Source organism: Urocitellus parryii, chromosome 10 (genome assembly GCF_045843805.1).
Source record: "Urocitellus parryii isolate mUroPar1 chromosome 10, mUroPar1.hap1, whole genome shotgun sequence".
Taxonomy (NCBI): domain Eukaryota; kingdom Metazoa; phylum Chordata; class Mammalia; order Rodentia; family Sciuridae; genus Urocitellus; species Urocitellus parryii.
In genome coordinates this window covers 28,088,825-28,377,182 of record NC_135540.1, presented here as the reverse complement: position 1 = coordinate 28,377,182, position 288,358 = coordinate 28,088,825, and the positions used below count along the sequence as shown (strand labels likewise).

Genomic DNA, 288,358 nt, shown 5'->3' with positions numbered 1-288,358 from the left:
CATATCCTTGCAAATCACAAATCAGAATGAAATGGGTTAAACTATTTTATCTTGCTGTTGGTTTAAGGTTACTGGGAGAAACCAAGGCAGATCTTTGGAATCCAGTATGGATCTTTTGAAGCCTTCTGCAGGATGTAAGGAAAATAGTTTTTATCCAAACTCAAAGAAAAAGAAGCATGGAGCATGCCTATAATTCCAGCTGCTCAGGAGGCCAAGACAGGAGGATTGTGAGTTCAAAGCCAGCCTCAGCAACTGCAAGACGCTAAGCAACTCAGTGAGACTCTGTCTCTAAGAAAATACAAAATAGGACTGGGGATATGGCTCAGTGGTCAAATGCCCCTGAGTTCAATCCCTGGTATAAAAAAAGAAGAGAAAAGAAAAAAAGAAAGAAAAAGAAAAGAAAGAAAAGAGAATTCATGAAATTATCATGGTGATTATCCAATAACATAGAAAGAAATTATTTTCTCTTCTACTCTGAAACATTATTCATATTGTTTATTGTTTTATGTCTCTGTTTCAAGACCGAGTTTATATACATTTAGATATTTTATCTTGGGAACAGCTTTCAAGTTTGATGAGACATGCTTTCTAGATTTAATAATGAGATTTTCAGATTTTCCTTCTATTCAATTATTCATTTAGAAATGTCTTTTTATTTCAAAAATTACTCATCATAAATTAAAAAATAAGTTATCTCTAAAGAAAACATTATAAAATCTGATGAAATGTAACTTCCTTTTGTATCTCTCTTTAACTATTGGATCTTTACTCTGTCAATGTAATAATCCAAGAATTAAGCATACAACTTCTTAAAATTAACTAGATTTGAGTCTCTAAGATCTTATTAGTCCAAATAGTGACTCTGGAAGGTTCTAGAACTTCAGTCCAAATTGGCAATGATAACTCCCTCTGACATGCATTCTTAATGTTCCAGCTGCTCCTAATTCCTCTCAGTTTCATAAATCAACACCCTATTTCCCTTCAGGCTGCTAAATCTATAGATAAATATTAAAATTCCCCTTTAAAATCTTTACTTGGAATTCTGGATGTGTTTCATCTATGAGTATTTGATCGAAGCAGTCTAAATTCTGGTTCTGGATAGTTTGGGCAGGTAAATTTGTCTTGGCCTCGAGATTGGCATTTTCCTGTGGTACTTCTGACTTCAAGCAAATACTTGGCATAGGTAAAGAATTCCTTAGTATCTCCCAGCCTCTGTCTGTCTCCAATGTCTACTTTCTAGCATCCTTTTTTTAATATATATACCTGCTTTCCAAGACCATGTCCATTCACACAAAGCAAAGCTTTACCACAAAATTTGATGGCATTTAAAAACAAAGCTACAAAATAGTTTAGCTATACAGTTAAAGGCTTCTACAACCATGTGAGTTATACATACCAGCTTAATATCTTAAACCCTTGAATTATGATGCTGTCTTAATTCTAAATGCAACAAAGTGGGCTCTGCTTCTTTTTAAAAAAAATCTTTAATTTTTTAAAATCAAAGTGTCAGGAGGCACTCATTTACATTATAGTTTATGGACTTGTTACATTTTAGCAGCAAGAACAAAGTCATTTCAATAGATGGCAATTTAACAATAATTGCTCTTTTCAAAATGGAAGGGAAATTAGCCAGCCTGGTGGATCAGCCTATTTAGGCAATATGTCTCCATATGTCAGCCCGCTGCTCTTGGCACCACCTGCTTGAGTCCTCATCAGGGACACAGCCCGATGAGATCACTACAGCAAGCTATAGATCTTGGGCAAGTTAACGGGTTCACTTTTGCTTGGTAATGAGGAGAGTGTCTCTGGAAAAATAGGAAATTGGAATCTGTCACCTCTCAGCAAACTGATGAGTGATTGCTATTGTTTTGCATCTCTGTAGGGTTAGCACAGTTTATTAGCTATTCCTCAGCCTTGAGAGCTTAGTGTCACTCCTATTTTACAGGCAAGATTCTGTGAAGTGTGTTGTACAGCATAATAGTCCAAAACAAAAGTGATAGCAGTTTTCCTGCAAGTCTTAGGACCCTAGCTTCATCTGCCTTGAGCGGTTTTAGCATTGGGGAGAGGAAGGTGATGTTCAAGGTGACATTGTCAAGGAGCGGAAATCAAAATGCTGGAAGTGACTGAACATGCTTTCTCCCTGAGGAGTCCTTCTAGTTCTCCAAATCCTGAAATCAAAACTCACCAACACCAATGCTAATGTGGCAAAAAGAGTATGGAAACGCTTTCAATGTTTATGATTTTGTTTCGGAGGACAAGTTTGTGGTCTATAATAATTGTGGAGACAGAAGGAATCGGAATTATCTTAGAAGAACCATTTTTTTAAAATTAAATGAACCTGCTGGAGGGAGGTTCCAAGTTGTTAGTCATTGCTTCATTCTATTAAAAAAGACTTTGGAGGAAATAATGTTTCTCTTGAGGAAAAACTATAAAATCAAAGAGTTGGAAAAGACCTTAAAGATATTCAGTTACAAGCTATCATTTTATTTGAAGTTACCAGGTAATAATGAAGAAACGGTTAGTACTAAAATAGGAAGCAAATACTTTTAGTGAAAAATGATACAACTGAAGTTTTAAAATTCTAGATCACGGTCACTTTATGGGTCTTGTTCATCATTTTAAAAATACCCATGAGGGGCTGGGGTTGTGGCTCCATGGTAGAGCACTTGCCTGGCATGTGTGAGGCACTGAGTTGGATTCTCAGCACCACATATAAATAAATAAAATAAAAGTCTATTGACAACTTAAAAAAATGTTTAAAACAAACACACAAACAATGAAAGGGCCACAGGTGTCACTCAGAGGTTGAGTGCTTACCTAGCATGTGCAAAACCCTGGGTTGGATTCTCAGCACAAACTAAAAGAAAAAGAGAGAGAGAAAAATTAACAAAATTAGGAAAATTCAGAATATATCAACATTGCAAGGATAAGTAGGTTATCATTGAACAGGTTTGTGTGTGTGTGTGTGTGTGTGTGTGTGTGTTGTATGTGTATAATATCTATTTCTTGCAGCAGCTCAGAAAAGCTTGGAAACCACTGCATTTCCATTTGACTATGAGTAGATGAAACAGATTCTTTGTGTGTACATTAGCAGATTCCCTACCTCTTGGGCCAGTGACCTCCATTGAACAGATTTCATGGCCCATTATATAACACTTAGGTTTGTTTCCCCAGTCAGGATTTATTTCTCTCCACAATATAACCAGAACACCATTTTCCGGCTGTTGGGCCAAACACTTTGCTTTAAAAGTAACCTTTGTGTCCTTAACTCTCTTTTCCAAAGACTTCATTCTCTCCCTGGGATCAGTCTGTGGCTCTCTCTCAATTATGCTCAAATTTACATCTGAACAATTTTAATAATCATGATCAGACTTTATTTACACAGTCTTTCTTTTGCCTTTTAAGCTGAAGTGTCTATTTTGTTGCAGACATTTTTCTAGAAAGACTTTTACAAAACAATAAAACTTCGGAGAATGCATTTAAATCAAAGAAGAATTTCATCTTGACATTGTAAGAAACACATTCTCTGAAGTGAATCTGCCCAATTTCCCAGCTGGAACTGATCCCTTGGGATGCTGTCGGCTGGAAACAAAATCAATGCTTGGATAATTCTGCCTCTGTTCCGTGAGATCCTGTGTTTAGGAGAGAATGGTACCAGTGTGGGCAAAATATGCAGTCTGAAGAATGCAAGTAGAGGAATAACTGGCTAGGCACTATCGGCTGTGCATGGGTTTCCTATGGCTGGTGTAGCAAATTATCACACACTTAGTGACTTCAAACAACACAATTTAATATTTCCTGTTCTATAGGTAAGTCCAACGTGACTCTCACTGGGCTAAAATCTAGGTATTGGCAGGGCTGTGTTCCTTTGGAAGCTCTGGAGGAGAATTCATTTCCTTGCTTTTGCCAGCTCTTGAAAGCTTCCTGGATTCTTTGGATCATGACTCCTTCACTCTGACTTCTGCTTCCAATGTCCCATCTCCTCTACTCTGACTCTCCTGCCCTCCTCTTGACCTTCCAAGGACCTGTGTGATTACACCAGGGCCATTCGGACAATCTCCCCATCTCAAGTTCCTTAACTTCATTACATCTGCAACTTCCCTTTTGGATAAAGTGATGTATTCACAGGTTCCAAGGATGAGGATGTGGACTAGGAATGTCTGCATGGGATGTGTCTGGAAGTAAAGGAGAGCAAAAGTGAATAATCCATCAGATCGGATTCCCTTGCTTAGTGAATATGGTTTTTGTGCTGGTGGTTTTTTCTTTTTTTTTTTTTTTTTTTTTGGTATCAGGGATTGAACCCAGGGTCACTTAACCACGTGATCCACAACCCCAGTCCTTTTTATTTTATTTTTTTGACACAGGGTCTCACTAAGTTACTTAAGGTCTTGCAAAGTTACAAAGGCTGGCTTTGAACTTGGGTTCCTCCTGCCTCAGTCTCCAGGCTGCTGGGATTACAGCCATGCACCACTGCACCTGGCCTGCTGGTGATATTCTTGCAGAAGAAGGGCTGAGTTACCAGAATCATTCACTCTAGGCATCTGCCAAGCTGGAAAAAAGGCATCTGTGGCCACTCTGCAGCCATGTACTGCTCTGCCTTGTTCCTCTTGAGCTGCACAATGAGTGATTGCATCTCTGATTGCTGGTGGTTACTCTCTAGCATTTAACATTCATCTGTGCCCCCTGAAGGTCTTTATCATGTGAGTATTTTAAGAATCTCTTCTAAACTCCATTTTAAAAAATAGCTGTTATTTTAAGCTTCCCTCTTATGCCTGGATTAGAGAGGAGGGCTTAAAGGAAGGAAGAACAGTGAATAAAGCCCACAGGTGAAGCAAGGCGAACTGGGGATAAGAATGCATTAGAAGAAAGGCTAGAAATCTTCAAAGAAGATCTTGATGATAAAGCACATAGCAAAAATGTAGAAGCAGCATTTATAAATAAAGGGTCAGGGATAAAAGACCATGAAGGCAAAGGAAAAAAATACATACATTTGCAGATACAGGAAACTGTTTGAAGACAAGCTCCTGCAGATGCAGTCAAGTTACTTGCTGTGGATATCCTGGAGCCGGAGCTCAGTGTGATGGTTAAAACACAGTGCACTGTGTTCAGAATGGAGATCAGTGACCGTGGGATTCAGGCCTTGCTTTCCTGAATGACTGGGGTAGATTAATTGAATGTGTCTTACCAGGCCAAAAGCTTCTGAAATTTCATTCCTCTCCCCCACACCCTCTCTCTCTGAGATACAAATAGTTATGGGAAATAAAGCATTGGCAGTCAACAGAGGAAAGTGGAGGAGCACCTCTCCAAGGATGGCAGTGTAGACTCCTAGGATAAAGTCCACGGATGTAAAGTCTCCCTGGAACCCAAGCCCTCAGGATTCCAGGGCTCTCTGAGTCAGTTTGTGGTTTCTCAAAGCATAGGCTCTCTCCTCAGGTTTATCTTGACTGTCATTTAAAAACATCTTCAAAGATATTATGTGTGGATTCACACCTTATGCCCCAAAGTGGGTAAATCTTAAATCCAATGATTCATTAATTCATGACAATATCTGTTTAATTTTCAGGTTAGTGTCAGGGCCAATAGTGGTATCTTAAAATCAGGGATCACTAAAAAAATTATTTGGAAAATGTCATGAAAATATTCTATTAGATACAGAATAAATTGGTACCAAAAGAAGATGAAACTTCTTAAAATGCAAATTGTGACAATAGAGAACATCAAGTGGATTCAGAAAAACTTGGAATATTCCTATAGGGATTATGCTACTGCGCTGTTCATTTTACTAAAGGAAAACAAGACTGACTTCGTTTTGCAGTTTTCTTTCCATATACATGCTATTGGACCTAGGAAATCAGGGTAGAGACACTCAGATCTCATGTGATCCAGGCAAATTTAAAGAGCAGCATTGCCAGATCCACGTATGTTCCATAAGAAAAATAGCCAAGATATTGACATAACCAAAAATCTATGACAGAAGTTTTCCTACCAAATGTCTGTGTACTGAAGGGGTTTCTCATAGATAGTATCTGTACCCAGTACGTCTCCATCTGTGTGTGTTAATCATGAACTGTGCTTGAATCCAGAAGGATCTATTTATTTCCAGAATAACTGTGCCTTGATCAAATAGGATTCATGTGTGCGTGTTGTACTGAGCAGACACACTGGGCCGGATGTGGCTCTTTTCCCTGACTGCCTTGATTCAATGGGATCCAGGCATTTTCCAACTGAACAGCTGTGGCTTGGGAAGAATCCAGGTGTTTTTCTCACTGAATATTTGTGGGATTGGCAGGGTCCTGGGTATTTCCTTTGCTTTCTCTTGCCTGGAATTATTATAACATATATTATGTATATATATTTCAATGAACTTTGCTCTGTCCCAGGAAACAGATAAGCTTCCTTGACTTCGCATAGAGAATAATAATACCTAAAAGATTACAAGCAGGATTAAATGCAATTTACTTTGTAATTTTTCTTTGTTTATCGTTTTTGCTAACTTCATCCTTTATGCTGCCCTGTACACAAATATTCTAAAAATCCCCTTGTATGAAAGCAAAGTAGAAGGTATTACCTTTTCAGAATGAAGGTGTCACACCTGTTCTGACATCCACTTGTTAAGAACCTGTTGGACTTGGCTTTGATTTCTGATTGAAGAACTCAGCCTCCAGAGGTTTGGCATAGACCCTGTCAGAAAATGACGTGTGGTTTTGGTTTCCACATCTCATACAATATATAGGAAAATTGGAAAGAGTTCAGAGAACAGAAACAAAATGATTAAAGGGTTGGGGAAATAAGGAGCTGGGATTATTTCATCTAAAGAAAAGTGTTCAGGGAAAGCATGATGGGGCACGTGCCAAAGGCAGAGTTAGGAAGCCAAATCTTAGTGGTTATATGGTTGAGCAGGTTTGATCGGCCCTTGTAGACTATCCTGGGTCTGGTGGAGGGAGTGGGGAGAAGTTGGCCTGCCTGAAGGATTGTTGGGTAGGAGAAGGGAGTCTGGAGAAATTCAGGCAGGTATTACTGCAGCTAGGAATTCTATCTCACACCTACTTATGCTCCAATCTTCAAAAACAGAGTCAACTTCTGTAGAGAAGTTAGTCAAGGTACGATGGGGTTACGACCTGATAAACCCATCATAAATTGAAAAAATCATAGGTCAAAATGCAAACACCATAGTTGAGCCTAGACTAGCTCAAACATACTCAGAACACTTACATTCCCCTACAGTTGGGCAGATGCATTTAACATGGAGTTGACTTTATGATGAAGTATTTATTGATTATACATCATATAATTTATTGAATGTCTGTATCCAAAAATCACTGGCAACACAAAACACTGTAGATATAGGTTGTTTGCTCTCATGATCATATCCTGATGGCACATCACTAGTCCAGGAAAAGATCAAACAACTTAATGAGGCCCTAAGCGATTTAGTGAGACCCTGTCTCTAAATAAAATATGAAAAGGGTTAGGGATATGACTGAGTGGTTAAGTGCCTCTGGGTTCAATCCCTGGTACAAAAAAAAAAAAAGAAAAAAAAAAGAAAAAAGAAAAAAAGAAAGAAAGGGGGAAAGAGAGAGAAAGAAAAGGAGAAGATTGACCATTTTCCTTCCCTCTTTCCAGAGGAGAAAAACTGTGTGTCTATATCTGTATCTAATGCTGTGTAAAATTTAATTACATTCTGTTGAGTGGGAAAATTTAGAATGAGTATGTGGAATTGGTTCTCAACAGAAAGAAAAACAAGAAAATCTTCTCTTTTGGATGACTGAGAGTCAAAGGTAGGGAGGTGATTTTGATTGGTGAACTTGATTGCCTCTGAAGATGTCTGTGATGGAACTGTGGATGTGGCTCAATGGTAGAGTGTTTGTATGACATCTAAGATTCTGATTTTAAGAAATTAAGAACATAAAATATATGTGGATATTAAGTGAAGGTATAATATTAAATACTAAATCCTCTCCACTTCTTAATAAACTCTGTGTTAGAAGTCACCAGAGAAATACAAATTATTCTATCATATATACTATTTTATACTTACGTAATTTACTCATACAATTTTGGAGATTCATGAAATAAAATCTATAGGAGAGTGTTATAATTGGGATCTGAAAGTGTTATAATTGGGATCCTCAAAGGCCTATGTATTGAATACTTGATCCCCAGGGTGGCACTATTGGGAGATGGAAAAACCTTTGAGATGGGGCTTTATGGGAGATCTTCAAGGACATTGTGGACAAGTATTTGAAGGAGATCCTGTGACTCTGTTTATTTCTTCTTCCTCCCTTTTGCTTCCCAGCCATAAGGTCAACCATTTTCTTCTGTCATGTGCTCCCTGAATGGTGTGCTGTCTTGCTCAAAGCAATGGGGTCAAGTAGTCATAAACTGAAACCTCTAAAACTGTGAGCCAAAGATACCTTTCTCAGGCATTTTGTTATAGTGACAGAAAGTTCACAAGCAGTTAGGCACACTGGATACTCAGGCAGAATTTCTATGTTATAGTCTAGAAGCAGAATATTTTCTTTTGCAAGAAATCTCCATTTTTGCTTTTAAGACCTTCAGCTGATTAATGATGCCTACCCACATTATGGAGGACAATCTCCTTGACATTAAGTATACTGGTTGCAGATGTTAATCTCATCTAAAAATATATCTTCACAGTAGTATCTAGACTGGTATTTGCCTGAACTACTGGGTACCATTGCCTAGACAACATGACACATAAAATGTAACCGTCACAAACTCTCAACACTCTTTGGGTCAAATTTTTCCAGAAAGATGACACATGAGCCTCAATGTTAAGAGGGGTCCCCACTGTACAGCACCCTTCCTAATCCTCAGAGAGCCTCTCCCTGAGGAGAAGATGGGAATAAATTCTTTGTATTTCACAGGATTCTCCTCACTTGATTTTGAATATAATTTCTAAATAGTTGATTTCTTTTTTGGGCGGGAGGTTGGGGGTTACTGAAGATTGATCTCAGGGGCACTAGACCACTGAGCCACATGCCCAGCCCTATTTTGTATTTTATTTAGAGACAGGGTCTCACTGAGTTGCTTAGCACCTTGTTTTTGATGAGGCTGGCTTTGAATTCAAGATCCTCCTGCCTCAGCCTCCAGCCCCTGTGATTACAGGTGTGTGCCCCTGTTCCTGGCTAAATAGTTGATTTATTTTTGTTGCACTCCATTTCCTGTAGCTCTTCTTCTGTGCTTCCCCACTAATCCCACAAATGTCCTATCTGTCCGAGCTACTCTTCCTGCAATTCTCCCAAGTTTTTCCCCAACTTATTATACCACTTTAGAATTCTGAAGACAACCAGCTTAAAGAAAATCACAGAGATGATGAATGACCAGTGGAGAGGGCAAAAAAAAAAAATGACCAGTGAAAACCATGGACACTGAAGCAAAACTTTCTAGGTTAAAGTTCCATTCTGTCACTTACTACCTATGTGACTTTGATCATATTATTTCCCATGTCTCTGAACCTCAGCTTCCTTATCTGCAAGATGGGGGATAATAGTTACAGGGGAGATGAGGTGCTTTGAATACTGCTTTGAGCGCTTAGTAACTATGGCAGTTGACTCTTACAAATCTGAGCACTATCTACATTCTAAGAGAAAATTATTTTGAAGAGGGACTTCCTGTATCACTAAAATCATATAACACCAAGGGAAAAATCTGCCCTGAGTCTTTATGTCCATGAGTTTCTGTTCATGATTCTGTTCATGATTCCAGCTTCATATGCTCTTCAGGCTAAAAAGTGAGAATTTGATATTACTGAGAATCCCAAAATAATTTACCCCTAAAACATTTTCACCACACCAACAAAATAATGCAGGAGCAGTAATATTTACTGGATGTTTTCTATTGCCGATGCACATGCACAGTTTCATTTAGGGCTCACAACATACTTGTAAATTAGATAAATCATCCAAATTTAAAGAAGGAAATAGAAGCTTGATAAGATTTAAGTTACTGGTTCCAAATTATAGCACATAATGAGGGTTGCCATTATGTGGTTGTGCTTCTTTCAAAAGGGTCAGACCTTGACCTATTTCTTGTAGGCTGTTGGTGCCTATATTATCAAAATTTATTTTTCACACATTTGAGAAATGCATTTATTTGTTTTGCTATACAACATAAAGTTATCAATTCTAGGATATTACTCAGGACATTCAATGAAGGGTATTGTAAAGTGAGCAGGAAACCTTAAATGGCACACTAGTATTACAAAGCTAAAGAACCAATGGAAAAACAGATGTTTGAAAACCTGACTTTCCATTTGTTTCTAAACTAAACCACTATTTACAAAGAATGTGTCAGGGAAAGACAGAGAAAAAAATATCTTGATTTTCTTTTATGTTTAAACAATATTGGATAACAGTACAGTTTGTACAATAAGTTGAAGAAGCTCAAAGATAAGTTCAAGAAGCCACATAGGATGATTAAAATGAAAAGGTCACAAAGATAGAATTCAGTTAATTCTTAGTTATGGCTTCAAGTTGCTACTTTAACAGACACATTCATCCACATATCATTGGTTCAACCAACTGTCATCTAATACATATTTAATGAACAGAGATCTATTATGTGCTAAAGTATTGTTCCAGGTGCTGGGATAAAGCAGTGTTTCAAGTACATAGAGAGGGTAAGATTGTAATACTCTAATAAATAGATGAATAAAACAAGGTGATTTTAGGAACTGATAGACTCTGAATAAAATAGGATGTGAGGCTATATAGTTTATGGAAGAGGGCCTCCTTGAAGCAGGGTGATCAGAACAGAACCCTCTAAACATTTGGCATCTGAGTTGAGACCTGAGTGGAAAAAAAAATCCAGATCTTTGCAAAGGAGAAAAAAATAACTAGGGAAAGAAAGCTTTAACAATTCAAAGACATCAAGATCACACAGAAGGCAGTATTGCTACTCTAGAGAGGTGGTGTGGAAGGAGTACAGTAAGGTGAGTACAGTCTCATAACTTAGGAAGGAATTATAAGCCAAATTATAAACCAAATATAATGGAATTATATTGCAGGTTCTTAACTGGAGGTAAAATGACTTGAGGTGCCTTCAATTTAGATGCTTGGTGGAGAACTACTTTAAAGGGGCCAGAGTGGAGGTAGGAAGGATTCCTCACTCACAGTGAGATGGCAGAGGATGAGGAGAAAGAAGACCCCAAAGATTCATACCAAAATTAATAGGTACGGAGATTTCATTGGTAAAAGGAAGCTGAACTTATTTTAATAATGTCTTCACTTACATGCAACATAACTGCTAGAATGTAAATTGTTTTACTATTTTTGTCAGAGGTAAAGAAGATGGCATGGCTGTGGATTAACAATGTATATATGCCACTGAATATAAAACGGCAATTTACTGGTGCTATAACGAACCACTATGCAAAGCTTTTGGTCCTCCCTAAAGGACAGAACAGTATCTAGGTAAATAATTCTTCCCTCCGGCCGAGATGCAAAATTGCAGAAACCATTCGCTAAATATGGTCGGCCATTCTTAAGAGGGCAGAGACTTCTTCCTCGGAGCATACTTTATTAGAGGCCATTCATCAATTTCAATTATTATGGATAACTGAAAGGCAGCCTGAGACGATGGAGATTGACTGGCATTTACTTCTCTCAGCCAGGAGCTGGTTTTGAAAGTGGTTTCAGTAAGTGGCCTTCCCTGCAAACTTCCTTGCTTAGGGGTAGTGGAGGAGGTGGGGAGGCCTCAGCCACCGGTCTTTCTGCCCATTAATCAGCGTCATAAGACATCCTGCGTGTATTATGATGGCGCTGAATACATAAACAAGATTCACAAACCGAATCCATTGTCATTCCTGGTGGCAGAGGGGAGTGACAAGACGCTCACAAGTCGCTGAATAGTAGCGCGGCATAATACAGCGTGGTTCAACACCATGTGTGTCACATATTTATCGGGTTTTCTCAAAGGTTTTTCAAGTTCCTCCTTCACCCCCTTTGCAGTCATCCTGGATCCAGCTGTGCATCGGCCTTTGACTCCATCTGTCCTTCTGCTGGGGATGAGTCTTTCCTGCCAAACGGAGAATACAAATTTGGCGCCCTAAAGTGATTATAATCCCCACCTTTGCTCATCCGGAGCCAGGCATCAGGCCTGATGGAGGGACAGTCAAGACGACAGAAGGGAAAGGCGAGGAGAAGATGCACGCTTCACCTCTCCACACCCACAGCACTTGGCACGCGAAACCTCGGCAGACACCCCGCCTGCGTGTCCCCCACCCGCCGGTCCCACTGTGCAAATCTCCTGGTTCTTTCTCATGTCATCCTCCTCGGTCCTGCTGCAGAGCCTCGGCTCGCAGGTTGGAGTTCGCCCTCTAGAGCGCCGCGTCACGCGCTAGGAGAGGAGTGAGGCGGCAGAAGCCGGATCCAAGGGGGAGCTGCGTGGTCCTTCGCGTCCTGAGACGCTGCGAGGAGCGACCGCCCCCGGAGCAGCCAACAGGGCCGCAGCCGGCCCGCCCCTCCCTCCTTCCCTCCCTCCCCGCGCCCTCACTCCCGGCCTCCCCGCCCTTACTCCACCCCCTTCCCAGCCCGATCCCCATCCTCTCGGTGCGTGCGCGCTTTAAATAAATTCCTCCTTTTTGGCAAAGGAAATAATGCACCTGACTTTACCAGGGGGAAACAACCAGCCGAGCAGAACAAGGAACAGATGTAAAATGAATAAAAGGAGAGAGAAAAAGAGATGAGACTCGTTTAAAGAAATCCAGGGGCTGAAGAGGTGGCTGCAGCGGCAGAACCAGCTACAGCTTTCCCATCTGTGTGTGCTGCGGGCAGAGGACGTTTGCACCAGTTGCTGATGTAACCCCGGGAACTCCTGGGTCTGTTGGTTTGTTTGCGAAAGTGTTTTCTTCTTTAGCTCAGACACTGAAAGAAGCTCCTGGATTTTTGCGCGATCCCGCCACAAGCTGGCAGTTATCCGGTGCCTTCCCTAGGAGGTCGCGGAGAATGAGCCCTTCTGGGAGAAAGATGGGAGAAGGGCGTCAGCAGCGGGGAGTTCCCGTGTGGGAGCGCCTACAGCTCGGCGGGAGGAGAGGGTCACCCCGAGGGATGCCGGGCGGTGGCAGCCGCGCCAGGGCGCAGCGCTCCCTGTTGGGCCTCTTGGTGCACGCGTGGTTGTGGGCTTCCTCGGGCTCATCTGCCCAGGTATTTAACCTCAGCCTTTCCGTGGACGAGGGGCTTCCGCCGGACACACTGGTCGGTGACATTCGGGCCGGGCTGCCAGCCGCGCAGCAGCAGGAGGGGGGCGGTTTCTTTCTGTCGGAGGACTCTGATGACTCTCCGCTGCTGGACGACTTCCACGTGCACCCGGACACGGGCATTATCCGCACAGCCCGGTGCCTGGACCGCGAGCAGCGGGACCACTACAGCTTTGTGGCTGCCACTCTGCTGGGCGCTGTGGTGCAGGTGGAGATCCGAGTGAATGACGTGAATGACCACTCGCCCCGTTTTCCCCGGGACTCGTTGCAACTCAATGTATCCGAGCTCAGCCCACCAGGTACTGCCATCCGCCTGCCAGGTGCCCAGGACCCAGACGCCGGGTTGTTCAGCACACAGGGTTACACCTTGGTGCAATCGTCCGACTTGCCTAAGAACCCCGCAGGACCATTCTTCCAGTTACGCTATGGGACTCCCGGGCCACCACCGTCGCTTCCCCTGGAACCTCTAGACTTGGTGCTGCTGCGGCGCTTGGACCGCGAGGAGCTGGAGGCACACGAGCTGTTGATTGAAGCATGGGACGGTGGCATCCCACGGCGCACGGGTCGCCTGCGCGTGGAACTGCGCGTAGTGGATGAGAACGACAACCCGCCAGTTTTTGAGCAGGGCGAGTACCGCGCTGTAGTACGGGAGGACGCCCAGCCGGGCGCTGAGGTGTGTCGTGTGCGCGCCACAGACCGAGACCTGGGACCTAATGGCCAAGTGCACTACAGCGTCCGCGCGCGGCAAGTGCCCGGGACCGGTGGAGGTAGAGAACCAGTAGGCGATGCGGCCTACTTCACTGTGGAGGAGCTGAGCGGCGTGGTGAGGGTGCGGAGACCTCTAGACCGCGAGACGCAGGCCTGGCACCAGCTGGTGGTCGAGGCTCGAGACGGAGGCGCGGAGCCTGAGATCGCCACGGTGCGCGTGTCCATCGCGGTACTGGACGTGAATGACAACCCACCCACTATTCACCTGTTGTTCCTTACTGAGGAAGGCGCGGCCCGTGTCTCTGAGGGTGCTGGACCTGGCGATTACGTGGCTCGCGTCTCCGTGTCCGATGCAGATGGTGACCCTGAAAAGGAAGAGGATGCCACCAGGGAGCTTGGAGTGGGCTTTGGGGGAGGGAGCATCTCTCTGTCCTTAGAGGGTGGGGAGGGAGCCTTCGCGCTGCAGTCAGGTGGACCTCCAGGAGTATTTTTCCTTTGCGTTGAGGGTCCCCTGGACAGGGAAAGCCGTGATCTGTATGAGTTGCGACTAGTGGCCACTGATGCGGGGTCTCCTCCGTTGAGCACGGTGGAGACTCTGCTGCTCTGGGTCGCTGACCTCAACGACCAGCCGCCTCGCTTCACTCAGGAGCATTACCAGGCCTCTGTGTCCGAGGCTGCGGCCCCGGGCACTGCAGTAGTATGGGTCAGCGCCTCCGATGAGGATGAGGCTGGCACTAATCACTCCCTGCTGCGCTATGCGCTGGTCCAACTCTTGGCTCCCTGCAACCCAGAGGCCCTGCAGCCCAGCGTAGAATGCGAGCCTTCATTCACCATAAATCCAGAAAGCGGTGTGATCAGCACTATACGAACTCTAGACCGAGAGACCCAGGATACTGTAGAGCTGAGAGTGGTGGCCCAGGACCTTGGAGAGCCCCCACTCTCTGCTACCTGTCTGGTGACCATCACCGTGGATGACGTGAATGACAACGAGCCCATCTTCCGGAGGCAGGTGTATAATGTCACCCTTGCAGAGCATGCCCCAGTTGGACACTGCTTTCTGCAGGTGAGTGCATCAACTTCAGGGTCCTGAGGGGGGGTTGGATGGAGAGGGTGAGAGTCTGCTTAGAGAACCGTGATATGATTATATCCTGGCTCCGAAAACAGGGACCATAGGCTGTAGATCCCTCTCTACAGTGAGATGAATGTATGCCTTTTGATCACTGACTCTTTCTACCAGGGTCATGGCTGTATGATCTCTAAGGTCCTGACGGACATTTGAATCTTGATGGAAACCCAGTTTTCTTCATGTTTGTGTGCACCCACATCACTTTGGGAGAAACCACCCAATTCTAAGCCGTTTAGTATGCAATAGGCAGTGTTTCACATTTTTTGGAGCACCCTTTTATGGCATATCAAGGCTACTATAAATGAGTTTTTCAAATGATAAAGTGTATTATGTCTTTCAACACTGAAACTGTTTCGAGTAACCTTCTCCACAGACTCCTTCCACATTTTCCTACCTTCTTTAGAAGCTTACAAAGTTTGTTGAAGACTCCAAGTTACCTTTTTAGTGTCCTTTGTGGGTTGAGAGTGCTTCAGGATGTTGAGACATCAATCATTCTTTATAAAAATGGGGCTGTATACATTGCTTCTTGATTTGGGTGTGTTGTCCTTTGGAGTTCATATGATCTGAACTTCATTGTTAGAATGGACTCCTTTGCCCCATTCTAGGCACCCCTCCCTGTTGCTTCCCATTTCCTATTTGTATTCCATTACCTAGTGTGAGGTAACCGAATATTTAAGCTTGACTTATTTACTCCAAGACAACTTGAGTAAATAAATAGAGTCTGGTGAAGTTTTAGTTACCTCTCAGCCTGGATTGTTTTCAGACCTGGACTGCAACTTCTACTTTTTGGTTCTCAGGCAGGGTGAGGGTTGAGCTTTATAAATTATGTTTCAAATAATAATGTTTTGATAAGTGAGGTGCTAACATATTGTAATAATCAGTTTCATAACTGCATCTATCTTTTTAATCCTCTGGGTATGTGGTTAAAAAAATCACCATCCCTTTTTCTAGTGTGATTGGACAGAGTTGCTAGGTTATTAAAAGGTGACTTGAAGACTAATTAATGCTTGCTGCTGAAGCAGATAAATCCACAAATATCAGTGACTAATACAATTAAAATGCGTTTATCTCTCAAGAAGAATCCAATGTGATGTAGATTGGCTGCTTATCCTTCATTTAAGATGGAGCTATATCTGGGAATGACTTATATTATTTCCACCAATATGGAATTAACCAGAGCTCAGCCATGTGGTCTCAGGTCCTGCAAAGGAGGCCAAGACATGGAGAAGAGCCTAAGGATGCCCAGTGTCCAAGGACAGTTCTTGGATTTCTAGAAATGAAATCATAACAGGTGAAGGATTGAAATGATGTGATTTCCAAGATTTTTTTTTCCATCTGAAAGCCTCTAGAGATCTGCGTCTGAAAATGGTATAACTTGGCTCCTTTGAAATAAAAGTAAGCTGGATGAATGAACTGTGATCTTCACGAGAACCTGTCTTTAGTGTCATTTCTAAAATTGTAAGGTCTGAGATGTCAGTTTATCCTATTATAGTAACTCGGTATGTGGTGGAATCCTTACGGTGAGATGAACTTGGCTTTAGAGGAGGGCTACATCTTCAACAATTTCACAAAACCTTGCCAGGTTGCCAAGCATTGCTGCTACAGACAGCATTAAGTTGTGCTATTAGAAATTCTGGAAATTCCAGGAATCTAACCCTTCAAGAAATGCATAAATCCTCTTATTCACTGGGCTCTGGGGTCCCCTCCCCAGCAGCTGTGTGAACTTTCTGTGTTCCATACCCCACCCTCCACCCCCCAGCGGACTCTGCCCCTGACTTCCAGGTGAGCTACACAACAGTGTTTTTATCTATCTCCTTATTCTCTCCATCTTTCTTTATACAAACTTAGCAAAAACTGACCTCCTCATTTGTCCCTCATGCTCTCTCCTTTCTTCCAAAGCTCTATTTAATGATATTATATAAATATTTCATAGCTGTGCATTTTCCCCTTGTTCTCTACCAATTTCCCCCCTTTAGACCTCATGCCTACTTGAGTCTCTTTTGTCAAAATCAAAGAAAAAACAAAATGAGAAACAACAGGGGAAAGAAAAATTATCTCCTAGATGCCCTATAAGTCATCTAATTAAACAAACAAACAAATAAACAAATAAAAATAACCCTTTAACCTTTGAGGTGTCTTGGTGGTTATTCTGCATCTACAATCCTTGGGGTTTTTTTCACTTTTACTGCTGCTCCTGTTGCCAACACAGTGCAGACCACCCCTCCCCTCAACAAGTACAGGTTGAATTCTTTTATATTCTCATGTCTAGATTGGAACTTTCCCAAGATTTTAAATATAAAGGAACACAGGAATTAAATGAAAGATGACCAGGCAATCTATATCACATGAGATTCTTCTTGAGAGAGAAATACATTTTGATAGTATTAGTCTCTGGTATTTATGGATTCATCTGCTTCAGCATTAATTAACCTTCAAGCATTAATTAACCTTCAAAGCCACCTTTTGAACTCAGTGTCCAATCATGCTGGAGAAAGGGACGGAGGTTATTTTTACCCACCTACGCAAAGGACTAAAAAAAATAGACGCGGTCACGAAAACTACTTTTACAGTATGGTATCACTTTACTTATCTAAAGGTTATTATTTGAAACATGATTTATCCAGAGTAAAAGAACCATTAGCAGTCTGGAATAGGTAATCTCTAGTCCCAAAGAGTTTTTATAACTTTTGCTATGATTTGGATAAGTTTCCTCAAAAGAATTGGTCCTCAGCTTTGCAGTATTGGGAGGTGGTGAAACTTTTAAGAGGTGGGACCTAGTGGGAGGTCTTTAGGTCCTTGGTGCTGTGACCTCAAAAGGGATGGTGGGATTCAGGTCTCTCCCTGACCTCACTTGCCTGACCTCACATCAGGTTTCCCTCTGCTATGCACTGTGACCATGATGCGCTGCCATTGACCCAAAGCAACAGAACCAATTGGTCAAGAATGTAAACTGATCTCAAATAAAACTATTGGTTTAGTTTATGCTGCTAGTATCTGTTGCTGGCAATGCAAGATAGTATGTGTTGCTCAGGTATTTGGTACAGAAAAGGAAAGCTGACAAACACAATTTTGACAGGCACCAGCGTGGATCTCTTAATTCCTTTCTCCTTACCTGCTCCCATGTGGAAAGCTTCTTCACAACTCACCTCTCAGGGGCTCCTTTCAATCTCTTGATGCTTTTATGGTCTAGACGGAGAGCGTTTCTACTCTGCAGACAATCAGGGGTTTCCTCAATTATAATGTCTTGTCGGAAAGATTCCTCTTTCTTCAGATTACTGCTAAAATGGCTAACTTCAAGCTCTAGGCAAGACTTCCACCCTCCAATGTGTGAGCTAATGTTTTCCATTTTATTTGCATGTACATTTGGTTTATTATAAAGTTTATTTCCTCAATATATTTTATAACTGATTCTTTGGAATTTTATGGTCCTGCCTGCATTGCTTGTCCTGTAGTTTTGGTCCCCTTCACCTTAACACTAACATACTTTCATTGTTTAGATTACATATATATTTATAGAATTTGTACCAACTTTGAATTTTATATAATTGTATGCCCTGTATGTTTATATTATTTTGCTTCCTTTAAGAGGATCCAACCTATCCTTGCACTGGAAATGTAAAATTTCCACAGCAGTCATCTGCTCTCATTTCCAGAATTTGTCTAGATCACCTAATGATTTTCATCTTTGCTAGGTATCTGGATTAACACCTTAGTTCCCAGTATGTGCTGTAGATGCCTGTAAGGACTTCTTTTAGTCTCTCTGGATGGATTTGGATGCCATTTTTTCCATCATTTAAACAATTGAGTGTTTTATCATCAGATAGAACTTGATTCAATTTTTTTCTCATTTTAGAATTGGTACATCATAGTTGTGCATAATAGTGAGATTTGTTGTTACATATTTGTGTATGCCCACTCAAGTGTTATTTGCTATCATTCTTTTCTCTGCCCCCCACCCCCAAAGCACCCAGTTATTGTCCAAAACCAATCCATTAGCTTGGCTTGCTTTTCCAGGTTGGGGAACATAATCAGATAGTATTAGGATATGTAATAACAGGATGGGATAACCTAGAATCTGTGGGATGTATTGCTGGCTACCATCAATATGTAACTTGACAGTTGCTTTGTCTAGCTCTTCATTCTTTAATTAAAGATGAATGACTTTACATGAAAGAGTGTTCACAGCTTTGAAGGTTACATTCAGGCACTATGCAGCGATGACAAATATGGCCTACGAGGTCAAGGTGCCTGAGTTTGAATCTCAGTTCCACTATTTACTAGTCATGTCATCTTTAACATTGTTTCCATTTCCTCCTCTACAAAATATGGATAGAAGTAGTGTTGGCTTCATACAGTTATTCTGTGGATAATGAATTAATACATGTATGTTCTGAACAGTGCTTGGCTCATAGTAAGTGCTCAACACATGTTCTATATATTATTAAATTGTAGTAAGCCAGAATTCTGGAAATGATGAAACTATTGCTAAAACTTTTTTTTAAAAAAAGAAAGGTATTTTGTCTGATAAAACAAAAAGAAGTACTAATAAAAATGGCATTTCAAATAAACATTGACTTGCATTGAAAGATGGAAAAATGAACAGAGACAAGTTTAAATTGGATTTTAGGTTTTTAGTTAAATATATATATTTCTGGAAATGCAAGATAGTATCTGTTGCTGCTGGCTCTAGAAGTTTGTAACATGTCCTCATAAACGATGTTACATATCTTAAGGAAGGTTCAGAGGATCTCTTGGTAGTGATTATTTGGCAAAACAACTACAACTATAAGAACTCTCCACAGATCTTAGGGGACTAGATAATGTGATCTAAGTTGGCATGGCATGGTGGCCTTGGCATGGTGGGTCATTTTTTTTTTTTAAAGAGAGAGTGAGAGAGGGGAGAGAGAGAGAGAGAAAGAGAGAGAGAGAGAAATTTTAATATTTATTTTTTAGTTCTCCGCGGACACAACATCTTTGTTGGTATGTGGTGCTGAGGATCGAACCCGGGCCTCACGCATGCCAGGCAAGCGCGCCACCGCTGAGCCACATCTCCAGCCCCATGGTGGGTCATTTATCCCCAGGGTTCACTTAGGCCACTACACACCTGTTTTAAACTTAGTGCCAGCACCTGTGCCTCCTTCAGATATGCAGGGCATGATTCTGTTCTGTAGGGTGTCTTAATGTCTTTTATTCAGTTTATTGGTTATTACTCTTTGGAATCTTTAGTTGAGATGGCATTTAATTAGTGAGCACTTTATATGGAGTTCAGTTGTTTTTCTGGTTATAGTGCCTCCTCCATAAAATGTCACAATTCAGTTTAGCAACGTGTTGGAAAGATTATATATAATCTATATCTTATGGTAGAAAGTAGTAGGTATGTTTAGACTTAAGGGGCTCTGGAGGTGGGAAAGTTTTCTTTATCCAATAGATCAGGGGATCTTCTGTATAATACATGTTTTTGTTTACAACATGTAATGAATGCATTCTACTGTCATTGCAGATGTGTGTGTGTGTGTATGTGCGTGTGTGTGTGTATAAAAATGTGTACTGCATTTTTAGGCATAATCAGCTTTACAAGAGACTCATTTGGGATGGGCTTTGGGAATCTGTGATCAGTAAGATTTTCTTTCTCTGAAGATTGAAATCTGACAATAAATTAATTTGATTAAAAACTAAACACCAGACTTCTAATAATAGGCCCCTCACCTTGTAAATTATAAATTAAATAGTGGTAAATAGTGGAAATACTTTCATAGCCCCTTGAGGAAATTATGCTAGAACATTTTTATAAATGCCAGGTTATTTAATTCTTACTGAATTGAAACCTTCATGTAAAAGGAATATGTATGTACTTGGTGGTAAAAGTGGATCTGATGAACACCACATCACAGATATGAATTAAGTCAAAATCTATTCAGTCCATGGGGATCTATGGATTGGAATAATCCTGGTATGTCTTGTTCTTGTAGTGAAGTCATGGGAGGGGATAGCCAGGAAGGACTGTGTTGGCTTATTATTAGGGAAGTATCTGGGAGATAGGGAAGGGTTATTTTTTTTTAAGCGGGTAGTACCAGGGATTGAACCACATCCCCTGTTTTATTTTATTTTTTTAAATTTTGAGACAGTGTCACACTAAGTTACTCAGGGCTTCACTAACTTGCTGTGGCTATCTTTGAACTTATGATCCTTTTTTTTTTTTTTTTTTGAGAGAGAGAGAGAGAGAGAGAGAGAATTTTAATATTTATTTTTAGTTTTTGGCGGACACAACATCTTTGTATATGGTGCTGAGGATTGAACCCGGGCCGCACGCATGCCAGGTGAGTGCACTACCACTTGAGCCATATCCCCAGCCCAAATTATGATCCTTCTGCGTCAACCTCCCAAGGCACTGGGATTATAGGAGTGCTCCACCATGCTTGGCATATGGAAGCTTTCTGAGCATAGATTGACATATGTATAATAAAGTTTTAGGAAAATTTGTGTTGAATTAAAGAGTTAAAAAGAAGAAAGCAGGAAAACCAGGTAGAGGGTCCTGAGACTTGTCATAGAACATGTTCAGCTGTGAACTAGGGGAATGTTGGAGAAGCGTAATGAAGGCTGGCCTGAGAGGCTCTATAAAGGGAGAATTAGCACAGCTTCAATGAGGTGTGAGGGGAGAAATGTTGGAGAAAGTCAAAGAGGATGTATATTTTGAGTCGGGGTGAGTGGGAGGAACAGGAAAAGTGGAAGGTGAGAGTTTTGGAGAAGGATGCTCCCTCAGCTGAGTTTTGAATCGTTTGGATATGAATCAGTGGCCAGTAGCCCAGGAAAAGGTATCTCAAAGGTTGCTTAGAGATTCAGAACTACTTTCAGGAGGGAGACCAAGGTGGGAGACACAGACTTAGAAGTTGTGCCGCGCTGTGGAGGTGATCACTGAAGCCATGAATGTGAACGTGGGGCCCTCCTTCCTGTTTTCTATAGGCCTAGACAGTCTCTTTCACAGGGACTGAAGACATCAATGGTCTTTTAGGCTCTTTTGTCTCCATGATAGCTCTTTGCATGCAGTCAATCTACTCTTCCCTTCCCTCACAATGACCCAGTTTTGATATCTTTTATTTTTGATCCTGCTTCCAAAACCTTATCTCCCAGGAACAGAGATTCTTGGATAACCTGGAATCTTCTAAAGCTGTTTTACCTCTGAAATCTCAACTCATATCTCAACTCTCTGATCACCGTCTCCTAGTCTTTCCAATATCTCAGCCTCTGATTTTATTTCCTTTATGAATTTTGATTACCTTCAATGTCCCTTACTTTTCTGTCCTTGCATCTAAGTCCCTTTCTTGCTTCAGTTCCTCCTCGGTCTATCCCAGACTTCTCCATGCACCAAATTAACCCTCCATCTTCCATTCCTGAATATAGATCACTGTTAACCTAGATCAGTCTAGCTGTATGCTGGATGTGCTCTGTATTTCTGTGCTCACCTGGGACTGTGCAGGATTGCTGGAGTAATTATGAGTGATTCCACTCAGTTTGGTTCCTATTAGCATGTGGCATCAACCAAGCCCTCGTCTCTACTGGGTAATTTCATGGTATTCACCTTAACCATTTCTCCCACGACTTCATTCTCTTTCAGTGTCATATCTTGCTACCTTTATTCTTTAAAGGTAATCATGCCTCTCATGTTACAGAGCCCCGAAGGTGAAAACAAGCTTGTGTCTTTACTTGCAATTGTCAGAACTTTGTCTCTGTACCATCCAGTCCCTAAGGACTAGGTGATTCTTCTTTGTCCAAATCAAACCCATCCATCCATCCTCCACATTTCACCTCCCCCATCTTCCCTGACATTGCTTCCTAATGATTTCTTGAACCTCCATCTTTGACCTCTGTTTCTAGACTTGTTCCTGCTCTTTAGCATGTAATATGCTGCTCCCATTATTTGATGTATTTTCTGATCAAGTCTATGGGCATCTTATTTCTGTTTGCTCAATTTCCTTCTTCAATGGCCTGTAATGACTGACATCAACTGCCTGCTGGCCTATTTTCATTCAGGCTGGGTTGTATGGGAAGACCCTTCCTACTTAAGATTTCTGAAAACCTGTGCTTCTTGTACAGTGTGTGTCGTCTTTCCAATGGACTTAGTACCTTGCTTCATCTCTTGAGCAGAAAGAGTCTTCTTCCACATCGACTGGTGTCAAGAAGTGAAGAAAATGCTGCTGCTAAAGTATAAGAAATGACTCGTGAGAGTTATTATTGCCCATTTCTTAATGTTACATCTCATAATTGATGGGAACCATCCACTTTGATCTTTTATAGAAGAAGAAATGTTTGAATCAATTAGGATAAGATGTCCACTGCATAGACAAAATGACTTAGTAATTATGGATTATGATTTAAATAATCTTGCTGCTTTTACTTTTTTACTGGATGGCTTTTTGAACTGACTACACATGCCTTTCTAGGCAGTAGGATGCCGTGTCTTTCTTAACAGTTCTGTTTTAGATTTCCTTTTAAAAGCCCAGACTGTTAACTTCATTTTAGGTTTTACCACTTTCCCATAAACATGTAGCTCTCAGATAGCTCACTGATGAAGTGTGTGAAAGCTCTTTGGTAGAGAGGATGGAAGAGGTTTGGTAGGAAATAATAATAATTATTTCCAGGTGTTCTTGCTTTGGACAGAAGAGCCATCTATTGAGTAAAAACTCACACTTTTGAGTCAGACAAACATGGATTTAAATTTCAGCTGTCACTTAGTAACTGGACTTTAAATAAGTTTCCAAATTTTGTAAACCTAATTTTTCTCATCCAGAAAATAGGAATGACAATAGCTACCTTCTAGGTTTGTTGTAGGGATTCAGTGAGATGATGCACATTCAATATATACAGCTTTGACTGACAAATGGTAAATGCCCAAGAAAATGTATCATTATTTGTATCTTCACTTGAGCTTGATTCAAAGCGAGGAGCTAAGAGAGAGTGAAAGAAAGAAATATCAATTAAGAAAACGAATGCCTAGTCATGTTAAATGGCTAGAGATATGATCTTGAACCTGAGTTGACCCTTTAGGAAGATGCATTGTCTTAATTCATATCCAGAGATTTAGTTCCAAATTTAGCTAGGGTCTTACCAGTTACATAGAAAACATATGAGCCTTGACCATGCCTTGGCTCCCATGGTTAAAGTAAGGACTAGCACCGTAGCTCGTTCCCTGGCATCTGCCACTGATCATCTCTGGGACACTTGGGTGTCCATGCATCTGTTACCCTGGGTGCTTCTCTGGTCTTCTAAGGTAAAGGATATTTCCCAAGATGGAGGCAATGTCAGACTTAGTCTTTTAGCTCTTTGACTTCTGAGATGAAAGTGAGCCAAGTAAAAGAGAAAAATATTGACTTCCTGGGATTGTGACCAATTTATGTCATCATTGTTTATTGGTTATTCTGAGAGCTGCTCCTTCCCATTTGGAGTACAAGTGGGATGAAGAAGAGACAGAGATACTTTGAGTTTCCTTTTAATAAAGAAGAATAGGACCATTAGTAGTGCCCTCTAACAGACATTTATTGAGCATGGAGCTAATAAAGTCATTGAATAACTTCTTTTATTGGAGGCAATTTACTAGCAGAAAAAAGGACATCAATTAAAACTTATTTGAATACCTCTTAAAGAAAGCTGAACAACACAAGCCATTCATTAAAAACCCTTTCACATATTAATATGGGAAAGTTTAAAAATATTAATATAAAACTTTTCAGTTGTATTTTTTTTACGTGTTGTGTATATGCTTGCTACTTTGACATGCCTCATGCAATCAAGTAAATTATGCATTTGTACTTTCTTTATAGAAATTAAAACCCATGTTTTCTATTTTAAATGATTGTAATGATTTTAATTGTTCAATATTTGCTTTGATGATATCAATGGTTTATTTCATACAAAATCCTGAGACAGGCAAATACCATTGATTCTTTTGGGGATTGTGTTGTGGCCAGAAGCAAGAAAAACTGGTAGTATAACTGTTTTCATGAGGACAGCAAAGAAGAAAGAACAAAATAGAACTTGAGGCAATTTATGACCAGTTTGATTACTGGTGATACTCCATCCAATAATTCAGTTACTGTAAGGAACTATCCTCTACCTTTAAAAGATCTTTTCTGCTCAAATTACTCTGGAAGGTCTTTGTTCTTTATTGAAAATAACCATGTATGGTTATCCATTGCTGTGGTTATGTTTTGGAGAGATTAAATATTATTTTTAGCCTCACTAACTGGATTTAGATACTATTTAATTTTGAACAGTTGTCTAGTTAGAAGCTTCTCATGTTGTATATTCTGCAGAATTCTGCATTTGGAAACCCAGAGGAAGTTAGTGTTTATATAGAGATTGACTTGTCTAGCTCCTAAGAATATCTATTATACAAGAACCAAGTGGTGAGGAAAAGAGTAATCTAAGCTTACGCACTGTTTACTCTCCTTTGAAGTATAGATTATTTTAAGTATGAACTGTTAAAAATAATACAAAGGCTGTCCTGTTACATTATGCATAAACAAGAACACAACCTTTCAGTGTTGGCAGACCTATTTCCTGGACTCATCTTGCAAGAATTTTTAGGGCACTTTTCTTGTGTAGAATTTCATTGTCATACTTGTGTCTAGTTTACTTCCATTGCCTCTATCATAAGAAGAGAGGTGACAGGAGGGGCAACTTATAAATTGGAGTTTGACAAGTCTTTTGCTTATTTGGTCACATTAAATATAAGATTCTATGATTATTGTAGTATGCTTTTAATATTACAAAGCAAATTCAGTAGATGGACCTTGAGTTTTGAATCTTAGCACGTTTTATAGGAAAGAATTTTGTTTTGGAACATGGTAATATTCACAAAGAGGAGTGCAACTTTAACCTAAAGTCATAATATCTTAAGGCTACTTCATGATTTCTTCTCTAAATGCACTTTGACATATGAAATGTAGTTACTGCTTTTGTTTATAATTTGTGAAGATAACTTTTCTTTTTTCTTTAAATGAGAAAGTTAAACCTATTCCACATACAAATAAGGATCTTTTGAAAGCCTGATTTTTCATTATATTTCAATTTTTTCTGCCTTATTCTTCATTTTCTGTTTATGAGATTCCAAATACATGTATGTCAGATCTCTTGTTCTGATGTTTGAGACTTTTTAAAAATAATTTTCCTTTCTTTTCAGGATGGTTAGTATTTATTTCACTATCATTTTCCTTATCACCATTCTGCTGTTAATCCACCTGACAAACTTTTTATTTCAGTGGCTTTTATTTTTTTTCATTTACAGAATTTCCAGTTTGGTCTATTTTGTAGCTTCTGTTTTTCTGCTGATATTCCTTATCTTTTCACTCATTACAAGAGTCTCTTCCTTTCCCTTACATAGATATAATAGCTTCTTTAAAGGTTTATCTGTCAATTCCAAAATTTGAGTCATCTTGGACTGACCTCCTTTTTTTTTTACTTGTGATTATATCACATTTCCTATTAATTCGTACATTAAATAAATTTACACTTTTTTTAGAGAGAGAGAGAATTTTTAATATTTATTTTTCAGTTATCAGTGGACACAACATCTTTATTTTATTTTTATGTGGTGCTGAGGATCGAACCCAGCGCCCTGCGCATGCCAGGCGAGCGCACTACCGCTTGAGCCACATCACCAACCCTGCACTGTATTCTTGATACGTCATGCATGTTATATTGTGGAGACTCTAGATTCTGTTAGTCTTTTGAATAGTTTTGATATTTTTGTTTTAGTAGGCAATTAACTTGGGTCATAACTGCAAACTCTGACTCTCAGGCACCTGTGCAAATCCTATTTCAGATCTATTTTTTCTTAACTTGATGGATGTTTGCAATCTACTCCATGCACATGAAGCTAGGGGTTAGTTAAAAATTGGGGCACATCATTTACAGAATTTGGGCCTTTGCCATTCCTTTCTGGGATTTCCCTCTTACCTACTCTGTTTAAAGATTCTTCGGAAAGACTCTGTGTTTCTATTGAAGCTTTAGCTACACTGCATGGTGCTGTGATTAATGCCCATTAACAGAGAAAGAAAGAGAGAAAGAGGAAGAAAAGGAAGAAGAGAGAGAGAAAGGAAGGAAGGGAGGGAGGGAGAGAGAGAGGGAAGATGGGAGGAAGAAAGTAAAGAAAGTTCAAAATATGGGAAACTCACTCCATCTCAGTCCATTTTGCCAATTTTTGACCCTTTGTGAAAATCTGACTGCTTTGATTCAGTCCTTATAGACTTGAGATTTTTTTTCCTGTTATTCATAGTTTACAGTTGTTCCATGCAGGAGGTTAGGTTTGGTAGGCATGTGCTTGGCCAAACCAGAAGCAGAACTCCTGATTTTTTCTTAAATTTCATTTTTTTAATTCAATAAGATTCAGAAGATTAAGACTTAATAGTAAGAGCTCTTTGAAAAATTAGGCTTGCAGAATTTTACTCTATTTACAATATATTAGGTTGTTATTCAATTGCAGCTATTTTGTAAAGCAGCAAAGAATTACTGATTCAGTGTTTCTTGGATTAACTAGAGCTAATAATAGTAAACGTCAACAGTTTAAAATCATATATTTCAGCTTTACCCAGGGAAAACAGGTAATTTTATGTATTTGTAATTTTCAAATTTTGGCTGAAAACTGATAGTTCTTCATGACAAAGTAGAAATAGAAATCAGTGCCGTGAATTTGCAGGTGATATTTCCCATCATGTTTGGTTTAGTCAAGTCATGTAGGGAAAATCATTCACTTTGACCCATCTGGGAAAAAATGGTCCTCTGAAAGCTCTGTCCAAATGCAAAGAATCACCTAAGATTGTCACAAATCATGAAGACTAAAAATTTAAAATTTCAACACCCAAACCCAAACCCAAAACCTTTTATCTGAGTAGAACTTCATTTTGCATTCCTACTCCTCCCTTTTTCTTTTTTTAGAGAGTGAAAGCTCTGGGGCCCCCATATCTCAATTGTCTTTTACTAAGTACATTGTTCTCCTATCACGTATCAGGTAGAAGCTGACATTTCCTTTAATAATTCCTTCCCTTCAAAGTCATCTGTAACACAGTTCTGATTATATTACTCCTGCTTAAACTTTGCATGGCTTCGTATTGCTCCTAAGATCAAGTTCAAAATCCTTTCCAAACCCATTCTGTGTACCTCTCTGCCCTTGTTCTGAGGACCTCTCTTGCACCCTTCCCTATATCATGAGGGTGCCATGCTCTTCCTCACCTCAGGCCTTTGCTCTGTGTCCTGGAATGACACCACACTCCCAACATTCATATGTTGAAGCGCTTACAACCCAAAGTAATGGGATTTGGACGTGGGGCTTTTGGGAGGTAGGTTGTTAGGCTTAGACAAGGTCATGAGGGTTGGGCCTATGTAATGGGATTAGTGTTTTTATATGTAAGAAGAGGAAGAGAGCAGAGTTCAACTTTCTCTACCACATGAGGATACAGCAAGTAGGTCCTCACCAGAATTCAAACACACTGGCCCCTTGATGTCAGGCTCTGGCCTCCAGGACACTGAGAAATAAATGTCTGTATTGAAGTTTCTGTGGTATTTTTTATGGCGGTCAAGCTGACTAATATACTCTGCTTCTTCGTGTAAAAGGTGCTATCCTTGTCCTCTCTGCCATGGTTCCTCTCCCCCAGCTAACTCTTACTGGTTCCTTAAAAACATCATCCCCTTAGAAAAGCTTTCCTTGACTCTCTGAGCACCCCCACTTGACCACTGCTAGTTAAGTCTCCCCTACATTATACACATTATGCAATAAATCTCTTTTGTATCTAGTACTTCTCGCCCAGGTAATAGTTGTGCATCTGCTCCCTGGCTCTTGAGAAGCTTCAGGAGATGGTGACCGAGGCCTTATCTATCTTGCTTACAGCTAAGTACTTGCAAAATTGCCTACCACACAATAATAATAAAGTGTGTTCATGAAAAAAAGAAATGATCTGCATGGTAACCTCATAAGTGAGTATTGACTGCCTCAGTGACTGGGCAGATCCTACAAGGTGACAGTGCCTTCTGTCTAAAATCTTTCACGGTCTTCTAACTTTCGGAAAGGCAGTGCTGTCATTGAAATTTCTACCATAAACATTATAAAACAGTGAGACAGTTAATATCCTTTTAAAAAAAATGTTGTAATTTAGTACCAGATAGACCTTTTCATTTCATATGAAAAACATGATCTTTGTCAGCACCTCTTTTTAACTGCCAGAATATGAAGCTATGAATGTTGCATATTAGCAGAAATATTACTAGAGTGTTCTTATTTCTCAAATGTCTGAAGTTAACAATCTGGTGTATGGCCCTTTAACCTGCTAAAAGGCATGTATATCTCTCACCCTTGTCCCTCTCAAATGGGGTAGCTGGTTGGAGAAGATAGCAATATTTTAACTTTGTAGTTGATTCTGTCTATTCATAAACTTGAAAAATAAACAAACCAATTCAAAACTTAAAAAAAAGAATAATGATAGTGGATGTGTTTCTGCTTGTTTCTGGAAGAATGCCAATTTCATGAAGCACTTTGCCAAATCCTTTTAAGTAGAATATGAATTGACTTATTAATAGTTATGTGCTCAGTGGGATACTGCAAGTGGAGAGTACAGATAGACTTGAATCTATTTGGCTCTGCAGTTTTTAAGAAATTTAAATTAATTTTTCAACTGATATGTAAAAAAGAAAAATTTCACATATTAATGAAGGACCATGTGATATTTCTATACATGCATACATTGTATTTTTTTTGGTGGTTTTTCTAATTAGTCATACAATGTATGTTTAAATCAGGTTAAATCTATCTCTGAACATTTATCATTTCTTCACCGTGAAAACATTGAAAAATTCTTTCTTTAAGCTTTCTGAAATGTGCAGAACATTATCATTATCTGTAATCACTCTACTTTATCTATTTTCACCCTGCTGTGTAGCCGTACACCAGAGCGTCTTGCTTTTATATAACTCTGACTTGGTACCCATTCATCCCTCCCCTCTACTCTCAAATTCTATGAGATCAACTTTTTACGATTCCACATACAAGTGAGATCAGGCAGTAGTTATCTTTCTGTTCCTGGCTTTCTTGATAAAATATAGCGATTGCCTGTTCAATCCAAGTTGTCATGAGTGACAAGATTCCATTCTTTTTGTGGCTGAATCCTATTCCATTGTGTGTATGTACCCCATTTTCTTTGTCCATTTGTCAGTTGTCATATACTTAGGTTGTTTTTCATTTCTTGTCTATTGCTGCAATGAATATACTGTCTTTTCAACATACTGGTTTTATTTCCTTTGGGTACATACCCAGCAGTGAGATTGCTGGATCATATTGTAGTTTTGTTTTTAACTCTTTGAGGTCCCACCATATTGTTTTCCATAATGGTTATCCTAATTTGCATTCCCATCAACAGTGTGCACGAAATTTCCTTTTCTTCACATCCTGGCCAGCACTCGTGAGAATACTCACTCTTATTGAAGTGATACAATAGCCACTTGCTCATTGTGGTTTTTGATTGGCATTTTCCTGAAGATTAGCTTCAGTTTTGCCTTTTGTCAGTGGTGTGCACGGGACCTCAATTTACTCATCTAGAAAATGGGATAATAATTCATTCTTTGAAGGGTTATTTTGAGAATCAAAGATCATATGTTGAAGGCACTAGCACATGTAAGCACTTAAAAAGTTGCAGCTATTTCTTACACATGGAGACATGGAAACTCAACCAGACATTGTTTGGAGACTGGGTTTTACTGAACTGGATGGTTTCCGCATGAAGCAATGTGGGAAACTTTTAATACTCAGAGGCACTAGACAGAATATGAGCCCCCTTCTGCTGGATTAATTTTCCTTATTTACATTAATTTACTCTTCTTGTCCTAACAAATAACTGGATTGGACTTGGTCATGAATGATACATCCTAATCCTCAAGAAAACTAATTTAAGATATGGCTGCATTAAATGCAAAGTGTGTGGCTAATTTATTCCTTTAAGGTTTTAGCACTTTAAGCTTATCGACTAAATGAATCTACTCTTAACTTTATATTGCTCTCCAAGGATTAATTTATAGCCTTGATGGGAAGAACTCTAGAGAGTTCTTTTGATACTTTCATTGACAGATAAATTTTAAGATCTACAGCTACTCTGAACTATCAAGCCTTCCATTTAAATTGCATTTTTTCTCCTTGCTGATTTGATTGGGCTTGATGTGCTAAATTTTGAGTGAATATAAGAGGTTACAGAAGGAGTTAAGTACACTTGTTTTTTTGATGTTTATTAGCAATACAGAAACCATTTATATAATTCCCATGCTGAAAAAATAGCTAATGTGGCAATTACAATATGGTAACCGTAGTTTTAAACTCTAATAGTATATTAATTTTATTATAATTGGAGTATCAAAAATAAAATGATAACATAACTTTTAGCTTCACTGTTCTACTGATTTATAACTTAGAGAAAGCTGAAAAAAAGTACAGTATTAACAGAAAAATGTATTCCTTAATGAGTATTTTTTCCTAGAGAAGAAAACATGCTTGCGATAATAATTTGTAATAAACATTTATTGAATGCTACCGTCTGCCACTCACTGTTCTAAGACATCAGGATGAATAGTTTCGATCTCACAACATCGTGTTGAAGGTAATACTATTGTCCCCATTTTGTGGATGAGAGGGTAAGTCCCCGTCTACACTTCCCCAGTGGCTTGGCTTAGAAACTTGCTGAGGTGAAGACTTGTATGGAGGAGGTTTCTTGGCCAGTGCTCCTGGCCTCAACACCCAGAAGGGGTGAGAAAAGCAGGCTTGGGCAGAGGGGAAGGTGAAACACCATATAGGCCCAGCTAATGACCTCAGCCTGTTCTCTAGGGAACTCTGGCTTGGATGTATCCTTTGGGGCTGTACTGGGTTGAGTGTCATGGGTTTGCCCAAGAGGAAGGGGCATAGTCTGCTCCCTTTGGCTGGGGAAATTCCTAGGTAGACACTCAGAAGCCAAGTGGAGGAATGAGTGTCTGGGGTTTGAAGAAAACTCCAGGTGATACCACTCTACCATCCACTGTGGCCCACCTCTGACTATGACCAGATTTGGAAATAGGGACTTGGTGGATCTAATTCAGGCTCTAGAGACAAGGTCATAGTGCATTTAGGGTGAGCCTTAATCCCAATGACCGACATAACAAGAGAAAGGAAAGACAGGTTTGAGATAGAGAACAGGACTGTATGAAGATGGAGGCAGAGACTGGAGTGGTCCTCCCGCCCTCCCAAGCCAAGAAATGCCAGGAATCCCCAGGGGCTGTGAGAGAGAGGTAAGGAAGGACTGCTGCCCAGAGCCTTCAGGGGGAACATGGCCCTGCTGATACTTGATTTCAGATTTCTTGTCTCAAGAACTGTGAGGGAATAAATTCCTGTTATTTTAGGCCAACTAGTCTGGGCTACTTGACTATGGCTGCCCAGGGAAACCCACACAACACGCACTGTGCTACTTGGACCCACCTGCTTCCTCTAAGCTTATCACATCTGGTAATTTCTTTCCTATGATTCTGGTTGATTTATTTTCCTGGGGAAACTTAAAAGAAGGTGGTCAGTGGGGGGAGGGGGGGACCCTAGCCCTGCTGCTGCAAATGGTTCTGGGACTGCAACCGATACTCTACCTCTCCCCTCTCCCACCCATCTGGAGTGGCCTCATGCTTGGCTAGCACCTCTCCCAGTCAGAGTGGTGGGACTCAGTTTTCATCATAAGAGCTCTGAATGCCTACTCACTCTAGCCCTCTCTGGCTGTATTTCTTGCATTTGTCTATTAATTGGCAAGAGAGTCCCCCCAAATGTCTCAGTGTATCTCCTGGGTGTCAGAGAAGTTCTCCCCTGTCTGCTTTGGAAGATATCACCTCCTCATAATGGCCAGAGTCAACTGTCTTAACAGCATGGAGCGTCTTTCTTTTCTCCTGGCCACTGGAAGACTGCAGTGACCTGACAGCAGTGTCAGCTCAGTTGCTGTGTCCAATGGGGAAGCATTCCCCACCCTGGGAACCTAACAGATGCGCTCAGCCCAGAGCTGTGGTGGTGGCCGGTGGTTTTTAGAGCTTAGTGGCCAGTGGAGCCAGGTACACAGAAGGCACGCCTGGAAGTAACTCGTGGACTTAAGAGTTTGGGGAGCAGTAACTGAGGGGACAGGGGGAGCCCACAAGAGCCACTTTCCTCATTTTATCGGCTCATGGAGAGGCTCTATCTTATCCTGGATCACAGGAGAAACACCATATAGACCCAGAAGTGCCTTCAGACCTCTAGGAAGCTCTGGGATGGAAGTGCCCTTCAGGTCTGTGTAGGGTGAGTGTCAAGTGGCTGTTGAGCTGGGACCTCCACACTCCCTTCCCGCTCAGGTGCCAGGCCACATCCCTTTATTTCATGTGGATTCATTTTACTCAATTATCAAAATGAATTAGCTGGTATTTAAAAATCCACATTTCTGTTAAATGATTTTCAAATTTCATTTCTAACTGAAATGTGATCATTATAATGAAGCAGACTTTACTAGTTGTGAGGATTTCATTGTGTAGAGTGTATGTGTGTGTGTGAGAGAGAGAGCGAGCAAGGTTGGATTATCTCTGAAACCAACATACAGTAGTGTACCACATAACAATATTTCAGTCGATACAGACCACAAATACAATGTTGGTCCCATAAGATTATAATGGGGCTAAAAATTTCCTGTTGCTTAGTTTGGTGAGTAGCTATTGTAACATCATGGTGCAACATGTTATTCCTTGTTTGTGGTGATGCGGTGTTAACAAGCCTACGGCACTGCCAGACATATAAAACTATAGCACGTACAATTAGGTCGAATGCACAACATTTGATAATGACAATCAGTGACTACATTACTAGTTTATTTAAGATTTTTTTTAATCTTCATTTCATAGTATTCTACAGCAATAGCATATACAGTACATACACACACAAACATATATATGGAGAATGTAGTAAATACATACATACATATCTCTCTCTCTCTCTCTCTCTCTCTCTCTATATATATATATATATATATATATATATATATATATATAGTACATATGTGAATGCAATATGACTTATGCATTTTGTGCTTACTGTGACTCTTCATTGCATCAAGAGACCACATTGGTAGGTTGGCTGATACCATTTTTGTGTAAGTACACACTATGAAGTGTCCACAATGATAAAAACTCTGGACAACACATTTCTCAGAAGCTGTCCCATTGTGAAGGATGCAGCACTGTATTTAATATCAGTTTTGCTATCCAAGGTAGTTCTTACAAAGTTTCCATGATTCTCTCAATATTAGATGCTCATTAAAAATAAATATTATGAAATGAATTTAACTTTAGGCCTTTTAGTGAAGGAGCCAAAGTCTTTCTCTTACAGTCGGTCTTAATAAAAAATTTCCTGTAAATGCTGTGCATGCCAAAACTGTAGGGGGAAAAGTGGAAACATTCTAATGTGCTGAAAGTAGGTTTTTTAAAAAATGGTTTAAATGGTCTTACAACATTAGAATGTGTGGATGCTCAACAGTTACACCAATTTAATTTTAATGTTACCTGTGTGGCTAAGATTACAGTGATGGATAGGCTGACAGTTGTCTTGGTTGTCTTTAAGAATATTGAGAGTTCATTTCAAGGATTTTAAAAAAATATTATCATTATTATGAGATTTAGAAAAAAGCCATTGGAACCACAATTGCTTTCATACTGTCCTGTAATCACTAATGTGAGACTTGGAAGGGATCTTGGTACAGAGAATTACAATCATTGTCAAGGGGATAAAGTATAGAAGAGAAAAGAGCCTTTTTAAACTGTGGATTATTTACATATGTGTGACACTGTTGACAACCGGCCAAAGAGCTGCTCTGTGGTTTCATGTCCTGAAGCTTTGCTGTCTTGTTAATTAATAACTCCTTGCAATTCAAACCACCTTCTTTGCCCAAAGCTGTGCTTTAAATAGCAAGTTGTTTTTGCTAGAGACTAACAGGACATAAGGCATATAATATTTGTAGTAGAATCCTTAATGACATGACTGTTAAAATAAGAATGTGATTACATTTTTCAGTCTGAAAGCCCTGGCAGCGTTCAAATCATCTACCTACACTTGCACCGCCATCAGAATCTGAGCTCTGAGCATTTCTAGTCTGTTTCTGCTTGCATTTTTTTTCTCCTACACCTTTTCTGAAGATTTGGCATAGATTTGCATTAATAAGATTACTCTAATAAAAAAAAGAATTACTCTTCCAGGGAAAAGTTCAGTCTCAGACTCTAAAGCATTCCCTGAAGTTTAGAGAATGGAAAAGACAACAAATGCTGAGACACTGAGACAGTTAGGAGCATGTGACCATAATGCAGCTTCAGTTCTGGGATGGCACAGGGGTCTGTTTCCTGAGATGTCTGTCCTCAGAGGATCATGCATATGGTCACAGGAGGGTCAATGGATATTAAATTTGACCCTGGATTTATTAACTGAGAAGTTGAAATTATCTGTGACTGAGGACAGCCACTGTTACTAAGATAAAGCATTTCTGACTCAATTAGAAGCATAATTCTTTTTTCAACTGACCTTGGAAATAAAGGGAAGCATAGTTTGATCTACGGTGGGAAGCCTTTCACACCAGTTACTCTCATGCTGTGATATGAAAAGAGCATTATCAGAAACACGTTTTTTTTTCCACGAAAACCCCATAATTTATTTCAGACCTGTACTAGAATAAATACCGCACATGAGCTTTAACAGATGCAAATACTAGGGAGTAACCCTTGTGTGAGTAATTGTGTCGATTGTGGAATCATTCGGATACAAGACTGGGTTGTCAGAGACACTCTAGACTTGAAACATTTTTAATGTGTACTTTTTAAGTAAGTCAGTGTGTCCCTAAGCCACATGGCAATGGTTATAAACTCTAGCCAGCACATAAGTAAGTAAATAAACGATGGGCCAATAAATAGAAACCATTTGTGCTTCTTTTTAAGAACCACTGTGAAGTGGCTGGAAGAAAGTAAGTTATTTGGGGGGGGTTGGGGTGGGTGCTGGGGATCAGACCTAGGGCCTTGTTCCACTGAACTCCACCCCCAGGCCCTAGAAAGTAAGTTTTGATGTTAGGTTGCACCTGGAACACAGCTGCAGAAATCCGGTGGTCCAATAGATCCTGATTCACGCTGCTTCTCTTCATTTCTAAGTATAGCTGCCCAAATCCAATGTCTTCATGAAGCTCCATCTGTAGTAAAGTGACCATTAGTTAACTTTGACCAAGTATTACAATGGAAAAGTGTGGTGATAATATGTCTTTTAGAATACTTATTCCCACTGTATTAACTTTGGGATGGTTGAGGGAGATGCTCTGAAAACCAAAATTTATAACACATCTAACCTAAATACCTAAAGACTTTCAGGATTTTTCCAGTAGATATTTTCTGGTGAAATCTATTTGTAATTGACTATATATACAATAGTATAAAACTCTGCCCTAAGTAAACACTGGTCAAAAATTTTGTATGAGCCACTGGTATCTAAAATCTTATCTGAAGTCATATCAGAATTAGCTGACAAATCTTTCTTATCACTAGCCAGAGTGTTTTGACTATGTTGATTATTAAAAGACTCCTTTCTTTCTCTTTTGTCCTCTATCCTTCTCTTCCTCCTTCTTTCATTCTCATCACAATCATATTCATTTTCTTTCATTCATTCAGTTAATATTTACTGGCCACCATTTATGTCTGTGGCCTTGTAGACACAGGTAATACAAGATGTGGTACAGAACAATTTTTTTTTGGGGGGGGAGGGTACTGGCAATTGAACTCAGGGGCATTTGACCACTGAGCCACATCCCTAGCCCTACTTTGTATTTCATTGAGAGACAGGGTCTCACTGAGTTGCTTAGCCCCTGGCTTTTGCTGAGGCTGGCTTTGAAACTGAGTCGTCATCCTCCTTTCCCAGCCTCTTGAGCCTGGGGGATTACAGGTGTGTGTCACCGTGTGTGGTGGTACTGAAAAATTTTTATGGGTTGTTTAATGTGGAAAAAGACAGAAAATAAAAATGATAAAATAGCAGATGCTAATAAATACTACAGCATGATGGGCCCCAGAGTGGCAGGCGAGTGGTGGGGCTCCTTTATGGAGATGCAGGGGTACTTCTCTAAGAGGGTGACTGATATTACAGTAAGAACTGAATGAGAAAGAGGCCACCATGTGAATACTACCTGGGGGAGTAGCACTAAAGGTGAAAAGATCAGTAATCACAAAGCCCTGAGACAGTTATGAGCTTGTGGTTAGGGGAACCAAAGAAGCTATTAGAGCTCCATGATCAAGGGGAAGAGAGGAGGACAGAGCAGTGGGGGCCAGGTCACATATAGTGGCCAGACCAAGGTAAGTGGTTTGAATTTTTTCTCATTGACTTAGAGGACATTGGAGAGTTCTAAGCAGGGCAACGATTTGAACCCTCATGAGTATGTATTTGAAAGCTGTTTCTGAGTTTCTCATTCACTATGTCATAGAATATCCAATTTGTGGGGGTACAGTAGAGAAATTCCCTTTGGTTTCCATAGAGGAAAAGAAGTTTAAAACATTCTAAAATCTTATTTCTGAATTTTCCTAACAACTCAATACTCTGATGGATTGATACCTAGAAAGTTCAGAGCTGATTTGTAACTTTCCCCTAGTAATTATGTAACTATTGTATACCACTGCACATATATATGTTAATATATGTATTTGTAAGACTTTATTGAAATGGGAAATGCATTTATAATGTCCAAAAATAAAAAAAACTACATAGAAATTTATATATTGGGAATATTTGTCCTGATGCCTTTCTCTACCCAGTTTACCAGTTACTCCTGTCCTCTGCCAACAATCTTTTATATTAATTCATTGTGCCCCTTTCCATTTATGTTAGTTCTTATGTGCCTTGCTAGCCTTTCTTTATATAGATAAAACAAATATATATATATATATATATATATATATATATATATATGCATATATATGTACTTTTTCTAACCTTATTGGGGTTTAATTGATAAATAAATTGTACATATTTAAGGTATATGACTTGATGTTTTTATAGATCCTCTGTGTTGTCCACCAGTAAGCTAGTTAACATATCCATTTTCACAGAGATACCTCTTTTTCCTTTCCTTCTGAGACATTTCATATTCAATGGATTGGAAAGAATTAATATTATTAAAATGTCCATTTTTCCCCAAACATCTATAGATTCACTAAAATTCCTATCAAAATCCCAATGTAATTTTTTTATAGAAATAGAAAAAAATCCTGAAATTCATTTGGAACCAGTACAGACTCTGAATAGCCAAAGTAATTTTGAGCAAGAAGTACAAAGCTGGAGGTATCATGCACCCTGATTTAAAAACATATTACAAAACTACAGTAATTAAACTGGTTCTGTCATGAATACAAACACATAAAATGATGGAAGAGTAGAGTTCAGAAATAAATCAGTGCATAAAGAGTCAACATGCTTTTGGGAAAATATAAGTGGTGTTGATAAAATTCGATAAATATACATTGTTATTTTCCTTTACCAAGTGTGCTCTGTGTGTGTGTATGTATGTGTGTGTGTGTGTGTGTGTGTGTGTGTATGTGTGTATTCTTTTACATCTTACTTTCTTTACCTAAAGTGAAACATGGTCCATATTTAATCAATCTTAGGAGATCATTCCAACATACGGGCAGCTTTCTCCCTCTATTTTACAGTAGGAAGGTTCTCCACTGAGTAGAAGTGCCATATGCTGTTTAACCAGACCTCATTGATGTGCTCTTGGGTTATAGTGTATCTCCTGCTATCAGAAAGAGTGTGCAATCAATAACGGTATTCACATATCACTTTATATTTGTGAGATGTCACTGTAATATAAATTCTCTGAAGTGGAACTGCTTGATCAAAGTATTCATAATACATAATTTTGGTACATATTCGTATTTGCTAAGTATTGCCAATTTTCCTATGTAGAGGTCATGCTATTTTGTACCTTCAGTAGCAGTATATGGTAATGTAGATTATTCTTACTGTGGGCTTTCCTGTTTATTTCTCATTTATCTATGTTTTTTTTTAGTCCTTTCCCTAGTTTATTTATTTATATTCTTCTATATTGTGCATACTTTTGTAAGCCACCTGAAGATCACTTCAATTATTGACTGAAGGAGGCAATGAATAAACAGAAAGATAAATTTTACATGCTTAAATTATTTCACTTAACACCCTATCTTAGGATTATTCTTTGACATTTCTACTCCTTCCTCTAGACTCTTGAGTAGTTTCTTAATAACATGGTCCAGACTTAATTAATCGTAGGAGATTGATGCATGGAACATAGTAGAAAGTAAATATTCAATATTTTAATGAATAAATATAGTAGTGTTCCTACTAAGCTTAGTGGATCTAAATAATAAAGGCAAATTTGTATGTAGAGGCAGAATTAGTAAATAATTTTAATGAATGAGTTAATAAATATAGGATTTTTCTTTAAGAGAAACCATTTTATCAATAGCAATAAAGAAACATTATGGAATGGACTAAACTTGTCTAATTTAACTAGATGCCATTAGGACATAAATTAAACTGATATTCCATTAGTGCATGACTTTAGAGGAAATGAAATCCTATACCGTATGGCAGATGAGAATTTTAATGAAAACATTCATAAGGAAAAGTGTCCTGTGAATAAACTAGAAGGTTAACACAGAGAATTGGCCCAGCCAAAGAATTATTTGGAGGGAGAAAATTCTGCATTAGGGAGCTTTAGATGACACAAGTACTTCAAGAAATTCTTAGAAAAGTTTTAAAATGAAATGATTAAAGTTTCTTCTGTAACAATGTATGATTACACCTCATGCATTTAATAATACTGCTACACATACATTTTAGTCTTGATTGTTTTATGATTTGTATCTAGATGAACTGAAGGAACATCCTAATACATTTAAAATGTGATACTACTGCTCACAAAACATGTATGTGCAATAAAATTCTCTAGTCATTGCATAAGAACGTCCTACTGGAGTCTTGCCTCCATTTAATAATTCCTTGTACATGAAACAACTGATCAGGGAACATCACAAATATTACATAGGTTAGCAAGCAGATGAGGCTTTGATATTAGGGTAATGGTGTCAGGCCTTAAAACAAACTACCTTGTCAGACTAATTTAAATGTGTACCTGCCAAATAGTACACATTGCAATGACTACATGTGCATGTATCTTCAAAATTTTTTCATGCTTATTTGATAACCTTGGCATGAACATATGACAGAATGATTTCATCAGACTTCAGGGATTATGATATCATCATCAAACATTTATGAAGCACATAAGGACATAACTTCCTTTAAACCAGTCTGGTTTATAAAGATATACATCTTTCGCAAAAAGATGACTTGCTTTGTATGTGATTTCTTCATAATTACCTTTTAGTATCATTTTCATCATGTATTTGAATAATAATTAAGCCTACAAATATCTATTTTTATTCCACTTTTTTTCAGAAATATAAATGTATTAAGTATTATGCTTGGAAATTATTATATCCCCTTTGCCTATGATAAAATTACAAAACTATTTAAACTTTTGATAGTTTTTTAAATTCCTTAAAATAATTTACTAATACTTCTCTTGAGTTGCTCCATTATTTTTGCAATTGTAAGAGACTCTATGTTTAAATGCCTTCTAGTGGCTATATTGATTAAAGACATTCAAAATCTAGTTTTGCCAGGCACAGGCACAGTGGTGCATGCCCGTAGTCCAAGTAGTTTGGGAGACTGAGGCAGGAGGATCACAAGTTCAAAGCCAGCTTCAGCAACTTAGCAAGGCCCTAAGCAACTCAGCGAGACTGTGTCTCTAAATAAAATACAAAAAAAGAGATTGGGAATGTGGGTTAGTGGTTAAACCCCCTTGGTTTTAATCCCTAGCACCAAAAACAATCAACAACAACAGCAAAACAACAATAACAAAAAAACCAACTCTAAAAACTCTAGTATTGATAAAATTTTGTTAAAAAGAAATAAGACATGGTAGAATTTCATGAAATTTCCTTACTTGCACAAGACTCTAAATATATAACAATAGCATGATTTTTATCCAGAGTATCCGACAACTCAATAGCTATCACACATATGGTGTATCCAGCTTATAAATAACTTTTTATTCTATACTGATATACCCCATAAGCGTAAGAATGGATTTTATATTCATGTACAAATTTTAGTTTTCCCTCTTTTAACAAACTCATTCCAGATCAGAGAGAATGATTTTTAGTTATAGATGGACAGAATACCTTTATTTTATTTATATGTGGTGCTAGGGATCAAACCCAGTGCCTCACACATGCTAGGCAAGCACTCTGACTCTGAGCTACAGCCCCAGCCCATGACTCTCTTGCTGTGGATTTTCCTAATTTTTAAAAATCTGTAGTCTTGTATTACCTTCCTAATGTAACAAATACTGAGAAAACTTTTCTTTCTGTGTTAGAGGCTGACATAGTTTTTGCACATAACATTTAACACCTGTGACTATGGAAAATCGACTTAAGCACTCTTGGAATTGTGTTGATGAAGTATTACTTATATGCCAGTAAAGAAAACTGTAATAAAAAAGGAATTATAGTAAAATCTGTTGAAATCTTAAATTTCCTTGGATCTGTTGCTTAAACCCTAGCTCAAGCATTGATTCTCTTTCTTGAGTAATAAACATTTTGAGCATAAACAGTCTGGTTTCTTACATTGGAAAAGAATAGTTCCATTTTTAGAGCTGTCATTCTGATTTAGCTCACATGATTCATTTTGATGAAATGCACTTAGCATTAGACTATGTTAGTTTCCCATAGGTCCTGCATGTCTTGCTGGGTATGCCAGGAATGCAAGATTGTGGCCTCTCTTTACCTGGATCATTTATCAGAGTTGTGTTTTCAGCAAGCAACCTTGGGAGATAAAGTAATGTCTCCATTCAGGACAAAGAGCAGGCTTGCTTACTACTTGCTGTAAAGGGTGAGTTCTTTAAGCTCAATCTTTCTACTGTATATGTAGACATCAATTGACTCTCCACCACAACCTTAAGAATTGGGTTTGGGGAATCAATAGGAATATGCTGATATTATGGCTACTGCTTTTGCTGTGAATCATGAAGTCTTTTATCTCTGATCCAGGATTCTGGTTATCACTGAGCCACTAGGTTGGATAATTGTAAGGATCGCCTTGTTGCTTCTCTCAGTTTAGCAATCATGGTTTTGCACTGCCTGCTCTTTGATGGCTCCTTGAGGTTGTTTCCTTTAATTTTTTTCCAGTTTTTCAGTTATTAATAACAAAATTATAGGCTCAGTCCCAGATATGCCATTATGCTTAGAAATAGAAATCTGGACTTGATTTAATAATTTTTTTGGTTGTTTAGAGTTATCTGTTAAAATTCATTATCTTCTTTTTTTTCCCCTCAATGAACACAAAAAAATATATACCTTTCAAGGTCTCTGACAATTCAATTCCAATATCTGGAACTTTCTGGATCTGTAGTATCCTGTTGTGTCCACTTCATTTTTTCTCTTTTATCTTTGTTTTCCTGCTTACCATCTTTTAAAATAGTTACTAGTACATCTTAATTGTCCAAATTAATGGGATTCACTGTGATTTTTTCCACACATGCATACATTCTGTGTTCATCATGTTCCTGATTGCCTTTGATTATGTGTGGATATTGCATTTGCAGAACTGTTTTTAAAAATATTTTGAGGTGTAGGATGATGAGGCAGCTAGGCTCTAAGACAGTCATCTCCTTAAGTCCTCACCAGTTTGTGAGTTGGACTTGGTAATTTGCCACTAGTAGAAAATGGCTGGAATGCAATCTCACTGATGAGATTAAGTTATAAACGATTTGGGTTTGAATTGGGCTCCTTCTCCTACACTTGGAAGCCTCTGGGAGAAGCCTCAATGTGAGCAGCACTGTGGAGAGGCCCATATGGTGAGTGTGCATTTTGTGTTACATGGTCCCATTTAGTACTGTTAGAAGTATGTCTTTGCCACCTGCACCTCAGATAGAGCATTAATCTGCATGATATATACAGAACTCAAAAAACTTAACATCAAAAAACCAAATCAATAAATGGGCAAAGGAACTGAACAGACACTTCACAGAAGAAGAAATACAACCATTCAACAAATAATATGAAAAAATTTTCAGCATGTCTAGCAGTTAGAGAAATTCAAATTAAAACTACACTTGAGACTTTATCTCACTGCAGTCAGCATGGCAATTATCAAGAATACAAACAACAATAAATATTGGCGAGGATGTGGGGAAAAAGGTACATGCAAATTGGTGCAGCCAATATGGAAGGCAGTATGGCGATTTCTCAGAAAACTTGGAATGGAACCACCATTTAACTCAGTTATACCACTCCTTGGTTTATACTCAAAAGACTTCAAATCAACATACTACAGTGATACAGCCAGATCAATGATTATAGCAGCTCAATTCACAATAGCTAAACTAGGGATCCAGCCTAGGTGCCCTTCAACAGATTCATGGATATAGAAAATGTGGTATATACACAGTGGAATATTATTCAGCCATACAGAGAAATGAAATGATGGCATTTGCTGGTAAATGGATGGCATAGGAGACTTTTTGATAAATAAAATAAGCCAATCCTGAAAAACCAAAGGCCAGCTGTTCTCTCTGATATGCAGGTACTAACTCACAATGGGAGTGGGTAGGGAAGACTAGGAGTCCTTTGAATTAGACAAAGGGGAACGAAGGGAAGGGAGGGGAAATTAGAATAGGAAACATAGTAGAATGAATCAGTTCCTTTCCTATGTGCATATATGATGACCAATGTAATTCTGCATCATGTACAACCAGAAGAATGAGAAATTATACTTCATATATGTATAGCATGTCAAAATATATTCTACTGCCATGTGTTACTAATAAGAACAAATAAAATTAAAAAAAAAAGGAAAAAAGTATGCCAGACTTGGTATGAATTTCTATCAGGGAAGTAACGTGTTTTTTCCATGCAATTTTTTTTCATGCAATTTATGTCCCTCAAAAAGTGCTATGAGGGGTTGGGGTTGTGGCTCAGTGGTACAGCACTCACCTAGCATGTGTGAGGCCCTGGGTTCGATCCTCAGCACCACATAAAAAACAAACAAACAAAATAAAGGTATACTTTAACTATAACTAAAAAATAAAATATTAAAAAAAGTGCTATGAGAGGGAATCTAATTTTCCCAACATAAGAGAAGGAAAAAGCCCAACATAAGGGTAAAGGTTGGAAGGATAGAGCAGAAGCTGTGGAAGGGGATTGAGGATTTGGTATCTGATTCTTTTTGATCATATATCTTTGAATTATTTGAAGTTTTTGTCATATTTCCAATGAGATACAAAGGACTACAAATGATCAAACTTCATGTTTGTACATTGCTTTCCAGCATACAAAAGCTTTTATGTATATTATCTTTTGTTCCTCATTGCAAACCTGTAAGGTAGGCAAGAAAGACATTGTCATTATTCATGTTTTTACACAGAAAACTGAGTGTCTGGAAAATGCTGTTAATATCAACCCCAAGTACATGAATGGAGAGAGGGACAGAAGAGGACAAAATGATGGATTAAATTTCTCATTCAAGGATACAACTCATTTTTTTGAGGGGGGGGTACCAGGAATTGAACCCAGCCCTTTTAAAAAAATTGTTTTATTTTGAGACAGGATCTTGCTAAGTTGTTCAGAGCTTCACTAAGTTGCTGAGGCTAGCTTTGAACTCGAAATCCTCCTGCCTCAGCCTCCCAAGCTGCAGGGATTATAGGCATGCATCACCATGTTCAGCAAGGTCTTACAATTCTTAAGTGATAGAATTTAAACTCCTTCCAGAATTTCTGACTATAAATTTCTAACTTTAAACATAGAATATATGCCGAACTACAACGCAATTCTCCATTTGTTGTAAAACATGACACATTATTTCCTTTTATCATTCTGCTTTAGGATATCTCTTTCTCACGGTTTTTACTAGATAATAGGTTTATGCATTTATTTGTGTTTAGCTATGGACAGTATAAATATTAAATTTCTTAGGTTACTTTTTTTCCTTCCATCCAACAAATGTCTGATGCTTTTTCATTATATGTATTGGAGTCGCTAAATCTTCCTAAGTCACATATCAGATTCAAACAGTTGTCTGTTTGTATATAGAAAATCCAGAGTCAGAAATTCTGGGAGGAATTTAAATTCTATCACCTAATAGTTGTAAGACCTTGAATGACAAATTCAACCAACCATTTTGTTCCCATTTATGTGCTTAGGGTGGATATTAACAGCCTTTTTCCAGATAGTCTGAGAACACGAATAATGACAGCATCCTTCTTGCCTACCTTATAGGTTTGCAATGAGAAGCAAAAGATAACATACATGAAAACCTCTGTATGCTGTAAAGCAATGTGCAAACACAAAGTTTGATTATTTGTTGTCCTTTGCTTCATTGTAAAGTGTTAGGAGGAGACCATTGAGATGAGATGTCCAAGTTTCCATACAGTGAAGTAGGAAAAGATGTTGAAGGAATCTGATAATACTTATGAAGCCAAAAATCTAGGGAAAATAGTTAGATATATCATTTGTAACTCAAGAAGAAAGAAACTAGCAGCAGAAGATGCTCTGTGTTAAGAGTATCTGGATAATAAAATACTCTGGTTTCACTTAAGAGAAGTGCAGAGGGGCATATTATTTTGTTGGGGGTGGGGTGCAGTGAGACGAGGGTGAGCCTGCCAGGTGGCTGCTGTCCCTTTCCTTCCTCTGAATTTAAAAAGCATGACCTACCTCTTGTGCTTTTGATTAGTTTAACATCAAGCGCAGAGCGTTGAATATCAGCTCCTGACCTCGGGGAGAGCTTTCTGGGAAGCTGTGGAAAGTGAGTAAGGATGGGAAAGTCTTCCTCTGGCAAACGTTCCCTCCTCACCTATCCTTTGGACAATCCACACAATCCATGTGCAGGTTGTTACTTGTGTTTCTCTAAATGATAAAACAGTTACTTATGGATCCATATGATGCAACCAGATGGTAATGATCTTAAGAGCATAAAGGGGGAAAAGGCAAGTCTTTAGTTCTTTTTATTATATGTGGATTTAAACCATGAATAATTTAGGGTATTAGATTCTAGTTTGTAAAATATTTTATATTTTTATTAAATTAATTCTGTGTGTGTGTGTGTGTGTGTATGGTCCTAGGGATCGAACCCAGGCTCTGTGCATGCTAGGCAAGTGCTCTACCACTTAGCTACACCCCCAGCCCTTAACCCCTGTATACCTTCTGTTCTGAGTGATGGTGTGTCATTATGCCAGATCCCAATCTTTTCCATTTTAAATATGTCCTCTCTCACTTTCTCTTGAAAATAGACCTGGTAAGATAGAGAAATTATAGCTCTTAAAACATAGATAAATATAAATTTCTGCTGGGGATAGAGCTCACTTGGTAGAATGCTTGCATGCACAAGGCCCTGGGTTCAATCCCCAACACCACAAAATTAAATGAATAAATAAACAAACAAACAAATAAATGAATTTCTCATTGATATGTACTAAATACTGATGTATCCTGAGATAGGAAGTCAAATATTTGTTATGATGGTTTTTGAACTGTATGTTTCACTAAAACTGTATCCATCCACTTTAAAGTGGCAGCTACATATTGAACACGTCATGCTGACCCTGAGGGAGAATGGAAAATGATATTTCATCGTGGCAAAGGAATAAGTACATTTTTAATGAAAAACTCTAGATTATTAGGTGATGGGCCTAAAATTCTGTTTGAATTTTAATGATGTTCTTGCATTGTGTGGTTCTGGGACAGGGATTGGAAAAGCTCCTGCATGACCCCTATTTGGGGCTGACTATGGCTGGTGAAAATAGTTTTCAGAGGACCTGATATTTTCAGAAGCTAGTACTGCATTTATGATTCCTCTGCTCACTGAATTACTTCTCCATTCCCCCTGTTATCTAATTTTAGCTCTTCTTGGTCTGCAAGTCCATTTAGGTAACAGTGGTAATTCAATTATACCTTTTAGTTGAAAGCAGAGGCTGGGAATAGGGGTTGTACACGTTGTGTGGCTCATAGTTCATTATTATTCCTAGGCTCATAGTTTATTATTGTTATTGCTGTTATTTTAAACAAATGCTGTATAGGCCACCAGCCTTTTCTCGTTTTCCTTTCCAGTTACTGACATGACGTTGTAGCTGGCAATACAATGATAGCTAACATTTATTGCAATCTTTCTACATGTCAGGAAACACCATTCATTTTATGTGAAATGTTTGATGTACTCTTCATAACAACCTCATGAGGGTTGTTGTGGGTCATGTGATTAGGCCATTACGTAAACATGGAAACTGAGGCTACTTGAAGTGAAATAATGTGTCCAAGGTTGAGCAGATGGTTAATGGTGAAGTCAGGATGCCTGTGTTGGGGCTCTGAAGGCAGTCTCCAACTCCCTCAGCCCTTGGGAAGAAGTTCCACCTTACACACATGAAAAGTTCTTAACAGAAGCATTAATTAAATCATTCAACATGAAGCGTATCATAGAAGGAGGAATTTGAGTTCATCAAAATAATATGTATTGTTTATAGAGCAATATATCTTCCTGTTTTGGTTTGTTCTGTCTCTGCTGCAAGCATCTCTAATTAAACCACCAGAGATGTTTGCAAATTAAATCAGTATGACTGATGCTAGCTTAAGGCAGGGAAACTGAAGCTCAGATTTAGAGATGAGGTTTTATCTATATGTAACAGTAGAAATGTACCAGTGGTCCATGTAGGACATTGGTATTGTCCGACTCTTGATTGCAATATAGGTTGCTTTGCAAATTAGTCTCGGTCAACCACCAGTTCAACAGGTATGATTGGCGGCCTGGAAGATTTAAAAGTGGGAAGAATCTACTTAAGTATAAACTTAATATAGGCTTAACATGTAGGTCCTACACATTCTACTTTTATGTATGGGTTGATTTTGCAAGTTGGAAATGACAGGGATGTGAGCATGAGCGTATGCAAGTGTGCTCACGTATGCAGGATGGGGAGGGGAGGGATGCTAAGACCTTCAGGTTAGTCTTTACTAGATTTCCCCACTGGAAATATGGAAAGGGGCTGGAACTCTTGGGGTTTACCCTTGTTTGGCTCTCAGTCTCCTGCCACATCTCATTATGCAAATGTAACCTGAAGCCAATTAGCCAGGGTGCTCTAAGGAGGAGACTGGAGGTCATCTCTGTGAAGCACAGAGCAGAGCAGGGAGGAGGGTGAGACTCATCTGAGATCAGACATCAGTAATGGCACAGTGTTTCTGGGGACAGTGGTTGGCTGGTCCTTTTTGCCTTTGTTCTCCTTTTCCTGAGAGGAGATACCAAATTTCTAGTCTTGAGAACTTTTGTGGTTCTTGAAAGTCTCATTTTTTTCTCTTTCTTTTTTTATGAAACATGAAATTCCCCTTGGGACATTCTGTGTCCAAAACGTTTGTTTGAAGGCGAGAGTTTTGTCACTTGGTCATCTGCTTCAGCTCTAATCTTCCCTTTCAGGGTTTTTAGACAAGGGTTTCCCAAATGGATTTTACCCTCCACCCCCAGGGGATGGTACCTATGTTTTAAATCTACTGTCAACTAAAACTCATCTCCTCATTTTGTGAGAAGCAGAGGCTTCAGGGGAATAACGATGTCTGACAAATTTGATTGTGAAATTTCCCCATTATCTTCTCCTTTTAAACAATGAATTGATAATTTGCTGCTTAACAGTCTATAATTACTTGCATTTATGGGGTACAAAGTGATGTTATGATTTATGAATACAATGTTGAATAATTAAATCAAGCTAATTAACATGACCATCACCTCAAATACTTAACTTTTTTTTTTGTTCTGTGGTGAGAACATTTAATTATGAAATATTGTATCATTGCTAGGAGCAACTAGTTTCTTATCTGGCTTATTTCCACCTGTGAAATAGGAATTCTTGATAATTTTTCAAAATTCTGGTTCCCGTTACATAATAGAAGAAATATTTTATTATTACAAATATCTCATAAGATATTTTAGGGTAATTTGGAAACAGCTTATCATTATTGTAGTATTTTCTGCTATTGAATCTCCATTTGACAATCTTTTTTTTTTTTTTTTTGGTGAGGCGTAGAGTCAGTAGTGACATATGGTAATAATATATTTATTGTTTTGTAGGAATTGGGTTTTATTTGGATGTATCTGTGGAGTGTTTGTGTGTACATCTGAGAAACTGCATCCTTAGAAGATACTGTTTTAACTGTCAATATAACTGGTCCAGTGAACTTTAGAATGCGTGAACGTTATAATTTGTCAACTTTTAAAATCAAAATTAAGTTTGTTTTATTTTCTTTAGATTCTAGCACATATCTGCACGTAGTCATATAATACATTTAGGTCCCTGGATTATAATGTGGAGGATCATTTAACAACTACTTAAATACAGATTTCCAAAGTTAACATGATGTGTGCAAAAAGATGGTATTTCATATCACATTTGAACTCATCAACTTTGGGAACTTCATCAGCTCTGACCTGAGCAGGCAGTCATCACATTTTGAACTTAAAAATGAAAAAGGCAAAGTTTATAGTGGTAAACACTGTGAAGTGTTTATATTATAAATAACAATTTTTGTTGGTGATGGAAGCTTGGAGAGCACATGACAGCTGTTTTTCTAACTTGTCCTTAGCGGGCACAAAACTTCTGCATACGAAGTTTATGAACCAAGTAACTTGATTCTATAATGAAAACTCCATTTCTCTGGAAATATGGGACTGATTTTTCTATTTAAGCAGCAAATTTTATTTAGAATTTCAGCAAATTACTGTTTCTTTTTGGGCAAAAGAAACATTCTAAATGGAAATATTTAATTTAAAAATAATTGATGTTATTCTAATTCTCTACAATTAGCCATCCTTTTATGAGGTGTCCTTTTACTTCTTTTAACTAATTTCAGTTAGCAAGAGGATGGATGGAATGTAGTTTCCATAAAATAATTTATCTTCATGAGCATTTATTTCCGTATGTGAAGATTGATGTGAGGGGTGACATGGAAACACCCTCTCCCCCAAAAGTTAAACATAAAGGCACAAGGCATACTGATTTAATTATTATAATGGAATTATGCTGGCGCTGTTACAATATTTTTGCAACTACTATCAATAAAATGATTTTCCACATTAGTTGTTCTCAAAGTGTGGTCCTTGCAATAGTAACATTAGCAGCATCTTGAGAACTTGCTAGAATGCAAATTTTGGGGTTCCACTCCAGGTCTTGTACTGAAGCAGAAACTTTCAGAAGAAATGGGAGAAGAGAAGCAATCTGTGTTTTAACATGACATTTTGGTGGTTCTGTGGGCCCTAGAATAATTAGTGTAATTTGGTATCGCCTGCCAATTCAGATTGCTCTGTTATAAGCCAGATATAATAGATGGCATAGATAAGATACTCTATAAAACAAAATCATTGGGCTAGGGAAGTTGGTCCATGGTAGACCCCTTCTCTAACATCTATAAGCCCTGAGTTTAATCCCCAGCACTTCCCCACCAAAATAATTAATACTGTTGTTTGTGTATGGAGAAAGATCAGCATGACTTGTTGGGATAAGCCATTGGAAGGCCTGAAGGTAGGGATATGTATGCCATTCTTAAATGTTGTCACTAAGGCCATAGTGGTGGCTTGCAGAAGGGGAAATACTTCTCGATTTAATTATAATGGTGCTGCTTTCATTTGTGGGATAGTAAGTTAATAGGATAAAAGAAAGTCATAGACAGGAACACAATTTGCACATTGTAAAGCACCACAGAAATGCAACTTGTGCATTTGTTCAGTTAACAAACATTTAAATATTCTTGGTGCTGGGACATCAACAATGAAAAAAACACAAGTCCATGCCCTCCTGGAACTCATAGTCTGGTGGGTTGCAGTTATATTTAAGTATGCCCAACTTGCAGTTAGGCGACAAATGAGTACTTCCCAGTAAACTGAGGTTAATTAGTGGGAAAAAATACAGTTCAAAATAGCCCCATGTGGCAATGAGTTTACCTACTCATCGCTCTGATATAGGGCAATTTCAAACACATTTAACCAGAAAGTAAGAAAACAAGCTTCTGCTAACTGAAATTAAATTTGAGTCCATTTATTTACCCTCAGGCCCTCTACATCTAGCTCTGACTCAGTTCATTTACAGAATGTCTTACTTGACTCATAATTTTAAGTTGTCTACTTTTTCTAAATCCATTTAGTACTGCTCTTTTCTTTCATGTTTATAATGCCCTTACTTCCCCTCCTTTGCTTAATAAAATTGTGCATATTCTACAAAACTTCCAGAAACTGTTCCCAGGCTTATTGAATGCCTTGGTTTCTGTTTTCTGTGGTCTGGCTGCAGCTGGTCGTGTCTATAGTGAAGCCTGGAATTCCTTAGTTCTGTCATTGAATTCATCCCTGTCTGTGATCCCTTGTTGGCTTTTAGACCTTGGATCCCTCGAGGGCAAGGACCTTATAACAGCAAAGAGCATCTTCAGCACCTCCTGGCTGTTAATGATACATACGTAGCAAGTGCTGAAGAAATGCTTGTTCAAGAATGAATTTAAAGTGGTAACCTGGCTTTCAATCCCGCAATCCTTTAGAGATAGCCAATTAAAAGAATTTGCAAGTCCACATGGTGATGTGCACCTGCAGTTCCAGCTACAGCTAGGAGACTGAACCCGGAGGATGGCTTTGAGCATAGGCATTTGAGGCCAATCTGGGCAACACAGCAAGACGCCATTTCAGAGGAGTTTCCTGTGGAGACATATGATAGTAGGGTGTACATGTTCCTTACAACTTTACAATAAAAAACAAAACAAGAAGACAAAAATTAGTCACTGAAGATAAATTATAATACAAACAATTAAGGTCCATATATAAAGGAAGGATTAAAATGTATTCAAATTTTTTAAAGATTTATGGAAGCAGTTGCCTAAAGATGCAAAGTGTTAATTCTCTAGGATACCTGGCTCTTTGTAGCTTCCTGATAATCAGAGCTTTAGGGTAGCATATCTTGAATATGAAAACTCAAGTTAAAGAACCCATTTCACCCTTTTAAAATTTAGAGCATAATTTCGTTTTGCTTTGATGCTGGGGACTGAACCCAGGTCTCCTGTATTCTAAGCACATGTTCCACCTCTGAGCTGCATGCACTTCCAGCCTAGGACATTGTTTTTTTTTTGACTCATTCTAGATTCCAAATGTGATGTTGATTAATGACGTTGACCCTATAGGTTTATCTAATATTGTCATTTTTATTACTTTCAGTTTAATAGCGTTTTCATCAAGGAGAAAATATTATACCATATAACACAACTAGAGAAGATGTAGTTTCATGTTCTGCCTTATGTTTCAACCAGAATGTACCTTTCATGAGGTTTTAGAAGGACATTTATGAGTATTTGTCCTCATGTATGTTATCTTTAACTTTTTAATTTCTGTAACATTTTAAATGCTATAAAACTGTGTAAAACCTATAACATTTTTAGTAAGGCTCTGTAAGCCTTTTTTTTTAAGAGAGAGAGAGAGAGAGAGAGAGAGAGAGAATTTTTTTTTTAATATTTATTTTTTAGTTTTTGGCGGACACAACATCTTTGTTGGTATGTGGTGCTGAGGATCGAACCCGGGCCGCACGCATGCCAGGCGAGCGCGCTACAGCTAGAGCCACATCCCCAGCCCCCAAACCTATAACATTTTAAATGCTATAACAACTGTGTTATTGCAGGTATCACTTACATCTTTTGTATTTAAGAAACATTTTCTTGAGCAGTCACTAAAGCCTATCTGGAATATTCTGTTAATTGACATAAAACTATGTGTGACATAGTGTGAAAAAGCTGCGTGATAGAGTTCTTTTTTGAGATCTAGCCTAGTCTACCCCGTGGTTAATATCTCATTACAATCACTGAAATTCCACCATCAGCCATTTCTTTTTCTGCAAAATGGATACAAACAAATGGACAGCACACGGTTGTTTTGATAATGCAATGAAATAATGTGTGTGAAAAGCATTTAATAAACAAAGTTTACTCACAGAGATGATGGGAACCTAACCTATATTGCAAAATATATGTTAGAAGACAGGATCCGAGCAAATGCCAAAAGTATCTCATTTTTCCATTCCCGTCTCTTCCTTCCTATGATATTTCCCCTGACAAATTCCTGAAGTCAGATGATTCTTTGTTTATATAAAATGGCCCAGATCCAGTTGTTCTCATGAACTCTCTTGGAACTTTCTCAAGGAGGATTGTTACTGAGCTTAAAGGGTTGGTAAATTAATTATAAATTCTAAGGAGGAAATCAGATGTTATGAAAACAGCCCCAACAACACAAAGTGGACTTAGACCTGCTAAGTTCAACAGTGGCTGGAATTTTTAAGACTTGTGATTGTGTTTACTACACTGGGCTTCCAACATATTTACAGAAACTGAATGTTTATCTGTACATTGTTACTATTTTAAAATGTTGGTCTTTGCACAATTCTTGAACAGCTGCCTCACATTAACATCTTTGAAGACAAAGCCTACAGTTCACACATTTTTGACAAGGAGTAGTAGAAAGATTGGTTCAGCATAAAAACTGAATCCAGCTGTGTTTCACTTATCAAATCAATAAGGGTCTGTCTTTAATGCCTTCAAATCCAGGTTCTGTCACAGGGTGAGCTGGGCAGGATAATTTTTATTGTAGCACAGAATATTTTCTTCCTGAAAAGCAATTGTGTTATAGCAGGTATCACTTATTAACATCTTTAAGGATGCCAGTTATTCCCACATTTATCAAAAGGGAAAATATGCAGATAAGAATGAAGCACCTTTATTTGGAGTTGGGTTGGGGGGAGAAGCTTAATCATGAAAGTGTTGTTTGAGGAAGGGAGGCCCGAAGGGGGAACATTGTTGTGAACGGGTTGGGGTACAGCCTGGGCTACATTGCCAAAGTCATGGTGAGATGCAGAGACATCTGGGAAGAACTTGGAGAGACTGAAAATGAAGAAGGTGTCAATAGGCAGCTTTGCCTGCTCTGCACTTTTGCTTGGTTGGAGTGTTCAGAAACAAATGTTCATTGATATTAACACAGTGCAAATTACAGTTGTATTAAGCACCCGGTTCATATGTAGAATATTATCTGATTTGTGGTTAAAAGGGAGAATTTTGGTTTATTTCTCTGTTTAAAATAATTGGCTATGAAAAGGCCCAAGCATGTTAGGCTGAGTACATCAATAGTCTAGAAAGTTGAGTGTGTGCATGTGTGTGAGTGCATGCTGTTTGAATCATGGGGACTTATAAAATTATCAGACTGTGTAACCAGTTATAGTTTCTATTTGATATTTTATTTTAATCAACTCACTACATTAATAATTGACTGGTTTTCATGTATGAAAGCTTAGAGCTATAGTAGTATTTGTTACGTGAATGCTTTTAAAAATAAGTAATTGCATAGCATATATGAAATGTAATCATGAATCTAGCAACAATAGTATTATTTCCTTCTTATGCAACCATATGAAAATCAATACAAAACGTTATTGTTGATCCTTACATCAGTTTGGGTGCTCCGAGGCACAGGTTCCCTAGTAGGGTTAGATGTGCAGATTTGTTGGGAGTCAGCCTGTGAAAGACTTAGGCAAGGCAACAATGGTAAGTGGGAGGGACTTAGGCCGTGGTGCAGACAGTCATTCCTGAGTAGGAAGAGAGAAGGAAGGAGGGTGGGTAGGAAGAAGCTCCAGCTGAATCTTGCTCTGATGAAGTTTAGCTAGACCAAGGATTTGCTAAAGCCAGGACTGCCCCATTGATGAGATGAACACTGGGAAGGAATGGCCTGGCTTTTGTCCCCACCAGTGCTCAGCCATCGGTTAGAAGCAGCTGGGGAAGTGGGTGCTGAGGCAGATCCTGAAGGTGCAGTAGCTGGAGGCTGACTGTCATTGTCACCATAGGCTCTATCCTGAAGGGGCATCCCAGCAGCCCACCCTGCTTACTGAAATAATGCAGTATTAGGAATTATTTTTACTAAACACCACTTTACAATTCACATTCTAAATATTCACTAATGCAAATTTCTTTGCTACTGGCAGATGGGGATTGTTACAAACACACTAGTGTCATGGAAGGTCACGGAGCAACCAGCTTGAAATTCTATTTCCCCAGTAAACCTAGAGGCTCATCTTGTTTTTATTTGAAGATTTATAGCCATTATTACATTTCACTCTTTATTTTCTTTTATACCTAGAATCTAGAAAGCAGCTCTAGCTTTTAAAAACAATATTAATGACTTTCTCAAATTCTAAATACAGGATATACTCATTTTAGACAAACATGAAATACAGAAAGCTCTAAAAAGGAAAATAAGTGTCACTGTAAGCCCTCAACCTGAAATAAATGCACAGTTTGCTTTTTGTGATGTCTCTTTTATGATTTTTAAAAAATGTATACACATGACAGGGGTTGTTAACAGCATCTGCAAAGGGACACAATGTGAGTGAAAGGGTGTGGCTTTGAGGTCATATGGGGCAATCTTTCCTGAATCACCGTAGGTCACCTCAAACTTGCATTTGTGCTGATGGTCTCAAGGGAGCAACACAGTGCCCAGAGTGACATGGTGGTAGTTGGGGGATGCTCAGCAGGTTGAGAGGTTGCTCAGATGACCCCTGGAGTGCTTTGCTCTAACAGGAGTATTTGGAAACACCTGGGTAGCTCAGACGTTCTAAAGGGGTTAGTAGGTCAGAGCCATGGAAATTGGACTCCATGTGTCCTTGGAGCCTGAGAGATCTACACAGGAAGAAATTCATTCTGAATGTTGGTGAGGGGGAGAGTGGGAAGAGAAAGAGACAGGAATTGATATTGTGTCATTAATGGATGTCACAAACAATTTTTCATTCTGCCTATTTTTCAGTTAATGTTATATTGCATGGCTGCTTGCTCAAATTATTTAATTTCCCTTGAAAATGTGATTTTAAAATGGATGTGGTCTTTTTGTTAGTATGTGTGCTATCATGTGCTGAATTCTTTTATTTATGCATACTTGCTTGGGTTTTTATGTTTTTCACTTTTAAGGCATGATGAACATATTTGTGTTTGTATCTTTTATCATATTTTTAATGATTTTTTAAAGATAAATCCCTCCAATGTGATGACTGGGTGAAAGGATATCTTCATTTTAAGATTTTTGGTCTTGCATCTATATGCTTTGAAGACATTTAATGAAATTTACTCTTTCATTAGCAGTAATGAGATAGTCTGTCTCCCTAAGTCTACTTCATGATTGCATTTATTTGAAAAATCTTTTCCAATTTCACATATAAAAATATTAGGTTATTTAAACTTTCAACTAGATAGGTTGAATATTTTTTCTTTTATGATTCTCTGTAAGCTGTCTTCTCTCTGTGTGTGTTTTTTAAATAAGGTATTGACATTGTTCATATTGATATAACATGTGTGAACCTTTTTTTTGTGGGGTGGGGGTACCAGGGATTGAACTCAGGGGCGCTTGACCACTGAGTCTCATCCCCAGCCCTATTTCGTATTTTATTTAGAGTCATTGTCTCACTGAGTAGCTTAGTGCCTCACATTTACTGAGGCTGGCTTTGAATTAGGGATCCTCCTGCCTCAGCTTCCCAAGTTGCTGGGATTATAGGTGTGTGGAACTGTGCCTGGCTGTGAATCTTTTATATTTGTTCTTCCTCTTCAATTTTCCTTTACATTTTCATTAAAAACATTTTTTTTTCAATGAATAGAGGTCTTAAACTTTTACCTAGCAAGGTCTTTTTTTTTTTTTTTCCTTTTTCTCTTTATGACTTTTTGGATCTTCCACTTAGGTGGGGGGAGAAAAAAAAAAAACCTCATCTAAGTACTTGGAATAAAATCAAGCTGAAGTCTTGAGTTAAATGTGTCAGAATTAATTACATCTGAAATAAGGAATTAAATGTAAAAGGAGCCATAAAAATTCTTTTTGCTATAAACAGATTTTTTGGTCCTCCTCCCTGTCTGGTTTGTTGCTGTTAAATTAATCCTTAGGTCTCAGAGCAGGAGGACAATTTTACATGTTTAAGATCTTCTTTCACTAGGTTGGAGGCTTAGCCATACAGCCTGAAGATGTTCAGCTCCTCCTGCAGGTTCCTGGGCTGGTGCTGAGGGAATGGTTTTGGGATACACCCAAGTAGTCTGTAATCCTGTCTTGCTAGATATGATGAGCAAATGTTTGTGATTTCTTGGTAACTCTTTGACTTCCTGACATCTTTTCTTTAAAGGTTTCACATCTAAGATACAACACAACCCTGTCTTCCCATTTGGGGCTCCAGCAGAATTATATTACTACACGGCCCCCTAACCCTTCTATTAAAGCTAAACAACAGTTCCTTCAGGAGTTTTGGCTTTCTGTAGACCTCTCAGTCTTGTCTCCCCACTGTTGCCTGTATGTACAAAGACATCTTAAAGTTCTGCTATATCCAAGAAGCAGTCTCCTGTCTCCCTTCTATTGTCCCTCTTGGACCAGGCCTGGCCTGTGGCCATAGCTTATGGTGATCTCTGTAGGGCATGATGCTTATTGCAATCAATCCAGTTTCTGTTTGAACTATTGCCCAAGGGAAATTTTGAATATCTAGTCTTCTGTACTGCTTGAAGTGGAACTGCTTACCCATGTCTTTTCAAATGTTTGTAAAGCTATTATACTGAGGATGATGCTTTTGTGGTCAGAAAGTGAAAGGACCTCTGGCTGTCTGGACCCCTCATAGTCAAATTTATAAGGAACAAATACTGCTTCTATTTCTCTTGGAACATAACATTTTTTTTCTTGGAACATTCAGGTAGAACCTGCTTAGTTTTAGAAAAAGGTTTATGGTTATTTGGATAGATTTCAATTTTTCACTTTTAATGTATGTGAAATGAAACTCAACATTTACTAGTTTAAGCTTCTTTAGTAGATGCCATTCAGTTATTGACAAGCTAATATTTGTTAGATATTTAGAACTTCCTTCTATTGAAGATGTACACAAATAGTTGCATTCTTTCTCATCTGTGTAAGAATCGTGCTGAGTGATAACATCAAGTTACACTATGTGAAAAATTGCATGTGTCAACATGTTCACAAAACCTGTGGTGACAATCAGCATCATGGATTTTGTGCTCATGTTGTAAAGTATCACAAGTACTAGATGACTGTGTTAATACCATGGTCATCTTATTCGTGAGCCTTTTAGACAATGACAAGGTGTTCAGGGAGAGGAGCTGGCTGGTATTCACAGACGGTCATTCTGACCACTTGATATTCAACTCTTCTGCTGAGACCACCCTTTGATGTGTATTCCTATGGGAAGAAATTATCTCCAAGTGTTTTACCCCCGTTTAGAGAGATTTAGCCACATACCTTGTTCACCAATTTTTAAATCATAGTTCTATGCTCCACACCATCCAAGCAATTAATTGGCTATGTTCCATGAATCCGTACAGATTTGAACCTTCATCCATTTCTCCTTCCAAGCAGAATGAACAATACGATGCAGTGTGTGAAGTTCTGCCTTCTGGGGAGATTTCCTTTCATTACTGTCATTCGTAGATATTCCAGAAATGGGCTGTAGTGCTGCAGGCATCTGTAGATCACCCTCATCTTCTCTTCATGAGGTCATAGGTGTGGGTAAGGAGAGAGGAGACAGTTTAGCAGGAGTTAGGGCAGTGACATCTGAACCAGTTCCTCATAGAACTTGTGCCTTCAAAGTTATTTTGAGATCATATGAAACATGTCCCTCTCATAATGGAGTGTCTTGTGCATGCCCAACACTATGGCTTGGAGGGTCAGATAGCACCCAGTTCATGAAGGACATGGTAAGTTGGTCTATGGTTAAGTGTCCAATATCTATTAAGGCCCAGTAGTAAGCCAAACATTATTTACTCAAAAGAAGAGAAGTTACTTATAGAAAATGGTGGAATTTGCTCAGAGACATCATTCTTTATTCCTGATTTTTACTTTTGATGTTACTTCATGAGCATTGACATGTCCATAAAACTACGCCACACCTGAGTGCAGGAATGAATCCATATGAATGTGATTCTTCCCTCTTGGAATTTATAGTCCCTTGAGGGGACATACATTAACCAGGCAGCCACACAGATGGGAGTTAAACTTAAGTTTCAGTGAGTTCTACAAAGAATGGCTTGTGGCAGTGTCTGAGCTTATAGTGGCGGGGAGCGGGGGAGAGGCAGGTAAGTTTCGGTTGAGGAAGGAACCTTTATGGAACTGAAATCGAAAGGGTGAGTAGAAGAAATCTGTTAGGCAAAAGAATTAGAAAGCCAGGGTTAGCCAGAGAGGACAGAAAGAACAACTGTGTGACTGGAGCAGAGAGAGCAGAATCCATGTTAAGGGTTTTTTGTCTTTATCATCAAAAGCCACTAACGTGTCTTAACAAGAACCTCACTGGAAGGTTGGGGGAAAGAATGAAGTCAGTAGATAAATTCACAGATTTGCAATAATCAAGGTGAGAACAAATATTAGTGGCGGGGGGCGGGGGTGGGGACAGGATCCATGGGGAGGAGTTGCCAGATTTGAGAAATCCCTAGGAGGATCTCGTAAGGAATTGGATGTTGATGGAAATGGATTCTTTGGTTATTGTGTCAATGGAGCAAGATCATAAATATAGATTGCATAATGAAGACCTTGAGGCATGATATGGTTTGGATGTGAGGTGTCCCCCAAAAGCTCACAGTGAGAAAATGTAAGAAGGTTCAGAGGAGAAACAATTGGGTTGAGAGAGTCTGAACCCAATCAGTGAATTAATCCCCTCATAGGGATTAACTGAGTGGTAACTGGAGGCAGGTGGATATAGCTTTGTGCTATATATTTGTATCTGGTGAGTGGAGTCTGTCTGTCTGTCTCTCTCCTTTCTGATCATCATCATGTGAGCTGGTTTTCTCTGCCACACTCTTCCACCATGATGTTCAGCCTCACCTTGAGCCCCAAGGAATGGAGCCGGCCCTCTATGGATTAAGACCTCTGAAACCACGTGCCCTCAAATAAACTTTTCCTATTCTACAATTTTTCTAGTCAGGTCTTTTAGTCAGAGCAATGAAAAAAACTGACTAAAACAAGGCATTTGATGTATTCCAGTGAATACTTGAGTCTGGAGATGAGAGAAGAGTTCTGGTCTTGAGATGTGAACTGATAAGCAAGTTTATGCACATGAAACAAAGTCGTGGGCTTGAATTTCATCGCCCAGGGAGATGAGCACCAATGTTTGATAGCCAGAAAGAGGAGGGGAAGCTTGCAAGGGAAAAGGGCATCTGTGATATGGGGGAAATCAGAAGAGCCCAGGGGAAGAGGCACTGAGGAACCAGGGAGGGAAAACCCCCTCAGAGGCTGGGGACAAGGCAATAATTTGAGCAATTGAATTTTATTTGAATTTAATGATAGGAGTCTTGAGGGTTGAGATGTAAGTATTGTGAAGAGTGAATCGGAGGCAAAGAAATGAAGTCAACAAGTCTAGGCAGTTTTCTGGATAATCTTGTCTTCTGGGCAAAAGAATGTGGGATGGAGTGTGTTTCTGTTGTTGAGGGGTGTTTTTCTAATGTTTAAGATGTAATAAAGAGGTATCATCTGTGTTCAGATTATGTCTTGAAAAGATATATTTCCTTGCTTACAATTTTCTTATTCATTTATTTCATTTATATAAAAAAAATCATCTGAGAAGGTAGCATGCCCTTCACATCGCTGAGCATCATGTACTAGTTCTAACTGTTCAGTAAATGCAGCTCCTCAGAGCTCCGGTTGAATATTTATTGAGTGATTTTTCCTCAAGCTCCACTTTGTTTCAAACTCACTGTAGAGAATCAAAATCTATTTGAGAATGATTTTTTCAAAACATCAAAACCCCCTGAAAGATAGGCACGTGTAACAATTTGTAATTGGGATGTTCATTAAAGTAATTGTACATGAAGGTATTCTTGGGAGAATCAATATGGAGAAGTCCCATGTGCCCTTTACTCATTTTTCCTAGTGGTAGTATTTTGCAAAACTGTGATTTTGACATTACTATCATCTACTTCTCTAGATTTCTCTAGTTTTACTTGAACTTTTTCTGTGTGTGTGTGTGTGTGTGTGTGTGTGTGTGTGTGTGTGTTGGGAAAGTTACAGCTCATACACATGTATGTATGGAGTGTACATTTAATTTTTATCACAGATGTAGATTTGCCTGTTCACCACCAGACACAAAATTTTGTTGATGAATAAAGAAGTTAATTCTCTAATTGGAGTAGCTGATAGTAAATTATGCTTGCATGAGTAAATCAAAGAGGAAATGGAACCAATTTATTTACCTCCCTTTCACTGCCCAGTAACTTGTTTGGCTTTTGAAATCTGATCATTTCAAAATGTCTTTGGGAGGCAGCACTGGGGATTCTATTATGCAACTGTAGTGTGGCAAACTGTTACATATGGACACTGAAGACAGACAGCCTGGGCTCGAGATCTATCCCTTACCCCACGTGTGATCTCAGGAATGTTGCTTAACCTCTCTGACTCAGTTTCCTCATCTACAAAATGGAGATAGCAATGTCTCAAAATTGTTCTGAGGATTAAGTAGTACATTATATGAATGAAAGCTGTCTTCATTGTTTATTTAGAATTGATTCCTTCTAGAACATAATCTGTCAGTGAAAATTCCAGAAACAGATTCTGGGGCTTATTTTCTTCACTCTGTGTAAAGCGACACTTTCTTTTGACAGCAGACCTGTGATAACTTTAATGTGTGTTTAAGTTTTGACATCAATCTAAATATGTTCAGTATATTTACCTCTCAGGAATGTATGCATCCTGATAAAACAGTTCCATTTTGCAGCCATGATAAAAGCTTTAAAGATAATCTCTTTAACCTTCACATTTTTAATGTAAGTCCTTATGGATTAGACTTTTAAATCTTTGCTATTTCCTGAGCAATCTGATTGATTTAGTAAAGCCAATGCTGCGTGTGTAACGTAAGAGAGTTAGACATATTATTGAAAAAGGAGAAGTTAAAGTATTCTTTTTGACTGGAAAATGGAGATGAAATTTTTAAAAAAATTCTCCAAAGAATATTCTCATCTTCTACTGATTCGGTAATGAAACTCCTTCCATTCTCTTTTTATGATTGTGCCCTGAGAGGTTTTATAGTCATTTTTCAGGGATAGATGAATGCATTTTTATAATTAGGATTCTATAATCAGGTTTTGTTCTATTCAGGGACATGAGCAAGCTCAACTTTGGGGGCAGGTGACCTGTGCTTTCCTTGTTAGAGGATCTAACGACAGTTCTTTGAAATTATCCTAGGGGATGCTGGGAGGAGCATGAAGAATGAATTAGACATTTAAAAAACTTTGCTTTCTTACAGAAGTGCTGTGGGAAGTTGCTTTCTACCTCAAAAGCCCTTGAGAAATCAAGTTTCTGTTACTATGTGATTGGTTTCTCCAGAGCTTGTAGGAAAGAGCAATTAATGCATTCATTTACTTAGCAAATATTTATTTATTGAGGCTGTTATGGTTTAGATATGAGAAAGCTCAAAAGCTCATTGTGTGATGCAAGAATATTCAGAAGCGAAATGATTAGATAAGGAGAATTGTAAACTAATCAGTAGATTGAACCACTGATATTGATTAACTGGGTGGTAGCTGTAAGCAGGGAGAGGTGACAGGAGGAAGCAGGTTGCTGGAGGTGTGACTTTGGGGTTTCTATTTTTTCCCTGATTAAGAGGAGCCCTCTCTGCTTCTGGTTGCCATGTCCTGAGCTTCCTTCCTCTGCAATGCCCTTCTACCGTGATGTTCTACCTCCCCTTGGGCCCAGAGTTATGGATTTAGCCAATCATGAGCTAAAATACACTTTTTCTCCTCTACATGGTTCTTTCCAGGTATTTGGGTCACAGTGATGCAAAAACTGATGGAAACAGAAGCATTACTAGTTTTCAGGTTCTATTTTAAGCGCTGAAAAATAACACAGTGGGCCAAAGACCCTACCTTTGGGGAGCCATTCTAATGGAGGAGAAAGATAATAAAGAAGCAGCAAATGATTAATGATATGTAGCGACAAATGCTACAAATAGAATGAAATCAGGATGAGAAGGCAAGGGAGTGAAAGCTGTTACTCTGTCAGGTAAAGTGGTCAGGAAAGCCTTCTCTGAAGAGGTAATATTTGACTGAAGGCTGTAGTGACAAGCCACCTACAGGGGCTGGTTGTCTAGGCCGAAGAGACAGGAAGTTCAACACCCTGAGGTAGGACCCTGTTTTCCGGGTTTGTAGAACATGGAGACCAGTGTGCCTGGTGCTGAATGAGAAATGAATGGTAAGTGTGGAAGACATGAGTTGGGAGAGAAGTTCAAGGGCCCTCTGATGAAGGCCTGCATCATAGGTTGTGGCTTCCCATTTTATCATGAAAATGTAAAGGGGGGTGAGTGCTGATCATCTATTTATTCATTTATGGTGCCCATGATGGAACCTAGGACCTCATGCCTGCTAAGCACCAGGCTCTGCCTTTTAAAAGGATCATCAGGCATTGTGTAGAGGGATGCATGATGATGGTGATGGAAGTGGTGATGGAGTATGATTCCGCCTAAGTGAGCGAAGGTGGTGGCCCAGCTCAGAGTGGTAGGAGTGGAGGTGGAAGTGGGGGTAAGAATTTAGATTCAGAATATATTCAGGTTGTAGGGAAAACAATATTTGATGCTGGATTGGATATGGGAAGTGCAAGAAAAGTTCTCATTAAGGATCTTGGTCTGAGTAAAAGGGAGAATAGAAGTATAGGTAGTAAATTATGGGACCTAGGGAGGGAAAATTTAGGGAAAGGAGTCAGGAATTGATTTAGGGACATGTTTTATTTTGTTTTTAAGATATCTATGATAAAGCCAAGTGATATGGTAGCTATACAAATCTGAAATCCAGTAAAGAAGATGGAATTGGAGATATGAATTTGAGGTTCATCACTTTGCAGGAGATGCTTAAAACCACTGGTGTGAACTACATTCTCAGTGCCCTTAATGTAAATAGAAACGACATCCATGTGCTTATCCTGGGGACATTCTACCTGAAGGTAAGAGGGGTAAGCAAGGTGCTATAGTTTTGACCTTAAATGTCCCTCAAGGTCCATGTGTTAAGTGAGTCCTAAGTTTGGTACTATTAGCAGGCGATATAAACTACAAAAGGTGGAGCTTAGTGGGATATTTTAGATCTTTGGGGATGTGTCCTTGAAGAGGACTATGGGATTCTAGGCTCTTCTTCTTCCTCACCTTTTTTCTTTTGTGTCTCAGCCAGGAGGTGAACAGTTTGCTCCACTGTACACTCCTCATTATGATGTTCTGTTTTGCTATAGACCAAAAACCATGGGGCCAATCAGTCATGAGCCCAAACCTCCAAAACTATGAGCCAACACAAACTTTTTCTCTTACTAAGTTTATTTATCTCAGGTGTTTGTTACAGTAACAGAAAGGTGACTAATACAAAAGGAGCAGGTAGGCAGGGTTGAGGGAAACAGGACAGTATTGTATTCTGAAGCAAAGAGGATGAAATGTTTCAATGAGTAATTGATCTGTTTTGTCAATTGAGAGTTGGTTAAAGATTCAGGCTCAGAATTGGCCACAAGCAGTGAGCAGCTCATTGGTGATTTTGACAGTTTAAATGAAGAATTTAAAGAGAAGAGACTCTTATGTATACCCACCTCAAGGAGTTTTGCTGAATAGAAGAACAGGGGAAAGGGGTGGGTAGCTGGAGGGGAGGTTGGGCTCATTGGGGATTTTCCCTCCCTTCCCCTCCCCTTCCCTTCTTCTCACTTTCTTCTAGAACTAATATCATGTATCTGTGCTGAAGGAATGATACTGGGAAAGGGAACAATAGGTGATTCCAAAGACATAAAATAATTGGAAAAACAGAATCCTGGAATAGATGAGATGGGATGGGACTCAGACCTCTAGTAGAGGAGGGACAATCTTTTGGTTGTCAGAGAAAAGGTGGAGTGTACGGTTGTGCATGCAGAGGGGTTGGTAGTTTGCAGGTGGGAGATTGTGGAGGTTCTTTTCTGATTCTTTTTATAATCTCAGGAAAATAGAAAAACAAGAGTAAAGGCCATCAGCGTAGTGAATGTCGTGGAGATAACGAGACCATTTAAAGAGAGAGTTTCTGCAAGGGTCTGTGAAAATGCCGACATCTACCCAGCAGAGAAATACTGGACTGCTGGGCAGCTCTGCTGGTCACTCAAGGTCGTAGTAATACATTTTAAGGGAGATGATCCCATGTAAATGTATTTTTGTTTAGACCTCTTGATCTATGGAAATATCGGTAATAGGTAAAGAGTTGGGTTTAACTGATTTGAGAGCAGTGGAATTGATTGATTCAGCATGGAGGTGATTTTAACAGTAGGTCACAGAATCCAGATAACGTAAGGAGGGAAGGGAGGCTCTAGGAGGAGATCATGGTTGTTGGAGTGGATACTGGAGTGATGGTGATGGAGAGAGGGGAGATGAGTTAGAGAAAGGGATAGTGGAAATTGAGACATTTGCAGGCAGTGATGGGAGCCACGGTGGCAGAATTTGAGCAGAAGCATGCACGACTGAGGAGACCTGGGAGACAGGGTCTTTGACTGCCCTTGGCACCAGGTGTTATAGCTTGGATCTGAAAAGTCTCTCAAGGGCTCATGTCTCCAGTGAAGCAGGTGAGACTTTGGGGAAGTGGTTGGATCATGAGGTCTTTGAGCTCATCAACGAGTTACTCATTGATGAATTCATCAACTGATTATAGGGAGGTGGTGGAAACCACTGAAGATGGGGCCTCTTTGAAGGAAGTAGATCACTGGGGGCATGCCCTGGAAGGTTCTGCCTTGCTCCCAGACTCTTCCTTGCCTTCTTGCTCTGCTTTCTGTTTGCCGTAAGAGGAGTAACTTTCCTTTTCTACATCATTCTGCCATGATGTTTCTGCCTCACCTCAGGCTCAGGACAATGAAGCCAGCTGACCATGGACTGAAACCTGAAACCATGGGCCAAAATAAACCTTTCCTCCCTTAAGTTGATTTTCTCATGTATTTTGTCACAGCAATTAGCACAATAGGATTTTGGAAGACTCATCTCTGCAGATGAAGGGACTATTACTAAGAGAAAGAAAGGGAACCATGGTGCAATGTTCTACGGCTGGGCTGGGGAGGGTTTATCAATGGAGTGAATAATTGTAACAAGGAGAGGTAGCTTTTGTATCTGATGACACGTGCCTCAAAGGGACCATGAGTCTCGAAGAGGAAGAAAAAAATAGTGTGGAGCAGCAAAAAGGATATATGCCTCACTCCCAGTCCATTGGCACAAGAGGAGTGGGGAGAAAATAAAAACTGTGACTGGTGAAGGTGTCAAGGTGAGCTGTGTCCTGGTGCTGTGTGTGTGTGTGTGTGTGTGTGTGTGTGTGTGTTGTGAGGGTGAGAGCATCCAGTTTTCAGTTACATCCTGAAAGTAAAAGGGACATTCAGAGAATAGGGTGACAATACAGGAGTTCTCCAAATGACAGACTTGAATTATCCATATACAGTGGTACTATTTGGAGGATTCTGGAAGGATGTGTTTGAGTCAGTGAGGGGATAGAGAGCCATGTGGGGTAGGAGTGTCTCGGGGCAGAAGCTCTATCTTCTTCTGAAGACTTTGGCTAATAAAATGGATCTGTTTTACAGATCACATAAGGGAGACAGGGTCAGATAATGCAGCTTCCTTCCTTCTGGGGACTGGTCATTTAGGTTGTCTTATATAGTAGGAAGGAGAAATGGTGGTCTGGCTGGGAGCAATTGTCCCCAGTAGTAACAAGCCCAAGAGATCACCCAGATGATGAGCAAGTAACAACATTTAGAGTACAAAATGAACATGGTGTACTTGATATAAAGGAGACCTTTTGTTTGATTGGCAATAAATAAAATTTACTCATTTATTTACCCAAAGGTTATTGATTATAAGGTGTGAAGGATATAATGCAGAACAAGACTCAGTCCTTCCTAATTCTGTATCTCATTAGAATGACACACTCTGTTGTGGATCTGATTTATGTCCTCTCCTCTTGACAACCTTACAATACAAGAATTCCATATATATATATATATATATATATATATATATATATATAACATATAATATATATATTATTATTATTTTTATAAATAATACTTTATAAATAACCAAAAGAAAAAAGCCATGTTATTCTCATAAAAGATGACAGAGATCTTTCAGTACAAATGAATTTAGATTTTTAAATAGATTGTGTTGTGTTGACTTATAAGTGTTGTATTATATGTTTTCATAATTTGGAGAAAGGGTGCTCTGCTACAACAGGAGCTTCAAAAATAAAAACAGAAGAGATTTTCTGAAAACTTTTTACTCATGCCATACTGTTTGCCAATACTTGTAAAAATAAAGGGATATTTAACATTGTTTTCAGTTTGCTTTGCTTTTAGAACAGATATTTTGCATATTGCATGGCTTTAAAAATGAACTTTTCATGTATTAAAATAGGCTAGGGGAAAAGACAGCAGATTATCTACTGTGTTTAATTAATTCATAAACTATAATTCCTTTGTTTCCAAAATCGCTGATCTAGAGTCTTATCTTTTTTTTGGCTTTCAGAGACTCAACAGGTTGCTACAGTTGATGCAGAAATCTTCTGAACATACCATATTATCACACTGAAGAAATGTTAGCTACAGTTTTAAAATACTATCAAACCAATGAGGTTTTCCCTTCTGTTTTACTATACGGTTCCAACAAAGACTTAGCATCCTTTCTTCTAAAAGCACCCTAATATCAAAGGGCTGTCGGTCCTGGTATATCTCTTTATTTCTGCCCATGCCATCAAAGGTTTGAATTATTTTTTTCTAAAATGTTGGCCAAGTTCAAAGAGATTTTACAGTAACTCTTAATGAATGATGAGATATATGTGTTTGCCATTTGCACAAATGTTAACCCCAGCATCCTGAGCTCTAATGGTATACGCAGTAATAAACATGTGAAAGATATTATTTGGTGAAACTGAGAAAGTCTGAATTATGTGTCAAGAATAGGACTCAATTGTGACTTTTTAAAAATGACCTCTACATCTTCTTTGATTTTCTTTTCTTTTGGTCTTACAACTTCTTAGCCTTTAGGGATATGAAGGGGAAGACCTAATTGTTTTTGTGTAACTAATAGAATGACTTATGCTTTTTATGTCTCATTAAAATAGAATACAGTTAAGCCCATTATAGAATTTCATCTAGCCCATGAATTCTTGTTAGGGGGAAAAATTGGCTTGTATAGAGTAAGAAAAAATGTATAATAATTATTTCTGGTCTTCCAAAGGAACACGGTATATAAATTAATGTACAATAATTAGTGATATTAAAATTTCACAGGAGAGCTGGTGTTGTAGCTCAGTGGTGGAATGATTGATTGTCTCACATGCATGAGGCACTGAGTTGATCCTCAGCACCACATAAAAACAAATAAATAAAACAAAGATATTGTGTCCATCTACAATTAAAAATTAAAAAAAAATCATGGGAGGCTTAGGAAAAAATACCAAAAAAAATGCTCCTTAGAAAGACAATAATATTTTTATAAAGGTTCAGAAACGCTGATCTAGTAATTGATATGGAAGTTAGCACCAAAATATAATGTGAGCCACCATTATGGTAAGAATACAGACAGATTTTGAAAATAAATATCAATTGCATGTTTGCTTATGATTTGGGCAGATAAGTCCCAAAGGCCCATGAATTGAAGGCTGGCCACCAAGCCTGTGGTTCTTTGGGGAGGTGATAAGGACATTAGGAGGTGAGTTTTAGTGGAAGAAAGTTAGGTAATTGGACGTGTGCCCTTGAAAGGATATTGGGACCTGTCTTCACCCCCTCTTTCTCTCTCTTCTTCCTGGGCTCCATGAAGTGAGCAGCTTTCTCCACCAAACCTTCCTGCACTGCTGTCCTGCCTCACCACAGGCAGAAACAATGGAGCCAACTATCCATGGACTGAGCCCTCTAAAAATGTGAACCAAAATAAACCTTTTCTTTTTTTAAATGGAATATCTTAGGTACTTTTATTCTCCAAGTACTGATATTGCAGTTCATCAACCTCCTTAAAACTCACACTGGTCCTTTGGACATCAGGGCTCGAAGACGTAATATTGGCTGTCTCAGCTTCACCTCACCCTTGTCTTTTCTTCCAGGACCTGGCTGTCTTTTGGGGGGAAATGAGATAAGGAAACACTTGGCCCAGAGTATTCCGTAAGCACACATGTAGACAGCTGTGGGACCACAAAGGAAGAATAGTTAACTTTTCTGGAAGGTAGTTAGGGAAGGATTGCACAAAGAGAGGACCTGAGAAAAGGAGTTTGCAAACTTAGGTGGGGGAAACAATTAGTTTTTATTTTTCAATTAACTCCATCTGAAATGTACTGTTTTCTTCAATTACTATTCGATAAACTTCAGTATTATTAGGACTTGGACTTCATCACCTATAGAAATCATAAATATTTCCATAGCACATTTTAGTTATTGCATATATCTTGAAATCTGTTTGTGGTCATAATTACTTTGAAATTATTAGACCACCTCTAAATTTTATGACTAAACATGTTAATAAAGTATGTATTTTGCAAATCTCAAATTTAACCACCTAAAAATTCCAAGCTTCTGTTCAACAAAGGTTGCAACAAAATTGAAAGGAAATCACAGCATTGGATGCATGTATAACAGATAAGAGAGTCATCTTCATAATGGAAGTAGAACTCCAACAGCAGATTGATGGAATTTCAATGATCTCAAGGAAGTATTCCAGATTTATCAAAGAGCGACTAAGAAAAGGCCACTTATAAAAGAAGATATCAATGTGGCCAGTGCAAATGTATCTCTCAGATTCCTGGGGAATATTAAAAACAATTATTTAAAAACATTTTGGCAAGTTGCCAAAAATTTGGAGTGAAAATGTAAAATATAAAGTGTGTGGGAAATGGATCCTTTCATAATGTGGTACAAGGTGATAGATTCTTTTTATGGCAGTTTTCCACTTTTTAGAATGCTAATAACTGTTGACCCAGAAATCCTATCTCCAGAAATCTACCAAAATGCTGGCGTATGTGCACATGGACATATATTTAAGTATGCCTGACAAAGTATTGCTCTTAGAGTGAAAAACCTAAAGAGCCTCAACTGTCCATTAGCAGGGAAATTCATTAAACACATTGTCAAATGTTTCTAATGGCATGATATACAGCTATAAATATAGCCATATCCGCTGAAATCAGAATACTCAGACGAAACTAATGTATGAAAAGTCATAGGGAAAATATGCAGCACAATTCTGTTTATGCAAAATATAACAAAGCCAAAAAACTCAGCAAACTCCAAAGTGCATGGAAAATTGTCTTGATGGCTGTGGGCCCAGCACTTCACAGAGCTTCCATTTATGGGGAGGAGTGGGGTTGGCAGGGGAAGTGACAGAGTTTGTTGTTATACATCTGTAGTGTTTTGTAATGACGTTTTATTCATGTATTACCACATACTTAAGTAAAAGGGAAAATTCTTAAATGATTGCACTTACTATAACCACAAAAATATGGACTTCTTAGGGATAATTCTACCAGGAACCGAGAGAGCTATTATGTTGTATTGAGGTATATAAAAAAGACCTGAATAATTGGAGAGATGTGCAGTGTCCTTGAATTAGATGATTCAATTTAAATTTATAGAGGTTATGCAAATCTAGTCAAAACCCATGAGAGATTCAATCTGACAAAATGATCCCACAGTTCTTCTGTGATGATAATAATAGTAATAATAATAATAAAGTCAAGAATAACCAAGAAAATCTTGATAAAGAAAAATGAGAGTATGCCTGTGAAACCAAATATTGAAGCTATCATAAAATTAAAATCGTGAAAACACTGAGCTATGGGCCCATGATTAGATAAGAAGGGGCATTGAACAGAATGGAAAGCCAGACATTAGTTGGCTGTCCACTGCAGTCTTTTGGGCACTGATTGGCATTTGTCTAATGAGACTCACATATGGCCTTTCCAGCTCTTTATTATAAGAAGGCCATTCTCAGCCTTGACTTCCTTTGCATTCCCACCACACCTGGTGCCAATTTTATGTTTGTTATTAATCAGGTCTGGCAGGGAGAAGATGACCATCTGATTGAATTTCCTGGCAAGGTGATTTTAGGAGCAAATGTCTCGTTATTCTCTTCTCTCTAGCAGGAATGCACAGAGGGACAGAGAAGGGTTATTTTGAGATAAAATTCATATCTTTGCTGTATAAACTGTACACAAACAGTATATACTATATAACCTCTATAACCTACATAAACTCAAAGACCTGCATAGCCTCTATGACCTAAGTAGCTTGCCTGATCTTCCAATGCCCATGGACTGTGCACTCTATGACCTGTTTAGTTTATATGCCTGCATAGCTGGTATAGGCTGTGTAGCCTCTGTGCCCTGATTAGTCTCCATGGCATTATCAGCCTCTTAGGCTTGCCAAGCCTAAATGGCATGCATAGACTCTAAAACCTGAGAAGTCTCTACGGATGCATTGCCACTATGGTCTGCACAGCGGCTGTGACCTGTGTAGGAGGTTCAAGGAGACTTTGTGAACAGTATTGTCTGACATGAGCAACCTCTGTGACCTGAGTACCTTTATGATCTGTGTATCCTTCCTGGCCTGAGTAGCCTAAATGACCTGAGTGGCTTCAGTGGCTTTATTATCTTAAATGACCTTAGTCATGATCTGCATAACATCTATGGCCTGAGTAGCATCTATAACCTGAGTAGCTTCTATGAACTGAGTAGCCTCTATGGCCTATGTGGTGTATGTCACCTGAGTAACATCTCTGGCCTAGTACCTCTATGGCCTGAAGATCCTCTGTGACCTGTGTAGTCTCTAAGTTCTGTGTAGCCTCTGTGGCCTTAGCAGTCTTGTGAGTTGCCTGGTATCTATGACTGGAATAGCCTCTGTCACCTTAAATCCTCTATGACCTGCATGTGCTCTTTGGCCTGAGTAGCCTGCATAGACTTAGTAGCCTAAATGACCTGTGTAGCCTCAATGACCTCAGCAGGTACTATGACCTGCATAGGCTCCATTACCCAGTAGCCTCTATGATCTGTCTAGATTCTATGATCTGTATAGCTTTTATGGCCTGAGTAGCTGAAATGACCTTAGTGCACCTGCATATCCTCTATGGCCTGTGTAAACCTGAGTAGATTGTATGACCTGCCTAAGCTTTATGACCTTTGTACCCTTATGGCCTGTGTAGGCTAAATGAACCTAGTACCTCTTTATGACCTTAGTAGCCCTTTATGATCTGCACAGCTTCTGTTGTTCATGTACCCTCTATGACCTGAGTAGCTTCTATGAACTGAGTAGTCTTTATGACCAGTGTATCCTCTATGACTCCATAGCTTCTATGTCCTTCATTTTCTCTATGGCTTGCTGAGAATCTATATTTTTGCACACCATCTACAGCCTGTGCAACCTCTCTGACCTGCTTCCCATTTAAGACCTGAGTTGCGTAAAAGACCTGTGTAGTTCCTATGACCTCATTAGCTACTATGACTTGCATGACCTATATGAATACGTAGCCTCTATTCTCTGTGTGGCCTCTATGACCTGTGTAGCCTCTATGACCTTTGTAGTCTCTATGACCTATGTAGCCTTTATCACCTGAGTAGCCTCTGCCTGCATACCCTCTATGACCTGATTAGTTTCTTGGAACTGAGTAACCTCTATGACCAGTAAAACCTCTATGACCCAGGAATCCTCTATGACCTGCATAGCCTCTATGGCTTGCATAACCTACCTGTTTAGCCTCTACATGTGAGTGACAGAGTATCTTCTATGACCTGCTTAATATCTATTACCTGTGTATGTTCAGTGAACTGGTTAGCACTATGATCAACATAGCCTCTATGGACTGAGTACCCACTATAACTTGCATAGCAACTAGGACCTGAGTCTCCTTTATGAGTAGTATAACCTCTATGATTTGCATAGCCTCTGTGACCTGCAACCTTTATGCCTGATTAATGTTTATGGCCTGTGTAGTTTTAAATGACCTGTGTAGCTTCTGTGATCTCAGCAGCCAGTATGGGTTGCATATCTGCTATGATCAAGTAGCCTCTGTGTCCTGAGTAGCCTCCATGACTTGCATAGCACCATCTATGGTTTTAGTAGCCTTCATGTTCTGAGTAGCCCATGAACTGAGTAGCCTGTATGACCAAGGTATCTCCTAAGACTCATGTAGCCTCTTAGACCTACATAACCTGTGTAACCTGTATGATTTTCATAGCCTCTGTGGCCTGCACAGTCTCTATGACCTGTGTCATCTATATGGCACAAGTAGCCTAAATGCCCTGTATAGCCTCCATGACCTTAGTGAACTATGGGGAGGTGGCCAGTGCCTTATTAGGGGGCTCTTCTTCCTTCTTCCTGCTCAGGAGGGTGTAAGCCACCTGAGAAATTAAAGTCTAGAATAATTAGTGAAGAACAAAAGACAAAGTCAGAATTAGGTTTAAAGGATGGAGCACCTGATAGATCCAGCCCACACAGAGCTGGAACTGGGCAATTAGAAAATGGCTCCTGTGGTTTATTTAAGGGGTTACATTAAAGGCAGAGATAAGGCTTCAGGGGTGGGGTCTTGCTTTGTGAGGTCTTGCAGTCAGCAGGTTGATTGGCATCTTGGCAGGTCACAACCATCTCAGAGGAGCTGTGCGGCTACAGTGCCATCTCCGGTGTTGTGTGGGACCTTTGGCAGAGCTGAATAGGGCTCACAATATGTCTGGGTGGTCAGCCAGAGGAAATGTCCACTGGAAGTTTCCAGACACCAGACTCTCCTATTCATTAGGCTGCAATGCATGTCTGTGGGCAGTCCACAGACAGCCCACAGAAGGCTCACGACAAGTAGCCATATGACCTGCATAGTCTGAGTGGGTTCTATGACCTGCCTGGCCTCTATGATTTGTGTTGCTTTTATGATCTGAGCAGTCTAAATGACCTTAGCTCTATGATCTACATAGTCTCTATGACCTGTGTAGCTTCTGTGTCTTCAGTATCCTCTGTTTTGTGAAAACTCCATGGTGTGAGTAGCCTAAATGAACTTAGTAACCTCAATGACATGCTTAGCCTCTATATTCTGAGTAGCCTCTATAACATGAGTAACCCCTGTGACCTGCCTAGTATCTATGTCCCAAATAGCCTCTATTGCCTGTGTACCCTCTATGACCTCAGTAGTCTCAATGAACTGAGAGGCCTGAATGACTAGCCTAACATCTATGACCTGTGTAGCCTCCATGGCCTGAGAAGTTTCTATGACCTGTCTAGCCTCTATGACCTACATAGTAGTCATTATATCCTGAGTATCCTAGAAGACTGGAGTGGCCTATATGTCCTGAGTAGCTTCCTAGTCTTTATGGGCTGTGTACCCTCTGTGGCCTGAATAACTTGTCTAGTTCTAGTAGCCTCTGTGACCTGAGTAGTTGCTATGACCTTTGCAGCCTTTATAAAATGCACATCCTCTGTGACCTGTGTATCTCCTATGACTTAGACAGCCTCTATGCCTGAGTAGTCTCTATGACCTGCCTAAACTCTATGGCCTAAGTATCCTTTATGCTCTATGGCTTGTGTTGACTCTATGACCTTCTTAGTTGCTATGTCCTGTGCATCCTCTATGACCTGCACAGCCCGGATGACCTGTACCCTTTGTCACCGGCATTGTCTCTGTGACATGCCTTGCTTCTGTGACCTAGGTAACCTCTTTGGCCTGTGTAGTTTCTATGGTCTGGGTAACCTCTGTGACCTGAGTAGCCTCTATGACTTGTGTACACTCTGTGACCTGTGTAGCCTTTATGTCCTGTGTAGCCTCTGGTTACCTGTGTTCCCTCTATGACCTAAATAACCTCCATGACCTGTGTCACCTGAATTGCCTGAGTAGCCTCTATGACCTCATAGACTACTTGACATGAGTAACCTGAGTAGCCTTTATGACCACCATATCCTCTGTTACCTGTGTGTCCTTTGTGGCCTGAGTAGTCTCTCTGACCTGCATAGCCTCCATGAGCCTGGTTGCTTTTATGCCCTATGTAACCAGTATGGCCCCTGTATCCTCTATTACCTCATAGCCTCTCTGACCTGAGTAGCCTTTATGATCTGCATGGTCTTTATGACCTCTGTTACCTCTGTGACCTGGGTAGCCTCTAGGACCTTCATATCCTCTATGACTCAGCTAACCTCTTGAATAGAAATCCCTTAGGATCTGCATAGCCTTTATGACCTGAATAGCCTCTATATCCCCTATAGTGTCTTTGACCTGCATTTCCTCTATGACCCATGTACCCCCTATGACCTTTGTTACTTCTATAGCCCAAATAACATCTATGACCTGATTAATTTCTAATCTCAAATAAGGGCTTTTGGAATAGTGTGTTTCCAAGTAGGAGCATAAGGAATACTTTTACAAAAACTTTTTCCTCAAAAAGTTATTAAAAATATCATTTTATAGAGGAGTTGAATAAGGTGCTGCAAGTTAGTCTAGGAAGAACAAAGTCAGTCAAGTTCAAAGAATTTGCTACTCAAAAATCACCCTCACCCACAAGAATATCAATAAAGCCTGAGTCTAGCATAAATCAATTATATAGATTCTGAAATTTCCCCCTTTGAAATAAACTTAAAAGATACAAATAGTATTTATAGCAGTTGGTTATGAATATATGAACAGTGAATATGTTTTTGTTGGGTTTTCATATTTCTCATTATTTATACATGCTTTATAATGAAAATTATTGCATCAGTAAGCAGGCAAAAATGTTATTTTGCCAATTTGTCTTTCTTCTCCTTAGATAATTTCAACTGTTTCATCTTTAAGTTTGCTGATATTTTTCTTTTGCCTTCTCAGATCCATTTGATCTGTGAATTGTACTTCCCATCTCCTAAATTCCTATTTGGATCTTTTTTAAAAATTTCCATCTCTTTCTGAATATTCTCATTTTGTTAATATAGAATTTTCCTAGTTTCTATTTTTTTTCATCATTTTATTTAGCTTTCTAAGCATAGTAAAGTCTCTGTCTAGTAAATGTAATGTCCAGGGGGTTTCTGCTCAGGTTAATGTTCAGGGGCTGTTTCTGTCCATTTATTTATTTTTCCTTTGTCCTTGTAATCATTCATTGAAAGCTGAGCATTTAAATATTGTAATATGTTATCTATGGAAATCAGATTATCTTATGTCCAAAGGATTTGTTATTGTTGATTACTGAGGGCTACAACATCCAGTTGTTTAGGGACCTTTCCAAACATTTACGTATGTGTGTGTTTTTGCAGAGACTGTGAAGTTGTCATGTGAAGTTTCTTTAGCTTGTGTTCAGCTAGTGTTTGGACTAAGATTTCCTTGACTGCTAGGAGGGAACAAAGAGTAACAGAGTAAGAACAAGAGCAAGAAAGTGAGAGTGAAAGAGAGAGAATAAGAGCAAGAGAGATAGGAGGGAGGGAGAGAGGGAGAAGGGGAGGAAAGAGAGAGACTTAAGATAACAATTTTATTTCACAGTCTTTGCAGATCAACTCTGTGCTGACTAGGCGACTTACAATTCTGACATAGCCTTCACTTCCTGCTTTTGCTGACCCTATTTCAGATTTTTTATGCTCAGAATCAAACAACAATGGCATTATCAATAAGACAGTCTTTTGTAGCTCATCTTTAATATTTGTGTAAGAATTGTTTTACAAAAATCTTCAAGGCTCTAATTTATCAGTTTAAATTTTGGGTAGCTAGGAGATATAATTTAGATTGTTTAGGTCTGAGGTTAGCAGAGCATATAAAATCTGAACCATTTTTAAAAATTTAATTAAATGTATTTATTTATTTTTAGTTATACATGCCAATAGAGTATAATTTGACTTATTTGGACAGACAGGGAGTACCATTTGTTTTTATTGATCAGAAGGTACTCATTACTTCTGAGGTAATACTCTTCTTGTAATTCCTGTACTTTTAAAATATTATCTCCCAGAATAACAGTGATGACCAAGAATTTCTTATTGATCTTAAAAAGTTAGCTTTGTTTTTGCTTCTAATAGTTCTAAATTTTAAAAAATTATAGAATAGCTTTAGATTTACAGAAAAGTTGCAAGGATAGTATAGATTTTCTGCATATCCCTCACCCAGTTTCCCATTGTTAATATCTTGTACTTTCATGGGACATTTGACAAAACTAAGAATTCAACATGGGCACATTACTGTTAACAGAGTTCCAAACTTGGATTTCACTTGTTTTTCCCTTTTTCCCTATTTCCATCCTGGGTTCCCATTCAGGACACCTTATTCCCCTTAGGCATCTTATTGCCCTAATGCTTTTCTGGTCTGGGACAGTTTTTCATACTTTCCTTGGTACCTTGATAATTTTAATGGTGCTGGTCAGGTATTTTGTAGAATGTCTTTTAATTTTTTTCATGGTTAAACACTGTTTATGAATTTGTGGGGGAGACTAGATAAAATATCATTTTTACCAGGCACAGGGGTGCATGCCTGTGGGAGGCTACTTGGGAGGCTGAGGTAGGAAGATCACTTAAATCCAGGAGTTTGAGACCAGTTTGAAGAACATAGTGAAACTCCACTTAAAAAAAAAAAAAAAAAACATACATCACCTCATTTCAAGGGTACATGCTATTGACTTGGCTTGTCACTACTTATATTAGCTGACTTTTTAAGAGTACAATTTTATTGTTAACTACATCATTTTTACCAGAGTGTATAAAGTGTGTCCAAATAAATTATTATAAGAGGAACATTCATGTACCCTTTTCCAACTTAAGAAACTTAATACTTAGAAGTTTTTGTATGTCCCATCTCCATAGCTACAATCCTGAATTTGTATTACTAATCATTCACACAAATACTACCACTTAAATATCTAAGCAGAAAATTGCATAATTGTTTCTGGTTTTAGAATTTTACATACATTTTTTGCATATATGTGACTTGATTTCTTTTACTCAGACTTCATTTTTGATATTTATTCATCTCATTGACTGATGTTTGGATTTGCTGTCTTGTCCCGCTATCTTATTTCCTGCTTTCTCTTTGTCAAACTTTTTTCCTTTGTTTGTTTCTTTTTTCCTTTCCTCTCTTGTTTCAGGATTATGGCATGAAACTGGTAAACTCTGCAGTTGAGTAATTAGAAGACAGAAGCTTAAGTGACTAATTAGAAAGTTTTGGATTAGCTGAGGGCAACCCTAAGAGATAGTAAGTTTGCTGGAAGCTAGTAAGAACAGCTAGTTTGTTCTAGGAGCCTATGAAAGGGAATGTTTTGGTTTCCTAGGGCTACCATAAGAAATTACCATAAGAAGTGTGGCTTAGAACAACAGGTATTTATTTGCTCAGTTATGGAGATGAGAAGTCTGAAACCAAGGCACTAGCAGGGCTTGCTTTCTCTGAAGGCTCTAAGAGTGGAATCCTCTGGCCTCTTCCTAGCTTTTGATGGTCCCCAGAGATCCTTGACATTCTTTGGCTTGTAGCTGCATCATTTCAAACTACCTCCATGGTCAAGTGGTGTTATCTTTGTGATTCCTGTTTCTGTCTCTCAAATCTTTGCTCCTCAGTCATTGGATTTAGGACCCATCGAATGCAACATGTCCTCATCTTACCTTAATTACATCTGCAAAGACTCTATTTCCAAAAACAGTTTCATTCACAGTGACAGGGGATTAGAACTTGAAAGTATCTTTATTGCAAGACACAATCTACTACAGGGATGGGGCAGTTCCTGGAGTCGGCTATTTACAGAGAGATCTGAAGAGGCTTCCCTTCAGAAGCTGGTGGCTCTGTGAGAATAGGGTCAGGGAACAGATACCCAGCTTCCACTCTTCTTCTTCTCTCTGCTCTCCTACACTGACTCCTCTTGGCTGAGCTCCGTGGGAGTCCAGAGAGTCCATGAGCCTCAGGATGTGATCCAGGCAGATTTAGGCCTGAGGGCACAGAGCTGGGAGAAGGTAGAGGCAGGATCTGGGGCACAGCTATTGGACTGGTTGAGAGCACGTGCACCTCTCCCTGTCCTGCTTCCCCAAATCTCTCTCTCTTATTTGTTCTTATTTCATTACTACTTCTATTATCCTGAAAATTTTATTCTCTATGGATATTCCTTTTATGGTTACCCTACTTACTTTAACATGTATATTTACCTTTGAATTTAAAACAAATTAGTATCTTTATTCTCCTACTGAACAAAGACCTTTAACTCCCATCATTCCTTCCCAACTTAGAGGCTATTATGGTTTATTTGAAGTCATGGTTATTATCGCATCACTTGTCTGATGAGGAATAACAAGGCACTAGAAGTTACACAATTTGCCCTAAGACAAACAGTATTCTACTAAAAGTCTCTAAAAAAGACTCTTATGTTTTAAATTTTAAATTGACAAATTATAATTGTATGTAAACTAATAGTCTTTAGCTTATTATATGTTGACTTTGAGAATATAGATGTCATCTACATTGTAGCTTCTAGTAGGATTCTTGAAAAGATAGACTATTAATATTGCTGTTTAGATCAAATAGCTAAAATAATAGTTTCTTAAATGATTTGACTTATGATTTCTTAGAACTTCACACTCATTTTTTGAACATCATGCCTTATCCATAGTGGAGACATAATAAAGATAATTGTTGCATTCACTTCTGACAAGACAGTACAGGTAATTTATATCTTGATGAATTCCCTTTCTTAAACACATAATAATAGCAGGTAAGTATTGAAATATGAAACAAAAATATATGTCCATGCTTAAAATGAATATTTGCATCTTCATGGGGCAGAAATGGGACAGAAAAAATTTTAAAAATGGTGACTGGAGTTGAAGCCCTAGGCTTATTGCACATTGGTCCTGGGAAGATATGGAAGCAGGAAGTGATGTCCACAAGTTCAACTCCCACAGGAGAAGAGAACTGAGATCCAGTGAGTCCCAGTATTAAGACACAACCAGGTGACTAAACACTGAACCAGGCTTCCTGTGGATTTTGAGGCTAGAATATTATCCCACTGTCCTCATAAGACAGGAGACCTGAAATGCCATTTTCAGTCCTGGAAGAGATTTAGCTGATTAATGTCATTGTCTACATAGAAAAATCCAAGAAAACATGTCAAATACATACTAGATTATTTCTTTGTCCTATACAGAATTAACATAGAAACTCAGAAGCATTTCTGTACCCCAATAATAAGCAATGAGAAAATATAAGAGTAACTAGGAACTTAGCTAACAAAAGATGTCATATATATATGAAAAGTACAAAAATCAGTACAGGATGATTTAACTGTATGTTAAATAAGCATCACTGCTTTAAAATATACTCAGAAAATGTGATTCTCCCACACCTGAATTGCAACTTGAACATTGTGTCTTTTCTGATTACTCTAAATCAATATGCCTTATATTCTATTTAAGTCATGCTGAGTCTTATTTCAGTAAATAGGATCCCAAGTCCCCGGCAATTGCCAAACCTCAGGATTTAGTTTAGAGTTAAATATTTCCCTGCACATCATTGTAGTTCTGTTCAGTTTTTCTCAATATTGTGAAGATGTTAATGTTGCTTTATGTTGACCTGTAGACTCAATACAATCCCAATAAAAATCACAGCAGGTTTTTTGTTTTGTTTTGGTAGAATCTGACAAGCTGATTCTAGAGTACTTATGAACATGTATAGACTTAAGAATAACTAGGCACTTAGAAGAACAAGGTGAGGGGATTTGAGCTACCAGGTAAAAAGAAGAAGAATACAAGCATAATAATGAAGATAGTGCATTACTGGAGGAGGATAGGCCGATCAATCAATGGAACAGAAGGGAGCTCCAGCAGACTTGTACATGTAGATGCTTGATTTATTTCTGAAATGTCACTGCAGAGCCACAGGGCAAGATAGTTTTTTTTCAATAAATGTGCTGGGATAATTGGAAATTTAGAGAGAAAAAAATAAAATGGAATCCCCAAACGTAGATGTACTAAATGATCCTGAAATTGAATCTCTATAACTCATTAGGTGACGTGAGGGACAGACACATTCTTTAAGAATATTGATAGATGCTAGGCCACACAGCTGATGTTCAGGTTTTAAAATGTATGTCATTCAGACTTTTCTGGGGAAATAAGTTCAAGAATTCTGCAGCACCATCTCCCCTACAAAAGAATCCGGGGATTCATCTCTATGTTGCTTCAGGGAGGATCCTAATTTTATTCTGCCTGGGATCTCCATTTGTCTGACCAGAACCCCAAGGGATTTTGACGCTAACTCACATTCCTGGAGAGAGCTTTTGGATTCCTGACACCCCTGAGGCTTGAAACAAATGCCTTTTGCTAGTTTTCTTTTTTCATCTTAGCCTGTCATGAGTTCCTAGGTGAATTCTGAAACCTCTTCATGACTTTAGGGGATGTCCTAGTATTTCAATGGCATGAATGTGGCTGGCTTCAAACAGAACATTTTGTAAACTGACATGATAACAGGTTTTAGATTCACATTTGAATCATATGCATGTGTGCTCTGCCATGTTTTAAATTTATGGAATATTTCATATGTATGCCTCTTGCCCCTTCAGCTAGATTCCTAAGTGCTCACAATGACAGAAATCATGACTTAATTAAGGGACCCCTACACCACCATTGCCATCACCCCTGACATTTGTACTTACTGTGTGTCAAGTCCTGTGGCCAGCACTTTACAAATAATTAATGCATTCCCACAACACCACCATAACCTGGGTTACTGTTAGGACCTCTATTTTGCAGATGTAGAAATTGAGCCACCAGGTATCAATGATTTACTCAAGATAGTCAGCTAGAAAGGAGCAGAGTAAGGGCCAAACTCAGGGGAGGCCCATTTCAGATTCCTGGCTATTCACTACTGTTTAATGTTTCTTAATACATACAAAAGAAATTGATTACAGAAAAGAAGTTTTGAAGTTCTGTGGCAATGGAATCTAACCCTTATGGAATCCATAGATTCTATGGCACTTTTTTTTTCTATTTAAACTCATTCCCTCTTACATTATCTTAGCAATTGCATATTTTTTTAGTGCTTAAAATTGGCCTTCTCTTTTTATTTTTCACTGTTGTTATGTTTTGCATGACTTATAAAAAGTTTCTTGGTAGGATATTGGATAGTTAGAAAAATTTGTCCCAAACCTAGAAAACTAGAATAGGAAGTAGAGGCAGAAACCTGGGGAGCTGGGTCACGTTGCAGAACTGACCTGGGAAATCTGCTGCTGATAAGGCTGAATTCTAAGCTACCCCTTGTCTTTGTTTCACTGGCTCAAAAATTTAAGTTTTCTTGTAGAAACATCTGTTTGGCCAAGCCTAGGACACCTGTCTCTGCTCTCTCTCTGCCAAGAGTGAGGAGAGGGAGTAACTGGCCTCTTGTAGTGAGTAGAATTTGGCTTCCCATCAAGCCCACTCTGAAGTCTTCCCCACAGAGAGAAGGGGAGAAGCTAAACAGCCAGAAAGTGATCAGGAGTCATTACATTTCTTTTATTTGTTATCATGTGTCCTTCCCACCGTTCCATTCTGCCTACTGAAAATGGTGGGCTAGACACTCACATTCCATACTAGCAAATGGGAGAGTTGTATGCATAGGCCAGATTAAGGCCATTAATTAATGGTCCTTTATGCAGGAAACAAGGGATCCGGTTCATGTAGTGTTGCCAGATTGTGCTCTGTTTTAAAGATGTTCCCGTATGTTCTGAACCAGAATCAAATGTTCTGCTAGAACACAAACTTAATTTCATTGATTTTTTTTTCACTTTAAACTTACCCCCTCTTTTGGCATCTCTAAGTCTTTACATAATATTGTCTGTTAACCCACATTTCTTTTTTTTCCTTTGATCTCAATATCCAGATATTTAGAAAGTCTTAGCAGTTAACATATTTTTTTAATGTTTAAAATTGGCCCTCTCTTTTTATTTTCACTCTTGTTATTTTTTGCATGGCTTACTTTGTACCTAACTGGATATCCTACCTCCAGTTGGTCCCTCTTCCAGCTTGCCTTTCCTATTATTACTGAATTACGTTAATCTGAAGCACATTTCTAGTTCTATTACTCTCATGCTCCATTTGATTTAATGGCTATCGCCTTCCGAATTTGAGTTTGAAGCATCACTTGAGAAGGCCCTAATTCTCCAACCTAACTTCCCATTTGCCAACTACTAAACACTTCTCTCCAGCCAAACTATGAACATACTCTATATGTTGACTGTGATCGACTGTCTTCTACTATATGTTTTATCCCAGAAATCCTAAGTGGAAAGGTTTTTGTCTTTTCTTTTTACAGATGAGGAGAACATTGATGCCATGGTCTCTCCAGAGCTCCCTGATAGTGAGGGAGCCGAGTTCCAAGCCCCGTCTGGGAGGTTTCAGTCTTTGGTCTTTCATGTACACTGGATTACCTTTTTGCGTCTGTTTTTTTCTCCAATTCTCTTTATGAAATTCCCTTTCCCTTTATTTATATGTGACTAAATTTTTCTTATCTTCTAAGATTTCTAAAACTTAACTCAGCTGTCACCTTCTCAGTTAGCCATTCTTGAATCATGGAGGCTTGGAGGGATCTCTACCTCCTCTGATTTCCTATGGCGTGCTATTTCTTTTTGGTTCTTTACATTCAAGGCTTGTGAGGAGCCATAAGATAACCTGCAGTTTATTCCTTGACATTAGCTAGAATCATCACTGATAAATGGAATTTTCTCTGATCGAAAGAATGCATCTGTTACTGTGGTCATCAACTAAGGGCAACATTTCTCTGTCAGATATTTACTATTACCTCTCATTATCTGCCATTAAAAAAAATAGTTATGTCTAAGTGAGACAGGTCGGTATGTATTTAGATGAGATAAGACAAAATAGAACTTTCTCTTGCTTGATTGTCATGCAAGGACTTGGGTAGTCCCAAAGTGAAGTGGAAGCGGAGATAAGGATAGGGAGTTGGGGGACCAGGCTGAGGTCCCAGAAAAAGCCTGACATCTAATTCTGCTTTAGGCAGGCTACACATTAATCCCGAGAAAAATGGCAGAGGCCAAGAGGTCAACCAAGGAAGGAAACTAAACCAGGATAAGGGCAGGGCAATCAGAGAAAGGTCCAGGTGTCCATCCAGAACTGACCCCAAGGTGTTCAAGTCTAAAGGAGCAGCAGGGTAGCACCTACAGAATGTTTTACTAGTGCTCAAGTTTGGATCTGGAACCTCGCCCAAAGGCCCATGTGTTTAAGGCTTGGTCCCTAGTTTGTGGGTGCTATTCGGAGACGGCAGAAGATTCAGGAGGTGGAGCCTAATGGAAGGAAGTTAGGTCTTCAGGGTAATGCCCTTGAAGGAGATATTGGGACCCTCAGTCTCTTCTCTGTCCCTTTGCTTCCCAGCTACCATGAGGCAAATAGGCCTCTCATGTCATGCGCTCCCACCATAATGTATTGTACCATTCAGCAGCCCCAAAGCCACATGGCTAAGTGACCATAGACTGATACCTCTGAAGCCATATGCCAAAATTAAACCTTTCTTCCCTTTAAGTTGATTATTTAAGGTATTTTGTCACAGTGATGGAAAGCTGACTAACACAAGCAGTAAAATGGAGTGTGACACTGACGATTATCTCAGTTTTTGCTCAGGTCTACAATAGCTCTCAGAGTGTGGGTGGGCCCAGCAGGAAGCCATTAGACACACTTAGCTAGGGTGAGGGCTCTGTGGTATGTAGATTGAGAAGCTGATGACAGTATTACTTTCAAAAAGCTCTGTTTAATAATCAGCTATGGTTCATTTAAGCACTGTGGCTTTGTGAGTGACCTCACAGCCATGTGTTTAGCTTTAGTTAAATGGAGCCTCATGAATCTGATATGCAGTTTTTGTTATATAATATGGAGATCCAATGAAATGGAAATTCAGTCTCTGATATGTGTTAAAATGCTAAACTCTCCAAAAAAAATCTCATTGCCTTGTCAGCTTTAGGACTCCAGTTTGAATGATGAAGGGGAATGGCTAATTGGCATTTGACTTCTATTTGAGTAGTAATTTTGTATTCCTTCTAGAAGCTTTTTAGCAATATTTGGAAAGGCAAGTGATCTAGTAGATGAAATCATTCTATCTGAAAGAAATGCACTTAGCTTAGACATTTAACTTAGCTAGAAATTTTATTCATAGAGAAGGGTGCTCCACTTGAGAATCTGGGGATAACTGGGATGCTATTTCCAAGCATTCTTACCATACAGGTGTATCACAACCTACTGGTTCCTCAACTGGTGCTAGAACCTTGAAAAATAGTTTGTCCCTTCATTCAGCTGTGACTTTGGAATGACTTTGGTGATAAATCTCTGTACTGAAGGGACAGACCCTACCAGGCCCTGCTTCACAGCCACAGTGAATAATTGCTGTCACCTGTTATTTGGCCGTGATCCCTCAACCCAGTGATCCTGTTTATCTGCTGCTGTCAAGGTGTGCTTATCGGGAATCTGCTTTCTGAGCACAGACTTCCCTCTTGGTTGGAAAAGATGTTAATTAAAAAAGAAATAGAGCTGCCAGAAGTGAATTATTGAGTTCCATGGTTATCTTTGGACTCTGTACCCGTTATAGATGTCATTATTGTGGGGGGGATGGGAGGCGCTGCAGCCAGAGTCCTACAGATAACATTTCCTTGCAAGAACACACAGCATTTGCAGGTAACATTATCTGTATCTGAAACGGGGAGGGCTTGAATGAAGATTAACTTCCCGTTTTCTGTTGCACCTCTGATTTGAAGTAAAGGCTTACCTTTAGGTACATAGACCTAACTAATTTCCTGAGACCCTATAAGGTTTCTGACAAGTTGCCGTTTTCAAAATCTCTTGTGTCCTTGCTCATATATTTCTTCACAGCGTGCCTTTGTGCTGTTTAACTCTGAAATCCAAGAGATTCGAGTTTGATTTAGTAATTCAATTTAATGTCGGCATGATTCATTTTCTCAGACGAGAATTCATTGTAGTTGTTTAGGTCTGTAGCTTACTTTCATCTTAATTTTCTGGTTCTTGCATGTTTTCCTCCTACCCACTGTAAATTTTCATTTTTCCCCCCATATCCTATATTTTCTCATTTTGTTTGGCTCCTTATAATTGTTGTATAAAGACCACTGAAGCTTTTCATATTCTTTATTTAGGTAGTACACACATTTGCTTGGAATGTTAAGAAGCTTTTTCTGGGTTCTTTTTTAATGTTGTTTACATTCAACTAAATGACTTACTTCTAATTATATCCCCAGATTATAGTTGTTTAGGATTCGATCTTCTCTTTCCTCTTCTTGAATTCTTTGATTCTCAAAGCATCTTGCGTTTGCTTACTGTTGCAGCCCAATTTTCGGTTGCTTGTATCCACAAGCCAGACGAAGGAGGCAGCAGTGGAGGCTCCTCATATCTGAAAGTTGTTTGCACATTGACCAAGTAACAAGTATTCAAAAAGTATTTGCTAAGCTCCTACTATGTGCATCTTAAGTGTGACAATTTACCCAAAATTATTTGAAAATATATATATATGTGTGTGTGTATACACACACACACACACACACACACACACACTTAACATCAGGCTCAAAGAAGTTAAAGTGTGATTTTTTAACTCCTCATCGCTGCAATTGTGGTCCCTGGACCAACAGCTTCAACATCACCTAAGGAGCTTCAGACCCCATCTGAGATTTACTAAATAGAAATTTACATTTTACCAAGATCCCCACGTGATTTGTGTGCACTTAACATTTAAGAAAAGTATACAGAATTGTATAATATTATTTATGGATGCATTAGATTTTAATTATTTTCTAATGATGGCTAAAATGTTTAAATATAGATTATAGGATGAGTTTTGTGATCTTTGTGATCAGAAGCAATTCAATTGAATTCCTAGCCTTCAATTCTGGAGTAACATATTGCAAGGGCTCTGAGCCAAGTTCTCTTTTTTTTGATTTGTTAGCAGTTCAACAAATCACTTTTGAACACCTCTCTGTGTAATGTAGGAAAGAATGAGACATGGTTCCTGGGTTTGTGAAAACTGCATGTTAGCAGGAGAGACAAACAATTATTCAACTATTAAAAATGCCTTGGGGGCCATAAAAAGAAATGAAGGACTGACATGCTGCAACATTGGTGAAATCTGGAAATGTTGTGCTCAGAGAAAGAAGCATGTGATGTCATAAAAGACTGCATCTTATAAGATTCCTTTCATATGAAGAGTCCAGAATAGGATAATCCATAGAGACAAAAGTAGTCTCATATCGGCTTAGGACTGGCAGAGAGACAGGAGGACAGGGTGGTGATGGCAAAATATAAGATGATAAAAAGATTCTGAAATTGTGATGATGGTTGTACATATCTGCTGTAGTCCATTGGATTATGTATTTAAGTGAGCAAATCTTATGGTAGGTTAATGATATCTTGATAAAGTTGTTAAAATTATCTTGATAGAAATAAGAAGAAGTACTGTAAGGTGCTATGAGTGTTTGTAATGGAGGTTTCAGATCTGGACAGGGAAGTCATCTTTGGATATCCCTTCAGCCAGGCTTGAGTGAATGTGTGGGAGTGACCAGGGCAAGGGAAATGGGTATGCAGAACATTCCAGGCACAGTGGGTGGCATTGTGTGTGTGTGGGGGGTGTCAATGGCAGAAAGTACAGGAAGCATCTGAGGATTTGACAGGCTGGTGTGGTGAAGGTAGATCAGAGGGAGGAATGTCATGAGGGAGCCTGTGAGATGACAGGGCTCAGGTCACCAGGGGTCTATAAGACTTTTATGTTTATACTGAAATAATAGAAAACTGCTAAAGGGCTTTATTGAATGGGTCTGATTATTTTGTAGATCACTCTCTTACATTTGGCAGAGAGTGGATGGTAGGAAACTATGATTGGAGACTGGGAGACCTTTGGACTCACACAGATGTCGTGATGGAGAGAATGGCAGATGTTTTAGGATGCATTTTGAATGTAAGACCTATAGAACTTGCTTGGGTGACTGGGTAAAGACAAGGGTGAATCAGGGGCGACTCTTAGGCTTTTGACTTGTGCATCTTGATGAGTCTACATTTTGAGTTGGAGGGACCTGTGGCCACTCTAGTGGAGATGCTGAGGAGGACTAGAGCTCAAATGAGTATTCTGAGCATTTGTTAAAACTGAAAAGTTGTCATAATGTGGGAGGTAATTGAGGTTATGGGAAAATCAAAATAGCTTAAACAATGAGTATAGTTTGAGAAGAGTTGAGGTCAAAGGCCTAGCTCCTTAGAACACCAGCATTTAAAAACTGAATAGAGGAGGATTTGTCAGCCTAGGAGACTGAGGAAGGATATCCAGAGAAGGAGGAAACCCCTGAGTTTGGTTCAGTGAAATCAGGAGGGGAGAAGGAATCATAAGTAAAGAGTGGTGAGCTTCGTCGGGTGACATCAAAAGAATAAGTAAAATGAACACTGAAGATGTTTGTTGGATTTAGAATATGGAAGCTATTTGTGACTTTACCAAGAAATATGGGATTGTAAACCAGACTGAAAGAGATTAGAGAGAAATGAGAAGTGAGGAAATAGAAAAACACAGCGTGGAAACTGTCTTAATTTACTTACAATAGGGTGGAGAGACAAAGGCTGTGATTGGAAGAGAAAATGGGTGCAAGGTTGTGTTTTTAGTTTGTATGTATATCTATAATGCACTAATTTAAAAAAATCTATAAATAAATAAAAGAAAGACCAATAGAATAGAGGAAAAGAAATGGGAGAGAGGAGAGGATGGCAGGGGAGATACCGGGGACTGAATTGGAGTAAATTATATTCCATTCTATATGATTATGTCAAAATGAATCTCAATATTCTCTATAACTATAATTCACTTAATAAAAATTTGGGTAAAAATCAGACTTAAGCATATTTAAACACAGATGAGAATGGTTTAGCAGAGAGGGGAAATTCTTAAAGGGGAAAGATGTGATTCTTTTGTAAAGTATGGATGCTTGTTTTATATTATTAATGTTTTCTGAGTTTTCACTTCATGCCAGGCATAAGTTGCTGAATGGTGTATATTAAACCTGTTGGCAGTGGATATGATTTTTGGGTTACTTTTTCCAATAACAGTAGCATATACGTTATATATAGTAGTAATTACCATGTAGTTGGTAGGCATTTGATAAGGGTTACATTTAGTAAGTACCTGTCATCCACTAATGTCGAAAGAGTATCTTCATTTCTATAGCTACTACAATACTAATTGACATCTAAAATTGACCATCATGCCTTACCATCTTGCAGGGCATTTAGCTGTGAAAATGATTTTTGAAGATTTCTGTGAGAGTGTTTCTGGTAGAAATTGGCATTTGTATCAGTGCACTGCCTAAAGAAAATCCTCCCTCACACAAATTGGACAGTCACCATTCAATCAGCTGAGGGCCCATATAGAACAAAAAAGCAGAAGAAAGGCAAATTCACTCTCTCTCATGGAGCTAGAACACACACCTTCTCCTGCCCCTTGGACCTCTGAACTCCAAGTTTTCTGACCTTTGCACACTGGGATATATCAGCAACCCCTCATTATCTACCTCCCACCCCAGATTCTCAAGCCTATGACCTTGGACTGAAGGTCACACCATCATTTTCCCTGGTCTTGAGGCCTTTGAACTTGTACTGAGCTATGCAACTGGCTTCCCTGATTCTCCTCCTTCCAGATGGCGTATTGTGGGACTTCTCAGTCTCCATAATCACCAATTCCCATAAGAATGTCCCTCTCATCTAGTCTGTCTCTCTCTATCCAATTGGTTCTGTTTCTCTGGAGAACCTTGGCTAGTATAGTATATATACTGAAATTATTAAGATTCCCAGCTTCCCTCTTCCATTGGTCTCCAAGGACTCAATATATCCTCAAAGCAAATAATTAGAAGATTAGTCTCTGGAAGTAAGTGAACAGCTGGGCCTCTTATTCCCTGCCCCCACCTCTTCTTTCCATCTGGTCCATAGCCCATTGAATCTACCTCTAAATATATATCTAATTTGCTCTATTCTCTTAGCCCCCATGACTATCATTAGAAACCTTCACTATTTCTCACTTGTGTCAATTTAACAACCTCCCAACCCATCTGATTGCCTTCCAAATCATCATTCCACTGATGGCAAAGAGAAAGAATGTTCTAAATGCAAACAGGGTGCCACTTCTAGTTTAAAAGACTTTCAGGATGCATTTGGATCCTGAATCAACTCCGTGTATACACCCAGCCTCACCTGCCATCTCCCCCTCCACTCTACGGTCACTCATTCCCAATATTGCCCACTCATCCTCTCTTCTCTTTTTGCTTGCTTTCCCCCAACACCCTTTCTGAGACTTAGTTCTAGCACTTTCCTAAGCACTTCCTCTCCTAAACACTTTCCTCAACATCTCCAGACTGAGCCAGGAGCTCCCAGTCCTCTGTGTGCCTGCAGTGTCCTGCATAGTCTTCCTCAGGACGGATATCACTTCTTAACTGATGCTTCTCAATTTCCCACCAGGCAGAATATGTTCAAGTTCTTTATAAATTTTGAAGAAACAATTTGACACCCAAGTAAGTGAAAACCCTACTTACTATGATCTATGTTCGATAGAAACACAAAATATTTTTTTTCACTGACTTAATATAATTCAAATTACCTAGGAATAAAATTACCAAGTAAGTCAAGGGAAGATTATACTTTGTTTTATTTGCAACTTTGTCATTTTGCAAAATGCATTACCAATGGCAGCACAGCCTGGTAAATAGAGTCACCACCTCAGGAGGCCCATATTAATCTGCATTTGTAGCTTCTGTGTGCTCAGCGATGATGTATGTGTACACTTGCGTATATGCTTATTTAGCCCTTGTTTTTAAATGGCAAATGTGAAACATTCGCTCATGTGCAGCACTCATGCTGATTCTCTGTGAGTATGTCTTTATTTAGTCTTCATTTCAAATCATAAAATATGTACAAAAGCATAATGAATGGTGTCTTTCTTGTAATTCCAAACCCATTCATTAGAATTTTGTGCAAATACCTACCTCATTGTGTTTTCTATTATAGTCATACCTAAACAATTATGTATGGAAATACATGCTCTTATAAATTACTTTCCTTTTATTTCACCCTTACATTGCAGCTAGAACATTATATGGATTTTTACAAAGGAATTGCATATCAGGATAGAAGAAGAGATATTATTAAATGCTTAGCTTAAAAGGGTATAGATTTGAAAGGGGGAAATGACTGGTGTTTACTGTCAACTTTTTGGGGGGTACTGGGGGAGTAAACCCATGGGCAAATAACCACTGAGCCACATCTGCAGCCTTTTTTTTTGATCTGTTCTCAATAATATTCTTGCATAAATCTGGTTTCATGTTTTTGACTTTACTTTTTTTCTTTTTAATTTTTAAAATTTGTTCTAATTAGTTATACATGACAGTAGAATGCATTTTGACACACCATACATAAATGGAGTATAACTTCTCATTCTTCTGGTTGTACATAATGTAAAAACACACCAGTCATGTAGTCATATATGCACATAGGGTAATAATGTCCAATTCATTCTACTGCCCTCCCTACCCCCAGTTCCCCTCCACCCCACTCTCTTCTGCCTAGTCCAGAGTAGTTCTATTCTTCCCTAACCCTTCCCCCTTTTGTGAATTAGCATCTGCCAATCAGAGAAAACATTCTGTCTTTGGTTTTTTACTTCAGATAGAGCATTTGTCTCCAGGATATATAAAGAACTTAAAAAGCTTAAAACCAAAAAAAACAAATAACCCAATCAATGAATGTGCTAAGCAATTGAACAGACACTTCACAGAAGAAGAAATATGATTGGCCAATAAATATATGGAAAAAAATGTTCAATATCTCTAGAAATTCAAGAAATGCAAATCAAAACTACTCTAAGATTTCATCTCACTGCAGTCAGAATGGCAATTATCAAAAATATAAGCAACAACAAATGTTGGAGAGGATATGGGCAAAAAGGTACACTCATACATTGCTGGTGGAACTGCAAATTGGTGCAACCATTATGAAAAACAATATGGAGATTCCTCAGAAAACTTGGAATGGACTCACCATTTGACCCAGCTATTCCACTCGTCAGTATACACCCAATGGACTTAAAACCAGTGAAATTATAGCATTTGCAGGTAAATGGATGGAGCTGGAGAATATCATGCTAAGTGAATAAAGCCAATCCCAGCTCTTTTTTGTATCTTATTTAGAGTTAGGGTCTCACTGAGTTGCTTAGGGCCTAACTAAGCTGCTGAGGCTGGCTTTGAGTTCACAATCCTCCTGCCTCTGCTGGGGTTACAAGCATGTGCCACTGCACCTGGTTTACTGTCAACTTTTTATAGAAAATCCATAGACTCTTATTCCATCGCTTTGATTTTTCTAAAATAATTGTGTGTGTGTGTGTGTGTGTGTCTGTGTGTGTGTGTGTGTGTGTGTGTGTGTGTGTGTTGCTGGGGATTGAGCCAGGGCCTTGTGCATGCAAGGTAAGCACTCTACCACCTGAGCTATATCCCCTGCCCTAAAATAAATATTTTTAATAAATACTTTTAAATTCTTTTGCCATGTTCTTTCTTATTTTAGCTGCAGCAGTATGATAGTTATGATTTGTTAGCAATGGAAAAGTAAAAGAGAGTCTAAGGAATGGATTAAAGGCACTGTCAGCTTGGGGAGCCATGTCAGGAGGTTTCTGCCATTTGCAAAGTACTGTGCTGTTCCTAATTAGACACCTACTGTTCTGGGCACTGACACCTGCCTTTAGTCGTTCATACACCAGTGTCATGTGCCCAACTTTGGGCACATCATTAGGATTAGGATTTTCTGAGCCTCTATTTCTACATGTGCAAAGTGAAAGGGACACATTTGATTTTTTTTTTTTTTTCGGTGGTGGTTTCTCCATTTGTTCTGCTATGTCCCTGGAAGAACATCATGAAATACAGATGCATTTAAAACTATCCTATTCTACTACCAGAAAATTTGACCATATTATATAAATGTAACAAAAATAAAAACACTCTTCCATGGAGAAGGCAGTCCTAATAAGTCAGAATGATGAGGTGCCTTTCTCCGCAGATATCTTTCAGCAATTGCCCACTTTTTCTGTCACCCACTGGTGCTTGTTGTCAGGTAAGCAATGCTGAAATAGTCAGGAAAACTATTGCAAAAGAAAAGCTAAGAAATCAAGAAAATTCTATTAACTTATTTTGCTTTCTGAATATTGAGAAAACAGCACGTAATTCTGTTCTAGTGGTGTAGTAGAGAAAGAAATTTGTAAGTTTAGTTAATGATTAAGGCAGTTTCTATTATTAAGAGGGTTTTGTTTTGTTGTTTGTTTTCTTTTCCAGATGTTCCTATACTGATTCTCAAAACACCAGAACAATTTTTTTTAATTTTTCTCTTCTTCCTCCTCTTCCCTCCCCCCCTTCCCTCCTCCTTTTACCCAAGACATAGTAGGATTGTTAGATTTAACAAATAAATATACGGGATTTCCAGTTAAATTTGAACTTCAGATAAACAGTGAATAGTTTTTGTTTAGCTTTTTGAATATAAGTTATTTCCAAGTAGTGCATGCAGCAATCTGATTTCTAATACAGTTCATGTGAACCAGTCCATTAATGTTTGTGGGTTTTTCTTGTTTGAGGTCCAAAAATATCATAAGGGCCCTCCTCTGAAAGCTGCCTTTAAGGAGGGACCCCAGTTGCTCTCAGGGAGTTAATTCAAATAACTGCTAAGAACTCAGTGCTTTGCTTGGATGTAAATAATTCTTGAATTTGGTCAAGGGAGTCTAGTCAGGGCTACTAATCCTGAACATTAAACTGTCAAAAAAAAAAAAAAAAGTGCTCACAGTGCACCTGGGAGTCTACAAACTAATCAGGAATGAAGGACTGAGTCCTGCTGTCCCCCTGAGGAGCCACACACTGGGGACTGGTCTGCACTGGTGACAGGAGGTTTTGCAGTGGTTGTGGCCTGTGTGTCATTTGAGTGGCATCTAACAGAGGGAGCCCCCACCATAGCCACTGGTTTAAGTTCAAACCAGCCATAAAGCAGCTCCAGTCTGAGGAGCAGCTGGGTGCTTTGCTAGGGCAGGAGTGACCGACCTGGACAGATGGAGTTGGCGTTTGACAAGGAAGGAGCGATCTGGTGTTAGTTTTGGCCTTGGAGTGTAAAAACATCTGGGAAATAAAATGAGTGAGGCTAACTGGAAACGTGAGCCTTCGCCAAGACCATGGAAGAAAGGTGCAGAGGGCGCAGACGCTTCCCTCCTGCCTGCCTCCAGCTCCCAGCTTGGGAAAAAAGCATCAGAAGAGAAACCGTATTGTTACTCTCGGGGAAGGGGCCTTATTTAGAAGCATTTAATAAGTGAGCATTCCCCATAGTTCCCTTTTCTGTGGTTCTGATGTGGCTGCTTAGAAAAGCGGGTCACGCCAAGCTGTGGTCCCACAGGATGCAAAGAGGCTGAGCCAGAAACCTGCTGCTCAAGACAGGACGTCTGATGGCCCTGCTGGGGGACAGTTACCAGGAGCGTCTGGAGGATCCGATGGCAGAATGGGGAAAACACAATAACAGGACTCCAAGAGTGTGAAGTCCTGGAACAGAAGGAAGAATCATTCTTCATCCTGGGGGATAGCATCAGAGTACTGAAGGAAGAGGAAAAGAGAGCTGTCGGGTAAACACGGCCTCCCTGCCAGTTGGTCAGCTGTTCCTGACCCTGGGAGGGCAGGCACTGAGAGGTCAGCAGTGTCCCTCTGGCAGGAAATAAAAAAACAGGCAGATGCAGCTGTGCAGTGTTCCTGGTGGTCACCATCCTCCACTGATTCTGTCGTGGACCCTTCTTTCTTGCTGTGCCCCTCTCTGAATCTCATCTCTTCCTTTGCCCAACCAGAGCCCTCTGTCCCCTCAAAGCTGACCCCACCCATTCCAATTAGTAGTTCCTCTTTTTCCTGTGCTCATCTCAGTTCTAAAACATCAGCCTTCAGATCTCTCAGACTGAATACGCTACTGATAACATTTGATTACTCATTGCCAGTGTATGTTTATCTCTTTATAATCAATCTCCAAGAATTACGTACATCCATGTATGCATGCAAATATAAATAAAAATAAACACAAAATGTAAAACTATGGATGAGAAATATAGATACTAAATATAAGATGAATCTATTTAAAACAGAAAAGTGGAAGAAGTAAAATAAATGAGTACAGTAAGTTTATGTTTTCTTATCACAACTTCATCTAGCCTGTTATTTTGGACAACTTGCTGGGCAAGTACTGACCCCTGGCTACACCTTGGCCTGAATCCCTTGTCATAGTCATGGCCCTCACTGACCTCCCTGTTCTTCCTGCCTTTCTCATTGACACAGGACTCGGAGAGACCACCATTCTAGTTCTCCAACCCAGGATCAGACATACTTAAGGATCTTTGCTAAAAGCACTGACTTTGGGGGTTATCCCTGTAGCAGGAATGGGTGATACAATCCTGAATATATCTTATGCTGCCTCTTGTTGCTTCTCAGAGCAAGGAAGGAATCTATCAAGGCCATTCAAGTGCTGAACTTAACTTAATTTTTAGGCATCCATATAAGAAAAAACCCGTTCCTCCCCTCTGATCTTTGTGGGTATTAAGTGATACTGGAGTGGCATTACCAGAAACAGTGAATCTCTGGGGACTGGGAAATCTGTAATTCTAAGAAACCTGCAAATGGGGAGGAAGTTAGGATATTTTGTTGCAAGTGAATCGTGAACTCCAATCAAAAGTATGTGTAATTAGGTCTTTGTAAAAGTAAAACAAAAAAAAAATGCATGTGTAGGTCAGATTTGTGAAATATTTCATTAATATTTGAGGGAGAAGATTAGAAATTAATCTTACTAAATGACGGAAAGAAAATACTATCAAATTCGTAAAGATACAGTTTATCTTTATGCTTGCCTTGCTATGTATTTATTTGCAAATAATATCAGTTTTATCAGGTCCCTGGTGGCCCTCTCTAGGATAACTCAATGATAATGTATTTAGCCAAAGAAAACAGCCATGTGTTAGGCAGTTGCACAGCTGCTGAAGAGGACAACATGTTAATGGGGGTGAGCCTTTTGCCACACCCTCTGAGCTCATGTGGGAACTGTAGCCCCAACTTCACCCTGTTAGCAGCTGTCAGGGAAGGCAAGGCTTTCCCTTGTCGAATTGCTACATTCCCCAGTGGCAGAACTGCCAAGGCCAATTCAGATCATTCTAAACTATTCCCTTTTCTCCGTCCCCTGTTGGTTTACCCAGTAACTTACAGCATCTCATTTGGAAAAGAGATGATAAGCAAAGTCTCATTGCTGGTCTTTCTTTTGCTTCGCTTCTCTATCTTTAATACTTAAATCAATTTTTAGGCATTCATATGAGAAAGGGCCTGTCCCTCTCTCCATATTTGCGGGCATTAATATCTTAATACTTTAAAAGCATCATTTTAGGCAGGAGAAGGGGGAGTTGTGGTTGGATTGTAGTTCAACAGTTGGTGGTGCATTTTTGTTATGAGTAGGAAAACGAGTGTCAGGAATGCTTCTTGTATTATGGCCTAATTTTTTGGCAAGTATCATATTTCCCTTGGCCAAAGGGGGAGAAAAAAAGAAAGCAAGCAAGAAAGAAAGAAATGTAGCTTGGAGACGTCTTCTGGTCTTCACTTTTTATTACGTTCTCTGGGAATTTTCTGTTTTGCTTTCCCTAATGTTGGAGGCTCAAATTCAGGAGGGTCATGTACAGTGTTAGGCATTTTGTGTTTTGATTTGGTTTTAAGTAATACCACAATCAAACTCTGAGTTAGTATTTTGTTCTACATCTTGAAAAAGTAGACTAGGTAACTGACCTAGTGTTTTGTTTTGTAATTTTCTAAATACTTGGAGATGTCGCCCTGCATTAGAACACACACACACACACACACACACACACACACACACTCAGAATTTATTTATTCAAGAAAAGTCATTGCTTCCCCCTCTCTAGCACTGTTCTGGAAGCTGAGGGTGATGGTATGAACAAGACACAGTGCCTGTCATACGGAGCTTGTGGTTATTTGATGGGAAGCAGGGAGAGTCCTGAATACAAAACTCAGTAAATAAAAATAAATTCATTAGATAATTTCAGATATGAAATGCAAGGAGGAAAAGAAGAGATGTGTTCATTAGGGCCTCATTGGGAAACAGAGGGTGCACTCAAATTTGGATAATTTGAGAGAAATTTAACATAAGTTCTGTTTACAAAGGCCAGGCCAGGGCCAGAGTAGGGAACACCATAAATTAATGCAGTATTTTAGGGCTAGGGACAGAGCCAAACTCTAAAGTAGAGGGAACAATTACCTGAAGGACAGGGAGGGCTACCTCACAGGGGATGTGGCCTTCAACTGGGGCCCTTGGCTAGCCCTTGGGTTTCTTTAGGAAAGGAACTCTGTTCCCCATTGGCCAAGCCCACTGGAGGTCAGATGGCAAGTGAACCAGATGACACGATCCATCTACACAGGTCCACCTTCTGTGGGGGACACTAGGCCCGTGAGAGAAAGGGGAGCAGGTGGCTCTGGAGGAGAAGGGAGGTGTCCAGTGCCAGGGGAAATGGGATATTACTTGGAACTTACATTACCCAGTGACCTAAACTGGGTGCTGTTTCTGCCAGGAAGGTGCTTTGGGTTTATTTGAGGTGATCAAAAATAAATTTCTGAAAATATAATGAGCAATAGATAAAACTGGATAAAAGTAATACAAATGGCATATATCCATAATTTATTTGAGAACAGAGGAGATTGCTTCTACTTTGGAAGACGAGGAGAAATTTCATGGAGTAAGTATACTTGAATCTGGGTTTAAGGAATAGGTAGAGTGTTAATCCCTAGGTAGGAAGACATCAAGGAATATAAACTGTTATGGGTCACACTGTATAGATGAGAGATGTTTTAGGACCAAGGTAGTGATTAGGTACTGTTATCCTTTTAAAACACGACTTGAAATTAAAATAAACCTACTCTTTTCTAAACTCCCACTGAATATAGAAATGACATCTGTACTACCTCACTTTCTTCCTTCCTCCCTCTTTTCCTTCCCCCCTGTACCCATTACCTCTGTGCATTTCTTCAAACATATAAGGAACATCTGCAGCTCGCATACTTGTAGTAAGTAAGCATTAATTCACTGCATCGAACAAGTCCATATTCCCCTCAGTTGGGAGTTGAGTTTCAATTTCAGTATTCCGGAGAATTTCTCTGTCATTCAACAGGGTAATAATGGGCAATACATATTGAACATTTGTCGTATGCCAGACACTAGAGACTTTGTCTTATGAAGAATGAATGAATGTTTGTATAATATGTCAAAATACACTCTACTGTTGTGTATATCTAAAAAGAAGAAATAATTTTTTAAAGAAAAAGAATGAATGAAAAACTTCAGGAATTACTGAAATGATCTTCCATATTTTGGTCCCACAAAGCTGGGTTTGATTGTTTTAAAAGTGCTCATTTGCTCAAATATTAACTTGACTGAGCAATTTACTGCACTTCAAGTGTGTGAATGAGGTTTCAATTTTGCATAAATGATGGATGAAGAATGCTTTCTCAGGGAGAGACTCAAGGCAATTCAGTGTGCGTCCAGTGTTATTTTTTTTTTCATTTAGTGGAAGTCTTTCTTTCTCTTCCTCCTTTCTGGGATTCCAGACCTCTTAATGGCAGGGACTGAGAGAGGCAGCTAGACTCAAGAGGTGACTAGTTTGGGGTCAGTTCAAGATGATGAAGTTGATGAGGGTAAAGCATTGGTCAGTTTCTCTCCAGAGGCTATGATAAATTTGATTTTTTCATATACTCAGATGTTTCTTTAGTGGTGGGCTGTGATTTCTATTTCCCATATTGATAAATAAAAATTCATTTGGAAAGCAGCTCTTCATAATACTTAATTAGCAATTTTGTGCTTTTCCTTTCTATTTTCTCTCTCTCTCTCTCTCTCTCTCTCTCTCTCTCTCTCTCTCTCTCTCTCTCTCTCATCTCTGGGAACTGAGTTCCCCTCATAACTCCTAAATATTTTCTTTTAACTTTAGGTTAGTTTAAAGAAATAAGTTATGTATAAAATAGTGGTGGCCTATAGTGGGAAGGGTCAATATACTTTATTTTTCCTGCTTAACATATATGAGTTATAGATTGGTCTCCGATGAAAGTTTTTCCTCAAGAACTGTCAACTTTCTTGGAAACAGTTTCATTTCTAGTCTTTTTAAATTTATCCATTAAACATAGCTCAAGTGCCATCATAATATTTAAAGGTGAGTAATCATTGAGCTACAAATAAGATGTTATTACTGTGATTTTTAAAATGATCTGGCTGCATGTATTTCACACATGAGAGAAAATGTTTGAAATTCACATCTTTATCACTAAAACTCTGGGTATTTGAGAACTTAAAGTTGCATTAGTATTAACTTTCTCGTTTTAAAATTCCTCAGATTAATTTTGTTATCAAATACATACAGAAATGAAAGTTATTGAGCAGAATCCTGGAGGGGCTGCCCATGACATGGGACATGAAGGACGAATGGTACTTGGAGTAGGTGGCAGGAACAGCAGGGAGGCCCTAGTTTCTAGAACACTCTCTTTGAGAAGGAGATGGGGAGAGAAGGGGCCAGGAAAAAGGAGAAAATGCAGGTTATAGTAATGGGGGTTGTGGACATAGATAGGCTTTTGCCTTGCCCCATCCTTAGAAAATGGTTCTCCCAGGGCTGTCACTGCAGTTTGAAGTTAAGCAGACTTAGCAAGCTCTAGTGCAGCCGTGCCCTGCCAGACCCTGGAGAGAGCCGTAGGAAGCACTACACCAAAGCCTGGTTGTGGGGAGGGTCTCCAGGTTGTGTGCAGCCCCTCACTGACACAGCTGGGGATTGTCAGAGGCTCCCAGCCCTGACAGAAGAGACCAGAACCCTTGTTTTATGGTGAAAGTTGTGACTACTCCAAAACAAGTACCTGGAAGGGCAGAGCATTCCCGGTAATTAAAAAAGAAACTATAACTTCTTGTCAACCAGAAGGAGAAAAGTTTTTATTTTGACAAAGTTGAAGATATAATCCAGAGTTACCCCATTACCTCTGCCTCCATCTCATGCCTAAAGCCTCTGAGTTTTTGATATTGGTGAAGCAAGTACAGGTTGATGTAAGAAATGAAACAGAACAGCCTTGCATTGCAAAGGAATGGAGTCCAGATAGCAGACATTTTGGGCCTGGATGGTTCAGCCTCTTGTGGTCAGATTTGTAACAATTAACAAAATCCCCATGGAAGAGAAAGATCTAGAGAGACGTCAATCCCAAAACCACTGAGGCCCCAAATTTGAGGATTTCAGTGTGCATACTGTCTTGCCATAAGGGAATGTCTGTGACCACTTATTCCCGGACTCATTACAGACCCCAGCATGTGTGGGACAGCCTCAGGACTACCCAGCTCTTTGGGAGCTTGGTGGCCTTTGTATTTCTTAGGGGTTTTGATATCCAGCTGTATTCACAAGAGAAAGGATTGGGTGCACCTGGCAACTTTTGTCTTTTGTCAGAGATGAGGCCCCAGAGGAGAGGAAGATTGGAACCGGATGCTGACTACTTCCTTTCCAAGATAGTCACTCCTATCTCAGCTCCAAGATTTGTTAGAAGGAACTTTGGTGTATGCAGTCAGATGCAGTTGGGAAATGGACAATGTCGTCCAACACAATAGCAAAAGAAGAAAGGAAGGAGAGCTCTGTGCTGCAGACCAGAAGAGATTTTCTTTCCATAAGCAAATATAACATATAACTCCTTTGGGAGAAAACTATGTAATAGATTTGTCTGGATTCCAAAAACTTTTCTTGGAGCAAGATATAATGAAGGAGAGGAATCTAGTCATTAACATTCCAGTGTGGTGTTGGTTCTCACAAGAAAAACATGAAGGGCTCTCATTTGCACCTCCTGCTACAAGAGAGTAACAGATACTGGACTTGTCCTCCCACTATGAATGACATAAAACCAGACAGAATATACGAGATGACTACTTTCAGGTGCTGGACCTTAGACAGAGCAGGATTGCCATTCTTGAGGGAAGAGAAGCACCCATGATGAGCCCTTTGATTCAGGGTCCTTTTTTTTATTGTGTCAAAATGAAGGAGAACCCAACAGGAGTGATGGTATTACTGGACTGAGAGATAGTGACTGGGCTTCACTGCTAAACTTTGTGGGTACAGGGTTGGAAAAAAGGAATTTGTCCCATGTGGGTGTTTATTACGGGTCATGGCCAGAGCTGGGCTGTACATATTCTGGCCAAGACTGAGATGCAACAGAGAATGCTGAGTGTGGGGAGAGAGCTGACATAGAGAAACCACAGTTCATTCACTGTCAAGAGAGATTGGCATTCAACCACAGAGGTGGGTAGAATTCAGTGACTAAACAATTTGGTTTTTTTTTTTTTTTTTTTTTTTTTTTTGGTATTATAGAAAGGGAATGCCCTAGGAATAAAGACTAAGCCTTCAAATAATTATCTTAAGGATAAAACACCAACTAACTCTTTTAAAAAGACAACATAATTCAGGCTATTTACAGTGTATCATATACTAAACATTTATGAGCTGGACATGGTGGTTGTGCATGCCTGTAATCCCAGCAACTTGTGAGGCTGAGGCAGGAGGATCACAAGTTGGAGGCCAACCTCAGCAACTTAGCAAGACCCTCAGGAACTTATCAAGACCTTATCTCAAAATGAAATTTAAAAGGGCAGGGCATGTAGTTCAATAGTAAAGTGTCCATGGGTTCAATCTCCAGTATCTGCCCCAAAAAAGAGATATGTAAATAGGCAGGACAATGTGAGCTCTCATCAAACACTAAGAAAGATGACATGAATTTTAGATCTAGCAGACAAGGACTTTAAAAATTGGCTATTGCAAATGTGTTGAAGGACTTAAAGGAAAGGATGGTCCTACTGAAGAAAAATTTAGGAATATCAACAACAAAAAAAATTAATAAAAACTATAAAAGTTTTCTAAACGAAAACCCTATAAATGAAAAGGACAGTATCTGAAATAAAAGTCTAATCTGAAGAACGGCATAGTAATTGATGGAACAAGGAGATAAAGATAGAAATTTGAGCCAGTCTGTCCTCCACATGACATGGCTGGCATTTTTGGAACCCTCCCCCCGATGCTTGCATCCCATACATTGTTTCCAAGAACACATGAAGTGTTCAATACCACAAATCACATGCTAGGCCATTAAAAGGACTGAACATGTTTAAATTATTGAAGTCATAAACTATATTCTTTGACCACAATAGAATTAAATTAGACATTAGCAACAACAGGATTTCTAGCAAAAAGAATCAAATGTTGGAAATAAAGCAATACTATTTTAAATAATCTATCACTCAAAAAAAGAATTGAAAAGTCAATTTGGAAATATTTTGAATTTAGTAATAACAAATATATATTAAAATTTGTGGGATACAGTTGAAACAATTATTAGAGGGAAATGCATTATTTTTTATATTTATATTAGAAAAAAAGGAAGATGTAAGAAAGAGCCAGGTAGTAGATTATAGGAAGGAATTACAAAGAGAAAATTCCACAAAGAACAATAAAAATTAGAAAAATTATCATAGGAAAGTTTTTAGAAAAGATTAATTAAGTCAATAAATCCATGGGAAAAAAAGTGTTCTAGAAAAAAGGAGAAAGAAAATGAATTATCAATAGCAGGGATGAAAGTGAGGATAGGGTATAGTTGCAGACCTTACATACATTGAAAAGATATTATGCAAAATTTCTTCCAGTAAATTTAATAACTTACATGAAGTGGACAAATAACCAACTTTATAAAACTGGCACAAGGAGAAAAATTCCAATAGCTCTTTATCTACTTGAGAATAGAGTTTAAAATGATTACCCATCTTTCTTCCTCAAAATATCAGTCTCACATGGTTTTACTTGTGGATTCTATCAGACATTCAAGAAAGAATTAATGTCAATCTGTGTTAGACAGATTTGTATTACTGTTACAAAATACCTGAGATGATCAACTTATAAGGAGGAAAGGTTTCTTTTAGCATAGAATTGTGATGGTTTTAGTCTTGTTGCTTTGGGGCCTTTGGTGATGTAGCACATCATGCATCATGGTGGGAGTGTATGATGGAGGAATCTGTTCATGTCATGGAAGCCAGGAAGTTAAAAAAGAAACAAAATAATGAAGGAGAAGGTACAGGTCCTAATATCTCCTTCAGGGATATGCTCCCAATGACCTAACTTCCTTCCATTAGACCCCACCTCTTAAAGGTTCCACTAGCTTCCAATAACTCTACAGGTTGGGGACTAAGCCTTTAATGCATGGAGGATACTTATTCAAATTGCAGCATAATCTCACACAAACGCAGAAGATACAAAACAGGAGAATGTTTCCCAGTGTCTGTTATGAGGTCAGGATAATCCTGACAACAAAACTTGATCAAAACATTATGAGTGAATGGGTAGTTTTTCTAATTTCTCTTTCAGAAATTAGAAATGTATAGAAATGCATTTGATTGATTTTATATCCTGCCATTTTCCTGAATTCATTTATTAATTCTAGAAGTTTTCTGGTGGAGATTTTTGGATCCAGAATTATGTTGTCAGCAAGTAGTGATAGTTTGAGTTCTTCTTTTCCTATTCATATCCCTTTTATTTCTTTTATCTGTTTAATTGCTCTGGCTAGAGTTTCAAGAACAATGTTGAATAGAAGTGGTGAGAGAGGGGACCCCTGTAATATTTGGGAATCAATTTAACAAAATATGTGAAAAAATATATATATATATAGAAAACTACAGAACACTAAAGAAATTAAAGAAGATATTTAGAAGATGGAAAAATATCCTATATTCTTGTATAGGCAGAATTAATATTGTCAAAATGACCATGCTACCCAAAGAACTGTACAGATTTAATGCAATTTCAATTAAAATCCCAACAACATTTCTCATAGAAGTAGAAAAAGCAATCATGAAATTCATTGGGAAAAATAAGAGACCCATAATAGCCAAAGCAATCCTTAGCAAGAAGAGTAAAGCAGGAGGCCTGACAATACAAGACCATAAACTAGACTACAGAGCTATGGTAATAAAAAGGTATGGTATTGGCATTATAGACTTGTAGACCAATGGTCTTCATCATCACCTAATCAGATTAGGCCCTGAAGTCTGTAACAAGACTCCTAAAGTGCAAGAAAAAAAGTCAAGAATTAATAAATGGGATGGATTCAAACTAAAAAGCTTCTTCTCAGCAAAGGAAACAATCAATGATATGAAGAGAGAGCCCACAAAATGAGAGAACATCTTTACTACACACATATCAGATTGAGCACTAATTTCCAGTATATATAAAGAACTCAAAAAACTCAACCCCAAAAGAATAAATAACTCTATCAATAAAGGGCCTAAGGAAATGAACAGTTCACAGAAGAAGATATACAATAGATCAACAAATGTATGAAAAAATGTTCAGCTTCACTAGTAATTAGAGAAATGTAAATCAAAACTACTCTAAAAATTCATCTCATTCCAGACAGAATGGCAATTATCAAGAATACAAGCAACAATAAAGGTTGTCGAGGATGTGAGGAAAAGGGCACACTCATACGTTGCTGGTGGGACTGCAAATTGGTGCAACCATTATGGAAAGCAGTATGGAGATGCCTTAAAAAACTTGGAATGGAACCACCATTTGACCCAGCTATCCCACTCCTTGGTCTATACCCAAAGGACTTAACATCAGCATACTACAGTGATACAGCCACATCAATGTTTATTGCAGCTCAATTCACAATAGCTAAACTGTGGAACTCACCTGGATGCCCTTCAATAGATGAATGGATAAAAATGGATAAAGAAACTGTGGTATATACACACAATGGATATTACTCAGCATTAAAAGAGAATGAAATTATGGAATTTGCAGGTAAATGGTGTGGAGTTGGAGAATATCATGGTAAGTGAAGTGAGCCAATTCCAAAAAAAAACAAAGGCCAGATGTTCTCCCTGGTAAGTGGACACTGATCCATAATGTGGAAGGGGGGGATGGGAAGAATGGAGCAACTTTGGACAAAGGGGAAGAAGGGGAGGGGAGGGGACATGGTGGTACGAAAGATGGTGGAATGAGACAGACATCATTACCCTATGTACACGTATGACCCATTTATGATATAATTTTGCATCGTACACCACCAGAGAAATGAATAGTTGTGCTCCATTTGTGTACAATGAACCAAAATGCATTCTGCTGTCATGTATAACTAATTAGAACAAATAAAAAAATATGTTGGACAAAAGCTGACTAAAACCAGAAAAAAAAACATTATAAGTAAACAAAATGGTGATTCATCCGTATCTATCATAAACAAAAATCCTCACCAAAATATTAGGAAATCAAATTCAATAGTCTATGAAAGGATAATAAAATCAAGTTGGTTTATTCCAGGAATACAAGGTGATTTAATGTTAGAAAATAATGTAAATCACAAACATAACACAAAAAGGAAAATATATATGATTATCTAAATTAGTGCAGAAAAATCATTTTTAAAAAATCAACACTTATTCAGGCTATAAACTGATTATAACAAACAGCTGTCAATGAACTGGAAAAAGGATCTAGTAAGGACATCTACAGAAAATTTAGACTTAACTTCATAATGAGTTCTTTCCTTCTGAGATAGGAAAATGGTATAAGTGATTTTTTTTTCTCACCACTTCTATTGTGTAGATCTCTATCAGAACAGTAAGGCAAGGAAATGAAATGAAGTGCAAAATATTGAAAAGGATGCAATAAAATAGCCTTTATTCACAGACAAACATGATTAGTGGTTTTAAAAACCCTAAATTAAGTACTTTATCATAATTTACTAAAAAGTTAGTTTAGTAAGATATCCCAAGCAATTTTTCCTATGTATTAACAATAAAAAGTGGTCAACAAATTAAAAAATTTCAGTTTTTAGATAGCTTCAAATATAAGCTATTTAAGAATAAATTCAATGAAATGCATGTAGGACCTGTACTCTGAAAATGGCAAAGCTTTTTCTGAGAGACAATGAAGAAGATCTAAAAAAATGGAGAAATATATAATGCATTGGTGTACTTAATATATTTAGAATGCGTCTTCTTTCCAAGTTGATCTATAGCTTGATCACAATCCCTGTCCAACATTCCTAGCAGGCTTATTTTATAAAAGTTGTACACTGATTCTAAAATCTATATGGTATTATGGTGGATCTAGAATATCCAAGCAGGGAAAAAGTTTGGGGACTGGCTCTATTTGATTAAAGACTTAGTATAAAGCACTGGTAATCAGAAGAGTGCAGTGTTATCATTAAGAAAGCTAGATAAGAAAGACATCCTCTGAATTGGTTTTGTACAAAGGTATCCATGGTACCTTTCAATGGTAAAAAGAAAGTATTTCTGATAAATCATTGGGAATGATTTGGAGATCTTTTTGCAGAAATAACTTGACCCCCATCCCACACCATAGACAAAAATCAATTGGAGTTTGCTTGTAGACCTAAAGATAAAACTAAAACTTCAGAGTTTCTAGAACAAAACACAGGAGTATCTCTGTGTACTCTTGAAGTAGGAAGATTTCTCAGAGAGGAGACAAAAAGCCCAAAACATAAAAGAAAAAATACTCTAGCACTTTTGGGAGAAAGTATTTGGTAGCTGCTTAGAAAAGTTAACACAACCTATGATGTGCAATTCCTCTCCTAAATCTTTGCCCCCCCAAAATGGAAAGATGAGCTGGGCATGCTGATGCACACCTGTAACCTCAGGAACTTGATAGGCTGAGGCAGAAGGATCACAAGTTCAATGCCAGCCTCAGTAACTTAGCCAAGCACTAAGCAACACAGTGAGAACCTGTCTCAAAATAAAAAGAGCTCAGGATGTGGCTCAGTGGTTAAGCACCCCTGGAGAAAAGCTCCAGTACAAACAAAAAACCAAACACTAAAAAACAAGTAAAAGAATATTCGTAGAAGCCTCACTAATAAGAGCCTCAAACAGGATAAAGACAGGTGTTCATGATGACTGGATAAATAAATTATGGCCTTCAGAGCTAATAGAATACCACTCAGCAGCATAAAAAGAATGAACTTCTGTGACATGAAACAACATGAATGAATCTCAAAAACTTTATGCTGAGTAAAAGAAACCAGAAGTGAAAAAACACACATGTGATTTTATTGATGTGATTTTTAAGAACTAGCAAAATTAATCTATGATACTAGAAAATAGAACTGGGGTTGCTTATGGTGTATGGAGGTAGTGACTGAGAGCAAGAATGAAGACCATTTCTGGGGTGGTTGAAATGTTCCATATTTTGATTGGTGTGTTGATTACATGCGCACACACACATATATATCTATGTATAGATACATATATTGGTCAAAATCTGTTTAACTAGTTGTATCTTAAGATGAATGCAAAACTCTAATATATTTTTTTTCATTTTTTTATTATTTTTTATTGTTGGTTGTTCAAAACATTACATAGTTCTTGATATATCATATTTCACACTTTGATTCAAGTGGGTTATGAACTCCCATTTTTACCCCGTATACAGATTGCAGAATCACATCAGTTACACTTCCATTGATTTACATATTGATAAACTCATGTCTGTTGTATTCTGCTGCCTTTCCTGTCCTCTACTATCCCCCCTCCCCTCCTCTCCCCTCCCCTCTTCTCTCTCTACCCCCACTACTGTAATTCATTTCTCTCCCTTGTATTATTTTTTCCTTTCCTCTCACTTCCTCTTGTATGTCATTTTGTATAACCCTGAGGGTCTCCTTCCATTTCCATGCAATTTCCCTTCTCTCTCCCTTTCCCTCCCACCTCTCATCCCTGTTTAATGTTAGTCTTCTTCTCATGCTCTTCTTCCCTACTCTGTTCTTAGTTACTCTCCTTATATCAAAGAAGACATTTGGCATTTGTTTTTTAGGGATTGGCTAGCTTCACTTAGCATAATCTGCTCTAATGCCATCCATTTCCCTCCAAATTCTATGATTTTGTCATTTTTTAATGCAGAGTAATACTCCATTGTGTATAAATGCCACATTTTTTTTTATCCATTCGTCTATTGAAGGGCATCTAGGTTGCTTCCACAGTCTTGCTATTGTGAATTGTGCTGCTATGAACATCGATGTAGCAGTGTCCCTGTGGCATGCTCTTATTAGGTCTTTAGGGAATAGACCCAGAAGGGGAATAGCTGGGTCAAATGGTGGTTCCATTCCCAGCTTTCCAAGAAATCTCCATACTGCTTTCCAAATTGGCTGCACCAATTTGCAGTCCCACCAACAATGTACAAGTGTACCCTTTAAAACGAAGCAGCAATGCTTGGGCTAAGAGAATGGACTTCTTGCTTTTCTAGAGCTGTGTGCAGTTGAGAGATCACAAGTTGGGACCCCAGAGGGGGAGGGCAGAGAGCCATGTGGTAGCCATGCATGTAAAGGAGTGGAGTGAGTGTGAGAGAAACCCAGCTTGGAGAGAGGGAGGGATTCTGTAGCTACCATGAATATGAAACTTTGGCAGAAAGGGAAAGATATCTAAGCAAGGTTGAAAAGAGTTATGTTTGTTTGAAGCAATGCATAGACTCTTATCCTTTTAAGGAAACCTGAATTGAATAGCTCCATTATTCTTGGTTTTTGGAGCCCATTTGTGTTGCTTTCCAGAAGTGCCGCCATACTTAAGAGTACAGGCATATGAGGTGGGGGGCAGGGTACTAAGGAGCATAGTATTAATTTCTGTTCTCTTGGGTGAGAAGGGCCTTTGAAAGAAATTCTTCAAAGCTCTAAAGTTACCCATCAAAAGAGCTGGTTTGGAAAGCTTAGTTAGTCACTTTTAAAGAAAACCTCACCCATATTTTATAAAGTGAAAAATCCTGTTGATTTTTCCAAAGCTAGTTGCTTGTAGAGGGTGAAACGCCCTCCGGATGTGCTCTTGCAACTTGTTCAGAGCCACTTGGAATTCCTTCTCGAATCCTGTGCTCCCAGAGGGAACCTTAAGCTTCTTTTCACTGTTCTGAAACAGCTTGGAGCTATGAAAACCTCAGCAGAACCCTCTGGGCACAGCTGCACAGTACTTAGTTAATTGTTAATTCCACGAAAGAGGAACATTGGTTATGGACTCAGCTTCAGTGGAGGGATCCCTTTGCCACCAACTCCCTCTGCTGGCCTTGAAATTGCATCTTACTACGAAACCCTTTCTCCCTCAAATATGATCTTTTCCCCTTTTTTGACTATTAAAGATAGCAACTCCGAACCAAAAAAAAAAAAAATGATGCTTAGTTATGAATAAGCACTTAGTGAAACTGGATCACTCCCAGCTCTCATTGGCCTTCCCCTCTTCCTCCGTCACCCACCCTAACGCCAGCCCTTCCATTGTCACACTTGTGGTTCAGTAGTTTTGAACCACCACGCCTCAACACATCATTACCGGGGTCAGCAATGAGGCATTATCTCAAATGCCGTGTTCTCTTTCTTTTTTTCCACTAAATGTAGAGTATTTAAAATATGTATTTCCATAAAGTGTCCCTAACTACGAACAGATTTGTGCTCACAAGTTTTTCCTATTTTTTTGGCAGATTTTAAGATGAAAATCTTGCATGCCATCTGATCTGAAGCAATGATGAAAAGCAAAGGGGGGAAAGGTTGGGTAGGTAAAAGTTGAACTGTTCTTAACCGTTCTGGGAATGATACCATATTTTAAAATCAATCCAGAATGGAAAATGGAAGTTGCTTTCAGGCATGACGGTCCAGCATTTATAGCTCAGTTTCTGTTTCCAGTCCTCCCAGAAGACAGATATCATGAAATAGTTTATGAAACTCCAAAACTTGTCTTCAGATGATGTTTTTGGAGAGAGATGGAAAAAAGAACTGCACCCCCGCCCCCACCGTCCAATACAGAGGACTCACGCTGATAAGTCTGTTTCCTATTCTTCTTTGACCTAGAGAAAGGGAGGTGTAGGTGGGGGGTTGACGATGTTGAAGAGATTGTCAAGGTTTAGATATGAAATATTCTCCATAAGCTCCTGTATGAGACAATACAAGAAAGCCTAGAGGTGAAATGATTGGGTTAGGAGAGTCATAACCTAATCAGTGCATTCGTCTACTTGAATGGATTGATAGGGGGTAACTTATTAAAACAGAGATACTGTCCTTTTTTTTTTGATACTGTCTTTTTAAAGCCTCTGCCAAAGGTCTGAGATATGTAGAATGAATGGCCTTTATTTAATAGAGTGACATAAAGAGTTTTGGGGTACTCATGTTTGGATTCAGACCTTAGTTTTGGGTAGGAAGGGGAATTACACATTTCTATGTAGTCAATTAATGTGCCTTTGTAATGTGTCCCAGGGCTCACAGTCAGGTTAGGGGAGCATCCTATTGGAAAGCTCACTGGGATGAGAACGACTGAGAAGATCATTATCATGGGGATAGCTTTATAAAAATAGGAGTCTGATAACATTTGTTTTTCCGAAAATTACTCAGAAACTTTAGAAGTTACTCTGGATCAAAGTCCATCATTGGAGACACGCCTTATTGCTGGCTCCCAGAATGAGGTGTTGAGGGGTGGTGGGTGAGAACTCGGAATCACATGGTGTGGCAGTCGAAGAGCCGGAGTGGGATGGACAAAGGCAGGGGGTGGGGAGAAATGACCACTGAGAATAATAATAATAATCCAGCTTCACTCAGCGCTCAATACATGTCAGGCCTCGGGCACTCTTTGTGCGTTATTGTATTGTATCTTCATGACAACCCTGGGAAGTGACCATTTCTCCCATTTGACATGATTTGTAAATGGTGGATACAGGACTCAAACTTATGTCTAGTACCCATATTCTTAAAGGCACAGAGAACATTCATATACATAATTCTTTTAAAAAAGCATTATTTTTTTTTAGTTGTAGATGGACACAATACCTCTATTTTACTTATACATTTTTATAAGGTGCTGAGGATCCAACCCTGTGCCTCACATGTGCTAGGCAAGCACTCCACCACTGAGCTACAACCCTAGCCCCCTATATACATAATTCTTTATTTGAATGGAATTAAAATCAAATCAACAAAAACCCATTAGTCATAGTTTAAGGCCTAGTGCAGATATAAATTCAGAATTATTTTTTTTAAGATAGGAGATAGACCTGAATCAGATGGAATTTCTCCTCCTCAAAGCAAAAAACAAAACCCAAAGCATAACTACTTCTACCCGCACCCCTAAATCTTCTTCGTCTTACCTTGATCCACTCATAAGCATCATTGTTTATGTCTTCCGTCTCTCCTCTTAGTACCTGTTGTTGTTTTTTTTTCCCCTACATTTTTGCTCAGCTTAGTCCAGAGATGTGAATATTCTGAGATGATGTGTTAGGTGTCCATTATTCATTTTGGCAGGGAAAGAGACAAAAGAGAAAGCTCATTCGGAGCTACTTCATCCATCTCCTCATTTTGAGCAGCTGATATGGTAAAAGCAGCACTTCTGAATCCATTGGCAAATGTGACGTCTGCGTCTCAGGAAATGGTATTTTAAAAATGAAATCACATGTGAAAAGCAAACCGTTTGTCTATCTTTGAAAGAGTTAATTGTGGAATGTGCAAAACTCACAGTTAGATGCAGTGAGGCTTAAGGAGTGGGGGAGACAGTGGCCAAGAAAGAGGCATAGGATACAGGGGACACCACCATGTACTTAAAGGGTTGTCATAGTTTTGTGAAAAAGCAAGTAATATTTGGTAAGAAGCATAAAAAGTATGAGTGTACTGTTTTTATTTTAATGATGCAATATTTTATTGAAATTAAACCCATATCCTAATTGGGACCAATTTCAAAAGGTACAAATGAACTCTCTTCTTGACTGTAGAATAGATATCCTAGACCTAGACAACCCATATTTCAAACTTTTGGCTTAATTTGTAAAAGAAATTAAAAAGAGAAATAGAGAAAATAACCAGACATTAAATCCTAGCCCAAATGGTATATGTGGATTAATCAGGATTTAAAAAAATATGTAAGAATCTTTTTACCTAATAAATATTCGCTCATAGAACTGTATTTGTCCCTTCCCTGTTCTAACTTTTACAGACTTTCCGGTGTCATTAGAATTACGTGCATATTTGACTCTTCATTCTACTTCCTGTGCGATGTCCTTTCTGCCATTTGCTGATACCACTCCCTGTCTCTCCCACTCCCCGTGGACGTACCTAGACAGTCACAGCTCATTGTTTGGCTCAGCCCGTTAATCGCACCAATGATGCTGCTTCTTCTTTTAGGCTATTTAATTCCCACTAGTTCCTTTCGATCCTGTTTGACGGAATGATGGCAGGAAGGTTTCAGACATACAAATAAATCATATATGGAATGTTCAGTATTAGAATAATACAGGGAAGAGACTATGGGAATAGAGAGGAAGAGAAGATTACTTCAGCTGAGGACATCAGGGACGGCTTGTTGGAGAGGCAGCAATTGCCCCTCATCTTCAAATATATGAACTATGAGTCAGATTTAATCATAGTGAAGTGAAGGGGGAAGAAAATTCCATGCAGAGAAGATACCTGGAGGCAAAGGCTGGAGCCGGAGCTGTGTGAAACAGTGGATTGTGTGTTTTGACAGGAATACAGGTGTTACAAATGAAATAAGAGGAAATAGGCCACCATCAAACCTTTGAGTGCAGAGTATTGGCATTGGGGGCTCAATAAACTCTTTTTCCTTCCTGAGTTCAAAGCCAGTCCAGAGATCTCAAGTGTTAAGAAATTGGAATTATAATGGTATCAAGATTACTGTGAAATTGGGATAGAGGATGTGCTTGTATATTGGTGGCCAGGTGGACGGGGTTGAACCTCACACCTAATTAGACAGAATCATCAAACAGGCATGGGAAGCACTGGCCAACAGAGGGCCTCTTCAACGTGGTCAGACCCCACAGGACAGCCAGCAGGAATTATTCTATTCTTCTCTCCCTCCCCTTCCCTCCCTCCCTCCCTCCTTCCTTCCTTTGTACCTTCTTTCCTTCCATATTTATTGAGTTCCTAGTATGTACCAGGTACTCTTTTATGTGCTGAGGAGAAAGTATTGAACAAGACATAGAATTTATACTTGAGAAAGAATTGAAGTATGCTTAAGTCAGACTGAGTCTTAAAAGAAAATCCCCGAAAGGCCTCAGCCTATTTATGCTCAATTTCTTCTCCCTAAATCAGGACACTCTGTAGAACTACAAAAATGACAAATGTTTACCTCACCCAATTTTCTAACCTATAAAATGGTAATAAGAATTCTTTCCTCGAATAACTCTTCGATTTTGTAAGCCGGATGAAAGCGTGTGGAGGATGTCAGCCCACGATTCGCAGCATAAAGAGAAGTCTAGTCAATAAACCAGAGTATTTCTGCTTCTGTGCTCTTTCCTGCTCTTACTTAGCAACTCTTATTACCATAATTCCTCTTTGTCTTCTAATTCATTATTTCACTTGCTTTCTTGTCTGTTCTTTTCTATTAAGGATTTTTGAGCCCTTTCCAAGAAAACCCACCCCTGAGTTTCTTTATATAATAGTTTTATAGCTACTCGGCATTGGAAAGAAAATTTGCTTGTGCTTTGGAAATGCTTTAACTCATCATTTAAATTTAATGAGGCCTGGGGGTATAGCTCAGTGGTATAGCACTTGCTTAGCTTGCCTGAAATCCTGGATTTCATTTCCAGCACCAAAAAAAAAAAAAAAAAAAATAGATTTATGAATTTAGTGAACATCTCAATTTACAAATAGAACTTGGTCAATACAAAGGATTTATTCCTGGAATTTATTTATTAGGTGCCTGTGTTGGACTAGACACCCTGCAGGGCAGTGGAACTAGCCATGAATGAGGCAAGATGGTCTGTCCTTGCTAAGATTATAGCCACTGTGAAAGAAAGGCAGACCCAAGAGCAGTGGTCAGGCAATCCAGGGCACTGTGGATAAGTGGGGAAAATCTGCTGTGGGTAAATATTGTTTAAGGATTTTCACCAGGGTCTCTTAGTTGGCATTCATTACGCCCAGAACCCTCAGCTGGCCTAGATGTTTTATCAGATTATCAAGGTGTGATGTGATGAAGCAAGAGATGAGAATTTTTGTATTTAAATGACTAGATCATGACCAAAATGTAGAAAAAAAATATTGAATGTCGTTATTTTAATAATGCCCTTCATGATACAAATTTGCTAAATTCTTTTTCCTAGTTGCTAAGCATTGCTCTGGGAGCTTCATATACATTATCTCATTTAAAACTCAAAATGGACCCAAGAAGTAGAATGGAAAAGTCTAGTGGTTGTCTTCCCAACAGTCTGACCTTCTTCCTTCATCTTCCTCCAAATGGGCATATTCTTCTTGGCTCCTTTTCAGTCCTTCCATTTAGAACAAATCATAGTGATCTACTTTGCCTGGCCAAGTAATTGATGGTTCTGGGCAGACCATACGACTCTGAGACTTGAAGCAAATGCTCGTAGGAATTTCTGGAAAGAGTTTTCTTTCTCTTAAATATGGATGCAAAGTAATTATATTCTTTCTGCCTTTGGATATTGCCATTGGCAAGGGGTATGCAGTACCACAGTACACGAAGTTAGCCCAATGTGATGACCATCTCTAAGAGAACAAGCAGCCAATGTACCAACATGGTCAGGGAGTGGAAGCGGTGAAACATGAAGGATCTAGAACCTTGGTGGGTTTTTAACAAGCTACTTCAATTAACCAGTCCCAAAACTGCCATCTCCCCCAGATTTCTTGAGAAGTGAGATAATAAAAGCCCACATTGTTTAAAACACTTTGGTTGGGTTTTCTGTGACTTGTAACTGCAAGCATGCCGAAAGATGTGTGATTTTTGCTTTTTACAAAACTGAAGCACATTCATTGATGTTAAGTTACTGCCCAATATTACATAGCTGCACGGGAGAGCTAGGGTTCAGATTCAGTCTGGTTCCTGAGCCTGTTTTTCCAAGCTGTAATGTGCACTGACCTTGGCATTTCAATTCTGCATGGATGGAACAGTGATGGTTTTAGTATTGTTGTATTATAGTATTCCAGTCACATATTGATGGTGCTGAGGCCTTCTTGGATCCTGCCCCTCACTGGCAATAGTTATGGAGCAGCAAAAAATTATGGAGGAGCAGGGGAGAAGTATGAGTAGGCCCTCTCCCCTCCGCCCTTTATCTGTGACTGCAGATTTGACAGGGAATCAATTCAATGGATGGGTATAATTTTATTTTTTGTCAAGTGTGTTTTTAACTACGTAATAAATCTTACTTAGATTGATACTTAAATTCTGAAGTATGGATGTTTCTGAGACTGAGGAATTAACCCAGATGTGGACTAGTATGTATAGTTCTATAAAAGTGATTGTACAGGGTAAGGGGAGGCAAGCCCTGCAACCATGTTCCATGGTTAGATCTCTGCTCACTGTTTTCTTCAGGAAAGCAAAGTCACTAGAGTCCAAGTTTCCACAGCTTAAATGTTTGCCGACTGTGACTGCAGGTGTGAAAAGTGAAGTAAATTGTAGTTTGCATTGGAACTCACAGCCCTTCGTTTCTATTGTTGACTTACTTACTTGGCCTTCCTGTATTTGTCTTTTCATTAGGATTTTTCAGACCTACCAATGCTCTTTTGAGTTTAGAGTGCATCTGTCCATGTTTATATCTGGGAATGCATCATTCAAATAGAGAAGGCCTCTGTGCATATATTTCCAGTAGCTTCTTTTTTTTTTTTTAAATTTACAAAACATATATAGGAGAGATGCAAGCAAAAGATAAAGTTAAATGATTCTAATTTATGATACTCATTCCCAAAAGAGAAGGACATGCTTAAGCACAAATCTTTTGGGGAAAAAAATACAATGAGTTGCCCTCTCTAGATTTTTACAAGTGTTTCAGGGTATCCTTTGTGGTTAGAATGGGGAGACAGTGACCCTGAAAATCATACAACATGATACACACACACACACATACACACATTCTCCATAATTTTACCCCAGAGAGAACACTTGTTAGTAGTTGGGGGTATATTATTATTCGGATTTTATTTTTCTGGAAATAGCAGAATTTATATAACTCTTCACTGTGGACTTCTATCTTGAGTTAGGATGTTGGTCAGAAGGCTATGAGCTTCACCTTTCAGTAGACGGGGTGTACCATGTGGCCTATCCCCTTCTCTTCCACTCTCGAGTGGAGGAGCACCCGGATGGCAAGGAGAGCAGTACCTGGTCTCTTCCTCTGCTGGGGAACACGCAGAGCCCCAGGTCACTAGTCCCTTTGGGTTGCTGCAGTGCAACATATGGCCTCAAGAGGAGCTGAGCGATGGGTCTGTCTTTTTGGTCTGTCCTTTGTGCTGGACTTTTCTACCCATTTACATATGGGCACTGACTTGCAAAGCATTCCTTTGCTTCACTCTTTTAAACCCTTTCTCTTTTCCTTCAGCATTTTGTCTCTTCTTGCTGGCTCGACATCAGTGATTCTCTGATCTGCCTGTTTGGGGGTCTAGAGCATAGGAGAACTGATTCGAGTGCTCAAGTGGAAGAAGGACTTGGTCTGCCTTGGACAGCATGAAGTACCCAAGAAACGCTCAGACATTCCTCTATGAGGTGGGGTGGAGGAAGCCCAGCACTCACTGTGTGCTAGAGTCCTTGTCACTTGAGGATCAATGTACTCTGCTTAATCTTGTGAGGCGCTATGCTCAGAAGGAAAGATCACTTTACCACATATGCTATGTTCTAAGTTTAAAAGTTTGATTTTGCCGAACCTATTTTACAACTTTTGTTCTTTACATCTTTGTTATTTTTCTGATTTGCTTTATTCTTTCTAACACGCCTATACTATACCATTGTATTGCTATAAAATTGGTTAATCCATTTAAAAAATATTTTTTAGTTGTAGAAGGACACAATACCTTTATTTCGTTTGTTTATTCATATGTGGTGCTGAGGATTGAACACAGGACCTCACACATACAAGGCCACAACCCCAGTCCTGGCTAAATCCATTCAGATAGACTCTTATTGTTTCTAATTTTTTACTGGAAAATGATAAAGTTTAATAACACTAAACTTGATCAAAATTTTCATGTTTCCCAATATGAAAAATAAAATTAAAAAGTCTGAGCTAGAATATAATTATTATTGAAGTCCAATGTCTTTTAATATGTGTTTAATTGCTTGTATTGATCTCACTTTATCTCTCAGCATCGTTGTTCCGTAACTCTCGCATGCTAGGCAGAGAGACATAACTACTCCACAACTGGTTCTGCTGGGAAATTTTTCTCAAGGCTAGGAGAAAGAGTAGAAGGAAAAATTTCAGTTCCTTTGCTTGAGCCACACAGGGTAAGTGGAGTTGCCATTACATTAGAAATGAGTGAGAGGGGAGTGATTTTGTGCAGTGAGTGAGGAGAACCCAAAAGTTCTACTTCGGCCATGTTAAATGTGAAATGCCCATGAAACAACTCTAGTGGGCACATCATGGGGGCCCTTCCACATGTGAATCTGGAGCCCACAGAAATGATCCATGCTGGAGGTATGTTGTCAGGCTTCCCTCATATGGAAGATATTTAAAATCATTACACTGGATGAGCTCACTAAAGCAGAGAGTGAAGAAAGAGAAAAGAAGACATTTACACAGCAGTTTGGAAGCACTAATGTCTCTGTGTTCGAGCCATATATGAAAATTATTCCCTTGGTGAAATCTTAGAGGTAAGAAGAAAGAATAAGAATGAGGTATCAGCTTTTATAAGTCTGTTTCTTTTGCCAGATCTCTGAGAAGGTCCATACTAGCCAACAAATTTATATCTGAGCTTCAGGGAAATAAAAACCTTGAATGAAATATTTAGTTAAAATCCTCTCATGAATTTGCTTGTCATTGTAAGGATTTACAGTATTAGACGTTATGCATGTATGTGGAAAACATAGTATTTATGATCCAAATTCATTTTTGGATAAACAGAATGTTTCTAATCATACAAGTCTCTTCATTTCCTGATATCTGTAAGAATGCTATGAAAGCATCCAGTTATGAATTGACTTGTTTTTGAAACATACAGTTTTCCCTTCGTTGTACTATTGTTTTGTAAAGAAGTGTAAAGTATTTGAAAACCAAGGCTGTCTTGAATAATTCAAAAGGTTTTACTGTGATATTGTTTGTAAAAATAACAGAAGACAGCAGTGTGTGATAGATGATCGGATGAACCAGAGAAATCTGCTCTTGTTACAAACACTGTGTTAGTCAGCTTTGCATCTGTATGACAAAATATCTGGAAACACAACTTAGAGGATGAAAGATATATTTTGACTCAAATTTCAGGTTTCAGTCCACGGTTGGCTGGTTGCGTTGCTAGTGAGCATCATGGTGGGGCGTGTGTGGAGGAGAAGAGCAGCATACCTCTTGACCAGGAGTGAGAGGGCCCGGGGAGGGGGTGTGAGAGAATTTTAGCAGCTTTTTCGCTGCTATAACTACAAGACCCAACCAGAACAATTGTAGGGGAGGAAAAGTTATTTGGGGTCTCCTGGTGTCAGAGGTCTCAGTCCATGGACAGCTGGCTTAATTCTTTGGGGCAAAAGGTGAAGCTGTACATCATGGTGGAAGAGTGTGGTGGAAGGAAGTGGCTCTCATGATGATCAGGAGCAGAAAAGAGACCCCATTCACCAAATACAAAATGTATACCCCAAAGGCACATCCTGAATGACCCAATTCCTCCAGCCACATGCTACCTGCCTACAGTCCCCTCTCATTTAATCTCATCAGGGGATTGATTCACTGATTAGGTTAAGGCTTTCATAACCCAATTATTTCACCTCTAAACCTTCTTGTATTGCCTCACACGTGAGCTTTTGGGGGACACCTCACATCCAAACCATAACATAGAGATAGAGAGATAGATAGAGAGATAGGTAGGTAGATAGAAAGAAGATGCAATCCTAGAGGCATTCATGCAAGGACACCTTCTTCAACTAGTCCCACCTCCTACTGTTTCCATTACTTCCAGATAATGCCATCAAATTATTAATGTACTATTTAGGTCAGAGCCCTCACGGTCCATTCATATCCCCAAAGTCCCACCTCTGAACATTGCTGCCCTGGGGATCAGGCCTTCAACATGTGAGCTTTGGGGAGCATTCCAGATCCAAACCATAATAAGTTCTGTTAATGCTAATAATAAACAGTTAAAAAGAGACTTTGAAACCACATAGTTAAAACTCATGAAAGTAGGAGTTGTAACTATATTTTTAGATGTGAAGTGAAATATGACAGAGGTATAATTTGGGCTACTTTGTGTACATATGTATGCCTATGCGTGTGCACGTGTGTGTATTATTACCAGTGAGATTAAAGCGAATTTTGAACATGAGTACTGAGCCAACCATTTACTTAAACTTGCTATATTATAATGTAGTATTTCTATCTCCTCTTTTGCCATGAGACTATTAAGAATATCAACATCGGAGGTCTGTTCACTGAAATAAGTAAATGAATCAAAGACAAATGGTAGATCATCCACTGGCAACCATAAATATCAATTAATTGTTCTTCTAAAGATGACTGTCTTATCTATGGAGGAAGATTTGACCTCATTAAAACAGCATTATTGGTGGAGAACTCTGGAAGAACCTCCATGTGGCTTTTGGGGGCTGGGTGGACTCATTCCTCTGACTTTGATCCATTTTAGCTTAGGTGCCTTGAAGAGTTTTTTATTTTCCATTTTTTTTTTATTTGTATGTGTGTGGGGTGTTCAATTAGGTATTAGAAGAATCTTCACAAAAGAGGTATTGGATCATGTTTTAGATAATGTTTTCAGTTTTAGTCACTCCACTACACATTATAGTAAAATGAAATTTTACAAAATGGAAAGTCATGAAATAAAAATTTTACTCAGCACAAACACTTTAGTTAGGACTTTAAATTGAATGATTTGGGTCATTTAAAAAAATAACTTTTATTTTTATTATAAGAGTAGAATGTAGAGGGATCAATGAATGGAGACCTTGGCTATAAGGGCAATTCAAATATCTTGAATGAATCCCTAACTATCAATAGATTTATTCACCAAAATTATATTAGTTTTGATTAACATGTATATATTATAAATTATATTATTTTTATTAACATGTATAAATTATACATATTAATGGGGTTCAGTCTGATATTTCAACATAGGTGTAGAGTTGTGCACTGATCAAATCCAGCTTCCTATGCATCCTCTGATTTTCTAAGAATTTATTCCCCTGTTTTAGATCAGGGGTTGGTAAACAGTGGCATCTGGGCTGGAACCAGTTAGCCTACCTGTTTATGTACCACTTGTGAATTAAAAATGCTTTTTACATTTTTAAATACTGGGGCAGAGGGAAGCAATATTTCATGACAAGTGGAAATTAAATACAATTCAGATTTCAGTCTCCATAAATAATTATTTTACAATAGTTCATGACAAGGGAAAGTTAAATGAAATTCAGATTTTGCTCTCCATAAATAAAAATTTTATTGTAACTCTGCTATTCATTTACAATAGTCTATGACTCTTTCATGGTAAAATGTCCAGGAGTGGAAAAAAATGGCCAGGAGTGGGCAAACTTTTTCTATTAAAGGGCAGATGGTAAATATTTTAGGCCTGAGAGGTGCACCATCTAGCATGTTTGAGAACCTGGGTTTGATCCAGACCAAAAAAAAACCCAAAAAACAAAAAAAAAAAAAAAAAAGAGGATACTCCTGTAGACCCTGTGACTCTTACACATCCACATTGTGTAAGTGGGTGTTTGAGAAAGAGGTACTAAAGGTGCACGTAGAGTAGCTCTACAGAGAGATGGCAGATGCCTACCAATACCAGTTTATACTTTGGTTCAGCATTTTAAAAGCTCAGCTCTTTTTCATAATATTTTTTTCTATGAAATTATTTCTTTGAAAATTGGAAAAAAAATAATGAAATAAAAACATTTTTATAGAACCCCTTATTTCCCCCATTAGACTATTTAACATTTGGCTTTTCTTGGATTTTGTTTTGTTGTATACACTAGATTCTTTTGGCACAAATGAGATATTTTAAATACAATTTTTCAATTGTTCTTTTCTGTAAAACTGAACACAATACTGTGGACATTTTATTGTCTTTAAATACACAGTTTTCATGGCTACTTTGAATTCTGTCTCACAGATGAATTATAATTTATTTAAAAACTGTTTTATTGTTGAGTATTTGTACCCTAGAATAAATAATACTATGTTGTGTCTTTTATACAGATATTTTACTTTGGATATTTCTTCATATATACTGAGATGAATAATTTTAGATTTGAGAGAATGTTTAACAGATGTATATGATTAAAAACAAAACTTTTTCCATATAGGCTATAAAAATGAGTGCATATTTGATTCATTTTTCTCACAATTTAATATATTATGGTTGCCAATTTGTAAGGCCACAAATGTTTTGTTTTTTATTAATTTGATTACTATTAAAACAGCATATCTTAAATATATTTATTTTTCTGTGAATTGTCAGTTCATGTCCCTTGTCTACTTTTTTTGTATTGGGCAATTAGAACCATTTTTATTTTTAAAGGACATTAACTTTTTGTATGTATTTGTTACAGATATCATACCTAATTTGCCATTAGATTTTTTTTTTGTATATGATTATTTTTTCAGAATGGAGTACTAAATGTTTGTTTTGACTTTTTCCTTTGTGATTTTTGGCATTGTTTTAGGTTTTAAATCCCTTTTTGCCTTAAATTTTCTTTCGAGTATGAGGCCAGGCCAAATATATATTTGTGCTTGAAGTGATTTCATTATTTGTGTTTGACATATCTGTATAGAATTTATTTCAGGATAAGGTTAACAGCAAACTGGGTCCCCCTAGCCCCACCCCCCGTACTTTGCCAATTTTTCTAGCATTTATGTTGATCCACTCACATTTCTCAGTGGTTTTCTTTGTAATATACAAAACTTGAGTTTTAAGGAGGATTTTTCTCAGATGCTACGTCGATGTGCTGCTGATCTGCCTGCTAATTCTTTGTGTAGATCATGCTGTTCTAATTGTTCAGTTTGTAACACTTCAGGGACAGCTCTTCTTCTCAATCCATTGGTTCAGGCTTCTTTTTGGGGGGAAGGGAGACAGGACAATAATTAAATAATAGGATTGGTGATTTCTAAATCTCATTCTTTAAGGCAATAAAAACATGTTATCACAAATTTTGGCTCTATCTTGAGGTCATCCATTCAAACTATTCATATAATAGTTGTAACAACTTCTCTGAGAATGCTTTTTAAAAGGTAAAACTAAAACACAGTTGCTTCCAACCTCTTAAATAGGTCCATGTATCTTGAGATTTATTTCCTTCTTCTTCTTTTGCCTAGCTGATTTTAATTGCAGTATTCTGGTGGTGTTAAAAACCATTATGTATTTTGATCTATGGGGATAAATCTTGGTTAATAAACTGTTTTAGGAATAAAAATTATTTTTCAGTGAGTGTTCCGTAAGTGTTATGAAACATTTTGTTCTTTTGTGTGTTCTCTGTAGGTCAAATAGGCAGAATAGTCATGAAAATCACTCTTACGCACAATTACTCAATTCATTCTTTCATGCAACAAGCATTTACTGCACTTCTCGCTGTGAAGCAGGCAACAGTGTTGTGGGTGCTGGAAATGCATCGGGGAGTGAGATAAGTGTAACATTTACCCTGGAGCTTAAATTCCAGTGAAGACATGTAGTTATCAGAAAAAATAAAATAAAAATGAAAATATATAATTCAGTACAGAGATAAGTGCTCTGAGTATTATAAGGACTCTCAAGTTGCTTTTGCTAAAACACTGTCTTCACTTGGGCCTGCAAATGTTCAAAAAGAAATTGGCATCTCTGCCTCCATTTCACGTCTATCTTCTTTGCTCGGAGTCACTTTGGATTCTAGGAAGAACAGGTTTGATCAATAAGCATCTTGTGATCAGTTAAAACTCCCTCCAAGACAATAGCAACTTTCCCGCCTGAGTGGTCCTGAGCTAATGATCAACCAGACCACAGTTCGACAAAGATTGCTTCAGTATGCCTATTTGTTCCTCTTGCCTATGTAAACTGGGAGTTCATGTCAGTGGCCCCTGAAGACAGGGATGGAAATCCTGGTACCTTTTATCTTCCTAGTAGAGCTACACCGATTAAAGTTCCTTTCCTGCTTTTTACCATTCACTTTTTACATTTGGTGTTTTCGGGCAAGTGGCTGGACCTGTTTGATTGAGATACCCAGAGTTGGGCTTTTGGCCTAGAACACGTGTAACTAAAGAGAAGCAAAGCAGAATAAGAAGAAACCATTTGCCAGAGGTGAAAGGAAGATATTCATGTCTTGGGTCATCAGGATGGCCTGTGTGGCTAGGTAGTATCTGTACCAAGACTTGAAAGAAATGAGAGAACAAGTTGTACAAGGTCTGAAAGGAAAGCCTTCCAGGCAGACAGAGCAGCAAAGACTCCAAGGTGCTGTGAATTCCAGTACCATTAAAGAGACCAACGTGTCCAGGAGGGAGATGAGGTCACACAGAGGTATCCAGGGATTAAGATTTTATTTAAGGGTGGGATTTTACTGGGTATGATGGTAGCCACGAGAAGATTCTGAGCGGGAGAGTAGTATGACTTCTGTCATTTAACAGTATCACTTTGGCTGCTTCAGTAGAAAGGGCAGGATCCCTGAAAAGATGGGAAGGGTAGCGGATTTTCAGGTGGTATGGTGCTAGAAATCAGGAGTTCCCTTTGAGCATGTTGCATGTGAGATACAGGAAGAGATGTTAACTGTCAGGAGGAGGATGATGCATGAGCCTGGAACAAGGAATGAGAATTGAGTCATCAACACAGATTGCTTTAGTGTCATCAGGCTGGGACACATCACTCAGGGAGTGTATTAGTTTCCTAGGGCCATCACAACAAATTGCCATAAATTTGGTGCCTTAAAACAACAGAAACTATTATTTCTTACAGTCTGGAGACTAGAAATCCTAGATTTGGCAAGGTCCAAGGGTAGAACCCATCTATATCTCTTCATTAATTCCAGCTTTTCTTCTGTAGTTACATTATCCCTCCTCTTCTGTCTGTTGTGCCTCTCTGCCACTCCTTATAAGGATACTTGTCATTGCACTTAGGGCCCACCTGGGTATTCCAGGATAAGCATCTTGTCTCAAAATCTTTAAATTCATCCCATTTTCCCATATAAGGTAATAGTTACTCTTGGATCATTAAGGTAATATTCACAGATCTTGGAATTAGAAGAGTTTACCATTTAGTCGTCTATAAGCAGTCCGTGTGAATGGAAAAGAAAAGTAGCCCAAGACTGTGCTTTGGGTCATGTCAGTGTTCAGAGGTAGGGTGAGACCACCCAGACAGTAAGGAAATGGAGGGAGGTCAGTGGGATATGAGGAGGAGGACAGTCAGACTCTAACGCTGGAGAGGCACATGCTTCAATAAGGAGATGCTTAGCTGTGTGGAAGGCTGCCAAGGGATTCTGAACCCAAGGACCAACATTAATTACTAAACTTGGTGAGATGGAGGTTGTTGGTGAACTGGCAAAATTGCATTCAGAGAGTGGCATGTTGTATCCACTGTGTTCCTCAATGTTGAATCCAACTTCTACTGGAATATGACAGCCCTGTGTTTGTAGGGTTAGTGGCCAGCCAAGTGCTTCAAATACAAGAAGTTGTTTCATGATTTCTTTTCTATTTGAAGTTCTATGGATGAATGTGCATGTCAATAATTTTGTTTCTTCAAACAAATCACTGTGTGCTTAGGGTAGAAATTTTGTAAGTGATAATAAAAAATAAAGAGGATTATTTTATTAAATTTTAAAATTGATCTAAAGTGCTTTCACTTTTTTTTCTAGTACTTTCTGTTTGCTCACTTTTTGGAGGGGAGCTCTGGGACTTTTCTAAAAACTTCCCTGACTTAAGTAATCTGATAGCTTAGGACTTGGCAAAGAGTCCTGCTGCCAACAAAATGTCACTTTATGACTTTGGGTTGGGTCTGGCTGATGTGAATGACTGAGACCCTCCACAAGGCTGACCAACAATGCTGACAAGGAGACCTTCTCAGGCAGAGGTGGTTGTTGTGCTAAGGACATGCACACCAGTCCTTTCTGACAGCTGCTAATAATTGAGTAAGCTGGAGTTTCCAAAGACAATGATAGATCTCCTAAAACCATATGGTAGTCTCAATAACATTGGCTGGATTGGAAGAAAAATACAATGAACCAAATTCTAAAATTCATTCTCAACCTTTTCATAGCATATATGAACAAATGTTTTGGCTTATGTAAAAACAAATTTCTTATTTCTGCTTTAAAATTCTGCTATTTCATTCAAAAAGCATGAACACATGTGTCAGGGCCAGTGTTCTCATGGCCATGTTAAGCATCTGTATTCCTCCTTATCTAGATGTTAACATGTGAAAAGTGGCAGAAAATTATTTAAATGTAAGAAAGCTAAAGATGGAATCTTAATATCATAGTGATATTGTGCATCTTTATAATGTCTCCATTAAACTGGTGAGCAGTCACACTCAAGGAGAACAGTTCTGAATCAGAATAAACTTAAAGTAAAATCATCAGCTTCATCGTAACCTAAAACAGGAAATTGAGAGAGAAAGCTGAGGAGCTCAGGATGGCATTGAGAGTTCTGGGATTGGCTCTATGAGTAGATTCAGGGGCAAAATCCTCCTGACGACTTAGGTCCCCAGTTTGTACCAGGAGGTACTAACAGAGTTTGACCGGGTTCTTCTGGTTTTGATTTAAATAGCTATCTCTGCAGAAAGGGCCCTCTGAGCATCTTTACCAATTAAGATTTCCTCTTAAGGCTTTGACAAAGCTATTTGCATTTTCTATTATTCAGGTTGCCCAACTTTACACGTCAGTCAGCAGATATTGGACAGTGTAAGCATCATAAAGATTCCAGATTAATTCGAGGCATTGAAGACCTAGTATTAGTAGGTGAAATATGTTGTTAGAGAATAGAAGTTAATGTATCTAGGGAATCGGGTAGAAACAGGGAAGATATACGTTCTTATTTTATAATTCTGAAACTCAGAATATGAACTGCCAACATAAATTGAAATCTGTACTTTTATCCCATGTTTGATTCCTTATAGTTTGCTCTGCCAAAAGTCCAGATGAGATAAAAGTTCTTGAAAGTGAAAACATGGAAACTTGGTTTTACATAAGCCAAAGCACTTGTTTACATATGCCATTAAGGCCGAGAATGACTTTTATAATGTAATTAATTGTATTTTTCTTCCAATCAAGTGAAAGTTATTGAGACTCCAATATAGTTTTAGAAGATGCATTTGTTTTTGGGAACTTGAGCCTTTTTTATTATTAATAGCTGTCAGAACAGAAGAGACCAGATGTATTTGAAGGTTAGTTTTTTTTTTTTTTTTTTGTAGTGAGGAAATTTGTGGATTTTCTGGTTCAGCCAATCTGACAAAAAAATAGCTCACAAATATGTTAACTGGCTGCATAGGATAAATTTTGCCAGAGAGTGTAAGATGGATGAGAGTGAAGATAAATTTAAAAGGCTATCTCATCAGTTAAAAAAAATAGACAATGAATGAAAGCAAATAAATATATTGCAATTATTAGGATTTTCATTCAGGCCTAGAGAGTCTCAACCTAAGCACTATTGACATTGTGGGGCCCGATAACTTTTTGTTGTGGGGAGTCTGTCCTGTACATTGTAGGATGTTTAGTAGCATCTCTGGCTTCAACCCACTACATGCCAGTAGAACCTCGTCCCCCATTGTGACGACCAAAATGTTCTCTGGTCTTTGCCAAATGTATTCTTGGTGGCAGACTTCTCCTAGTTTTGAACCATTGAGTTATGCTGCACAAATACCCCTAAAGTCACATCCCAGATATCTTCTCAGGATAGAATGAGATGAGGGGACAGGCTTATTGAGACCTTCGATGCTGGACATGTTTTGGGGATGGAGTTCACTTGGGAAGCACTGTAATTATGGTGTAGCTTCTGGATGTACATTGTACTGCTGAAAAATAGATTCACTTAAAATCTAAAGTTCAATGAGCATATTAGGAATACTAAAAATACAAGTGATACAGGTGATCTTTTGAGTTTGTCTCCTTCCTCAAAACCTTGCAACAATGTGGAGGTCTGCCACAATTGTCTCCAAGACTAAGTGTAGTTGTTGGCATTGGGGAGATTATTCTGAGTATAACTTTGCATTTGCTTAATTTTACACATAGCAGCTACTTGAAGACCTACACAATCTTATATGCTTATCTCCGTGTATTATAAACTAATGGTGCTTGTGTCAAAGACTATTTCCATTCATCAAACATCCTTATGTTTCTCTGCATTTCCTAGTCATCCTTGCAGTCAAGCTGGGGCAATGCAACTAAGTTTCTCCAGTGAAATGTGCATTGATTTGACTTTGAGGCCGAGGAAGTAACAGGCCAGAGTGCCTAGTCTATCTTCCCCCCACATCAAAGTGACTTGGGGGGTCCTGCAAATACATGTTTTCATGATCCAAAGAGAGAGCTGTTCCATGATTTCATTTTCTCTGTTCTCTTTTTCTGGAACAACTGCTAGTTGGATGTTGGACTTTCGGAGATCATCTGCTTAATTTTCTTTTATTTCCAAGAATCATCTCTTCATCTATTTTTCTGCTTCCTGGAAACCAATTGGAATTTGACCACACAGAAAAGGAGGTTCAGCTAAGCCTTGAGGGTTCAAGCGTCACTACTGGTTGCCTTTCTTTATGGTAATGATATTATACTCAGAAAGCCACATGCTATGACATGAACAGTTATTTGAAATGGTGTCACACATTTCCTAGTACATTCTGCTTTGAAGGAAAGTCAAAAAAGATTGGTGGGGGTGCATTTTTTCCAGTAAATAAAAGATGAAATGACAAGACTCAACATTTGCAGAGAGAGAGAGAGAAAGAGAGAGAGAGAGAGAGAGAGAGAGAGAGAGAGAGAGGAGAGAGAGAGGAGAGAGAGAGAGAGTGCACGTGTGCAGTTTCAGGCATCCACCAGAGGGTCTTGATGGGGGGGACTACTATATATGTATTCCTATAGGGTTAGCATAAATCAGTTAAGTGCTTTCATAATTCCACCTGTTTCATCCTGTTTACTGGTCATATGACTGCTGCTAACATAAGTGGTGCTTACAGGATAAGAAAGAAATGCCTTTCCTCTGGGCAGTGCCAGCTTCATGTCAGGGCACCTGTTTGGTGAGCAGTGTGCTAGCTTTTATTCACAGAAGGAAACCCGGCCTGGGAGACCCAAAGCTCACCCTTCAGAGTGAACTTGGTCAATCCTATTGGCTTTCCAGCAGTCCCACCACTCTGCCTTGATTTTTTTGGCCTCTTGCCATTCTCAGGTTGAGCCCATCATGTGAAGGCCTAGGAGGGAGAGGGAACCAACTAGTACATTGTCTAGTCCTGACAGCCATGTGGATATTTTTAAGCCTTTGCAATTAGATGAGATCACTTAGCTATGATGAAAGAAATAAGAGGACAAAGGAATCCAGACTTCAGACTTTGAGAGGTCGCTTGAACATGTGGGAATAGGCACAGGGGATGGAAAGAGAATTTACTAAGGGAGGAAAAAAAAGTGTAGAGACAGAGTTGTGAGAGGAAGGAGGAGAAGAGAGAGAGAGACAATCCAAGCCTATGCTTTCTGAATAGCTGAGTTGGTTATGTGATCGTCCAAGTCATTATAATAATTCACAACCCACTGAAAGTAATGCCAGTATTTCTGCCGTCTCACAGCTCCATCTCCTATCTCATAGGTAAAAGCCTCCGATGCAGATGCAGGAGTCTATGGCTTTGTTCAGTATTCTCTTTATGACGGATTCCAAAGCGATCAAGCCCCTCCAGCCTTCCGGATCGACCCACATGATGGGCACATCTGTGTGGCTCAAGATATTGACAGGGAAAGGGATCCTGCCACCTTTGATCTCCTGGTGAAAGCGAAGGATGGGGTAAGTCTTTGTGTGTGAAATGTCAAACATTCTCAAAAGTGAACCATGGAGTGTACTTTGTAGAGAACCAGTTATTAATAATTGGCTTCCCAAATTTCATATACCCACCACCTCTTGCCTTTGCTTGAGTTTTTTAAAGCAAATACTGGGCATTGTATCATTTTACCCATTAATAGTTAGAAAATATCTCTAACAGATAGTGACTTTTAAAAACTATAATACTTTAGCAGTAATTCTATTATAACATCTAATATGGATTCTATGTTAAATTTTCTGGATTATCTAAGTATATATTTTAATAATTGGTTTATCTGAATCCATATCCAAGTAAGTCCCTGAATTTTTATTTTTGGCATGCAAGTGGTATATTAAATATACTTATCACATATGTTTTTCTTTCTTTCCGTAGCTTGTCATTTCTTGTCCTTAATGGTGTCTCTTGAGGACAAATGTTTTTAATTGTAAGAGAGCTCATTTTATCAATTTGTTTCCCTTTATAGCCAGGGCTTTTTTGGGTGTGATTTTAGCAAGCAATTGCTAACCTTAGAGATATGGAGGTGTTTTCTAACATTCTTTTCTAGAACCTTCTCTTTGTTTCACCTTTCAGATCTGTTTTTCAGTCTAATGTTGGGAAGGGTTTTTTCATTATTTTTCCTATATGGTATTCAATTAATCCAGAACCCTCTACTGAAATGGTCTTTCTTCAATGTACTAGAGTCTCACTGTTGTGGAGAACCACGTGATTGTGTACGTGTGTGTCTCTCTGGACACTCTCTTTTTGACCTATTTGTCTGATTTAATGCTAGCAACAGATACTCCTAATCATTTAAATTTTATAATAGATTGTGATATCATGTATTCTCTTAGCTTTATCCTTGGCTATCTCTGATCATTTGCATCTCCAAATAAATTTTGGAAACATCTTGTTCAAATTCCAGTACGTTATAGCAAAGATAGACCAGTACTACTGCACACTGTCATTGGGATTTTTTCCACTTACCTTATTTTAAAGGCTTTACTTGTTTCTTTCTTTTTATTTTTTTCATAAGAATATATTTTTTCATGTATTTCAACTCAGATATATTAACAACTTTGAATAAAATCTTGCCAATAAAATCTTCTCCCTTTTTTTTCTCCAAATATCTTCCTTTTAATGTATTTGAAAGAAATGGTGCTCATCCCATTCATTATGTGAGTATGCACAGGAAGAGTGATTTGAGGGTAATCTGAGGTGCCTGCTGGGTGCCATTCCATGGATCTGTTTTTTTTTAATTTATTCTTTTTAGATATACATGACAGTAGAGTGTATTTTGACGTATTATACACAGATGCAGTATAATTTACTTGTTTCTTTTTTTAAAAATCTACTTACTATTGCTTTGTGTAGATATATACTGATAATACCTCTATGGGCTGATCTTTCTCATTTGAAATTAAAAGGAGACTCTACCTACTTAAAACATGAGTCATTGTGGAAAATGAGTCTAATTGTATTTATTACAAGTAAACATATAGAAACTAATATGAAATAAACTAATTTATATTCAATAAGATATTCATGTGCTATTTGGTTAGATTGTTGTTAATACCTGCTATATGGCTTCCGGAATCCTTGATCCTATGTAATAAATATGTAGGAAACAAAAGTAATAATAAACAGAGGAGTTTAGATTAATGTAAGTCTCTGCAATTATTTAAAGCCCAATATATCCACACAGATATTAATACAAGACTTTAAAAATGTATTCTTAATAGATTTGGGGACAATTATAAAAAGGCCCTCTAGAGATGAATATCCAGGTTAAAGTCAATACTGCAGGAGTCCAACACCTATTTCTAATTAGCTGGTTTCAGAAGATCTTGTAATGATGTGTAGAAACGGTTATCTTTATACAAATTGCATCATTTGGTGCAGGAAGGTTTTTTTCTTCTTTTTCCATAGTTCACTAATTAGGAGCACTGCAGCGGAATAAGAAAAAAAAATCAATGCAATCAATTTGAACTCCCTTGCTTACTTCCATTTCCATACTCTACAGACTTACCCCCTAAAGAATGGAGTCCCTGCTGTATCATCCAAGTGCTACTTTAACCACCCATCCCCCCCCAAAGTGTCTCCAGACTGAACAAATGGGATACATTTTTCCCCAATCAAGAGGCACATTATTTTTAAAGATTTAAAGATAATTCAAAGATAATTAAGAGAGATAACTGACTGTTAGGAGTTATATGTGGTATCCCCCCAAAATTTGCATTGTATGAGACAACACAAGAAGGTCTGGAGGAGAAATGACTGGTTATAGCCTTAACCTAATCAGTGAATTCAGCCCTAATAGGATTAACTGAGTGATAAGTGGAGGCAGGTGGGGTGTGGCTAGAGGAAGTGGTTCATTGGGGGTGTGGCTTTGAAGTATATATTTGTATCTGCCAAGTGGAGACCCCTCTCTCTGCTTCCTGATCACTATGTGAGCTACTTCCCTCCACCACACTCTTCTGCTGTGATATTCAGCTTCTCCTGGAGCCCCAGGGAATGGAGGCAGACTTCAATGGGCTGAGACCTCTGAAACTGTGAGCCCTCAACTAAACTTTTTCTTCTCTACCATTGTTCTGGTCGGGTCTTTCAGTTGCAGAGGTGAAAAACCTGACTAAAACACTGACTATATGTAATCTTTTGCCAATTTTTAGAAATAAAAAATGAGACAATCTTTACATTGATGATATTTGATGAGTCAGAATATTCACTTATAAAAACTCCTTGTTTTGTAAAAAGAAAACACTTCTTAAAAAAAAAAAAAAGCACAAAATATTTCTATTAGAATTGCAACACCCTCCCTATGGGATCTTTATATTCAAATTCTCACTCTCCTCTTTCAGGTGATCTCATCTTTAGCCCAGTGCAGAACTTAGTTTCCAGAGAACTGCTCTGACCCTCCCTGTTTTAATGTAGGTTTTCATTATTACTTACATATGGTAAGAACTATAGATCAAGAGTAGCTGCCATTAAAAAAAAATAGTTAATACAGAGCCAAGAGGAAGGCATGCCACCCTCGTGTCACTATGCCACAAGGGTGATAGAGCTGTGCAGGTTGGGGGAACATGTGCATACAGCGAAATAACAAGTTGGCCAGGAGGCCTAAGGAGAGAAAGCATTGTGAACTAGAGCGTTTACTGTGGTTTCCAGGGAAGGGCAAGGCAGAATTAGCAGTTTTAGTATAGACTGGTTTGAGTAGTTGCAGCACACTCTAGGGCATAGAGACTGTACCAGTTGTCTAATACTTGATGCTGGGTTGGTCAGGGCAGGTGGACAGTGGCGTGGATATAAAAGCCTGATTAGGGTATGGGCTCTGGATGTTTGTTTGCATTTGAACAGCGAGTTGTTCACTGTCCTAGGACTGGGCTAAGCCTGGGAAGGGCTGTCCTCCAGGGTCATCAAGGCCCCAGATGTCAAAGCATCCGAATATAGAAAATAGGAGATGTGGTTAATGCACTACCCTGGGGGGTCTCCAGGAAGAGAAAGACTAAGGGCTCTTCAGAACTTCTGGAATATTGGGGCTGTACAAGAGAAAATCTTTGCAGCTACCTCAGTTCAATACCAACTTATTTTAAATAACAGTGATATTGAGGCAATTCACCTTTTGTCCACATGTAGCATCTTAAATCCTCAAAGAAAGTTTTTGTCTTGACACAGGCTACTTCCAACACTTTCTTCTCCTTTGCTGCACGTTGTCCCTGGCAAGCTTCACCAGCACTGCTCCATCCTGGGCAGACAGCCCATGAACTCATCAGCAGCTGCTTCACTCTCCTCACTGCTTCCCCATCCTCCTCCTTGTCTTCATCTTCATTTTCCATGGTTTACTTTATCTCCATTCTCTTCTGAGTTTGTCCCCTCTAAAAGATTTTTAGCTGTTGGTTCCATCTCCACCCAAGTCTGTCTTTCTTCAATCTTGTGGGACTCCAGGCATTAAAAGTCATTGAGAATCACCTGCTTCAAACATGCCCCCCAAACAGAAAGCAGCCCATGTCTGCGACCAGAGTGGCTCTAATGCCACACTGGTTTTTTCAAAACCATCTTCATCCTTCCAACTGGCCTAAGGTAAAAGACACTCATAAAATGGTGTCTATGGCCCCATCTTCTATGACAACCACTTTGGCTATCTCTGTGGGCTCCTGTGTGATGACTTCCCCAAATTCCTTCTTGCTATCAGCTTTGTCCTCCACTTTTTTGCCTCTCCTATTTTCTCTTCTCAGACCTAGGTTGCATCAGCCCCCCGCCCAAAAGACAGACATTGGAAAGGGCTGGCTTTACTCTTGGAGTAAACTCAATCCCAGTCTATACTCATTTGCCTTCTCCTTTCTCAGAGGAGAAACAGGTAAATGCAGCATGTTTGTCCATATCTTTATTGTTTCCCACAGCCTTTACAGATGTTCATGTTGCCCATGAGAGTGATAGACATATGGCAGCCCAGTCTGAGTGGAAACCCAGACCCTCATGTGGACAGCTTGCTTTACAGAAATATGGTTAAAGGTCTACATATCCCTTGTTCTTTCATGGAAAAAGAATTAGCTGTTTCTTCTAATTCCATCTGAGTCCACTCTGACCTTATGGAAGGGTATCACTTGCTCCCAGGGGGGTGGCCACACGTAGGACCCTGGGTTCCATGTAGTGGTAAAGCTTCTTTCCACTGGGAGAAGAAAACTGTCACCTTGAGACACCACCACTGCCTGGAAAGCACATTGCCTTGACCTTTGGGTCAGGTGTCTTTTCTGACATTACAAATACAGAGCTCATGACACAAACATGTATTTTGATCACTGAAAAATTCACCTCTGCAAAGCATCGATTCATTATTGAGCATAAAAGGACACCTTGAACCTTGGTGCAGGTGAGGAACGTGAAATTTCTATGTCTTTTTAGCATGTATTGTTTGGAATCTGTGTCTTTTTAGCATGTATTATTTGGAAGTTTGTTATCGGGGGGGACCTTTAAGATCTACCCCTTTCCTGAACGCTTGGACACCTTCTCCATCTTGATGGCTATCTTCTTCTTCTTGCTTTTCCTACCCATCTTGTGGATATAAGGCCACATAGTGACCCAGGGAAGAAACTGTACCTGGGAATCCTCCAAATGATGTCCTCATGGGAACAGTGCTTGGCATGAGGCAGGTATGCATCTTAAGACAAATTCTAGAAGAATCCATTCTATCCACCTATCATAGACTTTTAACAGTTTCCCAACCTTCACCCTGTTTGGACTTAACACTGCCTCTAACATTCTTTATGTTTGCCTCAGAAAGTACAGAAAGAAAGCCACATATGTGCTTTATGTTGAGTGTGTCTATGTGCACACACAAATATAATGTGTACACACACACACACACACACACACATATACATGTAAATAAGTATAGATGCACATGTACATATATGAAGTTATCCAGTATACAGCATTACTGCATAATCTTCATGAAATTCTTCTGTGATAAACTGTGAGTTTTGACAGGGTGACCTCTGCATTTGTCATAATTATTCTGTGTAATATCTACTAGCCTTGTATGTCCCTCAGAAATCCATCATCAAATAGGTCAGAAAAGATGAAGATAACAAGCCTGGTAATGACCCAGCAGGCTGCCCCTGAAAACAATCCAGATTGCACCCAAAGGGAAGATTAGCTCAGACAAGATATGTTAGGTTCAAAATGTTGCCATTCAGGCCACAATGAATTTATTCAAAACAATAAATTGACGCTTGACAGAAGTTCTTTAATTTTACATAATCACCTTGACAATCTATGGCTTTTCCTCTCATCCTTTCTCTTTCTAATAAATGTCCTCTAAGCCCTTGGTAGGAAAATTGCTGGAAACTCATTTACTGGTAGTTCCTAAGAGATTTTTATCTGTTAGTAGAAGAATATTTCTTATAAAATAACCCAGATGTTCTTGGCTTCTTTGTTGCTGCTCTATTTATCTTTGTGGCGACTGTCAATATTTTTTTTAACTCCATCACTTCTACTCGACTGATATTACATCTGAAATACTCAATTATTTTTTTCTGTTCCTGCTACTGCTATTTATCTCACACACAGTAGCCATGGTGAAGATGCTATAAAATGAAATAATGGGATCAAATAATTGTCGATCACATGGTTTTTCCCAATAAAATTCTATAATATAATTAATTCCAACCTTATATCTAATTTTTATTTTTTTAATCCATGTATTTTCACCAAGTGGAGCTCTCATTTTTGGAACATGTATTTATTAACATTGTTCCCTCATTTTTTGCTGAATTCTGTAGCTGAAATGTGTCTGAGATATAGCTATTTCAACTCTGTCTCACCCCTCTAGGCTTAACAGAGGATTGTGTCAGACTAATAATATAAAAAGTAAATTGACTCAGCTTCTCACCATTGTTTATATTAATGACAAAGTTGGCTATTAAGGTTATGCTATTTAGTGTGTGTGCAGTGCAGATTGAAACCCAAAAGCAAACTTCCCAAGTAAAGGGCATGTTCATTTTAATTCTAATAGCTTATGTAATCTCACTTTCTAAACAGTGTTCAGGTGCTTATTTCTCTCTTGTTTCATTGATTACCATCCCCCACCCATTTCAGAATGCCATTGGGCAATTGTGCCTCATGTTTTCTAGTTCAATTTTTCTGCATCATATCTGAAATGAATTGCCCACCATTCTTTCATATATTTCATAGACTAATTCCAAAATGTTTTAGATACCACTTTACTTCATTCTTGTCTGCAAGAGTTTAACCCTCTCTACCTTCCGTTACTATCCATATTCTCATCTGCATCCTGCTGAGTTCATGCCTTAATTTGAATCTCTTTTGTATTCACAATTTCTGTCCTTCTAAACTCTTCTATTATGCTCTCTAAAACCCATGGTCCATCATTTAGCAAATCCCTTTATACACTCAGCCTGGTCTCTCTCTGTTCCTTTATCTCCTTGCCCTGATTGAAAATAGTCCGAGGATACCAGGTCCTTCCTGGCCTCTGAAAGGGAAGACCAGAATTCAATAAATAGAAGCCAAGAGGTAGTTAGATAGGGCCCTCCTGATGCTCAAGGATTATCTAAGTCTTTTCTATTCCTTTCTTGAGAAATCAATTTGTTTTTGAGGTTCAAGTTGTCAGACTATATCACAGACATTTCTTTTTATTGTTATCATGTTTTAAATCCCTTTATCACTTTGGGATTTTTTTCTACCTTGCTCACAGTCTTTCTCTTCACCACTGTATTCATCAGCTTTCCATTACTATAACAAAATGTTTGAGATAATTAACTTATATAGAGAAATGGTTTGTTTTGGCTCACAGTTCTATAAAGGTTCCAGTACAAGATGAATTAACCCCATTGATATGGGCTTTTGGTCAGGTAGCAAATCATGGCAGAAATGAGTGGTGGAGCAAACTGATCACCTCCTGAGCCAAAGAGGAAGAGGCCAGGATCTCACAGTCTCCTTCAAGGGCACATCTCCAGTGATTTAAGGATCTCCAAGAAGGCCCTACAGCCTTCTTGGTCCAGAGCATCTCTCAAGAGTGCCATTCTAAGGACCAAACCTTTAACACAGGGACTTTTGAGGCCATTCAACATCTAAACTATAGTAGCCACTGTTTCCTCACCAATCTTAGAGCTTTCAATATCTATAACTATCCTATACTCAGAATATCACAGTTCCTTGACTTTCTCATTTGCAAAGATCATCACCTAATTACTGGTGGTGAAATGTCTGAAACCTTGATTTCAAGCATGCTACTTTCATGATAAGTATTTTTATCTTCCTGTCTTACTTACTGGGGCACTTCTACTCCCAACTTCCCATAGGAAGATCAAGTGGTTTATTGCCCATCATTGAAGTCATTCAGTTGCAAACACCCTTCCCTAGAACTCTCCTGGTAAAACCTTAGCTTTGTCTAAACTCAACTCTTGGCCTTTTCTGCATGCGCATCTTAGCAGGCAAATGTGCCTGGAGAAGAGGAGCCCATCTGCTGGAGATAGGACGGTCTTTACCTTCCTGCTAACAATTCCAATTTCATATACTTTCTTAGAAAACTATTTTATTCCTTTTTTCTCTTCCATATTAAGTCTACTTAAAATAGTTGTCCCTGTTTTCTCACTTATGCACTTCCTTTGATGGATTCTTCCTTTCCAAAAAAAAAAAACTGCTTTTATCAACAGGATTACAGTTGTGCTGTATCCTGGCATTATGGATTCATTAATTTTTAACTTCTTCAACCTTTCAGTGATTTGAAAAATATTCTTTGAATGCTGCTCTGCTTGGCTTTGTAGACACCCCAACTTACTGCTTTCTCTTTACTAAGCTGAACCTTCATTTTTCTTCACCTTTGTTCATAAAACTTAGACTGGATCACATTGACATAGAAAGCTCACTAGGATGCAAACCACGACGCACACAAACTAAGAGATGTGAAGAATAGATATTAATATTCTGCTCTTCGGGAGTCCCAGAAGGCAAGAACAAAGAGAATAGAGAGTAGACAATTGCCAAAGTAGAAATAACAGCAGAAAACTTTCCATATCTGCTGATTGCCCCCAGGCAACCTTCCGGCCTCAGAGATATTGTTTGCTTTCAAGCTTGGAGTTTTCCCAAAGTACTCCCGCCTCTCACAGCATAATTTGAGGGCATTGGGATTTGGGTAGATTGCTTAGGAGTTTCTTCTCATAATTTTAAAAATCAAATGATTAAAATTAAATCAAAGCGGCCCCCGACTTGTTGGTAGAAAGAGAAGAGGTTAAAAAAAATTAATAAACACTCATGTGTGAGATGTATTGGTTACCTATTGTGATGCATCACAAGTTATTCCTGAATTTAACAGCTTAAAATGACAACCGTTTATTATCTCATGTCGTTTCTAAGGTCCGGGAGTCTGAAAGTGGCTCAGCTGTGTGGTTCTGGCTCAGAGTCTTTCATGATGCTGTGTTATCAGAAGTTTCCATCTTCTGGACAGAAATTTTGTAATACAGCCTAGGGAAGTGGGCTCTGAAGGGGATAGAGGGAATGAGTTTAGATCTGCTTTCCTGACAGCATACAGTGGGATACTGATATCCCAAAAAGGAACCTTCTAAAAAGGGTTCTGTGGTCCAGGAAGAGTGGGTTATAGGGATATAGCTTGACGTGACCACAGCCATCTTGGTTGTAACATCATCCCAATGCCTGTAAGACAAATGAAGTTGTTCAAAGTGGGTCAAACATCTTGCGTGCTGGCTACTGACCCCTGTACTGCATTTTAACTGACCTTGGACACATTAACAGTTTTCGAGAAAGGCCAGGGACATTCCAGTTGGCAGCAGCCCTCTTTTGTCTAGCTTAGCATATAAATCCCTTCCTCTTGCCTCAGGGTGTGAGGATAGACCTTCTTGCTGATACTCAAGACGTGCTTCTTTCCATAAATTCCCAGTAAATTGCACCTTGTGCTACCTGAGATCCATCTGCCTGTTTCTTTCATGTCATGGCACTGTCTACATGTGGTGGCTCATTCTCATACACCAGGACTGGGTTTCTCCAAAACAGTGCAGTGTTCATTTCTTCTAGAAATGTGCATACAATAGGCTCTGCAAGAAGTTCTGAGAAAATGAACCCTTATGACTTGGTGAATTTGGCATTTCCCCACCTTTCTGACTAAGGAATCTATTGATTTATGAACTTTTAAAAATACATCTCTTCCTTACTACCCAGGTATCTCTCTCTAAAACATAGATTTGATCACATCACTTCATTAACGCCAGCAATAGTGTCATGTTGGAGTTTAGGGAGAATAAGTGAGTATTTGACTTTTTTAAATTTTGTTTTTGTGATATTTTTCATATAAATAATATATCAGCACAGCAAATGTATACACGACTTGTTAACAAATAAAAACATATGTATTGAGGGCATGCACACCACATGTTTTTTACTGATGGTGAAACCAAGTTTGAAACCAAACTTGGTTCTGGCTTCTGCTGGTGGGTGGGGTCTGTGTAAGGCAAGGGCCTGTGCAGCTGAGAAAGCTCCTTTTAGTTTGAGCAGCTAATCCCAGCAGGGGTTGCCTGTTAGTGTCAGTTGGTCAGCTCAGAGTGTCACAGCCAACAAAGCCTGATTCTTTTCCACTAGTATCCAGTGGTGTGTTGCCTCTCTAAATGGTGGCCCATTCCCTCCACATGTTGCAACAGACCCCAATAGAGCACTACAAACTCTTACTAGGTTCTTGTTTTGCAAATCTAAAGAACTAAACTCATGGGACAAAAGAAGGCAAGAATGAGAGGAGAAGGATTTATTCAAGTGTGAAAAATAGAAATTGAACTCTTTCAGGAGCAAGAGGAGACCCCCAATAGGGGTTGCTGCCAGTGTGTGTTAGTCTAGGGTTTTATGTAGCACATGGGTCAATGCTTTTGGTTCAAATTTATGCTAATTGGGGTTTGGAAAAGTACTAAGGCTATTGGGTAGCCCTGCAATCTCATTCAGATCTGCTCCACTTCTGTTTTTCTCCTGCTGGTGGGGAAGTAGGGGTCAAGGTGGTGGGAGCATGGATGCTGGGGTGCCACCTGTCTTGCTGTGTGGAGCAGGCATCTGCACCAGCCCAGGCCAGATGTGAGGTGGGGGATGGTGACAGGTCTGGTCCCCCTAGCTCAGCTCTGTCCTGGAGCAACATGCCTCAACCCACACCAGCATGGTGGGCTCCGTGCAGCCACAACCAAGCTCCGCTTCTCTGCAGGGATTAGTGGGCTGGCCGTGCAGCTTGGCAGCTGGAGAACCGTGTCAATGGAGGCCTTCAGCATACAGAATACAGCCCAGATTTGTTAGTTTTTGAAGGGTGGCTACAGGGTTGAAGTGGCCTCTAATCCGGTGTTCACAGCTCAGGCGAATCATGCCTCTACATCTGAATTGCTTCCCAATCCTTAAAAGGAGAAGTTTAAAAAACTCATCTGGTGACAAAACTTATTTGACATTACATGAAGCTAATCACATTCTTAAAATCCTTCTAAGTGTGTCTATTCACCTACTTTGTTGCTCTTGTTATCCCAGACCCTGCTATCCTCTGTTACCTTTATAAAATGGAGAGTCTTAATTCTAAGACAAATCTCTCTGACTCCAAGTATTTAACTTGTAAGATCTTACATTTGATGGTTATTAATCATTAAAAATGTTTTTATCTGTATTGTGCCACTCATTTCAATGACAGGTCTGCAGATGACCCAGCTTCATGGAAGAGGTGGCTTAGCTTTGGGCCACCTGATTTTCTCAAGGCTACACGCCCAGATGTTGGCACAGCCAGACACTGAACCCAGTCTCTTGGCTATGAATTGTTCTGCCCTACCACAGACCTAGCCACCTAGAGTCTGTCTTATAGACAGTGAGTTCCTTAAAAACAGAGGCCCTGTTTTTCTTTTATTCTGTAAGGTCAAGTCCATGCAAAGCCAGTCTTACAGGAGAGGTAGAATTTATGCCACAGCAGAGCAGAGTAAAAGAACCTCAATTTAAAAGAAGTCACCAGAGGCTTTGAGGATAGACGAATCTTTGTTCTAGTTGCAGATGTGCTATTTATAGTCTCCTTTACCAAGTCACCAAGCTTCTCTATGCTTCAATTTCTTATCTGTGATAGGAAGAAACCCACAAAAACCTTAAAAAGGGAGACTATAACAATTGAAGAAAAAATACGTGGAAGATACACCTAAAATACACATAAATGGTTATTAAAATAGGAAAATACCCCCTTTGATGAATTCAGCAGGTAAAAAATTTGAATTTCTAGAAAAGGGAGACTGAGGTGTCTATTTTCCCTGCAAAATTCCATTCACTTTGTCTAACATTTGCTGATTTTTTTTTTAATAGCATTGCCTGGTTGAGGATGTTCTTGGAATTAAGTTCTTTGTTCTCAAGGATCTTAGAGTGGAGAAATGTTCATTTCTTCATATTTTCTCCCACTCTTTTGGTACTTTGCTCATCTGCCTTAGCCTGAATGACTGCTTGAACTTGAGGAGAAACCAAAGAGGAAGAAGGAAAAACACAGCTGAGAAGGCAGGCTCTTTGGAGGAATAGTAGAGTACATGTCAGATGTCATGGATTTTCTGTTAGCAAACAGAAATATATCAGAAATAATCAGTCTGTGGTCCCCTCTTCATGCACCTACTCAGACACCTGCAGGTGATTTAACTTTGCTGAAGGTGCAGGCCCGTCTGTATTGTCTGTTCACTGGCCAGAAGGATGTGTGACCACCATTCTATTGCAATCATGACTAGTCCTCACTTCTCCTGTTCTAACTGGTAACTGGCAGGGAGGGCTGTGGAACTTTACCCAACATGGAACATGGAAAATCACTATTGCTAAAGATTTGTTTCTCAATTCCTTTTTAGTCCTCAAAGTCTGGTATACGTGGACCTTTGAATTATAAGAGCCATTTCCAAATCCATTGTCAGTTTCACCCTGAACAATGCCGTCTTTCTTGCCCTGCCTCACCCTCCACATGAGCTTCCTCCAGTCCGCACAGCGGCAGGCCTCTTTTAGTCTCATGCCAAGCCTCCTTCACTGTCATTCTTGTTCCTCTTTGCTCAGTGCCTCCCTGCCGCAGTGGGGAAATGGAACAAAAAGAACAAAAGAAAAAAGAAAAAAGGAGGGGGGTGGATAAATGAGGAAATCCAGGCTCCTGTGACTTACCAAGGATTTTTGTCAAGACTGGAAAGTGTCAAAATGTACCAGATAGCAATGGAAAACGGGGCCTGAAAGTAGGAACAGATGTTATGCTTTAGAAAAGGAAAAATTGCAGGGGGCAGTGTTCTTCTATGTTGTTTGCTCCCCTTCTCTTTGGTTTTACATGGAGGTGACACAAAATAAATAGTCTGGGATCCACTTCTCACTGCTTTGTGCTCTGTGTCACCTTTCTCAAGCCTGAAAAATTCCAATTTCCAAAGCAATCAAAGCCATAGTGACCCCAAGGACATGGAATAAGTCCCTTCACTGTTCCTTCCTTGTCCAGGCTGGTCCACTCCTGGCTTGGTGTTGCGGGAGCATCCTCACTGGGACCTTTCTTCGCGGCCCTCCAGTCTGTTGTGAGCACTGTAGCAGGACAACAATTAAAAGCAGAGTGTGGTGGTGCACGCCTGTAATCCCAGCTACTCAGGGGATGGAGGCAGAGGGTTGCAAGTTCAAGGATAGCCTGGTCAACTTAGCAAGATCTTGTAAGGGTGTAGCTCAGTGGTAGAGCTCTCGCCTAGCATGCATGAGGCCCTGAGTTGAATCTCCAGGACTGCAAATAAAAGACCAATACATGCATATTTGAATATCTATCTATCTATCTATCTATCTATCTATCTATCTATCATCTATCTATCTAAAATTGAAGTTGAATAAACTGTTCCTGTGCTTAAAACTCTCCAGTGAAGAAGTTCCCAGAGCCTGCATGACCTGCCCCTACCTGACATCAGCCCCAGGGCCTCCATTGCTGTTCCTGAACAGGCCACAGGGGGCGCACTGTCCTCTTGCCACAGGGCCTTTGTATCTTTCCTCTCTTTTTAAATCTTCCAGATAACTGAAGTCAAGCTCCTTCATATAAGTCTATACTCAAATCACTCATACCTCTGAGTGATGTTTTTCATTGGTGCATCCACCTCTGATACTTCCTCATCCCTTTTCCTTAGCACTTACTAACATTCACTTCAAATTATTTTAGAGATAAAAGTGATTTTAGGTTTTGGGTTTTTTTTCAGGCATCAGAACAACTTTCATTAAGTATCTTTGGCCTTTACTCTGAAATTTTTGCTTATAAGCTCTTTTAATGGTAATCTCATTCTTTTTTTTTTTAGTTGTTGATGGACCTTTATTGTATTTATTTATATGTGGTGCTGAGAATTGAACCCAGTGCCTCACACATGCTATGCAAGCACTCGACCACTGAGCTACAATCCCAGCCCTATCTCATTCATATTTAAAAATCAGCAATGAAATATAAATACATGCCATCATATAGGAAGTTATGTCAAGATTAAAAGTAAAATGAAATATACATATGTGTGTGTGCACATATGTGTATGTATGTGAGGGAATATATGTGTATACCTGTATCTGTACATTGAGATATTTTGTTGTTTGAGAAGTCTGTTATAGGATCATTGTCATTTATGCTTTATGCCAGTATATTCAGCTCACTCATCACCACTCATTCATCCCACAGGGAGGGCTAAGTGCCCAGGCTTTTGTTCGTGTGGAACTAGAGGATGTGAATGACAATCATCCTGTGTTTGACCCATCGACCTATGTGACAAGCATCAGTGGCCAGACCCAGCCAGGTACTGAGATCATCAGTGTCCGCGCCACGGACAGGGATTCTGGGACATATGGCACGGTGGCTTACGAACTCGTTCCGGGAGACCTGTCATCCCTCTTTACCATTGACTCTACCACAGGTATGTGACCGTGGGGTAGTTTTATCCTCTGGTTCGTTAGGTCTCAGCTTAATTGTTTAATGATCAGAAACTTAGGAAAAAATAATTTTAAATAGGAAGGATGCTGCAGGATTCAACTTTCCAGAAGTCGCTGAGACTCAGAGAAATGGACCGGCCTTTTGTCATTAGGTCCCACCTTTGCTTCTACTTGATTTCATGTTTTTTAATGGGCTCAGTTTCCTATTAGTGCTAACAATACCTATGTTGCAAAGTTGTTGTGACAACCAAAGGCAGTAAATTACACTGAAGCTGTTGGCCAGTGGTATATAGTTATCTTACAAATGTCCATCTCCCTTTATTTGTACGAACATGCCATAAAAGGGAGACTTAGCGTCATTTCAGTGTCTTAATGGATGGGATCAGTGCAAGGAGACCAAGTAGACACCTTTCTTCGTACTAGGTCGGGTATTCCCTTTCAGTATTAGTCTCCTTGTTTCTTACCTAAAACTCCTTTCATTTCTCTAACATGGTAATTAATCACATATCTACCAAAGAAGCCCAGTGAGCAAACCAATTCTTGTAGAAATAATAAATATTTCAGAGGTCACCTTCCTTATTACTTTGTTGTAAAAAAAAATGATGTTTGAAATATTTGTTCATAAAAATCAAAATTCAAATTAGATAATATTATTTTATAATACTTTTGATATCCTTAGAGATATTCTAGTCTAAAACTGAAGCTACAAAAGAATGAAATGATATTTTTTTCCCTTCTATATTCCTTTGCACAATCTGAGAAATACATTGAATGTGTTTCTATTATATGGGAATGATCCTGCCTGGGACTACAGTAGACTGTGTATTGTCACATTGGATCTTCACAATACCTTTATGATCACCACATACATTAGAAACAGATGATAATTTACTCAGGAAATGTGATCTACTGTGTTAGTTTGCCCTCTCAGGGCTCTCTAGGTAGAGTCACCGAAGCTTCCAGTAGGAGAGTGCTCCATCTGGCTCATGTGACAGGCTGGAGGATCAATTGTTTACACTGGCAGTCTTTATAAGGCAAACTTTTTCTTGCTTGAAATAATCCACTGACGTGGACTCTGTACCATTTCAAAGATCAGAAGAAATTCTTTTGTAGGAAATTAGTCTGCTTATCTCGGCTTTTTTCAAAATTCATCTTCACCGCGGACCTTAAATGCCTGTCAAATCATCAGGCCCTGTAGGGCACTAGTGTTGCCAAAAATATATAGGTCAGCCAGTAATCAAGGTAGGGATCTAAGAGCATGAGGCAGATTGTTTTTAAAAGACATCAACACACTCATCATCCAGTTTCCCCTGGAAGAGCTGGAAGAATGAACTGTATTCTGTTTTTAGAAGAGATCTCTGTCACTGTACTGCCCCCATGCTTCCCTTCCTGGCACGGGCTACGAGACAAATGCCATTGTTAATCATGGGGAACGCTTTTCATGTGTGTCATTATCTAGGGAAAGCATCGTAGTAATTTTCTTTCTTTTTTTTTTTTAAGAGTAAAGACCAAATTTGTAATGGAAGTAGCCTTGCGTTTACTATTGTTGGCAATTTTGATGCCGTCCATCGAGGTAGAAGGCATTTCTCAGACAAACAGTGCTTGAAATTGGGTCATACTTAATCACAACTCAGGAGAGACGGGTGAGACCTGGTCATGGTTGACTTTAACCTTTAGAGGAGAATGAAGCAGTGTGATGACTACTGTGGGAAAGAATTTGTCTAGGGAACCAGCAGTCTCCAAGATGAATGGTTGAGCTCCATCAACCCATCAGTTGAAGCAGAGAACACAGTGTATATATTTATGGTGTCTCAGGTATGCTGTGTTATATGTCCACACCACAAACTGATCAAATCAAGCTAATTGACCATCACCTTGTGCACTCTGGATTTTTTTTTTTTTTGTAGTGAGAACATTTAAGATCTCCTCTCTAAGCAATTTTCAAGTATAGAAGATTATTATTCATTATATTCAACATATTCTGCAGTAGATCTCCAGATAAAATGTCTTCTTGGAAGGCTAAATGGTATTCCATTTATGTCTATACCACATTTCTTTATCTGTTCATCTATTGATAGACACACTAGTTGATTTCATACCTTGGTTATTGTGAATACTGCTGCTTTGAGCATTTAGTGCAAATATACTCTTTGACCTACTGATTTCAGTTTCCTTTGAGGATATACCCAGAAGTGAGATTGCTACTGTTGACTTTTCGAGGAAACTCTATGCTGTTTCCCATAATGGTTGTGCCCCATTTTCTATATAAGGATGTTCTCTGAAAATAGAACCAGGAGCAGTATTGGAATATGATTTTCTTCTTCTGGATTCATTTCTTATTGTTGGTGTTGTGTTTTCTTGCTTCACCCTAAGGCCCATCTCTACCAAGGCTTCCAGTATAAAAATAGCCCCCAACAAACCATCTCTTTCAATAACTATTCATGGAATAAATTTACAAATGACATTTATTAATAATCAAAAAAAATTGCATGGGAGTTCCATTGATAACATAGTACAAAACCTAATTTAAAATCCCTTTTGTGATTAACAGCATCAAAACTGACCCTATGGCTACCAGACTCTCCCAGTCTCTATCTAGCTTACCTGTGTGGACACTGGTATTTTTTCTTTCCTTTTTTAAAAAATTACCTCCCTTTGTCTCTGGATTTATTCTTTTTTTTCTCCTTTCAGTGGGAAGTTTTCAAGCTAGTCTTGGTACTTTTCAATTATTCCCTTTCTTCTTTAACCTGAGCTCCTACACAGCTAGGTAGAGGAGAAATAAAATAACCTGAGAATATTGAGCAATGATGAACCCAATTAGGCATTGTCACTTCCTCTTTTATTACTTTAAAATTCTCTCTTAGAGACTTTCCTGTCTTGGAAACCTTTGCTCATGGCTTCACGCATCCTTTCTTTCTGAGGATTTCTATGCCAGGCGTGCTATTTTAAAAGCTCACATATTTTGTATCACAGGCTCATGTTTTCCTGAAGACAAGAGATTGCTCATTGATCTGTTTGTGCCACAACCAAGCCTCATGCATTAAAAATAGAGCTCTTTGACTTATTGTGTTCATCTGGGAAGAAAAATGTTTTGGAGAAAACTGGAAGGGGGTGTGACCATGTCATGGTTGTTTTCACTTGTGGGTTTATCTTCCTGTTCTGTTTCTGGTTTTCTAAGTTTGTTGTTGATTCAAAGAACATTTTTGCAAAATGCGTTTAGGCACCAGGAGAGAGATATTGAATGCTCCCTTCGTTTCTTATTCTCAGCCCGTTGGCTAGCTTTGATGTGGGCATGAAGCAGACCACACTGTTTGGAATTTTAAGAGGAAGAAACACAAGAGACAGTTATTAATAGCTCTTTTTTCATGTATTTTTAATCTCATTTTATAAACTCTACGTAGGTTTTTTTCCTTCTATTTTTTGAAGTACTCTGATTAGTAGCATAAAGAAAATAATTTCTCAGTCTTTGAGATTGTCCTCTTAGTAATTTTTGGGGGGCGGGTAACCAGGGATTGAACTCAGGGACATTCAACCATTGAGCCACATCCCCAGCCCTATTTTGTATTTTATTTTAGAGACAGGGTCTCATTGAGTTGCTTAGTACCTCACTTTTGCTGAAATTGGCTTTGAACTAGTGATCCTCTTGCCTCAGTCTCCCAAGCCATTACTTAGTAATTTTACATTAAAGAAAAATATGACTTCTAATTCAAATTATTTTCTTTTTCTTCATTTTATTTTATTTTTGGTTTGATCTTATTAGTTATACATGACAGTAGAATGTATTTTGTCATATTATACATATATGGAGTATAATTTCCCATTCTTCTAGTTGTACATGATATGGAATTACAGTAACCAATTCATATATGTACATAGGAAACGAAGATCCAATTCATTCCATTATCTTTCCTATTCCCATCCCCCCTCCCTTCTAATTCAGATTCTTTTAATGTGTCAAATAGGTTTCAAGCATTTGGGTTGGTTGTTCTCTATCACACGAAACTACCTTTTATTAGGGCTACCTTTGGCTAAATTCTTGTGGTTTGCTTCTTTTTTACGGAAGCAAGTTAATGATATAAAGACAAGTGAATAATAATTCTAAAAAGAGTGTAGCTTATCTATTTAGGACAGGAAATGAAAGGAAGTCAGTCCGTCTGTGTGATGCATATTTTTTCAATGCTTGCTATGTACCTGCTGTTTGGGATACATTAGTGAATAACACAGATAAAAATTCCTGCTCACACAGTGCTCACAGCAAGAAACTTAGGTGGCTTAACCTATGGGCTGTTCTGTGTTTAGTTGTGGTGTACACCAAATCCAAGATTAGCACTACAAAAGGACAAGTAATTAAAAGGGTAACAAGCTGCCAGAGAAGGGCAGCTGTACCTCATGTTTGGTTGCCTCATTATGTGGATTTTTAACATGGACATGAAATAATGTAGCACAGATTCTGTTTTTCTTTATTTCAAGGGCAGATTCTTTCCTAATGTTAGTTTCATGGTCACATCTCATAACATGTAACGATTCTTACAATTCTTCATGACTGCCACTTTCCTACATTTGACATTTAATAGTCTCCTATATAGTTAATCAATTAATGCCACACCTCATTTCATCATGGATGTGAGCCTGAGGGTGCCAAATAAATGGTGACTTTCTTTTATTTGCAAGACAGATTGTAAAATTAATCTCAAGCACCTAATGAGTATGTTACTTTCCTAGGAAACAAAACCAGAAAAAAAGAGAATTTTCTCATGAGTATCTTTTCAGTACAAGATCACAGACTCACAGAATGGAAAACTTTACAAATCAGCTGCCTCATTTAGTGGAGGAAGAAATTGAGTCTGAAGGGATTTGACCAAAGATGTACTGCTGGCTATGGAAGAATTGGTCTTGAACTTTGTCCTAGATCTGTGATTCATCCCTGTACCTGTCTCAAGCAATAATACTTTCCAATTGCTTTTTTGAGCCTTGATCAAGTTTATGAGATAAACAAGGCAGATATTTTTATGTCCATCTGCAAATGAAGATACTAAACACCCTGAGAGTCTTAATTACTTAATTTAAGGGCATTGTAGTAAACCTGACACCTGAATTTATTTACTTTCCAGGGCTTTTTCTATTATTACAATTATTTTAAGCTGAAGACAAAAATAAAATAAATATAGATTGATTCAACTAAATAAAGCAGAAAAATGATCCCTCATGTATCTTCCTTGGAAAGCCTAATTGAAATGACAAATTCTCTGTTGATTTTTATAATTACGTTTTTCAATGGAATAAACAGAAATTAGTAGAATCTTTCAAAACACATTTTTATTATGAAGTTGTTTTAGTTGTTAATATGAACTGGAATGTTGAATTCATTCTAGTTCTTGCAGCCAACAACTTAGCCACTGAGATTTGTGTGCAAAATAAATACTAAAATATCACTTATTTTGTGAATGTACTTCTGTATTCTCACTTACTGAGTATAGGAAAGACTTTATAAATATCAATGATTAATAAAAATTTGATATTGATATCTCATAGTTTTTTGGTTTCACCTGTTCTTGAGAAACCATGTTTATAGGCTTTGTATCTGGTGAAGGTCATGGTTTTGTGTTTATTTGAACTTGTCACATCTATGCCATAGCTTACAATTTTAGCAATAACCTACAGAATATTTTTAACTAGGTATTTCTACCTCAGTTTAGAGTGTTCAGAAAATAAGTATTGCTTAATTAATAGAAGAGCATGATAATAGATTAATATTCACTATATGTAATATATATATATAAGATAGATTTTAACTGAGAGGATCTTTGTCTTCAAGTTCTTTTACTACACTATCAATTTTAAGAATATTTCATCCCAGCAATTTTCTCTGCTCAAATAAAAAGTGACAAGATGAAGAGCAGAGACATAAATAGTATGCATTGTAATTAGTATGTAAATCCAAACAGTCATTAAAACATAAAATAACCAGTGCTCTGTAAATTAATCAATGTCTGTATTTTAAAGTTGGTCCCTGCATTAGTGGTTAATAATAATTTGTAAGAGTCATGAAAAATGGCACTGTACTTTAAAGTATTAAAATATAATATCATAAATTTTGAGTTGATAAATATATAGGCAAAGGCAGCTCTTCATTTTCTGGCCCCCAACTTTTTTTCCCTCCCAAATATCTTGGATAATATCTCATAGAGAAACATTTGACCTTCATTTGCAAAGGTTTCAAATCATTTCCTTACTCTAAGTCAACAGGTTTTACCCCTCAACTGTTAATAGAGAGCTCAGTCTACTTAAGAATCTTGGATTCATATGTACAATTTTTATTTGTCAATTACACCTCAATAAATCTGACAAAAAAGGAACATTGAATTCGAGCAAGAGTTTTGTTGCTCCTCTTTCTATTCAGATGCTTTTAAAAAGTGAATGTTTGAAATATTCAGTACGTAGAACCTCATAATATCCTCTTCTAGGTAGTGAGCATTCAGTCAAAGAAATTTATTGGACCTGGATGTGCATGCCAAATATTTACTTCTCTTTGTCCTACTTTTCTTAGACTCAGTAGCTCTCCTTCGGGTCAGCATACTTTTGAGATATATCTTTATATTTCACATACAATCAAGTCTGTGGACTATAGAGTCACACTATCTGTCTGTGTCTCTCTGTTTTTTGTTTGTTTTTGTGATTTAGTTCTGGGCATTGAACCCAGGGCTTCCCATATGCTAAACACATGTTCTACCGCTGACCCCCATCCCTGTCACGCTGTCTTATTAGGGTGACTATCTTCGTATTCCATGGAAAAGAAACACGAAGGGCAAACTTCATGTATTGATAACAGTAATTACTGAAGACAGTGTAGGCTCCAGAAGGAAGCCAGGCAAAGTCTCCTGGACCAGATGGTAGGAGTCCTGTGATACTCGGGAGGAAAGCTCAGATTTGGATGGGCAAGTTGGAGAAGTACAGATGGCAATTCCAGAGAAAGGAACAAACTAAATAGACATGGAGATGAAAATTACTAACCATTTGGAACCAGAAACTAAAATGTTAAATTTGGGCTGAGCCACCAAAATACAGAGTAAATTCTACAAAGAGTCTAGACTCTAGGCAGAATTTCCAAAGGAGATGCACCTTGTCAAATGTATGAAAGGTTGATAGTCTGGATAGAGCTCTCCTTGGTTTATGGGTCCCCCAAGGTGGGGATCAGCACCTTATGACTACTCAAGAGAATATAGTGTGTGTCCCCGGTAGTATGGGGCTGACCATAGACTCATGTGCGACTGTCACCTGATAAATGTAAAGAAGAGATGGTTGGCATCAGAATAATGGAGGCATTTCTAAAGTAGAAACAAACTTCACTTCCGTAGTTTGTGCAGAAGAGATGATTTAATTATTTCTCCAGGATATAGAACATTTTTGAGAGAGAGGTATGGAGTGTTTTTCAGGTTCTGTCTACGCAGGACCAAAGATTATACTGCCAGCTTTTTAGGAGAGACGGAAGTAGTAATGAACAGACTAAATAGAGATGTCTTCACCTCCACCAAGGCCACTTCAGATCAATGGCTAGACACAAAAATCCTTGCTATAGTTTGGATCTTGGATGTTGCTCAAAGGCCCAAGCATTGAAGGCTTAATTCTCAGCCTGTGGCATTGTTAGGAAGTTGTAGGACCTTTAGGGGGTGAGGCTTAGTGGAAGGAAGTTATGTCATTGTGGATGTGTCCTCTCTGTGTTTTCCAGCTGCTATGAAGTGAGCAGCCTCCTCCACCATGCGCTATGATGAGCTGCCAACAGCAATAGGGTCAGTGGATCATGGACTAAAACCCCACAAACCATGAGCCACAATAAATCTTTTTAAGTTGATTATCTCAGGTGTTTCTAACACAGTATCTACAAGAGCGTTATGGGTTTAGTTATTAGGTGTCCACCAAAAGCTCATATGTGATACAATACAAGAAGGTTTAAAGGTGGAATGATTGGCTTATGAGACCCTCAACCTGATCAGTGACATAATCCCCTGATTGGGATTAATCAAGAATGACTGTAGGCAGGTGTGAAGTGGGTCATTGGAGGCATGCCTTTGGAGGCTCATTTTCTCTCTGTTTCCTAGTGCCTTGTCCACAGCTGCTTTCTCCTGCTACATGCTTCTGCCATGATGTTCTGCCTCACCTTGGGCCCTGAGGAATAGAGTAGACCATCTATGGACTGAACCTGTTTCAGTCAGCTTTTTTGCTGCTGTGACTAAAAGACCCAACCAGAACAACTATAGAGGAGGAAAAGTTTATTTGGGGGTTCACAGTTTCAGAAGTCTCAATCCACAGACAGTAGGCTCCATTCCTTGGGACTCAAGGTGAGGCAGAATGTCCTGGCGCAAGTATGTGGCGGAAGGAAGTGGCTCACGTGATGATCAGGCAGTAGAGAGAGACTTAGCTCAGCTCACCAAATGTATACCCCAAAGACATGCCCCAATGTCTCACCTCCTCTAGCCACACCCTACCCACATTCAGTTACCACTCAGCTAATCCCATCAGGGGATTATTTCACTGACTTCTCCTCTAAACCTTTTGCATTGTTTAGCTTTTTGGGGACACCTAATATCCAAAGCATAACAGAGCCCTCTGAAAACGTGAGCCCCAAAATAAACTTACTCCTCTAAAATTGTCTTGTCCTGTTTTTTTGATCACAGCAATAAAAAAAGCTGACTAAAGCAAAAGAGAAAGTGAGTTTTCAATACTGCTTACACTGAAAAGTGATGATGCTTGGTCATTATGATAGTGTCCATCAATTTAAACTTTCCTGCCTCCCCTGCCCCCATCCTCTGGCCTCCCCCCCCCCCTTACCCCTTGCTTCAGTCCTGTGTGGTTCAGGAATTCAGCAAGTTGAGACAGTAGAAGAGCTAAATGAAGAGAAAATTCAACCACTTTTTAAATTGATTTTTTTTTAAAATGCATTACAATTCTTATTACACATATACAGCACAATTTTCCATACCTCTGATTGTACATAAAGTATGTTGACACTAATTTGTGTCTTCATACATGTACTTTGGATAATGATGTCCATCACATTCCACCATCCTTGCTAATTCCTTGCCCTTCTCTTTCCCTCCCACCCCTCTGCCCTATCTAGAGTTCCTCTATTCCTCCCATGCTCCCCCTCCCTACCCCACTATGAATCAGCCTCCTTATATCAGAGGAAACATTTGGCATTTGTTTTTTTGGGATTGGCTAACTTAACATCATCTTCTCCAACACCATCCATTTACCTGCAAATGCCATGATTTTATACTTTTATTGCTGAGTAATATTCCATTGTGTATATATGCCACATTTTTTTTATCCATTCATCTACTAAAGGGCATCTAGGTTGGCTCCACAGTTTAGCTATTGTGAATTGTGCTACTATAAACATTGATGTGGTTGTGTCCCTGTAGTATGCTGATTTTAAGTCCTTTGGGTATAAGTCCTTTTGGTTCCATTCCCAGATTTCCAAAGAATCTCCATACTGCTTTCCATAATGGCTACACCAATTTGCAGTCTCACCAGCAATGTATGAGTGTAGCTTTTCCCCCACATCCTTGCCAACACTTATTGTTATTTGTCTTCATAATAGCTGCCATTTTGACTAGAGTGAACGAGGTGAATGGAGAGCCTACATCATGGGAGCAAATCTTTACCCCTCACACATCAGATAGAGCACTAATCTCTAGGGTATATAAAGAACTCAAAAAGCTAAATACCAAAAATCAAATAACCCAATAAATAAATGGGCCAGGAACCTGAAAAGACACTTCTCAGAAGAGGATGTACAATCAATCAACAAATATATGAAAAAATGTTCATCATCTCTAGCAATCAGAGAAAAGAAATGCAAATCTAAACTACTCTAAGTCAACCACTTTTGACCTTCAGCCTCATTCAAAGTTTAAACTTAGAATTTTGATTATTCTGCAGTCCTTTCTATTTTCATTATTAAATCGAGACATCAAATAACAAAAAGAGTTGTAATTGGTTGATGGTCACTGTTGAAATTATGGAGATTCCTGAGTTTTCACAGCTAGAACTTCACAATGTAAATTTAAAAAGAATAAAACAGTGTAGCCTCTGATGGCACCTCTTCAGGGTTGTGTCTGAAGAGGAAAACTGGGCAGTGAACGAGAGGGTGGGAAGCCGCCATGAGGATGGGAGGATTATGAAGGAATTGAAGAGCCTGACAGAAAGTTTAAACCTGATTGTTACAGAAGTTAAGGTCTGATGTGGGCTTTTGAGGTTCTGTATGTTATGATGAAGTGATGTGTAAGGAGAACGCCCTGGAGGCAGCGTGGCAGGTGGATGATAGAAGAGAGGATTTGAACAGGAGAACTAATTGTTGTAATAATCCAGGCTTAAAGTAATGAGGTCTGTGCTTCAGGAGAAAGCAATAAAAACAGAACAGAAATAATTATTTATTTTAGAGAAAAATAATGAGAGTGGTGAATAATTCGATTTATTAATGAACGGGGATACATCACATCGGATTTTTATATTTTAACTAAGATAATTGATGGTCCAGCTGGCATCAAATTGACAGACGTCTCAGGGGAAGTGCGACCTAGGAAACGGCATAGAGCAACAATTCAGGTGAAGGGATGAAGGAAGATTCTAGAATAAGGTGACTGTTGACGCCATGAAAACATGAATATTTTGAAGGAAAGAGCAGTTTTCAAGGAAATTTTGTTTTCATAAGTCATGAAGGTGATTTTGATGCAGCTCGTCAGGGGACACCCTTTGAGACCTGGCAGGAAATAGAACAAGGAACCTGTCTAGAGAGATGCTTAGAAGCCTGAGGAGAGACGAAGAAAGACAGATGGAGAAATCTAAGGGGTTATCAGGAGGGGGGACATGGAGGAATTGGTGAATTCTAGATAGGGCAGAGAGGTGGGAGGGAAAGGGAGAGGGCACAGGGTTAGCAAGGATGGTGGAATGTGATGGACATCATTATCCAAAGTACATGTATAAAAACAGGAATTGGATGTCAAGATACTTTATATACAAACAAGAGATAGGAAAAATTGTGCTGTATATGTGTAATAAGAATTGTAATGCATTCTGCTGTCATTTTGTTTAATCGATAAAAAGTAAAATTAAATAAAATTTTTTAAAAAAGAAAGAAAGAAAACTACAATACAACTAAAGGGCAGAGTCAAAAGGTGAGGGGATCTCCTGGATCTGACAATCCAAATTCCAAGGATGGAGACAACCTGCAGTTAGCCATGTCCCCTTCACCCTGTCTGCACACAGCCTTTTGTTTCAGGTGAATTTCCTATAACAACACTTGGCTGGATTCATTCTCAAAGTTTTGCCTCTTAACTGGAATATTTTGTCTGCTTATATTTCCTAAAGTTTCCCAGTTTAGATCTGCCACTCATTTTCATTCTCACTCCTGTTAACACAGTTCCTTGTATTATTTGTGATTGATTGACTGTGGGCTTGGATTTTAATCTGAGAGAATCCTTTGAGTCCTTGGGATTTAGGTGGGTTCCTCTGGAAAGGATTTGTATTTATTTTGCCGATGCCCTACAGAAATATGAGTCCACATAGTGTGTGTGTGTGTGTGTGTGTGTGTGTGTGTGTGTGTGTGTGCATGCACGTGTACACACATGTGCATTGCAAATAAATGTGCATGCTGGGGGTGGAACCAAGTACCTGGTACATGCTAGGCACATGCTTTGTGGCATACCTCCAGCCCCAAGTCTTTACCATTTTAAACCAAATTCTGGGCTTGAAATTTTTCACACCATCCTCTATTGTGAATTCAGGCTACGAATTAATGTAAGAGCTGGTTTATGTTTAGGAATTCTCAAAAGGAGTTTTTACCAAGACTGTTTAACAACACTTCAAGTCAGGCAATTTTCTTCTCAGTCCATTGGGGATGAAAGGGTTTATTTCTAGCTCATCCTTCAACTGAAATGTTTGTTGACTTGATCTTATTGGACAAATTCTTGAGATGCTCTTCATCCCTGGCCTGCCTTTATCCACAGACTACTTGGGTCTCTTTTTTCTGCCTCCTGAAAGTCATTTAAAAAAATAAACTAAAATAAGGGGGGAAACGGGGGTAATCACATGAAATAGAAGGGAGATCAGTAGAGCAGAGGAAGGGGATTGAGGAGTAAGGAGGAGAAATGGGCAAAGGGAAGAACTGCAGAATGAATTGATCTAACTATGCTCTGTACATATAGGAATATGCCACGGTGAATTTCACCTCTATGCATATCTGTAAAGCACTATTTAACAATTCATAAAACTATAAATAAATGGAAGGAAGTCCAGTAGGGTAGAGGAGGGGAAACAGGAAAAGGGAGGAAGTAGGAGGGAGGGAAAGGGGAAGTAGCAAGGACTGACATGGAGTCAGTTATATTTCATGCATGTAGGAGTATGTCAAAATGAACCCCAATATTATTTATAACTATAATGCACTAATAAAAATATTGAAAAATAAACTTCAAGGTCACCTGTGTTTGGGAAATGCCCTGAAGGCCAAAGTTCAATGCAGTATGTTGTCTAATCTCTAGGTTCCTGAGGTCACTTAACTGCTTAACAGTTTGTCTTCTTTATTGTTAACTTATTGAAGCATATCCAGAGGGTGTTTTCATATTTTATGTAGCCCTTGCTTTCCAGAAGAGAGTCAGAGTACCTAGTACTAGAAACAAAAATTCCCTTTAGGAGTTTTCTCAGTGGTGCTCTATAAGATGTGCATTATCTTTTTATCTAATTTCATGCATGTGATAGTTGATTTCAGCATATTACTTGGGGGTCATGAAAGAGGCTCAGGAAGAAGGTCTGCCCTTATCATAAATGGAGAACATTTACAAACAAGACAGTTCAGGAAGTGTTCATCTTAACCCTTGACTCACTTGGAGGGAGTGTCCCCCTATGCCCCAGAAGATGGAGCTTGGCAGGAGTGAGGATAAATGAAACTGTTGCTTTTCATAATCTTGTTGGCTTTGTTGGTTTGAAGAAGAATCCAGATTTAGTGTCCATTGAGATGACTTGGACCAGGGGTGAGCTAGGTAGGATGACAAATCCTTGAAAGCCCATAATGGAAAGCTAATGCCACAGATAACCATAAAAACCCTTGTATTTCTGGACAAACATGCAATCTGTTATGGTTTACATATTAGGTGGCTCCCAAAACCTCACGTGTCAGACAATGCAAGAAGGTTTAGAGGTGAAATGATTGTGTTATGAGAGTCTTAACCCAATCAGTGAATTAATCCCCTGATAAGATTAACTGAGTCACAACTGTTTGGCTGGAGGCGGTAGGTGGCTAGGGGTATGCCTCTGGGGCATATATTTTGTCATTACTGAGCAGAGTTCTCTCTCTCTCTCACTTCCTGGTGCCATGTTGCCAGCTACTTTCCCCTGCCATGCTCTTCTGCCATGATATTCTGCCTTCATCTCAGGCCTCAAGGAATGGAGTTGGCCATCGGTGGGCTGCTGAAACTTTGAGTCCCCCAAATAAACTTTTACTCCTTTAACTGTCCTTGTCAGTTCTTTTGGTCATAGCAGCAAAAAAAGCTAACTTGTTTGTGCACTGGGTGTGTCTGTGTGTCCATGCTTGTGGAGTTAGCTTACTCTACATTCTTGTAAGTTAGAAGTTTCTAGTTAAAACTGTGATTAAATTGCCTAATATGTATAATTCATAGAAATAGCAAATGTCTGAAAGCAATTGATCCCTTCATTGAAGGTTGAATATTTCAACACCTCACACTATTATTTAAAGAAGGAGGCATTCTTTTGGGAGAAACTATTCATGAAGGTAGTATTTTTCAACCTTTTTAACTCAATCATCAGTAGTTTTCTATTTTAGTGTGTTTATGGATACCACTCTAAAAGTTGTTATTTGTTTCTTCAGAGTTGTATTATTTTTCTGAAATCCACCAACAGGATGATTTCTAGGCTTTTGCCCCTCCAAGTTTTACATATACCCTCCCTTTGGCCACTCCTCTTGAGAAGCTGTACTGTAATTGCTTAGCAGCATTTGCTGACAAGATGACCATCTTTGGGGACGTAACCTCGGCTGAGTCTCTTAAAAGCCTGCCTACCATTTCGTTTCTCCTATTCTGTTGCTCATCTTTACCCAGACTCCTCTGCTTCACTTGGATCATGCTGAATGAAAAGCAAACCCACCATATATGCCTGTGTCCAAATTAACTTGTCTTCATTGGAAGGCCTTATCTTCAGCTCTGGCTTTTATGTCAATGAACTTGAACTAGAGCTTTCTGAAGATTTGCCCAGGGGGTGTCATTCTTCCTGAGCCTACAGCCAATCCCTTCTGCCTTTTGTATATTCTTCCTGTATACAGTTAATTTCTTAAAACTTGCACTTTTGTAAAGCTCAGATTTTTAATGGACACTAATCTGTCACTTTTGTTGAAAATAAAGGTTAAACACAATCTTTGAAGAATTTTCTGACATTTTCTACCTAAAGTTAGCATTGGTAAATTTATTTTCCAATATATGAAATATATGTAATTATGTATCTTGTGATGATATTGGTAATTTAAAAGTAGTAAGTATTGTAAATAAATATTGTAAAAAAAATCATAACTTTTTTTTAATTGAAGTTATGGTTCTTCCTTACATGTAGATTAACTAAATTGTTTGTGCAACTTTTAAATTGGACACTTAGAGTGACTTTAAAATGAAAATAGCTGATTTAGAAGAGCTATTTAGCATACAAAATCAATGTCACTATAAGCCAAAGTATTAATTCTGTTTTGTGTGTTTTGGGATCACTGTGTAAATGACTCAAATCAGCCTTAGGAGGTAAAATGATGGATGCACAATTTCACTCTCAAATTGAAAAATAAATAAATAAAACTTGGAATTTTTACTAATTATTTTTGGAGGATATATGTTACTTCTTTGGGGAGAAATGCTTTCAAATGATTTCTTAAATGTTTAATGCTAGATATTAAACATGTAAACTAAATTATAGAATATAATCAAATGTTTTATGTTAAAATAATTAAAAGAAATTCAGCATAATATGTCATTGAATAATAAAGTTACGACACTCCACACTTGCTAAACATTATTCCTTTTTCTTTGAGTGTAGTATCTCATCTGAGTTCCATAAAAATTCCATGAAGTAGATCCCCTTCATGTCCTGTGTTTCTGATGAGGAAGCAGACATTCAGAGAAGTGTGGTGACCTGTGTCTTGGGGCGTCATTAGATGGAGCAGGCAGGATCAGTGACTACATAAAAAGGGGGAACTTCAAAGGGGCAGAGTCCAGACTTTGAGACAGAACCAAGTCTGTTAATAAATGAAAGGAAGCCCGAGATGTTGGCGCATACCTATAATCCCAGAGGCTCAGGAGACCAAGGCAGGAGGATCATGAGTTCAGAGCCAGCCTCAGCAACTTAGCAAGGCCCTAAGCAACTCAGCAAGACCCTGTCTCTAAATAAAATACAAAAAAAGAGGACAGGGGATGTGGCTCAGTGGGTAAGCCCCTCTGGGTTCAATTCCCAGTACCAAAAAAAAAAAAAGAAAGGAAGACGAAAACATTTTTATTTATCATCATCTCATATGGATTTACTGGAATTAGCTGTGCACATTTTAAGTTTTGTTCTAATGTAACTCCAAAATAAAATTAGACTTTTGACTTATTATTTAAATATAATTCATCAATTATCTTTTTGTTTACTTTCTGGAAAGTAATTATTGCAGCAAGCTGAAATATGTATCATGTGAATCAACATTTGGTTACAACTGCCATGAAAAAGGAAACAAAAATACATGAGTTTCTCTGTAAAGGCTGTAATTTCCCTTAGCCATTGAACCCTAAATAGATATAAAAGAATAACAATAATAGAAACATGGGATGATTCAGCACATTTAACCTTATTTTTAAAAAAAACAGTTTATTTCCGTTGCCATAAATATTCCTATGAAGTAAAAAGAAGGCAGAAATAATGTGCTTTTGGTGATACAAGGATATAAAGACATAGTCTATAAATAATAATGAATATTGTTAAATAAAGTTTACAGGAAGCTATTGGTTAGGACTGACTCCTGTGCTGGGCTCAAAAAACCCAACCAAAATGGAGTCACTGTGTTAATGTTTCACATTCCCAGTCAGAAACTAAGTTGTTCATATGATCTTCCAGGAAGTCAGAGGAGAGGAAGATAAATCTTCAGTCTAGCCTGTGTGAGCCAGCATGGCATGGAAGTGCCTTCTCTACTTCAGCCTTTAGACTAGAGTAACTTTGAAATGACCAATCTTTTTGTTCTCAGTCTCTGCTCTCCTCAGGTCTTTATAAAGCCAGTCTCCTCTGTTGAGCTCATTGGAATACTCATTCTGTTTTATAAAATGGGGGGTGGCCCAACTATTAAAATAAATAAAAGCCAGTTAAGGTCTCTAAACTAAATTTGTCATTTGACAATATTTTTGAGCATTTACTATGTGCCAGAAATTTTTCCCCTTACTCTACCCATATTATATTGACTCATTTAACCATCATGCCAGACCTTTGCTGTGGGAACCATTTTTATCCCCACTTTATAAATAAGTAAATGATCCACAGAAGAGAAGCAGAATTATCAGAGGATTTCAGATGACCACATGAGAGAACAAAAAACTAAAACTTCTGGTATTACACCTGTGTCCACTGGACGTGTATTTGAGCTCCCCTGAACACTACTGGCCCACAAACACGTTGGCAACCTGTATCCATATCTAAGTTTATACAATGAGGGATGGTTATTTAAATGATCTTGAAATATTTACTTAGGGGGACGCATTGTAAACCCCATAAAAGCATATAAGAACTAGGACTTATACACACCTACAAATAGGAAGTATACATCCATCCAAGACTAGTTCAGATAAAGCCTTGAGTTAGTAGTTTTACCATTATATTAGAGGAGCTAGATGTGTTGAATGGAATAAAGAGCACTGCAGCCCCTCTCTGAAGGATCTTTAGAGCTGCGTCAGCACTTGTGAATTTCTTATGCACTCTATTTGCAGAATTTCACATTATATTGATGCTGCTCCAATTGCCCAACTTTCTCTTTACCCAGAAGATTTTTTATTCACTCATTATCAGTTCAGAATTATCAGTACACAGAATTGCCCACTTTCTAGTCCTTATATACAGTCCATATATAAATATAACTAGAACATATAAATAAATATATAATATAGTTATATTTTTATATGTTCATTTATATATGTTTGTTAAATTAGTACTGAATCGGGCATTTATGCTAAGTGATGTATTTCTATATAATATTTAATTTGATCCTCATGACAGTTTTGCACAATAAATGACATTGGTCTGATTCCATAGTCTGTTTACAAATGATAAACAGAGGCTCAGAGGGTTTATAAAATTGCTCAAGGTCAAAGCAGGAATTGATAGAACCAGGATTTGAACCCAGCTATCTTTGATTCTAAGGCTGTCGCCACGGTCTTTTATTATTCTATAAACTCTTAAGAATAGCTTTCTTGCCTTGCTTTTAAGGATAATCTGCTCATATGGAAAATGTCTAAGATGCCAGTTTTATGTACAAAGTCTGGTTCTGCTAAGATTTAATCAAAACAATTCACAAAGAAACCTAGTACTGAGAACATAAAATTAGCATATAGAATCAGAAATCTAACATTCATAGCATTTAAAGGCAAGGATAACAAACATCACAAACTTTACTCATTTGCTTGGGGATGGCTGATTGCAGGAGGAAGACCAATATTTTCAACCTGAGATAATGATTACAAGTTCAAAATGTATCACATTGATTAAATTGGTCATCTCAGTGTCACAGAAATACTTTTCATATACCACACTAAGTGGGCTCACCAGATTTGGATTCATACAAATTTTAAACCAACTTTTTCATTAAAAAAATCAGGGTACTTTTAATGCCCAGTTTTGTGACACAATCATGCAGTTTATTAGGATAAATACTCCATATCAAGCCATGAGGAAAGGGTCTATAATGCAAATGATTCGGGTTAAATATGAACAGCATTTTTTTTTTTGCTGGGTATCAGAAGTTAGGAATTATTTTTCTGTAGTTCTTTCAACCAAAGAGCCTCCCATTGGCCAGGGACAGGTCTTAAGTTGAGGCAGCTCAATAAACAGATGGCTTTTCAGGGTCCCTTGGATTCTGGTTTAAGCAGGAAGGGATATATAGGCACCTGTTTGGTCATTTCCTTTGTTAAGCTGGAAATGAGGTAGAATTCAAGTACAATGTATTAAAAATATTTATATATGTTTGTTAAATTTGTAGATGTGTTACCCACATAAAATGTGCAAATTGTTGTGGGTTATTTTTCCTCTGTAGTTACTAACCCTAAGTGTAATAAATCAAGAGCTAGAAGTCCTTCATGAGGGTCAGGCCTGCCGCTTGCCACCTGAGCTAGTATTTCTTCAAGCTTATCTGTTCTATTCTATTATCTATCCTTGCATTAGTACCACAGACTCCTAATGGCTGCAGGCATATGGTAATTGTAATATTTGGCATGGAGTTCCTCCACCAGGTTATTCTTCTGTTGTGGACTGCCTGTTTGTGCCCCTCCAGAATGCATTTGTTGAAACCCTAACCCCCTAGTGAGATGGAATCAGGAGGTGATGGAATTTGGAAGTTAATTCTGTTTAGATGACATCTTGAAGGTAGAGCCCCCAAGATGGGATTTGTGTCCTCATAAGAGAAAGAGATCAGAGTCCTCTTTCTTTGTCATATGTGGGGACATAATAAGAAGATGGCCATCTGCAAACCAAAAGAGAGTTCTCACCAGACATGGTATCTTTGTGCACCTTGATTTGGGGCTTCCTGGAGTCTAGGACTGTGAGAAATACATTTCTGTTGTTCAAGCTCCCCAGGCTATGCTGTGTTTGTCAGAGCAGCCTAAACTAAGACATCTTCTTTCCTCCTTTGAAGTTCTTCTGATTAATCTCAAGCAGTGATTTTTCCACAGTGGCTTGTTGATTTACCTTTTAATTCATGAAGCAGCTTCTCTGAGCGTGGGATTGTGACAGGCCCTGGTTGGTTAATGGTGATTAATAAAGACCCAGTCCTTGCCTTCATAGACCTTAAAATGTAGATAGGGACAAAGAGAAAATAAGAAAACAGGCAGATACCTGCAGATTGTGATCTTATAAAGGAAATGACTGAGGAGTAGAGACAATAAGGGCCAACTTTATAGAAGATGATGTCTTCGTCTGTTTTCTGTTGCTATAACAAATTACCCAAGATTGGCTTATTTATTAAGAATAGAAATTTGTTTGGTTCATGGTTCTGAAGGTTGAAAAGTCCAACACATGATATTAGCATCTGCTTCACATCTGGTGAGGGCCTTGTGCTGCCTCACACATTGGTGGAGGCATCACATGGTGAGACAGAGCCAGCAGACTAGCTCGTGTCTTTCTCCCTTGGAAAGCCACTAATCCCATGTGGGGCCAGGGGCTCTACCCTCATGACCTCATCTTACATAAGGCCCTACTCCCAAAGGTCTTCCCTCCAAATACCATTAACATATGAATCTGGGCATTAAGTTTCCAAAACATGAGCTTTGGGGGTATACATCCAGACAGTAGCAGTGGCATAATCTGTAACTGTAGTTTTTGCCTGCTCAGCATCTGCTCATTTATTTGCTTGGAAGACAAGGTCACTAATCCAACACTGATTATTTTCAAGCCATTGTAATGATTTCACCTAACTAGCAATGTAATCCAGGCCAGTCGGAATCAGTGAGATCTATAGCATTTGGGATCCAATCAGGAAAACAGAAACATTTATTGTAAAAGATATAATTTAATATGGGCCCTCCGTTAAGGGGGTAGTGGAAGACAGACAGAGCAAAACAGGAACAGAGGTTAACCCAGAGACATTGCATGAGGCTGGGGAAACTGAGCTCCATGTTGGACATGGTTAAATCTTAGTGTTGGCAGTAGGCCCTGTAGAGCTGGGATCTAGACACCTTCAGAGGGTCCTGCCACATGGATGCTGGTGCCCCTGGACACCACTGTAGCTGCTTCCAGACAAGTTCTGCCAAGGGGGAGTACTGGCAGGAAATTGGACATCAGAGGCTAGGAGCTTTGTGGCCAGTGTCCTTCTGTCTTTTGGCACCAACTACACCCTTCCCTTCAGAAATGCAACTGTCAGCCATTCAGTGCCTTCTTGGATAGTAAACATCACCTTCTCTGTGCTTTCTCAGAGTGCAGCAGCCACAGCACAGTGTTCTGAGCCTCTCTTGGCCTTTTGGACATGGCTGTAAGTCACCCTATGAGACACTTAAGTATCAGCTGCAAGGAGATGCCTCAGAACATTGGGTACCACTGATGAGGTCTCACCTGGGAGCTTCAAGCCACACCATGGCCCTTCCTCCTCTTTCTTCTCTTTCTGTTTTGATCCTGATGACCTAGAGAAGGTCACAGCCTTCTGTAGTTATCATTCACCATCCCCGCTGGCTCTTTTAGCTTTTCTATTCCCATTAATTAATTAAATAACCTCTAAAACTTCTAGTATAGTTTCCATCTTTCTGACTGGACCATGGCCAGAAAAAATAAAACACATTTAATATATTTATATAAATAAAAGAGGAGATTGAATATGTAAGTATATACATTGGGAAATGACCTAGCAATTCCGATAGGTCTTTGTAAGCCTTGGTCTGTTTTATACCAGTGCAATGGATCCCTGCAAGTTCAAAGACAAGTACATTAGCCAATTGTGTTGATTTCTTTTGGGTAATTATTCTTAGTTGAGTATAATGTTTTCATTTAATAAAAAAAATGAACATAAAAAAACTAGAATTATGGAAATAGTTACCATAAGAATTGATCACTTTCAGAAAGGAATTAACACTGTCTGACATTGCTAGGGGAGTTATCATCATCCTAATTTGTAGATGAGGAAAGTAAAAACATGGCAGGTTGGATGATTTGTCTTTGGTCATACACAGAAATCAGTGGGGTTCCTTGTGTTTTGGAACAATTACTTAGAGCTTGGCAATTGGTGAACAAGTATTTGTGCAACAAATATTAACTATCCCATCATTAGACAGGAATGTTGGGTAGATTAGCATAATATGTACATATATTAATGTAACATCATGCCTACCTTTTTTGAACATAATGTACAAATGTATGTATACATATGTGTATGTATTATGAATGTGTGGATATGTACACATATATATTCATGTGGGTAAACATACACACACACATGTATGTATATACTCTCTACTTCTAAGACTTTTATGAAATGAGAAATAGAGAAAAGTTAAAAGGGGATCCCCCCCAAAAAAAAAAATCCTAGTGGAAAACCGATATTGGAGGACTTACCTTGTAAGTTCAGGCACATTTATAGTTTTGTTTGTTTTAAAAGGCTTGAAAACATTTTCCCTTTAAGGTATTTCTCTTTAGGAAGTAGAATTTCTGACCCTTCTCCTATGAACTCATTTCTCTGAATGGCCACCATATGCAAAGTTCATGCAGAATTTCACTGTTTACACATTAGCTACAAATTTTGTTGTCACTTGCTTGCTTAGAACTGACAGTCCTAGCTGGGTGCAGTGGCACAAGCCTAGGGTCAGGAGGCCAAGGCAGGCAGATGGCCAGTTCCTGTCTCAGCAATTTAACAGGCTCTAAGCAACTTAGTGAGACACTGCCTCAAAATAAAATATAAAAAGGGCCCGGGATGTGGCTCAGTGGTTAAGCATCCTTGGATTCAATCCTCGGCACTCCCCCTACCAATAAAAAACTAAGAGTCCTTACTTACTTTTTTTTTAAACTCTATTTTATAGTTTACCATATGATACTGTGGCACATTTTGCTAATAATCTGAGTATTTGACACAATATTTTTTTTATGTTCAAACAGTTTTATAAAGACAGTTTCCACAGAACATGTTTATCTGAACCTCAGGGAATCATTTAATGGAAAATATCTCTCCTAAACAACTTGCTAGTCCTAAAATTTCATCCTTGAAGATTTTTATATAATAATGCTATTTTTTAGACAGTGTCTTGTGTAATTATTTTTAAAGGCATGCAATTTAATTTCCAATCTAAATCTTTACTATGGTGTTCACATTTCCTTTATAGCTCTAAAGAAAGTTGGTATAGGCAGTCATGCATCACATAATGATGGGGACACATTCTAAAAAAACATGTGTCGAATTAACTTACACAGACTAAGATAGATGTAATATGTTATGCTTTGGATATGATGTACCTCAAAAGCTAATATATGAGACAATGCAAGAAGGTTTGGAGGAGAATTTCTCCTGGATCATAGCCCCAACCCAATCAGCAAATTAATTCCTGATGGGATTAACTGAGTGGTGACTGGAGGCAAGTGGGGTGTGAGTAGAGGAAGTGGTTCATTGGGGGCATGGCTTTGGGGTATATATTTTGTATCTGGAGAGTGGAGTCTCTCTCTGCTTTCTGATCACCATGTGAGCTACTTCCCTCTGCCACACTCTTCCTCCATGATGTTCTGCCTCACCTTGAGCCCCAAAGAATAGAGTCTGTCTTCTATGGACAAAGACTTCTGAAATCATGAGCCCTGAAATAAACTTATCCTCCTCTATAGTTGTGCTGGTTGGGTCTTTTAGTTGCAGCAATAAAAGTTGACTAAAACGCAATGTCATTAGACCATATGATCTTATAGGACCACTGTCACACATGCGCTCAGTCATTGATTAAAATGACATTTTGAGGTGCATGACTGCATGTGTCTTTTTTAGTAATATATTTTATTTTTCTAAATATCCTTTGAACTTTATATATTTTCTAAATACTAAGTTGACATACACTCCTTGTTAAATATTTTTTAAAGTATAGGGATATAGCCAGGTGTGCTGGCAAATGCTTGTAATCCCAGTTGCTTGGGAGGCTGAGGCAGGAGGATTTTGAGTTCAAATCCAGCCTCAGCAACTTAGTGAGGCCCTAAGAAACTCAGTGAGACCCTGTCCCCAAATAACATATAAAAAAGGGCTGGGGATGTGGCTCAGTGGTAAAGCACCCCTGGATTCAATCCCTGGTGAAAAGAAAAAAATATATAGGGATATAAGAAGTAGAAAGTGAGATGTCTTGCTGAATACAGTGTCACACACCTGTGATCCCAACAGCTTGGAAACTTGAGACAGGAGGATCGCAAGTTCGAGGTCAGCCTCAGCAACTTAGTGAGGCCCTAAGCAATTCAGAAAGACTCTGTCTCAAAATAAAAAATAAAAATGGTCCAGGGTCATGGCTCAGTGGTTAAGTACCCCTGGATTCAATTCTTGGTACCAAAAAAAAAAAAAATGGAAAGAAAGTAAGCTATCCTGTAATCTCATAATGTCCACCCAAAGGTGACCTTCCTTGGCATTGTTCATCTTCTTCCTTGATTCCCAGTGTGCTTGTTTTTGTGGTTACCTCTATAGTATAAGTATCAGTGTTTATATGAAAACTGTATGTATTGTTCTGTACTCTTCACATTCTCGCTTAGCAGGGTTTCGTGTATAATAATGCCCTAAGTGTTATCAGAAATAATTTAGGATTGAGCGTATAAAAAAAAAGAGAGAAACTGTTTTAATTTTTCATTTTCATTGTTATTAGTGAGTTTGAGCATTACTGTATTTATTGACATTTTGTCTTTCTTATCTACACTATCTGTGCTTATCTACCGTTAACGTTTGGTTTCCTTGTATTTTTCATCTAAATTGTAGAAACCTTTATATTATGGACATTAAATTGTTTAAATATTTTTCAAATAATTTTCATGTTCTTATTTTATTAACCGATCGCTGAGTGATTAGTGAGTAAGGAAGTGAATGATAAGAAATATAAAAACTGATATTTAATGTATAATGTATTCAGTTTATAGTAGGCACATATTCCCAGACCACTATAGCATCACAGAAGGGTGGTGTCTGGCTATCTGGAGGCACGCAAAAGCCACCTGCATTAGGTGAGACTTGAGCTGCCCTTTAAAATATGACTAGAAATCATCAGGTTGATGAAGAATTGTTCTGGGAAAAGGATATGGTAATTCAAATAGAAAAGAGCACCATCTAGTCTGCAAATTATAGGTACTTCACTTTGCTGAAGGAAGAAAGTCTACAGAGTAAGTCATGAGATGGGGCTACAGAAATGGAGGTTGTGCCAGCTTTCTTATCACTATGACCAGAATACCTAACCAGAGCAACTGAGAGGAGGAAACGTTTATTGGGTACACATGATTTTAGAGGTTTCAGTCCATAGACAGCCAAGTCCATGTCTCTAGGCCCGAGGTGAGCACATCATGCAGAAGGGACCAGTGGAGGAAAGATGCTCAGCTTTTGGTGGGGTCAAGAGGCAGAGAAGCAGGGGCTGGGGTTGGGGCTCAGGGGTAGAGCACTTGCCTCGCACATGTGAGGCCCTGGGTTTGATTCTTAGCACCAACGTGAAAATAAATAAATAAAAATAAAGGTCTTTTTTAAAGCAGAGAAACAGGGAGAGAGAGGAAGAGACCACAGGAAGATCAAGCCTTTCAGGGCACATCCTGGTGACCCACTTCCTCCAGCCACGTCCCCACCTGCCTACAGTTACCACCCAGTCACATGGATGATGACATTGATGTGACACATTCAAACTTGGATGGATTGATTAGGTGACTGCTTTCACAGTCCAATCATTTCACCTCTGAATATTCCTGCATTAATACAGGAGTTTTAGGGCAACACCTCATATCCAAACTGAAACAGATGAAAGAGGGCTGATTTATGAATAGTTTGGTGTGTTCGGATGAGGCATTTGAACTGTATGCTGAGAACTTGGATAAATCGGGATTTGGATTTCAGGAAGACTGTTTTCATAGAAGTCTGAAAAATAGCCCAGAAAGAGTCAGTCTGTAGGTAGGAAGACTAGTTGTGCCTATTTGAGAGAGACATTCATTTTTTTTCAATGTCACAATCTTCAAAAGGGCAAAATGAGATCTTTCGAATTTTCCCTATAATAAGAATTGAGTTAAATCTGTGAGAATATATACCAGGGTGTGGGAATGACTGGGGTTGAGGGGACTTTTTTATTTTCTTCTGTAAACAGTTCTGTGTCATTGGAGTTTTATTTTTCGAATCAAGCACAAGCTTTTATCAGTGGACTAGTCCAAGGGGATTGAAGGGAAGGGAGGAGGGATGGGATAAGGGAAGAACAGTGGAAGGAATCTGACCTAAGTTTCCTATGTACATATGTGAATAGACCACAGTGACTCTCACCGTCAAGTAGAGCCACCAGACACTATTTTTTTTTAAAAAAAGTAAGTAAATAGCAGGAAGATCAGTAGAGTAGAGGGAAGGGAACAAGGTGAGGGAGGATGGGAGGAAGTACTGGGGACTGAATTAGAACGAATTTCATTCCATGCTTTTATAATTGTATCAAAATGAATCCTAATGTCATATAGAGGTAAAAATAACCAATAAAAAGAAAGAAAGAAAAAAGTCACTTCTGGAAGTCACTTGTGCAGAATAATAATATCTTCCTGTAAGGGTGAAGTAACATTTGTAGTTGGAATTGAGACTTACCTTTCAGGCGTTCTGATTGTTAAGGTTAGTTTTCTGGGGCGGGGTCTACTCTTCTTTGCTATAGGTGTCTAAATAGCTGTCATAATGGGAAGGGGCAGTTCGAAGTTAGAAACCTGCATGGTGAATACTCTACAGTATTTCTGAAAATTAATTTCTTGCTTCCTGCTTTTAGAACGTGTAACGTAATATTTTATCTTCACTCAACTTAGCAAGCAAATGGATGATGACATTGATGTTACACTTCTAAGTCCCAATACATATTTTATTTAACGATCCAGTCAAAGCTAAGAAAGATTGTAATTAATCACTGCCAATTTTTAATGTGTAAATTTTCAATTGGACTTCACCCCAATTTTAAAAATAAACAAAATAAATTCTATTTACCTAAAAAAAAGCATTGGCTTTTAGAATGAAGCAATTTATATTCTTTTTTTTAAGTACACCAATAACAGATGGGAATGATCTGAACTAGGAGTTTGTTTGAAAAGTATTTAGGGCTTTGGTGGACCACAAAATCAGTTAGAACCCTGATTCTAACATGTCTGCTAAAGTTGGTCTAATAATAGTTGGTATCATTAGTAGTGTTTTGTAGTATCCTAATACTTTGGATTTGGACCTGCTTGGCTTAGTCAGATTGACCTGGAAATTGTGTTCACTCTGGAGGCCTCAATTAAGATGATCAACTTGAAGCATGTTCAGGAGAAGCAAACCATTTGGGAAATGATTTAAAATCAAGTTAGATAAACTATTAAAGAACAGGGCAACTCAAGTATATCTCAAATCATCACATTGCACACCTTGAACTGGTACAATTTTATGTATCAATTATACCTCAGTAAAGCTGGGCAGGGAGATAAAAGGGGGATGTTATGGTTGGAGGAAGTCAGGCAAGATGTGTGACTTTATAATACATGTTGCCAAAGAGAAATAATGCATGTTTCATTAAACCCTGAACAGAAATAGGACATAGGAACAGATTTTGAAAAGAAACAACTAAAATTTTCATACCTAAAAACTGGGTACTTCTGATGTGTTTACCAGCTTATATACTGGCAAAAAAAATTGCAGTATTCCATTCTTAAACTGATAGGATGATTGGTTAGACCACCAGAGTCCATAAAGTGCAACTGTATTTATTTCTATGTTTATCAATGAGTTTGCATGTATTTTCTTTCTTGTTAAACAAAACCAATAGGTTCATTTCCAAAGTTGGTTCCATTGTATCTATTTTCTTGCTTTCAAGCCAGTTACACATTTAATATTTCAATGCTAAATAATTAGTCATCTCAATTATTGAATCTCTCCCCAACTTAACCATAAATACCTCCTCCTCTCACACACAATAGTCATAAGCTTCAAATACCACTCTTTCCCCCATGGTTTTAACACTTATTGAAGTTTCCTTACACACAGTTCTTGTATTATATCTTCTCACCAGCAAAGAGTAGAATCAATTGAAAAACAGAACTGCCCCATGTAATATTGAGTCCAGGAATGCCTGGAAGATTCATTTCAGTTTTCTCCCGAGGTCTTAGTGCCTGGCACCTGGGCAGGTTGTAACTACCCGTTACGCATGTTAGCCCCACCTGAGGACACATCAGACTCTGATTCCATCATACTGAGCTGGTGATGTGATCGTCAGGCCTGAACAGGCACCAGAATTTATGTTCTTCTGGTTGAGTTGACATGCTTCCAAAATGTCTAATGTTTAAGCCCAGGGGGAATACTGTTCTCTTGACAGAATCTGTAGCATCATTTTTCAAATACGTACAAGTTCTTTGGTTATAAGACTACTGTGTCAATTCAGTTTCTCTAGAAAGATAGAACCGATAGAATGGGCGTGTTTGAATATGTGTGCATGTGTGTGTGTGCGTGGATATACACACATGTCGATGGCCGTTTACATGTGATAAATACATATGCACATCTATGAGGATATTTCTTGTAAGAAATTGCATTGTGCAATTATGGAGACTGACATTTCCCAAGATCTTCAGGATGAGTTAGAAAGCTAAGCCAAGGAAAGTCAATGGTTTATTGCATACTGAAGACCAGCAGGCTTGAGACCCAGGAAGAGCTAATGTTTCATCAGGGTGTGAAGGCAGAAAAAAAATAACCAGTATTCCATTTTGAAGACAGACAGGAGGAATTCCCTCTTAATTATAAAGTGGTAAGTTTTTATGTTCAATTCAGGACTTCAACTGATTGGATAAAGCCCACCTATGTTAGGGATAACAGTCTACAGTATTCACTCTGAGAAGTCAAGTAATATCATACAAAAATATGAAATCAACCTAGGTGCCCTTCAATAGATGAATGGATAAGTAAAATATGGTATATTAATCAGCCGTAAAGAAAGATGAAATTATGGCTGGTTAGTGGATGGAACTGGAGACTATCATGCTAAGTGAAATAAGCCAGTCCCAAGAAACCAAAAGCTGAATGCTCTCATCTGATATGTGGATGCTAACATACAATAAGGAGGTAGGGAAGGAAGAACAGAAGTTTATTGGATTAGACAATGGGGAATGAAGGGAAGGGAGAGAGGATGGGAATGGGAAAGATAGTAGAATGAATCAAACATAACTTTTCCACGTTTATATATGAATACACAACAGTGAAATGCCACATCATGTGCAACCACAAGAATGGGATCCTAGTTAGAATAAGTCATACTCCATATATATATATATATATATACACATACATATATATATATATATATATATATATATATATGTTAAAATATAATCTACTGCCATGTATATCTAAAAAGAGCACATTTTTAAAAAGAGAAAAAATTACTTCTCAGAGTCACATTCAGAATAATGTTTGATCAAATATCTGGGCACCCCATAATCCAATCAAGTTGGCGCATAAAATTAAATAGCACAGCAGACTTAACAGATTAGGTGTTATAACTATCAGTATTTATTACATATTAACTGATTGTTAATTATTTCTTGCCCCCATCCAGGGATTATTTACTTAACATCATCTCTTAGTCATTTGGAACCGACTACTCTTTTTTTGATGGTCTGTGCCCAAGATGGTGGTGGGCTTACAGCTGCAGTTAATGCTGACATCACCATACACATCCTCCAGACAGCTCTGGCACCCGCAGAATTTGAAAGGCCTAAGTACACATTCTCAGTTTATGAAGATGTGCCTGAAGACACTCCTGTTGGAACAGTGAAAGCCAGAGAGTCCTTGAGTAAGTACTGCTGCTGCATTAAAAGTCCATGATTGAAAATATTGCTGTTTTTTCTTGGGCTGTCCAATCTTGAAGAATGCTTTCCTTCTCTCCAGGCAAGATGAACTGAGGCAGCACAAGGTGCGGCTTGCTCTGAGTTCTCTCAACATTGTTTCTATCCATCCTTCAATTCCCTTACTAATAACAACAGAAATAGGTATTTTCAAAAGGAAGCTTAAAATAGTGCAGAATATTTATGTAGAAAGTGTATATGTCCTCCCCAAAAACACACACTTAAAAAAAAAAATTCTTACAAAGATCCATTCCATTCTGTTATACATTTTATCACTGTAGTATAAAAAGTGCAGCTTTCCAGGAAAACTGTACATCATCTGGCTCATTAAATAAGTTACATAGTATTTCAACTTAGATGTGTTTTCTTTAACCATTGCCTTTTTGCTGTCTATTTGAATATTTTAAAGTTTTGGTAGTCCAAATACCATGTGAGCAAATATTCTTTCATAACTCCTTTTACACAGACAGAATGAAATCCTAAAAGGGAATTACGTCTCCAAAAAGCTTGCCTTCCTCCTGGTCCCCTCCTTTCCTTTCTTCTCTCCTCCTCCATCTCTGTGGGGGTTATGGCCCAGGCCTGGGAAGACATCATACAGAAACATCCACAGAAACTTAACTTGGCTTCCTTAAATATAGAGAAGATGGTATGCAAATTATTTTCTGAATATCTTTTCTTTTTACCTAGTGCAAAAAGATGAAGAAAGATAGTAAAACCTGCAGCTTGCTCTTTGTTCCCTGGATGTCCCCTTTGCCCACAAAACAAAACAAAACAAAAAAAACCCTTTAATCTATGCACCCCCTTTTCAACAGGCTTGGAGAATAGAGGAAGAGAGCAGACAGACATTCCACAGTGCTCAGCATCTATGCAGCATATGTTAATATTTCAGCATTTCCAGCACCTGCATTCCTGTGGTGTATAATGATTGCATTTCCTCCCTTTTTCAGATTCCTCAGAACCAATCTTCTACAGGATTTCCTCTGGCAATCTGGACGGAAGGTTCTCCATTCACCCTTGGCTGGGCACTCTTCGCACCCAGAAGCCTTTAGATCACGAAACGCAGCCCGTGGCTGTCCTCACGGTCCAGGCGCAGCTCGGCAGCTCCCCGGTCTGCAGCAGCACAGAGGTCAACATCACCATAGTGGACGTCAATGACCACCAGCCCGAGTTCCTCAGAGCCTCGGATGAGATCAAGATTTCGCAGACCACCCCGGCTGGCACGGCCGTGTACGTGGCACGTGCAGAAGACCAGGACAGCGGGCTGAACGGGCTCATCCGATACAGCATGGCAAGCCAGCACCCAGGCATTTTCACCATCGACCGAGGGCTGGGGGTGGTGTACCTCCGTGGGAGCCTGGGAGGGGAGGTCCTGCAGAAACACACCCTGACCCTCATGGCCGAGGACCATGGCGCCCCTCCCCGGGCCTCCCTGTTGATGCTGACCATAGTCATCGAGAAACCAGAACAAACCCCAGCCTTGACTTTTGAAAACTTGGTTTATCAAGTGGAAGTCAGTGAATCTCTCTCGCTGATGACACAAATACTGCGAATACGGGCGCACCCGCAGCACACGACCTTGCAGACCATATACTCACTGGAGGCCAGTGTAGACGCTGCTGCGTTCGGAGTCCACCCCTACACGGGTTGGATGTATCTGCGGCGACAGCTCGACTACGAATCCACTCGAACGTACCGTTTTAGAGTGTTCGCCGGGATCCCCGAGGACAGATCGTTGCAAAATGTGAGCGCTTCAGTAATTGTTCATGTCCTGGATGAGAACGACAATTCCCCGACCTTCTCTCGTGATGTGTTGTTTTTGAAAGTTGAAGAGAACCCTATTCCCCCAGGGGTAATAGGCAAAATTACAGCCATTGACCCAGACTCTGGAAAGAATGGACAGCTATCCTATTTTCTTTTGTCTGATGGAAAATTCTTCAGGATAAATCCTAATACAGGTAGCATTTTGTAGCTTCCAGTTACTCCTTTAAAGTTAGGATTGAGAAAAAAAAATTTAGTTATAGCATTAGTACAAACATTCAGATAAAATGAGTTTTTAGTAGATGAAGTAAGTATCTGATTATAGTATTGTGTAACTTTAAAATGAAGTTAAAACGGAAAAGAATTTCACCTCTAATGATTCATCCTTCTCTTGGTTCCACTCATATATTGCCAATACCATCTTGTGCCATATAATGACACTTTGGTCAACAGGAAGCTGCATAGATAACAGTTGTCCCATAAAATTATAATGGAGCTGAAAAATTCCTATTGCCTATAATTTATACTGTAATTTTTCTATGTTTAGATATATTTAGATGCACAGATTCTGACTATTCTGTTACAATCGCCTGCAATATTCAGTAGGGTCATATGTTACACAAGTTTGTAGCCTTGGAGCAATAGGCTATGCCATATAGCGTCTATCATCTATGCTTCTGTAAGCACATTTCTGATGTTTGCACAGTAAAGAAATCAGCTAGGAACACATTTCTTAGAACATATCCCCATCATTAAGGGGTGCATGACTATATAAGCTTCTTACACTGAATGAGAGGTACAGTCAGAATTGGATTAAATAAATCCTGGGAAAGGTTTGTTTTCTTTGCCAGTTTTTTTTTTTTTTTTTTGCAGATTTTTTTTTAAATCACTCCAGCATACATTGTGAAATATAAATGTCACAAACATAAAGTTAGAAAGTAATCCATTAGCTGAGATTTTAAAATCACCCCAGGGATGCACACATGTCCCCATTCTCATTTTTTTAAGGGAACCAGGGGGGGAAGGGGGAATAATTACAGTGGCATAATTATTTTTTTGAAGTCTTAATTTAAAAATTAAATATAAAACATTTTATTTAAAAATTTATGCTGTATGAATTTACAAGGACTTTAATCTCTGCAACAAGATGTGTTTATTCTGCAAATACAGAGCTGGGAAAACTGAGAATGAGGTAGCTGTGGGAAGGTCAGAGAGCTACTCAGAAGTTAGAGGAAGCCACCTAGCTGTACAATCGCAGAAGGCTTGAAATAGGTCCCATCCTGGCTAATGGTGCCCCTACCCTAGTGGGACAGGATTTGAATTCAGTTCTAATTAGCTTCTAGCCTTTGTTCTCTATTCCCCACGTGTGAAATGGGAGAAGGTACTTCTTCCTTCTGTAGGTGGAGCCTCTCATCAGCCCACGTGGCTTCTAGGAAGGGTGCAGACTGGATTTCAACCCCCAGTCACTTTGTAAACTGGTGCGCCTTCTGGAGGGCATGGGCTGCACAGGTGTGCGGGAGAGTCCTGCTGCCGCTTCATTCCATATGGCTGCTCATTTCCAGATCTTCTATTTCACTTGGATGTTTTTTTAAATATGCAAACTACAGCAGGTTACCCCATGATCTCTTTTCTCCTATAATTATTCAGTACCCAGATTCAGAAGACCTAGTGTTCCGTCATGATTTTGTTCATATCAGAGCTCAGTGCCCTTGCCTTGAATAGAGGAGATAATTCCTAACATGCATCACGTCATGCTCTGAGGTTGTCAGAGAGATGAAGTACATGAAGGGGATTGAAATCCAATGTCCTGATAAACTGTTCTCACTTGCCAGGGACAGTGTGGCAAGGCAGGGTTGGAGGGCATCCTTCAGAGCGGGCAGGCCACCTTGTCTCCTCACCCTGGTACACCGAGCAGTCTTCTTACTGACGTGGATGCCAGTTCCCATTGAACCCTGACTTGGCATCACCAGTGCCAGCCCCAGGCTGTGGCTCAAAGTCCTTTTACCTATTTTTTGAGAGAGGATCTCACTAAGTTGCTTAGGGTCTTGCTAATAGACCTCCAAATAGCTGATATATGTCCACCAGAGTTGTTTCATAAAATAAAAAATCTGTTTGTCATTCAGGATTTGGGGTTTTTCAAAGAATTACAAATTGGAACTTTAAAATACAGTGATGATGTGATTTTTATTAAAATTACATTTATGGTAAACACTCTTTAAATAGACTTTATAAAGTAAATAGTAGCAGTAAACTCTGCATTTAATCTCACCAATCCAGAGACCTATCCAAATATGAATTTTCTCCTTGTTTCAGCTTTTTTATACAATGGTATTTTATTTGAATTAAGAGGAGAATATCTTAGCAATGAGAATGTTGGTTGATAGTTGCTTCATGTTTACTTTCTCACAAATAGATTTCTTGAAAGACCTTATAAAACTAGTGCTTTGCTGAGCTCCACAACAGGACGTGGGCTATTGGAGAGAACTTGGCTTCAAAGACCCTTGGCAATAGGAAGAGGCAGTTACAATTTTATGCCTCAGTCTCCATGGCTAAACCATGTAGGAATTTACGAAATACGGCATAGTTGTAGGCAAAAATATATAAAATAAGGATTATAAAGCATTCATCACTCTTTGGGAAGTCACTACTCATTGTTACATATATGCTTTGTGGGACAAAAATAAATACATGTATATATGAATGAAAAACCATTGCCTAAAGAATATGATTTTCAGGAAAACATTTGCCATCATTTTAAAGTAATGATAACAACTGCTGAGAGTGTGATAATTCACAGCTTATGAAATGCTTTTTCTTATTAAACAATTGCATTTGTTTCAGAGAGCAGCCCCAGGAGGTAGGCTCAAAGAGCATGTTAGGTGGGGGACCTAGGACCCAAAGCCAGAACTTACATCATAGCTCACATGCTTTCCATTGTTCTATGTGGCAGCCTATAATAAACAGTTATTTTAAATCTTCCAAATCATTTTTTTTGTGTGTGTGTGAATTCATAGTTTCTTAGTTCAAAAGGTTGATGGCGGATAATTTGAAATACCAAAGTAACCAGGAGCAACTTCAGGAAATTCTTCCAACAGTAGCATGAGCCAAACTATGTGGTCTTGGGAGTTGTACTTCTGCTCAAAGCTTCATCTTTGATTTTCCTTCTCTGGGTTATTTTGGGTGTGATCTATGATACTAGTGTCCTTGTCCTTTGCTCTGCCCTGTATTCCTCAGGAGAATTGATCGGCTGGTTGGCATTAGATCGTGAGCATCAGGTGCACCATCAAATGACTGTGCTGGTGACGGACCATGGCTCCCCACCACGAAATGCCACCATGGTGGTTTATATCACAGTTACCGACATCAATGACAACAGGCCATTTTTCCCACAGTGTCTCCCTGGAAAAGAACTTCACGTCAAGGTTTGTGAAGTAGCCTTGCCGTGGATTTGTTAGTAATTTAATGTTTTGAGCACCATCTTGTGGTAATTCATGTGAATTTATCAAACTGGCCTTGGTGGGGCATTGCATAGATTTCTAGATAGAAATTATAAATATATGGGGTTTTTTTTCTTTAAAAAAGACATTTAGAAAAAAGAGAATAGATATTTATGCTCTTTGGAATCACCTCCAGTTGTTTTATAAGGAGGAATGTATTCCTGCCCTTTGCATACAGATATGATTACCTCGGTTCAAGTAATGCTCACACATGGATTATTTAACCACTGGTTTGCTTGCACCTTTTTGAAATCCTTATGAGCAAATGATGCACATCACTAAGATGGGAAGTTTAGAGCATGGAACAATCTAAAATTCTAAAATGGTCATTTTAAACTTCTAGTTACATTTATATAATGTACATTTATATGTTTTTGCATCTTTTCCAAAGTGTACAGTATAATTAGCATATTAATTCATGTACATAGTAAGTGAATATATCTTGGAGGTATTTGTATACTTGTAATTTTTAATTTTTCTATTTTATTTTTTATTTTTTTGAGACAGGGTCTCACTAAGTTGCTTAAGGTCTTGCTAAATTGCTGAGGTTGGACTTAAACTTTAAATCCTCTTACCTTAGCTGGGATTACAGGCATGTGCCACCACACCCGGCTGTAATTATTTTTAATGGATGCATTGTATGAATAAAAAGTTTGAGAGCTACTGCTCTAAAATAGTCAAATTAGACAAACTGGGCTCAAATATACACACTGAGCAACTGAAAAAAAGCTATTGAAAATTTAATAACTTTAAACTAATCTTCTGAAACCATATTTAAAGAAAAATTATCCCAAAGCCAAACAGTATCAGGTAATTATATAATTTGCAATTCTATCATTAAAATATTCTGTGCTTAATTGGAGAGTTGAACTCCACATGTGCATTTCAATATTCCAGAAAAATTCCTATTAAGAAGATATGTTTCCTGTGAGAGGTATGTTTCCTGAAATAAAGGGCCCTATTTATCTTAAGCATATTTTGAACTATAACAACTACCTTTTAAACAATGACCTGAGAAGGTGAGAATGAGATGCTAAAATTCTTTAAAAACATCCAAAATAGATAACTGTTTTGTTCATTTGATTTCCATCATTTTAATTTATTTATTTATTTGCAGAATTAGTTCAAATGCCCCTGATAATTTGTTCAAACTGAGTAAAAGATTTAAATTTGTAAGGTGGATCCTTTTCATGGACTTTCACCCATGTAACTTTTCTTATGGTAGACATTTAGATGGTACATGGATTTTAAAACAGTTTTTAAAAAGGCATAGTATAATGTGTCCTTTCATTTAAAGGCCCACTGATGCTTCTTTTTAAAATGTTGCTGTCTTTTTTGTAAGCCATGTGTTTTTGTGACAGGTTTTGGAAGGTCAACCAGTAAATATGTTGGTCACAACTGTTTTTGCAAAGGATCTTGATGAAGGAAGTAATGCAGAAGTTCTATATTCAATCTCTGCAGGTAAAACTTACTAATATTAAGTCTGAATGGTTTTCAGAATTTCCTTTGTCATTTATAAGCTCTCTATCTTCTTCCAGGAAGTGGCATCCTATTTTAATTATTCAGAATTCTCTAGTTAAATTTGAGTATAACAAAATTAAAAACAAAATTTATTTGCTATTGCCAAGAATCACTTCATTTTAAAAAAATAATCTCATGAGTTTAGTGAAAACTTTTCTATGTCCTAAATAGAAACCATCCACCTTAAATGAGTAATTTGTACTAATCCAAGGTACAGATCAACTATTACCAGAAGGCAAGTAGTAGCTAGTAGATAAGAAATGGTAGTTAGTGTGTTACAAGTGCCAAACATCTATGAATCTATATGAAGAGGGACTGCTCTTAACATCAGTGTAAATTATACCTACTGGTACTGTACCATAAATTATTACCATATATGTGTTGTGTATGTGGGAACTTCATTGCAACAGTTTTACTTTTATGTCTTAAAATTTGCAGGCCTCAGATTTTTTCTGGTGATTAGGTTTAGTTTGCATTGTATCTTAGACCATTTTAAAAGACATTTGGTGCTTTGTCTTGTTTGACACAGACAATAAAACAAGAGACAATATTGCCATTGCTTGCAGATAATTTGACTGTCTTCATGGAAAACCCAAGATGTACTACTATAGGCAAAGTATTGGAATTAATAGGGTAGTATATTTTTTTTCCCAGAGCCACGTACAAAACTCACTAGCACTTTTTAAATTAGGCAGTTTTTCAAAGATCTCATTCCTTGTAGTGAATCCATAAAGAACTACAGGGTGAGGGCAGATTCACTGCAAAGCTAATGAAGCTTAAGTTTCAAGGTCCTTGACTATGTGGCCTTCTCCAGGAAATGGGGGTGGTAGGCAATTTATACATTTTTCTCTAGGAGGACCCCTTAAATTATATAAACTTCAGAACTCCCTAAATCAGGATCTGTGCCTATTAAGAGGCAAAGGGAAAATTCCAATAAAACATGTATAAGACCTGTATGAAGAAAGTTACAAAATATTAATGAAGATAAATGAAAAAGGCAAATGAAATAAATAGCCGACCAATGAAGTTAAAAACTGAGTCATGTTCATACTTAGGAAGTCTCTATATCCAAAAGATGAAAATGATTTAAATATATAAATTTGGTGTATTTCCAATTGAAACCTCACTGAATTTTGGTGGAATTTGACGAACTGATTCTGGAAGTCACACGGAAGAGCAAAAATCACTGAATAACTAACACAATGTCAAAAGAACAACAAGGATATTTACCCTCTGTAATTAAATCCCAGTGGCTTAGAAGAAGGCTGGGGGAGGCAGGAGGATCACGAGTTTAAAGCCAGCCTCTGTAACTTAGTGACGCCCTGAGCAACTTAGTGAGACCCTGTCTGTAAATAAAATATAAAAAGTTCTGGGGATGTGGCTTAGTGGTTAATTACTCCTGAGTTCAATCCTCAGTACAAAAAAAAAAAAAACTCTGTAATTAAGACAATATTGCATTGATTCTTTGATTAACAAATAGACCAGGGGAAGAATAGAGAACTCATCCCACATAAATGGAGACTTGTATGAAAAGATACTATCAGCAAAATAAAATTATATATCTATCTCTCAATCTATCAAAGATGAGGTGGTTTAAGTAGGAAAATCCTTGAAATCTTGCAGAAGAAAATATGAGAGATTGATTTGACATTAGCATTGAGGACAAAGAATGATTTTTAAGCAAGAAAAGCAAAAATTTACAAAGAAACAGATCAATAAAGCTACATTCAAATTTTAAAAACGAGCCTGAATCATCAAAAGCATGTTAAAACACACTCAGCCTTGTTGGCATAACTACTCTGAAGAAGAGTGGATGATATCTAATCGAATTGGAGGTGTGCTCCCAGTGAGCCCTTGAAGTTTCATTTCTACCTCAGAGAAACTCAGATACGTGCAGAACAAGACCTGTAGCAGAATATTTATTGAAGCATTGCTTGAATTGCTTACATAATATGGTAAAGTACTCTACAATGAAATTGAGTGTATGGAGCTGTGCATACATGATTCTGGAAAAACCTTGAATTTTATGTAAAAAAGGCAGGTTACAGAAGATAAAAACAGTGGTTCTCAGTTCATTGTGTCACCTCTTTTTGGGGGAGTTCCACATGTTCCTCTCATCACCTCCTGGATCCTGGGCAAGTTCTCCTTTCATGTTCCTATGCCCACATCCTGATTTCTTTTCCTGTAAACATTTTAGAAGTTCTTTCCAACTTTGCAGGTCACGTGAACAGTGTTTTGGAATAGTGATTTTGCAGAGATAATGAGCCTACTGCAGCAGATCTATCTAATATTTTCACTTAATTTTCCTTTTTGCAAAACTGGTACATTATAATTTTACATAATAGTGGGATTAGAAGAACTATATTTAAAGACAGTTATTCTTTCTCCTTTTAAATTTTATTCTTAATTTTTTGTCTTCCCATTAATTACTGCTCAGCTTTTCTAATCTCGTAATTTATTCTAATCTGGTCCCAGGAAGGAAAGTGGCTTTTCAAGCGTGCATTCAAAGATCTTCCTCTGGTAATTAGGTCCGTAAGACCAGTAAGATCTTTGTATTATATTTTTTCCTGTTTTATTCTGAGCAGGGAAAGAGAACATGGTCCACCTATGAAAAGCCACAGGGGTGAAGAGGAACACACATGCACGCATCCTTACGTTGGGCTATAATCCTGCTGTAATACCATTATTTAAAAACAAGCAAAACCATGTTATACATATTTTTGAATGTAAGGAATAGATACATAAACCTTCACTTCAGTTAGGTAAAGTGGCTTTCTATGAATAAAGAAGAGAGGAACGAGATCTGGAGGTATATATAGGCCCACTGATTTCTTTATACTTGGTCATTTCATTTAAAATCTTGAGGAAATGTTGAGAATTGATCAGCCTGGTTTCCAAAATAACTTTTAGGATGTAAAAATGCAGTAATTTTTATCTCATTACAAAATAGAGGCAACTACAAAATATAATAGAGAAACAAGATAAAAATTAGTGAAATGGGAACAGAGATTTGAATCTTATTTGTGAGAACACGCCACAGTATTCTGGTGAGACTAAAGTGAGTGCATTGTATCACAGAAATCGTAACTAATAAATGTTACATAACTTCTTGCTCAATATCTGAGTTTCTTAAAGGCAGGAGTTCTTTTTTATTTGACCTTATATGTTTGATAATTGGTATCATTCAATACTAGTGACTTTATCCGATAGGGCTTTGTCTGCGGCTTTGTTTTGTTTTTTCCATTTTTTTGGTGTATTCAGGTTTAATTAAAGAATAAAATCTGCTATTTAACTCAAGACCCTGTGGTATCAATCTGAATTATAAACATCTATATGAACTTATGATATATTTTTGTGCATAAGTGTGTCTGTTCTCTGTCCACTGAAAAGGCCTAGAAATGAGGATCAACCCAGAAATAATGAACATCCCTAATGTCCAGGATATGGTCTCCCCAAACCATTTTCCACCAAAAGGAACCAGAAGTCTTTAGAGAAATGACTGATTATAGATGTTACACAAGAAATCTACAGGAAGAGTCTGCACCATTTTGGTTTCTGCTCTGCCCGTTACAAGGAGTTTTTGAAGATCATTGGAATTGCATCCAAGTGGTCCAGGAGTCATATTTAAGATGATCCCAGTGTTCAATAATATGAGCACCATTAATGATAGTAATGACAATATGTTGAAGGAAATCTGTTTAATATCATGCTTAATAATTTGTAAAAAAAAAAGACAGAACTGTACTTATAGTTGGAACATTGGAGGATATTAGTAAAGCCACCCATTATTTCAAAGATAGTTAAAAGTTTAGCATCAAGCATTTATCTTGTCTTTCCTGTAATAAACTGTTCCTTTGGTTTATCAAAAAAATAGATGAAAGGCAATTTCTTTTATTGAAATATTCCAACTCATAAATGAGCATACAGCATGGTAATGTTGTATTTTTTGCAGTCCTTATGAGTCCATAGATCTAGGCTGTGAATCAACAAGGTCAACATCAAAACCAAAAGGCAGCCAAGCAGGTGCTTTTGTAGGGAAGCACCGTGTTTGTGCTGTTGTCTGGCGGAGAAATCCACAAGAGTCCCATCAGTTTTCCAGATTCCCCTTCCAATTCGACAACCAGAGGAAGATATGAAGCCACCTGTCAGCAATGCAACAACCCAATTTAAACCATGAGAAACTTCAAGAGACATGATTCAGCTTCTTCACCAGATGAATTACAAGGGTGAAATAGAGAGATACACCGCAGGAATGAATGACTTCAAGAAATATGAACTCTACAAACTTTATTTTGATGCTAATTTGAAGAATCCAACCAAAAGATATTTATGGGACTATCAGAAATCTGAAAACTTCCTGGATATTTGATGATGTTAAAGGATCACTGTTATTTTTAAAACTATTTCATGGTACTATAATTATTTAAAAGCATTCATTATCTGTTAGAGATGCATGTTGAAGTGTATATAGAAGGAATGATATGATTTCTGGAAATGTTATGATTTCCTTCTTGTTCAGAAAGAAATGGGAGATGGGAAATATAAAAATTAGGAATAGATGAATTAAGATTGTCCATGAATTGATAATTATTGAAGCTAGGCGGTGACAGCACAAGAAAGTTGATTATGTCATTTTATGTACTTGTTTAATATGCTTGAACATTTTTTAAAAAAATTATTATATTTATAGTTCATGGTCTTCTTGTCTTGTTTAATTTAAATTTATTTGAACAGATACATGAAAACATAAAAGATGTGCTTATTAATGTGGTAGCATATGACATTTCGATACATTGTTTAAGGTTTGAGTCTGTCACCTCCAAGATGTTCAAGCTGTCATGGAACTTAAAGGCAAATACATATTCCAAATGATCATAGATACATTGGATTAATTGGTTTTCTGCCTGGTCAATTAACATTTGTTTCTTAATTTGTGTGTGTGTGTGCGTATGTAGAAAATTATTCTGATCACTTTAAGATCGATGCCAACAATGGTGAAATAAGAACCACCACGATGCTTTCACATGATTATCGACCTTCCTACAGGATGACGGTTATCGCCAGTGACCAGGGAGTACCTGCCCTTCATGGAGAGGCAATTGTTAATATTCAGGTATGTTGTCACCATGAAATGTGAAAGAATATTCTGAAGGTTTCATTTGACTTGTATACAAGTGTAGAGAGTGAAATACATTCAATACACGAATATTATTTTAAGATCACTTTGCACATATATTTATTTCTTTGTGATCCCTAGGAATTGATTTAAATCCATATACCTTTTAGAATTAGTTTGGGGCAGTTCTTGACAAGGCATTATCATTCCGTGGGCATTTAGGTTGCTTTGTTTATGTTGTGTCTTTTCTTTTATTATATCCTAATGGGAAGGACCTGGTAAATTGTGAGGAGAAATTTGTATGTAAACAATGGCCATATCACAAATCACTTAGTGTTTTGCAATCTTTAAAGCTTAGAACAGTTGCTTAAGATCCATAAAAATATGGATTAAAAAATATGGATTATAAAAGCCTTAAAAAAGGCTTTACTTAAATCAAACAAGTTCTATGAAGTCTTCAGATAAGAAAAGCCCTCCAACCAAAGTTAAGACCGAGTGACTGCATAGGTAGAGTTCTTTGTTGATGCACATGATAATCAGTGATGTTAATATAAATATATGTATATAAGCAAGAATATATTTCCCCTACAATTCTGTTTTCAGATTATATTCTTGGTGGATTTAAGAAATAAAGATTTGGAGAAAAATCTACATGGCTATACCTCAATTATTTTTAAAATTTCAGACAAAGATATATGCTTTTTACATGTACAAAGATGTCATTATGGATAAATTGATCTCTAGGATTTACAGTAATTTGGAGAACTAGCTGTCCCACATTTCCTTTGAAGAACCACAAGGTTATATTTCAGCTTAACCTCAATATGGCCTCACAAAACTACCATTTCACACATCACAAAAAGTGGAAAATCATGTCATTTCCTATATCATAAATATCATGCAATTTTTAATCTTATGAGGCATGTTTTCTGACCAAGTAACATGTATATATTGCACAAATAGGAATTAGTTTCCAAACTAATATTGTATCATGTATTAGTATTTAATATTATGTTACTATTTTATTAATTGCTTAAAAATACTCCAAACTCACAGCTCTTTTTTTTATTCTTGCTCCAGGTGATACCACTCTACAAAGGGAGAGTTATCATTTCTCAGAACATCAGACATTTGGTTATACCAGAAAACTTGAAGCCGGCAAAAATAATGAGCTTGATAAAGTCACCCGATCACCTTCAACAGCATCACAATGGAAAGCTACACTTTACCATTGCTGCCAATGACAAGGATAGTCACTTCGAAATCCACAGCTCAACGGGAGACTTGTACCTTTCTAAGGCTCTTGATTATGAAACGACATCTCATTACCTTTTCAGGGTGATTGCTGAAGATCGGGGCAGACATCCTCCCCTGAACAGCACCGTCTTCCTCAGTATTGATGTGGAAGATCAGAACGACCATTCTCCAACTTTCCAGGATGAGTTCATTGTGATAAGTGTCGAAGAGAATGTGCCGGTAGGAACTCTGGTGTACGAATTCCATGCCAAAGACGGCGATGGTAGCTTTTTGAACAGTAGGATACAATACTTCATCGAATCCCACCATCCTGGAGTGAATCCATTTCTCATCCACCCCTCATCTGGCATGCTAGTCACCGCCTCCCCGCTGGACAGAGAGAGTACCCCAGCTGTCATCCTGACAGTAACCGCCTCCGATCAGGCTGTGAACGTGACAGACCGGCGACTGAGATCACTGGTAGCAAAAGTGGTGATTTTGGATGCAAACGACCACAGGCCCACTTTCACGACATTCCCCATCGCCTACGTCAGAGAGGATGCTGCGGTGGGCTCCGTGGTGCACCACGTGAGTGCTCAAGATCCAGATGAAGGAAGGAATGGAGAAGTAACATACAGCATCCTCTCAGGAAATGACCACATGACCTTCCTGCTGGATGAGTCGTCAGGTACAGTGTCCTGTGTGTCACTTTAAACATTTTCTATTTAATTTTGTTGTGGTAAGAAAACTTAACACGAGACCTACTTTCTTAACAAAGTTTTATTTGTATAATACGTTATCTTTGACCATGGGTATCATGTTATACAACAGATTTCTAGAGCTGATTCATCTCATTTAACCAAAACTATGATTTCTCCCTTTCTCCCTCCATCCAGCTGGACAATCCCCATTGCACTCTTTGACTCTATGAATTTGACTATTTCAAGATACCTCCTATGAGTGGAATAATGAAATATTTATATTTCTGTCATTGGCTTATTTTACTTAGCATAATATCCTCAAAGTCCATCCATGTTATCACATATTAACAGAAATTCCTTCTTTTTTGAAGGCTAAATAGTATTCCATTTGACTCCAGTTCTTTTGGATAAACATCCAGAAGCGGGAATTCTGGGTTGTGTGATGATTTTCTTTTTTTTCTTTTTTGAGAAATCTAGAAATGTTTACAGCTGAAAATTTTTGCATTACTACGAGCAGTATTCAGGGTTTCAGTTTTTCCACATCCTTGCCCACTCTTCTTGTCTTTTATTATTTGACCCCTGCCATTCCAGTAATTATAAGGTGATATTTCATTGTGGCTTTTAATTGCCTTTAACTGATGACTAATGAGAGTGAACATTTTTTTTTTCATTAACTTGCTGGCCACTTGTATGGCTGTTTTGAAGAAATATGTATTCAAGTTCTCTGTTAATTTTAAGTTTGGTTGTATTATTTTTTCCTTATAATTGCAGGAGTTCTTCATATAGTTTGAATACGGAGCCCTTACTAAATGTGTGTGGCTTTCCAGTATTTTCTCCATTCCATAGGTTGCCTTTTTTGTTTGTTGTTCAGAAGCTTCTGAGTTGGATGTCTGTAGTCTGTGCTTTTATTATTCACCTCATGAAATCACTGCCAGGACCAATGTCATAAAGTTCTTTCCTATATTTTCTTCTAGGATTTTTATAGTCTCTGATTTTACATTTGAGTACTTAATGCATTTTGAGTTTATTTGTACATATGGTGTAAGATAAGGGTCCAACTTGATTCTTCTGCCTGGAGGATATAAGATTTTCTCACATTTCTCCTTCATTTCTTGAAGAAACTATCCTTTCCTCATTGTGTATCCCTGGCACTTTTGTCCGAGATTAGTTGACCATACATAAGTAGATTTATTTTTTGGCTCTCTACTCTGTTCCACTGGTATATCACTGTCTTGAGGCCAGTGCTATACAGTAGCTTTGTAGTATATTTTGAAGTGAGTGTGATTCCTCCACCTGTGTTCATTTTTCTCAAGATTACTTTGGCTTTTTGGGATTTTATGTGAATTTCATGATATTTCTCTGTTTCTGTAAAAAGTGTTACTGAAATTTTGATAGAGGTTGCATTGATCTGTAGATCACTTTGGATAGTTTGACTGTTTGAACCATATTGAGTCTTCCACTCCATGAACATGGGTTATCTTTCCATTTGGTTGAGCCTTCTTTAACTCTTTCATCAGTGTTTTGTAAATTTTGGTATAGCAGTTGCTCACCTCCTTAGCTAAGTTTAGCCCTAAGTATTTTACTCCTTTTGGTGCTATATTAAGGGAGCTGTTTTCCTAATTTTAAGTAGCTTCTTATTAGTGTATAGGAATGCAGTTGATTTTGTATATAGATTTTATATTGTGTAACCTTACTGAAATTATTTATTATAAGAGGTTTTTTTTTTGTAAAATCACCAAGGTTTTCTATTTAATAGATTATGTGTTCCGCAAACAAGGATATTTTTATTTCTTTTTTTTTTCTGATTTGGATGCATTTTTACCTCTCTTTCAATTAAAGCTTCTTATTACCTATTTACATTTATCCTTTTAATATTCCTTCCTTTTAAAATAATAGTTCTCAAGATGCATATGCTTTAAAAATGTTTGAGTTGTTACACTTTTTAACTTATGTATGATAAGTGCAGAGGTAGTACTTTGAGAACGAACTTTAATTTGCCTGTTTGTTAATAGTAGCTACACTGCAGCTAGCTCACATCTCACAGGCTGAATATACAATAGCAAACTTCTTTGCCCCCAACAAGGGACCTTGCAGTAAGAGATGAAGCTAAAAGTAAATCAAGGCAGGAACGTGACAAATCAATACCACTATTTAAAGACTTAGACACATAAACTTATCTTTATATTATGTAAACAAATATTTGTAAATAATTGAAAATAATATATACATGTTTTAATGGTTGAATTCATGTGGACATTAAGGGTGTTGCTTTTCACATCTATTGTACCCTTTTGTGTTTAGAAGATCACTGTCAAATACTTTGTGAAAATGTCTCTCACTGTGACTTCAATTGTTTGCTGCCACTTTGTTGCCACATAACAACTACTCTAAGTTTTGATGTAACTTGATGAAAGAGTATATATATACAAAAAGTAGTGTTCTGAATTTGGAAATGAATTTCCTTCTCCTTTATTTTCAGGAAAAATTGAAAAATTAATAGACTTCTATCTCATTCTCTAAAAGAAAAATTTCTATATAAGCCTCAGGAAAAAATCTCAGATGTACACCATTTGGCCCAACTGTTAATAAGAGCATTATTTGGAATGGAACTGAATGTACAGGATTTGGAAGTCATGATTGTAGTCTGGCTCTATTCTGTTGGAAATTTTCATCAAAATATTTATTAAATCCTGTGCATATGGCTCCATTCTGAGGCATGCATAGACACCACCTAAATGCCCAACTGACAGGGAGATAGTCCAGACACAGGCTGGGGCTCTCCAAGGACCTATTTCAATGATACTTAAAATGTTTTCCAACATGACCAAGGAAGGTCTATTTCAGATTGTTAAAGAGAATGAATAAAATTAGAATTGTATCTCAGTATCATGGTTTTTGAGCAATTGCAATGGTTGTTTCAGTTGAGATATTTTTCAAAGACTTAAAATGGTAATAGCCAAATGCATCCATATGAGGTGAAATTTTTTCCTCTCACAAGATTTATGTTTCTTATAGAGAAATGGCTTTAGTGGCTGTGAGATATGACGTGATGAGTAATTATTGAGAAACTATTTTTATAAAGTTTGATTTCATAAACCTCTTGAATTATTTGAAGAAAAGTTCTTAAAGGATGAGAGAAGAAATCAGCAGTCCTAAAAGAAAAATGTGACAATTGGAATCTTTCAATGACTAGCTTTGTGAAGCACTTTACTCATATGGATTATGTGCTTCAATGGCAATATGATAAAGCCATGTTATAGCACCCTTGCTCTTTATTGTAAAAAATAAAATAAAATAAAACAGTTAACTCAGATTAAGTGTAAAGAAGCCAGAACTCTTTAACAAAAATCAACATCTCACCAGGCATGATGACACATGCTTGTAATCCCAGTGGCTTGGAAGGCTGAGGCAGTAGGATTGTGAGTTCAAAGCCAGTTTCAGCAACTCAATGAGACCCTAAGCAACTCAGCAGGACCCTGTCTGTAAATAAAATAAAATAAAATAAAATAAAATAAAGTGGACTGGGCATGTGGCTCAGTGGTTAAGTGCCCCTGGGTTTAATCCCCAGTACCAAAAAAAAAAAAAAAAAAAAAAACTCAAACATCTTTAAGTAATGTAGTCATACTCACATTTTTATAACGCAATCACTTTTAAACATGGAGTATCATGTGACATAAGAATATGTGTTGTTAATATCACAAATATCGTTTAAGTGAGGGAAATATTGGGTCAGCAAGTAATTTTATGTTTTTAATCAGTGTATTATAATCATACATAACAGTGAGACTCATTGCAGCATTTTTTATACTTGCATAAAACATAATTTTCTAATACTTCTCCTTTTTCTCCTCTCTTCCCTCCCCTTGGTGCCTTTCCTCTACTGTACTGAACTCACTTCTCTTTATTTGTCTTTCAGTTGGCATATTATAATCATGCCTAACAGTGGGTGTCACTGCAATGTCTGTACATGAACATTGCACATTGGTTGATTTCGTTCCCCAATGCCTCCCCTTTCCCTTCTCTCCTCCCTCCCCCTTGATATCCTTCCTGTACTCTACTCCCTTCTATTTTTTGAGGTTCTGTGTTTTATTCCTTTCTTCTCTTTATCTTCTACATATTCAACCCTTGACTTTCTGAGTCTGGCTTATTTCACTTAGCATGATGTTCTTCAGTTCCATCCATTTACCAGCAAATGACATCATAATTCATGCCGAGTAGTCCTTCTGGGAGACCATAGATGGTTTTTGAATTTTCATTCATCCCCATAAATAAATTGATTTTTCTGACTAAAAAATGTGAACTGTTAATTCTGGATAATATACGAATTTAAAGTTGGTTTAATATAGTCATTCTTTAACAATGAAAATTGAGTGTTGGGCTAGGGATGTGGCTCAAGTGGTAGCGCGCTCACCTGGCATGCGCGGGGTGCTGGGTTCGATCCTCAGCACCACGTAAAAATAAAATAAAGATGTTGTGTCCACCAAAAACTAAAAAATAAATATTAAAAAATTTAAAAAAGAAAATTGAGTGTTTATCGATTTAAATAAGTTTGACATGGGTAGAATGAACATAACCAAACTAAGGAATATTCATAACACACTGCTTTTTTTTTTCTCTTTCAAAACAGGCTTACTAACTACAATTCGTCCTTTGGATTATGAACTAAAAACTCAGCACATTCTGACCCTTCTGGCCCTGGATGATGGCACGCCAGCACTTTCTTCATCGCAAACCTTGACAATCACTGTTCTTGATGTAAATGACCATGCACCGGAATTTATGCAGCACCTGTATGAAGCTTCAGTTAAAGAAAACCAAAGTCCAGGGGCATTTGTCACAAGGGTTGAAGCTCAGGACAGAGATTCAGGTAATATAAGAATACAGAAACTGGGTAGTTAATACCAAAAAAGGCACTCAAAAACTATCATTAACATAGTTTAAAATAGTCACGGCTCAAAGAAAATGAACAATTTCTAGTTGTCTCAGACTTCCAATGCTTCCTTCATTTGAACACACATAGCCACACACACGTCAAGATAAATGTGCCTTTTATAGCATTTGTTTTTTTTTTTTTTGATTTTTATTATCATTTATACTAGAGCAGTACATAACTAATTAACATGTGACTTATTGATTTGATCTTGATAGTAAAAAGAATTATAGAGGAAGAATGACATTTATTTCCCAGCGTAAGAGATGGCTCGAGTAAAGAAGACAAATAATTTTTTTTATTTCCTCAATATTTTAGCAGAGTGGAAGAGCTAGCATCAGATGACCTGGGTGAGAATCCCAGAATTAGCACCCATTTAAGCTGTGGAATGGAGAAAAAGTCACTAATCCTCACTGTTCTGCTAATTGTAAAATAGGGCTAAAAATACTGTCTAATTTATAGTTCTCTTATGAGAACCACATTTTAAAAGGTTTATAAGGTATCATTCTGTACAACTTTCTTACGAGTGTGAAAGAGTTATTACATGTATAGAGTTTAGACCAGTGTCTGACACAATAAATGGCCAGTGTTAATTGCTATCACTTCTATCATTACTGTTATTATTAATATCAACTAAAGACAATAACAGTGAATAGAGTGAACAGTTGCCCTGGCTAGGAATTTATAAATTTCTGAGACTTGCTTTTCAATAGCACTGTAACTCTTTTGGCATTTAAGGTTTGAAAACTTCAATAATTAACTTGGTTTTTCTTTTAAACAAAACAATGATTAAAAGTATAGAGCAGTGTTTCATATTAGCAGCATATTCTCAATTTTTCCATCTGTAATTTAATAAGCCAGTCTTTTAAATTTGCATTTGTACATAGCAAGGGGCATTTTATATCAATATAATATTTTATTCTATTCTTTTAAGAATTGTAAAAGATGTTTCTATGGAAACAATAGTATCAACAATAATACATTACCCCTTGCCAAGTTGTTAAGTCAAAAGACTCAAAGATTTTCTTCAACTTTTAAGCTGAATTACATACTATTTGGCTCTTTTGCCATATCTTTTAATGAAGTACATTTTACATGAATTTGTGTTAGATGCTAGAACAGTTTCAAAGGCTAACCTAATTTTCTCTCTTTGACCAGAGCGGGGCAGTGTGATCAAAGAGTTTTCCTTCCTATGTTCAAAGATATAGAACTAGAGCAAACTCACTGTTGTCCCAGGCTGTGCTTCAGAATCTGTTCAGGATGTAGCCAGAAATGATAATTTTTAGAGTGTTAGCAACAATGGAGAATATACACTAGCTTTGTGCTTCACAATAATTTCAGTTCTGTGAGGTTCTCTTAGAGCCTCCTCTGTTATAAACAGCAATGCAGAGCTCCGGGTAACATAGAAGCCACTCCTGAAAGTGTATAGATACACATTGAACCTATTGCTGATGCTGTGTGATTTAGCAATCATGTAAAATTCTTTCTTCCTTTATTTTTTCATGTTTTATATTTTTTGCAATGGGCTTTACTGAAAGTATTTTTTTCTTTAATGTTTGAAAGGGAGAAAACACTTTCTCCCAATATTTTGCATGTATCAACTAAAGATGACTACCATAAATATACTCTTCTAATTTTTATTGTTAAATCACCTAGTGTTAGTGCTGTTTTCTTTTAGTATAAATATTCTGCATCCTGTTAGTTATAATTGAATGAAAGCCCATTTATTCTAGAGATTATGATTGCTGACTGCAAACTCAGATGCACGATTATTATTTTTGTTGCTTTGCATAAATGGATATTTACCACAAACATTAACATCATCATGAGTCTCATGTACCTTTGCATGTTTTGGAGATGGCTTTGATTTACTGGAAATCTCAGTGTTTTTAGTGAGGCCAGATTGGTTAAGAAGGTGGTTATGTAAATACATATAAATACTGCTATGTGTGCATTAGCTTTTGAATATATTTTCTCTCAATACAGTTCTAAAATTTCTACCTAGTGGGTTAAAACAATGAAAGAGGAATATGCATAAGAAATGACGTAGTCAAGATTCTAACATAACATAACTGGCAATGCATTTGGAATTTATGAATGGTTTACTTTATAGTATGTATTTTAAAAAATACTATAGCGTTACTTAAAACCAGCGAGCTTAACATATGTTTTCTAGCATTCTACAATGCAGTTTTAAAAAATGTAAGCATACAGAGTTGTTTGGCATTCAAAACCCACAGGGATTTGTGCACTGAATGTTTATGATGTATGACTCACACTAATTCTAACAGGAGTTTCTTCTTGTATTAAAAGGAAAAAACAACTACCAGATTTTAACTAAGGTATTAAAACTGCTGCAGCATTTGGTGCTCCCAACAAGAGCTCCATTGTTAGTGAGTGAAGTCCTATCCCTGTAGTGCCCTTCCAACTCCCTGGATGAAGAGGTGCCCACCAGGGAAGATGGCTCTCATTGCTCAGTAGTGATGAATACAAAATAGTTTAACAGTGCATTGCCACACAGAAATAATAGAAATCGTTAATAAGATGTTACTCTCTATTCCATAAAAATATGTTCTCTGCCTGGGGTCATCTTGAATAAACTTCTCATCTGATCTCCTGGAAGATTTCACCCTGAATCAGATATACCACTGCACCTTCCAAACCTATGTTTAGAGACAAAGAGAGACATGATATTTCTTTGACTCCAAAGACCATTAATCCAAGGACCATTAATTAGAGGATGCATCTAATTTCAGAAATTGAAAATGTATAAAACATGTGTCTTAGAATTAATGAAAATAAATAAAACCTCTTGGCTTTAACCTTAGAATTACTTCTACCTGACTGATGTCCTCAACCTCATAGGAAATTATAAGGTATCATTCTGTACAACCTTTAAAAGGAGACTTATTTATGCACATATCAAAGGATAAAGATGTTGTGTTAGCACTTTCCATTGCTGTGACCAAATAACCTGACAAGAACAACTTGTAGTCAGAAAACTTTATTTGAGACTCATGGTTTCAGAGGTTCAATCCATGGTCAGTCAAATTCATTGCTGTGGGCCCAAAATGGAGCAGAACATCATAGTAGAAAGGCATGTCGAGAACAGGCTCTCAGCTCATGGCAGCCAGGAAACAGAGATAGAAGTGGTGAAGAGCCAGGGGACAAGATATAATTCCCAAGGCACCATACCTCACCTGTCATTCAAATCATTAATACATTAAATGGGTTAACCCACAGGTGAGGTTATATCTCTCATCACTGCCTAAGAGCCCTACCTCTGGGTGGCACATACCTTTAATCTCAGCAAACTTGGAGAGACTGAGGCAGGAGGATCACAAGTTTGAGGCCATCTTTAGCTTCTTAACAAGAACTACCTTAAAATAAAAAAATAAAAAAAGGCTGAGGGTGCAGCATAGTGGTAGAGCACACTGGGCTCAATTTCCAGTACCAAAAAAAAAAAAAAAAAAAAAAATCCCAGCCTCTGAACTTTGCTGTATTGGGAACTACGCTTTCAAAACATGAGCATTTCCAGGGACATTTCTAGATCCAAACCATCACACATGTTAAAATATTTTAATATATGCCATTTTGCAATAACAATTTCTCACTGTAGTAGAAACTCTAGTTGGCTGTTCATTTTTTTTAAGGCAATTTCTTTATGGGGTGATATTTCCCCAGTGTCATCTACAGAGGCCAAATATCCATCAACTGTTCATCAGCACTTTATTAGAAGTTATTGGTTGACATGCTCTTCAGTTTTTTTTTTTTAACCAACAGTATTTACCCAAAGTTTTAGATTCTGTACAACCCAGCAGTGAAAATATCCATATAAAGTGGGACCAAATCAGTGTTACAGACTTTGTACCCCAATTCTAGCAACTCTGATTTTACCAAAGTCCTAACAGAGGGATTTGGAGATAGGCTAGACCACTGGGCATTTCAATGTTAAATGCCCCAATCTGAGGTCATGAAACCTTGCTATGAGAAGTCACAATTACATGCTGATTGAAATTACCACCTACATAGAGTAGTTTTGCTAATCCACATGTATTTCCTAGGTTTATGACAATATAAGCAGAAAACTCTTGCTAAATTCTCTTGAAACTATAAGCTATCTCTGACTGAGAGTTGCACTTGACTTCCGGCAATGTGTTGAAATCTAACCCTGTTCATGGGTGTTCACAAATATAGACATCCCCTTACTGGGTACCTGTTGCATGTGCCAGTCAATTTGGGTCTGATCTTCAGGGAGATTCATTTTAGGGCTCCCATAGAAACTTGCCAGTTCTCTTAACTATGGCTGACTTGAGCTGCAAGTTCAAAGCTTCAGTTTGTAGTTTTCGTTCTTTAAGTTCCTAGTACATTCAGAATCTCATCCTGAGTCATGTTTCTTTTGCCATTATCTAGTCAAAGTTAGCACCACTTGGTCTCTAACAAATTTGAGTCCTTTAACAGTCACTCTTAACACCATGGAACACAGGTGATAATTCAATCGTGACCTCACCCCAAATGCTAAATTACTAGATTCCCATTTACCACAGCAGGGAACTCAGCACTGCATGGAAGGCCAAACACAGAATCAAACCAATCCCAGAATCCCTATGACCTGAGAACTGCTGTTGCCAAGTACTCTATCAATCACTTTCAGTCAGGGAGACGAGATGCTGCAACACGGGTGCCGTACAGTTGAGTTACCAGAAAGAGAAGACTAAGGGAATGTAGAAAAAATAACTCTGGAAGCACTGGGCAACACAGAGAGGAAGGTGGGGTTTTTAGAACCTAGGAAGGGCATGAGAAGGGGCCTGTTTCTCCATTGTACCATCTGTTGGATAATCAAGGTGGGCAGAGAGATGGTGGCATGGTTCTGGACTGAGGTTTTGCTGGACATCTTTGGCAAAAAGCTTTAGGACCTGAGGAAATAAGCCAGGTTACTAAAGTGACAGTTCTTGGAGCCGGACTGGAGAGGGTAAAAAGTGTCACTGAGGAGAGGTGTCTTGGGGACAGAATGAAGCAGACACCGGACCCAGGTATTGTTGTCTAAGAGGAGATGTGCCTTGCGGATGTGTGTCCACACACAGGCGCGCGCGCGCACACACACACATACACAACACACACACACACACACACACACCCTTCAGTAAGTGTGTGTCATTAGCCTATAAATATCTTCAGATGCAGATTTCTAATCGAATTACCCAGGAGATGAAATTAAACTAAATCATCTCTATTCATTTTTGTCTTCCTGGTTCTCAAGTCTGATGGGGCCACATTTGTTCTGAAGGATTAAAGAGTGTGAGGAGAAAGAAGCAACTCAATCAGTTGAAACTACCAAAAAATATGGGAAGAATTATTTTTAAAATGCATAATAATGTGTTATCATATTTCTCACTCCAGATAGGACATTGACTACGAAGTAAAAAAAAAAAAAAGAAAAAGAAAAAAACAAACAAAGCAAAAATAAATATATAAGCAATTCTGTGGTCTTGCCTCCTGAGGTTGAAAATAAACAAAATCTTATAACTGAGCACAGGCTTTTAAATAGAGGGTTGATCCACAGAAATTGTCATTTGCCCCACAAGCTTACAATTATGCCATTAAATCACGATCAGGGGGTGTTAGAAGGAGTAATTAGGAGTACGTTGTAGAATTGTACACTCATAAGAAAAATTTTATGGGAGGGAAAAAATCCTAAGCATTCACCGTGGGGAAGTCTCATAAGACTTTTGAAAATAAAGCATTTCAGCTCATGGGGCTTTTATTTCGCAAGAACAGCCAAAGAGATTTTCCTTCACCTTAATTTGAAAGCTGTTTAAGAATCTCACCTTCCTCATCCACAGCCTGACATGTTCAAAGGAAAATGAGTGGGAATACAGTCAAGTTTATTCCACAGAGATGATTGCTAGGTTTTTCTTTTGATTTTCCTTAAGGAATCAATTCCAAGCTTCGGTTTGAAATTATGCCAGGGGCTTCCTTGGGGTTGTTCGAGATCCATCCTGACACTGGAGAGGTAGTGACAACTACCACGCTTGACAGAGAAGTTCAGGATGCTTTTGTCCTTCGAGGTAAGGAATCTCCCCCCCACCCACCCCAAAGGTCAATGATATATGCAAAAAAAAAAAAAAAAAAAAAAAACCACCAAAACCCCAGAAAGATCCACAGTGAAATTTTACATTTTATTAACGTATCTTTAAATATTATTGACCCAGTGTTACCCGTAAGTTTAGTCTGATGCTGTCTAACTAGAGCAATGCATTTCAGGTATGAGTTAATGGCCACAATTGGTGCTGTCTTTCTGTTCCATGTCAGTACTAGTGCGAGATGAGGGCGTCCCGTCATTGTCCAGCACCACAACCATCATCTGCGCTGTCGAAGATGAGAATGATCACGCGCCAGAGTTCATTGTCCCCGTTCTTGACATTGAGGTCCTGGAAAACCAAAAGCCAGAGGTTGTCTCTACTGTTTGGGCCTCTGATATGGATGCTGGCCAAAATGCAGCCATCAGATTTCACATCATCGGTAAGTATTTTTAATGAAAATTTCCACCAGGAGACTGACTTGAGTCAATGTGCCCTACAGGGTGATTCTCCTGTATCTGGCATCTGTTGTATTTTTTTGCATAATGCACACCCAGTAGGAACTGATGGGTAACACTTGGCATGGGCTTCCTTCCACCCCTCCCACAGCCACCCTGAACCACTAACTTCCAAATTCTTTAAAATCCTGGCCTTGGAAATTGTGAATTTGCTTTCATACTAACTGTAGTAGATAGATGGATGGAACAAACAGCTTTTCTCCTATATTTTTTCCCTTTCAAATGATTTCTTACATCCTTGCCAAATTTTATAATAATTTGATAGATTTTTTTCTATAAAAGATTGATTTTTTGTATATATTTTCCTACAACTAAAATATTTATGCTGAAATATAAGATCTAAGAAATTTTCAAGTAAATATAGGGTCCAAATTCAAAAGTTATTTTGGCTGTAGTTATTGATGTGATTATTGTAAGATTAAAATAGAAAAATTACATTCCATGTTTTGACACTATTTAACATGGAAATTAAAATTATATTGTACTAGAAGTACATCTCTTAATGAGATTGATGGGCTTTTTTTCTAGCTCATGAATTCATGCAATTTTTTTTTTTTTTGAGACAGTGGTTTGCTATGTTCCTCAGTTTGGCCTCAAATTTATAGACTAATCCTCTTGCCTCAATTTCTCAAGTAATTAGGACTATGGGTGTGCACTTCTGTGCCCCAGAGTAAAACAAGTTGTAGTGCCAAGTCTGCTGCTGTTTTTCTTTGTTACATATGTAAGAATTGAGAGTTCCTCTGGGCATGCTGGTGCACGTCTATAATCCCAGCAGCTCAGGAGGCTGAGGCAGGAGGATCAAAGCAAGTCTCAGCAACTTAAATAAAATATATTTTTTAAAAAAGGGCTAGGGATGTGGCTAAATGGTTAAATGCCCTTGGGTTCAATCCCTGGTTCCTGCTCCAAAAAGCAAAACAAAAGAACTGAGAAAGTCCCTATGCACATTCATTCATTCATTCATTCACTCAGTTTTTGGTGCTGTGAACTGAACCCAGGCCTTTAGTAATGCTAGGTATGTGCTCTGCCACTGAGGCTACATCCCCAGCACCTTCTGCAGGTTTTTTTTTTTTTTTTTTAATGGGAGGATCGTTGTTTGATACAAGTAAAGTTGGTTTTTGAGCTCTTTCTGAGCTATATGCCCCCAAAATCAGTTAATAATGCTTCTATTTTTTTATATACCACTTAAAAACTTAAATAGGTCCTATAATTTAGCTGAAAGCAAACACCCTTTCTGACTACAAAAGAATGTTTTCTCCCAGGCATTAAACTCAGTCATTGTTTCAGTATTGAATATGAATATTGGGAATGACCCCTTGATTTGGCAGTCATTTATCTGGGTGAGAGGTAAGTTTTTTTTGTGTGTGTTTTTTTTTTTTGTGAGAAGGGCAGTGATAAAGGCAAATATAGAAAAGGTAAACACTGTGATTGTAGGTAAATTCTGAGGTGGAACAATTTTAACAATAAGGATGTGTAAACTGAGCTTCTGGAAAATACCTCAAAGCTTCCTGTTTCCAGGTACTCCTTGGAAAGCTTCATGTAACCTTTAAAAACATATACTTCATATACTCTTTAAAAACAACTGATCTAAGCATCATCCATTTGTGGTGTTACTCAGTTTTCCATCACTATAACAAAATACCTGAGATAATTAACATACAAAGAAAGAACTTAGTATGGCTCACCGTTTTGGAGGTTCCAGTCTATGATGGATTGACTGCATTGCTTTAGACCTATGGTAGCACATCATGGTGGAAGGGTATGGAAGAGCAAACTCATGTACAGCACAAATTGGGTTAACAAAAGAAAGCAGGAGGATGGAATGGGATCCACAGTCTTTTTAAAGGGTATATCTCCAATGATCTAACTTCCTCCCACTGGGCTCCGCCTCTTAAAGGCTCCACTATCTCCAATATCTTCACACTGGGGACCAAGCCTTTAATAGTCTATAGCATTTACTATAGCATTTACCTAAGCTAAGCCAAATAAATTTTTCGTTACTCCTTATTTTTCCTCCTTAATTTCTTTGGAATATGTCCATTTTCTCTTTGCACAATTATTTTCAGAACCTCTTTGTTGTTTAACTGTAGATTACCATAATGCCCTCTTAATCTCCCCATATTCTAATCAAGCCTTGGCTTTGCTGCTTCAGTCTTCCTCTTAAAACATTAAATTGATTCATGACACTGTCCTGTCAAAGTCCTTCCAGAGCTCCCATAGATCCTGAGATAGAATGGAGACTCTTCAACAGTATGCTCGGCCTTTCATGATTGAACCTCTGTCTGCCTCCCAAATTCCTGTCTTCACTGAGTCAACCCTTTCCCTGCCCTCTGCACGCCAGTACCCAAGGAACCCTATGTTCTAGTCACTCAAAAACATTTGCAACCTGCTAAAGTCTCCTATTCCTGGGGCTACATACAGGATATTTGCTCTGCATGGAAACCTCTTTCCAAAACTTGTACTCTGGCTTCTTCCCTAAAGGAGTGTTTTAGTCAGCTTTTTTGCTTCTGTGAATAAGAGACCTGATAAGAATAATTTTAGAGGAGGAAAAGTTTATGTGGGGATTCATGATTTCAGAGGTCTCAGTCCATAGCCAGCTCAATTCCGTGAACAAGCTGAAGAGTGCACTTAATGATTAGGAAGCAGAGAGAGACTTCACTCACCAGATATAAAATAAACACCCCAGAGGTTCGCCCCCCCCCCACCCTGCAGTGACCCACCTTCTGTTTTGTTTGCAGTACTAGGGATTGAACTTCGCATATACTAGGCAGACTAGGAGTGAGTTTTGATTATTAATTTTTCTAATAAGCATTTCCTGGCCATCCTAACACGGGGCTATGCATCCTTCCCCTGGCCTCCCAGGATACAGGATTTTTCACACTATATTTTAGTGTCTGGATACCGGCATATATTTCCTCCTAGACTCTAAACTCTTAACAGTCAGATAATGTCTTACCTCTTCAAACTCCCAATGTGAAGCATACACTTAGCACATAGTCATTACTTACACTTGGCACATGATCGGTGCTTATTAAATGTTTGTTGAGTGAATTAATCACTTTGTCATCCACCAACACCACAGAAATGTAGGCTTGTCTGACCATCTCTACTTTGGTTATAGATCAGCTGTTTCTCTAAATAAAACTGCAGGACCCTCTCCTTATCCCCAGCATCCATTATGACAGTTGCCTTCCTCCAAAGCCATTCCACTGTGTCCTCATATACCTCCAGTACTTACATTCTAGTAAGGTCCCATAATATTGGACGTGGTCCTTTCATTCTGTCACTCATTTGTGAATATGACTAGCAAGTCTCTGAACCACATTTTCCTCACTAATTTACCAGGATGACTTTGAAACATTTTGAATTTGTGTTTAGTTTTAACTTTTATTATACTTTGTACCATGGGAAAAGAGTAAAGGGAAGATTTTTTTTTAAAGATGCTGAGATGAATAAATGATCTTCTTTGCTAATGTTGTGGGATAACTTGTCAAGGGTCCAGCTAACTGTAACAGAAGGGTCAGGACTCATGCACAGCATGCCACGGGCATGTGGAAGGGAAGCTCACGGTGGTATTGTAATGGGCATAAACTCTGAGAATGAGTTTGTTTGGGAAAAATCACTAGAACTGATCAGTTAATTTTTATTGATATCCAGAAATGGACATTATATCCTGTTTCTTATCCCTGATGCCTATCGTTTTATTTTGAATAAAATAATATATTCATATATATTTGCAAGAGAGAAAATATATGAATATGAAAAGTTGTAGCTATATACAAAAAAATTCAGACTGCCAAAAATCTGTGAAAACAAGTGTTCTAGTTATTGATCCAATTAAGATGTCTACTGAATCATATTATCATTATTATTATTCCCTTCTTAGAAGTGTCCTAAGGTCAGGGATTTTTATCATGCTCACTGTTCTATCCCCAGTACTTATAAAAGTACTAGCTTGAAACAGGAAATAGTTCCTAAATGAATGAATAAATTAATACGTATACTAGCAAATAGATATTTCTTTTTTCAATTCAAGTAACTTTTCAATTATTCTCTATCATAGATGGAAATACCAATGAGTACTTTGCTATTCATGAAACCTCAGGAGAACTCTCTACCACTCGGGCTTTGGACCGGGAGCAGGTCAACAATTTTACCCTCATCATCCTGTGCTCTGACCTGGGGGCTCCTCCTCGAAGCTCTGTGATCCAGTTGCAAGTTAGGGTTTTGGATGATAATGACCACAGCCCATCTTTCCCCGTCCCTCATTACCGGTCCTCTGTGAGAGAAGATGCTGAAGTCGGAACCGTGGTTCTGGTGCTGTCTGCTGGGGACGAGGATGAAGGCCTGAATGGGCAGATTGAATATTTCCTATTGGACAAGTCGTCCAGTGCCTTCACCATTGACCCTGCGGCAGGCATACTGAGAACTGCCCACGCCCTTGATCGAGAAGCCCGGTCTCAGCATACATTCCAGGTGGTGGCCAGAGACTGCAGCATCCGAGGTTCAAGAAGCACTACTGTGATCATAGAGGTATCTGTCACTGACGTTAATGACAATGATCCAGTTTGGGACCAGAACCCGTTTGAGGCTTTTCTTTCCTCTCAGTCAACTACAAACCAGACAATTGCTATTCTGACAGCTGACGACCCAGATTGGGGGCTCAATGGAACTGTCACTTTCAGTTTTGCAGATACTCAGTCCATGTTTTCTGTTGATCGATACACAGGAGAAATCAAACTTCAGCAAACTCCATTGTCAGAACATTTCCCTATCTGGCTGAGGTTGAAAGTTACAGATCAAGGGGTCCCAGGCAGGACAACCACTGGTCTCTTGGTCATTCACATGGAAGGAGAAGATGTAAAGGTTTCCTTTAGCCACCGTCTATACAAAGGACTCGTGACCGAAAATTGTGAGGCAGGTGAGTGTCACTTTAAGTTTTTGTATTCCAGCTTATGTAAGAGTATTATCACAGACTCAATTATAAACATCGGAGTCTAGCCAGTTCTTGGTATTGAGAAGTCATAATCATCAATATGATTGTATTAGTCAGCTTTCTAGCACTATAATGAAATATCTAAAGCCATTAACTTATAAAGTAAAGAGGTTTATTTTAGCTTCCAGTCTGGGGGTTCCAGTCTAATATGGAGTGACCCCATTGCTTTGGGTCTCTGGTGAGGATAGCATGGTGGGATACATAGCAGAGCACACCACTCACCCCGTGATTCAAGAAGCAGAGTGAGAGGGTGGCCAGGGTCCTGTAATCCCCTTTGAGGACACACCTCAGGACCTCCCAGTCAACCTTGCTTCCTACCTTCCTACCTTCCTACCCGATGGCACCACCCTGAGGGTCAAGTCTTTAACACATGGGCCCTTGGAGAACATTCCACATCCAAACTATAGCGATGGTTAATAGTAGCCTCATCTGACATAAAAATATTAAGGCAGAATACAGTGAAGACCAAATGACTTCTAAGGTGTACCCTCCCCTTTCAAACACGGTTTAAAAAGCTAATGTTAAATGAATTGGAAGCCTCCACCACTGTCTTTTTTTTTAAATACCTGATCAGAGTTGTCCTTCCTGGTTCCCTGGCATTTGGAATGACCTAATTAAATTGGACATTGATCTTTTTAATGGAACTTAACCCTCCAAATTTATTTATTAAGTTGTCTGCTTCAAGAAGTGATAACATTCTGTAAACATCCATTGGAAGTCATCTGAAGTGATGAGCTGTGACTTGTCTTTGAAGAGTAAAGATAATGGGTAAAAGGCATCAAGTCCAAGCTGAGAGGTAGACCCCAACTGCAGATGAAACAGGAAAGAGGAAGGGGGAAGGAAACAATGGTGGGTTTGGAGGCTGTTGAGTCTGATTAGATGCAAGTAACCCATGCCAGGATTGGCAGGCTTCTTAGTCTCTTAGAAAAAAAGAAAATGGCAATGTACATAAAATACAGATTGATATGATTCAAGCAGGACAAAAATTTCCCTGGAACATTAATTTAATACAGATTGAATTCTGATATGTATCTCATAGACACCAGAAAGTGATTTTTTTCTTTTGTAATTAAAAAAAATTTTTTTTAATTCCAGTGGTTTTAAAAGATTGGAAATTCATTGGTCAGTGTTCAAATGGTTTTGATATAAGTGATGAAATAGGCAACAGAATGATTTTCCCCTCTCCAAATGCACCTTCAATTTTAACTTCCTTTTTTTTTAATGAAAAACATATTGGAACTTCAATTTTCTATGGGTCACTCAAAATTTCTATCAGTTGGTGCCACTTGACATCTGAGTGAATTATTCTTGCTTCAATCATAAATTCTCATCACTCTGTACTGCTTTTAACATTTACATGCTCATTTAAGAAAACAAATAGTTCAAAACCAGCCTCAGCAAAAGCAAGGCACTAAGAAACTCCATGAGACCCTGTCTCCAATAAAATACAAAATAGGGCTGAGGATGTGGCTCAGTGGTCCAGTTCCCCTGAGTTCAATCCCTGGTATGAGAGAAAGAAAGAAAGAAGAAGGTGGAGAGGGAGAGAGGGAGGGAGAGAGGAGGGAAGGAAATAAATATTTTAAAGTTCAAACAAATAACTCCAATGTATTTATATTTGTGTAACTTTTTGTTAGAAAAAAGTACACAGATTCAGGTTTTAACTGACATTACATTCCTCTATTAACAACATTAAACATAGCACTTCAATTGTTTAAAATAATATATAATTTCCATTTTTAAAGCAATCCTTTGGTAGATAAAATCTCTGTCAGATAGGATTTGGATCTTGAATGTCTCCCAAAGGCCATCTGTTAAAGACTTAGATTCCAGCTTGTGACACTATTTTGGAAGATGGGACCTAGTAGAAGTTAGGTCATGGAGTATTGCCCCTGAAATATTAGGGCTCCAGCTCCTCTCTCTCTACTTCCTTGTAGTACAAGGTGAATGACTTTGCTCTCCCTTGTGTTCCCCACCATAATGTTCTGACTCACCACAGGCTTGAGCAATGTGGCCAAAAGACTATGAACCGAAACCTCTGAAACAACCATGAGCCAAAATAAACCATTCTTCTTTTTATGTTGTTTATCTCAGGTATTTTATCATAGCAACAGAGAACTAACGAACACAGAGTCAGTCATGAAATATTCAATTATTCATAAAAACAAGGCACACTGTGGCCCTTCAACAGTATGTCAAGATAAGTTGTCCAAGTGATTCTCATTCTACTCTTACTGCTGCTCTTCCTCACCATTTGAGAGAACATAGTCATCCTGAATCTTTTTAAAAGTTAAACTTTATTACCTATAATATTTTAATCCACTAGACAATTTAAAGGAAACTTCTAGAAGCCAGCTTATATTTCTTCTGCTTTGCTTCCAGTGCTTTGGTTATTCAGATGAGGCTGACTCAGCAACCATCACCCTCAGTGTGGGCTGTTTACAACTTCATGCATTTCTTTGAATTACCCAGAGGGGAAAAATTGAAATTGTGAACTATATTAATACCCTGACTGAAAGTAAAGACTCAGACTTTGGAAAAATTTGAAATTAAATTAAAATATGATAACACATGGGGGCACTCTAAGAAATAAAATATACTTAATAGTATAAAGTAAATAAATGGCATATTGATACTTTGGAGGAAGAATCCTTCTTTTGGCATTTGGGCCATTGATTCTGTGAATTCTGGGTCTTCTTTTCAGTAAGGGCTCATGAATGTTGAAGTGTGGAAATCATGACCTAAGTTGATGTAGCTGAGTGGGTCGTGCTTCTGCTGCTTGTGCTGGGAAAATGCTCTCTCTTTCCATAGAGTAGAGATGATAATGATTTCCTCACAGGGATACAGTAAGGATTGAATTAAGCTGTAGGAAGATGCGAGTCATCTTTTTGTTGTTGTTTTTGGTATTTTTCTTCTGTCCCAAATCCTTACTTGGATTCTATTATGTTAACCTGGCATAAGTTCTCATCAGAGCAGGCAGTTTCCATAACAATGTTAGGATGGAATGAAATACTTGCAGTCTTAAAGGCCCCACCATCTGTTCCTTCTCTTCCAATCAGGTAAGAAGTACACTTTCCAAGGTCATGGCCTTCCCCACAACGTGGAATTAAATGACACTGTCCCTGGCAGCTTTGGCACAGGGCCCAACATATAATATTTTATGATAGTGAAAAGGTGGAATCAAATCTCTCATTCTTATTTTATTACTTAGGGCCACCCTTACACTTGGGATGAAGTTCATGGGAATGGACACCACCTAAGTAGCCTTTGAACAGCAATGTGGACTTTCCTTACCTCTCCTCTGATTCCAAGGTAGCTCTGAAGGGAATAGAAGTAGCAAAGCCCTAGACCAGGTCAAGTTTTCACAGAAGATATCTACCTCCCAATGCAGGTTTTATCTTTGTGAACTCACCCCAGTCCCATATTTGGGCCTCAGCCATCGACGCTCAGGATCTCTTTTCAATAATAATCCCAGGGTGGGAGTAGTAACCAAGATGAAAGAGCCCGATGCCTAGGTTATGAAGCCACTTTAAAAATCACGTTTGCTGAACTGTGATGCCCATATGGATTACCATAGGCATGTTGAAATGACCGGTTATTTCTAGGGAAAAAAAAAGATACAGGGAGCCAAATTATAATCAAAATTTTGTTTGCTAATCCTCAACAATTAGGAGCAGGATGTGACTCAAGTGTTGAATGTCATCAGCCTGCGTTGCCCTTTTCTCAAGCTAAACTTCTCCAGCACTGCCAAGTAGGAGCTTGTGATGCCTTCACTGAGTGCTGAAGCATTATATATATAGCAGGGTTAGTGTGCGCGAGTGTGTGTGTGTGTGTGTGTGTGTGTGTGTGTGTGTGTGGTCTTGGAGATCACACCCAAGGACCTCGTACATGCCTAAGTCCTCTACCGCGGAGCTACATTCCCAGCCCAGGTGAATGTTTTTGAACTGCTGGGTTTCCTGTTCTCATGACTAAAAGGCTCAGGGGTTATTCCAGGGAAACTGGGTTAACTGGGTTGTGCAAAATAACCACACAAGAGACACAAATACCTTTTCTTTGGGGTTGCTGTGACGGCTCCTCTGACCTTAAGGGTCCGCAGAAAGAGAGAGCGAGAGCACGCGCTGACCCTTTTTATTGAGGAGAAGCTATTCAAATGAGGCCAGGGGTCAGGTTTCAGGGGGCTGAGTCTATCTTCATGATGTCCACTGTCAGCAGGTTGACGGACACCTGGGTAGGCCACACCCAAGGGCACAGTAAGAGGAAGGGACACACACAAGGCACTTCCATGGAAGATTCTATCCTAAACAGGGCAAGGGGTTACATTACAAAGGAACAGGTGAGCATAGCTCCACCTGAGGGCTGTAGCAAGACATACCCATGCATGTTCAAGACACTGACCCTTGAACCCAAGAAGGGTGGGGAAAGCTCTGCCACATTTCTGTAACTGAGTGACTTAGCACTCGGGGAGTGTGACTCAGTCACTTGCAAGGTTGGTCTCCCACATAGAACTATGTTAATATTCTCTGTTACCTCTCTGTGGATAAGAGTTTTTGTCTATTCTACAAGAGATGTCCACTTATTTTAGAAAGCATTAGGATCGTTTCAGTAGGAATACAAAGAAAGAATATTCTGTCTTTCACAAACAAAATCTGTGGTTCATGATATAAACAAACATGGTTCATAATGAAGCCTGTTCCATGGGAAGAAGGGAAACCCATCCATTCTGGTTGCTGGGAGCTGTAGGAAGGACAATAGAGATAAAGTATAGGAATCAAGGGTTCAGGACCTTGCATCCCAGATATACCCCCTTTCTAGAAGCTATAACCCAGGAGAGGCCATTGAGATCGATTGAAGGGAAAGTTAAAAGCAGAGGACACGCGGAGACCCTGGAAGAACTCTGTCTTCCAGGATGGCTCTTTGCCCACACAGATCAGGGGGTAGCAGAGTAAAATTGGCAACATATTCAGGTACAGAGGTACAGGGAAGCGCTCCATCCTTGTTTGGCTCTTGCAAAGGCCCAGAAGACATCCTGGAATCCCAGTTGGCTCACTGGCGGACACAGATCACCAGTGGGCCCACCACGGGGAGCATTGCTGCAAGGGATAAGATGACCTCATCCCCAAATCTGTGCAGGGACAACCTGAACATAGGAAGGAACATGTGGCATTTCAAAGGGTCTTTAGAAGCTCACATGAGGTCATGTCACCAAGGATGGAGTCCTGAACTTGGCCACATTGACCCGACAGACCAGATTCACTGATGAACTCTAGGAGCTGGTAGCACAAAGGGATCCCACCTGCAAGACCCCCTACCACACACCCCTACCCACCAGTGTCATCTTACTGAGGAGCAACACAAGAGGCAGGGAAACTCAAAAATTGAGCACATATTCAAAGTAAGTTACCTAAAAATGGTGTTTAAAGGGAAAAGACAGAGACAACATTACCTAGCATTTTTAAAATGGTCATTTCTTCCTACTGTCCATCAGAGTGATGCTCCTAAGAGATAGTAGATCAATAATTTGTTTTAAAGAACTATTTTTTCTTTGTACATTTAAGATGTTCTCTGTGAATTTGTGATTTTTCACTTCATACATTTTTAGCCCTTGAGGGACACTTTTATTTATATTCTTGAGGATACCCTCACTATTCTTCTCAACATCCATCCTGTTAGATGTTGGCTATATACTTGACTTTGTATGCTCAATATTCAGTTTTCTAAAGGACTATTTAGAAAAAAAAATCTTTTTTTCATCTACTCTTTTATAAGATGGTTTTCATGATCAAATCAGCACTTCATATTCCCTAAAGTATTTTACCTTCCTTATGATCAATAGTCTGAAGTCAAAGATATGAGATGAATGTGAGTTAGAATTAGCTGGGAGGAGCTTCTGGGAGTGTAGCAAAGCCAGAGGAAGTTTGTACCTGGTAGGTCTTCACCAAATATGAAATGAAGTCATTTTACCATCATTGTTTACTTCTAAGACAAAAGGCTTCTGCCCAAATAAGAATTTGGGGAGAGGAAAGACAGTTTGTGCCAGGCAGGGGAAATGGCATCATGCACAAAAAACTTGGAGACTAAAGATTGTGGTGAGCTCACCGTCAGGTGAAGCAGCTTTTTAAAAATTTTTATTTATTTTCTTTTTAGTTATACATGATAGTAGAATGTATTTGGACATATCAAACATACATGGAATGTAACTTCTCATTTTTGTGGTTGTACATGATGTGGAGTTACACTGGTCATGTATTCATATGTGAACACAGGAATGTGATGTCCAATTCATTCTACTGTCTTTCCCATCCCTATTCTCTCTCCCTTCCCCTCATTTCCTCCCTGTCTGATCCAATGAACCTTCCCACTCCTCCTTCTGCCCCACCTGTTGTGAGTCAGCATCTACATACCAGAGAGAACATTCAGACTTTGGTTTGGGGATTTGGCTTATTTCATTTAGCATGATAGTCTCCAGTCTCATCCATTTACTGGCAAATGCCATAATTTCATCCTTCTTTATGGCTGAGTTATAATCCAATGTGCATATGTACTGCATTCTTCATCCATTCATCTGTTGAAGGAAACCTAGATTGGTTCTATAATTTGGCTAATGTGAATTAAGCTACTATAAACATTGACATGACTGCATCACTGTAGTATGCTGTTTTTAAGTCCTTTGGGTATACACCAAAGAGTGGGATAACTGGGTCAAATGGTGGTTCCATTCCAAGTTTTCTGAGGAATCACCATACTGGGTTTCCAGAGTGGTTGCACAAATTTGCAGTCCTACTGGAAATGTATGAGTGTACCTTTCTCCCCACACCCTCGTCAACATTTATTGTTACTTGTATTCTTGATAATTGCCACTCTGACTGCAGTGAGAATCATCTCAGTATAGTTTTACTTTGCATTTTTCTAATTGCTAGTGAGGTTGAACATGTTTTTTTTTTTTAATGTATTTGTTGACCAATTGAATTTCTTCTTCTGTGAAGTATCTGTTCCGTTTCTTTGCCCCTTTATTGATTGGGTCATTTGGGTTTTGGTGTTAGATTTTTTTGAGTTCTTTTTACATCCTGGAGATTAATGCTCTATCTGAGGTACAAGTGGCAAAGATTTTCTCCCACTCTGTAGGCTGTCTCTAGAAGCATCTTATCTGGAATAGCTGAGTACTGGTCGGCAGGAGGTCCATGTGCTTCTCAAAGATAACTTGGAAGAGAGAAACAGCAAAGGCCTGGGGGTTATCAAAAACACTTTGATATGGTAGAAAGCTCCCTTCAAAGCTGTGTGAAGGGTGGCCTGGAGGAGAGAGATGAGCTAGGAGGATACTGCAGGGATCCACGTGACCAATAACCAGGGTCTCATTGAAACCTCTGCAGTGAGAGAAGATGAGGCCATGTGCTCCACCAGGGTTTCAGTGGGACCTGGTTATTACTTAGATACCAGGGTGGGGTATTTTAAAAAACAAAATCCTTGGATATCCACCCCACCCCACCCAGTTCAGTGAGACTCCTCTGAGGTACACCGTTCATGGGTAGAAACTCCCACGCATTTCCCCAAGGATAGAAAGATAAGCGAGGAAATCAAAGAAGCATTAGTGTTTTACAGGAGTTTGGAGAAATAAAGCATCTGCAAAGGGGATGGAAATGGGGGGCTCAGGGTGGCCCTGACAATCCCTGGGAGGACAGTGTTAGAAGAAAAGGAGATGGCACCTTCCAGAGGCAGGAAGCAATCAGAATATCTCATTTGGAGCAGAGGCTTGGTAAAGTAGAGACTGAAAAGTGGCAGCTATCCCAATTGGGTCCCTGTCCCCAAAGCCAAAGAAAGTGGTGAGTTTGTAGCCATGGGGAGGGGACTGCCAATCCATCGCCTCTGCTGAGCGTGAGCAGTCTTACCTGAGAGGATCTGAGGATGTCAACTTGCCCGTGGGCGACTCAAACATGGAAGAAAGGAAGGAATGTCTGAAAGAAGTCCATGCAACCAACGTAGAGGATGAGACAACCCAGAGAGGCACCGGGAGCCAACCAGAGGCCCGGGGGAGTCCCGAGAAGTCCCAAGGAGCAGGGCTGCTCTGTGGAAGTTGTTCAGGATTTTGGCCAAGAATAATACAAGGCCCAGACTGTCTAACATGAATTCTGGACTCAGTGTGGCTTCTTACAGAAACTGTTCACAGCTCAACAGAATTTAGCAACTTAGGAGGGAATTGGGAACTGTGGGGAGAACTAATTTGCTGGAGTTTTATTTTAGTAGCCAAAGCACAGTGAGGTGCAGCGTGAAGAGGTGGGGACAGGCCATTCAGTGCCCTTTTGACAAGGTTTGGCGATGAAGGGGAGGAAAGGAATGTGACAAAACCACTGTTTGAAGGGCCCTGAGGATCAGAGGGGTATTTTGTTCTGTTTTTGAAAGCTGGAAGAGATTTAGACAGTTGTGATTTATGGCACTTTAAAACTTACCAAGAACTTTCACTAATACTCAAATCAAAAAAAATGGAATAAAAATTATTTAGTGTAAATATTAAGATGCCCTTTTTAAAATTTTTGTTCCATTTAGCACCTATTTTTTGTGGGTGTTTGAAGCCTGGTTTCAGATTATTTTGAGGATAACAGTGCTCTCTTTCTAAGCAGCTCTTGTGACAATCAAGTGGAATCATTAAAATAATAGATTGTAACTTCATTACTTGGCAACTGAAAACATCCTAAAAGGCATTTTCTTGAGTGAAGTGTAATTACATAGTTGGAAATGTGCATCTCAAAACCAAAGTTGAAGAATCATTCGGTACAGAAATACCGTGTGGTCTATCTTTTTGAATCTGTGTGGGCTTCAGATTCTGTCTGGGTCTTGGGTTTCAGGATCTGGAAAGGAGAATATGGATGGATCTTGAAAATGCAGAGAATCTAAAGTTTGACAACATGGGAATGGAAACCCAGACAGGAAATGGCTGGGCAGTGAGAGAGGGCCAGACACACCAGACCCACAAGCAGGACTTGGGATCAGATCCAACATTGCCTCAACACTAAAAATTCCCCAGCTCATGTTGTAAATAAAGATAGTCTTCTGTTACAAAATTAAAGATATGATAGGAACATCTAGGGATCACTTCAGCACCCACCTTCTCTAAGCTGTTGAGAATATTTTAAAATAGTTAAATGGAGTCATTTCTAGATATCATTCCTAAAAATCTTGCCCACTAAAATAAAACGTACTTCTCACAGACGCCTTAACTCTAGTTGGTTTTCTTTCCCACCTCTTTGCTAAAACTTACAAAAAGTCAGGAAGCAATTTCAATAACTTCCTGTATTATTTCTTTAGGTGTTCACAAAATAAAATATATTCAAAAATGCATAAATTACCATTTTAAAGCATCGTTTTCATATGTGCACAAGTTTTGGAAAATTATTCCTTTTGAGTATACATTTTCTGTGCTTCTGTACTTTGTTTCCTAGGAGTGAGTTCCTTCTTTCTTCTTTCTTTCTTTCTCTCCCTTTTTGTTTTTGTTTTTGTTTTTGGTGGGAAGGAAAAAGCAACACCATTTCTTCTCTTATTCTAATAAAATTAAAAAAAATTACGTCCTTAACCATGGCTAAATGTATAACAGTGTCGATTATATTCATATCACTGTGCAACAGATTTCTCATTTTGCAGAACTGAAACTCTACGCTGACTGAACCATTCCCCTTGGTTCCCTCCCCCAGCTCATAGCAAATGTCATTCTACCTTCTGTTTCTAGAAGTCTATTTTAGATACTTCATGTAAGCGGAATTGTATAGTATTTGGTTTTGTAGGGGGGTGGACTGTGACTGACTTGTTTCCTATAATGGCCTCAAGTTCTTCCTTTTTGTAGCATATGGCAGGATTTCCTTCCATTTAAAAGGCTGAATAATATTCCAGTGTATGTGTACGCCACCTTTTGACTATACTTTCATCAGTGGGTAGACATTTAGGGTGCTTCCACCTGTGGGAATGAACATGAGTACAAATATGTGGAGGTCCTGTCTCCAGTTCTTTTGGATATCTATCCAGAAGTAGAATTGTTGGACCATATGGTAGTTCTGGTTTTTAATTTTTTTTTTAAGAACTTCCCTACTATGGTCCAAAATGGTTGCACCATTTCCCATTCTTACCAATAGGGCATAAAGGTTCACATTTTTCTACATCTTTATCAATACTCATCATTGCCTGCTCTTTTTTTATTGCTGTGTTGTTTTGTTTTGTTTATATAGTGGCCATTCTAACGGATGTGCTGTGAGATCTCCTGTGGTATTGATGATTCATGATACTGAGCACTTCATCTTATTTCTTGGCCATTGGTATATCTTCTTTGGAGAAATCTTTATCTGAGTCCTTTTCCACTTTTTAATCAGTTTTTTTCCTTGGTTGTCTGTAGAAGTTGTTTTGGATAAAACTTCCTTAGATACAGGATTTGCAAATATTTTCTCCCTCTGACTTTTCACTCTACTGATGTTTTTTTTTTTTTTTTCCCCCTGAGGGAAAAAAAACGATGCAGTTCCATTTGTTTATTTTTGTTTTCCTTGGCTGTGGTTTTCATGACATAGCCAATAAATCTCTGCTAAATATAATGTCAGGAAGTTTTTCCTCTGTTTTCTTCTAGGAATTTTACGGTTTCAGGTCTTATATCTAAGAGTTTAATCTGTTTTGAGTTGTTTGGGTTTTTTGTTTATGTACCAGGGGTTGAATCCAGGGGCACTTAACCAGCCCTTTTTATATTTTATTTTGAGACAGGGTCTCACTAAGTTGCTTAGAACCTCACTAAGTTGCTGAGGCTGTCTTTAAACTTGCGATCCTCCTGCCTCAGCCTCCCAAGATGCAGGGATTACAAGGTTGGGCCACTGTGCCCAACCTATTTTGAGTTTTGAGTTAACTTTTGCATATGGTATAATGTAAGGGTCTAAATTCATTATTTTACATCTAAATATCCAATTTTCCTAGTACCCATTTTATAGCCTGGGCAACTTTCTTAAAGATCATTTGATCATATATGGAGAATTTATTTCTAAGAATAATGCTGTTAAGTCTTTGTGTCTATTGTTATGCCAGAAACATACTGTTTTGATTATTCTAGCTTTATAATATGATTAGCAGTAAGGATGTGTGAGACCACTAGCTTTGTTTTTCTCCAGGTTATTGTTGCTGTTGTTATTAGGCTATTCAGAGTCCTTTGAAGTTCCATATGAATTTTAGGGCTATTTTTACTATTTCTGAAAAACAATTTCAGTGTGATTTTGGTAGGGACTGAATTTAATTTTATAGGTTGCTTTGGGTCGTATGGACGTTTTAACAATAGTATCTCCCACTCTATGAATAAGGGGAATGTCTTTCTATTTGTTTGTGTATTCTTTAACTTCTGTCAGCATTTTTTTATAGTTTTCAATATGCAAATCTTTTTTCTCCTTGGTTAAATTTATTCTCATGTATTTATTGTTTTTGATGCTGGTGTATTTGGAATTATCTAATTTCCTGGGTGTATTTTTTCATTGCTACCACACAGAAACATAACTAATTTTGTGTGTTGATGGCCTTTATTATGTATGTTATTTCCTTCTATTTCTAGTTTGTTTTGTTTTTAATCAAGCAAGCATGTTTAACTTTTTGTATCTATTGAGCTGATTTTGCAATTTTTTTTTTTTGTTGGTGAAGTAGCACTTTATTTTCTTTTTTGCATTACAATTCTTAAAACACCTTTTTACCACAATTTATCATGTCACATCTTCATACATGTATTTTGTATAATGATGAGGGTCTCCTTCCACCATCCATGCTATTCCCCTTCTCCCTCCCTTTCCCTCCCATCCCTATTCCCTATCTAGAGGTAATCTTCCTCCCTTGCTCTCCCTCCCAACCCCATTTTGAGTCACCCCCCTTATATCAGAGAAGACATTCTGCATTTTTTTTTGGGGGGGGGATTGGCTAACCTCACTTAGCATAATCTTCTCTAATGCCATCCATTTCCCTGTAAATGCCAGGATCTTATTCTTTTTATTGCTGAGTAATATTCCATTGTGTATAAATGCCACATTTTTTTTTATCCATTCATCCACTGAAGGAAATCTAGGTTGGCTCCACAGTTTAGCTATTGTGAATTGTGCTGCTATAAACATTGATATGGCTGTGTCTCTGTAGTGTGCTGCTTTTAGGTCCTTTGGGTATAGTCTGAGAAGAGGAATAGCTGGGTCAAATGGTGGTTCTATTCCCAGTTTTCCAAGGAATCTCCATACTGCTTTCCAAATTGTCTGCACCAATTTGCAGTCCCACCAGCAGTGTATGAGTGTACCTTTTCCCCCACATCCTCGCCAGCATTTATTGTTGTTTGACTTTATAATGGCTGCCATTCTTACTGGAGTGAGATGGTATCTCAGCATAGTTTTAATTTGCATTTCTCTGATTGCTAGAGATGATGAGCATTTTTTCGTATATTTGTTGGTTGATTGTATATCCTCTTCTGAGAAGTATCTCTTCAGGTTCTTGGCCCATTTGTTGATTGGATTATTTATTTGTTTTTGTTGTTGTCATTGTTGTTGTTTTTGGTGCTTATCTTGTTGAGCTCTTTATATACCCTAGAGATTAGAGCTCTATATGATGTGTGAGAGGTAAAAATTTGTTCCCAGGATGTAGGCTCCCTATTCACCTCACATATTATTTCTTTTGCTGAGAAAAAAAAAACTTTTTAGTTTGAATCCATCCCATTTGTTTTAATTCTTGATTTTGCAATTTTTGTACTTTATTTGGTTAATGTTGTATGCCACTTAATTTATTTTCATATGTTGAACTATCCTTATATCCTTGAAAGGGATAAATTCCACTTGGTAATGGTGTATGAACCTTGGAATGTGCTATTAAATTCTGTTTGCTACTATTTTGTTGATGATTTTGTTCAGATATGTTAATTTAGTGTACCTGCAAGAAAAAAAGAAAAAAAAAAGAAAAGAAAGAAACAAAAAGAAAAGAAAATTATCTGTAGTTTTCTTTCCTTGCAGTATCTTTGTCTAGTTTTGGTCTCAAAGTAATGTTGATATCATAAAATGAGTTTAGAAGGTTTGTCTCCTTTTTTAAGTTTTTTGAAAGAGTTTCAGGAGGATTGGCATCAACATTAGTTCTTTAAATATTTGTTAGAATTCTCCAGTGAAGAAATCTGGTCCTGGTTTTTTTGTGGTTGGGAATTTTTTTTATTAAAAATTCAATGTCCTTTATTACATAGGTCTGCTCAAAATTCTATTTCTTCATGAACAGTTCTGGCAGGTAGTATATTTCTAGAAATGTATTCCTTTTTTCTATGATATTTAACTTGTTGGTATATAATGTAATTGTTCATGGAGGTCTCTTGATACCCTTTTAAAATTTCTGTGGCATCAGTGATAATCTCCTCTTCCACTTCTATTTTTGATGAGTCTCTCTCTTTTAATTACAGTTTGTCAATTTTGTTGATCTTTTTATAAAATAGCAATTGTTAGTCAATTTTTTCTATTGTTTTTATTCTCTCTATTTAGTTTGTTTCCACTTGAATCTTTATTAATTCCTTCCTTCTACTAACTTTGGGGTCAGTTTATTCTTCTTTTTGTAGTTCCTTGTGATGTAACCTTACATTGTTGATTTGAGATTTTTTTAATTAGGCATTTGCCATTGGTAACTTTCCTCTCAGAACTGCTTTTGCTGCATCCCATAATTTTGGGGATGTTGTGCTTTTGTTTCATCTCAAGATATTTTGTTTCTAATTTCCCTTTTTATTTCTTTGTTGATGCGTTGGTTGTTCACATATTTGGGGATTTTCCAGTTTTCCTTTTGCTAATGATTTCAAGTTTCATTCTATTGTGGTTGGAAAAGATATTTGGTATGATTTCAATCTTGCTAAAGTTATTAGGACTTGTTTTGTAAGCTAGCATGTGAGTTATCCTGGAGAATGTTCTGCATGCACTTAAAGAGAATGTGTATTCTGTGCTCTTGTTGAGTTAAATGTCCTTTATATGTCCATTAGGTCAACTGGTATGCAGTTTTATTCAAGTCTAGCGTTGCCTGGTTTATCTTATCTGGTTGATCTATCAATTGTTGAAGGTTGTGTATTAAACTTTGTTATATTGGGGTCATCAATTCTCTCTTCAATTCTGCCAATGTTTGCTTTATATATGGGTGCTCTGCCGGTTGTAGTTATTATATCTTCCTGATGAATTGAATTTGTTATTACTATGCCATGTTCTTTGTCTCTTTTATCTATTTTTGCCTGATGTAACTCTGACCATCCCTGTTTTATTTTCAACAGAATTTACTTTTAGTATCTATTCCCATCCTTTCACTTTCAGCCTATATGTGTGTCCTTATACGTAAAGTGAGTGTGATAGAAAGGACAAAGCTGGATTTGTTAAAAAATCAGTTCAGTTAATCTATGTGTTTCAGTTTGGGAGTTTAGTCCATTTATATTTAAAGTAATCCCTGATAGAAAATACTATTAACATTTTGTTCCTTATATTTGTAGTTATTTCATCCTTCTTTACTCCTTTGGTTCTATTCCTCTTTTTCATTGTTTTATTTTGTTTTGTTTGTCTATTGGCATGCTTGACATGCTTTGATTTCCTTCTTATTTCAGGTTTTTCTTCTATAGGTGTTTTTATTGTGGATACCACATGACATAAAATAGCTTATAACAATCTCTTTTAAAATTATAATAAAGTCAAACTTCATTTGCACATGAAAACTTTGCTCCTCTACATCTCCCCTTGTTATATGCACACTTTATGTTACACCTTCTTATATTTTGTATCTATTGACATAGTTTTGTGGTTAGAGTTTTTGTTTTTAGATTTTACATTCTAAATCAGAATTCACAGCAATTTGTGCACCACTAGTGTAGACTAGTAGGATTCTATATTTGTCTATATATTGACGTTACCAGAAAGGCTTGTATTTTTTGTTTCCATTTGCCATCTAGTGTTTCTTTGTTGCAACTAGTAGGACTCCCTTTATCAGATCCTTTAAGGCAATTTAGTGGTGATGACCTCTCTCAGCTTTTGCTTATTTAGGAAGGTTTGTGTCTCCTTCATTTATGAAGGACAGATTTGTAGTTGGGTGTGGTGGTGCACATCTGTAATCTCACCAAATTAGGAGGCTGAGGCAGGAGGATCATAAGTTTGAGGCCAGCTTCAGCAAATTTAGTAAGAACCTATTTAAAAATAAAAAGGACTGGGAATATAGCTCAGTGGTAAAGAGCCCTGGTTTAATCTTATGTGTGTGTGTGTGTGTATACACATGATGTATATAAATACTTTCACATGATCATATATATATGATCTTATATATGTGTACGTGTATATTCTCAAACTTATATATTCTCAGTACAGTCTCAAATTTAAACTTTGTCAGAGAAAGAATATATATTTTCAGTTCTCTGAGGATTTGAGTATCTAGTTTGAAGTGTTTTTATTGAATGAAATTCTTTTGCATTGTAATTCCATTTGGTATGATGAACATTTTATTTTCAATAAAATAGGATTGTTTCCTTTAAAAGAGAAAGGCCTAGTATGATTCTTTGCAATTCCGTACCAATCTTTGTTCTTTTTAATGTGAGCCCTCTCCATGTTTTCATTTGTAATTGGGCATGTAATAAGCATCCTAACCCATGAAAAAAAGGGCCGCCAGCAAGACTGTGTATCTTGCCTGCATTGCTGTTTCTCTTCTTACTGCCATTCTTAAGAGTAAATGACAAGTTAGATGAAATAAAATTTCCTGTTTTTTAAAATAAATTGTGTCAGGAAGCACACAACTATAATTGAGCACAAGAGATAAAGCATGAAGTGTACTACTGTAAAGGTTAAATCCTAACAAAAATGCAAGACATTTTTATGTTAACAGCATGTCTCCTGAAATGCAATAAAGCAACCATGAGATTATAATGCAATTTGAAAGAATTCTCAACATGTGTAATAATTGATTCCAGCGTGATTGATTAAAATTTGATACTTTGTTCCAAAATGACTTCATAACTGGCTTGAATAGAATAACCATTGAGAAATCCTGATACATTATTTTTAAATATTGTCACAGTTTACATTGAGTATAATTTTTCTAAAGAGAGTACTATATAGAGTTTGGAGTTTCCTGTCTTTTTCCATAACAAATTCTGTTTTGGGTCTTCATTCACTGAGTTCTCACTGAAGTTTCAGTTCTGTGGGCAATATCATATTCTTGTTTCCTTTAACATTTATAGTGATCATTGCATTTTTCCTTTGAGAAGTAGGCATTGAAAGGATCCTAGAGGAAAAGCCTGTCTGATCTAGGGCCTTTTCTTTTTCTGTTATTTTCAGTGAAATTATCTTAAATATCTAGAAAAAAATAGCAATTTAACTTGGTTTAGGTATAATATTTTGTTATAACCTCCAGTAGAATGGGTTTTAAGTGGGGTTCCCGGTTCCTGTGCAGTAAGATTCAATGAGGAGGCTCAGTTGTAGAGGTACTATTTTTTTGACCTCTGCAGATAAGACTATCAGATATGATGTTATTGAGTTGTTTATTAAAAAATAATTTCCATTAATTTAGAGTGACCCTGTAGACTCAGGCCAACACTATTCTAATTTCTCTGCCTAGAAAATTTCAGTGTCCTTTTTCTCTCTGTTTCCTTTTCTACCTTTCTTCTTCCCACAATCTTTAAGTACCTGCTACTTATGAAGAAATACATTTTTGAGACATAGAACAACACACTTTATTTAAAAAAAAAAAGCAACCTTACATTGAACAAAAGATGCCAGATATAGACTTTAAGTGTAGGAAATTTCTCTTTAAATTATTATTTTAATTGTACAAATGTATGCAGTATGGGGTGGTAATCTGGTAGACGTATATAGAGTAGAATGATCAAAATCAGATAATTAGCATTTCTATCTCTTTAAACTTCTTAAATATTTTGATTAACTTAATGATCACACATATTTGTGGAGTACAATGTGACTCGTATATAATATGTATACAAGTGCATGTATATAATATATACTGATCAAATTGGGGTAATTAGTATATCTTTCTTATAATTAACAAGTGTACAAAATTTTAAAGGTAACACTAATATATAGCTGGGTGTGGTGGCTCATGCCTGTAATCCCAGCAGCTCAGGAACCTGAGGCAGGAGGATCATGAGTTCAAAGCCAGCCTCAGCAACTTAGCAAGGCCCTAAGCAACTCAGTGAGCCCTTATCTCTAAATAAAATGCAAAATAGGACTGAGGATGTGGCTCAGTGGTCGCATGCCCCTGAATTCAGTCCCTGGTTCCGTTCACCCCCCACCCAAAAAAAACCAAGAAACCAGTATACAGTTATAAGAATATATCAATCACAAATATATAGAAAATCTCCTTGGGGCTGGAGATGTAGCACAGTGGTAGAGTGCTTGCCTAGTACATGCAAGGACCTGGGTTCAACCCTCACACCACCAAAAAGTTAAAAAGAAAATTTCTGCTGTTGAGTCATTTTGCCCAATTAAATCAAGGAGATGAGAGATCAGTCTTCCAACATAAGAGTCGAGTCGCTGGCTTAAAAATAAGTAGCAAAACAGGGACACTGCTACATCGATGTTCATAGCAGCACAATTCACAATAGCAAGACTGTGGAATCAGCCTAGATGCCCTTCAATAGATGAATGGATAAAAAAAATGTGGCATTTATACACAATGGAGTATTACTCTGCATTAAAAAATGACAAAATCATAGAATTTGGAGGGAAATGGATGGCATTAGAGCAGATTATGCTAAGTGAAGCTAGTCAATCTTTAAAAAACAAATACCAAATGACTCCTTTGATATAAGGGGAGGAAACAAGGACAGGGTAGGGACGAAGAGCTTGAGACGAAGATTTACATTAACAGGGTTGAGAGGTGGGAGGGAAAGGGAGTGAGAAGGGAAATCGCATGGAAATGGAAGGCGATCCTCAGGGTTATACAAAATGACATATAAGAGGAAAGGAGGGGTAAGACAAGATAATACAAATGGAAGAAATGATTTACAGTAGAAGGGGTAGAGAGAGAAAAGGGGAAGGAAGGGGAGGGGAGGGGAGGGGGGATAGTAGAGAATAGGACAGACAGCAGAATACATCAGACACTAGAAAGGCAATATGTCAATCAGTGGAAGGGTAACTGATGTGATACAGCAATCTGTATACGGGGTAAAATTGGGAGTTCATAACCCACTTGAATCAAACTGTGAAATATGATGTATTAAGAACTATGTAATGTTTTGAATGACCAACAATAAAAAAAAAAATAAGTAGCAAAGCCCAAATGCTAAAAGGGCTGATAACAGAGAGAGGCTTATCTTCCTATCAGTGATGGGATGATTCAGCACCAGAGCCAAGCCACAGCTGGGTTTTATTCAGTCCATCTGGTGGTATTTGTTTTCTTAATTAGTTGTTTTCCAACATTTAGAAATTGAGAGATTTCACATGAACATAAACATGAATTTTCAAGCTTCTCTTGGAAAGACCAGAATCTCAAGCACCCTGAAGCCTGCTTCCTCTGTTCGCAGCAATTAGCTGAGGTGCCTGGGCACACTGAGTGCTCTGCCCCCTCCACTTCTCTGACCTCTTCAGGTGGCCTTGCTTCTTGCTTCTACTTAATAGCATCTGAGTTAATGATTCCTGCAGTGTACTCATCTCAGACATCAGGGCTGGTCCTGTTTCCTTTCCAAATGTGTTCTTTCACTTTTCCTCCTGTGCCTTGTTAACCACCATCTTGGAGAAGGGCCCTGTTGCTGTACGGTGAGCAGCCAGAGAGACCTCCAGGGTCCCCTCCTGTCCATCTCTCCCTGTCAGTACAACATGCAAACATTGCCAGTAGGTGGCATCCCAGGGGGCAAAGGACAGTAAGAGGAGAGGCAGGGTCATGGCAAGATCAGGAGTTCAAAGCAGTTACCACAAGTTAGATGCTTAAAACCAGAGGAAAGGGGTTAGTCAAAAACTATCAGAATGTTTTTTCAGAAGTGATGGGTGAGTAAAAACCAGGAAGCCAGGGACAAGGTTGAACTAAAAAAGAAGGGTGCAAGTGTGGCCAATAAGCACACAAAAAGATGCTCAGTATCACCAAACATCAGGAAAATTAAAACTAAGAACCACAATAAGATACACTGCATATTCACTGAGATGACTAGAATTACAAAGACTGACAATACCACTCAATTGGGACCAACTGGAATTCTCATATGTGGCCAGCCAGAATGTAAAAAAGGACTAATGCTTTGGAAAATAGTTTGGTAGTTTCCTATAAACACACATTTACTCAAGGAATGAAGACATGAATTCATGCAAACCCTGGGGTATGAATGTCCACAGAAACTTTAGCCACAGTAGCCCCCAATAGGAAACGATCCAAATGTCCATCTGTAGGTGAATGGAAAACAAATTCTGGTGTGCCCATGCAATAGAGCATCACTCTGCAATAAAAATGGAATGTACTTCTGATACACCAACCAATATATATGTTGTTGTCAAAAAATTATACTGGGCAAACGAAGCCAGATAGTGTGTGACTCACAAATGTATAAAATTTTAGAAACAAAACAAATCTTGAGTTATAGAAAATAAATCCATGATGCCATGTGGTCAAAAGTGAGGGGAAAGTGACTGCAGGAAGCAGAAGGAAAATTTGTGGGTGTTGAAAATATTTCTGGGTCTTTATGGTGATACTGATTACATAGGTGTATATAGTTGTCAAACTCACAGAATTGCATATTTAAAACACATGCATATTATTGCATGTAAATTTTACCTTAGTGAAGTTGACTAATTTTTTTAAAAAAATATTTTTACAAAAAATAAGAGAAATGAACAAACAGAACAGAAAGCAAAGCAGAGGTGAGCCATATAGGCATAATATATTATAAACAAAGACATGAAAGTACTGACCTGAGGCCCAAATAGATGCCTGGGGACCCTTGTAGCTGTCGTAAGTAACTTTCTTTGCCCAGAGCTGCTCATACAAGTAACTGCTATGTGCAGCTTGCCTTAAAGTCACTTTGCATCTTTTCTCAGTTATCTTCCATTTTCTCTTCACTGTTTCCTGTCACATAAAACCCAACTGCTTTATTTTTTAAATAAAGTTTTATTGGAACACAGTCACACTTTTTTTTAACATATTGTCTGCAACTGGTTTCATGCCACAATGACAGGGTTGAGTATTTGCAGAAGAGACTACACAACCCACAGAGCCTAAAAGATTTATTATCTGTCATTTTACAGAATATAATTGAAATCCTTAACATAAAGCCAATTAAATTTTTTTTTTGGTACTGGGATTAAACCCAGGGATCCCAGGGATGCTTAACCCCTGAGCCACATCCCCAGCTCTTTTTATATTTTATTTAGAGACAAAGTCTCATTAAGTTGATGAGGCTGGCTTTGAACTCATGATTCTACTGCCTCAGCCTCCAGAGTTGCTGGGATTACAAGTGTGTGCCACTGTGACCATCCTAGGCTCCCAACTCTAATCATACAGATCACCTCATTGCCACTGTCGGTCCTTGTGCATTCTTTCATGCTGGTGACTGGTTTGTTCTCCATAACTTGAAATGGCTTTCTTCTCTACTGTCTTCCAATTTCTACACCTAATTCAATTTTTCTTTCTTGAAGTTATCTCTTGACTGCTTCTTCCCTATTTTAACAAACTTTTAATGAGTTAGTGTCATGTAGTAAAGTTACTTTCCAGTTGAATTGCTTCTACCTATGACTAATCTAGATGCCAGTTAAAGAATTATTTCTTTAGAAAACTGAATGTAACAAAAACCCAGGACATTTTTGGAAATTGTGTGCTCTCTAGCAACTTTGTGTTAGAATTTTTATACAAGTACTTTTTTATGAGTTATATAAAATGTTTTAAAAATAAAAAAAGAATTATTTTCTTCTCTTTACACTCCTTTAACCTTCTTTCCCACTCCCACCCAATGATCAAGACACTGTGTGAAAACATGTTTTCAATCTGCCTACCTGGTCCATCTACCCTCCCACAGTTGTGGGTCTTTGTCTTTTGCTAGGACTATTGTAATATTATCTCACAATATAATAATTATCTTACACTGTCTCTGCTCCATTCTTTCTCTTCTTTCCTATGTTCTTCAGCCAGCAGTCAAATGTTATTTTTTAAAATAAATTTTGTTGTTTCATTCCATTCCTTAGACTGCTTTTATGACTTCCCAACAAACGGAGAATAAGACCCTCTCCTTGCTGATGCTGCCACATCCTCTCTAGGCCTCTTCCCTGAGTCCGGGTGCTGTACCAGACCTTTCCCAGATCACCACTTCTGTACTGGTTATTCCTCCTCCTCGAATCCTCTCTGCCAGTTACCATGGCCCTTCATCCTTACTCTGCCTGGCTCCAGGAAAGAAGTGCTCCTGTCACATAACCTTACTTCTCTTTCCAGGGAAAGTAGCAGAGTCTGAAATTTACCTTGATTACGTCTTTGTTTAGTGATTTACTGTGTTTCCTTCCTCTAGTTTAATAACCACCTCATAAATAAAGATCTACTCTACCTTGCTTGCCTCTGTATCCCCAGTACTTAGCATGGATTCTGACACATGAAGACGCTTCCTGAGTGATTGTTGAATTAATGAATAGTGAAAACATAATAGTTATTACTCAAGTGTTTGCTCTTCTTCTTTGTTCCCATGAAATATTATTTTCCTAAAGATGCCCTATTTTTTTAAACCTTATGTTTACAGGTACTTCTATCCTGACTGTAAAAGCTTTTGCTTCCGACTCAATTCAGGATGGTATTAAATACTCGATTTTTAGTGGAAATGAAGATGGAGTTTGTTCCCTGGGCTCCAATTCAGGTAATCCTTCTCTACTATAATATAGCTTTATTTGCTTTTCCATTAATGTTACTAGTCTACAAAATTTTCAAAGTAAAATTTTAAAAGTTAGCAAGAAATTTTTATAGTAGCCAATGAGAAACTACGGGAAACCCAGAACTATCTGTGTGTTTGTTTATGTATAGTCACTAAGAATTCTATTTCAACATTTCCAAATTAGCATTTATCCTGTGCTTTGGATTTTTGAAGATGAATTGGTTTCTACTTATAATTTCCCAACCTGTTTGGGAAAATTGGAGCTAGAGTGTGGAGATCAATGATACTGAATTTGAATTGAAAATAAGCACACATGTCTGGCCCTAGGGAATTTTCATCAGAGATTCTTCTAATTCGCCACTGAATGTCAACAATGCAACAAGAAAGGACAGCTGGAAAAGTTTCTATGTGGTGGTAAAGAAATTACTTCCAAATACAGCATGTATTAAATTTAGCTTTAATACGACCATTATTGTGTTTTAAATGAATACCAATTGATTATTTGAAACATACTTTTTTGACTAACAGCTATGCAGTAGATGTATATCTATTTCTTCATTGTCAAACCTCAAAAAGAATGGTTTCAATAATTTCTATATTACCATACAACTGCCTTATTTAATCTGTAATACATGCACACGGGAAAAATTGGGAGGGCATAATTTCTTAGAGAAAAGCCTTTATGGTGGCCAGGGCTGGTGTTATGGCTTTTTGGTCCATGCAGCCTTGGGTCAGCAGCCTTTCTGAGGCAGTCTGCTGGAAATTTCCATCCCTTCACCCATGGCAGAGTGGAAGAATGACACAGGAAACCTGTTGGTGAAAGGTGCTTTCAAACACCACTGCCCCATGAGCTTTCCCGACCTGGTGTCTTAGATCTCTGGGGAAAGAGCTGAGATTAAACTGTTTATGAAAAGAGGAGCATAATAGAGATTCCATGTTATCCCAGACTATCCAGATCTTTCTTCCTCCTGATGTGGCCCAAGCACGGCCTTCCCCCGACCACTGGATTATATTATTAAAAGGCAGATAAAATTTACCTAGAGTCAGAACAAGGAGGTCACCCACAGAAATCTACTTTTCTATTAGTTCTGTTGAAAGTTATGTAAGTATTTTTGAAATATCTACATGATAATACATTAAAATATACAAAATACGTAATGGAAAATAGAAATATAAAAGCCCATGTGTTTGTTACCTGTCTCCAGAAATAAGACATTACTAGAACTTTAGGAAGACATGTGTATCTCTCCTCCTTTCCTCCCTCTTCCCATTTTCTACTGCTTAAAAGTATGGATGCATATTGGAATGGCTAAATCCAGTTAATTAACATATTGTTGCATATGCTAAAGAGCCTCAGGCTCCCTTCTTCCACTCCAGAGGTATCAGTAATCTGAATTGGATATTGATAACTGAGTTTGTTTTCATTGTTATAATTTTCCACTGTGTTCAAATTTCTAAATAGTGTTATTTTCTTTGACCTTCATTTAAACATCATCTCAGAAATGCTGTGGGCTCTTTTGCTCAATATTTTTACTGACTTAAGGTGCATAAGCCTCTCCCTGTTTAAGAGAAATAGCAAAGAAGGAAATTTACCTGTTTTCATATCTTTTGTTAGGCCTGCCTAAATATTTTGTACTTTCTTGCTGAAGTAAATTAAATTTTTTTTTCTGACCATGTTGGTATGTATGTTTGAAGTTAACTTTTGTGTTTTGAGTTTGTATCAAGAAAGTTTGCAAACTCACTGATTCTGACATTTTCCTATACATTGTACATACATAATCATTTTCTGAAAATGTCTTCCCCTATGTTGATTGAAAGTTATATAGCTATTTCTCTTCTTTTAGTGGTTAATCTAGCTATTTTAATATTATAAAGTTAGAATCCAAGGTGAGACAAAATCATATGTACTACACAAGGCTTATAATTCTTTATCTCCAAATACTCCTTTTTCTATTTGCATGGTTTGGTTGACCACAGTTTTAGTTCTTTTAATTAGGAACATTTAGAATTTTGTAATAGAGTTAGCTTCTTCTTAGCTAATGTCTTTGCAAACTTTTCTTTCTTAAATCTCAAACTTCCCTTTATTATCATTTTCTTTCTACCCCAAATAACTCCTTTTAGTGACTTTTAGATTTTAGTTGTGTAAAAAAATGTCTTTATTTAATCCTTATTTTTAATACATACTTTTGCTGGTCTTATAATTCTAGACTCACAGTTACTTTCTCGCCTGTCTTCTGGTTTCCTGCTGTTGCTCTAAGAAGTCAGCAACTGATCTAAATGCCATTCATTTGTATCTTTCCTTGGAACACCAATTAGACAAAGATGGAACCAAATAAATCTCTCCTATACCTCTTTTTCATCTCTTTGTCTTTTTTGCTTTTCAGTCTGAGGAATTATATTTTTTCATTTCTAGGATTTTTCTTCTGTTCTTTTTATTGTGTTGTCTTGTACTGTATTGGGTTTTGAATCCAAGGAAGCTTTACCACTGAGCAGCATCTCTAGTCCTTTTTATTTTTTATTTTGAGACAGGGTCTTCCTAAATTGCTTAGGATGCCATTAAATTGCTGAGGCTGTCCTTGAACCTATGATCCTCCACCTACCTTGGCCTCCTGAATTGCTGGGATTACAGGTGTGTATCACCATACCCAGCTCTTCTGCTCTTTTTCAAATATCTTTGGTCTTCAAAAAATTTAATCTCTTGTTCCTTGTGCATGTTTCCAAGGTTTTTTTATATATATTTAAGCATATGGGGCTGGGGATGTAGCTCAATGTTAGAACATTTGCTTAGCACGTGTGTGTCCCTTGGTTCCATACCTAGCAACACTGCATTTATATATATAATTGTGAATGCAGTAATTCTACCACTGTAAGTCCTTGAAGTTTTATTCTGCTGTCTGTTGGATTTACTTGTTGCTTTTCGTGGGTCTGAGTTTCTGTATGATGCTTGTACTTGTGAACTATGACCTCCACATTGTCCTCAAAACATTTCCTTTGAAGCTTCTTTGAAGCCTGGATTGAATTTGTGCCCCTCAGAGATGGTTTTCTTTCCTTCTAAAATTCACCTGGTTACAACAAACAGGAACAAATTTAAATTTAATTCTTTTGGGGGGAGGTACTGGGGATTGAACTCAGGGGCACTCAACCACTGAGCCACATCCCCTGCCCTATTTTATTTAGAGACAGGGTCTCACTGAGGTGCTTAGCACCTTGCTGTTGCTGAGGCTGACTTTGAACTCTTGATTCTTCTGCCTCAGCCTCCCAAGTCGCTGGGTTATAGGTGTGGGCCACTGCACCCAGCAAATTTAATTCTTAAGAGCTTTTTAAAAGACATTTAACTGTGATAGTATAAGTACATAAACTCAGGCCCAAGCTAATGAATTCCTGGAAGAAATATTTTTTCTCTCCTTGTTAGCAAATGCAAAGTCAAGAAAATCAAGTTTTATGCATCAGTTTTTAATTTTTTTTCACATTCATTGTTCATTTAGAATATAGCTTTTGGGTTTCTACTGTATGCTGGTTTTTTCCTCTTAGCCTTTTAACCTCTGAACCTGTTTTTCACATTCTGAAGTGCCAGAGAGGCATTTCAAGGAAGTCATGGAAGAAGGTCTTGGAATGAACATAGACTTTTAGTGCATGTTTTCCTTCAAGGATTCCTGTTTTCATTGTTAGGTTGTCTTCTGGGGATTCCTTACAATTGTACCAACTCAGTAATGCATTTTAATATACACATAAACATGTATGTGCATAGGTATTTTAATCAGCTTTTTCACTGCTGTGACTAAATAACCTGACTAGCACAACGGTAGAGGAGGAAGAGTTTATTTGAGGGCTTATGGCTTCAGAGCCTCAATCCATAGACAGCTGGCTCCATTCCTCTGGGCTTGAGCTGAGGCTGAACATCATGACAGAGAGTGCGGCAGAGGGAAACAGCTCACAGGGTGATTAGGAAGCAGAGAGAGAGAGGGTCCATTCACCAGATACCAATATATACCCAAGGCCACACCCCAGTTCCCACCTCCTCCAGCCATAGCCCACCACTTCAATTACCACTCAGTTAATCCTTATCAGAGGATTAAGTCACTGATTGGGTTAAGACTCTTACAACCCAATCATTTCTCCTCTGAACCTTCTTATACTGTCTCACATGTGAGCTTTATTGGGACACCTCACATCCAAATCATAACAATAGGTAATGTGCATGAATATCATATGCATCCAAATCTTATCAAGCATTTTAGTTGCCTTGATCATGAGCATCATTAATATGTGTAGATTATATATATATGTATATATAATCATATGTATATATATAATCATATTATATATATAACTGTTATCATGAAATCTTTAAAATTTTTAATTATGATATTAAATGCATGTCTCGTACTATCTTTGACACATTATCATTAAATTTGTGCCTAAAGATACCTAACAGGGGTTTTTATGGATGTGTGTATTTTAAACCTTGGATTAGTTGAAATAGAAAACTGGTATACATGATGAAATAATAAAATTGATCTCTCAAATTGTGGTCACTGTTTTAAAAGATAAAAATGCAAAGAACCTCTGTTCCATTGTTACGAGCCAAAGGTTGACTTTTGTATTTAAACTTCATGCTGCTTTGGATTAAAAACATCTATTACTGTCTAAACCAGCAGGAATTTTAGAGTTTGACTAAGACTAAGACTGTGTATGTAAATAACAGATGGTAGTATTCAGTCCATTATTTGGTAGATTGACATAAAACAAAAATGATCAAACTTTCGATGTTTCAAAGACATGCTTGTGGCAGGAGAGAGTTTAAAAAGCTATTGGGTAACATAAATATTTGTCACATGCTGCTTTGGGTTCATATAGTTGTGTGCACACAGTGTAAAATGACTGAAGTAACCTGATTATTTTATCAAGCATGTAGCATTTGAAGAATCTTAATCTCATTTTGATGTGCACTTTATAAACTTGGACTAAAGCTATGTATTAGAAGGAAAAATATTGCTGCAGTTTTTTCTCATGTTAATATACAACTGGCACATAATGCATAAGCAGGAATGTAAAGGTGATATTTGCAAGGCTTCATGCTCTAAGGAAAATGTGAACTTCTGCCCGTGTCATTAGACAGCCTGGTAGTACTTTCATCTCACTGATGACTACATCTTTGATGTCTCTGAGAAAAAAATTCATGTGTATCATTGCAGGCAAAATGTGGATTTAGTAGGTGTGCCAGCCTTGAGTCATCTCATAGACTGGCTATTGTCTTTTCCATTTGCACAACTTTCACAGCATGTGCCAGTTATGATGCCAAAAATAAAAAACCAAGCAAGGAAAGCATTAGACCCATAGATCCATTCCAAGTGCAAAATTCCAATTATCAAAGCCTAAACACAAGCCTTTTATTAAAAACTCCACTTTGATCTGCACCATAATTGGCACACTTTCTACTAAATGACACTGGCAATTTAGTGTTGCCTTTCTATTTTATTTTTCCTTTACAAACAGTAACACAATAGCATGATAGCATGATGCTGCGTTTTCTAGAGATCCGGTGAGAGCCATGGACCCACCTCAGACTTGGCTTCCCTACAATTTAGGGGTGTAGGAATCAGCCTTTGTGCCACAGATGTTTCTCAAGACCAGCTACTTTCATCACCAACCCATAAGATACATCTTAATGTTTCTGCAGTTGCCAAAATTGGGAGCTACCCATAATTCTCTGTTAGGGGTGTGTTGAACAAAACAGACTGTGGTGTGTAAAATTAATTTGGTCCCAGGACTCAAAATAATACTGAAAATCTGATGTCAAAAAATAATAGTGAGTTTATGATACTTTAAATTTGATAGTAAAATGAGTTCTGAATATAGAACATAAACAGTTAATGTTTTGAGGTAACAGAATATTAACTATAATATTCTCACACACACACTCCCCCACACACATACTCAATATCAAAGATAAAACTCAAGTGTTTTCTGAACTAGGTTGGTTATCTGGGGAAATGTGTTCAGGCAGAGAAATAAATATGCTCTTCCAGGCCAAGTTACTGGAAAAAGTATAGGTTCTTTTGCCAGAAAACCAAACTTCTAAAATTCCATGTAGAGATGTTGTATCATGTGGTCTGCACAGCTACCTATAAAGTCATTATGAATATTCTCATTTCATGGAAAAGGAGCTTTAGCCATATAGGATCTGAAAAACCTTCTCCAGCAAGTCACAAAAATGAGGTGTTGGAGCCATTAATTTAACTAAGTGAAGCAACCAGTGCTAGGATTTATTCTTGGTTTCATGTGCTTATTTGATAAGTCTCTACTTGATGGAATTTCAGATAGTCAAAATGATAATAAGTGGGATCTGAAATTTTGTTCTATGGCAGGGGGGAAAAAGCAATAAAAATTAGAGAAGGCAGTTATATAGAAGGAATTTCTTAATTTAGGGGAGAAACTTGAGCATGACATCATCCCCCAAAGTCTGCTTCCCTGAAAAAGATAGCATCCATTTTTTATTTAGTTCTGCTTCTTATATGAGGATGTTCAAGTACTCACGAATGCCTTCTAGAGGCCACACCCTGAGCTAAGTGATGTGATGGAGTGTAAAAGACAGGTAATAGCCCTCACCTTATAGAGCTTATAAACCTGGAGAACTAATAGGCCTGAAACATGTAAGGTAACCGAGGAGGCTGCCTACAAATGCAGATGTTTTGTGAGAGTCTGTGGGTAGTGGGCATTGGGATGGCACAGGGCAAGAAAGATCACTGTAGGGGGCTAGACGTGGGGACCATTCCAGGCAGGTGAGAGGCATGCATGACAACTGTGAAATGACCATTCATGGAACACTGGATGGATTCAGGTTATGACTGGAGCAGAGAGGGCAAAGCAGAGAAAGAAGTGAGCGAAACTTTACAGGTGGGTGAGGCCCAAGCGAATGGACCCTTGCAGGTTAAAGATGCTAAACTTCATCCTGTTAGCTGTCAGAAGCCCATGAAGGATTTTATGCAGGACAATGACGGCATCCATTTTTATTTAGTTCAGAATGGAAACTGGATTGGTGGGGAGACCAGGTAAGTGGCTAATACAGGGGACAAAAAGGGAAATGCTGATGGCTTGGAGGAGGGCAGCAGAAGAGGTGGATTAAGAGACTTTGGAAGGTGCACTTTGCAGACATGACAAAGGGCTCCATATGGAGAGAGAAGGATGGTTGAAGAGAGAACTCCCAACCGGGTGCTATGGAGTACCGCAGTAATCCCAGTGACTTGGAGGCTGAGGCAAGAGGATTACAAGTTCAAAGCCAGCCTCAGCAACTCAGCAAAGCTCTAAGCAACTTAGTGAGATCTGTCTCAAAATAAAGGATAAAAAAAGACTGGGGATGTGGCTCAGTGGTAAAACACCCCTGGGTTACTGGATAATCCCTAGTACCAAATAAATAAATAAATAAAAATAGAAAGCTCCGTATTTTACATATTCTATGGTTTCTTTCCCTCTACATGTTTAAACCCTGCAAGTACCTGTTAGTTCACAGCTCTTTCCACAATGACCTTCGTCAGTGGGGACAAGAGGCCTGCCGATGGGAGACTGGTGGGAATGTGAGCCTATGAGTCAAGGGTAACTTGGATCTCCTTAAAAATAACACCACATTCTCTCTTTTCTTTCTCCTTGGGAATAAAAATAGGACAACTCACTGTGAAAGAACCCAAATTCCTCGATTTTGAAGTCAGAAATGAAATACAACTCATCATTGTAGCTGAAAGTGGCGGGCACAGAGCCTACAGCAAAGTCGCAGTCTTGATACAGGATGCAAATGACAACTCGCCATGCTTTGAGCAAAGGTTTTATCAAGCTTCAGTGTCTGAAGGCCAGCCCTACAACACTCACATCATACAGGTGAACAGAAGTGTATGTGTGTGTGTGTGTGTGCACTTGTGTGTATTAATCATGATCAATGTACATCAGAATGTCAAAGGCTTCTGTCCAACACATTAATTAAAATTTAAATGTCCCACTGGGAGTGGAGGTGCATGCCCATAATCCTAGAGGCCCTGGAGGCTGAGGCAGGAGGGTCACCAGTTCAAAGCTAGCCCCAGCAACTCAGCAAAGCCCTAAGCAATTTAGTGAGACCCTGTCTCTAAATAAAATATAAGAAGGCCTATGGATGTGGCTCAGTTATTATGCACTCCTAGGTTCAATCCTCAATACAAAAACCAAAACAAAACAAATGTCTCCAGGTACAGCATTTGAGGGTTGAATGAAACCTTAGATTGAATGAAATCTGAAATTTCTGCATTCACTCTTGTTCCTCTTTATTCATTCAGTGCTCCATTGCTGCCCACCTGGTTTCTTTAGGGACTCTAAGCACTGCAGGCACTAGAGGGACACTGCAGGACCACACACACACACACACACACACACACACACACACACACACAAAGACAAGACTTTCAAATATGTACAGTTTAGGGGGGAGGTTGGAAATATAACATCAAATGTTATACAATTAATGTTATAATAGGATCTTGCAATGAGTGTCATGAGAGCAAACAGGAGTGACTCACAGCCTCCTCTTGGAGGGAAAATGTGACACTTCACAGAGGACTGATCTTTGCATCAGGTCTTACAGGTGAACAGGCAGGTGGACAGATCCTCTGTGTTTCAAGACTCACCTCATCTCATTGATGAGCCCCTAACAGTAAGAGAATCTGTTCACTGTCTAGTCTTGTTCTAGCTCTAAGTCTCACCCGTTCTGGGTAGTGTTTCTTCTTGCTTCAGGACTAGTGCCCATTTTTTCCTTTCCCTTCACCATTAAACTATATTCTGTAGTCAAGAAGCTGGGCACCAAAGGATCTGTAACTTCCTGTGAATCAGCGAACAAAATCAGCATAAAACCATCTTCCTGGCAAAGATAGCCATAGAATGGGCGTTGCCTTTGGCTCCTAGAACACAGCACCTCATGCTTACCACATCATGGGTTTCTTCTCTGGGCTAGATATTTATATGGAATACAGCATTTTCAGGACAAGATCTCCAATACTTCTTCACATACAGTCACCCGAATATATAGAAAGACGCCTTCTTTTTACTTAAGTGCAGTTCCTGACGCACACGAGCCCCTCTGTTGCTGGGGACCAGTTGAGTCTCAGCTCTGCTGGAGGTTCAGCTTCAGGCCCCTCAGTGTCACACACACAATCCGGGATCCTCGTGTCTATTATTGCAGATTTATTTTGTATCAGAGGAGCCTGTTTTCTCCAGTCACCAACCTGGTCCACAAGTGCTGTCTTTACTCCGATTTCAGCCAACACTGGGATGTTTAAGAAAGTGATGGTGGCCATGGCAGATCCTTTTGCAAGGGGGATTTCTGCATGGAGGCCTGTGGCGTTGCCCTTCTCTGTCCCCCATGCTAACCTGGGTAGGGCCAGACTGCTCCCTGTGGAGTAAGTGCTCCTGAAGATGCCTTCAAAGCCCAGGTGCCCCAAATGGGGGGGAATCTGATTCACCAGTGCCTCAGGTTATTGCAGACTTCTAGAAGGTTGAGTCAGGGATAGACATGATGCATTTTGTTCTTCCCATTTTTGGATTGCTTAGTTCCCAGGAAGCCAGCACTGCCATTCTCTGTCCTGCTAGAAAGAGGTTATGCCAGGCTACTTCCTGGTTTTTGCCACCAGACTGCACACGGGCCGTTTTGTCTGCAATTCTAGAAATTTCCCTTGAGGATCTGCTCCTTCTTGCTGTGGTGCAGACTTGGCGGTTGTATCAAAGACCGACTAACCTCCCACCCTGCCCCACTAGAGGTGCTATGCATTGCTTAGTCTCAATCAGACGGACTTTCTCTTGGAATTTGAAGGGACATCAAGACAGACAGAGTAGAGCTGATTTATCTTGATGGCAACAACCTGAGGAAGCTGTGCTGTAGATCCCCAGAGTTGCTCAGCTTCTTGTTCACCAGATCATTATCTCGCCAATGCATACCTTTTTGAAGTTAGCAGTGGTGCACACGTGTTACCAGCATCCTAAAACACTGTTCCACGGCCTTACAAGGCCCACCTTCTGTACACTTCTAAGTATACACCTCAACGGACGTGATGGGCTGTATTTGTCCCCAGTTGGAGACTAGTTTCTCTTCCTGGTGATCCCAAAGGACACCATGTATTGATGCCTTTCTGTACCCCATAATTGGCTTGTGCACCCTCCTGATGAGGTCCTGAATGCTTCACTAGGGCCACTAAGATGGGGTGGCAGTGTGAAGGATGGATCAAGAGAGTAAGGATTAGCAGCAAAATCCCACTGGGACATCCAAATAACAGCCCAGGAGAGAGAAGACAATGGACATAAGCTAAGGCTGAGGGGCACAGAGTATGTAGAATTTTTTAATTAATAAATCAGAAACTCATTCTTAAATAAGATCTTCAATCCATTGATCTAATTGATTTATTGATTAAAATTTAATGTGGACTACACAGTACATCTCCATGGAGAATGAGGCCAAACATTTGTTCCAGCTTCAGTACTACTTTTCTAACTCATCAAATCAAGTGATCGGGATCTAAATTTATTAGCACTAAACCTAGGCTGTATCTTTTTAAAAGATCCCTCTAAGTTAAAACTTGAATCAAACATAAAAAATCTGCACATGGCTGATTTTATAGGTGATAGTTTAAACAGGAGGATAAAACAGCAAATGAAAATTATTTTTCACCATATGAAGGTTTCCTGTAACACTTATTTCCTTTTCTGGTGCCAGCCTGAATCCATATACAGCTCTGGAAATCTTCTATTCAAGCAAATTAGATATTTTTTCCAGCAATTTTGCCTATTGCACAAAATTATAGCTCAAGAACATGTGAAAGTTATTTGGAAATCCTTTGGATGAGTGTGCAGAAAATTTCATTTCCCTCATCACGCACTTTATTATAAAGTTAAATGTAAGCTTCAGGCATTGTTTTTTATTTTTTTTTTTGAGTATTTGTAATGGTGGTTTTTAAAATGCATTAACAACCTGTGATTCTTTTATAATGCATTTCTCTGAAAAGCAAGCTTATCCCATATTGCAGATTAAATCCTATCTAATGGAAGAGTCGGTTCCTCATAGGTTTTTGCTACTGACCTGGACAGTGGGTTAAATGGCCTTATTGAGTATTCCATTCTCTCGGGCAACCAAGAAGAAGCCTTCCAGATTGATGCTCTGAGCGGGGTGATCACAGCAAATTCAATTCTGGATTACGAGGCCACCAGCTCCTACAGGTTTGTCTAGGATTCATGTACATTTGATCCACTTTTCTGCTTGGAGTCTAGTAGCGTCATTGCTTGGGTCTCCACTTCCTGTTTATGGGAGCTTAACTGTAAAATGTGTTTTCTTTTGATCCCGTTTATGGTCACCTTTTTTGACATGTAAAAATAGTCTTAGAAATAATTTTTTTATATGGAAAAAGGAATGAGACCTGATCTAAGATTTTAGGAATTTGTGATGCTGTTAAATACAGAGAGACATTAAAAAAAAAAAAAAGTTTGTGACATGCCTTCTGAACCATAGCACCCTCTGCAAATGTTTACTGTTCTTATTTTTAAAACAGTGAAGACGGAATGAAAAATTCTCTATTCTTATTTTGCGCACAAAAGTACAATGTTGTCATCAGAGTTCTTGTGGCAGTACGATGTCCTAACTGAAATAATAGAAATGATCTTATTCAAAGCATATGTTCAAAGTTAAACTGCTTTTGTCTGGTATGCCAGCCTCATCCAGAACTCTATATAGGAGAGAGTAGTAGTGTCACAGATCTTCTGGGTATTTTTAACAGTCAGTGCTACAAAAGTCTAGAGTTACATGCAGAGATATTTGTGGCATCTCAGTCTGTAAAAGCAAAAGACTCTTAGGAACCACCACAAGGAGGTACTGCAGAGGACAATGGCATGACCCTTCCAGGATACACCAAGAAACTCATTTTAAAAAAGAAAGGGGTGTGTCTGTGTTTGCTGCTGAGGGGAGAAAGCTCTAGAACATGTAATGTGTACACGGTGTGACTCTGAGGAAAAGCTCGCACAGGGACTTAGGAAGCTTCTGGGTAGGTGCCATTAACCTTGTTTGTCTTTGGCTAATTGGGTGGGTATGTTGGGGTTAAAGAGACTTGGCTTTCTGGTTGTACAATCCAGTGTGCTTTATATTTGTTTAACCATTTTATGTTTTTTCAAGAGCACTTGCATATACACTACAGCGTGCGCCTTTATCATGGGAGATGTAAGACTGCCAGAGGAAGCCTGAAACCCCATGAAGTACTGAACCCTATATATGTTGTATTTTTCCCTGTATTCCCTGCAGTATTACCACATGGTACCAGAGTTAATCTGTTCTTCCATGTTTTATGCTCTGGTGCCGCCTTGGCATCACTACTCTCACACTTTGGAGATATTATTAAGTAAAATAGGGTTATTGAACACATTCACTATAATAACCCAACAGGCAATCTGATAATCAAGTGGTACTAAATGACTAACAGGTGGGTAGTGTATACAGTGTGGATACACTGGATTAAGAAATGATTCATGCCCAAGCAGGACAGAGCAGGACAATGTAAGTTTTCATCACACTATCCAGAATAGCATACCATTTAAAAATAATGAATTGTTTATTACTAGAATTTCCATTTAATATTTTTGGGCAACAGTTGACTTTGGGAAATTGAAACTGGGAAGCAAAACCACAGGTAAGGGAGGGCAGACACCATTTTATTTCATTTAATCTTTACAGCCACCTCACAAGGAAGTTCAGTTTGGCATTTCATATTTACTGATCAGGCAACAGAGATACACTAGCTTGCTCAGGGTCACAGACTTTTTAGGGATCAAACTTGGACTTGCACTCAGCTCTTCTGATTCTGAGTCACACTATTACCATACAAACTACAGAGCAGACCTCTTACTCAGGGAAAAAGAGATGTAAAAATGGCTGGGTCAATATTCTCCTATACCAGACTTCTTTCATGTTTTATGAGGAAAGTGGAATATATTAATGGTAATAAACAATGAGAACTGATTAAAATAGAATAGGTTCCTGGATGGATTGAAATAATTAGCAACTAAAAACCTTCCAACTCTAAGAGTTTAATCAAGTTCTTTTTCATTTAATATATTTCAAAATATTATTTCCAAAGCACTTTTTAAAGTTTAAGACCTTGCCATGTATTAATTATCAGGAAAATTTTCAGTAATATTTTAGTGTAATCAATTTTTATGACACAATGTGTCAATATGTAAAAACCTATTTCCACCACATTGTTTCTTTAGTAATTTGAGCATGAAGTATTTTTTCCCTCTCTGTGGATGACTGTAGGTAAATCTCAGTGCTAATTGAGTGATTGAAAATCAGAGATGATTGACAGTGCTGTGTTGCAGGAGCTAAGCATTTCCCAGTTATAATTGACTTTTCTGTTATAGTGTTCCTCTTATTCAATGAAGTCTAATTAACAATTAAATCTAACTTCTTTCAACTTTTTCCTATTTGCGTCATGGTTTCTATGTTCCCAAGATCTAAATTGGTACCAATATTTTAAAATGGATTTCTCCAAATCCCCATGAAGAAGTAACTCAAGACTGGGAAAAGTGAAAACTAAGAGAAGTTGAAACCTACCCACCCCTGCCACACACACACAAACACACACTCACACGCTCACATATCATCTCCAGCATTACTAAAGCAATAAAGTATTTTAAGCTTCTTGCCTCTCCAGGTTCTCCTCTTACCCACTCCCAACCCCTGCCTGCCCTCTGGCTTCCATTTTTCATTTTTTGAGCTTATGTGGTGATAGGGATTGAACCCAGGCCCTTGTGCCTACTAGGCGAGCGCTCTGTCCCTGAGCTACATACTGAGTATGTAGCAATGAAAATTATAGGATGATTTTCCTCTAGTCTGCTACACCCTGGGTGAATGCTTTGGAAGTGCTTTCATTTAATTTTCAACTTTAGTTTTAAAGTATTGCTATTTTGTCTCAGTGAGGAAAATATTCCTAATCCCAAAACTTGGTTTTAAAATATACATTGAGGGGATAAAAGGACATAGTGTCAGTTATGATTTTACTAAGCATAAATAAATTAAATAATTTTAGTTTTCATATGAGGGCACATTTGATAAAACTCAGTGGGAAGATGACAAATTATCAAATAGGCATTAAGCTTTGTCTGATTGATTTATCTAAATTTATAAAAACCGTCTACCAGAAAAAGGCCAAAGATACAAAGACAAAACAGTCCTTGTTCTCAGGGAGATTCATATTGGGGTCCTAGTAAAACCCCTTGACAGCATATTAATAATCACAACAGTAGCCATTTATGGAGATCCTGCTTTACATTTATTATCTAATTGAATTCTTATAATATGATTTACAGAATGAAGATAGTAAAATTCAGGTAAAGTTGCTTGGCCAAAAACAAAACTAGTAAATGATAAAATGTGAAAGCAGCCCATGAGAATGGTCATAGTAGAGCTTCCTAGAAAAAAAAAATTAAAGTTTGAAATAATGTTAATAAATAAGTCCCAGCTCACAACTGTGAAATTGCACAGTTCAAGTTTTAGTTAATGGCTTCTGCTACTGGACTCATCATTGATATAGACATATCATTGTTTAATTTGGCAATTGGTATTCATATAAGCCTTGTAACATTATAGGGCCCAAATTTTTAATTTTTTGAGGGACTTTAAATAAAAATGAGAAAAAAATCCTAGTCGACTGATTGTTAGTTTAGATGTTTAAAAATTCAACTTCTATGACATAAATATTCAAGGTGAAAAAGCAATTGTTTGTCAGAAGCAACGCTCAACTTACAGTACACTCTCCATTTAAAATTCATTGTGACTATGAGAAACACAAGGAAAGCAATTGAGTATACAGGGTGAGAAATGGACTGAGGTACTAATGATCTTTTCCAAAATATTCAACTTATAAGCATCAGTGTTGGGATTGGAACCCCAGTTTATGGACAGCTTATGGAAAATGAATGGAAGTCATCCTAGTCAGAAGGTCATGAGGAAGGCATGGATGTACTAAAGTGTTTTGTATGCTTGGAAATAATGAGCCATGGAATATACCTGAGAATCAACAGAGTGTGTAGTAACCACAGAGGTTGGCAGGCTGCAGGTAAATTTTGAAGGATTTTATATCACATATAATGAAAATTGTACTTTATTCTGTGGCCATACAAAAGCATGAGCAGTTGAATGAATGTTCTCTCTTTATTTTGTAAAACTATCTAGTGATGGATGACAGAAAACTTGCTTCAGGAAGACAAGGCAAGTTAGGCAGCATCTAATAAAGATCTGTTACCCAGATGAAGGGACTGTGCTTATTGGTTTTCCTTTACTATAACAAATACCAGAGATAAATCTACTTAGAAAGAGAAAAGGTTTATTTCCACTGAGTTTTGAAGACTTCAGTCTATGATTAGTGGGCCCATTGCTTTTGGGCCTATGGTGGTGCAGTAGCTCATGGAGGGAGCATGTTTTAGAGCAAAATCATTATCTCATGACTGGAAAATGAAATAGGAGGAGAGGGAGGAGCTTGTATCCCACAATGCCCCTTGAGGGCATTATCTAAAGACCTTCCTCTAGGCCTCAACTTCTAGAGGTTCCACTGCCTCCCAGTTATACCCTGGGCTGTGGAACAAATCCTTTAACATGGGTCTTTGGGGGATAGTCAGATACAAACAATAGCAGGGACATACTTAAAACTTGATCCAGCTATGGAACCGTAGGGACTTGGTGATAATTTTAATTTATTGAATGAAGAAGGAAATAGAAAATGGCTCTGAAATGTCTGCCTACAAAAGACAGGGGACTAGATGAGGATTAAGAGTCAGTGCAAGAGGGGGCTGGGGATGTGGCTCAAGCGGTAGCGCGCTCGCCTGGCATGCGTGCGGCCCGGGTTCGATCCTCAGCACCACATACCAACAAAAGATGTTGTGTCCGCCGAGAACTAAAAAATAAATATTAAAAAAAAATTCTCTCTATCTCTCTCTCCTCTCTCACTCTCTCTTAAAAAAAAATGAATCTAAAAAAAAAAAAAAGTCAGTGCAAGAGCAAAGGTAAAGATTGCCTTTAGACAGTTGAAAATCGTGATCTGGAACTCAGGAAAGGAATCTTGAGTCAAGATTTTAAGTTGAGGTTTATCCAGAGAAAAGGTGTAAAACGGAACACCCTAGGGAGAGCCTGGAAGCTGAGCCCGCCCGGGAGGTGGTGAGTTATCACCTCTGAGGATCAGACAGAGAAATAAAAACCAAACGGACAGATTCAGGGGATAGAAAGAGCCAGAAAAAGAAGGTGTCCTGGAAACCAAACAGAGAGTTTGGATTGGGTAAAAGAACAAGACTTCAAACTGTATGGGGTTAGAGTTTCTAGAAGTATTCCTCCCTGTAGGAAGTTTGCAAGAAATAAGTTTGTACTGAATTGGTTTCTAGCAAGATAATTTACCAAGAGGATTCATATTAATTTTTTGAGGGCCTTTAAATAAAAATGAGAAAAAATCCTAGACGACTGATTGTTAATTCAGATGTTTAAAAATTCGACTTCTATGGCATAAATATTATTATTAATATAAAGTTGTTAAATTAACATTTAAGTTAAAAACTAATTTTCATAAACAAAACTATTGGATGGATTAAGTAAGCAAATACAACTTCCCATTACAAACATGTATTACAGACACCATTATTCTTGGATGATCAAACAACAAACATTTCTTTGCCATTCGCTATTATTATTATAAGAGTGTCTATGAACTTCAAAGAAAGGATTTTATTTAAATTTAAATAAAAACTTTTGGCCTCATCTGACTGGTGCTTTTTGCTCACTTTCCTGCGGGAGTCTCCTGAATGCAAATGTTCTCTAACCTTGTGTACTTGACAAAGACAAAAATATTAGCAAAGCACTTTTAGTTTTCTGAGTACATATGGCAGGATTATTTCCTTTGAAGAAATTTCAACGAATTCCATTGTGATCTGGCATTTCTTTTCATTTCAAACAAGGCCAAACAAGAATTTGAAGGTTTATGGTGTTTATGTCCACAATTTGGAAGCGACGTATGCATGGAGACCCACCAAAATGATAGATAGAAAGCAGATTATAAGGGAGAGAAGAATGACTGAAATAGGAAGCAGAGACAATTAGAATGGACTACTTCTTTTTCAGCAATGTCATATTAAAAGGAAGGAATATCACATGGTGGTAACCAATGGGAATTCAGGCTTGACAATAGGGTGTACTTTTAGAATGGGCTGGATTTGGACAAGCTTTGGACCAAGCTTCTAACATATGGGCTTTTGGGAGGAAGGCATTTCAGATCTGAACTATAGCAATGGCCTTTTATAATACATACTTAATATTATATGACTATCTAAATGTTTTCTTCATAGCCAGATGTGTGATTTTATTTCCTTTAACACACTCCCCCTGCCAAAACCAAGCTTCCTTGAGTTAATTACCACCAATAGTTTTTGCTCAATCTTACTCAATTTGCTATGTCCATGTATCAATTTCTTATAAATGTTCCATCAGCTTTGTTATTCCACCCATCTTTTTCTCTTCCAAATGCCTCTCATGTCAAATAATCTGTCTAGTTGCTTTTTTTTTTTTTCTCCCCTGAGGCTTTATGCTCTCCTGGGCTAGCCTGGAGGGTTTGATTCAGTGAGCACTGGTTTATCCCTCACTATTTTGGACCCAGAGTTTCCAGATCCCATGCACGCCCTTCTAAGTTCTTTTCTCTTCCAGTAGCTTTGTAGGAAAAGTTGCCAGAGATGTAAATTATCTGTGTCTTTGCATGTTTGAAAATGACTTCATTGTGCTCTCACATGTGACGTATGCAATAGACAATATAGAGGTTGAGAAATATATTTTAGAATTTTGAAGGCATTGTTCTTTTTATCTATAAAACCCAGCATTGCAGTTGGGGAGTCTTATGTATTTCTAATTCTTTTACTTTGTCTGATTTTTTTCCTTCACTATGGAAGTTTTTAGATTATTTATTTTATCCATGACATCTAGAAATGTTATGATTATGTACTTTGGTGTATTTCTCCTCTTTAGTTCAGTTCTTTTTAAATAAGGAGACTTTTGTTCCTATTTTCATGTATTCTTTCATTAATAACTTCCTACCCTCTGTTTTTTTGGTTTGTATTTTGTTTTTTTTTTTTGTGTGTTGTTCTGTTATCCTGTTCAATTAGTTGTTAGATCACATCAGTGTATACTTTGTTAGTTGTATATTAATTCTACTTTTTGTTTCTTTCTTGGTTGTTTTTTTGTAATTTTAGTTTTCTGGAATATTCTCTTAATTTTAATCTTCTTAATTTTTATTTATTTTCTAGTTTAAAATGGGATATATGGCTTTTTAGTTCTAGTTTTTATTTATATCTATCTATCTGTATATCTATATCTATATATGAGATGTAGATATAGATAAATAGATACATTTTTACTTCCAAAGGCTCTTCCATGATCCTTGATTTTTTTTTTGTAGTATCCTGTTCTTGTTTTATTAATGCATTGTCTTCTGATATCTCTCCAAGGGCACTCATTAGAATTGATTTTATATTTTCTTTTATTCTTTTCAATATCTGTTCACACTGGGCTCCTTTTTTTTTTTTTTTTTTTGACTTCTCCTTTTCTTGCTGCAGGCTTACTGTAAATAACTGATGATTGCCAGGTGTGAGTTAGGCAATAGTTATTAGAATCTGTAAATGAGCTGAATGAGCCTGATTAGCACAATTCACTTTCAGATGAACCAGAGAGGACATGGACTGTTTTCCAGATGACATTCCAATGGCCATAGATAGAGTCCACTTATCTGAGGTGGGGGCTTTCATTTCTCCTGTAAAAGTCCCTCAATATTAATTAACCAGCAGGAACATCATCAGGCATTCTTTGGCCTGGAAGTGAAAGGCAGCAGGCAGAGGGACATGATTCTTTTGAATTTTGGTTCAACAGAGTTTTCCTAGTTATATCTCAACACACCCTTTTTCATGTCCTGGGTCTCTCCTTGTTTACCTGGGAAAAAAACCTGTTCTTCATTCATCCTTCTATTTAGATGTATTGTTAAAGATAATTTATTCTTACAGCAATTACATGTCCATGGCAAAATTGAGCAGAAAATATAGAACTATTTCCTTATCCCTATCTCACACATATGCAGCAGAATCCCCACTGGAGCAGTACATGTGTTATGATCGATGAAGCTACACTGACATATCACTACCACCCGAATCTGTAATTTAAATTAGGGGACACTTTGGGTGTTGTATATCCTGAACATATTTTAATCTTTGATTTTCTCCAACTCACTCATCTATAACCACTCTTGAATCTTCTTATATCTTTTAGAAATGTTGATGCTTCTCACCTACTCCACCCACTAACATTTTCTCCCATTTCTTTTTAGCCTTATGGATTTACAGATTGTTTTAGATTGCCTTGCTATCACTTTTGTAGAATCTTGGAAAGAAGAGGATATAAACTTGAGGAGTCAGATTACCATCTTTAACCAGAAGTCATACTTCTTTTTTAGATGGTTCTGATGCTGACTGATCACGTCTAGTTTCCTTAGGATTTGAAAAGGAATGGAAAATTTTTCATAGACATTTTAAAATAGAGATGAGAAAGAGTTTTTGAAAAGTCTCCTACCAACATATTTACTGTTTTAAGGCAATTACAAAAGATCCTGTCTGGTCAAAGGCCTCATTTAATGTTTAGCATGGTGAAAGAAGTTTCCCATGGTTGAGAGAATAGGAAAAATATGTTCTGAACTTAGAACGGTCTGTTCAAAATCTGGTCAGTTTCATTTATAGTCTCTGCTGATCAAAATAATCAGGGCAATAGTTTTGTTACATGGAGCCAGTTGGCCTGGCTACAACCAATAGTTTCGCAATGACTGCCAAGGAGCCATCATGGACGGCTTGAGGTCTCACAGACACTTGTATGTAGAATCTCTGCAGATCTACTTTCATCATTTTTTATTTGTTCTTCAAGCCATTGAGAAACCTTTTTCTTGCCCTTTTATTTTGAAAATGAACTACATATTTTCCTTACTTTTTTGTTTTGGAAACCTGCAATAGAAATTGCATAGAAGCCCTGAAGTTATAGTATTCTGAAAATAAGGATGGTTTTGACAACAGTAGAAGAGTTGATGGAACCTTAACTTTGGGATCTTGGCTAAGACAAGGTGACCCTGGAGAAGGGCAGGCAGCAAGGGAGGACAACACTATGAGTTGATTACTTTTAGCAAAATATTTCCATATGTACCTGATTGGTGGTCATACTAACAAAATAAACTTTCCACCAGAAATTGTTCCTAGGACTATGAAATTCAAGTGGTTGTGGTGATAATCTCAGCTCTGAAAGTGTAGAAGGCACTAGCTTTGTGAATGTTAAGATTGACAGTCGTCATTTGCTACTAAATGGAGTCCAAGTCAAGAATGAGTTGATGCTTATTTCACCTCATTTTCAAATTTAGGATTGGAAAAAGGATACTTAAAAGGGTCTAACAATGGAAAATAAAGTAGAAATGTATCTACTTCCAAAACTCAGTTTTTTAAAAGTTAGTTTCCACAACTGGGCAAGATGGATACCACCTCTGAAAGAAAGACCATCTTCTAATTGACATCTCACTTTTGGATGCAGCTTCTTCCCCCCAGACTTCATAGTGTTTAGAAAGAAGTTAAAAACAAGCTGATGATTTTTTATTAGGGTGCTGTGTATATATAGCAAGAGAGGCACATTGAAGGAGTATCAAATAGTAGAGCAAAGCTTTCCATGTGACCAGGCCTGGAAGTTGAATTCTATGTCTGTCATATAGTACATGTGTGACCTTGGGCAGATTGTGAGAACTTAATGCTCAATCTATTTTCTTTTCATTTCTTTTTTTTTACTTTCTTTCTCCTTCCCTCCTTCCTTCCTTTCTGAAAATAAAATAAAGTAGCCACCTGATCTCAAGGAACTTATAGAAGAGGTAGACAAATGAACCATTAAGAACTAAAAGTAGTGATTGCTAGGGTAGAAAAATGTACAGGGTGCCATGGGGATTGATAAAGGGGAAGCTGAGAGGACAGTGCAGTCTTACAAGAGATTTGAGATTTGGAAGGCCATGAGGCCTAGGGACAGGGATTCTAGACAGAAGTCAGGTCATAGAAGGTCATGTGTACATGCTTGGGGTTTGGACAACCTTGACAAGAAGGACCAGGAAAGGTTTTAAGGATGGGGGAGCAGATTGTACAAATTGAATTTTAGTTTTTAAATTTTATTTAGTTTCTGATGGAGCCTTGTGCATGCTAAATGAATGTTCTACCACTGAGCTACATCCCCAGGCCACAAGTAGGATTTTAGATAGAGCAATTGAGCTTCACTTTGGGTGATGGATAGGAACAGATGAGACCTTTGTATGGGAGGTTGGTACATACAAGAAGCACCCCAGGTGAGAAAGGATACAATACCTAAACATCATCACAGGTGGAAAGATAAGGGATGAGTCTGCAGGGACGGACTTGCTTAGGTGTGCCCAGGACATTCTTGGATTTAGCACTGAAAATTTCATGTCTTGTTTTGCCTGGATTGTACTGGTTTTGAAAACACTGCAAATCCATGTTCCAGAAAACTTTTCGGTTCCTGGCAAAGTATGATTGATGGCTGATAATACTACTTGAATGAAGATTAGGCTTTGAAGGAAGACAGGAGTATAGTGAATAAAAGCACTAATCCAAGAAACATTCAAAAAGTAAATCAATCAGACCCAGTGCCTCATATATGCTAGGTAAACACTGTACCACACTACCACTGAGCTATATTCCCAGCCACTACCACCCCATGTATATAGAGTGGTGTGTGTGTGTGTGAGAGAGAGAGTGAGGGGGAGGGAGGGAGGGAGGGAGAGAGAGAGAGAGAGAGAGAGAGAGAGAGAGAGAGAGAGAGAGAGAGAGATTGTGGCATTGTCCTTTATTCTGTAATTTTGATTGATTTGAAATTCCAATCTTAAAAAATAGCAGTGCAAAGCAATCTTTTAGTGGTTCTGTTTTTGTTGGTACAGTAAAATGGAAATGTAGCCGTATTTTAGGTTGTACATGGCAGAGTAGAAGAAATCTGCTTATCCAAAGTATAGATATTGGTGTTTGTAATTTTTAGGTTGTTCTTGGTAGGATAGGATTCAATTTTACACTCTTATCTCCCAGAAGTGGTCCATTCATTTTGACATCAATGTCTCATGATCCCTGGAAGCTTGCTGGATTTGATTCTCTAAACATGTCAAAATTTAAAAAATTTCAGGCTACCATTCTTACGAGAAATAAATTTTAAATGATACCATTTAGAGAAAGCCAGGGGAGAAATAAAAGTAGCTAGTCAGCTCATTTTAAGATTTTCAACTAGATATTTGATATTTATGTTGTTTTTCTAATTCCTGGATGGTGAGTAACATTCCTTGACTCTTTTCCAAACCAGATTGATCGTGCAAGCCACGGATAAAGGGCTGCCCAGGCTTTCTGATACGACTATGATCGAGATTCAAGTGATTGATATAAATGACAATGCTCCAGTTTTTGTCCCCTCTGAAGCAGTAGAAATTTCAGAAAGTAAGTGTGGCAATTTGGTGTGGTGGTTTTGATTTACTTATATCATTTATCATTTCTTTCAGCCAGACACTATGTTAAGTATGAGTGCTAGCCCTGCACAGCCATGCAAGCTTGGAAATTTTTATCTTACTTGTATAGCATTAAAAATGAATGATTAAATATCAAATGTCAAAGGAGTTAAGTGTTAAAGCTGGGATTTGTATTCAGATTAGCAAGAGGCTGAGTCCCCATCTGCCAACTGCCATTCCATATAATATCTGTTTATGTTCACACTTTCCTTAAAAATTAAACTTTTCTGAAGAAGCAGGGTTTTTTGGCTGTGGAAACAGTGAGCCTTCTCTGAGAAGAAGCAATGTTCTTAGACTCCTAGCTTCGTCAATCATTGGTTGCAAGATACTAATGACAATTAATGAAATAAGTTGGATGTTGGTTGAACAAAGTCATCGTTTTCCTCCTTAAGTCCCCTAGACTTCAATGGTTGCATCACACTAATGGTAGATTTTGAAAATATAAAGTTTTTTTTTGTGAAAGATGGATTAATCTTAATTGTTTGGGTGTGTGAGTTATACAATGACTGCACAGTTTATGAACCCAAAATTACACATGCTCACTCACTACACTGGTGAAATCCAACCCAACTTTTTATAGTTGAAGTTGAAAATACTGGTGGCTTATCACTTGCCTCTCTGCTCTCTCTCTCTCTCTCTCTCTCTCTCTCTCTCTCTCTCTCTCTCTCTCTCCTTCTCCCTCTCTCTCCCTCTCTCCTGGGGATTGAACCCAGAGCCTCACATCTGCTAAGCAAGACCTCTATCCTTGAGCTACATAGGCAGCTGCTTGTTTTCACTCTTAATACTAAACTCATTTCTATAACATCTTTACCATTTTATTATGCTCACTTTCCAAACAAATCATAAGCACCACCTCTCACAGAGGGATATATTCCAGAAATCTCTATGTCTAGGGATGCCCCCAAATGTTAAATTCCATAAATAAGAACATTTTCCAGTTTTGCCTCTCACCTATTTATTTTCATTTGATTTTTATGGAAAATCAAATGTTCGTGTTCGTAAGCACTTGCATTAGTGTTAAAATACAGCAATGTGCCCAGTATAAATATATCACAAGAACAAACTGCATAAATCAAAATGTACTGAATGGGGTAAGGTGTGGTTGGTGCACATCAAGAATGCTCAAGCTTCAAACTGAAAATTATGAGCCTCATATACACTGGAACCATTCTGAGCATCTTGGCATACTCTTTCCACCCGCACCATACCTACAGCTTAGTAACAAAGTCCCTTTCATGGGCAATTTAGGCTGCAGAACACATGTGGTATGTGAGACATTGAGCATGTCATCTATTTTGTAATTTTTTTTAGTGACTAATATTAGAGATTTGTTTTCATCACTAGCACTATATAAATTTTGTCTTTCTATCATCTTGATAATTTTGAAAATCAGATTTAAGAGAAAGAAACAGTGCAACTCTGAAAGAAATAATTTTGCCAAATAAATACAAAGGAATAAGTAGCTAACTCTTATATTTGTACCCATTTTTTTTATTAAAATCTGACTTTTCTTTTCAAAATTTTATGCTTGGCATTAATATTTTGAGTAATGTTTTTCCTACTCACATCCACTATGAGTATGATTTTGATATAGAAACTACACAGTACAGGTATATGCTTAGAATATTCCTTGACCCCAGAGTGGTGTTATAAGTATATAATTAAAAAAAAACTGTAATGTGAAAAATTGAATATACTCTACTTTCTTAGTTTCCTACTCCTTGGTAAATTTTCAGTTTTATTGGGCTCATAAATCCTTCTGAGTTTTTGTTTAGTTCATAAGGAGCTTTATATGAGAAATCATGCCAAAAAAGAGCAAATCATGTTGGATTTACAATGAGACACTTGGATTATACTCTTGAAAAAAATTGTTTTCAAAGGATGAATGTTAATGGAGGTTGACACTGGTCATGACTATTTCAGATTCTTTGCCTGGTGTAATTGTGTCTCGGATATCAGTTTATGATGCGGATTTGAATCCAGCTTTCATCTTCAGTTTCACAAAAGACAGTAACCCTGGAGCCAAATTTGCCATTGATCAGAACACTGGGAGAGTGGTATTGATAAAAACATTGGATTTTGAGGAAGCTTCTGAATACAAGTTGTTCGTTCAAATTTCTGATTCAGTGTATCACACAGAGGGATCCCTCACCATCTCTGTGTTGGATGTCAACGACAACCCACCAGTGTTTTCTCAAGATTTCTATCAGGTAAAGAGCTTGAAGAAACGTAAGCTTTCCATTGCTGGCCCACTAAGATAATATTCCTTGTTTGGGGTACCTGATTTAATGCCACAGGTTTTATATTGTGGAAACTATAAGTAATTATGGAATCGAAATGTCTCATTCATTTCAATTTATAAAGTATGTAGGTCATCATTTTTTTAAAGATTTTTTGTGAAGTTGGAGTCCGGTTGTTCAGAACAATTGGAACTTGCTTCATATTTGCAAAGCCACAGGTAAAACGAGGGAGTTTGGATTATCTGCATTTAATTTGGAAAATTTTTTTCTTCCTTAGGCATATTTTTGGAATATACTGATTAATATCTTAAAACAAATTAGGTACAAATCTATGAGGTGGAAATTTTAGTATTTAGAGCATAGTATCTGTTTAGAGAAGTTAGAGCAACAATAGTATTCAACTAAGCATTTGGAAATGAACTCCAGGACTTTTGAGTATAGCAAATGTAAGATTTAAAGGTCAACACAGGAGGAAAACTAAACTATAGAGGTTTATTTAAATTATACAATGTGTATGATATAATAATATAACAGTGACTATATTAACAATATTCAACATACAGAAATAATTTAGAAAAAAAATTCCTAAGAAAAATCAAAACTGAATAAAATTTTAAACTTTTTCTTTTCTCTATCCAGGAACTGAAAACATATTTCTTTTCTTTTCTTTTTTACCTTTTTTGCAGTGTTGACAATTCCACCCAGGGTCTCACACATGCTAGGCCAGTGCTCTACCACTGAGCTATTCCCTGACCTAATATTTTTAATGTGTCACCTTCATAAATCGATGTATCTAAGAGAGTCATGTTGAATTGTATGGTTTCCATAAGCAAAATAGACAAAATGACCTTATGTTCTGGCCCTGATCATTAATGTGCCTTTAGCCTTTAAACACAATGTCCTTTTTCCTCTCTTGTGCTTAGGTCACAGTTCCTGAATTGGTTCCTCTGGGGTACTCAGTGTTGACTGTGTCAGCCTCGGACCTAGAAGGCAATGAGACCATTTCTTATAGAATCCTTTCCTCTTCTAAGGAATTTGCCATTGATCCCATGAATGGTGAGTGGTTTCTAGTGACTTTAGAGCTCAAGGTTTGAGTTGCAGGGTGGAATCATGAAGTAATACTTTCCAGATGCTCCTTCAATAGCCCCCTATCTCTAGCCCCTGCAATTATAGGCACCACCTTCTTCTTTATCTTCATGTCAAACACTGCAATAGCAAACACCAGTGTTATTTCTCTTCCCAAACATCTCAGTGACTGAGAAGCAGAAGGCATTGGTTAAGTGCTGGTAAATACTCAGAAATTTAGACCCCCAAGAGAGTACACCCCCAGTTTCATGCATCTATCCAAGCACAATTCAGGCCATTTATCCTGGGATTCAACAATAATCAAAATGATGTTGAAAGGATTAAGTCAGTGCTAAGGACTTCACGTTACTAGAGTCTGAAGTCTTTTACTCAAACCAAGTACAAAAATATTCAGTAATAGCTTCATTTGTTCAATAAGGACAAGAAGAGTGAAAAAGGAAAATAATTTAAGTATCCATTTCTACTACGTGGAAACCATGCTGATGTGATGTTCTACTTTATTTGATGTCTTTTAAGTCTCTTTGTAGTTTTATCTAAGAACTAGACATTCGTGAATGCATTTAAAAATGAATTCATGCAGGTTATTCCAGATTTGAACAGGTAAGTGGAGTACAGAGAAAGTTTAACAGTGAGTGGACATTAAGAGCTGAATTTTATAAAAATGAATATTATCAGCAAAGTAATGTCCTAGAACACTTTAGAAAGGAACAAAAATTAGGACACATCACACTGTGCGTTCCGACCTCTACCCACCATTTTGCATTATTTCTGCAAGAGAGAGCTGACTTAAAAATTAACCTTAGGATGCCTGAAAGGAGAATTTGGTCCCAAAATATCAGAATGAGGTCCCCAGGGTGTTGTAAGAAAAATAGGTGATGTTACCACATAGCCTGTTCATGTCTGGAATTTGGTGCCTGCTTCTCCGCCATGATGTCAGATCCTGGCAATTGCTGCCCTGGACACTGGCAAATTGAATTCACCTTGCCTGTTGAATGTTTTTAAAACTTTAAGTCGAATCAAGTCAATTCAGTCCATGGTGTGACTCTAATTGAAATGTGGCTTTTTTTTTTTTCTTTCCCCGGCCACATTTTTATTGGTGCGTTACATCACACATATTGATGGGATTTGTGAATACATATTCATGGATATACACAATATGACAATATACTTGGGCCAATATCAATCCCCAGCATTTCCCCCCAGTATATTTTTTTAATTTGTTCTTTTTAGATATATATGACAGTGGAGTGTATTTTGACATATCGTACATACATGGAATATAACTTTTATTCTTGTGGTTGTGCATGATGTAGAGTTAGAGTGGTCATTTATTCATGTATGAACACAGAAAAGTTTTGTCCAATTCATTCTACTCTCCCATCCCTCCTCCCTTCCCTTCATTCTCCTTTGTCTAATCCAATGAACTTCTATACTTCCCCTCCCACGTTGCTATTAGCATCTGCATATCACAGAGAACATTTGGCTTTGGGTGTTTGGGGATTGGCTCATTGCAATTAGCATGATAGTCTCCAGTTCCATCCATTTACCTGCAAATGCTATAATTTTATTCTTCTGTATAGCTGAGTAATAGTCCATTGAGTATCTATACCACATCTTCTTCATCCATTCATCTGTTGAAGGCACCTAGGTTTGTTCCATAGCTTAACTATTGTGAATTGAGCAGCTATAATGATGTAGCGGCATCACTGTAGTAAGCTGATTTAAAATCCTTTAGGAAAATGTCATTATTCAGTATTCTTCTTTAGTGATCATACTTAAAACACATTTATCTTAGAAAAATGTTGTTCCATTCATATTCATAAAAATCATGTCTGTATTTAATATAGTAAGTCTTAAATATATATTTTATCAGTAAGGGAAAAATTCACTTGCTGAATGAACCATGAGCTTTAGGAAAAGTATATCTATAATTATAATATTAAGGAAGAGTTATAATTCCATATTATCATTTTTACTGCTTTCATTGGACTAGGGTGAGTGTCAACCAATATTTCCAGAATAAGTATCTTTATGCCAGAATATCTCTATACATTTGTTTATGGCTCATAGAACAGGGAATAAATTTTACAAACAAGAATATAGTTTCTTGAAATATGGTATACATACAAATGGAGTTTCACTTGCCATAAAGAAGAATGAAATTATGGCATTTGCTGATAATGGATGGAAATGAGGAGCATCATGCTAAATGAAATAAACCAGACCTAGAAAACCGAGGATCAAATGTTTTTTCTCACATTCAGGAGCTAGACCAAAGTAAGGGGGAAAATAGAGGACAGTGAGATATCGTAAGAATAGAGGGAAGATCTGTAGAAAAGAAGAAAAGTGAGGGAGAAGGAGGCGGGACAGAAAAGGGAGGAAATGCAGAATGATTTTTATAAAATTATGCTATGTGCATGTATAAATATATCACAGTGACTTCTACTTTTATGTATAATCTATAAAGCATCAATTAAAAATAAATAGAAGGAAGACCAGTAGAGTAGGGGGCAAGAGTAAGGGGGGAAAAGGAGAGGGAAGGAGGAGGCACTGGGGACTGATATGGATCAAATTAAATTTCATGCATATATGATATGTCAAAATGAACCCAACTATTATGTATGACTATAATGCACTCATAACACCATATTTGTCTTTTAAAAGCAGTTATAGAACAACTTACTACAGAAGAGTAAGATTCAGAAAGAAGAACTGTAGTGAAGGCAATCTCAAGAAGCACACATATAGAATTTTTAGGTCATTAAAATTATTTCTGAATCTTATAAAATAAAAATTATTTCCGAATCTTAGCTGTATTTTTATAAAGTTTATAACATTATATAAATATAATAATTTTAATTTCTATCTGGACTTGGTTGTTGTTTACACACAAAGAACTAAACACATTTAGATACTGGATAAGCATCTGCTGACTACACTGGCCATGAACATTTCACTTCACAATACTGACATGCTCTGACTTTTTTTTTCCAGGTACAATATTTACTACCAGCCCTATATTACTTCTGGATAAAATATCAACAATTCGATTTCTTGTGGAAGCCAGCGATGGTGGAATTCCTGACCTGAGGGCTCTTACGTTAGTGGAGATACAAATACAAGATGTGAATAACCATGCCCCTGAGTTTGTAGTCGGATACCATAACCTTAGTTTGACCGAAGATGCTCTGATCGGAAGCACACTTATGACTCTTTCGACGATGGACCTTGATTGGACCTATGAAAATACACAAGTTGAATATTCCATCATCAGTGGTAATTCACAGAACAACTTCCATGTGGAAACTAGTTTCATTCATTCAGAATATCCTTCGAAGCAAACTGGTTATCTTGTGTTGCTTCGCCACCTAGACAGAGAAGCAGGTGCCAGCCACGAGCTTGTCATTCTAGCCTCTGACCATGGTTGCCCTCCCATGAGTTCCACAACTGTCGTGTACATACGAGTGCTTGACGTCAACGACAACCCACCCAAATTCAGCAGTCTGAAATATCATGCCCACGTCAAGGAAAGCACCCCGCTAGGGAGCCACATCACCATTGTCTCAGCAAGTGACTGTGATGTGGGTTCACAGGCAGAAATCGTCTACCACATAATCTCTGGAAATGAGAAGGACCATTTTCACTTGGAAGAAAAATCAGGAGTCCTTTATTTGGTTAAGCCTCTGGATTATGAAGAAACGGTAACCTTCACTTTAACTGTCCAAGCTTCAGATGAAGAAAAGAAGCACTTTTCTTTTGCCGTCGTGTCTATCAGTGTCTTAGACGATAACGATCATGTGCCTCAGTTTATGTCCCCAAGCATGAATTGTGTTGTTCCTGAGAATCTGCCTATTTTCTCCACCATATGTTCTATAAATGCTTTGGATTTTGATGCAGGTCCTTATGGAGAATTGACCTACTCTATTTTATCACCGTGTTTTGTCACGCATGGAATGCCTCCTGACCAGGACCTTTTCATCATTGACCCTTTAACAGGAGATATTCGTGCTCAGCAAATCCTTGACTATGAAAAGATCAGTCAGTACTGCCTCACCGTTCAGGCCAAAGACAAAGGTGGATCAACAGCCTCCTTAATGTTGTGGGTGGACATTGAAGGGATAGATGAATTTGAGCCCATTTTCACTCAAGATGAATATTTTTTCAACCACCTAGAAAAGAATCAAGGAAGGCAGTGGATTGGAAGAGTGGAAGCCTCAGATGCAGATGCTGGTACTGACGGAGTCATTCTTTACTCCCTTGGAACTCCATCTCCTTTCTTTGCCATAAATGAAACAAATGGAAATGTTTATTGGATGAGAGGCACTCCCCTCATACAAAGTCAAGTCATCAGAGAACATACCTTCGAAATGAAAGTCATCGCCCATAGCCCCAAACCCAGCTCCAAGTTTGCGTCTTGCACCGTGTTTGTAAACGTGTCTTTGTCCTCTGATGGAAAACAGGCAGCGATATCTGCTGAAAGCTTTTTGATCAGCCTCACAGTCTCCGTTTTAGTGTTTCTGTCACTCATCGGCATTCTCCTTGTCCTGATACTAAGACATAAACAGAAAGACACAGGACGCAGCTGTGAGGACAAGAAAGCATCATCGTCCTTAGATAGCAATTTGAGTCTGACCAGGGATGCCGGCATGCTCCAGGGCTTCCAGACAACCAGCAAGTGCAATCAAGAGGTACCTGTGCCAGCCGTGCCTGAGTGGTTGAGCTTACTAAGCATCATGGAGAAGGACATGATCAACCTGTACAGGCACTCAAACTCCAGCGGCCACTGTTCTGTGGAAGGAGAAACTGCAGAAGATAAAGAAATCCAGAGGATAAATGAGCATCCTTATAGAAAGGACTCGGACTCGGCGTTAAGTGATCGGGGGTCCAGGGTGCCTGACTCGGGAATCCCCCGGGACTCAGACCAGCTCTCCTGCCTGTCTGGGGAAACAGATGTGATGGCCACGGTCGAAGCTGCAGAAGCCAGCCAGACATTTGAGGACAGAGATGGTGGGGAAAGCTGCAGCACACTCTATGTTCAAAATACGGGGTCACCCCAGCCACTTCAGAAGAGGGAGGTGAAAGAGGGTGTCCTGGCTGACGTTAGGAAAGAGTCTATCTTTATGTCAAGTGATCAGGAAGCAAGATGCGCAGCTTTTCCAACTCAGATAACCTTCCATCATGATCTGAGAGGCAGCTCCACCTGGGATTATCTGCTGAGTTGGGAACCCAAGTTCCAACCTCTTGCCTCGGTATTTAATGATATTGCAAAATTAAAGGACGAGCATTTACATCTGCCTGGCATTCCAAAAGAGAAGTCTTTTGTTTTCCCACCGCCTTTGATAACAGCCGTAGCCCAGCCTGGGATTAAAGCAGTTCCACCAAGAATGCCGGCCATAGCCCCAGGTCAGGTCATTCAGAAATACCCACGCTCCCCAATTCTCTGCCACCCCAATTCTCTCTCAGAAGCCATGGCTCCTAGCTTTTCTCCAACTCTCTCCCTACTGGCCGTGCAGACTCCTGCCAGGTCACCCCCGTTGTCAGATGGGGGGTTATTAGGACCACACCTCCGTGGTGCAACCCCTGAACTGAAAGCTGAAGATGAAGTTCAAATATAAAACCATGGCTGTGCCAAATACTCGCTGACCACCGGTCACAAATGGCTGAGCAAAGCATTCCCAAGCAAGCTCCTCAAGATTGGGTTCATTCTTATCTAAAAGTGAGGGATCTAATTTAGCCAGGGTTTTTTTTAAAAAAATATCCCCCATTCAAGTTTCTCAAATTTCTTCCAGCCTTAATGAGGAGTTATTTCCTCTTTTAAACTTTATATTTTGCTCTCAGGACTCATGTTTGAATATATCAAATAGTGTGTATTCTGTCGTACCTGGTTTTCTGTGTGATTAGATTTCCAAAGAACATAGTGAACTTTGCTGCCTGCCAAAATGTTTCTATGAAAATGAATAGAAATAAAGTCGAGGGCACTCTGGTCAGATTGCTGCTGATTACACTGCTAATCTAAAGCAAGTTATGTCTGAATGGGGAATAAGTTTAGAAAAGAAAGTAATAAAAAGGGGGAAATCTAGAGGAATAAACTTAAGTTTTAAAGCAAAGTGGCAGTCTGTGAATCTGATACAGATATCGATGGATTTCTCCACTTTGCCCATATACCAGCCTTGTGGAGTTTAGCTATAATTTGAATTTCAAAGTGGTGTTTTGGAAATCTAATGGGAAATTAAGAATGAAATTTTCATAACTATGTGTCAATAGGAAAAACAGATAACTATTCCTGTTTAAATGAACCAGAAATATATGATCTGGATAGAGGGTCAGGATGGATATTAGCAATACTTATGTGGTTAGCTGCCACCTGACACATCATCTTGGCCTTCTCTCCAAATAGAAGGATGTTTTTGTTCAATACTCTGTCTTATAATAGGGTACCGGTTCAGACATGAAGATTAATTTATAACAATTTCAATTTTATTTTCTTCTAGATACAGTAACTTTGGGTATGAAATAATTTATCCATTCAATGTCCGTTTTTAAAGTCTGTGTAGATAAAATTATGTTATTAGCTAATTATAAATTTCATAGAGTAATTTAGCAATATATTTTTAAATGAAGTTTTTTTTATATAAATGTTTCTACTCTACATGTTAAGAATGGATGTCAGAAGACTCTTCTGTTCACTCAGACTCGTGTTTAGCTTTAACTGATGTAGCAATGTGGCAATGCAGTGAAAGTAATTCTGTTTTATACAGCCCTTGTTTAAGAAATAAGTGTAGTGTTGTATGATACTCACATGCTTCTCTCTGATGAACCTGAGAATCCAGGGTGCATCCTGAGAATAATGGTCCAGAAATCATCCTCCCCTGGTAGGCACCATGGCCAGGTTTTAGGATAGCAGCTTAGCAATTCTAGTGAAATCTCAATGCTGTCTGGTATGGTTTTCTTACCATAGGGTTAGGGTGAGCTTCTGTTACAGAACTAGTTCATTAAGTCTTTGTGCCTCATCTGTGAAATTATGTGAAATAATTAATTTTTCTTTACTAAGAAAGCATTGCAGGTACAGTATTTGATATCTAGTTTTGTAAATACATAATTCTAAGTCTTCCTGTGCTGATATTTACACTATTCTATGTCCTTGTTGACTCAAATTGAGAACAAGTGTATAAAAACCACATTAGAAAGTGTATGAAACATGAAAGTTTTGAACAAGCCTGGAGAAAGTCATTTAGGTATGGAAGGTTTAACTATTACAGGACCAATCCACGTCTCTTCTTTTCTTCATGGCATCTGGGGAAAAAGATTTCATGACTTTTGTGAGGAAAAAAAAAAAAAACACATCCTAATTATTTCAGTGTTTCAATATCTATTCTCTCTTTTACTCTTCAAAAGATTGCTTTGAGCAAAGCAAGAAATTCTATAATTCTATTTTTTTCTAATTATGTGTGAAAGTTTTATTTTGCAAGAGAATTATTTCTGGGAACCAAGAACGTTTTGTTGTTTTTAATTAAACAGGTTCTCCATTTACTTACGTTTAAAGATAATTGCCCATCCAACTCTTCCCTAAGTTATTTGCCTGTGACTTATTACTGAATATGATTCTGTATTTTTTCTAGCCATTTCATAAAAACAGAAGACATGAAGTATTTAGAGCTCCTTCCCAATAGTTAGTGGATTTTTAATTGACAGCTTTATTAATACTGTAATCCAGCACCACACCACCACCAAAAAAACAGCCACAAGTAGGGTTGAGGGTAAAATGTGAACATGCTGGCTAAGTGTTTGTAATAAATCATATGTCAGCCCTTTCAACTAGAGTGCTTTTTCCTAAGTAAACAATGTAATTTGTACAGTTTTCCTTCAAGTTTAATATTAACTTGCCTCATATGTTCTGTGTTACTTTGCTGATCTCTACACCAGCTTTAGCACTCTGGAGGGGGTACAGAACTTGTTGGTGGAAAATCATATTAAGCCCCAAATTCATAAGCTATAAAATAAAAGACAGTTGTCTCTTGTGGAATTTTGGCTGCCTGAAATTCTGGACTTTCTTGTTGGCAGCCTTAAAAACACTGGTGTAAATCAGTACCAAATGGATATCAAAATTCCATGTCCTAGTAGTAATCATTGAATTGGCTTCCAAAACAGATTCCTGGGCAAATAAAGGGAAAAATGCAGTATCTTTAGGGATTTGATCATTTCACTGTTTTTAAAAATATTGAAATGTGTTATACACTACTGGCAGCTTCCACGTGTATACATTTAGTCTATAATTGATGTCCAGTTGAGACAGGATTTGTTTGTAGCACCTTTATCATCAGAGCTCTGCTTGCTATCCTTTCTAGAAGTGAGAGAGATGAAAATTTATTATTACCTTTAAAGTTATTTTCATCCAAATGTACAAACTTTTGTTGTTTTTGTTGTCTTTTGCCATCTTACACATGCTTTAACTTTAAAAAAGGTAAGATGTAACTCAGGATCTAAGATAATGATGATCCTCTTCAAAGCAAATGAAATGAATATGGCCAGTGGATTCTCACATGATTTTATAGATAAGCTTGTTGAGATTTTTTTTTTAGCATGTTTTATGTGAGCTGAAATGTGCAGGGCCATCTGTTCAGTCATAGCTGAGAGAGTTGGAATAGGAGATCATTCTGTGCAAGAGGGATTTCAGGATAAGTGGAGCTACAGACGCTCTGCTGAGAACCCAAATCAGGTGTCCCAGTGTGAGCTTCTGCCCGATACAGAGATGGAGGGAGGCAAGGAAGAGAAGGAGGAAAACAAAGAATGAGGGATAGAAAGAAATAGAGGATTAAATCTGGAAAGCAATAGTTTAGGACACAGAGAAATGGAAGAAGGCAGAAGCATAACAATTTATGAAAACATAATTCTTAATATACGACTTAATGACTTTTACTAAGTCACTTACCCATCACAAATTTAGCCTTTTAAGGAATCTCTTTTCTCCTTTTCTGGTCGTCCCATATGGTTCCCTCCATTGTCTTGACAATTTAGATTTATCAAGTTGTGAAACTAAAGCTAGATGACAATGACCTAAAATAGTTTGATGACGAATAAACTTGCATTCATTTTGTCTTTGGGGTTTTCTTTTTTTTCTTTTCTTTTTGGCACAGAGGGTGGGGGGGTTGTAAATTTCAGAAAGAAAAAGTAGCAACGATTATCTTACCTTATTCCCTACTCTACATGGCTTTGGCACTGAGAGTGTCACAGTTTTAGGTAGTTGTCCCTGGACATATTACCAAATAAATGGAAGTTCAGAAGCAGTTAGTTGGAAGAGAATATAAAATTCTTTCCTAGTGGCTAGTCCTTTTAAAAAAATGAGTACCTGCTTGATGGTTGTGACTCTATTATCAAATATTAGATATTACCCAACTTTTAAAGCATAGTACAATACACAAGGCATAATCCATAGGTGTTTCTCAAATAGTCCATTTTATTTGAACTCTGGTGTGACATCTATTAGTTTGATTCCATGTAGATGAAAGAAGTGTGTCTATTAGAAACAGAATGACAGCAATCTGAGATTGATTCAGCCCCACGTGACTGGCGTATCAAACTATACCTTTCTCTTATAAACTCAGCACTTGGCTATTTGATGACAATTAGCACTTCCTACTGTTTTAGTCTACAGAACTTTATTCATTTCACCCATTGCATTTGCTAAACCAAAACTGTGAAGTGAGTAATAGAGAGGGGGAAGGCATGCCAAATAAATAGCAGATGCACAAGTACATCTCTTGAATGAGAAAGCATTATTTTGGTTAGAAAACTAAATAAATGGGTTTCGTTGTTAGATAGTCAACCCTCAGGGCAAAGACCTGGTCTCCACTTGTATTATAAAGTACAGATGGCTTTTATAATGAATGAGTGCATGTGTGAATGGGCGTGGAGGGTGCTAAGCTATGCAGGCCTTAAACCTATTAGGTGAGAACTCTGACATAATTCTGTAATTTTAGCCAATCCCAGGGCAGAGAGAAAGTAAATTCAAATATCCTATTAGAATATTATACAATACCTTAGAAAAAGTCAAGGGCTAGCATTCCTTCTCTCTCCCTTCCTCACAATACACATGTTATCTTGTGAGTTTTAGACATAATAGAAACAAGTTATAAATGGCATTCCAAAGCATATTTTTTTGAGGCAGTAACATGACATGACCAAGCACATTGGTTTAATTTAGTTTTAGATCCCGTAATAAATCATGGCTTCTCCATGGCCAGCATAATGAAGTTGTATCCTTGTGAGAGAAAAATCTTGCTTTGTAGATATCTCTAGAATGTTCACATCAAAACTTATTAAAATTTAAGGTAAAAACCAGATGAGAAATTTATGAGATGTAGTCTATATATACATATACTTAGTGTGTTATGGGTAATAGTCTAAACAAGAACAGATTATTTAATAAATGCATACTGAGGAATGGGGATAATTGAACCCAGTTAGTACGCATGAAGTTATTTCTTCTCACACCATAAATTTAAAAATAAATTCTAATTAGTTAAACCATATAAGCTGGAGGGAAAACAGAATAAAGATGAGAAAGATCTTTTATTAAATATAAAAGCAAACATAGACTGATGGATTTGAATTTGTGTCAATAAATAGTACTGTAACACGTTGCAGAAATTATAATGGGGAAACACTTCACAGATTTAAGCAAATATTTATCAAATATTAGATATTACCCAACTTTTAAAGCACAGTGTAATACACAAGGCACAACCCGTAGTTTTTTTTTTCTCAAATAGTCCATTTATTTTGAACTCTGGTGACATTTATTAGTTTGATTCCATGTAGATGAAAGAAATGTGTCTATGAGAAACATAATTATGGCAATCTGAGATTGATTCAGCCCCACATGAATAAATAAAGTAAATATTTATTTTTTATTGTGAATAAGCTATGTATTGGGGCTCTGGAGAAACAGGAATGAATAGAACAGTCAAACTTAGGGAATTCATAAAACTCCCATTTTATTGAGAAAAATAATTTTTAAATACTTTCAATTAATAGTAAGTTATAAAGAAAAATAAAAATATAAAGAAAAATAAGAGATGGGCGAGGTTGTGGGGCAGTACAGATGGGCTGTTTAGATTGATTACCTAGAAGAGGTGTCTCTGGTATAATGCTGTTGGAACTGAAGGAAGTGTATGAATTGTGCAGCAATCTGGGGGAAAGCCTTGCAGGTACATTTGTCAGCTGGTACAGGGACCTTGAAGTAGGAGCCACCTGGAGAATTATGATAACTATGAAGCTGGAGGTCTACAACTGATTATGAAAGGAAGAGGAGTAGGAAATAAACTCATATTGGCAACCAGGTTGCAGATTGTGTAGGGCCTTGAAGGTTATGGTAAAGACTTTATATTTTCCCAAAAAGTATGATGAAAAATTGCTGGTACTTATACATCAAAGTATGAAATTATCTGATTCATATTTTTAAAGGACAATTGACTAGTTTTTAAAAAATAAACCAAGGCAGGGCTGGGGTGGAGTAATCGGACCCCAGTTATGGCTCTTGGAGTAATTGCAGCTAGTGATGTTATAGCATGACCTCAGGTGTCAAAATCAAGAAATATACTACAGGTAGAGTTGTAAGTTCTTGAGAGTGGACTGGATACAGAGTGTGGAGGAAATCATACCTGAGCCTGGGCTTTAGGAGAAGTTAGGAAAATAGAGAAACTTTGGAGTCATCAAATTATAGACAGCACTTAAAGCCATGAATTGAATGGCTGTATGAGACCACCTAGGAGTAAATAAGTGTTATAGGAAATAAGAAAGATCCCAGGACTCACATCTGAAATTTTTCTTATACCAAGAGGTCAAAAGAGTAGGAAGATTGAACAACTAATTATTAGGAAGACAAGTGAAGCAAGGTTGTAAACAAATGATTAAATAGTGCCCCCCTCCAAAAATTAAAGAAAGTGGGATAGACTCTATTGTCTCAGCAAGAAAATAGCATCAATATAGACTTAAATCTTCCCCAATGCCCTAAAAACATGGTGAGATCATCTGGAATAGTGAAAGCAAAATTTTATGGGACAAAATCTTTTCCTAAAGGAGAAGTCAACCTCACATACTCTAGGATGTGGGCAGGCAAGCAAACCCACCAATTGTGTCAGTTAGGTGACAAGGAAAGGGGAATAGTTCAATGTTTTTGAGTCAGAAAACCAGAAATTGCTAATGGGAATTATTATAAATTACCAAAGGGAAGGTCTACTGTTGGAGTGGAAACCCAGCAGACAGGTCAGAGAATAACTAACGACTAGGAAGACAGTAAAGCATCCACTTTGCAGATGAGTCGAAAGATTGAAGTAGAATGAGATTATGCTGGGTGTCCAAGATATACCCGACCTAAATATCCTGTGGAAAAAGAGATCTCCTGATAAGTAACATGTACTAAAAGCAGATTTCAAACTCATATAAATAGCAAAGAAAGAGAAATCCTAAATACAAAGGGGAAAAGAGACCAAAGAAAGCAGAAGATACAAAGAGATCCTACTTATAAATACTTTGCAGAAACAAGAGAAAAGGGATCTAGAGCCACGACTCTAGGAATGCTATTCTGGTCAGCCACCCCCTCTACATTATAACTTCCTGAAATACAGGAAAACCCATCTCAATTAAGCACAGGCAACACAAAATAACTGCAATCTCAAATATGTTATAACCCAAAAGACTAAGCCTTGAATAATTTACTGATGGACATTGAATGCAAAGGTCAATAAAATTTTTAGCTTAATATTCCAAAAGTAACTAAATGAAATTAAGAAAAATCATAAAAACTATAAAGGTTGCATAACCAATCCAAAGGAGAAAACTACCCAAGAGAAGGAATATTAAAACAAGAGAGAATTTTTAAAAATAATTAAAAATAGAAGAAAAAATTTAGAAGACTAAACTAGGAGAAATAAAAGCTTAATAGACACTAAGGAAAGCAGAGCAAGAGAAATAGGAAATAGGAAAAAATGAAAACAAAAATCAAAAAGAATTCAAAACATGTTTGAAGGCATCTAGAGACCACATATTTAGCAGGCTGGGAAAAAAAATGATTCAACTCATGTATAAAACAGAATCCTTGAAGAACAAAAGAAATGGAACAGAACAAATACAAAACCCATAATTCATTAAAATTTTCCAGACATAAAACAAAATTAGGATCCACATATTAGAAGGGTATTCCATGTAAAAAAAATTAACCCAAATAGTGGATAGCAAGACATATTTTTTAAATATACTACACTTCAAAGGGGAAAAAAATATTTTTGGTCTTCCAGATAAAAATACCAAGTTTCTAGCAAGGGAAAAAAGAATATCAAATTGGTACACATTTCAACAACAGCATTTTAAGACAGAAGACTGTGGTGTAGCATATTTAAGATACTCAAAGACAAATATAAGCCAGAAATTTTCTATCTAGTTAAATTAATCTGTGTGTGTATAAAATAGATGAATGTATGAATATGTGAGGAATATTCCTAAAGAAGAAACTAAAGAATAATTCTAGGATAATTGAGAAATACTAGGAAATATTCACCATAAGGACCTTAAAGATACTTAGTTGTGGAACTGATTGTGTATATATAAAGTGATAAAATGGTGTATAGTTAATAAATACCTTGATAAAGTAAATAAATTTCAACTACAAAAATGGAAGATAAAAGAAAGAGTTTATGGAAATAGCATGCTTGCTAATTGTCTTATAAGTATTATTTGGGAGTAGAAGGTATTACTTTAAATTAGAAAGAAGAAGAAAACAAGAATATATTAAAAGTAAAAACAAAAGTTAATGAGTCATAAAAACAAAAGCCTGACAGAGTTCATGAATAAATAAATCTGGCTACTTAAAAATCATTCTTTCTAAAAAGACTTAAATTAAATCTAAAATGATTTTATTTCCAAAATTGACCTAAGTCTAAATTTAAAAACAGAATTAAGGATGTTAAGAAGCTCCTCCTCAGACTGCTTTACACTGAAATTTTACCAAACTTTTAAATATTAGATAATATAAATGTGATTTAAACTACTCCAAAGCATGGAAAAATAAGGAAGTTATTCAAGTTCTTTTAATGTGTTGAATACAGAATTTATATCAAAACCTGAAAAATATTGCACAAAACAAAAAAGTATAGCCTATTGCCATTTACCAAAAATGTATGCAAAATTCTTAAGTAATTAGCAAAAACAATCAATAGCACAGTAAAATATAATACATCACAGCATGGAGGATTTATTTCAAAAATGCAAAGATGTTTCACCATGAAGAAATTGGTCCATAAATTACTAGAACTATGAAGAGAAAAGCTATAGGAGATTTTCTTAAGTAGAGAAAAGATCAGCTACAAAATCAGTAGTCATAAATAGACAGTCCCTTACGATGATAATTAACTCCCAAACCTGGTCTTCTCCAATGGAAGGACTCTAGAGCCTTTCCTACAAAAGCCAAGAACAAGACAACAGGCTGATACATACACCAAAGCTTTGTATTGTAGAGATTAGTTCATACAATTAAACAAGATAGCAATTAGAAACATAAGAATTTGAAAAAAAACAGAGTGAAACTATTTGTAAACTATATTTCTGGAAAACTTGGAATAATTGATGAGAAATCATTAACAATAATTTGGTAAATAAAGTTGTAAGATATAAAATTATTACCTAAAATCACATCAATACCCTTCACATTTATGAACAAGTATCAGGATAAATGAAAGAGAAGATTCCATTCACAAAAGGAAAAAAAACTTAATAAGAAAAAGTGCTTAAACACTTTATAAGGAAAATTATAACATCTCCTGAAAGACACCAAGTAATAAAAATAGATTTTTTTAAATAGAAAGACTCAATGCTGGGAAAAAATGTCAGTAGTTCCTATGTAAATTTAAAAATTTAAAGTGATCCCAATAAAAATACCATATTTGTATTTTTTTTCTAGAGTTAAATGATTTTATTATACCATTATTTGGGAAAAGACAAGCAAGAATAGCTAGGAAACAGTATGATCAATGTTGTATGCACTAACTGCATGAGATAAAACAAGATCATAAAGCCTCAATAATTAAAATGGGGTGGTGTTGATGTATTACTACATGACTAATGGAACAGAGGAGAAAAACCGGAAGAGATGCCAGTGCATCCATGCCTTCCTGTGATGATTGTTTCTTGTTGTGGGCCAGTTGTCCTGCTAAAAATAAGTACAAAAGACAAATACTAACAGCAATGAAGAGGAAGAAATGGAGAATAAGAAAATACAAACAAAAAAAAACCAGTTCTGTGTATGTGTGGTTTGAGGCATTAAAGAATTCCCGATGCAGTGAAGATCTAAGAAACCATGATCCTAGAGAGAATAGAAACACAGAGGGGTAAACCTAACATACTACCCTCCTAACTCCCATTAGGTTGAGCAGAAAATGTCAACTGCAATCTTGAGAGAAATTAAATAGAACTACCCACAATTAGGATCTGGAGCCCCTGAGGAGAAGGACCAGGTTATTCATACATCAGGTTATTAATTGGTACTCCTGAAAAAAAAATACATATAAACCAGAGAAGACAAGGTTTCACAAAATAGCCAATTTTTGAATAAAATTAAGTACACAGTTAAGTATGATAATCTGTCCCTATTCTTACTGTTCACCAAAAGTAATATTTAGTTCTCTATAGAGGAAAAATTACCCAGAACATTAATTAATTATTTATTAAAAATATCCAGCATTGAATCTAAAATTTCCAGGCACTTTGAGGAAAAGGTAACATGACCAAAACTAATAAAAACAAACACGTGGAAGAACCATATATTGCCATTCCCTTATGTGGATTTTTAAATTAGATATCATAATGAAGAACTTCAGGAGAAAACAGGAAACTATTTTCAAAAGATGAAAAGGGAATCCTAAACTTTTAAATACATGGCCATTTCAAGCCTACTAAGATAGTTATAATTTAAAAAGACAGGTAATTCCAAGTGTTTGGTGATGGTGGAAGGAATTGGAATTCTCATAGATTCCTAATGCAAGGTAATATGGGTATGTCTATATGGACTTTTAGTTCCTCAAAAAGTTATGCATACACTTATCATGTTACCCAGAAATTTCACTTCTAGGCATATACTCAAAAAAAATGAAAGTTATGTTCATACAAAAAAGTTGACCATGGCCAGGCTTGTGGTGCACACCTGTAATCCCAGCGGCTTGGGAGGCTGAGACAGGAGGATCACAAGTTCAAAGACAGCCTCAGAAAAAGCAAGGTGCTAAGCAACCTCAGCTAGACCCTGTCTCTAAATAAAATACAAAATAGATCTGTGGATGTGTCTCAGTGGTTGGGTGCCCCTAAGTTCAATCCCTGGAACCATTCCCCCAACAACAACAACAAAAAAACTTGACCATGGATGTTAATAGGAGCATTATGCATAATTACCAAAAAGTAAAAACAACTCAAATGTCAATTATCTAATAGTAGATGAACCAAATGTGGTATGTTCATAAAATGGAATATTACTTGGCAAAAAAAGCATTAAATATTTACATGCAACACAATGCAGATGGACTTGAAAACATTATACTAAGAGAAAGCATCCAGTCACATTGTACGATTCTGTTTATATGAACCATTCAGAATAAGTAAATATGTAGAGACAAAAAGTATATTAGAGAATTCTAGGGCTAGATGAGTTGTGGGAAGATGGGGAATTATTGCTAATTCTTTTTGGTGATGAAAATATCCTAAAATTGAATGTGGTGATGATTGTATAACTCTGTGAAATACTAAAAAACTTTGAATTGTACACTTTAAATAGATGAATTGTATGGTATGTGAATTGCATCTCAATAAACCTATAAAAATACAGTAACTGAAGATAATAACTCAATAATTGTGTTTATATCAGATAGACTGTATCAGATTAGACACATATAAAGAGAGGATTAATAAATTAGAAAATATATCAAAAGAAAATGCATAGACTAAAACATGGAGAAATGTTTGAAACTACTGAAAAAAGAATGATAAATTAGTGGAACAATGTAAAAAGGTCTAACATATGTATAATTAGAAATCAAAAAGAAAAATGGAGATAATGGGCGAGAAGCCATATTTGAAAACACGGTGACTGAGAATCTCCAATCTGACATCAAATCACAATTCTAATTATACCACCAACCTCAGTCATGATAAATTTTAAAAAGAAAGCAAGCATATCACAGTAGAAGTTCTATAAAGCAAATGAGAAAAATCTTAAAGACATTCAAAGATAAATGGTACATTATCTTCAAAGAACTGAGTGCCTGTGGAACTATAAAACATGATAAAGGCAGCACATGAAATTAATGAAGGGAAGAATTTTTTAGTGAATGGAGCTGGAATAACTGGTCAGCCATAGGAAAAATTATTAAACTGATCTATTCTTCATACCAGCCACCAGGATAACCCATACAAATAAAAACAAGCAAACACTAGAAGAAAACCTACATGTAGACTTTTATAAACTGGGAATGGGAAAACATTCTCTAACAAGACTCAAAATCCAAAAGCAACAAGAGAAAAGGGTGATAAATCTCACTAAAAAACATTTTGCATGGCAAAACCTCTGAATCAACTACAATATGTGGGAGAATGGATTCTGGGGCCACATGTCAATCTTGTGGTAAAACAGGTTGGGTCACATGATTGCTAAGAATCATGTGAAGAAAGGCCAGTTCCTGAAAAGAACAGACACCTATCACCATTGCACCAGGAATTAGATACTATTTTTCACTTTGCACGTTCACTTATAAAACTAAACATACCTTGTAAATATACCTTACTGACTAATGAATTCACCGTTTTTAAGTATAGTTTTACAGAGCAGAGTTTGCTTGTATACTAAGCAGAAGCTTAAAGCCTTATAATGTTAGTAATTGAAACTTCATGTGGTCTTTAAACTTGGCTTTTTATTTTTTATTTCACTGACCTTATTTCTTTTTCTGTCATTTCAAATCTGTCATTGGTCTCTTCAGCTCATATAATGGAAATAATTTGTCTGCTGCTGGCGTGTTAAAGTAGTCCTCAAAAATGAGACAAAGTCAAGTGGACTTTGATTATAAAGTTCTTCTGGTTTGATTCATTTAAAAGTATGCTTTCTACTTCTTATCTAGAAACTGTAGAAAATCCTTAAAGTATAATTATGGAAAGCATATGTGGTTAATTTTATGAAATGGACAAATTGAAAGTACTAAAAACAAAAGGGTTCAGATTATTGTCAGATTGTATGTCATATAAAAGGGAAATATATTAACCTTTGTGAACTTAAATATACAATTTTACTGAGTGTTCATTATGTGCCAAATATTGTACTATGAGTTTTATATGTAGTATACTTTGTTTAACCTTCAAAAAACCCTTCAGGGTAGATACTAATATGCTCCCATTTTACCAATAAGGAAACCATGGTTTAAAGAACTAGTAATTGGTGGAGTCTGGAATCCAACTTGGTTGAGTGACTGGAAGCTCTTCTTTTAACCCCTTCATTATACTGCCTCACATTTGAAAGTCCCTAAAATTTTTTAATGATAATTTAAAATGGCTCCATTTTGAAAATTCCTCAGTAGATTATGTTCAACAAATGGCAGATAAGCTCTATAGCATTTGGACTGATATTTTCCCTTGTTCCAGAATTTGTAGTCCTAATAACTCACAATTGAGGGATGATTGTACAGATAAGTAATAAGTATATTTTTCTGATTCTCATCTTTTCTTACTTAAAAAATTATATTAAAAAAAGGACCTGATGATACTCATGACCCAAATGGCTCTCAAGTTTTATATATCACTTCAGTATCCATTGCAAATATCAATGAGACACAATATTTTAAGCAAAAAGAAAAATGACAGAGTTAAAAAAAAATAATCATCATCTCCATGGCAATATTTAGTAATGTGGTTTTGTTTGTTTGTTTGTTTTAGTGCTAGAGACCAAAATCTAGGGCTTAATATATCCTAAGCAAGTGCTCTACCATCAAGCTAAAACTTCAGCTCAAGTTGAAGATATCTTACCCTACAAAGATGGTTAATTCCATTTTTAGGTATATACTCTAATGAAAACTTTCCCAAGAACAGAAAAACCTAGTGGAGCCTTCATAGCTAAAGTTTAGGCCTGTTCTGCTGTAGAAAGGAGGCATTACTAGACATGGGCATTCTGCATTTTTGAAGGAAACTGCTAATAAATGGAGACCGTAACTAGGTTAGGTTCTTAAAACATGGAGCTAAGGAGAGCTGCTGAGCTCCCTCCCCACCAGAGTAAAAAAACAGTGGAAAAGCTAGGTTCATTACCAGTTGGAGCCATAAGAACTCAAAGGATAAATGCTTGCTCTTATGAATGAGAACTAAGCCAATAGACCTATAACTTAATGATTATTCATAATATCCCAATATTACTTAGACATGGGGTTTTGAAAATCATAAGATCAGGTTCTAGAACCAGCATTCCAATTAATGTCAGGAGTAATAGAAGGATCTCTTTTATTACTATTTAAAAGAGTACCAGTAATTATATATGATACAATAGGACCAGAATAAAGGAAATAAGGTACCAAATGTGGAAAAGAAAAGATAAAAATCATTGTTTGCAGACAGTATCATTGTCTGGACAGCAATTCTACATATGAGTTATTAGAACTAATAGAGAATGAGTATAAAATCAGTGTCAAATATCATTAACACATGCCATCAAATGCAAAATGTAGCACAGTAGAAGAAAAGTTTATAAGCTCATAACTGCATTCACAATAACAAGAGGACTATACAGTATTTTAAAGACTAAATCTAACATTGAAAGACTTCTTGGAGAATATTCAGAATAGTGTTACAGGAAGTAAAAGACCGCCCAATTAAGTGATGATATATAGTAGAAAGGAATAGTCAATAATTTAAAAATAATAATTCTCTGTACATTCATCTACAAACCTAATGCCATTGAATCTAAAGACCAATTGGGTATTTGTAGAATTGAGCCGTACTATTCAAAAATACTTACAAAGAGCAAAGGCCCAGCAATAATGAAGGCAACATTGAAGAAAAAGGAAAGATGGTCCCTAACAGATATGAAGAGAAGAAATAGAACTGGAAACAAGTACCTGCATGGAAATTTGGATGGAGATGGCTTAGTAAGTAAGGACAAGGTGGATAATTTATTAAAAGGTGCTACATTAATAAGTTATTTACATAAAAATAAAATTGTACATCTTCCTAACATATACAAATGAAAATTAAAATTAAAAATTTAAACAATAAGAAGGAAATACAGAATATTTTCATGGCATCAGGATATGAAAGATTATATCTTTTTGTTTGCAGATAGTATCATTGTCTGCAATGCAAAACATACAAACACAAGAAAATGTTGATAAATATAATTACTTTAATTAAGAACTAGGGTTGAAACAAAGCTATCACATAAACAAACTCATAAAAGAATCTACAACTTAGAAGAAGATGTTTATAATAAATACCATGATAGTGGTTATATAACAAATTAATAAGAAAGTGATATCATTATAGAAAAATTGACAAAGTTAAGTTAGAGGAAAGGAAATTTGCATGATTAATAAATATATTCATGCTCAATGACATATCAAGTGTTGATAAAATTGTGGAGGATCAGAAACTTTTATTCACTGCTGCGATATATTCATAATATTTATGCACTGCTAGTAGTGTTGTTATTACCATTGTGGAGAGCAATTTGATAATGTCTTGGCAAAGTTGACAATACTCTTTCTGACAACCTAGTTAATTCCATTTCTAGGCATTTACTATTAAAAAAAAATCTCTCATGCATATAATGGACATATATGATAATACTTATTGAAATACTATTTTCAAAGCAAATATTTGAAACAATCCAGTCCATCAAAAGAAGTATTGATAAATATTTATGGTAAACTTATAATGTGAAATAGTAATCTGAATGAGTAAGAACTATTTGTACCAACATAAATAAGCCTTTAAGATAATGCATTGCAAAATGACATATTCCACACTACTGCCTTTCTATAAAGTTTAAAACATACAAAACAAAGACATGTAGAATTCTTTATGAATAGATACACATGTATGATATATGTAGCATTAGTATAACTCATACCTGGGATCAGTAGACAAAATCATAGTGATCCTCACCTTTAGGAAGAGAGTGACGTGAAGTCTTCCAAAGTGATCGTAATTGTTTTTACTTTGACAAATCTGAAACAAGCCTGGCAAAATATTAAGCTTTCATAGACCCAGGTTGTTGGTAATATTTTAAAATTAAAAATATATCATACTGATTACACAGAAAAAGATTTCATTTTCAATAGCTTGGCTGCATCTAAAGTCACTTTTAAACGTCTAATTTAGGCATAAAGGACATATTCTCTGAAAGAAAGTGTTTTCCCTATGCAAACTGAGGCAACGAACTTTGAGCATCCAAGTGCTGTGGAAAATGTTTTCGGCAGTGTGCTTTAATCAGCATCTTCTGCCAAGGATTTTTCTTTTCTTTCATATTACAAAGAACGCGAGTCGAGCAAATGCAAACATGTAACTCTACATGACTAGGGGTGAACCACAGAACCTGAGAACTGTCGGCTTTTGTTTAAATACACATTTTAATTTTAAGCCAAAGAGTCCCTTGTTTCTGTGATGAATGTGATGTGGCATTTTCTGATTGGCAACTGACCCAAGGAAAGTACACAGAGAACCATCATGTCACACTCCAACTTCATAATTAAGTGTAGTTTTGTTTGTGGCCTTAATTACATTTGTTGGAAGCTAAGTCCTTGATTTCCCAATCGTGTCTACATTTTTACTTGCCTACGTAAAAATTAAAGAAAAGGAGTCTGACTCCAAAGCAACCCAAATTTGGGAGATTGGTTTGGTACGAATAGCAGTATATCCCCTTATTTAGCTGCCATATTTCTCCTAGGGGGAAAAAACAAAGCAAAACCTTGAGCATTGATATTACCTGGATACTTAACAAGAACTGAGGGTTTTTCCTTTGGCTAATGGCTGCTAATCTGATCCTTCTTCCTAAACCACCTCACCCCAATCCTAAATGGGCCAGTTGAAAAGTCCAGCTACTTTACATCTGTGCATATAAAGATGCTGCATCTCAGCACAAACATGGCTGATATCGTCCCTCTAGAATAATATAAGGAAGTTGAAAAAGTAGGAGCATGTTATACACAATGGTGCTGTATTTATTGGAAATTATTTTTCAAGAGTTATATGATAATCCTGAAAGTCCACAAAGGCAAACCGCATTTTAGAGTCGATGTCCCTTTCCTTTAAAGGTAAAGGAATGCTTAATAGCAACTGACTCTTTTAAGCCTCATCCTTAAAAGGGGGTGGAAGGAAAGCATGTGATATTTCCCGGGGCCAAGGAAGCCCCACTTTCCCCATGAGGATGAGACCATCACAAGCCCACAATCAGTGCCTGGCCAGCGGCGGGTTCCCAATGTACCCATGATGATTCCAAAAGTGTAATCATGCCCTGATGACTGTGTGCGGTGGGCAGAGGAAGAGCCCAGACTCAGCACAGCTTCCCAGTTTGGCATGCCAGTCTGCCCGCAGAGACAGTGGGGTTCCACCTGCCCATGAGAACCGCAAGGCACCACGGAGCTTCTAGAATCAATGATCTTCTTCCCACCACTAAAATGTCTTTACAAACATTTTTGCCTGAAAATATGAATAATACTGATGTTACTGGTGGACTCACAATGAACAATTAACCTGTAGTGTTAATTGGAATTAGCAATAGAGGTGTGGCTTAGGGAGAGGGCAGACAGGAACTGACTCAGCATTTCTGCTCTCGGCATGAATTGAGTTAGTTGTGCCCCATCGAGGAAATATGGCTTAGCTCTCCATTTCCTTTGCTTCTTAAAATCATTTCCATAAACTCAGAATGCACCAAAAGATGTGCAAAAGCTTAAACCAGAAAGGTGAACATTCACTGTGTGTCAGCTTCAGCAGTGATGGTTCATTTCCCTCTCAGGGTCACCTAAACATCACTTCTGCATCAGCCCCAACTTCCTATCTTCTGAAAAGTTCTTGTCTAATTAAACTGGTTGTTTTGAGATGAGAAGAATGGAAAACAAATGATAAATAGCACAGACGTAACCCAGAGGACAGAGATGGTATATAGGAAAATTGCATAATACTGGTTCAACATTAAGTTATCTGGAATGGAGATGCAAAAGAACAAATAAAAAATATAAAAATAAAATAATAAATAATAAACACTGGGAATGTGATTTAGAGGTTAAGCACCCCTGGATTCAATCCCTAGTATCAAAAAAAATGTCTCTATAAAATATTCTGCTCATTCTTAAGTTCTAGTGACACATAATTCCATTTTGCTACGCATCAAAATTAAGTTATTTCACTTTTTTGAGGAAGTCAGGAGTTCTCTTAATGAAATATACACTCCCTTCCACTCCATGGAAAGGTCTCCCTTCCCCACATAAACAATTCACAGATTCTTCAGATCATCAGCCAATCCTTCTCTCATTCGTAGCTCTCTCACTTTATGTTGGCTTGGTTCAAGGACAAAAATGCAAATGTTAATTAGTTCCAACTTCACAAGTTTGAAGACAAATCTCTGAATTTTGTTTTCCCTCAAATATATAGAGCTCTGCCTCATGGCTGCATTCTAGAACTCATGGTGAGTTGGGTGACACATAGACAAGCTGAGCATTCTAAAACTTTGCTGTCCAATAGAACTCTCTAGAAGTTATTTGTAGTAACCACTAGCCAGCTGTGACTATTAGGTACCAGCAACAGAGTATAACTAGTAAGACAGAAGAACTGCTTTGTAACGTTTGTAATGTTTCTAGATGAAACATGTTGAAAATGTATTGTCCCTGGAAATGAAAATTTATTTTTGAAGTCCATATAATAATAATAATAATAATAATCACTACTATCACTATTCATTGAGAGGGAACAAGTAGAGATAATGAGTTAGTAAGGATTTACATTTTCTTCAAATTCTTATTCCACTATGAATATTAGTCAATAATGACGTATTGGGACGATGATAACAATGTTTGGAAATTTTTGCTGATAAACAGCAGTATAACAAAAAAGCACATCTGTGGTCCCTGACTTATTTATAAGCCGTGTAACTTGGGCCAAGTTCCTAACCTGTCACCTCTTAATTCCCTCACAGAAAGAATGTGACATTAAAACTGACAACCTCGTGGGACTGTTCATCCAGATAAGATGGTGAGAACAGCGCCTTGCATATCACGTGAGCCCCCATCAGTGTTGGCTCTTACCCTCTTTTGAAAGGCCTTGGCTTTAAGCTCAGAGGAAACACAGCTCAAAACCCTCATGAAGAGTGGCACCTGATATGCCTGATTTCTTCCTTTCAAAGGACTCAAATCACTTTAGAAGCAGGGATTTCTGTGGGATCTGAGGAAGTTTGACATCTCATCAAAGTCCAGTGGCAGCCTATCCAAAGACTCTCAGTGGTAATTGTCAATTAGTTATGAAGGGCCTGTCAATAGAATTTCCCCACATCTGTTTAAACAAGAGCACTCCATTAGCCTTTACAGAGGAAGCATGTCACATGGAGCATCTTTCTTCATCAAGGCACTGTCTTAAATTTTGTCAGTTTCTTCCAGAAACACAGACATTCAAGTAAAGATATAATAAAAGCTTTTACGGGGCCACAGATTCCTCAAGAAAGAAATATTATAATCAAAAACGAATTTTTCTACCATCCAAATCTTATTAGTAGAGTGTAGGACCACTTAAAAGTGTTTCAAATATTCACCAATCATTGCCCTATCAAAAAGAAACAAAACTTATAAACATGATTTTTAAATAATTTTATTCATGTTTTTCCATTTTTCATCTCATAACTTTTTCCATCTCAAAATTATCATGATAATCATACTAGTCATACTCTGTTGTTGGTACCCAATAGTCACAGCTGGCTAGCGGTTACTACAAATAACTTCTAGAGAGTTCTGTGGACAGCAAAGTTTTAGAATGCTCAGCTTGTCTATGTGTCACCCAACTCACCATGAGTTCTAGAATGCAGCCATGAGGCAGAGCTCTATATATTTGAGGGAAAACAAAATTCAGAGATTTGTCTTCAAACTTGTGAAGTTGGAACTAATTAACATTTGCATTTTTGTCCTTGAACCAAGCCAACATAAAGTGAGAGAGCTGCAAATGAGAGAATATCATGAGTCAGTAAATTTGTCATAGAAACAGCTACAGATTCTAGAGAAGAAATTGGATTTGTGATGCCATATTTTGTTAAGAAATTTAAAATTTTTTTTTTTTGCTACTCTTTCCCCACTGGACTGAAGTGCTTCTAATTTATGTATCTCAAAATGAAGTTAGCGATCCACTCATCTCTCCCTCTGTCCCTACCCTCTGCCCCCTATCCCTTTTTCCCGTTACTTCCTTCTTTCCAAGGAGCTCCCAGGAAGGAGCACTGATTGGGATGACAGCCAGGAAATGGGATCCTATGGCCTTCCTCTACGTTCATCAACTGAGGCAAGCCACTCAGCTCTAAACTGGTTCTGCAACTTAAAATTAGGGATTGGCTGAGTAGGAGGATTGCAGGTTCCAACCCAGTCTCAGCAATTTAGCAAGACTGTAAGCAACCCACTGAGCCTCTGTCTCGGAAAAAGAAAAAGGGCTGGGGATGTAGGTCACTGGTTAAGCATCCCTGGGTTCACAGGGATTGGTAATGCAATAATCTTGAAACTCCCTTCCAATGCTAACATCATATAAACTTACTATTTGAAAAAGATCTCTTCACTAACTGTCCTTTATTTATCAGCTAACATGGGAATCACTTATATTTGTCCTTAAAATGTGTTTTTGTTTTTGTAACTGATTCTGAACATGAAGGAACTTGGTCTACCCAATTATGAGTTCCTTCTTCTGGGTCTTCTCTTCCAATTATTCTTTAGCCTCTCAAACTAGTGAAGCATAACACCCCATGAAAACAGCAGTAAACATCTCATGAGCAGATGTTTAAGTATTGGTATTCATGACTTCTGTTAAACTATTCTATGTAAAAGAAAAATAAACAACATTTTAATATCAACAATGGACTATTTTTTGCAATTGACTATTATAAAAATTATCTACACGATTTCTAATTTTTTCTTTTAAGTTTTTCAGTACAATATCCCTGCCTGGTCTAAGGTAGAAGCCATTGAAACTTAAATTATAATTTAAGTTAATTAATTTAAGTTAATTAATTTACTTGTAATTATAATCCTCTAAAAATGGTCCTAAACATGCTTTGGAAGCTTGCAAGCTTCCTAAGACAACTCAGAGAAGTTGAGTGACATTCTTTAGTCCCAGGCACAGTCAAGGAGAGAGCCGCATGCAGTGATGTCCCTGTCTCCCAGCCCCCGCATCACTCTAGCCCAGGGGGCTGGGAGCTACCATCTCTGGTGACTTGTAGCCATTGTTTATGGCTCCTGTCATAGGATTCCCTCATTCACACCCCATCTTGCACCCTGGATTCCATGACAGTATGGCGGTGTTGTCCTGAACTCTCAGCTGGCTGTTAGATCTGTCCACCGTGCGTGTAGAGCCCTGTACTTTGCAGTAGGTTGATAAATGTGCTTTCACCTTTCCTCTCAACCCCTTCAACTATGGCAACCCCTCCTCTGAGGTCCTGGTCCAAAGATATCTGACCATTGGAATCTGTACCCCTGTGAAAAGAGTCTATAACTATCAGTTCAACCCCACGGATTCTAAGTGGCATGTGTTCAATGTCTGGCTCTGAGGTAGGACATGGGATACAATAGCAAATCAGGGGTTTGTGGGTTTATAGGTAATTGTTGGAGCATGTGGTTCGCATGCACAAAGTCTGGATTCAATCCCTAGCATCAAAAGAAAAAAATAATAAATAAGGACCTGTATGTTAGAATTAGGGTTCCCTATCTGTGACCTTAGGGTCACCAGGGGCCTCTAAAAAGCTGCATGTACTCTGGACATTTTCTACCATACAGTCTGTTCTGGTGTTTGAGACTTTGTGAATGTTCGTCTCTGTGTCTGTTTCGTCTCTTTCTTGAGAACACAGCACACACTGCCTCCTTCATCAATATGATTCCACGATAATAACTGAGATTGGAGCATTTTCTGACTTCTTTGGGGAATGTTTCACTGTGAAGTGAGGACACTGTCATCTTCATTTCTTTTTAATCTGTCACCCTTTAAAGAAAATACACTAACAGTAGACTTGTGTTACATGATTAAAATGTTGTAAGTCACTTGATATATTGTCCCCAGATGGGAGATGCAGAAGAGGATGTTTGCCCACAAATTCTCCTCCCAAACTCAGCGAACAAGTGGGTTGGAAGGAGCAATAGAGTTTGCCAACTCTCTGGATGCATTTATTTAGTTCATCTGCTTGCAAAGCATTTCTGTATCTCATTTGTTTTTATATTACCCCAAGAAGAAATGGACAAATGAGTTAAAAATGTCTCACTTCACAAAGAAGAGACTCAGGATAAGTGAGGTCACAGAGTATCCCAGAAGGGTCAAGATTGTCAGTGTGGAGTCCAGAGGTTGGAAATCTGGTGTGGGTGGGGCATGTGAGACAGGGGTGGTTATGTTTGGAAACGGGAATGTCCCCTGAAAATATCATGTATTAGGCAATGCGGCAATGTTCAGAGGTGAAATGATCCTATCTTAAAGATAGATTAATAACGTGAATGGACTATTCTGTGGTAACTGCAGGCAGGTGGGGCATGGCTTCAGGAAGTAGGTCACTGGTGGTGTGCCCTTGGGGACTATATCTTGTCCCTGGCTCTTCTCTCTCTGCTTCCTGGCTGCCATAATCTGAGCAGCTGTCCTCCCCCAGGCCCTTTTACCGTGATGTTCTGCCTCACCTTGGACCCAGAGCAATGGATTTGTCTGATAATGGACTTGAACCTTTGCAATCTTAAGCCAAAATACACCTCCTCCTCTAAGTTGTTCCTATAAGGTATTTTGGTCACAGCAATGAAAAGCTGACTAACACAAGAGTCTTCCCAGATCTGCTCCTAGACCCTGCCCCTTCTTCCTGTGTTCACCCCATGGGCTTGATGGTTTGACTCTTCCTTTGTTTCTTCAGCCCATGATCCACACGTGCCAATGTCAAGGTCCTTGTTCCTTTTTCCTTCACATTCAGTCCACTTCTATGCCCACCCCCCAGGCATCTTGACCATTAGACCTTCCCATCCTTCTGAGAAGAGTGGTTAGATCTCAGAGAGAACTTCCAGAGATTGCTTAGAAGTCTCAGGGACCTACAAGGAGTCCAGGGACTTGGAGTTCATGTGTCTTTCTGTGCAGAGAAACTCAGTCAAGCACATCATACCCAGCTGAACAAAATACCCACCTTCAGGGAGAAGACCCAGCAAGGCTGTGTCAGGCGGAAATGGTCATGCCTCCTCGGGCCTGCCACTAACATCAATGCATTGACCCACCAGCTACCCCCTCCTGCACATTCAGCCTATACCCAGCAGCTCCTCTGCCCTTGGAGGCCATAGGGGAGGAGTGGATGAGAGGAAAAAACACAGAAACAGATCTGATACTGATCACAGGATAGAGCTTCCAGAAAGGAAAACATTTGGATTGTTCATAGGAAATTAACAAAATGAAAGGATTGACTGAACCAATTATGATTTTTTAAATGTTTTTCTTTCCTTGTAGATGGACCCAATAACTATCTTTTATTTATTTTTATGTGATGCTGAGGATCAAATCTAGTGCCTCACATGTGGTAGGCAAGCACTCTACCATTGAGCTACAATCCCTACCCACCAATTATGATCTTTAAAATATAAATAGAGGGCTTACCTATGGTTTCTTTGCTGATGGATCACTTGGAATCAGAGACCCATGAGTAAATGATAAATGCATCACAGTCTAACAGGATGCAATCCACCATCTGATAAAAATGGGAGTGTTTGCTCACAATCAAAGGTGAATACTCCTGACTATTAATATATATATTACTTTTTCATCTTTTCTTTTTCTTTTAGTTGGGAAATCAAATAAAAGCAGGGCATAGGATTCAGGGTAGCTGATGGAAGCAGGAAGACAGGGTGACCATCTACATGTGCAGGTTGACATTCTTCTGCTGCTAGGTCCCTGGATAATAGAGGTCATCCTATACAGACATCAACACATGATGATGTTTTGGTCAACAATGGACCTCATATAAAATGGTGGTCCTGCAGGATTATAATGGAACTGAAAAAATCCTGTCTCCCAGGAACATGTTAGCCATCATAGCCACCATAACATCACAGCACAACTCATCATTCCTGTGCTTGTGGTGATGCTGGTGTAACACACCTACTGCACAGCCAGTGATAAAAAGGTACAACACGTACAATTATGTGTAGTGCATAATATTTGACAATGATAATAAATAACTATATTATTGGTTTATATATGTTGTGGTTTAGACCTGTAAGGTCCCCCAAAGACTCATCCCCAGAGAAGCAGTGTTCAGAGGTGCAGCCTTGGGAGGATACTCGAGTCATCAATGATTAATGCATTGATGAGTTTATAACTTAATGGGCTATTGGGACCTGGTTAGAGGAGGTGGATTCTTAGGAGTTGCCTTGAGGCCTGTGTCTTTTCCCTGGGTCCTTATTACTCCCTTTATCTCTGTTTCTTTCTTTACTCTTTCTCCTTACTTCCTGGACACCATGAGGTGAGAAGCAGTGCTCTATCTACCACATGCTCCCACATGATATTCTGCCTCACCATAGCACCAGAAACAACGGAGCCAAGCAGCCATAAACTGGAACCTCTGTAACCATGAGCCAAAATAAATCTTTCCTCCTTGTAATTTGTTTGTCTCAGGTATTTTGTCACGGTGATGGAAAGCTAGCTAACACATGACACCATACTTTTCATCATCATTTTAGAACACACTCCTGTACTTATATTAAAAAACATGTTCATTGTGACACGGTATGCCACCTTACTTCAGCAGCAGCCTCATGCATGTAATGTAATGCATTTCATTACATCTCTTGGTTTCACCAAGAGCCCACATCAAGAGATGGACCTAGACCATCTAGGTTTGGGTAAGTGTACCCTACGATATTCCCACAATGACAAAACCACCTAGTGATGCATTTTTCAGAGTATGTCCCCAACATTAAGCAACACATGAGTGCATTCCTTTGCCTGTTCCCTAGGGCAAGGATAGGGACAAAATCCCATGTGGTCCCCAATCCCATGTGGAAGCCAGCTGGGGGGTCCCTGCCACCCTGTGTAGGAAAATAAACCACAAATCAACAGCAGGAGATTTGCATTCAAGGAAGGAGATTCTTAGAATAGTTCCCAGTCCCATTATGGAACCAAGTGCGTCAAACCAGATGATTTCATTTGTGCTGATCTCTGAGGAGAGGGAGCAAAAACACGTAAGTCAGCGAATTCTGAAGGATTTACCAGAGCTTCTTTATCAACTGACCATATGTCCATGATCCTTTTGAAAGTCTGTAAACTTCTTAAAAACATAACCAGGGCATTATCAGCACTGACAAGTAGGTCATCCTAACCTATCAATCACTGTACAATGCAACTTCCAACATTTCAAATCAAGGAGTTTCTTAAACATTGGGAAAATCTCAGGAGGAGCACGAGTTATGAGTTTCCATAAACTCAAAGTGTGCAAGATCTGGTTGATTGTGTGTGAACCTGTTTCTTCTTGTCCTTCCTGGGCACAAAGCTCTACTGGTAACTTAGTGGTCCTTTGAGGAATAATTTTCTATGACCATCTTCACCTTTATACCAACCATTCCAATTATTGGTAGCCAAGGAAATTTTAAAAGCATCACAATATACTTTAGTTTGGCAGGGGGAGGATATTTGTATTTGCTTATTAATTTATGTAAGTTGACAAAATTTTATACACATATATTATTTTTCCATGTATATGTTTTGAAATATGTACACACCATGAAATGGCTAGATCAAGCTAATTAACATATGCATTACCTCACAGGCTTATTTCCTTGAGGTGACAATACTCAAAATCTATTAGAAATTTTCAAGAACATAATGCATTGCTATTAAATGTAGTCATCAGATCATGCAATTGATCTTTTGGACATATTACTCCTAATGAAAATTTGTATCCTTTGACCAACATCTCCCCAATCCATCCAACTACCACTATTCCCAACCCAGCTTCTGGTAACCACCATTTTACTCTCTGCTTCCAGAATTGTTATTTTATTATTATTTTAAAGATTCCATATGTGAGATCATATGGTACATTTTTTTTCTTTACTGGGCTTATATTACTTAATACAATATCTTCTATGTTTATAGATGTTGCAAATGATAAGATTTCCCTTTTTAAGGCTGAATAAAATCAGAAAAATACAAATTAATATCATGATAAGAGAGCATCTCATATTTTTTAGAGAGACTATTATGAAAAAGATGAAATGTTGCTCATTGCAATTTGGATCTGGAATGTCTCCCAAATGCTCATGTGTTGAAAGCTTGGTACACAGCTGGTAGTGTTATTGGGAGGCTATGGAAACTTTAAGAGCAGTGCCTAGTTGGAAGAAGTTTGGGATGAGTCGGAAAGGGGAATGCTTTTGAAGGATTTATTTTGTCACCAAATTCCCACCCCCTTCCATACACCACTTTGCTCCAACACACATTGCACACCATGATGCTCTCCTCACCATAGGTGGAAAAACAATGGAGGCAGGTGACCATGGACTGAAACCTCTGACACTGTGAGACAAAATGAATCTTTCCTCCCTTAAGTTGATTTTCTCAGGTATTTTGTCACAGTATGAAAAGATGAATAAAATATTGGAAAAGATATGTAAAAAATACTTTCACCCTGTTGGTGGGAATGTAAAATAGTATAGTCATTATGAAAAATAATATGGACAGTTCTTAAAATATTAAGAATAGAACTACCATATGCTCTAGCAAGTCTAATACCGGGATACATTCAAACGATATGAAATCAGTATGTCAAAGACACATCTGCTCTCCCATGTTCACTGCAATATTACTCACAATAGCCATGGTATGGAATTAATAAGTGTCTAAATGGATGCACATATAAAGAAAATATGGTCATATGTACAAAATTGAACATTATTTAGCTGATGTTTAATTTAAAAAGGTTATGTTTCTTGACTGATTGCTGCTTAGTGGGTTGTTTCCTATCATAGAAGCTTGATAAGAGTGGAGTGAAAATGAATGGCAAATGATTCTACAGAAGTGACTGGATTTCAGAATGTTGTCAGCCCTAAGTCATTCTTTAAAAACCAAAATGAAGCAAAACATTGTTGGGATGATTGGACAACAATGTGAATGTATTAATCCATTGAGTTGTACACTTAAAATGTCTAAAATGATAAACTATGTTATGTACATCTTATCATATCCCCCCCCAAAAAAATTATACAAGTCTGTAGAAATGAAGCCATTTCAAGCAAAGCATAATGAATGCTGTAGAGACCAAAGTGGGAGACCCAGCAGGCTTTGATCAGTTTGACTATGGAAGTTGGGCAAGAAGCAACGGAGACCTCGCCCTAGAGGTACTTGTGCTGCTGACAGTGGACATGAATATATTTTGCTAAAATATAAATCATATGCTTCCTCTTTCTTTGACTTTTTTTTTTTTAGTATGAGGTTGGAACATAGAAATAAGGCATAAGATTCAGGGCCATCACTGGAGAAATGGGCTCCTACTCTGTGCTTCCAAGATGTTTGGAAAAAGTACAGATGCTTTTTACTAAATTTCAAAACAAAGATCTGAGATTAGTCCCTTAACACAACAGAAGCTGTTTGGATGGCCTTTATACCTGATTTTCTATTGTGCCTGTTACCTCCTTAGTTGACTGGGCTGGGTGAGGGTCCAGGAACATTGGTTCTAGCAACAAAAATACCAGGAGTGTTTCCAGGATAGATCCAGCAAGATCTACCAAGGATCCCCCTGTCTATCCACTGACATATCTAGATTCACACACCAGATATGAGTAATGGGTCCAAAGAGCAAAATCATGGACATTAGGAAACGGAACCAGCAGCAATAGAAACATCATAATGAAGTTGGATTCTAAAACCAATATATCTCATTTCCCTTGGATATTTTCTGTTATTATTTGTCTCTATTGTTTAAAAATAGCTGCCAAATCATGTCAATGACATTGTTTATTTTTAAGATCTCCCACCATGTACAGTGACACATGTATGGAATCCCAGTGACTCTGGAGGCTAAAGCAGGAGGATCACAAGTTCAAGGCCAGCCTTAGTAACTCAGAGAAACCCTCAACAATGTAGCCAGACCATGTCTGAAAATAAAAATAAATAAATAAAATGGAAAGGACAGAGAATATAGCTTAGTGGGACTGTGCTCCTGGGTTCAATCTCCAGTACCCCTCCCCACCCCACCCCCCAAAAAAACATGCTTGTACTTATTTCTTTAAATTCTTTTAAATTTACATCCCTTGAGCTTCAAATATTTCATCCTCTCTCAATTTTGAGGTTTAGTGAATGAGTCCTTTGTAATTGTATAAAATTTTTTCATATACTGTAGCTAAACTCACTTTGGAGGTAAATTCCTTAAGATGCTCAACATTGTCAACTATGTCATCAGTGATTAAAAATTTTTATTTCTTTTCAAATTTACATGAATTTTATTTCTTTTTCTAGTCTTATTGCAATGGACTGGACCTCCAATACAAAGTTGTTCTGAAGTGAGGATAACAAGCCTTCTGGTCTTGTTACAAAGACTAAAATGAAAGTATCTAATCTTTCACTGTTAAGTATGATGTTGGTTGCAAATTTGTTACAGGTGCCCATTTATCACATTGAGAATGTTTTCTTCTACACCTGGTTTGATGAGAGAGATTTTAAATTATTGAGTAGGTGTTGAATTTTATCAAATATTTTTCCTATTGAGATGATCATGTTTTTTTCTATTTTAGTATTTTGTGAAATGAATTATACTGATTAATTTACAAATGTTAAACCAACACTACATTCCTAGGATACACCCCACATGATCATGATGTGATTATCATTTTTGTATGAAACTAGATTAGATGTGTTTGATTTTTTAAGAAGTTTTGAGTCTGTATTTATAGTTTTCTTTGAATTTCTGTGATGTTTTAGCATCACAGTAATAAATTTCTAAATGTTTCTTCCTTCTTTTGTTTTTCAAAGACTTTATATAGAGCTATCACTATTTCTTCTGTGTTTGATAGCGTTCACCAATCTAACAGATGTGGGTTTCAATTTTTCTTTATAAAACTTTCTTTATATAGTTTTTTAAATATGAATTTAATTCCTTAATTATATAGGATTAGCAAGCATGTTTATTTTTTCTTAAGTGAGTTTATTAGTTTCTCTTTCAAGAAATTTGTACATTTCATGAAAGTTATCAAATTTATTTTGTACAAAATAAGCTAATAAGTTTTAAAGCTGTGGTATCTGTAGAGATATTTTCTCTCTTATTCTTGATGTTGGTAGTTTTCTTTTTTATCCCTCTTTTTAATCATTGGAAAGTATGAATACAGAAGAATTTCTCAGAGTTAGCAATTTTGACAATTTGGTCAAATAATATGGGGAACCGATCTGTGCATTTTAGGATATTGAACAGTATCCCTAGTCTTAACTATTAGAGGATAGTAGCAACTAGTTTCCTTCCATTTACGTCTATCAAAAATGTCTGCAGATATTGCCAAATGACCTCTGGAGTATATAAAATTTGTCTTGATTAAAAACCATTGGGCTAGAGTTTATAGATTTTTGTTTTATTAATTTTTAAAATTTACCTTCTGTTTTTATGTATTTCCTTGCTTCTTATCTTTCTTTATCTTTACCATTATTTATTTAGTCTAGGTTTAGTTTTTATACTTTCATTGGTTCAAATTCACTTTACCTATTTATTTATTTATTTCTAATGGAAGCATTCAGTATTTTATACTTTTCTTTTGGCCATGGTTTACCTCATAAATGTTATATATTGTGTTTTCATTTTCATCCAGTTCAAATTATTTTATGATTTCCCCTTTTTTGAAAAATAAGTCTTGCTTTATTTATTTGTTTATTCTAATTTGTTATACATGACAGCAGAATGCATTCAATTCATATTAGACACATAGAGCATAATTTTGGTTGTACATAAAGCAGAATCACACCATTCATGTCATTACTCCAAGTACATGTATGATTTCCCTTTTGATAGCTTCTTTTACCCAGAATTTATGACAAATGTGTTTTTTAATTTATAAATTAAATTTATAAATATTTGAGGGCATTGTCAGATATCTTTCTGTTACTGACTTCTGGTTTAAATTCATTGTGACAGCTGTAGGTTGATGATTTCAATTTTTTAAGTTATTGAAAACATTTTTTAATCCACAAATACGGTCTAACTTGGTGAATGTTTCATGTATAGACTCAAAAAACTAAATATCAAAAAAACCCAAATAACCCAATCAATAAATGCGCTAAGGAACTGAACAGAAACTTCACAGAAGAAATATAATTAACCAACAAATATCTGAAAAAAAATGTTCAACATCTCTAGCAATTAGAAAAATACAAATCAACACTACTCTAAGATTTCATCTCACTCCTATCAGGATGGCAGTCATCAAGAATATAGGCAACAATAAATGTTGGTGAGGAGGTGGTGAAAAAGGCACACTCATACATTGCTAGTGGGACTGCAAATTGGTGCAACCACTATGGAAAGCAGTATGGAGATTCCTCAGAAAATTGGGAAAGGAACCACCATTTGACTCAGCTATCCCACTCCTTGGTTTATACCCAAAGGACTTAAAATCAGCATACTATAGTGACACAGCCACAGCAATGTTTATAGTAGCTCAATTCACAATAGCTAGACTATTTTTTTTTTTTGTAACCAACCTAGGTGTCCCTCAATAGATGAATGGATAAAGAAAATGTGGTGGATATACTCAATGGAATATTACTTAGCTTTGAAGAAAATAAAATTATGGCATTTGCCAGTAAATTGTTGGAATTGGAAAATATCATGCTAAGTGAAATAAGCCAATCCCACAAAACCAAAGGCCAAATGTTTTCTCTAATATGCAGATGTTAGTTCACAATAAGGTGGGGGGCACTAGGGAAAAATAGCATTACCTTAGATTAGGTAGAGGAAGTGATGGGAGGGAAGGGGAAGAGATGTGGGGATGGGAAAGATAGTAGAATGAAACAGACATTATTACTGTATGAATATTATGTGACTGCATGACCAATATGGTTCTACAACATGTACATTCAGAAAAATAAGAAATTATACTCCATCTATGTATGATATATCAAAATGCATAAATGCATTCTATTGTTATGTATAATTAATCAAATCAAATTAAATTTTTTAAAAATAAAGTTTAAAAAACTTGTATTTCATTGGTGTTGCTGGATGGAGTATTATACAAATATCAGTAAGGTAAAGTTGGTTGTTTTCTTAAAGTGCTTCTTTGCACTTGACAAATTCTTGTTTATTTGTTATTTGCTTATTTCTTATTTGTTCTATCAAATAACAAGGCAGAATTGTTAAAGTTTCTGTATAATTGGGGACTTAACTATTTCTCCTTCTAGTTCTATCAGTTTTCACTTTGTGCATTTAAAAATTTTGCTATTACACTTAACTTTCCATCTTGATGATATTTCTGGTTCTGAAGTCACTTTTTAAAAATTTAATAGAGCCAGTCCATGTTTTTATAATTAGGTTAGCATGCTATAGCACTTCCCCATCTTTTTACTTTTAAGCTGTTTGTGCCTTTATATTTTTAAGTGGGTTTCTTCTACCCAGTATCCAGTTACATTTTGCTTTTTTTTAAAATTAAAACTGGTAATATGTGCATTTTAATTGGGGTATTTGGGACATCAATGCAAACTATGAACTTTGTCTTTCCTGTTGCATGGGGAAACAGAAACCTGTTTATTTCTTTGAGTCTTGGCTGTGCTGTTTGGAGCCTGCCCACTGAACAAGCAGTGCATTGATCAGCCACCAATTTGCACAGAACTTCTGTGCAGCATTTAGAGCTTCTGTTCTATGGCTTCCCTTAGACTTCCTGTTCACTTTCTAGCAGCTATGGTCCTCTTTAAATTTGATGCTTCAAGCCAGCAAGACTGTGAACTTTACAGCTAAGTTTTAGCCAGCCATCCGGAAATGTACTGGGATCTATTTTTCAGGTAAAAAGTTGAGAAAAAAATTAGAAACTTACCCCATGACATTTCTTCCTTATAGTTTCTACTGGTTTTCTTTGTTCCCATGTGCCTTAAAGTATTGGTTTGTTTTCCCCAGAGTTTGGTAGTTGTTATTTAAAGGATATTTGGTAGAACAGAAGCAACTTATCCATTACCAGAAGGTAGATTCCCAATTGCTCTAACTTGGATTCTCTTAATATTAATATAAAATACCTTATATCTGTCCATCAATCATATTTCTGTTCATTCTCACAAACAAGATCTTTCAGAACTCCGCTACCCTCTTAACTACCCCAGATGACCTAGTACCGTGACCAAATATGAATATTCTGCTACGGTATATCTCCTACAAATTATTTACTTATTCACTGAGTCTTTACAGTGTTTATTAGCCAGTTTCTCTTTGGAAAAGAGTTCATTTATCTATCCCCTCTGTTTGCTGTCTCTAAGCCTTTTATTAGATAAAATAGTCCCTCTATTGTAATATGGCCAGATTTTGAGGAAAACTTGAGTGGAAATTTGTCAAAAGTCTTTTGGAAATTCTTATTAGGGTATATCAACTTATTATTCATTCTAATAATTTTATTATTGCCTTAAGGAGTGAAAAGAAAACATGCTACTTTCAAAAGAACTCTGATTTACTCATGGTTGTTTATCTTTAAGAATTTAATAGTCCAATCATTTGATAATTATAACCTTGTATCAGCTTCTCTGGAATAAGAATTAGGCATAATGATTC

General features: G+C 37.9%; 1 protein-coding gene across 1 annotated transcript; it reads left to right on the top strand.

Annotated features, from left to right (window-relative positions):
- Positions 1–117,604: 117,604 nt before the first annotated feature.
- On the top strand, positions 117,605–255,998 carry Dchs2 (dachsous cadherin-related 2). Its single transcript, XM_077803107.1, is given in 27 exon segments — positions 117,605–117,783; positions 125,942–126,035; positions 128,861–129,052; positions 143,188–143,458; positions 144,977–145,047; positions 145,200–145,289; positions 166,876–166,903; positions 171,971–172,207; positions 173,207–174,214; positions 174,565–174,619; positions 175,323–175,375; positions 175,378–175,398; positions 177,252–177,439; positions 178,876–178,975; positions 183,991–184,148; positions 185,232–186,075; positions 190,716–190,955; positions 196,952–197,086; positions 197,331–197,540; positions 201,677–202,534; positions 224,289–224,402; positions 232,078–232,289; positions 235,489–235,640; positions 246,859–246,989; positions 248,981–249,267; positions 250,221–250,353; positions 253,378–255,998. Coding segments are annotated over 27 exon segments (8,682 nt in total).
- Positions 255,999–288,358: the final 32,360 nt, after the last annotated feature.